At 41.8% G+C, this 236,812-nt stretch overlaps 2 protein-coding genes across 2 annotated transcripts; one reads left to right on the forward strand and one right to left on the reverse strand.

The window, feature by feature from the left end:
• Nucleotides 1-1,109: 1,109 nt before the first annotated feature.
• Nucleotides 1,110-24,951, reverse strand: TMX4 (thioredoxin related transmembrane protein 4). Its single transcript, XM_034061253.1, has 8 exons — nt 24,745-24,951; nt 16,193-16,308; nt 11,035-11,080; nt 9,880-10,008; nt 8,857-8,902; nt 6,578-6,679; nt 4,077-4,140; nt 1,110-2,874 (listed from the first exon to the last, which is right to left on the reverse strand). Exons 1-8 carry the CDS (start codon nt 24,945-24,947, stop codon nt 2,591-2,593), a joined length of 990 nt encoding a protein of 329 aa, XP_033917144.1. The 5' UTR covers nt 24,948-24,951; the 3' UTR covers nt 1,110-2,590.
• A 49,345-nt stretch (nt 24,952-74,296) lies between these two features.
• On the forward strand, nt 74,297-234,920 carry LOC117435910 (1-phosphatidylinositol 4,5-bisphosphate phosphodiesterase beta-1-like). The gene is made up of 4 exons (XM_034060374.1): nt 74,297-74,480; nt 84,730-84,807; nt 178,793-178,861; nt 234,801-234,920. The coding sequence occupies exons 1-4, from the start codon at nt 74,382-74,384 to the stop codon at nt 234,918-234,920; spliced, it is 366 nt and encodes a 121-aa protein (XP_033916265.1). The 5' UTR covers nt 74,297-74,381.
• Nucleotides 234,921-236,812: the final 1,892 nt, after the last annotated feature.

A 236,812-nucleotide genomic window follows, 5' to 3' on the forward strand; every position in this document is an offset into this window, starting at 1 on the left:
TGGAAGTATCAATGCAATCATAGCACCTATTTGTCTGAAGTCTTTGTCACAATTTAGTGATCTAATAAGATACTTCAGTATGTCAAATATAGTCAAGCCTGAATTAGCAGCAATACTGCTTACTTCATTAGTTAAAAACCCAGGAGTAATGACATGCATACGATGTTCAAGAATCATAGACTGGTTTGGGTTGGAAAGTATCTTAAGATAATATAGTTCCAACCTCCTGCCATGGGCAGGGTTGCCTCATACTAAACCATAGCTCATTTCCAGACTCATGAGAGATAAACTGGTGTCTCTATTTAATGCCTCAGACAGTGATCTTAGAGTTAGGTCTATTCCATAGAAAATACTGAGTATCTTCATTTTAAACTATCCAATCTTAATAGTGACGTGTTAAGATCAGACCAATGTCTCCATTACCTGTGGTGAATACAGTCCCACATGTTTTTCAATGTCTGGTAGTTTTGGGAAAATATATACTCTTATCTTATGCAAGTTCATGTATCTGAACGTACACATCAACTCCTGCTTCTCTCAGGGAATATGGCTGAAGTTCTGTTTTTCTTTAGGCTTTTAAGAGCTCCTGATGAACAGATAGTGAACAAAGCAAATGCAGAATGGACCCAACCAATCTGTATTCTGAGCTTTTCAGTGCAGTTCTTCCTTCTGCACTACAGCAGCCACAGTCTCCTTCATTTTTGCAAATAAAAGCTTAGTTTGAGTTTAGTGTTGGGGTTTTTTTGGTTTGGTTTTATTTTTACTTTTTAAAGAAAAAAGCTGCTATGTACCTCAACTGCTACCGAGTTCTGCTGTCTGCAAGCTTCTACAATTGCCTAGTTACATGCGACAACACCCAAATACCACCAACTGTCCTCACTATAGTGCAGTGTATACATATATTGTCAACTGTATGTTGTCACACACGTGAAAGTGTATTTACATGTGTCCACTGTATGAAATTCAAGCTCCAGATTGAGAACATTATTTTTGACAACTCACATTCAATATATGCAGTGTAATTTAGTTCTTTGTGCAGACAAATGCAAAGTTTCTACCATGTATTTCCAAGACATATTATGCAACAAAACACAGGAAAAGTTGAGTTTTCTTAGGAAATATGTTCTTTATGGGCACTGAAAAAAGGAACAACAGAACTTTCAACACAAATTGGCCTTATTCATTTCAGTCTCAAAAGAAACCAGCATTTTTGCACTTGCAACTTGCCTCTTTTAATGAGAGGCAATCTCACCTCTGATTACTCTTGCAGAGCAAGATGAAATTCATGCATGTTAGCAAGGTTTACACAATATAGACTATAAAAATTAATTAAGACACATCTTAAGCAGTCACACATCAACAAAACAGAAACGTACAGGATCTCACTGTACGTATTCCTTACAGGAAAACAAAGCCTTATAGATTAATCAAGTCAAAGGAGGGCAATACTGATAGCTTTAATGACCAGTGCCATCTACCTGCAAGCTGGTTTCATTGTAAACAGTGCAACAGACATATATTTATCTTGATATAAGAAGAAAAAGCATCTCCTCACTGCCCACCTGCACCCCTCTCTTTTCCTAATGTGCTGATTCCAGTGGCAAAAAGAATAGCAATAAAGGTTAAAACCTTAACTGCCTCTTCAGTTACTATTACTAAAGCAGTCAGCTTGAGCTCTGCCCAAAGTATTCTGAGTGGGAAATGGCAGAACTACACTGCATATGATAAGCTTGTACTGGCAAGAAATACACAATGCAAAGTGAGTATTTCTTGCTTCAATCTCTTGAAGGGGAAAAGGAAGAAAAAAGTTGTGCTTTGGCAAAAATCCCTCCTGACCAAAATCATTTCCTTGAAGCCTTTTAAAAAGTTCAAATGTGTTTTAAACATTTAGCTGCCATTCTTTCTGAGCCTGAGGTTTTCAATTACTTAAACTCCTTAGGTCAAAAGACTCGGCTGACAAACTCTAGCTGTGCAGCATGCCTCTGAATTACCAACAATTGGAAAACCTGGGGGCACACTGCATGATGAACTTCCAAAACAAACATAAAAATGAAAGAGAAAGGTGCTTCAGTTAAAAGTGATAAAAATAAACCCACTGTACACAACATTTAATAGAAGACTAGTAAGGTGCCTTCTTTCACTACTGTACCACTTATCTAATGCTTCTGTGGCATTTGGAAACAATAAACATTCAGACAGGAAAGTAACAGTCCAACAAGCTACTGTAAAGAGTTAAAAAGTCAAGTCCTGATCTTGCTTAGGTCAATGCTTACAGGAACACAAGCACAGATGACCATTTTACAGCTGGTGAACTGAGACTTACGTCCCTTTTCTCTTAGAAGACTTCAAACAGATATGATACGCTTATTTTGATTGTCATGGTTAAAGTTATACAACACACAGCATCTGTGCTTAAAAAACAAAGTAAGCAAGCATTAGCTTTAAAAAGAAACAAACTCCAAACAATAAAAAGTAACCCACAGAGGTTTTGCGTAAACACAAATGACAAATCAAGTGTAAGCTTCAGCTTCAGACCCAGGGTCTGATATGTCTTTGGTCCAAGTGTACAAAATACACCACCGTAAAAACCCTATAGTCCATTATCAGCCACCTGACTCTTACGCTGTCTTACTGAGCTTTCAGTCTCTGAAGCAGCTAAAGGCTGTTCACTTATGTCTTCAATTTCTTCTCCCGATTCTTTTCCAAGTGCTAAATCCTCCTGTGAGTCATCAGCACTTGAATTTGCTGCATCTTCTTCATCCGAGACATCTTTTACGTCTGCATTCCCTTCTGCATCATCTGCGGAAAGCTCTGCAGCCTCCTCCTGCTCTTCTAACGCAGCATTCTCCACATTATCCTTCGTAATCGCTTCTTCTAAACAAAAGAAGTTTCAAATACTGAAGTTAGACTGAATCTCAGAACAATACCTATTAAAGTTACAGCATCATGTATGTATTATGCATATTCATGAAATTTATTACTGCAAACTTGCACAGGACTGAATTCTCTTTATCTTCCAGTTATTTCAAATAAATCTCCTGTAGTATTTCTCTTCCATTTTCATTTGGTTTTTGTGCATATTGGGCAAGGATAGAGTTCATTTTGTTCCACCAAGTTACAAGCTAAAGACAGCAATTTTACTTGACTCCCCAGAGAGGTACAATTATCAAACAAATCAAACACTTAGGTAAGCCAAGTAGACAGCATACTGCTCCAGTATGCATAGGTGGGCTTTTCTTTTGATAGTGAGGAACATCTAAGATTTTGAAGATGGTGATTTTGCACACTTAAGAATTCCAGATTTGGCTAAAGTCTTATGGTCAAGTGTCACGGATACATCTTCATCTTCACAGCAAATACACACAAACGTACACAACTGCAAAACAGATTTAAGTACCCTGAAGTTTTGACTTAACACAAACATACCAAAACGTGTTCTGGAACTTTACACACATTTGGTGCTGACAAGAGAGTATTTTGTGTGCAAGGTTTTGCCTCTCATGTTAATAGGGAGCAGAATAATATTCCAAAGCCCTCCCACCTAGGATGAGGAAGATGTGAGTGTTGTTCTTCTATTGTAAGGAGATGCAACACCTTCCCCTGTCTCCACACCTGCAGTCTCTGGATTCACTTGATTCCCTCCATCTCCTCCTTTCGCCAACAACAAATACTGAAGACAATTTAACGGGTTCAGAATGCTGTATCTCCTAATACAAAATATTCCCTATACCAGCATGTGGAAGTGTTCTGCCAAGCAAATTCCTTTTGATATTTAAGCAACAGGTCTAGTGAATAGGCACCTCCATAAAATACACAAACCAGTATCTCCCTTCAACACTAGAAGCTAGAGCAAAAGGCTTTTGGGTTTGGGGGTTTCTTTTCTTTCTGCTTTGCTGTCTTCCAGGCGAATGTTTTGATATCAATGTTTTAGAGCCCAACATATTAATCTTTGCCAGTGTGACTAAAATGAATACCACAATTACTGGTTCACACCTAAGTTCTTGACAGTGTATTGCTCTCCCTCCTACAAGTTTACATTTAAACCTACAGTACCTCACCCACTCAGGAGTTCTTACCAGATGTTTCAGTGCTGTATCTTGACTTGGATGGGCAAAGGCAGTCTGAAATCAAAACCAGCATCTGCATAAAGATAAAATAAAGACATTTATTAGCAGATCATCTCAACAGTTCCTGCACTTTGAAGTATTTTCTTACACATCCTTTTAAGATCGATATACAATCAGATTTAGAAAATTATATTCTCTTCCTCAGAGATAAGACCTAACTAAAAACACTGAAAAGAAGTGTTTGCTCAATGTATACCAACCAACATTCTCTGTTTTCTACTACAAAGTTTCTGCCTCCTACTTCCCTAAATTTATTCAGCATTGGAAGTGCTGGCATCTTAAGAAGAGAAACCCAGAACACAGCTGAGTATTTTTATTTATTTCAAATTTAGGAAACAATCTTGATCAGGATTTTATGTATTTCAGGGTGTTATTGCATCCCTACCCCCGCTCTCCAACACAAGATGTGCGCTTCCACCTTTTGTGCCTGTTATTTAAAGCAGAACTTAAATGCACAGAAGATATTTGTCTCACTGTCACCTGCTAAGAATAATGTAAAGAAAGAGAGACAGGGGAGACCATGTTAAAGAAATACATCTGAATCACTGAAAAGCTGTTTAGAAAAAGCTGAGATTAACTTTACATTTTTTCAGCTTTTTCATTTATTTTTTATATTTTTAAGTGAAGGAGGAATAAGGAAAGTTTGTCTTAAATCTTCATTTTCTCCCTGTTACACCACCTTGATTTGCACTCATTTGGTGATGACAGTTTAAAGAAAGAAAAGTGCAGCTGTTTAAATTGTATCATCAAAGAGATTTGCTCATAGAACAATTCTGTACATGTGTATAAAAATGTGTCTAAACACACAAACTGCTTTGAAAATCAAATCCCTGTACTACCAAGAAACACTCTCCTGGTTTTCCTTTCTATCACTAATTTTTGGCCTGAAGAGCAGAGATCCAAGTGCCAGAAATAACTTTTACACCTCCCACATGAATTTAGCAAGTTAAACAAATCAGTTAAACCAGTTATCAGCAAAACTGTTTTAAAACACATCTGCAGTTGCAGAACATGCTCATGTATCAAACAATTACTCTGAAAGAATCATGGAATGGTTTGGGTTGGAAAGGACCTTAAGACCATCCAGTTCCAACTCCCCCCTGCCATAGGCAGGGACACCTCACACTAAACCATGTCACCCAAGGCTCTGTCCAACCTGGCCGTGAACCCTGTCAGGTATGGGGCATTTATCACTTCTTTGGGCAACCTGTTCCAGGGCCTCACCACCCTCACTGTAAAGAACTTCTTCCTTATATCTAACCTGAAAACATCTATTCCCATCTGTATCTCCTTTCCCAGCTCAGTTTCTCATTTAATATTGGTATTTGAGAGGTCACAGAACCACACCATTCAAATATTCTAAGAGGAAGTAATCCCAGCTCCACAGGTAAAGCAGTTTTAGACTGTTTCCACTGAGGAAACAGAGGGCTCAGGATATGGTCCTTAATATTTGCATATATAGATAATCGGTTTGTCTGAAAAACTTTTCCTGATGTATTAGAGATTGCTATATGAATGCACCAGTTCTGGTGCAATAGAGGTCAGATTTTTCAATTAGTAGTAAGAAGTCAAACCAAAAGATTATGGGGAAGCTGTGATGTCAGGTTTCATTAAAACCAAGCTGTAACCACAAACCTATGCCCAGGAATAGAGTAAATCACTTAAACCCCGAATGTTCTTAGCCTTTAAAAATATATTTCCATCCTTTTGATTAGGAGTGCAGCAGCACACTTAAATTGCTAACTCCCATCAACATAATCCCACTCCAGCTAATAAAAATCCATCAAGCCAGTGTTCTTAGAAAGCTGGAAGTCTTCACAGAATTGTGATCATATGCATTCAATCTTTAAGTACAAATTCTTAGATACAAGAGGCTGATATAAAACTCACTTGTTTAGTGGATGGACTAAAGAAATCTAAATTGAAGTAGGGATTGCATAAAGAGGTGAATTTATTTGAGTGAAACAGTCTCAATCTTTACCAGACACATGCTACAGCACTGGAGAATGGATCTGCAGTATTGAATACTAGAGAATTTTACTAGAAGAGACTACACTGTTTCAGTTGGAAGGGACCTGCAATAATCATTTAATCCAACTGCCTGAGCAGGTCAGGGCTGCCCAAGTTAAAGCATGCTATTATGGGTATTGTCCAAATGCCTCTTAAACACTTACAGGCTTAGGGCATTGACTACCTCTCTAGGAAGCCTGGTCCAGTGTTTGACCACCCTCAGTAAAGAAATGCTTCCCAACGTCCAGTCTAAACCTCCCTGGCACAGCTTTGAACCATTCCCATGTGTTGTATCACTGGATACCAGGGAAAAAAGAGAGACACCATTAAAATAAGGTACTTCAGTATATCTTACCAGTTAAGTTTATTCTTTTTTTCCACAACTTAATACAAAGGAAAAGTTCAAGGTAACAGAAAAAGAAGGTAATATGTTTTCTTACCAGACCAAGGAACAGGCCAATCAATAAAGTAACTAAGACGAAGACTGCATATGACATCCAAACATGCATTCCAAGAGTGCCAGTGAAGTAGCTATGAATTTGCTAGAAATGAGAAAAAGATACTTAAGAACTTCAGACCTAAAACTACCTGTGATTTACACTGCTGTCACCATTACATGAATTGATTTCTAAGACCTTTCATTTAATAGTATTTACACTCAAGTCTTCTCTTTCAAGCCCTGGTCACCCTGGAATGTCATGCTATAAATCTTTTGATACCATTAAAGCTTGTTTTTCTTTATGGAGCTGTTCACATTAAGGGGCTTTTTAAGCAAAAGATGAACAATTCTTTCTTCCTACGATACTCTGCATTCAAGATGCCATATGTCATATTACTGTGGATAAATGTATGAGGAAGCCTCACAGCACACAGGAAAGTATCACAACATTCTTTATCCTTATATTCCATAAGAAAGTGCCAGCTGTCAAAGGCAGAATGTCTGATGATGAACCCACAGCATGAACCTATGCATTTGTTCTTATGGCCTCTGTTGTAGGAATGAGACCACACAGTAAGCACCCATGATAACTACAGTCACAGCATTATAGAAGTCTATGAAGCTGATTATTTAAGAAAGGTAACCTATGACTTAAACGTTTCAAACCCAAAAAAGCAACCAAATCAGGTTTAAATCAAGTGTCCTTGCATATTCACTACACAAACACACCACCAAGTGAAAAAAACTAATCTCATCCCCAAAATTACATCTGGGAAGCAGAGTGGTAGACACTTAAAAGTTGCACAAGATCAAAATACATCCTTAAATTTGGGAATTCATTCAGTAACTAAAATTAAGCCATTTAGTTCTTACATAATCTCTTTAGTTCTTGAAAGGAGCCACTCTAAGCAGATACTGAGTGATTTCTCTTATAAGTTTAAAAGAGGATAACCTGAATACAATATTAACATTACTTTTAAGTCTGTTATTCAAACCTACAAATCCAACTGACTGAACATCACATTGAGTCAGACAGTCTGGTAGGAAGTGAACAATGACATCAGACCTCTTCCAAGAGCATATCCATTAGAAAACAAACCACTATCAGCATTTTCTGAAGGTTAAAAAAAAAAGACCCTGGAATTTCAGTATTTATATATCAGAACAGCTTCCAACATTTATTAAAGCATATACAGGAATGGCACAGCATAGAGTGAGGAAATGTATAGCTGTAATATTCACCAAAGTGGAAAGCAAATTAGAGAGGGTTTCTTCCCAGAGCATTTAACCTTTCAGGAAGGAAACCAGACAGAGACAACATCATTAAACAGCAACCATGGCAGAGGAATAACAGAAGGCCATGAAAAGTTAATATTATCCAGTGAAAGAAAGAATCAAAGACAGCTTGCACAGGAAACCTAACAACTCAAAGTTTTGTTTGACTCTGGTTAAAATACTCCCTGGAAGCAATACAAACTGTTCAAACTCTACTATATTAATTTCTTGTAGCATGTTACAATACTAAGACATTTTACTACAGTCAAATAGAGTCTTTCAATCTTGGCTAGACTTGATGATTTTGAGGAAGAACAATACCAAAACTGGAAAGGTCTGAGAATTCTCAGTAGTTGCATGCTACAGGAAAACCTTTAATAGCTCCCAAATTAAAAGTATCTTGAAACATGTTTAAGTTCCAAGCATACTTCAGTGTATGTTAAGAATTTCACCTTTACTGCTGATAATTACTGTCCAAATTTGTGGTGTTCCTATGCAAATGGCATGGGATTTGAAATCCAGATGCAGAAATTCTTGCTAAAATAATAAAACCATTACCCTCTCTTCCCCTGTACAACACACTAGATGGAAGCAAACTGCAGAAGAGCAGAAAATTAACCTGGATATAGTCTTTAGGAAGAGTATTAAGTGAAAGAACCTGGTAGATACTAAATACATTCCTGTAGTTTACAGCCATTTTTGCAGCAGCTCCCAAAAAACTACTTTATCCTGTTAGCACATTTTGATAGGACATTTTAACTATACCAAGACAAGAGCAGTAAGTATTTTCAGTATTATTAACTTTTATAATCAAACTGCTATTTTTGGCTTAGACTATTAGTACTGCAGAATTCCAGAGCAAAGATATGATGCAGTCAATGTACAGTCCACGTAAGGAACATTTAAGTCTCATAAAAGGATACTAAAAATATTCAGTTAGGCTTTGACTTCTAAACAGATTATTATTTTAAGGAGGATGGAAAACACTACCACATAGTTACTTACCCTGATATATTCGGAGAGGTGAAATAGCCCTGCCATGCCATGCATCCTAGAAAACAAAGAAACAGAAGGAACAGGTTCTAAGAGACACAGGAATTGAGATATACAACAAAACACAGGGACCAGAAAAAGATTCTATAGACTTTCAATGCCATTCAGGCCCCAGTAATTGTCAGATGAAGGCTACTGCAGACACATTTTCTCTGCATTATGTTCATTTAAGCCAGCTCACTGCAAAACACTGCAGCAAGGACTTGAAAAATAACATTTGAACATAATGAAGAAATAGCATTTCCAAAGCTTAATCCTGTGCAGTCATAACTGCCTCTTCCCCATCTCACAGCAGCACGTAGCCCTGTAGCTCCTCTCCCCATTACTAAATATCCTGAAGCTCTTCTTCATTCTCAGATGAAAAATAAGGGCATTCACTGGATCTTCGACAGGGGTTTGCACATAATAGCTTTAACCGGAATGAAATTCAGGCCACTCACATCTTTGGTTCACCCTTTATCTCATGCAGGCATTCTACGCTATTTCAAAGCAAATCCAATGCTCTGAAAACAAATTCTGATATACTGTGTAAGCACTGTACTGTTTCTTATTTTAAAGGAGGACACAGGACTTCCTTGTACACATATAAACAAAACATCCTTCAAGCTAAAGGCTGCCTGCCCCGAGTAGCCACAAGTCCTGAAGTAATAACCTACATAAACATGCATTTAATTCCAGTACTCAGCAGATAACAAACTCACACTTACATAATGCTCAGTGGCTGAACTTTTTTCTTATATGGATTTCCAAAGATGATATAAATAAGCCTTAGCAGGCATGAACAAAAGCAAATGCAGAAAATAAACTGCTTTTAAAAGGTAGGAAACTGAAAAGGAGGCTGTCAGTACAGATTGCTTCTGCAAAGCCTACATGTCCAGGGAATAAAGGCCTTTTGTCTATAAGCTGTCAACATAGCATCCTGAATGAATAATGAGCTATAAAACATGTTCCTTGTTAATAAAAACAAAGTGTTACATTATAGAAGACGGAGACTTCCATCCTGCCACAGGCTCCACAGCTTCCCATTTTCTCTCTAAAACATAACTTTGAAGATCTTCCAATGTCCGTGAGCCTCGGTATCTGCGAAATACTCCATCATTGGCACTGAAGAACCAGAAACAGGCATTAACAGAGATATCCCTTAAACTGTATCCACAGTAAAAAAGAAAACAAACCCAAAACCAAACAACCCCAAAATCCCCATATACATTATCTATAGATTCGACTTACTCAAAGTTGAACACCTAAGCATTTTCAGTATGCTTTGAAAACAAAATCCATGCTGGAAAGTCTCAGTTTCTAAGCAGCATGAGCCTTTTGTCATTTATTAAAATTGCTCTTTTTCTTAAATATTCACTCACGCTACAGCAAATACAAAGCATGAGGTTGACAACCAAACCATTTCTAGACACAATTTAGAATATCATGATTTAATTAATAGTTCAATGTTTAAAGGATGACATCTTCTTATTGAAGAAGAGATACAGCAAACATCTTTTTTTATCTGTTTTTAACAGTATTGATAACAGAGAACATAATAAAGTCACTTAAACTAAAGTCTCAGATGAGGACTTCAGCATACAATCAAAACTCTTGCAGTAACCTGAACTGAAATAAAAAGTCAGTATTCCTTCATTTTCACTTCAAGTGACAAGGAGGAGGCAATATCTACATACTGATACTGAGTCAACAGATGAAGGATTCTAAGCAGTAACAGAAGCAGCGCAACAGTGGAAAATTTCTGTACTGTTTTCCATGCAATCTATGTAGTCACTCATTCAAATGAGATATTTTAGTAACACTTCAATAAGGTCAAGTATGTCTGCTCACACATTGTCAGGTTTCTAGAAGGCAAGGCTGCAAACCTGCACAAGCTTTTACAACTGATACTAAGTACTGTTTCCAGACTGAAAAAGCATCACTTCAGGTACAAAACTGTAGGAGAACCTTCCATCTTAAGTTAAAAATACAACCTTTCTGTTCATTAAGTGCACTGGGCTCCTGAGAATGTTTTAGAGATTAACAAAAGTGAAATAAGCCAGTTGTTCATCTTCCATGCCACTGTTCAAACAGGACAGGAATATATATATATACTGAAATAGGCAAATGTTTGTAGTATGACACACTTACTGATAAATTGTAGGAAGTGTTGTGATAAAGAAACGACCACTCAAGCCTAGAAAGAGAACAAAAAAACACATCAAATGGTTAGATAAATCTGAAATTTCTCAGCATTCTGACTTATCTATAAATACCTACAAATCTGTATTTGTAGATTAGAAAGCAGCAGACTGCATACACTCTTTTGTAAGTACGGCTAACAGTTTGTCTTCAAAAATGCTACAAACTTTAACAGACACCAAATACTGCCAACAAATTAAGGTAAAATGCTGATCTTGAAGAATGTTTACTGCAAGGTAATTTTTCTTCACTGATTTCTTAAATTGCTATCTGCACACAGCTGAAGTTGCTGACCAGACCAGCAGTGTGCCCCTCCAACCGAGAGAAAGAAGAGCCATACTAACACACCCATAATTCCAGGGTGCTGTGTGCTAGTATCTGTGCATAGCCTCATCCATATGACCTTTGCTTCATCTAGAAAGTGGGGCCACAATAGAAGACAGCATTGACAACAATGACTTACAATTCACCCTCTAGCTGACTAGAAGTTATTCCTCCCAAATGATCCATACATACTGTATAACCAGTCATACCCTGTAGGAAGGCTCAATCTCTTTCATAAACATGACTGTAGCAAGATGACATTCTGGATGTCTCTAGGTTGTTATCTTTCCTTTGTATACATCATTCCTCTCTAGGTAAATACAAATCGTATGTGAACAGATCAACAATAAAGCTTCAGATGTCTTAGTATTCTGTAAAATACTGCTAACTTAAGACATAAGAGTCATTTTTGCACCATCCACAAGGGTGTGTCACAGAATCATAGAATGGTATGGGTTGGAAAGGACCTTAAGCTCATCTAGTTCCAACCTGCCTGCCATGGGCAGGGATGCCTCACAATAGGACCATGTTGTCAAAGGCTCTGTCCAACCCGGCCTTGAACACTGCCAGGGATGGAGCATTTCCACTTCTCCAGGCAACCTGTGCCAGTGCCTCACCACCTTCACAGTAAAGAATTTCTTCATTATATCTAACCTGAACATCCCCTGTTTAAGGTTGCACCCATTACCCCTTACCCTATCACTACAGTCCCTGATGAAGAGCCCCTCTCCAGCATCCTTGTAGGCCCTGTTCAGACATCGGGTCATGCCAGCATTTTGAGCATCAGACATAAGACAGCAGGAAGAGTAAAGGAAAGTTGAAGCAGGGCTTCAAGAGGTTAACTGGAATTAATCCCCACAATGAAAGGGGCTGTTTCACTGACTGGCAAATACATAGTAACCTTTTTACAAGCATCACTAGCAAATGACAACATAACTCATAGGACAGAGAAAAAAAACAAACCAAATTATCTAAAAGCAGCTTGAGGGACAGAAGGTGTTTGAAGTTCTCCAGCTTTGCACTCAGTATTGCTACAGAGGAACAGGCGCAACCACTTCCAGCTTCACTACTGCATTAAGTACACTAGTGAAGATCTCCCAGTACATGGCTCAGCTGTAAAGCAAAAAGCTCCCTAACATCTCACAAGTAGGCTGGCTGTACGACTCCACTAGCTAAGCTGTCAGCTGAAGATATTCTCTCCACTCTGCTTCCAGATCTGAAGAAAGTCAGGGCTACTTGACACTACTACCTCCTACCAATTAGAAAACATGCAAGTGAGAAGAAGAACACATCTAAGTGCTTTGCAATACAATTTATTTATTATTCAACACATCCAAATTAGAGACTGCAGGAATGGAAAACATGCTACTAATGGAGTTTGGGGGGGGGGGGGGGGGGGTGTAAGCGGTAAGTACTTCAGAGATTATAACCCCTAGATACAGAGTCTAAATTCCTTTAGCCAGCAAATGCCATTCATATAAATTATCAAAGTAAAGAGTACAAATCAGTTATTTAACTTTTCTTTTTATAAAGTTCTGTGAAAGTCTTTTGGGAAATTAAGTCCTAATTTGGCTTTCAATAAAGCAAACATCCTTTGGCACAAGGAATAAGCTGTGGAAAAAGGATTGTAGCAAGAGAGTTTCTGTCTTTAGAGACAAACATGAGCCAGACTGAACTAAGCCAAGGATTTTCAGAAGTTTCAGTAGTAATGCTATTCCTAGTGTGAAATCCCTCATGGAACAGGCCAAAAATGGTTATGGGCTGTGATTTTTGTTGTTGCTGTTGTTTGGGTTGGTCAATGGGATTTTAAGATGTTTAAATCAAACAAAGCACAAGCACGTTTAAGGTTCCAAAAAGGAAGCCATCTTCATTTCAACTTTTCAGCTGTCTGCCTTTATTGCTATGACAGACAGGGTGGTGGAAAACTATAAAGCAGCTAAAAGCTGTGCCAGCACAGGGAGGTATAAAGTAAACAAGAACACAAGTGTACCTCAGAATTAATCAAACAGACAGCACAGCTGCACAAGAGAAACCTAGGTGGGGAGCCATAAAGAACATAATGAGCTTAAGAACAGAGAAAGTCATGGGAACACGGAAAAGAGTCTCTGAAATCCTTACGAATGCTAGTCAGGCAAATAGAAAACTAGCTCTCTTACCAGTAACCTAACCTAAAGCTACTATCAACAGTCTCAGCATAAATAATGACATCTACAAAATAGAAAAATCTTTTTGCCAAAAATGCATCTAACCACCCCCCAGATTTTAGTTGGAGGTTTGTTGCTTATCTAAGGTACCTCCTTAGATCAGTAAAACCACTTGTGAGCAGCCAGCTATAAAAGGCTTAGAACAGACAGGTCTTGTGTGTGCTTAATACAAACTTGAACTGGGTAGTTAACGTGAATTACAATTAAGCATCTGTCTTTGCTTGCAAATCAAACACCGACACGCACCCACTATGAAGTCAACAGCTACTCAAGAATAGGAGAAAACCTTCAGTATTTGCACACTCACACCCTAAAATACACAGAGAACATGGATTTCATCTAAAAATACAGCTGCTTTCATCCAGTAACTACTCAAAGAAGATTACAGAAGATGCAAGAAGTCTTGTTTTAACAGCTAAATGTTGGGATTTGTAGCTTAAAGAAGACTCCACAAATATACGCAACTTTGAGATCAAGATGCACCTCTGTTACTTGATCTTGAAATACTGAGTGTTTCAATATAAAAAAAAGGAAATACTAAGCACTACAACATCAAGCAACTGAAATATGCTGTGAATCCATTAAAGCTCTGGTGGACTTAGAATTTGGGCATCTGCTGTAATTAAGCACTATGAACGGCTACTTTCTCCTGCAGGTTTTGGAAGTGAAATTTTATGCACCTCTGCATAAAAAAATAGTGGTGTTCCTCTCATTTAATGCATTTCTTACTACTTTCAATTTGATGAAGGAGTTATATAACTAAAGCTAATTAAGGTACCATTGTGCAAGCAAGAACACGAGATAAAGCCCTTAAGCACACCAACCAAAAGGCTGAAGCATAAGCCTATTGTAAAAATACCTCAATAACTTTGGAAAGCTTCCAAAGGAGCTCATACATCTTCAAAATTACATCAGCACCAAAGGTTAAATACTTAATAAATCTCTGTTTTCTGCTTTGAGTATTCGTTAGTTTTAGAAGAGGCTGCAGTTTTAATGCTTTGTGCTGACCTGGATATTTCAGGCATATTGCACATGCTTTGATACAAACTCATCAGTTTGGGTCAATCCTTTGACTTGCAGAAGTCAAACATTCTCAGAGGTCAAGACTCTCAGCAATTAGAAATGCAAATATTTAAAGAACTTCTGGTTTAAAGTCACATTTAAAGTCTTAAGAACCTGGCATCACTCAGCAGTCAGAAAAATCCAGGCCAAAAGAAAGCATCAAGTATGTGAGCCCTTAGATCCCAACACGACCAAATTTTTCTACCAGGAAGAAAAATTTGAGACCTTAAGTATTTTATTTTTAGAGCCTTAATTCTCAAAGTGCATTTTTAAGTCAGTTATATCCAAATCCACAATCAAGATAGAAATCCTTTTATTTGAATACTGTATAAGCAAAAGAATCCCTGTCTAATTGGGAGAAAACAGGATAGGATTATAATGAAACACAATCTGCAGCCTTAACTCTGGAGTAATTATTAGCTTGTTAATGTGAAGGAGTTGGCTTTAAATTTACATCTATGAAAAAAGTAATATTTAAATTCCTCTATTTAATATACAGTTAAAAATTAATATACACACTAAAGGAGAGCGCCACATCAGCAGCTTTTTGGCATAAGGCTTTATATACTTCTAAATTTTTAAGAAAACAGTAACCTATCCAAGGTCTAGAGCAGCTGTCATTTTCTTGTGAAATGACATTGCTGTATCTGAGACGAGAGTTTAAGTAATTTTCCTGCTGTTTATCTGACAAAGCTCACTTGTTCAGTGTGTTTTCAACTAATAAAATGGACATGTTTTCCACACACTTTTAATGGTTGAAAGTAAAAAATCAGTAAAGCTTAGCCTTTTAATTCTAGTAATATCTCTGCCTAACTCCATCAGTCTTTTGATACTGCTGATAAAATCTTTTATCCCCTCAAAGCTAAAACAAGCATGAAGCACTCCCAAGCAATGCAGAGATTTAAACAATACTGGTACTGCTTACACAAACGTGTTCAGAACTTTGGAGGGCGTCACTAAGGGAATAAGTAAGATTATATTCATGTTTAAGTGGACATTTAGGAAACCCTTTTTAGAAACACATTTGCAGATAGGCATCACCAACAGAAAACAGTGACGTCTACTTTAAAGCACTACTAAAATTAAACGAGACTATCATCCAGCACCATCATGGAAACAGTTAAGAACTTATTAAAGCAGGCTCACCCTGTGGTAATGTTACCACACCCTGAAACTCTCTGTAACTGGAAGCTACAGAACTAGGTTCTTGTGCGGACAGTTTGGAGAGAGGAAGGAGACAGGCAACAGCTTTCAGTGAAGTAGATTAAAATAGACAATAAGCCCCTTTTAATACAGTATTAAGCCAGATAACTCCCCTAGTTCATTCATCCTTCGAGTTTATAAACTTAGGCTCACAGGTATGAACTCTATAGAGAAACAAAATGTAGATAACATTATTTTCTCTTTTCTGACTTGGCTGGTATCCCAGGTATTCCAGTAAAAGAAAGCACACCCCAAGATACTAAGTGGTATTTATAGTAAATAATCCCTTTCATTAAAAGTGTTTCATACGCTACCTGGCTCTTGAGTGACATCCACCTTTCCAACAGTGATATCTAGATGTTCGCTTTCCCTTGCAAAATTCTCCCATGTCAGTTCAATCTGCCGACAAGCTGAACACCAAGGAGCATAGCTGGAGAGGGAAGACAGATTAAATATGTATCAATCACAAAAAAAAGGCATTTTTTTTTCAAGTCTACAAAGACAATCAAGTAGGTTTTGGATCAATCTCTATGTTCCTCCTCATGTTATTAAAACAAAACCAGATCTCCACAGACTTGAGAAATTCACATCCAAGGCTCATACCAGTTGTGATATATTCTATTTGCATATGAAATAAATTCATTTCCATGGCAGCTCTCTGAATTATTGAAGCCAGGCTGTCCTCTGAAGCAGTATCCTTCACTGTAACACTTTGCATTGACTTCCTGCTTCTCAGAACTTCTAGAAATTACATCTGCCTTAGCCCACTACTCAGTATATCCAAACATTCCCTTTCTGACAGCATGTTTTAATATTTAAAATGAGTGCATATCAAATTCCTACTGCTCAGACCAAATGTTGTTCTCAAGTCTTGTTTTCCCCCAGGATTAATTTCAGCAAAATAAAAAAGCATTTTTCAAGAGCTGAGTTTTCTATACTACTGATTGGAATAACCAAACTAAGTTGGCAGTTGTTACTGATAGTAACAACACAGAGATAGAACAGCTAATGTGAAAGGATAGTATCAGATAATGCTTAAATGCTGATAACCCCCTATTTGCCATCTACATGTATTTTAACACAACTTTGTTGACAAACTCCGTGTCAAACTTGTGCAGCTGGCAATGGTCTAGCATATATGCAATTAAGGTAACATAGAACAGCTAGGTATAGCATGTAACTGAGCCATGGCAACTGACCATACACAGACTCAGTCTTTTACAAATAAAAAGATACCTTCACATGATTTAAGCTAATATACGGGGGGGGGGTAGAGGTGGAAATGTATATATGCAGATTTCTGGTAGCAAAAGTTGTAGGTCTAGAGACACGCTACTTCTCACAGTAATACACAGATGCTACCACACTCCTCATCCATTTATAAATTTAGGCTCACAGGTATGAACTCTATGGAGAAACCAATTTCTTTATGGGCAGAGTCCAATATCCTTGTCAGCCACATAACTACTACAGTCTAACCAGGACATCTAGAAAGAGCTCCCTTACTACTTCAGTTTCTCTGCCACTACTACTATCTGACCTAAAGAATGGCACTTCCTATTTTCTGGCTCTTTTCTGATCAGGAATGATTACTTTGGTAGTGGCTGTGGACAGAGATCTCCCCAGCCACCTGCAGATGTTTCATGTAACTAAGACTGAACCTAAACCAAGCAATTCCAAACAGAAGAGATAGAATCAAACTTATTATCCCATGGCAGTTTTGAAACTTCAGTATTTAAAAAAAGGAAATAGTGACACTTGGAAGTTAAAAGGATACAACTTAAAAATACATGTTGTATTTGACTGTAGTAAAAATTTATGACTCTTAAGTATGAAAGCAAATACCTTGGTTCTTTGAATCAACATCATTCTGTGCAAGAACATCCCAAAAAAGTACATAAATCTTTTCCTGCCAAGAAACAGACCTTTGGCATCTTTTAAAAAGATGCTGGAAATAAGTTTCACGTGCAATGCTATTTGCCATTGTGCTGCTGGCCAATAGAGGGCTTTTAATTAATAGTTTGACAGACACTGTAGTTTAAAAACAGTATTATTTCATGACAGCAGCTTGACTGATAAGTAAGAAACTCCATACATCCATCAGATAATGCTACTGATGTCGCTCTAAAATTAAACAATGAAGTTGGAATAGTTTCTAAATGCAGCTTCTCTAAATGCATCAAACTCACAACATGAGATTTTCATGATTAATACACTTGTTGGTCTATTTAAGGCACTATCGGATGCTGAAATAGAAATTTGGGCCCTATTAACATTTACATTTGACATTCATGAGCATTTCTCCTAACTGAAATCAAGTGGAATATTCATTATACATGGCTGATATTAATGTAATTATAAATATTTTCTTTAGCTCAAAGCAGCATTAAAATCCAGCTATTTCAGTTTGGTTGTCACTGAACATAACAGCAAGCTTCACAAGCAGCCTCAGTCATTGGCTTCCTAGTTTTTATTACCAGCACTGGATATGGGATGGCAACGGTCACATCTGATGTGACAAGATCCATCCACTTATGCTGAACACTGGCATAGAAAATCAGGATTAAAATATTTACTTTACATTCCTCAAATTACATGTCCAATTTTGCCAGCCAGTAAACAACCTGTCCCTACACATATACAAGAGAGAACTGACAATGGAGATCAGATTTCTCAAGAGTTATCACTATTTACTTTAATATCCTCACTTTTCTGGGGCTTTAACATCTTACATTTGTTATGCAGCATTTGAAGCACAACGGAATCCAGGACTGCCTTGCTGCTTCTCCCAGTCTTTAAACCTTACTTTCAGTAAGTTACAGAAGAGTAAAACACTTAGGTCACCTTTATCCAAAGTTTCCAAAAGCTTTCTGCACCCTGAAGAACTGAAGCTTAAGTAGGTACTTTATTTCAGTGTAGGCTTGTAATGAATCTTTTAGAACTGTGGCTGATTTGTATTCCTCCAGGAGTCATTGTATAACTATTATTCTTATACTCCCAGATAAAAATCTTTAGGAGTAAAAAAGCAGAGCCATGTGCATGCTGTGAAGCCAGTCTGCATTATTTTTCATCAAGTCAGAAGACACAAGACCAGGTCACTTACAAAAGCAGATGTAACCAAATTTCTCAGGCCATACTCCACAGACACACAAAGACGTAATTAGCACCTTGCCAACACCACCAAATTTGGGGGCTGTTGCTTGACCTTCTCCCTTTGTACAAGGGGGTACCTTTAGCCATTAACTTGTTTTCACTGTGCCCTACAAATGTGCCAAATAAACATCACTCAAGTCTTTCCAATTTAAAATCAAAGTCCTTTGGAATTTAAAGCAAGACCTGGGCACCTGGTTAAGGAATTTTTTGTAGCCTGTTGCACATTAAAAAGCAATTTACTGAACTCCACATTTAAAAATCAGATTGAAAACACCACATAGCTGTAAATTACACATAGCCAAGTTATTCACTGCAGGCTGGTAAGGGACATTTTTCAACACACATTTTGTTTGTGGTATTACCAGATCTCTTACATAGCACGGTTTTACAATTGAAAGATCTTTACTGTCTACTCTCCACAAATAAAGCAACTACCACCTATCTTCTGGTCAGGTGCATTGCAAGAACAATTGACCAAAGTGGATTATTATCACTATTTCAAAGTAGCTGGGTGTTTCCAAGTTCCTACTCCAATCCACTACAATACCTGAAGCTTTTTCAGACAGCATACAGAAAGCAATCCAAAAGCAAAATTTCAAACTCTTAAAGACAAAGTCAAAGTCTGTGTCTATCTTTGACCTAAAGCATAAAAGATGAAAATCTGGTTTACAAATACCAGCAACTTCACTGACAGCTGCAATAAAAAACATACTTCAGTTAAAACTAGGTGGAGCAAATGTGCCATTCGCTAGAGTTGATCAGTAAACTCAGACTGACTTCACAAAGATTAACTCATTTTCCCACTCCAAGTCACCAATCTCTTTTCTTGTAACTGCCTGGGTAGTGAATTCACCAATCCTCTCATGTTCAAATGAATTTAACTGTCTCTTTTTATCTGCTTTCTTGCTACCACTATCAGCAGCAATCAGACATAACCTAAAATACCATTCTACACTTGGATGGCAATTCCACAAAGTTGCAAGAAACCAGGAATAAAGGAAAAAGCAGCTTGTGCATACAAGCAGGAGAGGAGCTGCTAAAGAGAAAACTGCAAATTAGGCAAAAGGAAAATTTCCCCATTTAGTCTAGCTTTTCTTGAGTCAAGACACATAACTTATTGGAAACAAAGCTATTTGCTGGATTTCAGATTCTGAGTACTATTAAAATTCAAGGTCCAAATGTTGAGACAGTACCTAATAAACTGCTAAAAGAAGTACCAGCATGAAATAATTACTACTTTTAGTCTTTTAAGTAGCTTTGCCTTATTGCTACACATTTCATAAGCATACAAAGAAAAAAAGATAGTGCCTGTTGTCTTTGGGTGTTACCTTAAGCCTATCATTTGATCCCTCCTTGTTCCTAAATACAGATAGGTCTTAAGGGAGGATAGGCAGCTTTGTAATTTCAACAAACAATAAGCTTCAGAAGGTCAACTGTATGGTTTTAGTCTAGTTTTTGAGTGAGCAGGTAGTACCAAAGATATAAAAGTCAGCCCCTGTAATCTACCAAGACCTGCACCACAATAATACATGCTCTGGAAGCTGACAAGAAGCTTTCTCCAGTGTGCCAAAACCCCTCCAAAACAGCCAGGCAAAATCTCACAATGCAAAACCAGCTGCTCCACAGAAGTCAACCAAGTTTCTTTACAAGCTGCCAAATGCCCAGCTACCTCAAACAGCACATAAAGGAGGTTTCTTCCCTGGATTCTCCAGCCAAGCTTTACTCACATGCCTTAAATCATGGTTGAGCCCGCTGAACTGACAACACACCAAGGCATCACTCTGGAGAAGCTGTTTCAGGATGCATGCTCAACATCATGAATAGTGCTGTGATGAACTACAAGCCAAAGCATATTCTGCAAGTTAATATTTCAACTGCTATTTCCATTTGTTCAACAGCTCAGTAATGAAATGCATTTGAAACTTCCAAGAACAGGAAGAGAAGCAAAGCAGGGTATATCATAATTATTCAGCTCTCTAGTTTCAAAACCAAGAAAAAGACATGAATACCATCTGCAATTAAAAAAAAAGACCCTAACAACTTTCCATTCACAAGCTTTTTGGTTTTTTTTAAAGATGGAAAAATTATTTTTAAATCAGAAAGCAAATCAATCACTGAAAAATTATGTGGAATCTTCTAGAACTTCAGCAGATTAAGTTCCATCATTCTACATAGTTTTGTCCCCTTCTATAATAGTAGGGCATCTGCTGCCAGGATATTTCAGTTTCACATTGCATCAGCTGCTGCTCAGGCAATGCACAGCACAGTAATGAGCCACATGTTCAGTTATTAAATAAGAGTCCATATTTAATTTGGTCACTTCCTCAGAGCCCAGTAAAGAGGGCTGCAGGAGCTTCAGAACCAGAGCTTTGGTAACTTCATTTTTCATTCGGCTACTTTTTAGTTGTGTAGCGGTGGTTTTGTTTTGGGTTATTTTAGGAATAAGACAAAGAGAAGCCTGGATACTAACAAACTGAGAATGAGTAAGAGACTATACAGGTGACAGAAAATTCCCAATCTTACTGAACTCTCAAGCTAAGCTACAGTGATTGTTAAATAATTTTTAGTATTATTCAAGAGTTTGTTTACATAAAGTAGTTTCATGTTTTTAAACAAATGGTTTGGAACACCTAAATACCAAAACATATAGCTAGATTTGCAGCACACTCCCTTAAAACTACAGACAAAAGTGCTAATGGGAGGACTGAACCCATGATAATCTGGCTTACTAGATAGAGACACAATGTTTAACCATAAATGACAATGAGAAAATAAACTATAGGCCTATAAATTAGGTATGATAAACTAGCCTTGAAAACATTACTATTACTTACACTATTGTCCCAATTTTCACCTGGCTAGAATTAAAATAGAAGATTAAAACATTATTTTTTAGATACACACAGCCCTAAGTTTGTACTGAAACAAGCAGGAACCAAAGCATTTAACACCCTGTGTGGGAACTCAGCTAGTTTTCCCTGATGGGCAAACACCTGAAGTACTGCAGGTGCAACAGAAGCACATTAGATAGTTTCCCTTGTAACTAGAGGCACAAAGCCTACAAGTCTATTGTTGAGGGGATTGTCTGTTTGTCTGAATCTACTGTTAAATTAAGACAAATCAAGCTTGAAGCAAGCTATGTGTCCAAATGCAAAATGCACATTTAAATAAACAGATCGGAAATTACTATATTCCGGACAGGTACAATATTAGGGACAAAAGACAAACTCCTCACACTAACAAATCATTATCTTGCAGCTACAGACTTGAAACAAGTGAATAAGGAAACCTTTGAAAATGGTTCGTTCCAGCATCACACTCACAGCACTTAGTAAGGATCTGTGTGCTGCGATAGTAACAGTAAGCAAAAAGCGTTGCAGTATCTTTCAGGAGCACAAAGTGATCCAGATGTTTTTATCAATGAAACACAGCAGTGCTTCCAGTGCCTGCAGTTTTGTCAGCTATGAATAACCAAATACTTTCAGCCAAGTCAACTAGGAGGGATAAAGGAAGAAGAGTCCTATTTACACTACAGATGCCACACACAAGTAATTTCAGACTTAGGTTTCTCTCTTTGTGCACCTGAGAACAACAAAGCGGTGGCATACTTTAATGTACGTACACTACTTTCACAAATCCAAAGCATGACACCAAAGAGAAGTAGCAGCACCCATTCTTACTAGGGCAGAAGATTTCAAGCCTTTTTAGACACAATTAAATATCTCAAACTCTCACTAACAGAACAGTAGCATTAGTTTATCATCCACAATAAAACCAACAGTTCTTTCTCATTTGGAAGAAAAGCAGAAACCGCTAGAACTATACCACAGAAAGCAGCATGGAGAACCAAGGATCTTTCACACATCAAGCACTGCACATACAAATAAGCCTATTTCAAGCAATGCAGCAACATGTACTATATTCTGCTAGCACTAAAGCTAACTTTGCCTCTGTTGCTATTGTCAGCTACCTGTCACTCCAAACCATGGCACAATCTTTCAAGTGAAGTAAGGACTCACAGGATTTCAACTTTCACTATCCCAATGATGCTGATTTCAGTCAGTTCCTCTCCTCTTTCTTCCTCAGAGGCATGCACCACTAATTATTTAAGTATTTTCTCTTAGAAAGAAGAGCTCTGAATCACCATAAGGAACCTTACTCCTCCTTAAGATTCACCAACACGTGTATGAATCAGTAACTTTCAAACCATAGCTTGCACACAGGACTAGGATGTCAGAAGTGGAAAAAGTTGAATTTACAAAAAAAACTTATATTCTTCCACTCCAAGATCATCCCTTCTCCCACTTTTTAGAACACAATAAGTTAAAAGGGGAAAAAGGTACTCAAAATCAAATCCAAATCCTTAGCCACAACAGTGAGGATCCCTGTGTGCCCCAGTCAACTATTTCAGGATTATTCACTGATTAATACCAGGTGTCCAGTAGGATTCTGAGCAGCAAAGCTCTAGGGGAAGTGACAGTCCCTCCCCCAAATAAGAGGCTGGATAACTCAAATCCAATACTAAAAGAAAACCTAAAGCAGCTGGATAAGTATTTATAAGGGAACACAAGCTCATAGGTTGATGGGCAACTCAATTTCAAACTCAAGCACTTCCACAAACAGCAGCACACACGCCCCAATAAAATACTATTTCATAACTGCACAGCACACAGATATCATGTGAGCATACAGCCTACTTAAACTACTTTTTTAACTGCTATCTTTAAACAACACCCAAGTTCTTTTCCCCCATTCTGAACATAAGCAGGTGAGCTAGCCTCCAAGAAAACTACATGCAGTTCAAGAACAGTATCATGTTACAAGTGAAGCCCTAACACCACTATAGTTAGTCAGAAGGACTTAAACATGTAGATGAGGCCCTCAGTGACATGGTTTAGTGGTAAACTTAGCAATCCTGGGGTGATGGTTGGACCTGATGGTCTTAAAGATCTTTTCCAACCTAGCTGATTTACGATTCTATGAAATCCCCAGCCAGCAATAGGCAACCCTTTCTATCTGTCACCAGAATAAAGCAACATCAGCACTGAGAAGTTAATGAAATGTGATGCATCTCTCTTGAAGAGACAGCTCTCTTCCAGACCAAGGCAGCCAGCAGTGAGGATACCAGCGTGTTGTGTAACACACTCAATTCAGAAACCTGCTCCTACTAAACATTACCTACCAAATTCAGCCTTCCTCTCTTGCACAGAACCCAGCAAAAGTCCCAAACAGGTAAGCAGTGCAAGGTGTAGAGCCCGACACTATTCCTTAGCAGCCAGTTGTCCTGAACACCGCCGATAAGCTCATTGAAACGTGCCCGGTTTAACCTTGGGGCGCATTGCGCCCGCTCAGGACGAAAACCTGAGGGAAAGCTCTTTTAACTCGATCACCTCATGTAAGGTGAACGTGTGCCTGTAGCCCAGGGCCCGCAACGCTTGGTGGAAGCAAGGACCACAGCCATTAGGAATCCCTGTGTGTGTCCCTCAACACCCTTCCTGGGCCTGCCACCGCATGGGGCGGGTAAGGTGCGCGGCCGCTCCCGCACCACCCTCAGCGGGACAGGAAAGCCAGCACCGCCCGGCCCCTCTCCGCCCGTACCGATGCAACCCGGGACGGGCTTCAAACCGACCACCCCATATAGGGATTTCCTCCCACTTTCTCCCCTCCCGGCCCGTTGCCTGTGAGGGTGGGGGGGAAAGCGGCCGTTACTCACAACTCCAACATCCACTGGCCCTGCAACACCAGGCTCCAGTTGGAGCCGCCCAGCACTTGCACGCGGCTCCGCGGCTCGCCGGGGCTGCCCGCCCAGGGCAAGGACGAGATAGCGGCGGCCGGACCCAGCAGCACTGCGAGGACGAGGGGTAACAACACGGCACCAACAACAAACCTCGGCCGGCCCCGGCCGCCCGCCGCCATGTTCCGTCCGCCCTCAGGAAGTGAGAGCGGCAGCGGAGGCGGGGCCCGCGCGGCGCGGCCGTTGGGCGCGGGCCGCCCCCTGAGGTGATCTGAGGTACGGGACGAGGCGGCGGCACAACCGGATAGAGATCGGTGGTACCGGCACGGAGGGAGGCTGCAGGCACAGCCCCTGCTCCAAGCAGGAGCGCACTCAGCAGGTTTATGAGTGTTTCTTCTGTTTGGGAGCCCATAACGGGATGTTCAAGGTTCTCAGCGAGTTCCGAGTGATAAAAACTGGTAAACACTTGGCTACGATGCTCTTAGGTACCAGCCCTGTTAGGCTGCAATGCAGGATCGTGTTTAAGTGTCCTGGCAGCCCGAGATCTTCCCTGTGAGGGTGCTGAGGCACTGGCACAGGGTGCCCAGAGAAGCTGTGGCTGCCCCATCCCTGGCAGTGTTCAAGGCCAGGTTGGACACAGGGCAACCTGCTCCAGTGGAAGGTGTCCTGCCCATGGCAGGGGGTTGGAGCTGGATGAGCTTAAGGTCTTTTCCAACCCTAACTATTTTATCATTCTATGATTCAATTCTCAATGGTAACTGGGACAGTCAACTTCCTTAGCCCAGAAAACTGGCCAGAAAAAAAAATAAGGTATCACAGTACAGGTCTGAGTTGCTGTCCTCCCTGAAACAAATATCAGCTCTTTTTTGGCTGAAGGCTGTCTTGTCTTGCAATTTGTGGTGAATTTTCTAACAGCTACTCCAAAACTTGGTAAGCTCTGTTGTTAAAACATTTACACTCAATTTGTCTCCAGCAGAGGAAACAGTAAGGCTTACCACATCTGGGTTTTTATTTTATCACTTTGCCAGTTTGGTTTATGAGGAACTTTTACATTACTCCCATATTTCTTCACAGGAATCTGGGCTTTGCTCTAGTTGTTCCTTAAAACCCAAATATTGATGCGGCCTTTATTTATTGACACTGAAGTGGACTCAGCATTAGCTTCTAGGGACAGAAGTACAAGATTGTTCCTAGCCAGGAGGACGTTAGCAGGAGCTGTAAGCTTCTACTCCTTCTCCAACAGGCCTACCTGTTGCACCACTCACACTATGCAGAAATGAAACAGTGACAGCAGTTTTCCTCATTTGCTACTTCTCAAGAGTAGGTCACCTCACCCAATGACTCTTTCCTTGCTAGGCATTCAAATAGTACCTGTTGTTACCAAAGATTTTTGTTGACCACTTCCCATCCCTGCCTTTCTGAGCTGTGAGCTTTTTGCCCCTGCAGTAAATACCAGCTGAGGAGCCAGCGCCACACAGAACACATCTAAAGTTTCCCGTGTGATATACATAGATGGAACTCAAAGTGTCTGTATTAGAGTTTTTCTAACCCTTTATCTATTCTCATGGTTTGTAAAACATATATTTTCTCTAATTTACCATTGCCTTCCTGAATGGATAGTTTGAAAATTGGACATGGTATTTTAGCAAGGTTGAGACCTGAAATATGTAGTGAAGGAAAAGAAATACAACAGCAGACACACACTTGGCTGAAGTGCCTTTGTGCAGAGATAGTACAGAAAGGACTTTTTTCTGCTGCTCAGTAAGAACTGGGGAATCCTGAGGGAAACATGTTAGTTTTTCCACACTCTTTAAGGGGAATGGTGTTGGGAGGGTACATTCAAACCAGAGAGGTTTGAGATGTGATGGTGGAGCCAAATTAGAAGAATTTATGTGACAAACAGCTGATGTGCAAAGGGGAAGGCTGAGGCATATCTTATTGTTGGTACAAGGTGCTGTATATATTTGTGTCTTAAAAGAACATGCAAATGAAGGGGGTGGCAGATCTCCATCAAGTGGCTGAGGAACACATGAAATGATGGCTCCAAATATATGGGAGTGTTTCTGTGAATTGAAAAAACCAGGAAAGACAGATTTAATGATGAAAAGAGCAAAAGAATTACTTTGTAAGTAATTCATAAGTAATTACCATACGGATGAATAAGCCATATTCAACACAGAGGATGTTTGCAGTTCAGGCAAAGTCTGCTCAGGAAAAAGGCAGAGTGACTTTCATTCCTAAAACAGGGGAGACATGTCATGGTGCTGCTAATCCCTCTGAAGTAGATCAGGCTTGCAAAGATGGAGAGGATACACCTCATATGAACCTGAATTAAGAGCATGAAACAGGAAATGGATAAAAAGAGAAAACAGGAGGGTAGTTACAGAAAATAGCTGTGTGGGTCAGACCATTTATTTTGTGATTACCTCAATTACTCCATCCGTTATAAAACTTATTCTTCTTTAGCTTCACTGGGCTTCTGTGAGATCTGTATGTCTTCAACTCTTACCCTATATGGGTGTGTGTTACCCTGCTGCCTTTGCATAGATCTTGACAGTTATAGTTTTCCAGCTTCCCTACTCCCACTGCTGTTACAGGAAAGGTTTAGGAATCAAGTTGTCAGTTTAGGTTTCAACAGCTGTTGATGAAAGTGTATCCATGAATCACAGTTAAGTTTTGGGCAGAGTTGGGAGAAAAAGAAATAATTATGAATTCAATTCTGTAACTGTTTTAATACTGATTATAAAATGGGATGTTCAGCTATAGCATGGAAAGAACAAGTGGGGTAGACCTGAATGGAGAGACATCAACAATGTATCTGATCTGGTACTGCAGGCACTCCTGTCACAAGTATTTCTATACTCAAAAGATACTTTAGGTTGATGACCACTCCCTGCTGTGTACAGAGCACCCCACCAAAATACATTGTTTCTTAGATTTCCTTAGCAGTATTTTCAGTGTTTCTCTTGAAGGAAGACTGTGCTTTGTGCTCTGGATCACATCTTTGTTCTGAACTAAAATTTAGCCTCTTGTGGTAGTGTGGCTTTTTCTGGGGGGAGGGGGGAAGAAAAGTCATTATTAACTCACTGATTTTGGTTTTATGGTGTAGAGGGTCAAGTTAAAAAACTTTTTCTGTAAGTTTGTTTCCATTAGGTTTATTTTCTGCTTTATTGAATGTTGCCCTTTTGTTAGTTTATGTGGGTATCTCAAGGTCAAGAAAGGTATTCGGCACTCTTCATGTGTATTCTTTCACTATGTTGTGATGGATCCATGACACTACCTAGAGCAGACTTACTATAAAATAGGCCTAATATTACCATATTTGTAATTTTTTCCAGTTCTGTACTGGATTTCCAGAATTACCCTCCTAAACTTCTGGAATTTGTTTGTAAAACTAGAAAATAAGAGGTGGTTATCACACAGACAACAGCAGTTTCATTATTTCCAATTTTAGCTTAATCTGTACATGCACCTAATGAAATAATAGTTGCAATATTTTTTTCTCTATGTGAATTAAGAGTTTGAAACTTGGTTTATAAAGTAAGTCAAATAATAGAGTAGAGAATAAACATATATGGCCAGAAATAGGTATTCCATGCCATAGTGTTCCTGTTCTAACATGAATTCATTAACCTCAAAGCTTGTTGTATTTAAGGAGAATGGGTTAGTTGCAAATAGGTAAGTCAGTAAATACAAACACAATAACTAACTGGTGGAAATTCACCAGGGCTCTGCCTTTGACATCTGTTTAAGAAGAACAAAAAACTCTATACAGGAGTTTGACTTTTTACCAGGGCTTTTCATGTCTGTTCTTCATAAATAGAACTGCAAAATTAATTGGAATATTAAAAGTATATAGAAAGCTTTCTTTTTGATAGAAATCAAGTTTACATGAATCTAATGATTGCTTACCAAACGGTAGGTATATAACAGAAATAAATCATATTTTGCACCTTCATAATGAACAACAGTGAAGTTACTATACCCATAATACTTCTAGTTAAATGTAGTTTTCAAGAACATCTGAGCTTTGTTTCCTGTGTAAACATGAACTAGAGTTGTTCTGTTAAGAACTCCAAAGTGAAGATAAATTATCAAAAGCATTCAGCATTGAAAAATACATCTTATCATCAAAGCAACACTCACTGCTCATTTGTTGTTTATGCTTCTTATTCAGGGAAGTTAATGCGCATCACTACAGACTCACTAGTGGACACACATTCTGCCCTACCTTCCTCAATGGCTGTTCTTGATCTTCTAGTAAATAATACATAAAATGTGCTTTTCCATCTTGCCTGCATGGCCAACTATTGAAGACACTTGGTTAAAGCTTGTCATACACCAGGATACAACAGTGCTCAATGTACTTCCTGCCCCCAGAAGCATCCACAACCTCCGGGGAGCAGAGACTCAAGAGAGAACCTGGTTCAGGAAGCATACCATGCCTACGTGGGAACTAGAGGAACAGTTTGCTTGCTGGCTTTGAAAAGATGACTGCTCAGCAGGGGAGCTGGGACACAAACAATGAGACTTTGAACCTGCAGGCAGCCTGCTTCTGGTGAAATATCTCTGTACTGATATCTTCCTGTAACAAGAAGATGGAAGTACAAAATGGAGGGAAAGGAAGTCATTTGCAGGCATTATGTAATATGCATCTCTGTGAAGAGGTGCATGCTGGAGGATTCCTCTACCCACACAGCTCTCCACCATGCAGGCATTCCTCTGCAGCCTTATCTTTGCATAACTCAAGCATAGACCTCCTACAGGATCATCTCCCACCTCTAATGTGCATCTGTTAGTTCTCTGCTGTCAAGACTCTTCAGAATTTAAAAGACATTGCAAGAGATAGAAGAACAAGCTTTCAAGTGTGAGTGCACTAGATCAGGAGAGATCCAATAAGAAATGTGAATTTATATTGCCTTACTTATTCCTCTTTTTTATTTTTCTAAAGTGGAAAAGAGAAAGGAGAACTGCTGTCTAAGGAACTGTTGCTTGCAATATATTTCTCCATGGCAATAAAAATACCTGCAAGGCAGAGGTACAATTCTCTTTTTAGATCTGACACCTCCAAAGCCTGATATATGTGGCTGAGTTAGATGAGAAGGTATTAGGTTTTTTATTAGATTATGATGAAAGCTCCAGCTGGCTAGGCTCATCAGACAATAAATCTAGTGCAAGTATGTGTGGCCAAATTCTACTCTCATAATTGTTGCTACTGTGATACTGGCTCCCTTCTGCTAGTTGTGAGAAGGGCATAGATTATTTACCATATAAACAGTCACTGACATAGAATAATTCTGATTGTGCTTCCACACTAAACCAGAAATAATGCTATTAAAGGCAAAGCAGTTGTTCTTCCTTACAGAACACGAGTCCAAATTTAGGCCTTTATCACAAGGCTAAGGTTTGTTAGGATTAGCATGGATATTTATGCATGGCTTTTTACCATCGATGACTTCTTATTTCAGAAATAACCCTTTTTTTTGATCCTTTCTGACAGCTGCATGTTGCGTTAAAGTAAATCAAACTGTTATGGAGATCTTCTATTGACATTAGCAGGGACTGCACAAGAATTGGGTAGCTGAGAACTGCATTTTTTTGTGCTTTTTCCATTCCAGACAGTGACATTCTCATGAACAGTAGGCAGCTCTCTTCACAGTAGGTCATCCTCATTCTAAACCTGCTCCAAATGCAGCAGCAACTCAGCAGTGAAGCAGGCTGCCCAAAGGGACAGATGTAAACCCAGGCTAAGCTCACAGATGTTCTATGGCAGGGTATCTGCTGTGCATTATAACACACGAAATATATTGCTGTAATTTTTTTAAAGGTCACAATAACTCAAGACTTCCCACAAAAAGAATAAAAGCTCACCTGAAATGATGGCATGTTTGAGAAAATGAAAACTGTCATGTCATAAACTAAGTTCTTGCTTGTAGTCAATTTTTGGATAAGCATCTCAAAAGATATTGCAGCAGAGTCATAAATCCAGATGCCAGTTCTCAAGCCAAGCTTTCAAAAATTCCTGTCTTTGTGAATATATTAATCTGAATTCAGTGCTGAGATAAGCAACTCTTGGTGAAAGCAGCAGGATATACATGAGACAATAAGGAAATATTTTCCAATATATCGCTGTGTCTGCACTACCTTTTCAGAGCTTGTAGTCATTCTCTCACACTAGAAAAATGCATCTTCATCTCAGTGCAGTGAAGAAGAGTATTTCTGGCCCCCATCTGAACAATTAATAGTTATGCCAATATCTCTGAGGCTCCTAGGCCATTAGTCTTCCCTAATAATTTTCAGGTTTCTTCCAGTATTCCAAAACAGGCCTAAAATCCTTATCTGGACCTCCTGTTTAACCAGTGATTACTTGCAACTCTGGGCATGTTTCTCCTATTCCTTTCCCACTGGCCTGTGCATTCACCTCTACAAACTTACTGAAATGCACGATGAATGTAAGAACTGTAATTATGTGACTATATTCTGCCATAGCTTCACCACTGCAATTCTCCTTGTTCTCCCTTTCCCAGGGACAGTTAAAATAAGTTACTTTAAAGAAGGATTACATGCAATGCACCTGAGTTTATTTCATCACTTATCTGGAATCACCAATGTCTTAACAGACATTTCAGGCAATTTATTCTTTGGACAATGACCTCAAATTTTTCCTGGAATATTAGGAATATCATCACTTTCAGTTGTAGTCCTAAGATTACCCCACTGATTTTAGAGTTCAGTTACTTGAATGAAAGTTGGATTTGAACCAAAATGTTTTCTGTATTGAAATGCAAAGCAGGCCAAGGTCAAACTTCTTGGTCCTGACATCATCTTTTTCATAACCAAAAATCCAGATAAATGAAGGGCCAAACAAAGGTGATTTTATTATGATCAACAGTCTGTATTATCTCTTCAGTATTGCTACAAAACAGAATAAGAAGACCGCTTACATTTCATAACTTCTGTGGCCCCAGAAATACTTCTTTCTGCTCCAAAAAGGGGTGTGGTATAAATTAATAAGCCCCTACAAGGATGTTTTTATGAATGGACCTCTGCTTTTGGTGACTGAATACTCTTGCAGGTGCCAAAGAAAAGAGGCCACCTAGATAACTCTGCTTCCAGCCTGATCTCCATCTGGTACAGAACATCCCCATAGCTCACTGTGCAGCTGCTTGCCTGTGACAGTTGCCAGAAGCACTTGCACTGCTGCTCTCAAAAGACACTTCCAGGCAGTTTGTCATCTGCGGGTTGCAATTGCCTTTCAGATAGTGGGATACTGATCATGGGTTTGCTGTGGTAGTCCCTGTTCAGGCAGAACTATTAGATGTGGCAGGAGTTTTTCTTGGAGAGTTACTGCTGCATGGGGCTACAGATTATTAGATTGAAAAGCTGTATCTTGTTGCTGGGACATGTGAAAGCAAGTCTTTTTAAATGCAAATTGTCTGAGAAAAAGACTATACAAGCTTCCAGAAAGCTCAAATTTCAGTCTTTTGCTAATGCCACATAAACCTTCAGGTATACAGTCAGCAACAAGTTATCATCCCATCATCAAATGCAACTTCCAAAGTGTCCATAAATATTTAAGCCTATTGCAACATTCAGACATGTGGGTTGATAATTAAGGTGATCAGTGTAATGCAAATGACTGATTTTTCTCTGGGAGGTTCCTGTGCAGAGCAATTGTGTGATGCAGCCCTAGAATACGAGGGCACCAAGCACAAAGTCAAGATAATATTTGTCTTTTGAAAGAAAGAAGAAAAACTGTAGGGGGTGCACATTTATCTGAAGTGTGGGCTGATGACAGGGCTTATTTAAAAGTTTATTTCAGAGTTACTTTGCCAGAGAAAGCATTAGCAGGTATCTAGAAATAACACATTTAGCAGGGAATATGAATGTTGAAGTTGGTAAGTGCTCAGAGCCTTCTTTGCCAGCCTTTCCCTGTTAAGTGCTGTTCAGCTCCACAAGTGGACAGCATAAAACAGATATAATCAATAAGTGGATTATGTATGGTAACAATTTAAAGGGTGCTTTAAGGATATAAATATGTAGTCTTAAACATAAGAATCTTGTACTGAAAGTTCATTTTTATTCCTGAAATATTCCTAGCTATAATGCAGCTTTCCATTTCATGGAAAGTATTCCTGTTCTTTCAGCTTCATCCGTAGCCTCTAAAGCCTGACTTTCCTCCTTGGGGGAAACATGAAATGTATTGTGCACTTTTAAAGGTTTTTATAACCTCAAACATCTTTTCCCCATCTCTATCAGCTGATTGAGTAAGAAAGAAGTTCTCATGCTTTGCAAATGGCCTTTAGGTTGTTTGATCAAAGTTTATGAGGAATCATTTTCAGAAACCCAGACATGACCCTGTAATAAGCTGCTGTTGCCATACACTTAAGCACAGAGAAAGAGGCAGTTTGCAAAGTAGAAATCTGCTACGCAACAACTGCCAAAGCAACAGCACTTTGGCTTTAGACCCTCCTGTCTCTGGCAAGTCGACTATAGATCCAAGTCTTACATTCTAGTCCTGTGAGTCTCCGGTCACTCCCATGGAGTGCTGTCCCTTAGGCAAGTGTATACCATTTGGTACACTTGACCCTAATTATAGCTCATGTTGCAACTCTTAGCCAGTGGGAATGTTACTATTCTGCTGCTCAAAATGCTGGGAAAGGGTGGAATTCTTATTTCTGTGCCTCGCCCAGAACAGCTTTATGAGCCAAGTGCTCCTGTAGCACAAGTGATGGATATTCTTTAAGCTGATATTTTACATTTTTCCTCCCATTTCTGTGATGTTTTCCATGATAAATCAATAGGTAAAAATGGGAAAGCATAAGACAATGATGACCTTCTAAGAGGACTTCTGTTTTTATATCTAAAACCCCAGAGGCAGACATTGTGCTTCTGTCTCAGAGGTGCATTAATGTAAGAAAACTGTAAACCTGAAGGTTTACCAAGACTGTAAACCTGAAGGCAGCTGCAGTCAAAGGTATCTTGAAATAGCCACATTAGGTGGCTGCGAAGACATTTATACTTGTAACACTGGCTGAGCCCTGGCCATAATAATAAGATTACTTTCTGATTTGGCTTCATAGAGAATGATACTTTTGGTGAACTGTTAGAATATAGCTATAAATTGCCTGTTCAATTTGATCCAAACAGATCCATATGCATAGAATATGTCCTGCTAAATCACAGCTTCAAGCACAACAGCACTCTTGTTCCTTCTTTCACACATTTGGGTGAAGAAGCTGAATTATATGCCTCATTGAGGTAGAAGAACAAATACTTTTACTGCAGAGTAGAAAATAGTGAAAATTAATTTAAATGCTTGAACCCTCCAAGCAATTTCTTAAATGCAACCATATGATTTCTGTTACAGAAAGCACAAAAAAGAATGAGCAGGGAGTCACTCAAATCCCACCACACCCTAAGAAATGAGCTCTGCTGTCATTCTCTCAAACCCAGGAGCGCCATTTGGAAATGTAAGAGACATTTTTTGAGTCCTCTTAACTATCTGCCTACCGTTTGCTGCTACTTGTGGTTCAATGATTTCCCAGTAAAATCTGTTTTGTGAAGAAAAGGCCAGAACAACTAAAACAACCTTCTGGTTGGTAACAGGTGCTGGTTGCTTCCTCTGGCCTGAAAGGATTACATATTTTACGCCCAGAATTTCTTTTGGGATTCAGTACTATCCTTTCCCATAAATATCAAACAAAACAGAAAATCTCAGCAATGCCTGAGAACTGCAGAAAGAGTGCAGCCCCTCCCTTGAGGTGACTACAGCACCAACCTTCTGCTGGTTTCACATTCTGTTCTTATTTTCTAAGGGTCCCTGGTAGAAGCACAGATGGCTTTTAAAGGGATGGTCCTCATGTCCTATCTAGAGTCTGTTTATTGGCAAAATAACCACTGGAACCTTCTATAGGTAGAAAAAAAGCTGGTACAGAAGGAGCTTAAGAATAAACAAATCCCACTACTACTTTCATCTTTCTGAAGTCTGACTAGATAGAGAATCTTATAATTAAAGGCTCTAAATGTGTGAAGTGTTATCTGCTAATTTGGCCTCTGTTGAAAGACAAAGACTACTTTAGTTAGACAAGCTAAAAACTCTCTTAATGTTAAAAGCCATTACAAGAGATAAAGAACCATGGCAGTTAGAAAATTACCTTCTCCCACTCAGAGCTATACACCCAATTACACATTTATACAATTAACAGAAAGACCTAAGATTGCTGGTAAGAGTTCATAGCTACTGATGTAGATAAAAGCTTGCTGGACACAGTAGTGAATGCAGCTATGAAAAAAGCAAGCCTTGATTATTGAGAGCCTGCTACAAGCCACTATGTGCTACATTATGCTACTCCTTATGTACCTAAAGTCTTCTCAGACAATAAGAGCTTTTCAGGTCTATGTACTTACAAACTTACATGGTGGGTGGCTACTTCTTAGTCCTTCTCTTCCAAAAAGAAAACATGACTGTCCTGAGGGCACTAATAAGCTCTGCTGGCCCACACCAGCCTCACCTGGGACCCCTGCCCACACCCCTTCCCATAGGCCCTTGGGACCCATTTAAGCTCAAGTTTGGGTGTGATATTGTGATTTTGGTTGTGTTTTGTGGCCTTCCTGAAGGTTTTGTGGCTGCCTGAAGTGCAGCTTTGTCTACTGCTACCATTGTCTGTATGGGTTTCATTCTATTGCTTTATCTGTGGGTGCCGCTGTATTGTATACTCAGATCCTGCAGAATGATGTACTGGTTAGGTCTGTGTTAGGGCCATACTCAACTTCTGACTTACTTTGTTTTGTGGGGTTATGCTAAGTTTTTTTGATGCTATAGGATATGTTAAGTAGAAAAATAAATAGACTAGGGTTGGGATGAAGCTTCAGGGAATAAAAATTAGTATATTTTTTAAAAGTTAAAGTTTTCTGGGAGGTTAATAACAGTGAGAAGTACTTTATCTTGCTGTGGAAATCTCTAGAAATAAGCAGTCTATTGTTTCCTGTATCAGATTTTTCTAGAACTTAGTTGCCTGGAGAAAAATCCTTAAATGCCAAATGCTGCATTGTATTTTGTTGCAATAGGATGTATGCCTGTCACTGATTCCTGTCAGTGAAACCAACAGGATTACAGAGAGTGGGATTTGCTTCTGTAGTTCAAAATAGGCTGTTCAGTGAAACAGATTATAGCATGCTGAACTCCTTTTCTTAAGGAGCCTGCTTAATTTTAGGCTGGAGAAGAATAGAAGTTATTCTCAGCTCCTCAAAAGAGAGCTGAGAAGTGAGGTGTTTAATGCTGTCCATAGCCAGAGCGCATTATATATTTTGTATGCTTGACCAGAAACTATAAATGCAAGTATCATATTTAGTTCAAACACCCATTTCTAGAGTATCTAGTTTACATGAATAGCCAGCAGCATTTTCTTGGAGAAATTGTGTAAAGGATGTGTGCAAACTGCTTCACCTAGGCCAGATGCAGTTAACAGTTGCAGTTTTGGTACTCCTTGAATTAGTTTCACCTAGCTACTTACAGTTGGATTCTAATTAGAGTCACTCTATTTTTCTGTGGAGTAGCATAGCAAACTTGTCATATTTGTTAAGATTGCTATGCTGCTTTCACAGCTTCAACTGTCAGTCTACTTTTGTTCTGAAGAGATAGAAAGACTGCTTGTTAAAATAAAAGCTGGAAAGAGGAAAAAAGTTGGAAGAGATGTTTAGACTTCTGAGCTTTCCAGAGGCATGAGAAATTGATGGGAGTCTCCTCTAATTTAAAGAAGATTGGCCAGTAAAGTTGTCTTTTCAGATCAAAATTTCTTCCTTCTCTGACTTGGAAGGAATATTTTCCTCTCTGCTAGCATATTTAACAGTACAGCTTTTGTAGCAGTCTTGCTGTCTTTGAGCTGCCCTGCTGCCTCTGTTTCTCAAGGTGTTCAGGTGAGAGTAACATTATGAGAGGTTTAATGTTAGTGAAGTTAAAAGGGCCAATCAAACAGTCCTCTTTGTAGCTTCTGGTTTTAAGATGCCTGGAAAGAACTGTGTCAGGTTTTTTGCATATAGTACTGTGTGTATACCTAAATATATTTTTATCTTGAATATATCAATAATGTTAGTGAAGATGTAGGTAAAGAATGACTGATGTAGCCCAAGGTAGCCAAGCTCATCTGAGTAGATCAGAGTGAAATTTTCTTCCTTGGTTGTATTTTTTTAATAACTTGGTTGTGTTTCTTTGTGACTTCTTAATACTTTATTTATTTGGACAAAACAAATAACTACTCCTTTTCAATTTCTCAGTAGCCATTCTTCATGTAAGGTCAAATGGTGTATTGTTGAGTTTGTTGACAGATCTTACAGCCTATGTTCTTATCTCATCCCCAGGAAACCTTTCTTGACTGATGTAGGTGTTTGATTTAAAACACATTGTGGGGGGTGTTCTACCTCTGTGTTCAGATGTACTTGACAAACAGATATTAAAAGTAGCTAAAGGTTTTCATCTGATACTCTTCCTTCATTCTTTCTGATTACTAATTCTTTCCACATCATTAACACTTTGTACAGGTGCATGTCTTTAAAATATTTGTATATTGGAATCTCCTCGTGAGGGATGGCAATATTATTGCAGTTCTTCCTTACAAATTGGAAATTATAGCAAATACCTTGTGACAACTCAGCCTGAATCTGTGGAGCTGAAAGAAGAAGTTGTGAAGGTTATGTGAATTTGTGGAATTTTCCTTTGTTACCTCTTTATGGACTCTGAATCTGGGCTCCTTTTTCTTAACTGATTAAACCTAAAAATCAGAATTACAAGGCTGGATCGGATAAAATTCTGTCAAACCAAACAGCGTGTATCAAGACTGGGTAACAACAGATTCTTAGGGAAAAAGAACAAGTTCAGGCTCTGGATACTGTATTTTCTCTCCTGGAAACACCTTGTGCCAATAAGGGTTTCTGGAACATTTAGTTTCTCTTTGTTAGCAGTGGACTTCTGTGAATTTGTTTATCCCCTCTTTGAACTCATTCATAGTTCTTGCATACTTTATCAATAGGTTCCACAACTTAATTATGGTTCATATAGCAAAAGTAGTTCCTGTATTTGGTTAAGGTCTGTGGCCTCATAATCAGTGTTTTGCTTCTTAGATCTGGTATTGTAAGAAATAACAAATTTTTCCTTTCCCTCCTTTTTAGCAAATATGTAGACCAAGTGCTGCTCCACTCACTGTGGTGGAATCTGGGCTGCTGAGTTTTGAAGTGCAAGTAAATGGTTGATCTAGGTGCAAATGCAACTTGCATTTTTCTACCTCTCTCCCAGTTACTTGGCATTGCAGTATGGTAATGACAGCTTGGAGCAGGTGTGATTTCCATTTTTGTGTGCTGAACCAGTTGTGTGCTTCTCCTTTGAAAATGTGATAACAGATTGGGAATGCAGCCACTTGGACAACCCATGTTCTCCTCAACACTCACTTGTGTTGGTGGATGCTATACTCAGTCAATTGACTGTTTGTCAACAGCTGATTACAGGATAGCAAAATTAGGAAGGCACCTCCTGCTAAGTAGATTTGGCTTATTTTAGGCTATGGGCACCTTGGTAACTGTTTTTAGGCTGAGCTTGGTTTTCTTGCTGGTACTGCTAGCCTCCCTTGCTGTGCAGAGCCTCAGATGAACAGCAGCTTTCTTGCAGTTCCTGACTGAAGGTTTGCTCAATTTTATTTTACTGATGACAAGCAATTAACAGTGGTCCTGAGATGTCTTGATGACAAAACAATCCTTAAGTTAGTGTAAGACTATGGAAAGTTACTCTGCTTCACATAAGGTGAAGGGGATATTTTAATCATGGAATTGTAGAATGGTGCAGTTTGGAAATGACCTCAAAAGATCATTTGGTCCAGCCTTTTGTGGAGTAGGGAGCCCAGATGAGATTATCCAGTGATAGAGACTCTACTTATCTATGGGAGGGAATAGTCTTGACATGAGCCACCTTATGTGCTATAGCTTATACATGAATGGTATATGTGCTTTCTCTTTACCAGAACTGTAGGGTTTTGAGTGCTTTCACTTGTCCTTGACTTCCAAGTATTCAGCTATCTTTGAAATGCACCCAAGGCATGTCTGTAGCAGTGAATAGAATGACTGCCTCTTTCTCCCTTCGCTGTGAATGCTGCCATCCAAATCTGTTAGGAAATAGCAATATTCCTAGTGACCCTTTACATTTCCCTTTAGCTATTTTCTGATAATATTTTTTTCCATTTTTTCTCCAATGTGGCCAAACTAAGCTCTAGTATTTTCTATTATTGTAGTTTTTTGGTGTGTATACTTAGAGCCAGCTCTTTGCAAAGTAAAGGTACCAGGCAATTGATTATGCATTTCCTTAGCTTATAATGAGAAACAAACAGAAGCATAAAGGTCTTGAAAGGGTAAATATTAGTAAATTCTTGAAATTTCTGTTTCTGCAGTTAAGGCAATGGGAGCTGTATGGGCTAATGTGATGGCCATTAGGGGGGTGGGACACAGGCAAGTCAGAAAGGTAGCATTTAATGCTACCTTTTTCCAGGTGTGTTTAAGTGCCCAGGCCTCCTGGGAAGGTAATCAGTACCTGAGGAAATATCTTTCTCTGATTGTGTGTGCAAAGTCAAGATGGCTTTCTCAGCTTCCTCTGTCTAGAAATTGTAGGTCACTATCATAAGTTGAATGCATGGGCTCAAGATGAGATCTCTGCCTTTCTGCACTGTCTCTTCCATGTTGTCAGAGCAGGGCTGGGAGGGGGAAAAACTCAAGCCTGCAATGGGGATGGCAGCTGAAAGTCTGTCTGTGAAGATTCCCCTCATATGCTGCACTGTAAAAAGAAGCATTATGGGATGGAGGAAGAATACTGAGCTTTAAGCATTACTGCAACCCATATTCTAGTTTGGAGGTGCTGCTAGAGTTCAGGCAGGCTCTCAAGACCAAGCTGCTTAGAGAGGCTTTTCACATCATCTTTCCATATCTGCATGGCTAAGGGCAGAAGCATGAGTTACCATCTGTGATTCCTCTTTTTCACTACTCATGCTGCTTATCTTCTTTACTTGGCTTGCTATGTACAATCTGAATTTTGCTTTTCATAGTGAATAGTATGGGAAGAGAGTCTGAAAGGAATGTTGAAGGAAATATATGCTCAGAGTTAATTTATAATAATTTGTATAATCTGACCCTAAATATTTTAAGTCATTCAGAAAGTTTAGCATGAAGCAATTAAAAGTGTAAAATCAGTATGTCCACATGAAAGCATGTTGAACAGATGACAGTGTACTCTTCTTCAGGGATAAAATAAGCCTCACATCTCTTGCAAGACATTTGTCAAACCCAGAAAATATATCATATCATTCTAAGCACTTAGAGATATGACTTGAGCTTTTTAATGTTTTGAAATTTTCGGTCTTGACTTTGCTTTTGTAAGAGAAATGTGGTGTTTCAAGTCACCTCAGAAATATGCAGCACAATGATGTCTTCTCCCCTCCTCTCCCTCTTTTCCTCAGTTATGTGTGCAGAAATCACTTCTGCAGTTTATTTTCATGGGATGTTTCCAGTCCAGGGAGAATTGCTGTAGGACAGGTATAAATTTGAATGATCTTTGTGTCATGCGAAGACCCTGAAGAATTCCACATTCAGAGGGACTTCACCTTGGTAGGGCATCACTGATTGCAGTGGACTGGTTTCTAGCGTTCCCATTCTTAATGGCATCAAAGCTATGGGGTCAGTATCATTATATTATATTAGACCTGAATTTTCATACAGACTAGAAATCTTTTCTTGCCTTTTTTTCCAGTTGTGTACTCCCTTGTGTGTTGTGGAGAGTAGAAGCTGTAAGGGACAGTACCATTTAGGTCTTGCATTGCAATTAAACTGCATTTACTTCAATTGTAAAAACATGTAAAAAGTACTAAAACTATTGTGTTAATAACCTGTTATTTTCTTGGGATGTGAGCTCAGAACTGGGCTCTTGATGGCTGTATCTTTGGTGCATACTTAGAAAATTCTTTTGCTGCCTCTGCAAAAGTAATGAACTTGTTCCACCTTGTGCCCTTGTACACATTATAAATGACAATTTCATACAAAAATAGAACTAATAAAACAACACAAACTACATTATCTTCTTGCACCTTTAGCAACATTTTTTCTTGTTTTAGAAACCAGGGGAATAAATTGAATATAGCAAAATGTGCTGTGTCTGGATTTCACAGCTCCAAGCTTTTGACAGTCCATCTACATTCCCTGCTCTGGGGAAAATTCAGCTGCACATAAAGATAGTAAATAAAATTACTTCTTGGAGACCTTGGTGTTAAACAGGCTGCATTGCCTGAAACCTGGCAGAATGCTCAGAAGGCTTCTCAACCTTTAATGGAAAACAAGGTTTGTCATTCTACTGTGTGAAAAATGAGTCTTCTTGCTGGAAACATCCCCATTAATTACCAGGTTAGAGCTCAGGATTCCTTGCTAAAATGAATTTGGACTTTGATAATTACTTTAAAAGGAACAGTTCCATAATCTTGTCTTGATTTTCTTGTCAAAACATTGCTGCTTGATGCATTACTTCTATTACAGTGAATTGAAGGGAAAGGGGAAAAAAAAAGATGCTAAAAAAGCAGCATTAAAACTGCAACACATGGTGACAGATTGAGACTTGAATTATTGTATGCTCTTACAAGGAGGGAAAATGTCCTCTTCACTTTCTGCCACCAGCTTCCTACCATGCTTCCAAGCATACTGGTCTCTTTTGTTTCCTTTCAGGTGATCAGCCAGGAACAGGGAGATAATAGTAACGGCAGACTTTCAAATTCCTATCCCACCCTCTGGCCAGGAGTGGGTGAACAACCAGAGAGCTTTTATGGCTTGAACCTGTGTTTTTAAAAAGCTTTTTGAATTGGAGGATTAGGCTCTTTGCCAAGTTTAAAAAGGTACTCGGGGGAGCATTAGAAATGAAGCATTTTCCTCTGTGTGAATTTGAATTCTTAATTTTTTTAGATCAGACACATTTGACTTTGAAAATGTTACACAAGAACGTAAAGGGTAAGGAGAAGCCAAAAAATATTGTGGACTACAGTAAACTGTGAGCTGAAAAGCTTCTGAGGGCTTCTGTGAGGCATGTTCTAGCTGTAAAATAACTGTTATTAAAATACCTGAAGATCTCTGTATAGTTTAGTTATCTTTGAATGTCAGATCATACAATGGAACACACGTATGTATTTTAAATGAACTGATGAGATTAGCTCACTTCTGCTAAGCTATTACTTTGACAGATGCTTGCTTGGAGGTGGTGTCATCTCAGGTGTATAGTGGCAGGAATCAAGCTACCAGCTGAGTGTGGAGAATAGGTTCTGGTCCCTTCCCTACCACTCTGAGTGGTTCACCTCACCTCCTGAAGCATTTTGTTCCCTGGCTGCAAATGGACTGAGGAGCACAGATCAGAAGCTTTCTGTAAAAGATGCAGAAGAGAGCACTAATACACTCCCAAAGGTTTTTACTGCTGTTAGCATCAGATCTTGTATCTTTCACTTAGGAAAGTGTAGTTAACTACCAATGACACAGTGACTTGGCATTTTGAAGGTAGGTGCAAGCAGTGTGACTGTGGACAGAATCCTAATATAACTCTGTCATTGTTCTTGGCATACCTTATGGATAAATTGGTTTTAAAGGCCTCAGTACAGAGTAACTTTATTTAAATGCTAAGAAAACAATGTATTCTTGTTTTGTTTCATTGACATCCAAATGCTCAAAGCATCCTATAGAAATGAAACATTTCTTGAAAACAGCTCTCTCTTAAAATCACAAACAACTTTTGGGATAAATGTGAAAGTGCACTTACTGAATAACAGTGTTCTGGGCTCTTCATCTTCTGAAAACCAGAAACCCTTTGTAAAATATAATGAGTTTCTGCTGCTTTTCTTTTGGAAATGGATGGTGCAATTCATCCCCTATTGCTCCATGCCATCCAGTTTTCATTGTTATTAAATAAAGACAAATAGTCACTTGTTCCCTAAGTACTATGTTCTCATGCAAGCAATCTGGGGCTGATAGTCATGTCAAAATGCTGAGTTCATGGTAGAAGAAAGAGAAATATACACCCTAGTAAAATCCTGTATGCAGATGTTGCAATGAAAGGAGTACTGGAAGATGCTAATCTTTTCCTTTTAGTTTCCTTTTTGCATATTCACAACTATCAGTTCTGCTTGATTTGCTGATGTACACAAGTTCTTGCCTTACGAACTGTTGAGAGGTACTTCAGAATGAATGACTAAGAAGTGGAAAGAAGAGGGGTGTGCCTTAGAACATCCAGAGAGAAATGAAAGCCATCAATGAAAACATGTCCTGTTAGAGGCCTTCCTGTAGAAGCAACAGTTCTTTTTAATAGACCATATTATCTTTGGAGAAGGGCAGTGGAGCATAGAAGACTGTTGTAACTTTGAATATATAAATTTATGTGCATAAAGCAATTATTTAAAGGGGAATATAAAAGTATTATTCTTGCCAAACTTAAGAAATGCTTGGGTTTAATTAAAGGCTTTGAGCTCAACTGCTCTCTGACAAGACTGCCATTTATTTTAGGGAAAGGAGAAATGGACTCAAATTATGTAGGAAAAACTAAAGCTCTGAGCACACACTTAATACTTTAAAAATTAATTCTTTGGATAGTAGATGAAGATTTGTGTGGGAGAAATAAATTTGAGGGGGAGAAATAAAAGAATTAAAGTGTTTTACAAAAATACTCTTGAGAGCTAATGTAGTGCATTGGGCAGGTTGACAACTTGACTTTCCAAGCTTTGCTTCTTAAACTGGGCTTTTTTTGCCTCTTTGCAGCAGATGTCTTCCATTTCTTGTGTATTGGGAATATATTAACAGCATGTAGGTATAAAAAGCATCCTAAGATTTCCAATAGGAAAAAAAGTAGAGGGGTCTAAAAATTATGAATGGCTTATACTTTTGTTAATGGTAAACATTAAACATGTTGTAAGCCTGCCATTCCAGGATAGTGAGGAAGCAGCAAAAAAACAGCTGCTCTGCAGGGAAGGAGGAGTCAGGAACAGAGCATGATGGCAATTCAAGCAGGAGGGAGGACCAGGAGCCATCAGGATCACACAGAGGCAGGTCTGAGGTTAAGGCAAGAAACCTGTGTAGTGGGTGCTGGTCAGGGTCATGGAGAAAGGAGCCTGGGCACAGATGATGTCTCGGATGGAGCAGAGGCAGGGGCCAGCAGTGAAACCTAAGCTGCAATTCAGTTCCCTAGGAAAGGAGGGGCAGGCCCTCATTTCTAGCTTTGTTCCCAACAGTTCTTACCAGCAAATGAATTGACCTTGGACTTGGCCAGCTGAATTGCTCAGTTCCCCAGATTTAAACTCCTAGAAGGGGGATGTGCTTTGGGCTAACAGCTGGGCCTTTAATGTCTAAACTCTGTATGCTAACTGTGAAGCTGTTTCATGTATTTGCCACAAGACACAGGCAATTACAGCAGAATCACATTAACACAGTATTTTGCTTACTACCCTCTCCCATATTTTTGATGGTCTTACCCTCTCCCATATTTTTGATGGTCTTTACTGTTGATGATGTTTGGGATCCAGCTCAGAAACAACTGAAATCAGTGGAATTTCTTTCATGGACTTGGCTTAACATTGGATGAATGTTGCAGGCATGACAATATGCAAAGTTTAGAATAGTATTCTTTTTAGAACTGAAATATATCTTCTGTCTGCTTTTATTTCTGCTTTCTATGTTTGTATATCCACAAATACCAGTTTAAATTCTTAGCTATTGCTACATGAGCATAAGACTATGAAGATTTTGGGTATCACTAGCAGAAACTGCAGGCAACAATTGTAGTACTATTAAATTGGCTATTGCCCTGCCAATGTTTTAGACTGCAGTTCACCTGATTTTTCCCAATCTCTGAAAGTTTTAAAAGGTAACATTTAAGGCTGCTGTGCTTCAAAGCTTTGAACTTCCAACCAATTAGACCTAATAAAAAGATTCTGGCAATTAATATAAAGTTGGGGGGGGGGGGGAGGGGGAGTTGGGGGAGTGAGTTTTATCAGGGTCTTTTTTGATTCACACAGATGATGAGCTTTCAAAGTTTAAAAGTAACTTCATAGAAAAAGTAGAAGCTAAAACTGTAATGATTTAAATGAGTGCTTTGAAGGTCAGTAAATTAGGCCTATCTTCACAAGGGAAGTTGAGATTTGGTAAAAACATTTCATCCCTCAGTGACGTATTTCAGCTATGAATTGTCATCAAAGTGCCTCAAAGTCATTTCTCCCTGGTCTTTTGTATAATTTAAGCTGTGTAGTGGAACTTTCTCTTGTATTTTCATTTTGGGCTAATACCACATTTCAGGCATTTGGTGTTTATTCAGAAACTGGTATTCCTGCCAGAAAGTCTCAATTTCCCTTAGAAGATTTACCTTCTGATAAATTTTCTGCCAGCTCCAGAGTTATAGCAGATCTAGTCCTTCTGAATAGTGAATCTAGTCAATGTTATATGCTTTTATGATACAGTGTGTATTTTCTACTCTCTTAAGCCAATGCAGTTGTAGTTCTGGTTGGAAGACTGTCTTACTTAGGAATAGAAGACATTTGATACCATGTGTAGATTAACAATTAGAAGTTGTTTTTTTCCAGAGCTTCATATGCCTCACTTAAGTTTTCTCCATGTGTATCTGTGAAAAGGCATGCACTATAAAATGGGATCGAAATGCCTGGAATACCTCCAATAGGAGATACTGAGGGCAAGGCAGTTGTGTGTGCATCAAAGGTAGAAGAGGGGCCACTGAAGAATGTCTTTTAATGGAGGATTTCCCAAAAGGAAAACCTGTTGTCTTGGTGTGTATGCAGCAACACCAAAGGACAATGAGTGGTTCGGTCAGGCCAGGAAAAAGACAAAGGGAATTAGAACTGGAAGCAGGCCGGCAGAATGATGAATAACTAGTGGATTAGTCAGTACATGGAAACTTTATTTGGCATTCATGTAGTCTGCAGTCTCAAAGAAGAGCCACACTGTTCCTTTGGGAGATTATTTTAAGATCCCAAAGAATGTATGTGCTGTTCTTTAGTGTCGAGCAATTTCATCACGTGCTCATCCAGCTTGTTTTTTTAATTCAGAAGTAAAAGTGCAGAGTATCCCCTGGATGCATTGTTACTGCTGTTCTACAGGAAAAAAGGAGGGGAAAAGAGTCAAAAATAAGAACAGTATTCTAGTTTCCAGCTCCACAGTAAGTTATTAGTTTCCCCCAGGATCCATTTTGCTGCACTCTACAGGCTTTGATTCTGTCACTTATTTTATAATCATGAGTTCTCTGCCACTAGAAAGGCAATAGAGATCACATTTGGCATAATGCCATTTCTAGGAAATTATTTGAGCTGCTAAATATAAAACTAATTCAAATTAATTGTAAAACTGCTTTCAAGGTTAACTTTCAATCAGAGTTCTCAAGGCTTACTCTTAAAAAGTGCAGATTTTGCTGGTTTTGTTTTCTTAGGATTAAATCATTTGAGTAATTAAACCCAAATGGGTTTAAAGTGCAGGTGTGCATAATGTTGGTATTTGGTTTTGAATATCCAAATAGTTATGATATCTGAAAAGTCACTTTCTTGTGAAACACTTTCAACACCATTACAATTATGCCAACAGTATTAGTTTGCTACTGGAATACCAAAACTACAAGCTATTGTGGAGATGATGCACAAAACTAAAAGGTTCACTAAGGAACATTAAGCCTAAAAAGTCCTGTCTTTCTGTCTCACCAGAGGTTAAAATGAAGCAGTATTTACTACAAAAAGTAATTTAGTTCAAAAAGTTTAAAAGAATAAGGAGCTTTTATTTTTTGAATGCTGGAAAGAGAGAGGGACTTAATGGTAACACATACTGATTTGTATGTCATGTACGTCTGTGTAGGAGCCCAGACCTGAAAGGGAGAGAACTGCTTGGGACCTGGGCTCTGGCCTTCTCTCACACTGATCTGGAAGGATTAAAGCTGTGCTTACAATAGGCCTGAAAAGTAATTGTTATTGCAGTTGGTGGTGTCACATGGGATGTGGGAGTACAGCTGAGAGCAGCTGGATCATAGACTAGAATATCTGTAGTCTGTTGTAAGTAAAAAAGAGGCCCAAGCTACCAGTGATGATATGGTGTGAGGATGTGCAGGCCAGGAAAGGTCAAGGTAAGCCCACAACTTTAATCATACCTGTGGTTGTGCTACTGGTAATGACCAGTGACTATGAGCATTACTGTTTTGGTGGAGTAACTGAACTACTAGGGAATATGTGACAGTAGCTGATAGAGGAGTATAAGCAGAGAAAGTGTAAAAGAAAGTGGTTGGCTGTGTACATAAGGGACAAAACTTGGATTTTTTTGTTTTTACTTGGCTTTCCAACAACAGGACTTCATTGTGTCTGCTGCTTGGCTGTTGTGCAAAGTGTTAGGCTTGAGACGATTATGGTCCCTGGGATGTTGACAGAACCTAGTGTAATAGAGCAGCCAGTGTGACAAACTCAGGGGCAGCAGCCATGAGAGGCCAGTTCTGGAGGTAGCAGGAGTTTCTTAGTCTGCCACAGCTTAAGAAAGGACTTTTTTCTTCATTTCTGTCATTGCAGTAATGGACAAAGCCATCTGAGCTTGCCCTGTGGCAGAAGATGCTGAAGGGGCTCAATATTCCCTTATCTGTCATATCTTTAAATTCACATCTCTAATAGGAATCTGGAAATCAAGGTAGCTGTCAGAAACTGTAAGAGTGTGCAGTGTTTCTCTTGCCTGATGTAAGGGGGGGAATGCTGTAACTGAGTGATCCTGTCACCAGAGAATATGCCAGGGAGAGCATTATAAAAGGAATGTGTGGCTTCTTCCAGAGCCCCTGCAAGACCAGTGGAATTGGTTAAAACTAGAGTAAACAAACCCTACTGGATCCAGGATGCAGCCATGGCTGGTGCTCTTTTTCAAAGCCAGTGCCAGTTTTGGAAGTGAAGCACTTGGCTTGCACAGCAATGCACCTGTACCAAACGATCATGCTGAACCTAAGCTAGTCCTACCCAGAAACAAATCTCATGTCTGCACCAGAACCTATGTGCAATAGGTGGCACTGTTAGTTTATAACTTGGGCAAACCACCCACAGGCAAGTGGGAATTGCTGCTATAAATAAGTATATGTTTGCTGTGCTTAACAGCAAGTGAAAACTGCCATTACAGGTCAGGGGATTGATTGACAAGCATGTTCAGCTGCTTGCAAAAGTCGAATGAGACTTACAGAAGCAAACATCAAGAGATCCTCTGAAACATGGATGTTCTAAACCTGGTTCTACCTTCAGGTACACCTGTGTGATCCCCCCAGAAGGTCAGCAAAACTTTCAATACCTGACAATGCAAAACTTCAGGTTTAGGTTTTTGCTTGTAAGTTCCAATCTAGCAAAGCTTCACACTTTGTTCCCTCTCATTCCTCCACTACTTATTTCTGCAGCTTTAATAACTGCTTATGGCCCCTGTTCTTCTCTTCGGAAAGGGAGGCTTTTGAAGTGTGCTGTGACTCTAAGTGACTGTATTTTAAGTTTTTCACTACTGTGAATGATGTAAATGACTTGAGCAGAGGAATTATGTTGCTGTAGATAGCCAGTACACTCATCAAATGCCATATGTGATTGATACACAGAGATACTATAATTTCAGGACAGCTGTGCTAAGTTCTAGGTGCTGCATAAACTTCACACTCTACATTTCAGTAGGTGAAAGCTCTCTATGCAGGACAGATACCCAGTGGAGACAGACTGTTCTAATTTTTAAAATCATGAAAGGCTTTTGACAATTTCTTTATTAATTTTCCACTAAGGACAGTGAGTCCTTAAAATGACTGTTTAGGTAACCTCTGTATGAACAGGCTCTGCTTGTTACTACTAAAATTGGAAGTACTCATTGTGCTAATGGATTTTGGCTCTTCCTTGCTGCTTCACCTTTATCTTTTAAGCAATAAATGTTGTTGTTTTAACATTGGTTTTCTGAGTAAAAAGATAAAATGTGCATTTTAAATTAATCCTTCTTATCCTCTTTGCTTCCCTCTCCCCTCAGAAGCTCAGAACTGAACAACAGTGCAGTTGCTAATGTGCAGTCTAGTTACCTAAATGAACACCACTGAGACTTTGTCTAGCTTCTCTGGCATACCTGTTCCTAGCTTGGCTTCTGCAAGTCTTCACTCTCAGGATATGACTTTAGTTACCCAGTTGCTAAAGCTAGAGTCCTCTATTGTGAATGACAGAGAGGTATGTTGACTCAGAGCTTTGTGCTGTCAGTGTATTATAAGTTATTTCTAAGTGTTAAGTATTTCATCCTATTTTGATTCTCCATTCCACAAGTTTGAAAGCTCAGCGTGAAGGCTTAAGGCTGTTTTGATGGACGAAGTTAATCACTTCAGTGATTCAATCCCATTGCCTGATACATCAAGCATCAAAGACATATTCACTTGCTACCCTCAAATCCTAAAACCCCAACTGGAGTATTAGCAGCAGGCTTCAAACTCATTTCCTGACTACCTAGAAGGGGACAAAAATCAGTTGCAGCTACATACGAGGGGACTAAGCTGAATTTTGGAGTTATGTCATGCATTTGCATGCAATTAATTTTCATCTGCTTTAAGATCTCAAATTCTTTGACAAGAAAAAAGATTGCTCTTCAGAGACTTTCTGTAAATGGATTATGTTCCATATGTCTTTTAGGGAGGTGGGGAAAGCTGCTTCTAGAACAACTTGAGGTGTGTTCTGTAAAAAACATGTATGTAGCCATCCTAACGTAAGATTATTCATTGGCTACATTCAAGAAAAGCTAGATACAAATCTAGAGTATGACTCTGAATTAATTTAGTAGTATCTGAATTAATGGCTGCCTAAATTTTATTTCCACATCACCCATTTGGTATCAGAAGAATTCCCGAGATGCAGCATGTTTAGCAACTAATAAAAATTCTGCAGTGAAGTTATCCTTACAATTAGTTCCTGGTTCATGCTCTGAGGAAATGTCTCAAATACCTTTAATGATTTTTTACTCAAAGCTATCCAATTTGAAGGTGCCCCCAGAGTACCATTAGTCTGACAAATGTTTTTTCCTCCCTTTTTAAGAAGCCTTTAGTGCAAATGGTGTCTTGAAAAATATTGTTGTCTATGCTTGTGGTGAGGCCCTACTTTTTCATTGCTCTGTTATGTCACTATTGAATTGCTGTGATCTCTTCTACACACAAAGTCAGAAACTTTACAGTACTTGCACAATCAGCCCAAGATTGATGCCTGATGTATTTCAGCATTGTCTTTAATATCCTGGGGTCTGGAGAGGGACTATTCATTAGGGACTGTAGTGATAGGACAAGGGGTAATGGGTTGAAACTTAAACAGCAGAGGTTTAGACTGGATATAAGGAAGAAATTCTTTACTGTGAGGGTGGTGAGGCACTGGAATGGGTTGCCCAGGGAGGTTGTGAATGCTCCATCCCTGGCAGTGTTCAAGGCCAGGTTGGATGAAGCCTTGGGTGATATGGTTTAGTGTGAGGCGTCCCTGCCCATGCAGGGGGGTTGGAACTGGATGATCTTAAGGTCCTTTCCAACCCTAACTATTCTATGATTCTATGTTAGCAGCACTGGTTGCCTTTATGCAGCACTTAGGTGTTGCACCTTGGGTGTCCCCAGTCTTATACAGACCGTATAATGAAGGCATTTGCATTCCTCTTCTGGCATCCATGGTGACTTTCACAGCACAGCTCTCACGCTTGTGTTTGTTCAGCTCTGTCTCTAACATATTGAGTGTGGAGGTGACTAAAGTAGATTTAGTACTTATTGAAACACATGAAGAGCTTCCCATGAGCTTCAGTAGATATTATATTAGAATCAGACTTTATCATCCTTTCACTGAATTGCAGACCTACCTATTCAGGTGCCTGGATATGATTTACCAGTATGTCCTCTGTGACTTAAAGATCAGTGCTACAAAAAAAAGGGCTTGCCAAGCTGAGTGTCACAGGATTGCCACTTGATAAAAGTGTCCAATGCAGCATTCAGCAACTGCTGCAGCAGCTGGCCCTTGTTACCCCTCTAAATGGAGTAGCAAGTCCCTTTAGATAGCATCCATCACCATTCAGACACTGGTGGGTGTTTCATTTTGATGTGTGTGGCTGCCAGTGCTCAGCCCCTGCTGCCAGGTAGGCACTAACCAGAGCCACGGGATGAGTGTCTGTACAAGGCACAGACTCATGAATGACAAGTGCCTGTGTGAGGCACCGAGACTGATTCCAACACTGCCTGCACAGGGGCAACAGCAAACAATTTCAGTATAGCTTGCCTGCTCTCTGTGGTATGAGGTAAATCATTATCAGTTGGGTAAATGTTGTTAGAAAGTAAAGAATTTAAAAAGCAGGTCTCTTTTGAGCAAGCTGCTACACTGACTGTTATAAGGTGACTGTCAAATAGCCCTGCACTGAATGTGAATAGAACAAATGCATGAATGGGAATTTAGCTGGTGTTCTCTGAAGGGCTATGTGAGGATATTGACTATTTTAGATGTGGAATAAGTACTTCAGCTTCCAAAGTGAATGAAAGTGTGTTCCAGCAGTGATAGGCAGTCCCTTAGTCAGACACTATTTACAAAGCCTGCAGCTTCTGTGATACTCTCCACTCTTGACCCTTTCTTTTCATTGTGCTTTCTCAGCTAGTCTGTGATAGAAGGAATCTGATTGTCCACTGTTCTTTCCAGGAGCAGAAATCATTTGGAAAGGCTGCAAGCTAAGTGCCTAAATCTGTGAGCAAGAGAAAAAGTATTATTGCCATGAGGTGAGGAACTGCTTTTTTTTCCCTTGTGCAGAACATACCTTGAGTAACTGTTTTACCATCAGGAAAGAAAACAGAAATGGCCCCATTAATGTCTTATCCATTGTGAAAACTCTTCTGTGATCCTGGTGCACCAGAAAGAGCATGCTATTTTAGAGTGTCTTGGCAATTCATAACTAAAGCTGATATAAAGATTATTTCCTCCAGAACAGAACTGCTTCTATGCTTGCAGTTAGGATGGTTGTTGGAATGGATGTTATGTTTTGACTGCAAATCACAATAGGTTTCAACTGGAAACAATCCCAGCCTACATACTTTTGTTAGTGATAGGAAATAGGTTTGAATTCTTCTGAAGAAAATATTAGATCCCCTAGAGTTGTGATTGGGTTACTAATTTATTCTTGAAGTTTAAAATATGAATTAAAAAAGATACACCTTAGGAAACTATGTCTGTATTGGGTGCTTTTTAGTTTTCTTGATTTCAGCTTATTTTTTGAGAGATGTAAAAAGCTGTATTCCCTAGTACCTGAAAGCTGACATACTCTGCTGCTTACTTGATGCACATTTGCTTCTTGCACATTGTGCAGTTGTCAATCCAGGAGTGTATGCACTAGGTCTGTGGAATTTTGCTTTGCTAGTATTAATGTATACGAATCCTTGGTTTAGTTACAGTAATGAAAACTTAGCAGGGTTGAAGAAAGCATTTGAATTGAGTTTTCTGTCTTACAATACTAAAATCATTTAGTAGAACGCAAAATGTTATGGGAGGAAAGAACTCACACTGTTTCTGTGGTTTGAATAGAAATCTTCTCTTGCTGATTTCTTTCTGTGATTGTTAATACCCCTTTAACACCATGCACATGACTGTTTGAAAAAGACATAGCCTTTAGCTGGCAAATTTTAACTACAGTGTTGTCACTAGAACTGTTTATCACTGCTGGGACCTCTGAGCAGATCCCAGGTAATAGCAGCAGCTCACATGGCCCGGGCAACACATTGGCCTCCAAAGATAACAATCCTATTCCCTTCAGGGAATTGTCATAATTAGGGAAGCTGGAGGGAGCTGAGAATGGCAGTGTCTCATAGCTGATACAAATAGAGATGACCAGATTAAGATGGTTTATGTTGTTGTATTGGAATTAGCATACGTGAAGACTGGCTGGTGGTAGTTCTTGGTTGTGAATTTCAGTGGGACTGTGGTGGAGGAAGGTGCTTGGAGCCACCCAGGGGACTGGAGCTTGCATGCATTTTGGCAATGCTTCCCACCATCTTGAGACTCTTGTGCATTTGTAGACTACTCAATTGTTTGACAAGCATGTTCTCAGGCAGTACAGCTGAAAGTACACTCCTTTATAAATTAATCTGCCATATGGTTTGTCAGGTAGGTCTTTGACGCCTTTCATACTTGCTTATTCAGAAGTGTATTACATACAACCCTCTGCACATGACAGAAGAAGCATCTGTTTTGTGACATGAAGGTATGTGAAAGGCAAGTAAATCACTTATAGTTTGTATTACTGGAATACCCATCAGCCCTGTTTGTGTATTGGAACTGCACTCTGCTAGGCACTGCACAAACAGAACAAAGACAGCCCCAGCTCTAAGAGTTTAAGTGTCTCAACATGCTTGACTTGAAAATGTACTAGTATGAAAGTCTGTATATAAGGAAGAGCCTCTCATGTTATTGCATTGCCATCAGCTCAGAGTGCTATAAACTGTTCTTACCTGCTGCAAACCTGGCTTAACTCAATTGAAATCAAAGTTATCACAGAAAGGTTTATATCACTGGTAGAAATGCTTTATTCTACTGTAGAAGCTCAGTCCAATCTCTTTTGTTGTAGCCAGAGAGTGCAAAATAATCATTTAAGAATCAGCCTTTCCTTATTAAGCCTTAAGATAGCAGCTCAGTTGTTTTAGATGTTATTTATTAAGTAGTTTAATTAAAAACTGCTTTGACTGATTTGGAGCCTGAAACAATTCCCGTTAATGCCTTTGGGAATATTGGATTCAACTTTATTAGCAATTATTTCTAGCCCTTAACCCTTTGGAACCTACCAGCAGATGCATATTCAGGAAAAGCAGCCCAATATTCCTTTGGTCAGCTGTCTGGTGACTGTGAACATTCCAAGGATTAAATAAATACTCTTTTTTTTTGCCCCTGGACAAAGTTGTCTGCTGAGTTCTCCCCAGGTGCCTGTCCATAAAGCTGGGTTTATAAACAGTTGATGCTGGGTTCAGAATAACCCAAATGACTCAGAGCAACCAACAGCAGAGTTCTCCAGTGCCTTCTCTTAGCTCTGCTTTGAATTAAATGCAACCTGTAAGCAAATTAAAGTGTTATCTTATAATCTCTCCTGAAAATAGTGAGAAGTCTGTTCTCCTAGGCAGCAAGTGGCGTATCTCAGAAGAGCTGTGTAGTTGGCATTACCTGACATTTTGGGGAATCTTCAGAGGCTAAGGACCAGAAGGCTAAGGACTGTAGTCATGAAGGACTATGTGCCTTCATGGCAGCTACAATGTCCAGGTCAGGGTGCAGTTTGTTGCCAGAAGGTGGGAAAGGGAGTGTTCCTGTCTGCAAAAGGTGTTCTTGGCAGTTGATGTGACACTGACAGGATGATTGTTCTTTTTTGGGCATAGGAGTCAGGTTGGAGTGACACTTAGGTTGCCAAATGCATTCGATAGCTCAGATAAAGGTTTAAGGGCTTCAGACTGAGGACAGGTTGCAAGCTGCACCGTTCTAGATGTAGTTGAGAAAGGGCCTGGGACAGATATACTGAAATCAATTATTTCTTGCTTTTAAGGTTGAACAGCCTCAATCCAAACATGAGGCAGCTGTTAATTCAAGTAACAAACTCAGAGATGGGTTCTAGTGAGCAGAGAAATGAAGGATACATGGGTTTTTCCAACCCATTTCTGCTAACAGGGCAGCAAGCAGACAAGCAGCCTTTTGTTGTTCTCTTTATGTTTCCAAGCTCAAGTAGTGTGCACAGTGTGGGTATGGGAGTGTAAGGTAAGGCTGGGATGAGTATTCCTGCATCCTGTTCTTCCTTTTCAGGGACTCAAATGACTTGCTCTCTGAAATTCAGGAGATTTGGAGTTGCAATGGCAAAGATGACAAGAGCTGTCTGTCATCTTGTGCTCTTTGTTCCAGCTGTGTGGATGAGAGTCCTAAAGGACTATCAATCAATGAAACAAGCCCAGAGTTGAAGCTGAGTCTGAAAATCTCCCCCAAAATTTACTAGCAGTGCTAGCTGCTCAAGGAGAGAAACTTCAGTTGACTAAAAAGATGTATGTGCTGTGTGGCGCCAGAGCTGTCTAGGGTCTTCTTTTAGAAACAGAGAATTCCTTATTGTCTGCAGTTAAATATGAACTTACTGTGGATGATGGGGGCACCAGATTTTCTTGTGCTGTTATGCAAGTGAAATAAAATCAGGGTTCCTAAGACTACGCTTGCTTTCTTCCAGCATTGATTTTTTCCTTTGGTCTTGACAAACCAGAGAGCTTACTGCTAGGGACTTCTTCCCACAAGCATTTATGTTTCTGCTGCAAATGGTGTTTTGTGTCTTTACCTCTCTTCCACTACATAGTCTGCTTTTTTAAATACAGATAGCTACTTCCCACAGAGTTAAGTATCTCCACGTGACCATTCTGGGGATTTTCATTCTTGACAAATAACAAGATAAAACAATAGCTATATCATAAAGGAAATCCCTTGATAAGAGTGTGACTGCTAACCAACAACTTAGGAGACTGACCAAGTTTTCAAGCTCAGTCTGGCCCTTATTTCCTCTCAAGCAATCCATTTAATTCACTTAATCCTTTTCTTTTGCTCTTTGTGAACATGGGGATGATACCTTCCTATAGGGATGTTGTAATCTTTCATCTCTTATAAGGCTTTTAAGATGCTATGTAGTATCTATATTTCTATATTATACAATCAGAACAGTGTTATTACTCCTTAATACCTGCATTTTGCTATTGTGCCTTAATTCTGCATTTTGTCCAAACTGAATGAATGCTAATTTAGTATTATTGCATGTGAACCTTTCCTAATTCCTACTGCATTAAAGAAACAACTTTTTTTTACCATACGAACTGCAAGATAGGGGAGAATAAAGACACATATTTTACAACCTATTAATTCAGGACCATTTTAGAGAGAGCAAAATGCTTAGTGGATTACTTCGGCTAATAATGCTTTCTCTGAGCTGCTCAAGGTCATCTATAATGGATGATGTACCTTTTTTGTGTACAGATGCATTATGCATGGGGTTTTTGGACGAGTTGTAATCAGGTCTAGGAATTATGCCAATTCATTATTGGAAAAATTTATGGTATTTAGCACTTACGTAGCACTTCACATTTTTGAAGGGGAATTATAGCCAGTTAACCCTTGCACATCCACAGAGCACAATTGTAATCACAGATATGAAATTCAAAGTTAATATCAAAGGCAAAATTAAACCTCAATTTGTTATCTGTCTTGTGATCAGTTTAATAGGCCTTCCTTTATCTCCAATAAAGAGTTGCTAAAACATGGGCTGGGGTAGTAGAATCCAGGAGTGTTCCGCTTATTTGAGGGCTCAGCTTCCTGAGTATTAGATGGGTGACATGGTCTAATGTGAGGTGTCGCTGCCACATGGCAGGGGTTTGGAACTAGATGATCTTAAGGTCCTTTCCAACCCAAACCATTCTATGATTCTATGAGGTTTAACAGAGGTGAGCTAATAAGTATCAGATAGAAGCATCCTGTCATCAGGAGACGACACTGAGAACATCCTGCTGGTGCTTAGCAAGAACCCGCAGCTGCCGGGGGAATGGGGTTTTATTTGTTCTTTATCATTTTACCTCACTCATTTGACTTCTGTACTCCCAAAACACAAGACATGAAATTGCACATGACCAAATGAAAAGTAGAAAGCCACAAGGAATGTAACCGAAAGGAGGGACTGAAGAGGTATAGGAAAAATTTCTTGGCTGTGAAATTGTTGTTGTGAGTCACCATTGCTTGGTCTTGCCAACAGTTTCTGACAGTTTTCTGTTTGCTAATTACCTAGGGCTGTAGGAATGCACCTCTTCTAAAGGCAGTTTGTCTTCTCCTTCTTGGGGAAAAACAGTTATGGTTTTACTGAACAAACTTGTTGCCCTGTGCTACAGAAGTGAGGAAGAACAACTTTAGATGTCTCTGTTTCTTTTGTGCTTGCCACCAGCAGACCTTACTTTTTCAGCAAGTGGGTAATTTTCAACAAGTGGGTAATGTCCTTTTTGAAAAGCCTCTAAAGCTTTTTACTTAAAACCAACTCATTTCTCAAAATTGCCTTGTTGTAGGCTCTAAGCTGACATGGGTATAAAAACCTCTGACATGCTTCCTCTTTCTGTGTCATTCCACTGGCCGACTGCACTTGCAACTGGTATTCTCATTTGCTCTTTCAGTGTTGCAGGGTGTATTTTCAGTGTAGGGCAGAACTGAATCAATGCCATTAGAACTGACGGCACAGATTTGTTTGATCTAACCCATTCTAAATCCCAATGTTTCCCAAGTTCCTGTGAAGTGCTAGAGCCAACCAGTAAGAAACACGAGGCACAATAAGTGGCTTCTAGCTCTTAGTTATATTCTTTGCATTATAAATGCAACCCTAGTTACCTTGTGGCTTCTGTTAATCAATCTGTAACACTGTTTAACACTAAGTTTGCATCCTTCTTAGGAAGGATTTTGATGTGTCAGTCTGTATATGATAGATGAGCACACTGTTGTTTTTCATGGCTTGCAATTCTGCATATTAAAAGGGGCTCCTTCCTGAAAATTCTTAATACAAACCTCCCTAATATTTGTGTATCAGCATGTAGTGGTCCTTTCCATGTTCAAATGAATTAGCTGCTAAATGACAACCTGGTAAGGTCCCACTGCTGTGTACCACAAACTGTTCTGGGTTCCCATCTCAGGGCTTTGAGCAACCAGGTCTAGTGGAAGTGTCTCTGCCCAAGGCAGGGGGTTGGAAATGAAAGATCTTAAGGTCCTTTACAACTCAAACCATTCTGTGATTTGTGCATTTTGGAATGTGCAGATGTGCACCTATCTCTGATCCATCTATTCTTTGCCGTGTTCAAGCCTGCAGGAATAGAGGTAATCACTTGCCTGTTTTTGTGTACTGTTACAGCTGCCTCTCTGGCTGAGCTTGCCATAACTGCCTCATTGGGGTTTCTTCTGCCTTAAGAAAACAGAAAGTTCGTTTTCCTTCAGTGGTTTAGTTTGGTTTGAGTTTTAATTTCAGGAATCTCTGGCTGAGATCTTGGCTTGCATGGATTCTTCTGACATTATTGTAATATTATTATAAGTAGTATAAGCATGGGATGGGATCATAAGAATGAATTCCCTATTTGCTCTACTCAACATTGCTGTGGCTCTTCATATTCACATTAAAGTCCAATTCCTGTTTCCTTACAGTTAGATTTTAGAGTAAGTTGTGTTTGCAGAGTAAACCAAGTCACAATAAAAGCTAAAAGGATCTCAGAATGGCTCAGGATCTGATGTGTATTTGAGGTTACTCTAACCCTAACTACTGTTTTAAAGTTCTAACAATGAGAGAATGACAGTATAATGTTACTGTGAAAGCATAATTCATCCTGATGTCTTTTGGTTCCCAACACTATTAGGGCTTATTAAGAATCTGAAACACTTTGAAGAGGCATTAAAAATTGTTGATGAGAGAAGTTCCCATCAAAGTCCATTAGCATAAATGAGTGGTCACAGTAGCTGGGGCTGACATATTTCATATTCTTTTCATAGAAGAGGAAGTCTGAAGTTCTGAAGAGCTTTCAGGCTCAACCTTATTGAAAGATGATCTCACATGCCACTTAGCATTCCCATCATTTCTCAGGCACTTCTGTGTGAGGAGCAAGTGTTCTGTGTGAGAAGAAGGAGTACGTTCGTTTGAGTAGATAAACTAAAGGTGGGAGAAGGGGAAAGAACTCAAGCGTGGCTTCAAGGGAAGACAGGTTCCTGGATTCTTAGCTTTGTATACCTGTGGTAAGGACTGTGCCACCTCAAAATGGTCCTTAGATATTCTATAGGAAAGAAGAAAATTCCAATTCTGCTCTCAGAAACAGTAATAGATACTTGGATATTGAAACACCATATGGATGCAGGAGGAGTCATAACTTTGTGGCATAATAAACTCGATATTAGGTGTGGTAGTACTTAGCAGCTCCAAACAGGCTGAGGTACAGAGAAAAGTCACTGAAAGAGACCATCTGTAGCTTTGTGTCAAAAATTTAAACTAAGCAATAACAATTTACCCTATTCTTGCCTGTAGTATAAACCACCTCAGCTCATCCAGGCTTGTTTGTAAATGTCTGTATCCACAAGCATTAGAAGAACGCAGTGTGCTGGCTCAGCCTCCCCATGGCAAACCGCCTGGGTAACACCACCTGCCAAGGTAGGAGCAGCAGCCTAAATGGGGTGTGTGGCTGGGCTTCACAAAAAGACTATGAGCACACTTGTCCAAAACCACTCAGATGAAAGTGGAAGACAACCATCAGTCAGAATTACCAAGAGATTTCAGAGCTAAAGAAGGCATCAGATTGAAAAGTAGTATTCAAAAGATCCCAAGAACTTACAACAGTGAGGAAGAGATGTTGAAGCAGAGCCAGCAGCTGCCAGAACTGGGTTTGGCCCTGCCAGAAGTTTTCCTGTAGCACCAAGACCTCCCTGCCTGGGCTTGGCCAAGCATCCTGTGGTGGACACCAGGAGTAGCCTGCATCAAGGTAGGGCACTGTCAGTAAAGAGCGTAGCAAGTAGGGGACTCTCCCGTTGGTGGTGTGTGTGCATGCTGGCATATGTGAGAGTACTACACTGTGGCTTTCTGTTATATTACTAATGAAAACCCAGCCACTGGAATGTGAAAGTCAGGAAAAGTATCCTAGAACCCAGAAAGTTTTAAAGCAAATTTAAGTTGAATTGTAGCTACTTGCTCCCATCCTTGAGGCAGGTAGGATGTTAAATCAGAGATGTTGAATAGTTTATTGAGTTCCATTTTCAAAGAATAGCTCAGCATCCAAAGTAGAGATAAATTTCTTCATGTAGTCTAACTTGTTGAATACCTGGCCATGGCATTGAGTGCCCATGAAGATATGAACCTCCTGGGAACCCTTAACTTGGGTATCAGAGGTCTTGTGAAAGTCTTGATCCAGTTCAAGCACAGAGCATGTGCAGATCTGGTCTAGTGTTTCCCTAACCCCACTTAGCTACACACAAGCAGGTGATTTTTAGCTGCCTTGCAGTAATTACAGCAGGTTTTGTGCTGCTTTAAACACTGCCCTTGAAAAAATGTAAAGGAATATTTTCTGTCTACCTAAATAGCATTGACACGGATTAGACTTATCTATCTAATCTAAAGCAGCAGTAAACATTTTAATTGTGTATTTATACATCTAAACTCAGTACTCTAAGCAAATTTTAAATCTTTATGATTGTACCTTAAAATCCCTTGCTTACAAAGGAGAAAGGTTAAATCACTGGTATATTAGAATGTGTTGTTTATTCATGTCAACATAAATATGGAAAGTAGGGAACAAAATCGGTATCCTTACTAGCTGACAGCAGAACAGGAATACCTGTAATCATGCGTACGTTCCTTTGCCAGTTGGTCATACTGGTTTGATAAATAGCATTAAACAGAAACTGTAATTTATAGGATTAACTACTGTTTTGATGTTCTGTGCAAGTCTGGATCCTTGGGAGGCAGAGCCTGTGTTGTTTCAGTGTTTAATTTCTGACATCTCCACCAGTTACCAAATGTTATTTCAAATCAGATTGTTTATCAATATCAGTATCTGCCTTTCTGAACATATAGAAGTTTAAAGCTTTGGGGTACTGTACAAATCATAAATTATCCCTCAGATAATGATATACCCTTTAGTGTGGGATGGTCTTCCAAATGTAATAAAGGAGTAAAAGATGGGCTAGGACTTGTTATAATGGTGGTGTCATCCTTTTCCTGTCATTGTCCGGTAGCAGATGGTGTTTCTATTGATGATTCGTCTGTTGATCACGATTGCTTAGTCATTTTTCCAAGTTATTGCCATAAATGTTAGGTCTCAGGTTCTGCCTTTTTTATTTGTCATGTTTTGTCTCAGAAGCTGTTTTTGTGTAATCACTATGACTGTGACAGTCTGGCTGTAAGAATATTGGATTTTATTGACTTAAATGAGCTGGATTTTTTTTCTGGATCTCTGAGGGTTATGAATCAGAATCACAGAACCATAGAACTGGTAAGGCTGGAAAAGACCTTGAACGCAATCAAGTCTAACTGTTAACCCAGCACTTCCAGGTCCACCACTAAACATCTCCCCAAGTGCCATGTCTACATGTCTCTTGAATACCTCAAGGTGTGGTGACTCAACCATTTCCCTGGGCAGTGTGTTCCAATGCATGACAACCCTTCTGGTGAAGTAACTTTCTAACATCCAGTGTAAACCTCCCATGGCACAGCTTGAGGCCATTTCTTCTTGTCCTGTCACTTGCTACTTGGAAGAAGGCCGACCATCACCTTATTAGAACCTCCCTTTGGATAGTTGTAGGGAGCAGTTTAAGGTCTCCCCTGAGTCTCCTTTTCTCCAGACTAAACACCCCCAGGTCCCTCAGCCATTCCTCATCAGACTTGTGCTCCAGAGCCTTCCCCAGCTTCCACTTGTAATGGGCTGCCAACTGGATTTAACTCCACTCAGCACCACTCTTCAGGCTCAGCCATCCAGCCAGATTTTTACTCAGCAGATGGTGCACCTGTCCAAGCCATGAGCAGCCAGTTTCTCCAGGAGAATGCTGAGGGAAACAGTGTCAATGAGTTTACTAAAGTCTAGGTAGAAACATCCACAGCTTTTCCCTCATCCACTAAGCAGATCATCTTGTCATAGAAGGAGATCAGGTTGGTCGAGCAGGACCTGACTTTATAAATTGATATTGACTGGGCCTGGTTACCTGATTGTCCTGTACATGCTGCATGACGTCACACAAGATGAGCAGTTCTAGAACCTTCCCTAGCATCAAGGTCAAGCTCACAGGCATGTAGTCCCCTGGATCCTCCTCTTGGCCCTTCTTGTAGATGGGCACCACATTTGCAAACCTTCAGTCAACTGGGACCTCCCTTGTGAACCAGGACTGCTGATACGTGATGGAAAGTGGCTTGGTGAGCATTTCTGCCAACTCCCTCAGTAGCGTTGGGTGGATTTTCTCCAGCCCCATAGGTGTATTTGTGTCTAAGTTTGTGTAGCAGACTGCTGACCAATTCTCCTCGAATTATGGGGGCTTCATTCTTATCCCTGTCTTTCAGCTCAGGGGGCAAAGAAGACATTAAGTACCCCAGCTTTTTCTTCATCTTTTTTCACTGTTTCCCACTGCAGCCTTTATTGGATGGAGATTCTCCTTTATTACTGCTTTGTAGCAGTTCTTATCACTCGAGGACATTGGTTTACTTTTAAGTGGCCAATTATTTTTAATGGAGGAAGATGAAAATATTACTGGGAGAAGACTCGTGGTAAATGCTCATACTCTCACCTTTTGTTTTCCACTCTGAAATTCTGAAGGCTGTATGTGCTTTTTATGTATGTCAGCAGGCTTTTACTATACTTGCTTTTACTGTTCAGTTTTATAGTCAGTTCTTTCAGTATCCCTTTGGGCTTTTGCTCATGCCATCCTCTCATAGTCTTGCAAACTGTAGAAGCTGCTGTTCTGAAGTTGGTACTTTTGAAGTTGCACCAGTTTTGTACTATTTCCCTGCTTTTCAAAAGAATACATTTCTCAGGAGTTTCAGTCATATGAAGCCACAAAACTTGGGATACATCCTGATTAAACAGTTGGAAAACCTGTGCTGTTAATGGAAGCAAGCTCTGACATTCCATCTTTGCTTTCCTGCTTCAGAGTTCTCCTGTGTAAAACTTAACCTACTGTAGGTGCCTGTTGACTTGCAAGTTACCTGCAGCAAATATGTATTAGCTTGTGATTTTAATTGTCATTGAGGAAGCTTTTAGCTGGAATTGATTTGTGAAAAATCATCAAGGCTAAACCTGGACTGAAGCGAACAAAGTGCAACCTAAAAATAATATATACCAAAATCATACTACAAAGACTTTGATAACTTGAGAGTAAGTTTGATGTAAATAAAAGTGTCAGTGCTAGGAGCCTTATTTCTGAAATATGAAAGTAATTATTATTGCTATATTTTAGAAGTATACTGTAATGAGTAGGGATCTTTCTCTTTTAATCTGATATATTGTACTCTACCAATTGTATTTTTAATACAAACCTTCTTGAATATTCGTATGTAACTCTTCCTAAAGTTCCTTTAAAAGTGATACTAAAAAGCTAGAATTATTTGAGATGTGGCAATTACTGACTGCAAGGAAATTGTTCTCCACTGAACACTTACAACAGGCAAATCACTGCCAAATTACTGCTGTTGGAAAGAGTGTTTAATAGTGAGTCTAAATCACAAAGCTATTATGGTGTTTTATATGAAACAGTCCACTAATGGGTCACAGACCACAGCAATTACACTTATAACAAGCAGATTCCTGAATTTAGACAAATACTAGTGTGTTTAATTGCACAAGGATTTGATGATCACTATGTTTTTAGATCACTGGTCTATATATCAGTTTACTAGGAAGCCCAGGGATTGTCTTCATTGGGTGACTACTCCCATGCTTCCAAGCATGTTTGACTCTGTTGCCAAATCAGGCGCATCTTTAAGACCCAGCTCTTCAGGTTTTGATGCAGCAGTGTCAGCTGGATGTATTTGAGGAGTGCTCCAGAGCTGTTTCAGCACACTCAGCCAGGATGGCTTAGAGAGCCTTTGGGGCAAATCAAGCTTAGCTTATTAGAGGGTAAGGGCTTCAAAATGCAACCTCCCCTTAATCTGCAAGTATCTAAACAGTTTCTATGTACTGTGGTGGGTTGCACTGGGTGCTACAGAAGAACATAAAGTTTTCTCTTGCTTACTGATGTGGGGATGGGCAGAAGGAGGTGTAGGGATGCTATGCAATTTCCTTCAAAGGTTCTGGCAGCTCTTTGGCTTGGTAGCCTCTTATTCCATGTGGACTACAGCTGTGCCAGAATGGTTGGCTTTTAAATTACAAATGGAGGGGGAATGTGAATATGTTTTGCAGACACCTCACTAACATTTATCTACTCCCAAAGTTACTTACCTGAAATATGACTCAAATGTGTGATACAGGTTAAGGAAGAAGAGCTAATCAAGAATGAATAGTAATGCCATGGGAAATGATCATGAATGCAGCATAGTAATTTCTTAGTGTATCTCGGGAAACTCATTTGTATGCCATGGCACAGACAAAGCACCCCTGTTTGCCACCGTGTCAAACCTAGTTAGCCCTGGAGAGTCTTCACAGATTAACTAATGCAGTGTAACAAATCCACCAGAGAGCAAAACAGTCCCTTTGCATATAACATGCCCATTTCTGAAAGTGTAGCTTCAGGAAGGCAGAGAAATGGCATGCCAGGGGGTGTTTATTGCAGGCAACTAAACACCCAATATTGGGAAGTTAGAAGGAAAATATCCCCAGAGACACAACTGCAGCAACTCTGTTGCAGTTACACAGTATCTTCAATAGATACAGTTCACTTTGATAATGTCACTGTTTTTCATGCACAGCTGAACTTCAACCATTTAGTATTAAGGGACACATAATATCCCTTTAAATATTTAATAGTATTTTCATATACTGAAATCTGTTGGTGATCTTATATATTATGCATAAAACAACCTTTCTTTTTTCATTTTGTGCCTATAAAGATGCGTTGTACACATTTCCCTCTCTCAAATTTATGAGACCACAGGTTTCTTTCTGAGTAGCTGTAGATACAAAATACCCAGCAGCAAAATGGCTTTTAACTCATTTTTATAGCCCTGTAAGGCAGCATATTCCTAATAGCCTTTTCTCAGGCCATAGAAATGATGCCATTAGAGGTGGGCTGTGGCTGTCTGTGTCTCTTAGAAAGAAGGCTTCCACAGAGGTTAAGACTCTTCATTAGAGTGCACAACTTTATATATTAAAATGAAAATCTAACTTCTATCTGCTTCCTAAGCTTTGAGATTTAAAAGTTATGCAGAAAAGCCTCTTGAAGCTGAACTGTTGGAAGCAGCACAGGCCAAACTGAAATAGTTATTATATGTAGTATGTGCTACCCAAGGATAAAACTTCTCCTTTTGCCAAAATGTCAAGTATCACCAAATACATTCCCTAGTTATCTTAACAGGCACCCTCTTACTCAAACTTTAACTTGATTTCTGAAACAAGAAAACCTTTATTTGGGAATACAGCAAAACAGTTGAAAAGGTAACAGTTGTACATTGGTATGATTAAAACACCACTTCCAGATGATGTCTTCTGTCTCTCAGCTTGAAGTATCAAAAGATGAGGCCAATTCATTTCTCCTGTCACCAAACCTCACTCCTATTTTGGGGCCAAACTCACATTTTGGCAGCAGCATCCAGAATCCTGCAGAAGATGCACCTTCTGTCCCTCACAGATTTGCCATGTGCTTCAGCCATACATGTCTCTGTCAGGCTAATATCTGACATACATTAACAGCTTGCAAAATGCTTATCAGGTAATACCCTTGTCCATATTTTAGATCAGTGATTTGACGTAGGAGGAGGTTTTCACTGATGAAGAGTGATAGAGAAAGGAAGGCGACAGGCAGCTCTGGCTCTGAAATGCTTGCTTCCCTCACTGTAGAGCCTACCTTTGTGCAAATCATAGAACAGTTAGGGTTAGAAGGGACCTTAAAGATCATCTATAGAGCCATATGTTAGCATTTTGCATCTCCTATCAAAAATAAGGCCCATCATTAATTTTCATGTAAAATTCTGGATACTAAATAGATGCAGCCTCCATGCTAAGGGCCTCTTGAGCTCCCATGTCTCATTTCTGTCTGCGAATGTCACCTTTTATGAACTGATCCCAAGAAGAAATCGATACTTATAGCTCAATGGAAATCAATGAAATGCCAAGAAACATCAGTGCTGTGTATGATCAGGCACTTGAATTTGAAGCTCTCTAGAAGCAGGACTGATACTCTGGCTTTGCAGTGAGGAGCTCACATTACTGCAGTTTTGGTGACTTTGAGATGCCAAGCTGAAGTCACATTCCTGTGTTACTCCTCTGCTTTCTTTTATGAACTTTTAGTGAGCCAGTCTGCAAGGCAGCATTAATTCAAATACTTCATCAAGATTCCTATTATGTCAGTTTTGAAATAGTATCAATGGTTAGAATTTTACTGACAAACTTGGTACCAAATAATATCAAATGCTAACCATCAGTTGACATTTATATAAAGTTAAGCAAAAGATCCTTTCCCCCACCCTATACTGCTCTGTTAATTCTTGCTATTGCATCATATCTAAAACATCTGTGGGTTTTTATCAGTGCTGAGGCATGTAGGAGAGCAGAGAAAACAGCATTTGATTAGGCTTCTTGGAAATCTGAACTCAGTTTTCAGCTTGTCTAAGGCTTCTTGTAAGATCCTGGTCTCTTAGGGGAGTGATAATACTCACCCTGAGCACACTTCCTCTTTCCTGCTGACTTAGACAGTAGCAAACAGTCCTTGTCCAAACAGCCAACAATGTGAATGTGCAAAATGAGGCTGTAGTCATGGTTGAATTCTTGGTGTATTACAAGATTTTAAAGAAGTTAACATATCCTTGGCCCTGGAAAAGCAAATAATGTCTGTTGTTCAAAATGAATTGTTCTTGGTTATTCTGTTGAGTAAATAAAACATATAATTTTATACTTTAATTGGCATTTACATTCTGAATAATTTTATAAGCAGTCTGCTTGCAGATAGCTGTGAAATACTGATAACACTGATGGTGGGAATGTTAATCCAAGTCAATGCATGTGCCAGATATTCCCTGTGACTTCTGCAATTCTCACTGCATTCAGAGAAGTCTAGAGGTATTCTTTATTGCAGGCTGTGATGTTCACCTTTAGCTTTGTTTTGATCACAGTTCTGCCTCTGCTACCTGCTCTGAAACATTAGATTTCTTTATAATAATTGCTCTTCCTTATTCAAAATGGTATGTCATGACCTTTTATATATTTACAAGACTACTGGGAGAATGAAGGTTGAATCCTAGATTAATCATCAGCTGGTTCATCAAAACTGTTGCATAATTTCATAGAAAATATAATTGCAAGATAATTTATGTTATTTGCCTTCAAAGGGCCTGTTTGAACTCTAATGAAAGCTGATACAATGATTTCAACCAAGACGTCATCAGACCCTTTCAGTTTGACTTATTAGTTCTCCTTTGTCTCTCTTTTCCTGGAACAAGAGGATTTTTGGTATTCTGGAGCTTAGTGTCTGATACAAAGTGTGAGAAGGAAATGGGAGTAAGGTGGTCAGCACTGTTTGGTGACCTTGTGCTGCTATGGAATAAACAGATATTGGCTGTTTCTTCCTCTCCTACTGCTAGCTACGTTCTGCTCATGAATACTGACTTGTAGCCAGTGGTCTTCTTTAAGAGAGGCATTTTTCCTCCTCCATTTAACCTCCCGCATTTCTCTGACAATGTCTTTATGCTTCCTAACAATGTCTGCTGGTTGGGAGGTTGGTAAATGTTGTTTCTGATTGCTCAGCAGGCATCCTGTTAGAGCAGATTGCCTCCCAGACAGCCAAGTGCTTTACCTGTTAGTGCTTTTTCCTGCCACAGAGTGACAGTACCATCAACCAAACCATTTACTGAACCTTTATTTCCAGCTTCATAATTTTTACCTAAATCCTAGACTACTGCAGCAGTTACTGCGAATTTCTGGTGAATGGTGTTCTATTTTTTCAAGGGAATGTGCTAAATTGAGAAAAATCCTTATTAAAATTAGGAATGGTTAAGCAATGTAAGAGTTTGGATAGACCATAATAGCTTTTAGCTTGAGCTTTATTGTCATGGAGAACATTATTGTCCTTAGGCTGACCTAGGAAGTTGTGCTTAGGATGTTAGTGGATTGTATGAGACTAACTAGTCCTTTTTTCCCTTAGACACCAGAGCATTTTTAGATTAGCAATGTTAAAAACTGTATTAAATGTACCGTGTGCAGTCCTGGTATTCTCAGCACAAGAAGGGCATTGGAGCAAGTCCAGAGGAGGCCACAAGGATGATCAGGGGCTGGTGCACCTCCTGTATGAAGACAGGCTGAGAAAGTTGGGGCTGTTCAGCCTGGAGAAGGGAAGCTGCTTGGAGACCTCATAGCAGCCTTCCAGTGTCTGAAGGGGCCCTACAAGGATGCTGGAGAGGAACTGAACTGTATCGATAGGACAAGGGGTGATGGGTTTAAGCTTAAACAGGGGAAGTTCAGGTCACGTGTAAGGAAGAAGTTCTTTACTGTGAGGGTGGTGAGGCACTGACAGAGGCTGCCCAAGAAAGTGGTAAATGCTCCATCCCTGACAATGTTCAAGGCCAGGCTGGACAGAGCCTTGGGTGATACGGTCTGCTGTGAGGCATCCCTGCTTATGGGAGGGAGTTAGAACTGGACAATCTTAAGGTCCTTTCCAACCCAAACCATTCTGTGATTCTATGAAATGCAACTGGGAGTTGTTTGGTTGGGTTTTTTCCCATCAAGAGTTACAGTTCATACTAAGAGATATTGTGGCTCAAGATTTACGTCACAACACAATTGCTCCAAGTCTTAGAAGTATAGTTTAGAGCAACTGTTTTTAGCTACTTAAATGGTGTTCTGTTGCTTTGTGACTAATGTTTTGTCACTTATGGAATTTTACCCTTTACAATTGCAAGTTCTGTAAAATAGCCAGAATGGGAATGAGAGTCTGTGATGATTCAGGATTGTATATTGTAGGAATACCTCTAAAAATAGAGAAGAATGTTAGTGGATTATAGTCAGACATAAAATTTAAGATAAGCTGCTTTACTTCAAGATAAGATACACCATCAAAGTCGTTTTGGCTTGCTTTGTGAGGATTGTCAAAAGACAAAACAGCACTGGGGAAATCTATAAAAGTAACAGCATAAAACTGAGAATCTGTCAAATTGCCAATGCACCAAACTCAACACAAAATACCTCCTTAAATTTCTTATAATCTGGGAGAATTATAAACACCTTTCTATAAATGTTGAGTGGAAATTAAATATATCTGCTGGTGTAGAGACCCTTCATTTTTCAGCTACTTAAACCAAACCCTTGTCTCTAGAAATTCAGGGCTTCTATGTGCTGAGCTTTAGGAACTAAATGAACAACAGCATCATCTCAAGAGACCTGAAAGATTAAGTGATTTATTTGGGTCTAAGGAAAAAAGATTGCGGCAGATCTGAAAACAGACTCAGAATCTCCTCCTGCCATCCAATCCATCCTGGTTTCAGCTTCAATGTATTCTTTTGTAAAAAAAATGTATTAAACTTACAGCCTAGGCCTAAATTCATTACCTTCCATGGGACACGACTCTACTTTGCTAATAGGAAATACAGCTGAGGGCTGTTTTCCTCTTTCCTAGAAGGAGATACTGCTGTGTCATAGCGATACATGTAACAGCTTTGTGGCAATTATTATGGAAGGGAATCCAGAGAAAGCCTATGCTGTGTCTCATGATTCCAAAAGATACCGTGAAAGGAGGTTGTAGTGAGGTGGGGGTCGGTCTCTTCTCCCAAGTAACAAGTGACAGGAAGAAAAAACCCAGCCTCAAGCTGCGCCACGGGAGGTTTAGACTGGAGATTAGGAACAATTCCTTCCCCAAAGGCACAGATGATCTGGAGGTCCCTTGCAACCCAAACTATTCTATGGTTACGCTGGTATATACAAAGGCACAGCTTTGAAGTCAGTGGACCTTTGGCAGCCTATACCAGCTGTGACTGAACAAACGTGGTAGGCTTTCACAGTTAACTTCAACATTGTTCAATGTGTTGTAAGTTTTATGGACTGATTGTAACAACCTGCAAAAATGTATTATGCCATAAACTGAACAGTGAAGCAAGAGCAGGTTATACTACATGAAAAAGATGAATTAACACTTTCCAGGGAATGCACTTTTTCTCCTATGATTTTAAATGTGCAAGTATTGCACTAATTTAGTTTTCTCTGTTAACAGTTTTATTAACCTAGAGGTTAGTTAAGCAGGAAGTATTGTGCACCACAAGGGCCAGTGGTTATCGAGGAGTCCCATGGAATGGAGAGGCAGCAGGGAAGGACCTTGCCAGCCAGGGCCCATCCCTCCACCCCCAGTAGAAAAGCAAGGCAAGCCTAGTGGGTAGTCCAGCCCAGGGTATCAGGCCACCTCCATGGTGCTGGGACAGGATGTCAGCCTGTGGGCAGAGGTCTGGATCAAGACCAGTGAAGGGAAATAGTGTCAGACACAGCCCCAGGATGGTGAGGCCATGGGAATGGGGACATTATATCATCCTGGCTGAGGCCAGGCTGGGATGTCAGGCCATGAGGTGGGCCTGGGGCAGTGAACACATGGCCAGGCTGGAGACTGGCATCCTGCAGCATCACTGGGGCAGGGACTGATAGCCCCAGGCTGAGATTAAATGGGGTCCTGGGCAATGGGTGAGGGCACTCCCAGAGAAGAACTGATCAGGCACAGCTATGTAGCTTATTAGTGCCCTCAGGCCTGTGTCAGGGTGAGGGGGAGGAAAGTTTCTGAGTAAAAGGTAAGTATTTCTATCCAGATCAGTTTCAGCTTCAGATTCTGCATATGAAATGCACCCGTGGAAAGCACACACACAAAGCTGATGCAACAATAATGAATTAATCGCACTATGACATGAAAAGAGTCATGGTGAAGGTCTCAGGTGCCAGTGGGTGAGGAATTCTGTTTGGCAACATCTTTTGTCCAAGCCATCAGGGGTTCATTCTTCCTCATATAGGGTGCCGTACAGAGAAACATGAACTGTTTCCTGCAGCACAGAGATCATCCATAGGTGCCAGCTGTGTGTCAGGTCAGTCTATCCAGGGTAAAACGTGAGCGTAGCAGTGACTGGGTCATTTAATATACACAAAGACACTACTTGTGCTGTAATTTCAAACATTGTGCATTCATCTTTATTCTCCCAGGATTTTACAAACGTTTATGATGATGATATGAAGGGAAAAGAAATGATTTTGCCAGGAAATGGACTTTTGTACAAGATTCCCCCTCCCCTTCCAATCCTTTCCCGTGCAGCAGCTGCTGTTGCCAGGCTGTCTTTGTTGCTATGGTGGTGTTTTGTGTGCCAGAATTCTATATTCACTCTTGAGGAGTCACCTGATTGAGTGGCTGTGCCACATAAGTTATCAGCCTCGCTCATAAAGGGTATATCTGACTGCTGTTGTTATGTATGTGTGACATCTAGTACATGCATCAAATGAAATATAAACATAACCCAGTGGCCACTGGCTGTGAGTTTATGGAATTATTCGTTTAACAGGTGAGTTAGTAAATGAATGCTTTATAACAAATCATGATCTCTTTTGGGGCTACTGCATTTTGCAGGTTTCATTTCTTAACGGAACAGCCACACAAGGCAGTTCCACTGCACCTTGTGGCAATTGTCTTGTTGGGAAGGTTTGAGTTCTGCTGCTCTCAGAAGGAGCTTTTAGCAGAAAGATAGGGTCATATGTTCTATATTTCTTTTCTGGAGAGTGGTTTCGTAGAGCTTAATGATCCTGTTCCCAATGATAATTAAAGTATAATTTGGCCCAATTTAAAATGCAGTTAGGATGATATGCTTTTGGTGGAGCTGAGTTTATCTTTAATCCCAAATCCTGCAAAGGCTGCCACTTACATTTAACTCTTAGTATGTTGCATTGTTGCACTGAAGCATTTTCAAGACTGAGGCCACTGCTTCTTTTCAAAATGCAGACTTATACCAATAAACTGAGGATAGCAAATTACGGTGAGATATATTTCATACATATTTCTCTGCAATCAGATTTCAAAGAGTACATTTTATTTTAATGCATTTCTCACATCAGCTCATAATACACTTCCAGTATAGCTCTTGCTGTGTCTTCATTTGACCTGACTTTGGTCAACACCATCCCTTATTTAAATCACTTATTGCTCCTTTCTCCTATTTGTCTACATACATTTCCATTTGTGTATATAAACCAGATTGTGTATTCAGCTGATTCCCCCAGGAATGAAATATTGGTACCTAGGCATGTTATGTAAGGAATAATGCTTTACAGGGATATTGCCTTCAAGTAACTTGTATTGTTTACATCTAATGATAAGGTACTTGTATTCCTTCTGGGTGTAGTGATCCTGCTGAGTGCAGCTGGTTCCCATGTCACTGAACTCATGCTATGTGGAAGAGAACACTTGAATTTAGCCATGCACTGAATGTGTTTGCAACATGTACTGTGTACCAAGAAATGTATTCTTAGCTGGAGCAGATGCTAATTAAGCAATAGCAGTAACACATGAGTTAGCTTTCCACAGTGAAACTGAAATTCCCACTAACTTCACTGAGCCCAGGATTTCAGCAAAGGCTGAATCAGAAGCACTTTCCAGAGCTGTTGTTTAAAAGGCACAGTCAAAATACCATTTCCTGTTGTGCTACTCCTTCCTTTTGATGCAAAATCCATTAGAGATCTGCCACAGAAAAGGCATGTTTCTCTGTAGCCAAATACCATCAGATTAAGATACTTAAGTCTGAAAAGCCACAAAATTGCTCCAAACAGTACTTTGTATCTCAAATAACAGAGATCAGTGTCAGAGCCTACACTGATCTATAGGATCACCTCTCCCATGTTCAGACTAACAAATTGCCAGGAGTATATGAGGTATCATCACAAATTGCAATTGATTTCCCTAACCAAGGTTGTAAGGAAGACTTGGCCAGGTGAAAATGTGTTAGAGTCCTGTTGAGAAACGCCACAGAGGTACCATCATCCATGGTCATTTTACATCTTCTGAACAGCTGCTTTCAGTAGCCTGCAGTGAATACATGTGCTTAAGGGACTGAAGACAATTGTAGTGTTAGTGTTCTTTGCTCTTATTTTCTGGGGGATTTTACTATTATTATTAAATTTTTATTCTTTTGAATGCTATATGCTGGGATGCAAAGACAGCTGTGCAAATGATACTGAAAATCTCCCTTACTCCATCATAGAGCAATCCTGTACTTAGGTCAGTGCAGTCAAACCCAGACTTCATTATTGTTTAAGCCATGGAAATAAAAGCACAGCACTGAGAGCGTAGACTTTCCCCTGGCTGATGTGACACCCACGTTTGCATGAAAGGTTGATAAGCATAAAGAATAGATTAAATGGATTAACTGGCCTTGGAAAGTACATGCTGTCTGCATGAACTGTCAGAAAGGAGCACATTCAACCCCCACTAAAGGCAATGAAAAGTTTCTTGCTGAAGGGGAAGATGTTGGAAGTGGCCCAGAGAAGAGCTTTAACAAGTCTGTAACTAACAGTAAGAGCAAACTGGGAGCCCAATATGCCAGTTGTGTAGGTTTTTAATTAAAAAGCCCAAACTTCTCCCCACTCAGTTTGCCTATATTTTGTGAAATACCATTCATCTGAAACAAAACCAATTTCTCTTCAAAGACCTACTTGCTACCGTGTTTGCTTTGCTGATAGTAGAAGTGTGCCCATCTCTCCCTAAATCATAAGGGTCAGTTGGAAACCTCCACAGAGAAATCAGAAATCTCATGTGCAGCATCATCTGATGCTTTATCTCTGCTATGATCGCACAGGGTCTGTAGCAGAGAGGAGATCGTTTGTGGAGCACATGTAACTTTGTTCTTCAAAAACCCTCCTGTAAACCCCTTGGATTTAGGATTTTGCTGGATGAGAGGACATTTTGCCATCTTTATACTTTGGGAATTAAGGTCATGTGTCTTTATTCTGAGGAAGTCTGTCTTATGAGAGCAAAAAGCTTTGGTAAAGCAATTTCTGAGTATTTAAAGTGTGAAGCCTTGACAGGATTTGTATGTGCCACTGTCTTAATATAAAGAGCCTTTCCTCCTTTGGCATCCCATCCATCATTCTGCAGGCTTGGCATTGCCCTTTTGCTCTGCTTTTGCTGTAACTATTCCCTGAAATTGCACTCAGCATCCCATGCACTCACCTCTTCTGAGGCCTGACGCTGGTGAGAAGTACAGGACAAGCCCCATAGACACTCACCGTTGCTCCCTTCTCAGGCATCAACGCAGGTCCACGCGTGACTCTCCCTCGGTGCATTTCCAAGCACATCCTTGTTGTCCTCCTCGCTTCGGGACCACTGAGAGGGCTTGTCGTGACCGTATTCCGAGGCAGACAAACTGCGGGGCTCTGGTGGCCCCGGGGGAACCGAGACCCTTGGGGGGTTCACAGCAGCCCCTCACTGCGAGAGGAGCCCGAGGCCCCGCGGCGAGTGCCTCTCTGTCCGCAGCCGGCAGGTGGCGCTGCAGTGCCGCCGGCGCGGCGCGCTGACCTCGGCGCGGGGGAACCTCGGGGGCCGAGCCTGGCGGGCGGGGAGGAAGGAGGGGCTGGAGCGCAGCGGAGCGGGCAGCGCCGGTCGCTCGGTGCCCGTGCGTGCGTGAGTGTGTGTGAGAGAGAGGGAGCGGGCGTGTGCGTGCGTGGCGAGCCGGCCGTATATAGAGGATGTGCCGCTGCATGGCTCACCCCGGCCGCTGCCGTGCCAGGTCCTTCCGCGGGCGCTACTGAAGCCTCTCACGGGCAGCGCCTCGCTGCCCTATCCAGGCGCGCCGAGAGCGGCTGCCGGCCTCGCTTCCCGGTGCGGTTTCCGGCGCCCCGGCGTCCCTCCTGAGGCGGCCGCCTCCCGTGGCTTCTCCGCTCCGGGGGGGAGAGCGTCAATGCGGTGCAAATGGCCGGGGCACAGCCAGGGGTGCACGCTCTCCAGCTCAAGCCCGTCTGCGTCTCCGACACCCTCAAGAAGGGCATCAAATTCGTCAAGTGGGACGATGTGAGTAGCTCCTCCCGCTTCGCCTCGGAGTGCCCCACACGGGGCAGGGACACAGCGGGGTTATGCAACGCGCACGGCGCATCGATCGGGCAGGAGGGCTCCCGGGGCAGCGGCCAGCCCGGCCGTGCCCGGAGCGCCGGAGTCCAGCCCACGGGGCGGCCGGTGCGGGAGGCAGGTGCGGGTGGAGGGGAGCTGAGCGGCGCCGGAGTTGGCGGCCGGCCGGTCGCGGTCGATGTCCCCTCCCGGGCTGGAGTCTGGGTTGTTGTTAAGCCGCCGGGCGTCCGCAGCGCAAACTTTCTCTGAAGGTTCCCTGGGCTCACTTCGTTTGGCCGGTGCGAGCTGTGTTGAGCTGGCTCCTTTCGCGAGTGTCTTACTCTCCTGCCTCCCTTGTTTTGTTGTGCACGTTGCCATCTCTGTCGTCGTAGCGTAGTTGTTTCAACCTGTTCCCTATCTGTGGTGTTGTATCTCCCGTTTCCTCCTCTCAGCCTCTCTTCTTCCTTCTGGCTCCTGCCCTTCTCACCTTCTCTATCAGTGTGGTGGGGTTGTCAAGCCCTGTATGTATTCGTACAGGGCTTGCTAGTTGGGTACCCTCACTCATTTTCTTTCCTCTGGAGAAGATGTTCTTCTCTCGGCTTGTTAGGTCATGCGACTTGCCTCAAAATCACATCTGCTGTCCTTTTACCACTTGCTGCTTCCCAACCTCTTATGCTTGTATTGCCTCGTATAGGAGAGAAATGTGGTTTTCACTTTACCTTTGGTAGCACAGCTGTTCAGCAGCTGGGATTGGTTTCTTCACTTCCAAGCTCTGTCCGGGACTGTTTCAGAGAAAGGTAGCTTTTCTCTGTGTAGCTTTCCTTTCCTCAGAGCCCACAAGTAAGCCTGCTGTGCTGCTGAGAAGGAAAACAGGATGAGTTCTCTGCTAGCCTTATTCCTATAACACAACATTGGGTGTTTGTTTCTCAGTTGTGCCCCAAAGAGTCTCCCTGCGAACAGTGAGTGGAGACAGAGGGGCACAGAGAGGCTCGAGCAGTGCTAGAGGAGTGCTTGGGAAAGAAGACAGTTTGAATGCCAGGAGAATTGTTGAGGATAACTTGTTTTGAGAGCCTTAACACAGCTCAAGTTTTGCTGCAAATTTGGCTGTGCTAAAGACGTCCCCAGCAGCAACTGGAGGGACCGCAGTGAGAGGGAGAAGGAGCAGTTTATGTGTCTTAACAACTGCTCTTGTCTTGTTACGTATCGCTGCTTTGCCATTGCTTTCAGCCTGTCCAGCAGCCAAATGTATGAGCCTGACCTCTATAAACCTGTGGTAAACACTCTCAAGGAGAGAAAGAACACCAGAAAACCAAACAGCTTATGGTGTGAATTTACAGTTACAGTAATAAGCTAATATAGTTTTAATATGCTCAACACCCTGACCTTGTCAGCAGTAGTAAACATTGGCTTCGTGTTTGGGAGCTAAGCTTCAATGATCTGCCTGGGAAAATGTTTTCCTTCAGTTGCTATTTTCCTTAGTATAGGAAAAGGCAGGATAACATCAGCCTTGGCATTCCACTTATTGTTTGATTTTTGGGAAGTTACCAAGAAATTTCAACAGGTATATGCAGAGGTCAAGTTAACAGTGATTTAAGTCCCCACACTGCAAGTCTAAGCAATAGGCAATGGTTTATGTTAATAGTTTAAGTGCTATTTCTCCGGCAGCATATTGTATACATAGGATTTAAGGGAGGTGTTCTCCATGCACGGTGGATGTTCAGTGCCTAACCTGTCTGCTATAGGCTAATTAGAAAAAAGCTTTTCAGTTATAAACCTGAAGGCTGCAGTAATAAAAGGTGGAACATCTAGTATATACAGAATAAACCTGCCAAAAAAGAGCCTTTCAGGTTGGTGTTACTGGGTGATACATAAATATCACCTGGGATCTGTGACTGAGATGAGGAGAGACCTGTTGTGTTTAGTGAGTGCTTTCAGCAGCGACCTTGTGAAAGCTGGTGTGTGTTTAGTTTAGCCACACTGTGTGATGAAGAATACCAGCATTAACTCACTGTTCACCATGCACTGTGTGTATATGTGTGCGTTTTCCATCCCCGGCCCTATCTTGTCGCTTCTCAGCAGTGGAAGCCCCATGAAGTCATGAAAAACAAATCTCCCTTGGTACTCTGGCTGTAAGGTCTTCAGACAGATTTGTATTTGGTGACTTTGTAAAGTGTTTGCCATTGATAGCCAATAACTGCTTCAGAGTCTTTGTTTTCTATCAAATGAATCTTCTTGAAGGGGTTTTAAAACAATGATGATTATTAATGTGAACCTCTGTGGTCTCTCATGTAAACAGGCATGCACAAACTCTGTAGTGAAACAATAGGCTGTAATGAGTAATAGTAAATTACCAAATGTAACAGTAAAATAGAATTGACCGTAATGAGTACTTTGGTTGTGCTGTGCTAACAGGGCTGTTCAGGAAAGTGAGGCTCATACTGATGTTTGTTACACAACATTTCCTATTTACTGTTTCCAAGTGAGGATGGAGATTCAGTTCTGCATTGCCGCTGCACTAGGGCAGCACTGGTTCCTGTCTGAGGCATACATCGGTACCCTGCCCTGCTGCTTTGTTTTGCTGTTTAAAGATTGCTCCATTGACTTTGCTTTGCATTTCAGAAAGCCAAAGCTTGTTTCTTGTGAAGTCCTATGACTTGTACCAAGCTTCAGCCCAAAGCAAAATTCTTTCAGCTGAGTTATAAACCACTGAAGAGCAGTGTTGGAGGTTTTTTAATGGGAATGCTGGAAGGATTTAAACCAGAGCGTCAGAGGCGTGTAAGGAATTTCATGGTGTATCGAGTAGCAGTTGTTAAAGACTATTTGCCAGCTTCTAGAAGGATGCTGCAGCATGATGTGCAGAACAATCTGACAAAGGCTGTAACTGATACAGGCTTTAAATCCAGTCCACCTGTGGACTTCCCATCATGAGCCTTCTAGTAGCTGTGCCTTGTTAGGAAATGTAAGGCTGCTTTATTAGGTGTGGTACTGATGCTGTTAGATGGACCTTCTCTCTGAGGAGCAGCAGTGAAGTCTGCTACGTGTTACATGTGAACTTCATCCGGTGATGATGAGCCAGTCTGAATGAGAAACACTTTGCCTGAGCTTTGCTAAGAGGAGAGGAAGAGCTTACATCAACCCCTCAGGATCACATAGAGGCAGATGGAAGGCAAGCAGCTCAGAAGGCTTGAGATTTCTTTTCCTCTACAGACCATCTTCCATTCCTAAATTGTAAAAGCATTAGGATTAATTAAAAATATCCAGCTTCTGTGCATGGGGTTGGGCGTAATACCACTTGCACCAGCCAATGCCTACTACAGGCTATTCACGAACTGGGTTTTGGATCAGGTTATAAAGCACCGAATCAAGGAGCTGATTTCTGTCCTGTCACTCTCCTTTTCCTCACACTGGTTTTGGCTTATTCTATAACAGTATTACAGGTCAGAAATAAAATTTTAGAATTAACTCTTGCTCTTGATACATAGATTGGATTCACAAGACACTGACCAAAAATAGCTGATGTTTGTATAGGTGAAAGCTAAAGGTGACTGGTTGCTTAGGTGGGGTTTTTGTATGCATGTGTGTGTCTGGTTAAAGATGCTATTTGGCTGTGCACTTGCTGCTTAAAGTCATATTTCTTCATGCTGTCTTCAGCTGAGCCTTTATAACCACTTCTACCTTACTACTGGGAGGAGATGCTGAGTCTCTTAAGTACTGGTCTGGTCTTTGAACAGATGCACTTATTCCTCGAGAGAAGCTATAGCTGTGAGAGAGAGGGAGGGCTTAAAGAACTGACTTGATCCACTGTGCTGCAGTGAAACCCAGGCTCCAAGAGCTCTTCCTGATGAGAGTTTCAAACCAGTTTAATAAATAAATAAAAAGGATGCTATTAGGTCCACGGGTGAAGCTCTCTTCTAGGGGGCTAAACTTAATGGAGCAGAATGTGTTGCTAGCTGGGAAGGTTAATGAAACCTGAACATAAAGGGTGACTTCTCTGAGGACTGAGCTGATGTCTGAAGGGGCTGCAACCTTCACTGCCTTTTTCCCTTTATTTTTCTCTGGCCTGCAGTGGGAACAAAATAGACATAACTGAGTGAGCAAATAGCTCAACAGCCAGAGCACAGCTGAACTCATGTTTTCTAAGAGCAGCAGTTGGCACACTGCAGCAAGTTAATGTGATGGTGTATATTCAAAAATAGATTTGTTTTCAGTTCTTGCTTAAAGGCTTTCTTATCTTCCCTAGTGATAATGTGTACTTTGCATAAAGAATTTAACTGGTCTCTCTGTGCCTTAAACTGTTTACTTTTTTACTTGCAAGTTAACTATATCAGCAAGGTAATAAAACTCTGCCTAAATTGAGGGACATTATTCCAATTTTATAGCTATATTTCTCTTTCTAAATATTTAGTTAGTGAAACGGCCCTTCTGATAAGCAGCATTATTTAGTGGCTACAGCACCTCACCAGGTACTGCAGAGAGCAGCAAACATGAACCTCCGTCCTTTAAGTTCTATTTTAATGCCTTTCTCTTTGAGCCCTCCTTAGTCCTTATTGCACTCACCAGCTGAGCTTAGCTATGTGAAGTTTTGGGGCTTTATTTGTTTAGGATCTTTTAGAGAAGATTATCAAGAGTATGAACTACATCCCCTTTAACCTTACAAGTAAATATAACATCAGAGCATCATTATTATGGATCAGTTGAGATCAAAGAAAGGAAAAACCTGGAAATCTTCTGAATTGATTTGAAGATGTTGATGCTCAAGTAACATGGGGTTTTTTTCCTGCCTTATTTTGTTTTTAAACCCTGCCCAAGCCTGTCACTGGAGCACATTACTGAGGCCATGACAAATGGAAGCCCATTGTTCTGTATGCATAAAACTAAAACAATAAACTGAAGAGAGTTGATTTTTTTCTGAATGCTTTCAGTCTGGAGGGAAGAAGTTAATCCAAGATTCTGGAGGTTTTGTTGCTTTTTCTTTATTGCTAATCTTTATGTAGTAAACAAATATCAGTATTTTATCTAAGTGGTGGTTTTGGTCTTTCCTAACATAAGAGGGTAATCAGATTGAGTTTTAAATGTCTCAGCAGTTAACATTTAGTGAAGGGGAAAGCCTGAACTTGGTTAACTCCATTGGAAAGCTCTTGCTAACTTTAGCTAGGGGGAAAGAGCTTTGTATCCCCTGCAGAATGGTGAGCTGCCTGCCTCAAGGTCTGCTGAAGACTTCACATGTTGAAGTCACAGATAACATCTGTGTTATTGTAGTCTGAGCCTTTGGAGCACTGCGAGATAGTGGGGAAACTGAAACCAGAAAACAACTCTGTAAGTGAGGAATTCTTTGTAAAAGGGAAGCTAATAACAGCACATTTAACTTGTGCACTGTATGCTTGCTTCACTTTAATATCGGAATGCTCAAGACCTAATAACAAAGGCTGTAGTGAAATGCAGTTAACTAATCATTATGAAGTCTTTTATCTGTTATAAACTAAATGGTTCATAAGCACTTTTAAACTTATTGTCACAAGGACCCATCAGACAGAACGTGTTCCCAGTTGTGCTCTTGTAGGTCCAAAAAAAGAGACCAACGTAAAAAGCTCCTAATTTTTAATCTGTGATTAGATACCTTGGACCTAATTTTCAGGCTGCTTAGCACCATACAGTCAGCTGTTCAGGATGCCTCCCCAGTGGCTTCAGATGAATTTGGGCTCAGCGTCTCTGAAAATGAGAAAATGAAATGTGGAAATACAATTGCAGTATTCCCTCAAAATTAGAATGCAGAATTTATGCCCATGAACAGTCTGGTTCAAATCATTTGCTCAGCATCATGCAAGAATTCTTTGGCAAAACTAAAGTCATCCTGGTTGGCATTTGGCTACTTTTGCTCTAACATTCCCCTTTTATTCCTTCTTTCTTGACAGCGTACTTTGCAACAAATAAGGATTCATGCCGACAAATCAGGTGTTCATGTGATGAGGCTGCAGCTATCCCAAAGATATGGACATCCTGAGAAATGAGACAATGTAGTCTGTTGCTAAGAAGCAAGTCTGCTCAGGGTGGCTCTTTTCAACTTGCGGGAAGTTGGTCTTCAGTTAGAAGAATGATGACTTGTGTCCTGTGGGGCCATCACCAGGGTTTCTCCAGGGTTTAACCACTCTAATAGTGAAGAGTATTTTCATGCATGTTCCTGTTGAACAAGTGATTTTTCATTTTATGTGGTTTGTAAACTCAATTCCAGTTTTGTTGGATTTGTCCTGCTTCCAGCCTCCAGCACTCATTTCACCTTCTCCAACATTTCCCTCTTGCAGTCTCTTCTTTTACATGGCAGATCTGGCTTTCTACCCTTGGTAAAAGGGGACATCTTTATCCTTCTGGCCCATTTCAGGGGTCCATTGCAAACACAGGGCACAGGTACTGTGTCTGTGTTGCCCACAGTTTAGCTGTCAGCCTAAAGAAATTCATAGTGCTAATTGTCTGGCTAATCCTGCTTAGTTCCAGTCTGAGTAAATCCTGTGTATTATGGAATTTAATAGCTGATATATCTGATGATCACATGTAAACTGTAGTTATCCCTTCTGCTTTGCTCCTTCTCCATTCCTCCAAGCTCATCATTCCCCTGGCTTGTGGGGTGGCAAGAAAACTCTTTGCAGGGACTCTCCCCAGCCTTACACCTTTGCTCAACTAGAGTTCAAGCCCTCTTTGGCAGGGTACATATAGGTTTTTATCCCCTCCCACCCCCCTCAGTGAAGGCTTCTGGATGCACAGCCTGGTCATGGAGCTGCTCTGAGGATTAGGAAGCATGAGCAAAGAGTCAGGAAGGAGCTAAGCCAAAGTTTCCACCCTCTTCGCTGTTTGGTTTTGTATGACATTATGTATTGATCAGTAGTATTCAAATGGAGGTGGCCCTTTTTGCTGGCTGATGTTAGATGCAGTCTAGGGGGGACCTGTGCTGAAAACCAGACCTTGAAATGGTTACTCAGCAAGCACTTAAATATGGATTTGTCCTTTGGTCTTCTGAGCCTGGTTGGTAAGGATCCCAAAGTTCCCTGTGGCACTTTGTGGGCATAAGTTTGGAGCTTTTTTGTTTAAGAGTGAAAGTAATGTTGCTAATGCAGGGTCTGAGGTTGCAGAGTCAATTGGGAGGCACCTTAATGGGATAAATATAGAACAACCACATTACTCATTTGAGGCTGTGAAATTGGAGGAAAGTAGAAAATTGGTCCTAAATCAACAAATAAAAAGATGGGGGATTTAAAAGGTGAAATTAAAAGCCCTTTAGAAAGTGATTCACTGATGTACAGACTGGTGTGACATGCAGCAGTCTGGGACTGCCAGGTTAGGGGCAGTCTAAGCCTTTCTGTGCAAGGAGTTTGCAATAGCAATGTGTGGGAAACCAAGCCACTGCTTGGCACAGTGCCTGTTCAAAGCCTGATAACCCACAGTCATTTGCACCATTGACTGTGACACTGCCTTAGATGTTGAAGGCTCTTTCCCATCATCCTCCACTTTTTTGAGGCTGATTATAGTCATCATTTTACAACCCACATCTACAGAAGTATTGCTTTGATAGCTGTATGTCATCAGCACAGGTAAATCCAAACTGCTTTTGGGTTGAAGCAATGGATTTGAAATGATTAACCTACAACATTGATTAATCCTCGACATAATCACTTCATGCCTCTGTTTGCCATCACTTCTCTTTCTTTTCCCCATGAAGTTGTGTATATCTCATCCAAAGGCTGTTGTCTTTTCCTCATTTTACATATTTACACACAGGCTGCATGGCACATGATGATACAAGCTAAAAAAAGGAGAGTTAGATTAGCAGAAACTTTTCTTTCCTCTTTTTGAATGGCAGAGGTGTAAGAAGACTTCTGCAGGAGCTTGTGGATATAGGCAGTCAGTCAACATCTGTACATGGCTTGCCCTACTTTAAAGTTAAATTTGCCTGTTACACTCAAATAGTGCCCAGCTCTCAGGTGTACAAGATGCTAGAAACTATGGGGAAACAGAAGAAAAATAGATGGTACAAATTCTGTATGTGTGCTCTTCTTAGGGGAAGTGCTGCAACACTTTTCTTGTCATGAGGAAAACCAGGGTCAGTGGTACTTTGTGAACGAGTTCCAGCCCCAGCTGGGACATTCCCATTGCATTGCCTGGCATGGGTTCAGCCGTGTTTGTTCCCAGCCTTGGAAAGCTCACGTGGCATCTGTTTAGGTGTTAGTGAACCTGTGGCACAGTTAACCCATAGCCCCAGTCTTCCAGCTATAAAGAGAACTTCTATACTCATTTAAAGGTTCAATCCTGTATTTCTGCTTAGTGTAGAGCTTGCTCTTCTATTTATGTTTCTCTTGTGCTGACATAAAAATATGCTTCATTCTTGACTCCATTTTATTCATCCACTCATTCCCCTGTGGTGGGTGCTGGGCCTGTCACTTGGCTTCTGGACACCTCGGTACTGTGTTCAGCTCTGGGGCCCCCAACACAACAGAGAAGTGGACCTGCTCGAGTGGGTCCAGAGGAGGCCACAAGGATGCTGTGAGGGCTGGAGCAGCTCTGCTCTGGAGCCAGGCTGAGAGAGCTGGGCTGGTTCAGCCTGGAGAAGAAAAGGCTCCTAAAGGGGCTACAAGAAACCTGGAGAGGGGCTTTGGCCAAGGGGCTGTAGGCACAGGACAAGGAGAATGGCTTTAACCTGACAGAGTGGAGATTGAGATGAGTTCTGAGGCAGAAGCTCTTCCCTTTGAGGGTGCTGAGGCACTGGCACAGGGTGCCCAGAGAAGCTGTGGCTGCCCCATCCCTGGAAGTGTTCAAAGCCAAGTTTGATGGGGCTTGGAGCAAGCTGCTCCAGTGGAAGGTGTCCTTGCCTGTGGCAGGGGTTGGAACTGAGTGAGCTTTCAGGTCCCTTCCAACCCAAACTGTTCTAGGATTCTGTGATTCAACTTCCCTGTTTCATGAATGGCTATTAAAATAAAGGACTGTACTGGTGGTATTATATAGACAAGTGTTTCCTTCTTGCCTCAGAAATGGCACTTGCTTAAGCTAGTTTTTATTTATTAATGATAATATCACTTCCATCAACCTTATTTGCACTTTAAAAGCCCCCACACTTAAGTATGTTTGCTTTAGATTTGAACCTGTTGAACTCATTTTTTCCTTGAAGTAGTATAGACTGACCTCACATATTGCTTTCTTGGAAATAGGTGAATGCCAAAGCTCTGAAATACCTCTAACACTTCAACAGGATTATACAATTAGACATCACTTTTGAAGGGGAATTGTGCATTTAGCCTGTGTTCCTGTGGAGATAAGGCTTAGGCAATGTTTCTGCCTCCCTGTCTTCTTTGTGTGCTCCCTCCATAACTTTTAAATTGAGTTTGGCCAACAGGTAGAGCTCTCAAGACAATTGTGTTTTTACAGATGTCATGAAAAATAGTAGAGAGAGGATAAATCCTATTAGGACTGGGCTGCACTGATGTCAGCTACTTTTAGGCACCTGGGGATCCCAAAAGGTGAGACATAAAATTGAACACCCTCTACAGAATAGGCTTTGGGCAGAGTTTGTAACTCCCCAGTCAGGTACCTGCTGTCAGTCAGAAGACATGAATATGTAGGTAACCAGGCTGCCTTACTTACTGTACTTATAAATGAGCCTGGTTTTAAATGACCTGAGCTATAGATGTTACCAGAGTCTACAGGCTTTCAACTGATTTGGAAATGGGATGGCATATATATATACTCCCAGTACTAAAAGACTAAAGTCTTAATGCAGTGGATGCTATTCCAGGTTTTCTAGTAAAATTCAGTCTTTGTAGGTTAAAGTAAAGCTTAGAGGCATTTAGCTCTTCCCTATATGTGAAGGCTAATTTGGATCAAGGTGGGGATCAAATGGACTTCTGATAAGTGTAGCACTTTACTATGTGGGCTGTAGTTTGACCATGTGTTGTGTCTGTTTTATTTCATCTTCTCCCAGCTTTTCTGGAGTAACTCCATTTGTTGACAAGTCTGCAGTTATTTAGTGCTGTCTTCTCAGTAATAGAAATACTTTATGTCAGAAAAATGGAGATTAGGCAGGTGATATTAAATTCTTTTAGTGTCATCTTGCCAGTGATAACTTCAGGGTAATTTCTGGATGTTACAGTTCATTAATATGGGTGGCAAAGCAGCTAATGCATAATTATTTGTTCTCTGTGCTGATATGGATGTTTTGCTTGTCCTTTTCTTCCAGGACTCCACTGTTGTGACTCCAATTATCCTCAGAACAGATCCACAGGGATTTTTCTTTTACTGGACAGATCAAAATAAGGTAAGAGAAAAGCTTTCTGCTCTAAAATGGTTCTTTGTTTTCTGTGTTGTGATGGGCAGGAACCAGGAGGCTTGGCATGCCAGTCCTGACACAGCAGACAAGCATTACATCAGTACACATTCCTCTGCTCTTCTGGTGAGCAACAGCAAATGCAATAGGCCTGTGGCTCATCCCTGACGCATAAAACATGGAGAGATGGATGGAAGACTTGGCATTTTCCAGCCGTGTTAATGATCTGATGGCCAGTGAGTTTATAATTGTCCTAGTTTACAGGCAATGATCCATTTGGGATGCTCTTGTGGTTCATAGTTGGCTTGTGGTTTCTCTGTGTTGCCTTTTGTGTACTGAGGATTTTGGCTGATTTCATGGCAGACCCAGAATTCCAGAGGTCAGAGCTCCCTTTGAATTCCTCTTCCTGAGCTGCTGCATGCTCCCTGGCCATGCCTGGTGGGACATGTCACTGGGTTTTTACTAATCCTTACTGGACACTTACTCCCCTCTAAAAACATTCCAGTATGCTTAGATCAGTGTTATGACTGGGGAGCTGTCAGGAAAGCTCATGGCCTGATTCATTGCTGTGTTACTCCAGTTTCACATCCGTGTCACCCCCTGAAATCAGCACTGTCATGGTCTCCACTCCATGTTGCAACTGTGAAGCTGCACTGGGGTGAAAGAGTATTGGTACCCTGAGCAACTGGGTGCAGTTTGTTGTATAGATCGTATCAGACATGTAATATAAAATAATCTATTTGCAATTGTTAAAGCAAATCACTGTATCAAAAGTAGGAACTGAATGAATTCCTCCTGGTATTTTGCAGATGGATTTTCAAGTATTTCAGAAGCGCGTGTGCCCTGTTGAAAACAGTGTTAGAACTTGGTTGTGCTTGAACTTTGGCCTTGTGATGGAGTATATGCTGAAATGACTGAATAGGTACTTTAAATATGCTGGCTGTGGAAATCTGGTTTATGAGTTGTGTAGCTGTTTTGCAGGAGTTGATTTTATGTCTAGGTATCAGTGCAAAAATGGCTTGAGGAGATAGCAACCCTTAAATGTGCAGGCTGAACAGGCAATATGCTTTTACATTAGCTCCTATTTATTTTCCTATGTTTGCTTTTTCGAGGATATGGAGCACAGTTTTGAGTCAGTGTATCTGGAAATCCTATCATGGAGTTACAGTAATAATCTTGTCTTTGCTTGTGCTTGTGCAAGGCTGTGGTGTGTGACAGTGGGTTCATCCATTGGCAGTCCAGAGCTGTTAAATGGGAAGCTAAGTGAGGAAGTTGGAAGGCTGTAACTGGAATAGCTATGCCAGAACATGGTACAGTCATCCCCTTTGTTCCTTCCCTTCCATAAACTAATTGTATAAGCCGAAAAATACCAGCAAACCTTGTAATAATAAATGGAAACCCACAGTTGATTGGAGAGTTTATTTCACTTTGAATATATTTGGCACTAAGACCTCCTTCAGTTTCCTACTGTTGTCTGTAAAAACAATGTCTTGAAGCAGTTCTGTGAAGGATAGCTATTTATAGAATTGTTCTCATATTCAGGAAAAAAAATGGATTTCTAATGCTCAGAGCATTTTTTAAAAGGTTGGATATTTGTACAAGAGACATAAGTGTCAGTTTGATTTTTCAGCTTGCAAATCAAGCCTCTGGAAAGGGCAACAAAAGGGTTTTTTTTCTGGTTAATAATTCATGACAAGCAGGTGAAGCCTGTTTCTAACCCCCACCGGAGCAGTGTCTATTTAAAGAAAGTAAATAGTTTTCTATTAGGGTGCTGATACCGCAAGGACTGGGAAGAAAATGCCACTTTCTGCTTTCGCAGACAATGGTTGGGTTCATGTTTATTGTGAAACAACAAATAGATTTTAAAAAGGAGGTTACATATGAAATTCTCTTCATTTCCTTCTGTTTGTGTAAAGAGCTGTGATGACAGTGGAACTGCTTGAAGAAGTAATTCAGGATGATACAACCTCTATGTATTCACTTTCTCTTTTATTTTTTTCTCCTAGCTATTTCTTTTAAGCAATTGCTTTTGTCATAACCAGGGCCTGTTATTTTCAGCATCTGGAAAGGCAGAACTTGCTAAGCAAACTGATAAACTAAGAAGCATCCTGGTCAGTCCCGTTTCCTGGGAGCTGACTTGTAGCAGATGTGAGGATGAGGCATCAGTAGCATCTTTCCATCTTTCTAACCATTGGACTGTCCTGTTTGCCAGACACTGTGCAAAGCAGTAAATTACTGCCTGGGTAATGGTATGGCTTTTACATTAGGAATCTAGCTCTGTTGGTTGCTGTTGCTTTAGCAGTGAAGTTATACAAAAATGACATGAATCACTGAGGGGAAAATTACACCCCTCCACCCCCCTACCCCCCCCCCCCCCCCCCCCCCCATTCTATATTTTATTTAGCTTAGGGAACTGGTGGTTGTGGCTCTGCAGCTTTCTCTAACTTGTTGGCTGGTTGAACTGCTTCTTGCAGTGTTCTTTTGTTTTCTTCCTTTTCTGTTTCTTCTCTCTTGCAGAGAAAAGGAAGTAATATATAATGTCTGCTTTCTAGCAGTGTTATCTGGCCAGTTGTTTGGGTTGTTCTTTGTGTAGTCTGAGCTCCAAGTTCCTGGTAATGTTCAGTGCAGCCCTCCATCAGTGTCACTGACCCCATCTTGTAGTTCTCCAGGAACCAGCAATCCTTGCAGGGTTTGCATCCCATTTGGTGTATCTGGATAATGCTGGAGCTGAACAGATCAAATGCTGGAGTTGATGGGTCAAAGAGTCTGCCAATCAAGTTATTTTTACCAAGATGTTATATTTATGTGCCCAGTGTGGGCTCTTGACTTGCTGTCCCCTGTAGCTTTCTGTTAAATAAGTTTGAATGACATTATCAGCAGAGCAAACGGCAGCCTAGGATGAGAATGCACACAGGTTCTTCTGAGCAAGTCTTTCTCTTTGGCTGTGTTCACTTCACAGCCTAGTATGGTCATAGCTGCAGTGAAGGTCTGCTGAGCAAGTTCATTTAAACTCCAATCTTACAATGCAGTAAGAATAAGTGGTATCCCATGTTTCAACGTGCTTACTGTGTGTTTTGCTTATTTGAGTATATTTTACTGTCACCAGTAAAGATAATCCTCCAAAATAAAACACTTTGCTCTTTTCTGGTAACCAAAAGGATATGAAAAACTTGTTTTAAACAGATGGCAGGACAGCATCTGATTTTCATTGTAGTTTTCAGGGTGAAATCCTTTTGTTGCTGAAGGTTCTGGAATATTTGCTTAGTCTGTATGCAGAGTGTGGCTGATTTCATAATATTACTTGAATGATTCTCAATGTGGGTTCTAAAAAGGAAAAATAATTAATGTGACAAGCTGGTGTATGTTACATATCTGACTGTTTCTGTAATGTTTCTCAGCTATAGCAAAACCAGACAATATTCACTGTCACGTTTTTATGACCTGACTACAACAGATCTCAATTGCTTGCTACTGCTTCTTTTCAAATGCAATGTCATTTCTTCCCCTTGTTCTTATTCTGGTCATGAGCATTGGAGAAAGAGAAATCAAAATATGACCAGGTGAAGAGAAAGTCAACTTTAAGAAAAAGAAGAGATAATCAAAAGCATTTCTTGGGAGATGAGAAGAGGCTGGAAGCATTTGGTGTATTTACCCTAGCTAGCAAAGCCAAGCCAGGGACAGACTGTGAGTTCTGCCTATGAATAAATACATCAACGGATGCATAGGCAGAGTAGGAGAGGAAATGTGTATTGTCAGACAGTTTGCACATTATTATTCTTGCATCCTTTAGCTGGAAGTTGTGTTACACAGTGAAATGGATGTTAGAAGACAGCTGTTGACTCAGTGCCATTCTGACATTGATGAAGAGAAGTAAAAGAAGGAAAGCAACTAATTGCTTTGATGGTGCAGCCATTTAGGTTTTTAGAAGTCTGAGGGTGGTACAATATGCTGTCCTTTGCATCTCAGTAGCACCTACTGATACATTCCTCTTTATTTTTAAAGCTTGACATGGCAGCATGCTGAAAACATGGGATGCAGACCCAATCTCACCCCCAACATTATGAAAAGAGATCACCTAACAGTCAGTGTGTTGAAACTAACCATGTGTCCTGTCCTAGGGAGTCAACTGGGATTTCTAATGCCTTGTGCAGAAATGTTGTTGCAAACAGATGATGACCCAAAGGAAGTTTGTGTTGAGAAACTACTGCAAGTGTCGAAGTGGTACTTATTCCATGGGAGGGGGTGTGTGGCTGAAGCTTCCATCCTCTGCCATTTGCAATTAGAGCAGTAGCACAGCCCAAATGAATAGTTCAGCCAGAAGCACTCCCTGCTTCAGAGGCCAGCTTGCACAAGTCATACCTCAAGCTTTTAAGTGTATTTGAGAGAAGGTGCAATGATGAGACCACAGCAGCACTGAAGTACCTATGAACAGCTGTTTCCCCCAGCTCTGGCTTCCTCAGACTGACATGCTGAGGATATCTAAAGGCAGAGAGTCTGGATCTGAAGATCTTTTTGATAGTGGGAGTAGTTTGTCCTCTTATGGGGCTAGGCCTGTTTTTATGTGTGAACATCACTGACAGAACTGGTACAAATATGGTGTAGCTCAGACACAGAACTTGAGCTTGCTACAAGAGCCTGTAGCAGTAATACTGTACCTTGAGCTGGAGCTTTCCTGTTTCAAAAGACTGCATCAAGTAGTTCCTAATGATAACAGAGGAGTGGATTTGTCTGACCTGGAAGGTTCTTTCCCTTCCTGTGTCCTGAGGTGATCATGAGTTTCTTTGGGCCTCAAAACCCAACACAGGCCACAGAGTGACTGCATGAAGTGGAGCCCGAGGGCTGTAGATATTTCTGTAGGATTAGGCTTAGCTTCAGCATGTTTGTAAGTTCTATGGCAACCCCATTGCCCTCATCCAAATAAAAGATGATGTGGCATTTTTCCAGCTGCTGGGGATTTTGGCTGCGTTTTTTCAGAGCATTCTTTTGTGTCTGTTTTGAATCAGGGCTTTAAAAATATTGGGTCAATATTTGTACTGCCCTATGGGTCAAAGATCTTTTCATTACATCTGTATAGGTTTCGCAGTACATTTGACAAGCACGCAGTAAAGGCTGAAGTTAATATATCAGTATTGAAAATACACCTAATCATTTAATGAGGAGAACGGAATGTTTAATAGCACAGAATTTAAGAAGACCTGCTTCAAACCTCATCTATTTGGCTTAATTCATTTAAGAGCAGGGTTACTCAGTGATGTATCTCACTGCTGAAAGCATCCAAGAAATACATCATTAAACATGTATTTACACTTCTTTTTGGCATGTAAAAGGAAAAAAACCCATCCAGGTAAATAACTAAACCCTTTGAAAAACTGAGATCATAAGTATCATTAACTGAATGAGAGAAGATGGTGCCTGTCTCTGCATATAAGAGATTATTTTAACATATGCAATGATGAATCTACTTTTCCTCATTCTCCTAGCATGTCCAGCATTTCAACAATCAGCGTCACTCATAGTTAATTCTATTTGATAGTGAATATTTGATACATGTTCTTCTATCTTATGAGTTTGCCATCCTAACGGCTTTGCCTTTGCTTTAGCTGCAAAGCATGGGAGTCAGAATGACTTGGGTCCATATACCACACTGGCATTCTGCCAGGCACTGCACAAGACTTTTATATTTAGGTCTTCATGTAGTGGGGGGCTCTTTTGTTCATTAGTAGCAAATACTGTTTTAGATGACTTGTGTCCTCAGTGCTCTAGTGCTTGTGGCACTTCTTCAGGGACTTCTGTAAAGTTATGTATACATTACATATGCATATTCTCTAATGTCAAACAGGCATAAACAGAAATAATACTAAAGCTAGGAGATTTTCTTGTCAGAAGGGCCCTTTTGGTATCAGATCATAATCCTTTTCTACTGAAGTGGAAGTTCAGTTCATTCTAAGAATGGCATTGGTCAAGACTTGCTCCTTTAAGTGGCACTATTCCTTTACCCATTTACTGAATGTGTGAACTGTGTGTGAAGCTGTGGGTAATTGCCTCCAATTTTTGAGGGTAGGGGCCCTTGCTGTATTTCATTTGGATATTTATGGGGTGAGGAGTTTCAGGCTCTTGAAAAGGGAGAAGGTCCTGTGGAGGTGATGCATTCATGCTGGAAATTGCATGCCAGTGACTTTCATTGAAAACCAACATTTCTTTGCTGGTTTTTACCATAGAGTTTGCTGTGTTTTGAAGTGAGAAATCAGAATCAGACTGGTTTGGGTTGGAAGGGACCTTAAAGCTCATCCAGTTCCAGCCCCTGCCATGGTCAGAGACACCTTCCACTAGAGCAGCTTGCTCCAAGCCTCTGTGTCCAACCTGGCCTTGAACACTGCCAGGGATGGGGCAGCCACAGCTTCTCTGGGCAACCTGTGCCAGCGCCTCAGCATCCTCACAGGGAAGAGCTTCTGCCTAAGAGCTCAGCTCAATCTCCCCTCTTTGAGCTTAAATTTCTAGCTCAACAGTGTGGTAGGGGAGTCAGCCTGGCAACAGTTAATGGTCACCTGAAAGTTGCATCTCATGTTTTTTCACAAGAATCGGGATGTGAACAGAATACAAGAAGACAGGGAAAGTAGTAGGGGATTGCCAGAGATAGTAAAAATGGGAGGAAATATTTCATGGAGGTCAACTTCCCATCAGACTGCTGATTTAATTTTTAAAAGGAAATCTCTCTGCTTTCAAAACATGGAAATTGTTCAAGGCCCATTAGGGAAGTGGTACTACATCAAACACAGAAGATCTCTAATAAGCATTTCCCACTACTAAATATCTCCCTTATTGTTGTGAGGAAGGCAGGAATAGAAAATGAGGTTTGAGTTCAATCTACAATGCAGGTCCAGTTTCTGCAATGAGGAAGCCAAACAACTTCAAACAGGGAGGATGATTCTGGAGTCAGCCAGATTTAGGCACTGTTAAATTCTCAGGTACTGAGAACAGGCCTAACATAGTTTGTGGTGTGCAGGAATATTATCCTTGCTGTTTGATTGAATGTGGGTTGTGACTTTCCCATAAAGATGAGGTTTTAGGTTGTCTTTTGTTTAGATGGGCTGAGGCTTGGTAAGCTTTGGCTGTAAGTAGCTATTAATGGTATATGTTACCAAAAAACTGAAACTTGATACTTTGTACAAGGGAATTTTATGCTCTGGCTGCTGGAAATTGTTTTGTTGTCACAATTTTCAGCTTAAATGTCTTGGTGAAGAAAACTTGTAGCCAAGTCACCCCTTGGCACTAAAATGACTTCTTTAGTGGGTGTCTGTCAAGCCTTCAAATGCTTCAAATGAATTTTCTTGTAGTTTGCTCATCAGGTCATACTGTCATTTAATGCAGAAGTAGATACTTGGCCTTAACTAACAGCAATGGAAACAGCTGGAGTTGAGAGGCCTGGCTACTTGCCTCTTGGTCATCATTTGCTGTGCCTCAGCAATGGGCTGCTACCTCCCTGTGCCTGTTTCCCCTTCTAGCCTGACTGTCTAATCGAGAAGCCCTCTGTGAGTAGGGCTGCAGCAGGGACAGCCTGATAAACACCCAGTACAGCCTGGTTCCATCCTGCTGCAGCTCCTGTGCTCTGGTGTTGGAGATGTTCATGTCTTCTAGCTGAGAAGGGCTTGTGGTCAGTGGTGCATTACAAGCTTCAGTTTCTTTCATCCTCCTTAATTAAACAAGTCTCTTGTGTTCATGCCTCCAGCTTGTACATAGATCTGGCTGATGATGCAGCATCTGCTTTGCTGACTGACCTATTATTAGCACAGTTCAGAAACTGGCTTCTAGGACATGAGCTTTCCTGATCGTTGGGAGGATAACTGATCTCTTGGTGTGCCTGTCATTGCCTCCTCTGCTGAAGCTCTGCCAGTTCAGATACTTCTATTTAATGCTTCATATCCTGGCTGTTTCTTCTCCCCACTGTGCTTCCAGGTTTGTGTTTTAACCTTTAAGAGATAGTGTACTGAAAATAATGATCTTTAATGCAGTCTCCATGTGATCTTCCTGTGCAAGCACATGCACTGCAGCAGTAATCAGTGTTATGTGATAAATGTGCTTTATAAGTTTTGGTTCCTTTCTTTTTTTTCCCTTCTTACTTAGGAAGCTGGAAGAAAATTCTTCAAATACAACTGTCTGGTAATGAATGTCAGTACTTGCCATACTTGCTTTAAGGCTTTGTACCATTCAAAACATGGACTTGATCCTGCTTCCCTCTCCTTTGCTTTTATGCCTACCCTTGCTATTTTACAGTAGCTCTGCACACTTGCAGCTGGCATCACACAGAGCAGAAATAATAAAGCCTTTGGCCTTTACATACAGTGTTAACAATGTACTCCATTATACAACATGGATCTGGGGCTCATGTATAAGGAGAGATGTTCTGTAGGACCCCTAGAGAATCATCTTTAATGACACCTTTTCTTATATATGCCAGTACTGGGAAGACACAAGCAACCTCACATTACAAATCATGAGATTTAGGTTCACTCTATGTGTCTCTTGCTGTTATTTTTGAGCATTTCTAACTGCACAGATACTGTTTACATCACCAGTCTCCTCCAAATAGTCTGCTGGGTTGGGAGGGTTGTGAAATCCAGAGGCAGCCTCTGCCAGGGGTGTGTATACTCTCTTGTCTGCAGCCTGCCTTTCTATTCTCCTGATGTTTTTGTTGCTGCATCCCCTCCACAGGCAGCAGTTATGGTACTAAGAATCTGTCCTAGCTCTGGAGGATGTCAGACCCCCCAAAAGGGAGGCTGTGTCTGCAGAGGCTCTGCCTTCCACTGCCTGGGCTTCGTGTATGTGTCAATACGCAAAGCTCCTTCTTCACCTTTTCAGAGTTAGGGCTCTTTACCAGGCAGGAAATGAGTATTCATCTTCATTACTTGTTCTAATTAATCTTGCCACGTAGGCACATTTCTCAGTGCACTGTGACTTCTTGACGTCATTGACCAGCCTTCATTTACTAGCAAAAAACAATAATAGGTGTGTTCTCATCTCTGAGACCTACTTATAGCATTGTGCCTCAATGATGTCAAGTTGTACCTCATGCCCTTGTGCTGGGAGGGAAGGAGTAGGAGCTGTGATATAGAGGATTTAGATTTCTGTCTTCATTCGTATCCCAGGAAAGGTAATTTTCAGTATCTGAATTTCTAGCGTGGAGATTGAGCCTGCTTTTTAAGCCTGACTCATGCCTTTATCCAAGATGTGCTCTGCGTTGTGTGAGAGGAACAACATGTCCTATTGTGCAAGAAAACTGTTAGTGAAGAACCAGAATTTAAATCCTGAATCTCCAGGGCACGTTATCATAGAATCACAGAATGGTTTGGGTTGGAAAAAGCCTTAAAATCACCCAGTTCCAGCCCCCTGCCATGGGCAGGGACACCTCACACTAAACCATATCACCCAAGGCTACAATCTTCCACTAGCTCAGGTTGCTCCAACCCCCATCCATCCTGGCCTTTCACACTTTGCTGAGCAGTTAGCTCCATACAATTGTGTCTTTGGAGTATATTTAACATTTCTATTTCAAGGCTGCAGTGAGACATCAAAAGTGAAATTTACCCCTACACCACATCCCAAGGAGCTCTTGTACTGGCTGGGGATTACCTGAACCTATCCCTGATTTCAGGGAGGGTCACAATGTGCCCTTGCAGAGCTTTACTGAGTCTTTTACCTCTGCCATGGCTGTGCAGATCCAATTAGAAGGCTGGTGTGCTGCTGACAGGGCAGTGGTACACCCTGGCTGCTCCAAATGCCAGAGTCTCTAAGAACTGGAGAAGTCCATGGCTTGTTAGATGGTATCACACAGATGTGCTGCCAGCTGTTTTGGGTACTGCTTATTGATAGCTAACTCTAGCTGACCTGGTGGATGCTGCCTTGCATTCTGTTCAACTCCCCTGGGAGCTGATTATCTCTGGTTGATAAACAGCAGTAAGTGCTGTTTAACAGGAGTAATACTAAAGGTATTGATTAGCAGGGTACAGCTCTGGTACCAAGTGCTGCTCAATGAAGCCCATTTTAAACAGGAATGAAATTCTGAAGGAAGCTTTTTGTCTTGTATTCTAGGTGCTCTGGGTTTACTCAGGGCAGCTGGACATAAGGCCTTATTTAATAAAAATGAAAGGGGATACTAATGTCTTAAAATTAGGAATACAGCTAAAAATATGCAGGGAGTGCCAGTAGAGAATTTATCTTAGGCACTTTCAACTCTGAGACTGGTAAAAATAAAGAATACTCTGTATTTAAGTGAACTTTCTTTAAGAACAATACAGTATCTTACAAAAGGAAATTTTATTCTGTATTTTTCCTAAAAATAGAGAAAATTGAAGTGGGTTTTTGCTTTTAATCCTGATTTTTTTTGCTAAATAGTAAAGTAAGCACAGGACTATGTTGTTGGTGAAGAACATCCTTCTAAATGGAGGTCAGACTTAGGACTTCCTGAGCTCTTCTTCCCTTTGCCTGAAGTCCATGTTGTGGTGGCACATCTTCAAGTCATCTATAACAGGTGCTTCTGCCAGCCAGTTCTCCATAACCTGATCTTCACTCCATCACTAGCCCATGCTGTAATTAAAAGTTCCCAAAGGGAAGCTGGCATCATGTGTGTGAGCAGCAGCAGAGCTATCCGAAAGACAGTCTGAGCCTTTTAGTTGTCATCCGCTTCCTAGCAGTCACACAGGACTAGACTGAACCATTTAATATCATATATGCTTCCCCTGCCCAAGGAGAATACCTGTTTGTTATGGTCCTTTGGGGATTTGAAGGGACCTAAAACTTAGCCTTTCAGTCCTGTAGCTCAGGGCTTTTCCTCTGAAGTAAAATTGGCTGTTAGATACAGATCCACAATGGCTTTTTAGTAGTATTGCCTTAAAACCACTATGGTGGGTTACAATAATACAATGGGCCACAATTCAATGAGGTGGCTAACAAGTAACTGGTACTTGACAGCAAAGAAAAATGCTTTGGTTATTTCATTTTAAATGATATGTCTGCCAGTGCCCTGTAAATACTATCTTCAAAGGAACGTGGTAGACAGTGTACCTTCTGTAGGTGCAAAGTCAGTCCTCTGCAGTGTGTGGGTTTGAGCTGGTTGCAGACTATGTGTATGCAGAGCGAGCCGGCTTGTTCACATAGGATGTGATCAGCAAGTGTCATAGTCTAAAATTATCTCAGCCAAATCTCTGGCTTTGCATTGTACCCTCTGCAGGCTCAACAAGAAGACAGAAACCTAGAGACATTTTGGCTGGTGAAAGTTGTTGGGAAGGGCCTGTCAGAGATGCTGCTGTGGTACTCTTTGAGCAAATGATGTCACACATACTCAATGGATGAGGTGAAAAAGCTTCTCTCATTAGATTGGCATACAGTACATTTTAAAATGTGGAAAATCAGTTTGAAAAGTGGCTCTGCTTTGCTGCTGCCAGAAATAGGTTTTCAGTGTACTCACTGCAGATGTGTCTTGTCACTGACAACTCATACCAGTAACTTTTGCCTATGAGTGTGTTGCCTATCCAGATTTAGATGCCCAATCAGTATTCTCACTGAAATTGAGAAGGACATGCAGGATAGGGGTATGGGTAAGTTAAAGCTGAAGGTCAAGTGAGCCGTTCTGACTTTTAGACTGAAGTACTTGTACTCATCTCTACAGCATTCCTACATTTCGCTGATGAAAATCATTCTGTCTTCACAGCCTTTGTGTAAGGGAAGAATTATCTACCCTTTTGTAGTTACAGTGCTGGGGGGAAATAGCTTATCCCCTTCAGATGTCCTGTGGCAAAGCTGATTCTTGAAACAAGATCTCTTAATTCCTTGGATATGCCCTTTCTCTTGGTTGAGAAGCAATATAAGGCATTTTGTAATGGAGAGGGAAGCCTTTTTCTTCCCCTCATTCTCACTCCCCCTGGCATTTCCTTAGCATTTACTGGGACTAAGGCTCAAATTATGTGTCCTTCCTCTCGCTGCTCCTCGTGCCTCAAATTCTGCTTCACAAAGCGATAGGATCTGTGTACAGAGCTCTGTCTTGATTTTTATCTGAGTTTCCTGAGCATGGCCTGTTTTCTCATGCAGAAATTTTGCCTGTGCAGAAGGATGGCTTTTGCCATTTCTTTTCAGTTTCTGGATGGGCTGTACAATGCACACATGCAGCTCTGATACATTCATGCTATGTTAAAACAGCCCTTCACAGATGGCCTTCATAGCAGGTTTAAAATGTAGAAGACTTGCATGTTGGTTGGACTAGTAATTACAAACATAATTGTAGGTGACATGTCATTTGTGCCGCCTTCTTTAGCGTGCTCAAACACATGTGTAATACTGCAGCTAAAAATGTAAGCCTGGAAATAACACTGGAAGGCTCCTACCAGTAGAGAATGCAGGCATTGAGCCATAGCTGTCCAGCCAAATCCTTAGGATTTCTGCTGGTACTTGATCATGGCCACTCAGCAACTTCCCTGTATTTATGCCAGGAAGATGGAACGGTCTTCTTGTGATCTGTTTAGGTAAATGGCTATAATAATGTGGGGTATTAGAGTAACAGATGCTGCTGACCATGCTGCAGTAGATCAAAGTTTGTATATACAGGAACTACCACTTCCTTTCGGAGTCATGAGTAGAATTTGGAGCTTCTCATTTGTTGCTGTGTAACAGCATATATATTATCAGAGCAATGAGAACCAGAAGTGGTAATTTTAATGAATTAAGTCTAAAGCACCAGTCTGCAACAGCCTCCACTCAGAGCTGAAGGAGTAATTCTTTGGTGTCAGTAGTAACACAAAAGGGTGCTCTGTAGATGACTTTCAGACACTGTTGGCATCTGAGGATTTCAAGGACTCGAAATACGAGTCCAGCCTTGCTAAAACAGTCCCGGTGTCATAAGACTTAAGACATATTTGGCTCACATCACCACTGCAATTTCATGTGGCCTCAGTCTGTAGCCTCTGAAGCACAGATGACCAACCCCTGACATTGGCATTTGCTTCCCAGGATTCTCCAGCTTGAGTGTGGCACTTGGCTTAAAGTGGACAGTGCTGAGTGTGGGGGGTGGCTGGTAGGTCACACCTCCTGCTTCCAGAGTGAATCTTGTCTTAGAGAGAGAACAGAATGTTTCAGTTTCCCTGTTGTATAAAATAAGAGAGTGACTGACCACTATGAGATCCCTCAGGGGCTGGAGAGACATATGCCCCATTCTCACTCTGCCTGCTTCAAAAGAGGGATTTGAAGCATTAGGTTTCAACATCTATATCTGAGACTGAGGAAACAGAGCTGTTCTAGCTATGTATTCATTTTGTGCTTTTGAATTTAATCTACATGATGGTGACACCAGAATAATCTCTGAATCATGAAGGCATTACAAGTTGACAGGAAATTCCCCAGAGCCTAGAAAGATGCTAATTATAAGGGTATAACCAAAAGAGGAAGATCTAGGGGAAGTAAAAGCACTATGCATAATCTTAATGGACTGTTGCAGAAATTGTAACTTCTGCTCCATTAGTATAAGATCCTAGCATCATTAGGTATGCTATTTAATTCCTTGGCTTTATGTTTAGAATATGGATTGTTGGGTGGTCTGAATGTTGGTATATTGACATAATTAATTCTGCTGTTAATGATTTACAGAATTAGCCTGAGAACATGGGAGCAAGCGTGTTACAAGCTGTAGAGTCATGTGCCAAACAAAATAGCATTGTTTCAAGTCAAAGACTTGACCTGAAAAGGTTTGTCCCCACTGCAGGTCTAGTAAATATAAGACACAAACTTTGTATTGATTCAAGAAAAGATTTGCCTTGTGGCTTGCTGAATGAAAGCTCCTTTCTCTCACATCTCTGTTATCTGCAAAGATGTGGAGTTTTCCTTTTGCTGGCCAGGTAACTTGCTGTTCACATGTATGGAATTTGATTGAATATTACCAGTAACTTACTTCTACAGAAGAGGGTGTGAATGGGGTGCCTTCCCCTTCTACAGAAGAAGAAGGCACCAGGCTTTGAAGTTCCATAGCACCTGGGAAAGGACAAAACTCAGTTTAACCTCAGTGTTTCAGCAGAATGGAGATTGGACTGAATAGAATTACCTGTGAGCATCAACAGGAATCCACTGAGGGGTCAGGGAGGTTATTACTAGCCAGTTGATACTGTTTACTTCAGCATCTTGTTTTCTTTCTTTCCCCTTCTGCTGGCTTGCAAGAATTGCATCAGCAACAACTTTGTGTGCAAGTGCAGCTCTCATGGGCAGTGACAGATGATGGTTTGTTGTCATCTGTCATGCCCCCTGCCAGCAGATGCACTAGATTGGAAAGAGCTCTTGGAAGGAATATTGCCAGTCAGTTTATGAATGCATCTGCTAACACTGAGAGCTCATTGCTGCTTAAGGATACAACTTGCTGCAGTTGTGGCTTTGGGACTAATATGGAAGGAAAACTGCCTGACCTGTTCCCTCTGGTGGTATTCTAACATCCGGGCTGGGCATGGCTGAGGAACGAACATGGGCTTTTCTGATGAGGACTTGGAGTTACCCTCACAGTTGAGATAGGAAGATTGTAGTTACCTCTCCTTTAATCAGGGAGGCCCTGGGGGTTACTGTAATATGTATCCCAACAAGTTTTGTGGGCACCAGAGGAAGTGGGACCCCTTCTTACAGCTTAGCTTCTACCTGCCCTGTGTGTTAGGAGTGTGGGGGAGCTCTTCCTTCTTTGAGAGTGGGTCTTGTGTCAGGACTATTTGCAAAGCAGATGTACTCCCTCATTTTGATAGTTGTTTTCTCAAGATTATTTTTTCATACTTGATTCTGTAGGTGTATATAAAATCGACTAACTTGCAGAATCAGAAGCCCTGTTTCAGTGTAAGGAACCATCCTCCCACCAAATGGAATGCTGTTGGAAATCTTGAATGTCATGTTTGACTTCGGTTACAATCATGGGAAGTAGGAATAGACATTATTATCTGCTTACTGTCATGTAAGGCAGAATGAACAATTCTGGTTTAAATCCAAACTTGCTTGATTTTCGTTAAAGACAACTATTATGATATTATTTCTACCCACATCTGTACTTCTCACTGAATCTATCAGTTGGGGTGAAGATGCAGTGCTCTAACCTGTGTTTGTGTGAAGACAGAGGCCATATCATCATGTGGATTAATAAAGCTGCATTCTGTTGACTTTGGAGACAAATCATATCTCCTATGTCTGGTTGTACCTGTTTTTCTTCCCAGAGATTGTCTAAAGGATATTCTGAAGTTTTAGATATGCCATAAACACAGACCTTTGTGTGTATGCTTTTCTACCCCTCACCCCCTGAATTATTTGGTATGCTTGCAGAATGTAGAAGAGTCTCTTCATATTACATGACATGTTCTTTTGACCAGTCCTCCTCTTCAATGTCTTCTGCATCCTCTAGTCTTCTTTCTGTCTTACTTACGGAGCAAGTGGCTCAGTAATGGTGTACCAAACATGCTCCAGTATGCAAGAAACATGTTGAAGTTGTGGAGTGACACTGCTGTGGTGTGCAGTGTTAACTGCTGGTCTAAGTCAAAGTGCTGATGTGCAGGGGTGAGAAGGGGGATTGAAGATTGAGAAGTGTACTGGGTGTTACCTGGTGGTCTCAGAACTATAAGCAGACATCTGGTTTGTATCCTCTTCAAAATGTTACACAGATGATAAATGGCTTTTGGAATTGAAACCATAGATTGGGAGGCAAATATCTTACCACATTAAAGTACAAAAAACCCTTCTAAAACCAAATCCACCAAAACTTCCCTTTGCAAACCACAGGGAAATAGCTTAGAGCATTGAATTAGAACTCCAGAATCTTCTTCAAGTAGGCCATTTTCTAAGCAGCTGAGCTAACCAACGTCATTTCTAAACTTCATAGTAAGGTGAAGATGTACGGTTTTACAAGTGCCCAACTGGGCACTGGAAAGATCCTTCACTGAAGCAGAAAAACATGTTTGTTGGGTTTATTTTTTTAAGCAAGAAATATACATTTCTGTGCCTCTGAAAATTCAAGTCATGCAGTGTTTTTAAGTGGGTTCATGCTGTGCATGCTGCCTAGATAGAAAGCAGCTCGGACAGCTTGGTTTTTGAAGCTAAATTGGGTTTACAGAGATGAGCTTTCTTTGTGTTGTCTTACATTTGTGCCCAGAGTTTCTCCTACTTGCAGGGGCCTATCAATAGATAATTTCAGTGATAATTCACAAGTGTCCCCATCACCAGCACACACCAGGATAGAAGTTTGTCACCTCAGGCCTTTGAACATTGTCCAGCCAGCTTAGGCACATTGGGCTTTTACAGTGCTTAATTTGGTGTCCTGGTGTACCAGGAGTGCTCTTGGTTTATGGTGGCTGCTTTTGTAATGTGTACATGAGCTGCCTAACTTCTAAACCCTTTTCAAGTACAAACTACTGTGAGGTATTACTGATGAACTGCAAACCTTTCAGTTGTACTGCATTCCCATGGCCACCGTACTCTCCTGTCTAGCAGGCTTGGCTTGAAGGTACAGGTCATAGAGACCCAAACTACCCCCCACAGGCTCACCTGGGGCATTGGACCTGCCAGGGAGAGAATAACATGATAGGTGATGTTGGCTCCAAAGAAGGTGGCAACTGGGAGCAAGGATGAAATGTGCTGATAGGATCGTTTGTGTTGAAAGATGACAGTGGCAGCACCCTGAATAAATCCCACTTCTCCTGGCATTTTCTCTGCAGCCTGCTTACCCTCTGTGTGAGCAAGAACCCTGTGAGAAGACAGGCTGAGAAAGTTGGGCTGATCACCTTGGAGAAGAGAAGGCTGTGTGGAGACCTCATAGCAGCCTTCTATTATCTGAAGGGGGCCTATAGGGATGCTGGAGAGGGACTCTTCATCAGGGACTGTAGTGGTAGGACAAGGGATAATGGGTTAAAACTTAAACAGGGGAAGTTTAGATTGGATATAAGGAAGAAATTCTTTACTGTTAGGGTGGTGAGGCACTGGAATGGGTTGCCCAGAGAGGTTGTGAATGCTCCATCCCTGGCAGTGTTCAAGGCCAGGTTGGACAGAGCCTTTGGTGACATGGTTTAGTGTGAGGTGTCCCTGTCCATGGCAGGGAGGTTGGGACTGGATGATCTTGTGGTCCTTTCCAACCCTAACTATTCTATGATTCTAAGACTGCTTCTCGTTGACTGATATTGTAGCTGTTGGCTTAACTTCTGCCTCTTCCGGCCAGCTGCCATGAGACAGGTTCTTCTCCAGGATCTCTCCTTCTGGCAGCAGCATTTCATTCCTTGACAGTTTAAAAGTCAATTAAAACAATGCAGATATTGATACAGATTTCACCATCACCTGTAGCTGTTTAATCCTGAGTGACAGATCAAGTGCTGGCCCAAATAATTTGACTCTTCCTTGCAAAACTCTCAAAGCAGTGGATTAAACTTCTTTTCTTCCTTCTAATGCTACAGCAGATATAGGGAAGACAAGATCAAGTGAGGCAATATAGAACATATTAAATATTGGTAGTTTTTTTCAACTCTGAATATGTTTTTGCTAGGCTTTTGTGAGTTTTCTATAGTTAAATGAAACTTGGCTTTGTCTATCATTTATCCTTTAGTAGAAAGGCGAGATCGGCCATCAGCAGCCTTTAGCAGAACCCTGAAATTCTCAGACAGAAGCTGAATGTAGTTGTTTCACAGAATCACAGAATGGTTTTGGTCGGAAAGGACCTTGAGATCATCCAGTTCTAATCCAGTGTCATGGACAGGGACACCTTCCATTAGACAGGTTGTTCCCAGCCCCATCCAACCTGGCCTTGAACACTGCCAGGGATGGGACAATCACAGCTTGTCTGGGCACCCTGTGCCAGTGCCTCAGCACCCTCATGGTGAAGAACTTCTTCCTTATTCCTAACCTAAATCTCCCGTTTCAGTTTGAACCCATCACCCCTTGTTCTATCATTCCAGTCCCTAATGAAGAGTCCCTCTCCAGCATCCCTATAGCCCCCCTTCAGATACTGGAAAGCTGCTCTGAGGTCTCCACGCAGCCTTCTCTTCTCCAGGCTGAACAGCCCCAACTTTCTCAGCCTGTCTTCATATGGGAGATGTGCTCCAGCTCCTGATCATCCTCGTGGCCTCCTCTGGATTTTTCCTGGTGGCATCTTCAGGGATTCAGTGCTTGTTTTCCTACCAAAGCATTTTTGCAGCTTGAAGGCTTTGTCTTACCATCTGCTGACTGTGCAGAGTGCATTACAGACTCCTGAGACAGTGAAATCAGATTTTCCTATCCAGGATCTCTGTGCAAAGTAACTCTTCAGTGTCACCACAGATAGCATTGTATCTGTACCATGGCTGCAGGAGCAGAGCATGTTAGCTAGCCTTGTGTGAGCACAGGTGCAAATAAAGGCACTTTTAGAAAGTAGAAATAAAGCGTGTGCTTGGGCAGCGCTAGTCTGAAACCCTCTGAAACACCAGTACCTTCATAAGGGTGCGTCTTGTTTGGCAGGGTGTGTGTTCTGGCTGCATCACACCTATGTGGATAATCATTAGCTCTGTGTCTGAATCTTCTCCCCAGGGCTTTCAGCTTCCTGTAGCTGCAGGTGAATAGCAATGAGGCATAATTTAGCTGAGGAAAGGCTTTCTGCCAGCTGTGTAGAATCCACACCTGGTACTATGAGTGTAATCATTAACTTGGCCTTTTAAAGGAACTGGAAATCATTATCAGCACAGAGGATATGAGGTGCTAACAGAACTTCTAGGCATGTTGACTCCGTTTAGAGTGGTTTTATGGCTGATTTTGTGTAACCCTTGAGACTCGTTGAAAAGTTTTGCACTTAATGATGCTGAACTTCTCTGGAAGTGTAAAAATGAAACAAGAAAACTGGTAATCCAGAGAATGACTTAATTTGGTGCTTTGTTAATCAGTGCTACTATCACTTCCTCTGCAGTTCAGATCATAGAATCACACAGTGGTTTGGGTTGGAAAGGATCTTAAGATCATCAAGTTCCAAACCCCTGCCATGGGCAGGGACATCTCACGCTAAACCATGTCGCCCAAGGCTCTGTCCAACCTGGACTTGAATGCTGCCAGGTGTGGAGCATTTACCCGTTCTTTTGGCAGCCTGTTCCAGTGCCTCACCGCCCTAACAGTAAAGAACTTCTTCCTTAGATATAACCTGAACTTTCCCTGTTTCAGTTTGAATCCATTTCCCCTTGTCTTGTCACTACAGTCCCCGATGAATAGTCCCTCCCCAGCATCCTTGTAGCCCCCTTCAGATACTGGAAGGCTGCTCTGAGATCTCCACACAGCCTTCTCTTCTCCAGGCTGAACAGCCCCAACTTTCTCAGCCTGTCTTCATACGGGAGGTGCTCCAGCCCCTGATCATCCTCGTGGCCTCCTCTGGACTTGTTCCAACAGTTCCATGTCCTTATGTTGAGGACACCAGAACTGCAACGGGTGATTTCATCATGTAGTGTTTTGCTCTATTGTAAAATGTAGAGTTGGGATAACTGCAAAAGACCCAAACTGCTGTTGCAGAAGTGTTGTTTGCAGCAAAGTTAAAGGGTTACAGAAGTGGCACTGCAGCCACTTCAACATGCACGTGGAGCTTCATTTGACAGTAAATCATGTGCTGAAGTTATGCCCTTTGAATCTTCAAGGTAGCATAGGTACGAATGCTTTGTCCAGTGAAATAATGCTAGAACTTTAAACAAAACCAAGCTGGATCTCAACAGTTTTAAAATCCAAGTAGAGCTGTAGTGGAAAATGCAGTAATTGGAGTTATGCTGGTGTTGTCTTTGGAGACACAGAGAAAGTATTTGAGATGTGAATGAACTTGTGGTCTTTTTGGTTGTGTTGGCACATAGAATTGTTTAAACTTTCTTGAAAATAGGGAGAACACTCTTAGGTTTTAATCTTGGTCATGATTCATCCTGTGTTAGCCTGGAGGGAAAATGACTTCATCGTGTGGTTACAGAAGCAGTCTCGTTTGCTGCGTGAGCTGGTACGACTTCCAGAGCTCAGGATGCAGCCACTGCATCAACTGATGGAAAAGCCTGGAACAACTCAATGAGTGTACTTGCTTAGCTTTAGGATGGATGACCTGGGAGTTAGCATGGGTAGGGAGATTAAAACTGATGAAAGGGAAAGCCATGAATTTAACTGTGGAGGACTGGGAGAGTTGTGTGACTGAGGTACATCTTGCTGCATTGCTACCTTTTCAAATCAGTTTGGAACAGAATCATTCCTATAATCAAATACTGATTCTGTTCCATGTCCTGATGTGTAGGTCATAGATCTCACTTCAAGATCTGTGGTTTGTGTGTGCTTTTGCATCTTTGGAGGCAAGCGTTTCACTTTGAAAGCCCCTCAGCACATACAGGCCATTGCTGCAATCTCTATGTTCAATGAAGAGCAGTGGAAATTTTAGTTAGAAAAGTCGATTTTTCTCCTTTGTGATTGATTGGAGTAATTAATGAAAATCAATTTCTGTCATTAAAGCAGACAGAAATGTCTTGTCAGGTTCATTGGCATTACTTTGCAAGAGGCTGATTGAAAGTTCTGGGAAAGAAACCCTGTATTCATATGAAACCTACAGCATTTGTAATTAACACTCAAAGAATGGTTATCTAAAACGTCTCTACAGGCTTTCTAGTTGCCTTAATATTGTAAGGTCTTTAAATATAAAGGTAAAATATCCATATAAAAGAACTTCTTAACTTGGACAAGTGGAAGTGAGGACATTCATGAGGCTGCAGTTGAATGAACTGAAGTTCTTCAAGGTGTTTACAGAATACAACTATTGTGGCAGATATTACTGTGTCCTTGTAAAACGTTAAGGGTTTTATAGATGTATCTATAAGAGCTAGAGCAAAAAGAATTCAAACCCTTTGCTATTTTGAGTTGAATATTAGTATGATATTACTAGGTGCTTCAATAGGTAGAAAATACTTTGCAGACCTCCCCTTTAAATTCAACATGAGTCAATGGAGATACTCCATTATCTTGTGTTAGCTGCTACCTGCCATTTGGCACGTGCTGAACTGTGCTGTTTGCTTTGTTTGTGGAAATGTGCAATGAAGCAGTGAGAAGTTGTTTTATTGTACAACACTGAAGAGTTTAACATTGATGCTTTAGAGTATTTTTAGTAAAAGTCACAGAGAAATCTAGTTTTATAAGGTCCACTTTGGTAGTTGTGTTTATTCTCAGTGCTAATGCTCTGATGTGGTGTCATGCACTGTAAAATTCCAGGGGTTTTAATGAAGTCATTGGAAATTCATAGCTAACCTTTACACAACAGAAATAAGAGTAAGCCTGTCCCTAACAGAGGTTCTGTCCTTCAGCTGAAATACTAAACCAAGGTCCCCTTTGCTGTGAAGAACTAGTTCCTTCAGAAAGGGCAAGTTATAACCTTGACAGATGGGCCAGGATCCCCCTCTGTCAGCGTGTAATGTTCAAGGCTGCACAACAAATAATATGGTAGTGCTGTTCTGCTCCCTTCCAGTCTCAGCCTTAGACTAATGGTAAGCTTGGGAGACTGAGATCCTGACCTGTGACTGGGCATCCTGTGCCACTGCAAGGCAAATAATCCATTTTTTAGCTGTCTCTAGTGTTTGCTTAATATTTAAAGCCTCAAGCCAAATGTAAAAAGCTCCTTTAATAGCTGCCAGCGAAATGCTTTTGTGTTGGCGATTACACTACTGCTCACTAGACACTTGGAAACCATTGGAAGCTTAGGATGAGATTCCCTTTTTAAATGCCTACCTGCAAGAAATTCAGTAAATAATCAGTTGGAAGGTGTAGTGATGTATGCTGTTGGAGAGAAACCTTGGAACTCACCCAGCATTTCCATATAATCATATATAACCAAACAATATCCTCCCAAGAGCTAAACATTCTCCCAGTTAATGCAGCAGTTTTGCTTTTTCCTCTTTTCATTTATCTCAGCTTTTCCCTTAGTTTCAATATATATTTCTGGTTATAAAGCATACTCTTGCATTTTGCATATAGAACAATAGTAAACAGATTACTATTGCCTTCTGTTATGTATCATCTCTAGCAATCTCAGCCATTTGAGCCCTCAGCTTGTTTTACTGTGTGTATTTGCTTGTATTGAATGTGTTCCAGCTCTTCATTTCCCAGGGCATATAAAATTGGTGAAATTCCATGGGAAAAGATTGTTTTGGGTATGTAAACATACTGTCAAATGGTTTTAGAGCTCAGGAAGAGCAGGCGCTTGGAAGCTGTGGGAGTTGAACACATCCATGTGGCATGTTCACGCACCTTCCTCTTCCTCTGGGCAGTTTATTGTGTTGGGACATCAGAAGAGTCATTTTTTTTTCCCAGAGATTAAGTCTTCCCCAAGAGTTTTATCCATGTGGATGAAGTCAGGAGAAAACAGCTCTGTGTTATTTCCTGGATAATACGTATTTACCTCCTAGAAAAGTTAGGCAATAAACAAAGCAAGACTTGGTCTGGCCAAGGTTGGTGGAAAGTTCCAAAGGAAACGTCTGTGTATGGGTAGTGTTTTTGTTGAAGTTTTTGTTGCACTTGCTAAAAAGAGCAGTAGAATTGTAAACAACTGAGAGAAGCTAAACACAGAGATTTATTTTCCAATTAATCAGATATTTAGTATGAAATGGGCAATTTGCAAGTACTTTTTGCAAGATAAACAAGGGAAACCGGCAAATGTTAAGTGGATTTACTACTGTCCTAAACATTCAGTTCTCCAACTTGTGTGTTGTCCTTAAGCCAGTAAGCAAACCTTAACATGAGATGCTGATTTAAAGAGTATGTTTTGTCTCTTCTCCGAGCAGTTCCTGAGTTTGGCTGAGCCAGCCCAAGTTTTCCTCTGTGTGTTCTGCACGTGGCTGTCCCACCAGCCTCTGTCTCCAGCCAGCCCCTTGAGCCATCAGAGCATGTCCAGTGGTCTACTGGGCATGTTGTGCTGGTAGTATTTGCTGGGGAGGACGGCTCTTATGTCAAGTGGGGTTACCACCCAGTCACCCTTCCAAGCATCCTTGTAGGGAGATCCTCCAGCATGGGTGAATCTCTGTCTCTTCACTGGGATGCCTGTGGCAAGGGGTTGGAACTAGATGACCTTAGGGTCCTTTCCAACCCAAAGCATTCTGTGATTCTGTGTGGTGAAGATGCCCGTGCAAGCAGAGATTCCCACTGAAGTTCTCAGCCCCAACTAGTGTGGGATCAGAGAGGGCAGGATCTGTATGCTCCAAATGGATGTGTGACCAACAGCAGAAAAATGTACCTCATTGGCTCTTTGTGTGTTGTGAGGGCTGCCAAATCCCTGCAAGAACAGAGAAGGTGTTCTTCTAGTTTGTAGGGATCGTGTTTGTGGGTGGTGGTGGGCAGAACGAGTGTTTGCTTGTTTGCTTTTAACAGTGGTGAAAGGGATTTGCAGAAAGGCAGTTTGTCTTGAAAACTGGCTTTTGCTGAGAACCCTGTAAGAAATTACCATAAAAGTCAGTGTGCTGTGGAGTCCTCCTTCTTCCCACCATCCTGCTGCCACTTTCTTATTTATAGAGCCTTTCCCAAGAACCTTCTCGTAGTCCCACCCTTATATGTCTTGTATGTGTAAAAGCACTGGAGGAGCAGTGCACCCCGTCCAAAGCACAGTGCTTGTTGCTTCTTCTAGTTCTGAGTGAGAAAAAGAAGCATCTTTTATGGGGCTTTTGATAAGCTTTGGCAAAGTTTTGTCCTCCCTGACATCCTTTACGTTTTTTCTTCCTCCAAAAGAATAAGCTTGGGGATAATTGGACCTTGAAAATGATTATATTCCTGATAGCAAGTCTGAAATATATGTCTGTGTTCAAAGAGCAACGCCTCAGATACTTAACATTTTAAAATGCCATTGTAGATAAACAGTCCTTGGAAGTGTTTGCTGGAGGTGTCACTGCCAAATGAAGGTGAAAATCATGTAGCAGGCTGGCTGGTTTGAGTAGCAGGGAGAATGAAGAGTTCTGCCTTTCTGGCGTTCTTTTTGGAGACCTGGAAGACTTGTTATCAGTTCTCAGGCAGTAAAAGGATTTGGCTTCATGCACTAAAACACCCGCAAGTAGCAAGCTTGGTGCATGTTGAGATGGGGGAAGGAAAAAAGGATGTGGTCTCTATCTCAGAGATGCTCTTTGCCTTGCGATATATGGGATAACTTGAACAGGATCTCCTGGGTACTAAGAATAGGGAATTCCTTCTGAAATGTTTTCAGAGAGTTCAGTAGGCTGCAGACAGATTTTCTTGGGCAGGGAGAGGAAGGGGAAGAAGGTGTTTTTTTAGCGAGTAGAACAGCATAAATAAAAAGCAATGTAAAGAAAGACAGAATGTACATAAATAGAGAGGAGTGGAGCCTGGGATGAGCTGGAAATGACAACCACTGCTGGTGTAGTTTTCCCAGGCAGTGAGGATGGGAAATGGAGTGACACAGTCCTGGTGTTTGCAAGAACTTCCATGTTTGTGCCCAGCAGAAATTGCTGTGTCTTGAGTAGCTTAGGTGGATTTCAGCTATTTATGATCATTTCAGCAGGTATTTTTCTAACAGCTACAACAACTGATGACACAGGTTTTACTTGGGGATTTCCATGGAAATTGAAAAGTGGAAATGGTAGAAATAATTCTTTGTTTTTAACATAAAATACTCCATTCACAGCCTGGTCAGGAATATTTTCAGTCATTAGATAGTTCCGACGGGAAATACCAGGGCTTGTAAAGCTCTCTTACTTCTTTGAGCAGTCCACACTCTCATTTGTATCTGTATTTGTGTTGTATTTGTATCTGTAATCCTCAACAGTGCCAGAATTAAGTTTGTAATATGCATCCTCAAGTACTTTGAACAGTAGTTGAGTTCTGATTTACCAGAAGATAAGTGCTCCCTGAGTGTCTACAAACTTGGAATGGATGTGGAGTACCAGACTTAATACAGCCTTGTACTGACACTAATAATATTGTTGAAGTACCGGGCATCAGCGTAGCTCAAATGCTTGCTTGCTCCTTTCTGCATGCTCTCCCTACAGTGCTCTAAATGTCAGTAATTATCCCCACATTAGTTTAAATGCCATTGCTAAGGCCAAGTGTTTGAAAATGCCAGTTTTACTTAAAGGTACAGTAGTTACTTCAGGCTAGAAGGAATGTTAGGGAAATAAATGACCTGTGGCTCCATAAAAGCTTAAATAAGCAATTTCTTTTGCCAGCAACTAGAATCTCATTTCTCCTCATGTGTGCTTTCAAAGAAATACTAATTCTTGCAATAAAAGTTTAATACCTTTATGAAGATGCCAATTTTATATAAGAGAAAATAATGATTTTGAATGGTGAAGTCCAATGACAAGGTTTTGTAGAAGATACTTCAAGATTACCATTCTAACCTTTGGTTTTGAGGAATGACCAAGCTAATGGGATATCCTGAGCAGACTCACGTGGGAAGCAAGCCACTGGCTATGCTCAATCATCTGCCTGGCTTCATGTGTTTTATCAGTAGTATTTTGCTCAAATACTTCCAGATTCTGGTAATAACAAGTCTCATTCTTTCCAATGAGGATGGTAAAACACTGGGCCAAGCTGCCCACAGAGGTGGTGGATGCGCTGTCCCTGGGGGCATTCAGGCCCAGGCTGGATGTGGTTCTAAGCAACCTGATCTAGTTGGAGACGTCCTTGCTCATTGCAGGGGAGTTGGACTAAGATGAGGTTTGAAGGTCTCTTCCAACTCAAACTATTCTGTGATCCTATGATTCTGTGAAATATCCTTCCTAATAGTCTGTGCTGATAATCATTCTGTTTGCATCCCTTGGAGAAGTGACAGTCTTCTGAGCCACACTCAGCTCTGTCCTTGAACTAAATATAATGTTACTTCCAGAATGTCTGCAGTTCTCACAAGGTTTGACATCACTGGGAAAAGGAGTTTGCATCCACAGACCATAAAGTTAATATTTGACTTTCACATCACTTACATGACATACGTGATGCGAATGGTTTTATGCACTGAATGTTGTTCACCCTGTTCTGGTCCTTGATGTGACAGCTTAAAAGATCATTTAATGACTTTATCTAAATCATTTATCCCTGTTGTCCATCCACAGCAGATGTGCGTTCTCTTGCTAAAATGCTGCTCATGAAGGTCTTAGGGGGAACTTCTAAAAAGGCTGGAAGAATGATTTATGCTGGCAGTCTGCTCTACAACTGAACTACCTTTCTATCTGTTTCCTGTTGGTTAAATTGACAGGCAGCAGGCAGCCAACTTGGCCAACTACTGAATATGGTACAGTTGACAAAAGCTGAATTGCTTAAAGTTTCAATTTCAAATGTAACATCAGCATAAAATTTGCTGCTGTTGTCTGTAAGGTTGAGTGTGCCATGGATCTCAGAAGGTACTTGCAGTAAGTGATCATCAGAGATGAGTGTCAACACTATTTCTAAAATGTGATTGAATAAGGTACTGCCAAAGGTGTTTCTGTTGGTTTGTGGCACTTCTGATCTCTGCTTAATTAGAAATATTGACCTGTTCTGGTGTATTTACAAACACAAATCTTTTAAACCAATATCCGTGTTCTAGATAGTGCTGTTGAATCTGTAACATATGGAGAATTAGTGTGATAACAAGGTTTCAGAGTCTTTCCACTTTCTGCTGATACATGTTACTCTCTTAGGTACGTAGTAACAGTCACATTTCATCCAGCTCAAGAGCCTAAGTAGTGTATTACCCGTTAATCCAAAATTGTGGTTGAGAGATGTTAATTGCCATCTATGAGGGCAATGTTGGATACCTCTTTTAAGTGCATTAAATACATGTGATAGTGTCCTGATTTGGCAGGAGAACAATTTTTCCTATTTGTTTCTTCTGTCTCACTGTAGCTATGAGGACAGTATCAAAGGCCTTTTTTTTGACCACATTATGTTCTTTAAACTCTGTAGCTTGCACACACGAGGCTTTCTTATATACTCACCATGGAAAGCATCTGTCACACTAATATCAGTTTGCCTGTAACACGATTATTTAGATGTCCTATTTGATTAAAGACATTCTGTTTTCAGGTTAATTTTAGGGGCCTTGTAAGTCTTAGGTACAGAGTTTCTTCAAGAGCAAGAAAAGATAAGACCAGAGTTGGTTGTGAGAAGCTGACCTGAGTAATGGTTTATTTCTGTGAAAACTGCTTTTTATATCCAATAGACACAATTAAAGCTGCATTTATTGGAATGAACAGCCTTGTTGCCATACAGGTAGAAGACAGATTATAAAGATGTATGTGATAGTGTAACGGAGCCCCTGAGAATGATTGGTCTAATCAGGATTAAATCCAATTGTCTGGGTGCTGTAATGAGAAGGACTCAGGTTTGCTTTTATTGCTCCAGCTAGCTGGGAAAACTCTCCACTGCATTTTGCAATGAGAGATCGTGCTATCATTTGGAGATCAGAATAACAGCAACACAGAGAATGTAAGCTATATCTCATTTATTTTGGCTGACTTAGTCCAGCGTTTGAAGTATCTGATACGTTGTTTACACGGTGAAGTTAAATATTTCATCATTTTTAAATGAAAAGGTTTAAATGAAAATAAACAGAACCTGAAATGAGGGAAAAGGCGTGATAAATAAATATTTGGGGGAAAATATTCCTCAGTACTTACAGCACTTTAATAGAGAAGGAAAAATAATGCCTGTAACACATTCTTATGATGTTTCTTTTCTTTTGTGTTAGCTACTTTGAAAAGTGAGTTAACACAGTGCTAATTCTAGAAGCCATGCTGCCTCATGGGGTAACGGAACACAGGACTTTCCATGCTCTCAAATGGGTTTAGCCTATAGCTGTGAATGTCCCGTAGCTCACAGGTAATGCCCTTTAGAAAGGTAACTGCCAGTTGCCCGTAAAGGTTTTGGCTGCTCCATCCCTGGAGATGTTCACTGCTGGGGCTCACTTGCAGGCAAAGATTACTCTGCAAAGCAGGTTGTGAACACTGGCCAGGTGGGGTTACCAAGGATCTTGGGTCTTGTGGCAATGTCTCTCTCCCGAAAGCTGGATCCAAGAGAATTTAAGTTAACAAGTGTAACTTTTGACTCAGTTACAGTGCAGGGCTGGAACAGGTATGAATGCCATAAAAAGTAGGTGGTGTGTGAAGTTATAAGCTTAGGGCCCACTTTGTCCAACCTGCTTATTTTTGTAAGCTAATTCCCTGAAGTTTAAGTTGATTACACTTAAAGCAAGTGGGATCCACCTGCAGTGTATTCCCCATGCAGATAGAGATGACACCTTGATGAGTGTGCTCACAGCTCCAGAAAGAGTGTTTCTGCCCCGTCCAGACCTGTGGCTATTGAGGTTGGTTAAAGCATAGGACAGTTGTCATTCATGTGCTGTAATAGAAATCTAAACTTAACCTGTAGGAAAGAAATATTTTTTCTGATAATATAAACCCCACCTGTGCAGATCTGCTGCTCAAGGCTTTTTTTTGTGCTAGAGGCATCTTCAGCACTTCTGTACAACCAAATTCAGGGCTTTCAATGGGATAGCCAGAAACAGACAAACCCCATTGACAGTATTCCTTTCCCATTGCCAAGATGGTAAAAACTAATTCTGAAACTCAATGGCTTCAGCCATTCAGTTGCCAAATGCAGTTTACACATGGCTCTGGGTATTAGCTTCACTGTGGAGGAGGCTAAAAGGAAAGGTGTGAAGGGATCAAATTCATTTGTAGTTCATTGTCCCCTACTGCCATGGGCAATGTTAAATAGCTCTTAGTCTGTGTCAAAGTGGTGTTTGCTGTGGCATTGGTAACAAAAAAAGGACAGATTTGTTTCTAAAGGAACACTTATAGGGATTTGTATTGAGATCTGTTAAAGGAGCTGTGAAGATGTGGAAGTGAATGGATAATAAATTACAATTATTTGCATAGTTTTCTTTGAAACTCCCAAAAAATTGCTGATTTCCAACAAAAGTAATGGCTTTCTTCACACTCAGAGGAGCTTTACTGTCATGACTTACACTGTGACCAACTGGTTGATGCTTGTTTTCAAAGCTTCTGTGCTTATTTTGCATCTATTCCTATCTTAACTTCAAGCACTTAGACTGAAAAGCAGGTCATAGATACATAGGCTGACCTAGTGATTTTTATGGTGTGGAAGTCTGTCATATACTTGGTGGTCACAGTAACAGTGGCATTACTTATGTAGAGTTCCTGGATTTTTACACATAAAAATGACTCTAGAAATAGGACATTTGTTTCTTCTTGGTAGGATATAGTAAGAGCAATTAATATGTACATATGGTCTGGAAAAGTGAAGCTTCAGGACCACAGATGCGGACCACTTATAGAATCAGAGTAGTTAGGGTTGGAAGAGGCTCTATGATCATCTAGTTTGAACACCCACTTGATGAACTGCTTTTTGCCTGTGCTTATAATATTAATAATAACAAAATTATTCTTTGAGCAACAACAAGTATCTTAACACAAGATCTAGGCAGTTTTCATCCTATGGAGTGATGTATGAGCTGACACTGGTGAGGAGGCACTACTTGAATGCAAGAAATCCAGGGTGAGAAGTGATGTGAAGTGAATGAAAACCAAGTGCCAATACACTTGATGGTGTTTGATGAGGTGCTTAATTTTCCTTCAGTCTCTTTAAGCCTGGAAAGGGGAAGAAAATAAAGACAACATAAGAAATGGGCTGTAGTGACCGAAGGGAAGTGGAGTGAGCGGATGGTGTCTGTGATGCCGACGCACATCTTGAACTTGTTTATTTATAGCTTGCATGTCTGATGTATTTGGCAATAGAGAAGCTATTTGGTCACAGCCCTGCAGTAGCACATGCTTGGTAAGGTGCAATAATTTACAATTTTGATTTATTTTTTTAAGTTTTATTTTAGGCTTTGTGGCTAGTCATAGTTTATAACAGTTTATTATTTGATTTCCTTTAAGGTGAGTGTGTTTCTCTTTAGACTGACAGACACTTACTACTTCTAAATCACATAAAGACAGAGCTCTCAGTTTTCTGGCCTAAACTTGTGATGTGTTTTCATGTTGGCAAAGGGCTAATTTTTGGACTGTGTTCAAGGTCTCGAGATTTTACCATATCTGGATGTCCTGTGCTTGTTCCCCTTTGGCTTTCGCCTTTCGACAGCTTACTGGCAACAACGCTGAAGGAAACAGTCAGTTTTGAGTGACAGACATGGAGTGTTCTCAGCAGGGACTCCCTGAACACAGGAGTACAACTGCTCACATCAGGAGTTCAATTCCCAGAGAATTGTCTTCTTCACTTGGAGAACAAGAGAACACTTTAATGGCTGTGTAGCTGATTAAAACTAAGCGGGGCTACATGAATGCAGAGATGCAGACAGCTATCAGTTGCCAACTGAGCTAAAACAGATTGTTAGCCAGCTCTCTGTTGATTTGATTAATGACCCGAATCAGTTGTTTTTGAGCATATTGCTGCCAAAGTGTGCTTAGGCAATGAAAACAGGAAACTTGTGTGTCTTTGAATCTCTTTGCTACTGTGGTGTCAGCAGACGTAATGAAACGGGGGCTCTACGGAGCGTGGGCTGAACAGCATGGGGAAGAAAAGGATGTTTAAGGACTGATTAAACCTCTGTCCCACCCAGGGCATGGACTGCACTGAGATGTGGGAACTGGCAATGATCTGTGAGGAACCACCTGCTTCCTTGAGATTGCAGGGATATATCTCAGCATTTGCTCTCTGCCACAACATATGTTTCCTGCTCTTAGGTTTGGGACTGTGAAGAGAGCATGGCTGTAGGGAAAGGAGTTTCAGAGTTGCCCTTGGAGCATCTTGGAGTTGCATATGGAACGTGCAGGGCAGCAGGGCTTCCTTCTCCTTCTGTTGTGCCAACAGGGAAGTGGAAGGGGGCTAGGATGCAACAGAGAACATGCTCTTGTTATGGCAGATAATACGATCAAATGGCAAAGAGGAGGAGGAAATTAAGTTTGTTGATCACAAAAACTCCCTGTAATTTTGGTTGTGACTATGTTAGGAAGTTTGTACCAGCTCTAGTGCAGGCAAACCACTCCTGAAGCATCTTGGTCTTCCTATGAAAGGGAGCTAAGGGTGTTTGTCTCTTGGAGTTGCTTTACAACAGAGCATGGTCAGTGTTTGCTAAAATCTTTTACCACTTGTTTGTAAGTGGCTAAGACTGCAGTTGCTGATGTCCATGGCTTTTCACAGATGGCTTTTGCAAGGCTGGTGGGGCAGAAATGAGTAAGTATGAGATGACCCTTCTGATACCTGTGGCTGAGTGTCGTACTAATGACTAGTAATGTTTATTGCCAGTGTAAGTTTAAGGTGCTGTGAATAGAAGGCACATAATATAGTTGGTGTGTGCATGTCCTTCTATCTCCTGCGATATGTGTTTCATTTTCATCTAGGTGTGTTAAATAGCATCACCAGCTTCTATAAAATACTTTTGTATTAAAGCACAGTACTAAATGTAGCAGTGAAGATTAAGTAATCTCTAAGGTTATTAGAAATCTGAGAAAGTTTAACATGCTTTCTATGTTTAATAAACAACCATACTAAATTAGTAAATTATTCTTACTATAAAGATCTGAAGGTGAGATAAATATAAGTGTGCCTGCTCATAAGCCAGGACTAGTTAATTCATGAAAACCCTGGTCAGCCTGTCCATAGAAGTACATTGAGCACTTGCTTTTCTTGGAGGAGCTTTATTGTGAAACAAGTTCCCTAGCAGCATCTGTCTTCACATGTGCAGGGCAGTCACAAGGCAGGTAGTGGAGCTGTTATTCCCAGGCTTAAAAGAGCACCCTGGTGAGAACAATTCCATTTCAGGGCTTTTAAGGAAAAGATTTCTCCATTTTAGGTTTTAATTAAATATTTTCATAGAATCACAGAATGGTTTGGGTTGGAAGGGACCTTCAGATCATCCAGTTCCAGCCCCCCTGCCATGGGCAGGGACACCTCACACTAAACCATATCACCCAAGGCTCTGTCTAGCCTGGATTTGAATGCTGCCAGGGGAGGAGCATTTACCCCTTCTTTTGGCAACCTGTTCCAGTGCCTCATCACCCTCACAAATAAAGAACTTCTTCCTTAGATATAACCTGAACTTCCCCTGTTTCAGTTTGAATCTATTTCCCCTTGTCCTATCACTAGAGTCCCTGATGAAGAGTTGCTCTCCAGCATCCCTGTAGCCCCTTTCAAATACTGGAAGGCTGCTCTGAGGTCTCCCCTCAGCCTTCTATTCTCCAGGCTGAACAGCCCCAACTTTCTCAGCCTGTCTCCATACAGGAGGTGCTCCAGTCCCTGATCATCCTCGTGGCCTCCTCTGGACTTGTTCCAACAGTTCTTATGGTGAGGACACCAGAACCACACACAGTGCTGCCAGTGGGGTCTCACGAGAGCTTTAATAGTCTTATTGGTAGGGTTTTTCTCCTTTGGATAAACTGACAGTTTGTATCATTAGTTCGCTCAAGATGCACGTGGCTTAAATCAATGAACTTTTCCTGGTAGTCTTGTAGGAACCCGGAGCTGCCAGGCAATAAAGCAAATTGTTGTACAGGATCAGGTGGAGAAGATTTCCCCTCCACAGTTCCAAACACATCTACTCACAGTTCTCCTGGTAGATGTTTTACAGCTGTGTAAATACTCAATCATTATGTGCTGCTGCTTATCTGGCTTGTTTGCTTCGTTTCTAATACTGTAATACTGATCTTAATTCTATGTATAATGTTTCTGCTACCAACTCAAACAGCTCTTTCCCTTGAGTTTGTGTTTTTAATTGCGGTTTTATTTAACTCTCTCCTTTTTAATGTAACATTACTTTCCTTTTGATCTTGATACCTACTTCAAACATGTTGTAATAAGCATGTGGCCACCACATTTGAAACATTCAGTCTGAAAAAACTGCTGTAGAGCTGAAATTGTCCCCTGTTCTTAATTCAGTGAGCCTGGAAGCTCTAAAGAAGCTTGCAAACCACAGTTCTTGTTTTTATTGGTATTTTGGGTGTTACACTATTTTTAAGCCCACTAGTTTTAGTTGGCTTGTTGTAAGTGCTACTAACTTCTATCAGGCTCCTGAGGGCAGTTGTAAAAGCACTTAAAATAGCTCACAGATCCATCCCTCTGGTAGCTTAGTTTTGAATGTGGCTGTTACAGAAATGTTTGAAGAAAATGCAGGCTTGTGTGGTGTACCTAATTATGTGCTGTTGTGCCCCATTTCTGTACCTACAGGGCTTATTCCCCACAGCAGTGGTGGGTCTGGTCATGTTCTGCTGAGAGCTGGATGTTCTGGAACAAGCTCTGTCCAGCTTGTTCAAGTGTGCAAGGGCTACCTGAGAGATAGAATCATAGAATAGTTAGGGTTGGAAAAGACCTTAAGATCATCCAGTTCCAACCCCCCTGCCATGAGCAGGGACATCTCACACTAAATCATATCATCCAAGGCTTCATCCAACCTGGCCTTGAACACTGCCAGGGATGGAGCATTCACAACCTCCCTGGGCAACCCATTCCAGTGCCTCACCACCCTCACAGTAAAGAATTTCTTCCTTATATCCAATCTAAACCTTTGCTGTTTAAGTTTCAACCCGTTACTCCTTGTCCCTACAGTCCCTAATGAATAGTCCCTCACCAGCATGTAGGCCCCCTTCAGATACTGGAAGGCTGCTATGAGGTCTTAAAGGCTGCTATGAGGTCTCCAATCTTTATTATGACTAGCTCATCTCCAGTATGAAACCTGAATGTCTCTAAATCACATGACATATTCTGGTGCAATTGGAGACTGACAGATGTGTGCATTGTAATAAGGTACTATAAAAATGCAAATATACACCTTGCATGTTTAAAATGTGTTCTGTGAAGAGACCTTTAGTGTAACAGTGTCTGCAGACTTTCTGTGCGAGCATAGCAGAAGTGAAAGGATCTGACTGAGGTTTTGATTAGAATGCTCTAGGAAAAAAACAAGCGGTGCATTTGGAGTTAGAGATTGCCAATTCCGGATTCATCTTCCTTTGTCCTTCCTCTGTCAACAGGACTTAAAAATACTGTATCACTGAGCCAGACCTCTTGAGACAGTACATGTCAAATCATCCTTTCAGCCTTACTTAACTGCATTGTCTTTTCCTCTGAGCTGTTTGATAATGATTTAACCATTATTAGTTGCCTTCCCTGAGTTAGTCTGCGTGGAAGGCTGTGTAAAATTGCTAGAGGTCTTCTTGTAGCTGGAAATGTGCTTTTTGTTAGACATGGAACATCGTCTCATGAAGTTACTCTGCCTTAAAGCAAAACCCAAAGGTACTTCAAACCTCTCTTCCCATCCCTGGAAATACTGCACTGAATGTCATTCATCAAATCCTAAACTTGGGTGGGTGTTTTTGAAGTCCTTTAATATAACTCACTGAAGTACCACAGCAAAAACACCCTGCTTCCTCTGAAGCTGGGTGACTTTCCCAGGCAGCTCACTTTAATATCTAGTCATTTCTTCACGCTAGCAAGTGGAATTGTGTAATTTGATAAATTGAAATTTCATTTAATCAGATTAATAGTTTTAAAACTATAGCCTTCCTAAAGGGGTTGTGAATGAATGGACACAAGGGAAAACTAATATGACTTTAATTTTTAAAGTAGCTTGTTGCACTGCATCAGAACTCCATGTGGATGCTTTTCTTCACCATTAAGGTGGCCTAATTCAATTTAGTTTACTTCACTTCCAAACTTAAGCAATGAAATCATATTAAAGTCACTTTAATTCTGAAGGAAAGCATCCACATAGAGTTTAACTAATCTTCTTTAGGTCATGTGTTAAACTACTGCTAGTTGACTTCCCTGAGCATCCCTGTGGAGTCATGCTCTGAGAGCTGCAGACCTTGTCTGAGAGCTTCTTTTGACTCCAGTGACAGTTGTATTCCAGATGAAGGTAGCAGTCAGGCCTAACCGTATAATGTCATAGTGTGACTAAAATGCAAATATGTAATTAATTTCTACCCTGTAGATACGCTTGCTATATCCTAATTTGGTTTAATACTGAGTTAATGAAGCTCTAAGGAAATGTTTTTCAAGTAGTATGTCATAATAATTTGTTTCATCATTATGTGTGTTGACTGTTGCAGCCTTTTGAAATAAAAATACACCCAAAGTATTTAAAGTATGCTTTGCATTTGTTACAGGTGAGGCAGAGTACCTGTTGGCGTGTATTCCTGGTTTGAATGTAAGCATTAGAGGTTGGTTGCAGGAAAGGAGCTGTAACTCATTTCTGTAATTGATCTGTAAGTTTTAAAACATAAAAAATCAGGCTTTTTGTAAGGGCTTATTCTTTGTTTGGTTGGCAATAGCTAACAAAGAGAAATGCAGATGTGTGTTTCCAGGGCACTGGAACCACCTTGTTGCTCAAACAGCAGCACCCCAACAGGGGTCAAGTGCGTGTTTTATAGGGAATTGATGACCAGCTTTCAGAGTGGTTTGAATGCTTTGCCAAGCACACAAAAAGTAATAAAGGTATCACAAGATATGAGAGGCTCCAAGAAGGGTCGAGGGAACGGTTGTGTCCATCATGTAAGTCATTTGGTCATGCCTCATCAGCTGTGGAGAGGGTAAACTCTAATCACTGAGGCATCGCTTCAGTTGTATTGCCTGGCCTATAGTGATGCTTTTGAAGTACCTGTGCAACAGCCATGGAGGATGTACAGGAGGGGTCCTTCTATTGCTTGACTGCACAGCATATATATTATATATAATAATATAACCATAAGTAGTTCTGATAAGTTTGTCTATAATAAGCATATTTCTTGATGAGGTGCTGTGGTGAAGCTTATTAAATATAGACTTCATCCCTGTGTGCACAAAACTGAAAGCAGTTGGGCTGTGTCATGGCAAAGCCTTGTCATCATAACAGAGAAAATCCTGAAGCTGATCTTGCCTTAAAAATTGCACAGCCATGCTGAGTGACAAATAATGCGGTACTTCACTCCAGCTGAGGTGCTTACCCAACCATCTTCTCTTCTCCATGAGCAACAACAAGGTAGATGTGCTTTGCAGTCTGTTGCCCGAATCGACACAAGCAGGAGGCATCCTGTGGTGTGAAATGCAGGGTTAGTGGGTTCCCCCCGTGAGCCCCTTGCTGACAGCGCACTTTACCCTCTCTGTCACACTGCAGTGCCACTTGGTGACCTTTGGTTTGGCACAGACAGGAGTTTTATCACAGCTAGGCTGGGCCCAGCTGGTTACAGCTCAAAATAGTTACTTAGTGCTTGGCTGGAAGTAGTTAGGTTTGAAAAGGAAAAGTGTTTTGTCAGTTCAGTAGGACGCTGACTGTGGATACTGCAGATCCCAACCAGATTGTGCATCAGGGGCAGCTGCTGGGAGCTACTGGGAGCAAGGTCAGGCCAGCCTGTGCTGCTTCAGTTTGTTCCCCAGGTAGCATTTCACAGCTGTAGCCCAAAAGTTACTGTGCAGACCTGAAGTGGAGGCTGTTACTATAAACCTTGTTCCTCTGCACGCTGGGGGTGAGTCTGAGACAGCAACCTCTGCAAGTGCCATAGGCTCACAGACTGGTTTGGGTTCAAAGGGACCTTAAAGCTCATCCAGTTCCAACCCCTGCCATGGGCAGGGACACCTTCCACTTGCTCCAAGCTTGCTCCAAGTCCAACCTGGCCTTGAGCACTGCCAGGGATGGGGCAGCCACAGCTTCTCTGGGCACCCTGTGCCAGCACCTCAGCACCCTTACAGGGAAGAGCTTCTTCCTAATGTCTAATCTAAATCTCCCCTCTGTCAGTCAAAAGCCATTCCCCCTTGTCCTGTAACTGCCTGCCCTTGTAAAAAGCCCCTCTTCAGATTTCCTGTAGACCCCTTTAGGCATTGGCAGACAGTATGGAGCATGTAGGCAGCGTGTGTTGTACCGGTAGCAAGTACAAATGCAGCCAGCTGGTCAGTGTAATGTTTCACAGGACTCTAGTCAGAGGCAAACAGTCTCATAGTTCAGTTTAAGCCTTTACATGTCTTATACATTTTATTCATCAATACTTATGTGGGAGGGGAACATGCCATAGTTTGCTCTCCCGTATAGCAGAGTGAAGGTGCTGCAATTCCATGGGCTTCCTCGGAGCTGCTCCTTGTTTGTATGGGTGATGCAGGCAAAAAAAGCTAGTTTTGAGGTATTTTAAATGACTTGATTTTGCTTTTATTCTTTGGGTCAAAGCCAGAGATAGAAGCAGCATTTTTCTTCTGACTTCTTTTAGCACTGGACCCACTTACAGCATTTGAACTCTCCAGTAGAAGTTTGTAAGGGTACACGGAGGTAGGGATGCTGGTATTTTCATTAGATAACATGCTCCTTCCTCAATTTAGAAAAGACTTTGGTTTTAGTTCTGAATTTTCTGCTGTGCTTATCTACCGTATTTAGCTCACCAGAGTGATCCCGTGCTCTGGTTTCTCAAACTGGGCCTCACCGACACGCCTTGGAGTTCCTCTGTGTGCTGTACTGTTCAACAAATAGGCACAGCCATCCTTTCACAGGGAGTATTTTCTGTGCAAGTAAAGACCTGATGAGATCGAACTTTCTTTTTTTTATGCTGTTTATTCATTAAAAATGAGCTGAGGAGATTGAGGCTGAAGCCTTTGCTACGTGACAAAGCATCCCTTAGAATGAAGATAGTGTCTGGAGCACCTGCCAATTGATTGGGAACTGCTGGAGTACAGAATGCCTGGGGCTGTTTGTCAGTCTCCTGAAGCCTCCTGGCTTTCAGAGGGGCTGGGCTAATCCCCTTCCAAGGAATCCAATCCCTGACCTGGTGACTTGAAAGAAATGCCTAGAGCTGCCTCTTGGATATCTAGCCCAAATAATGCATTTTCTCATGCTGCTGAACATCTGTCTGTAGCAATACTGTCTATTTTAACCAGTTTATCTAACTTAAATCAGCACAAACTGCCTTCCTCTTTAAATTTACTTTACAATTTACTTTTAATTTATAGTTTCAAGGGGGTAAATAATTTCCCTGGCTTAGATAAAGGGGTTTTGGTGTGGCAACTACACTGATGGGAAATCCTGACAGCCTGACAATAAGTGTGCTAACTCTGCAGTCACTGTGCAATATAGATGCTGCATTTTTACAGCTGTGGTGTCGACTTCTTGAATGGGAATCCCAAAATGGGGGTTAGAATACTTCACAGTCTTTGAGAAACATGTATTTGGCCTTAAACTTCAAAGTTAAACAGTATCCCTGTGACTGCAATACATTTATACAGTAGTTTTACTTTACTGAGACTTTGATCAATGCTGGAGTTGTAGAAGTAAAAGGATTTTTTCCAGTGACTTCACTGTAATAACTGAGAAGAATAAATGTCCTAATTTAATATTTACGTAGGTGTCCCAGTAATAGTCATCCTACGCCCTAATTATATAAGAAAGAAAAGTGTCGGTGCTGACAAGAGATCATATATACTTGTAGGATAAGAAGCACAGATACATTATCTATCCCTTATTTTACCTCCTTGCAGTAACATGTTATGAAATGAACAAATCCTATTTTTATGATGCACTAAATTACATCTGGTTGATACCAGTACATGGCTTCTTATTTTGTTAAATGTGAGTCTGGTGCCATCGTATGCAGCATTTCTCAGATATCTTACAGATTGCACTGCATTTGTCCCCCCCAAATAAGCCATTACGAGGATGCTAGAGGAAATATTTATTCATAAGGAATTTGTATCTTAACACATCTTAATTTTACAACTCTGAGATAGCTTTGAGATTTTAAATATTTCTTCTAATTTTCTTTATTTTACAATCTGTAGTTCTGATAGCCAAAAAATCCTTCATCCTGTATTTATGGATAAACCAGAAAGTAAAGAGGTGATTTCTGTTTAGTTTTGTATACTAATTTTGAGATATAGCAGGTCTCTCTATTGATGGGAAAACTTGTGAGAGACAGAGAATGTTACCGACTTCAGTGTGTTTAATTCCATTAATCTGGAGGCAGTGCGAGCATCCTTAGTATTAAAGTGTCAGCTGTAACCACCCATGTCGTTCTAAACCAGAAATCTTTCTAACTTCACTCATTGTGGCCATGTCTTTTAGGAAGGAGTTTCTAGAGGCACACATGGTGTTTTCTGGGGAGTGTAGGCTGTTTAAATGTCCTTTTGTGCCTTTGAAACCTCTGCGAAAGTTTTTATGAAGCATAAAACAGAGGGAATGCAATTAATTAGTGCAGCCTCTTATTCTGTAGCAAAGAGGGACTGTGAAATGCTCTTCGAGCACTACGTTATAATAGAAAATTATTGTTGTTCTTTAATACCAAGCTGACAAATCGGGGGAATACAAGGACTAATTATGAAGGATGGAAAACAATCACACTTTACAAAGGCTTTGTTTATGGCACAAGTTTGTCTGTCAAAGCAGATGGGTTAAAGCAACTAAATGGTGTAGAATCTGGTGTACTGCTGAAAGTCACTACTTGTTTTTTGGCTGGGAATTGATGCTGCTTTGTGACTTGGATAAATCCTTTAAATCTCAGGTGCTTTAAAGATAATGGTTTGCCTTTTAAGCAGTGCTTTCTGCTTGGTAAATTGAAGTATAACAAATAGCATAGAGCAGCTAAAGATTTTGCTGCTTTTAATGAAAATAAAAACAAATTTTAATCAGGGCAGGATCTTTGAATAAGGGTTCAGATTTGCTCTGATATGACTCTCATACTGTTTAGTGACTGTGGTGTCCTGATTCAGAAATGCTTTCTGATGTCAGGAAATGTAGCATTAGAATAGAAGTTATCTGTGTGCTTAACCTGTTCCTAGGTAGGAATGGATGCTACTGTGTTCATGTGTTTCCCTGGGTATAGCTGAGAATGAGTGAAAGGTGATTTGATTAACCAGGCCTGGGTAGTAAGATGACTTCATATCATACCTACAAATGCATCTAACCCGTTTTGCTCAAGGCTAAATTACAATTTAGAAAGAACAAGCTAATTTCACACCACATTCTTGAGTGGTAACAGTAACATGACAGTTGCTCTGTAAACCGTTTCAATCTGTCTATATTGAAGGAGCTTTCAGAGAAATGAGATGATGAAGTGTTGCTTTGTAGCTCGAAAGTCTGATGAAGCCTGAGCCCTTGTAAGCGCTGAGAAGTGCCTGAACATGCAATAAATGTGCTGTTCATCTATGAATACTTTTAGCATACCTTCATTGCAAGAATAATGCTTTATGTTGAAGAACCTGAATGATAATTAAAGTTCCCATGTGCTTTGATGGGGTGGGCTTTTTGTTCACAGTATTTTATGTGTACCTTGTTAGAACAAAACTTTGGGCTGGGACCAGAGTGCCTGTATTTGAAATAATTTGTGACCAAATAGAGCTTTCCAGTTTAAAAACCCAGCGGAAATGGCACATACATCCCTGCTCCCTAGCACACAGAGCTCTCTGTGCTGGTTGATGAGATGAAATCAGTGCTGTAGATCAGCTGCAGAATATTGTTGTTTAAGTGTATTTTAGCCATATGCTTTGTCATAGTAATAGACTCTACACAGAGACTACTTTTCTTCTCAGGATCTTCAAATCAACCTTATGCTACACTAATGTGTTATGTTCTACTGGCTCATGCTGACTTTTGTAAGGAAAAGCTCCTGCTATGAAACATCAGTTTGCCATACACTTTGCTTGCACCATATGAATAATCATATAAGTATCACAGACCTGGTTGCTTGTATTGCTGCACTGAGGCCTGGTGGCTCTTACTGACAAATCTGTTGTAATTTCTGCTGGGTCTTTTTAGAAAATGAAATAGTAAGAAATAAGAGAGAAAGTCTGCATCTAGCTTAGCTTAATACAGTCTTGCTAGTCAGTGCAGCTCTACGGAGTCAATGAGGCCGTGGTTCAGATACAGCCCGGCTAAACTCTCTGTCACAGCAGCTGGAAAAGAAATGATGCTTTATATGTTTTGCTCCAGATCATTTGCTTAAGATGATTTTGCTTTTTTAACGAGCTATAATGCCCTGGACATACCATGAAATACAGACATTCATGTATATCTGTGTGTGTGTATATATATATATATATATGTATATATGCATATACGTGTGTATATGTATATATGCTTGTGTATGCAGACACACAAATATACATGTACTCACAGAGTGATGAAGTTAATACTGATTTTTTAGCATATACCATATCTATGGCTTCAGCAATACCTGCCTATATTGGCTGCAATCTCTCCTGACTTAAATTTTTGTGCAATACAGTGTTTCTGAGTGTGATGAGCCTTGAATTTGAAGAGCCTTGCTGTGAGGTTACTCCTCTCTCAAGTACAGCCTCTAGAGCATGTTCTCTCCAAATGTTTGAGATGGTGAATATTTTTAACAGAGATTTCTTAGTTCATCAGCTAGACAGCTTTTATACAACACTTCTGTTTTCATAAGAAATATGTATGGTTACACTGGAAAATATGGAGCTGTTCCTTTTTTGGGCCACCAAAGTGAAAATGTTTCTTTTTACAGCAAGAAAATATTTTTTTATATAAGAAAATCTGACAATGTGTTGTTTTCCATCAGAATTTCTTGTGAGAAGATGTCTCACTTGCTTATCAACTGCTCCCCTCACCCAGGGACAGGGCTCCTTGTGTGGCAGCTCCTCCTGTTCCATGAAGCCCCATCAGATGTGTAAGCACACCGTAGCTGAACAGTTGGTGATGTCCTCCTTTGGCAAACAGCTTTGTGCTTTGGCAAGGTGATAGTTGGACAAGGACAGGTTTCTGGGTGTATGGTCCCTTCCTTGGGTCTGTCCTGTCTGTACCCACTGGCTCGGATAACTTAACTAAAAGCCATATTCTCTCCTGCATCCTTAACTCAGCACTGATGAGTTTACATCATTTTTACTGTACCATAAGTGGGCAGGGGCAGTGCTTTACAAACTGCCTTCAGCTGGCCTTGCCTATTTTAACTTAACGTGTCTTTGCTGTGTTTTTAACAGGTAGTGACTGAATGCTACCTACCTGTGGCATAGAGTTGCCTTCCACAGGAGAGAAGACATTATGTAGGTGTAAAGCTGCCAACACTGCGGGCAGTAAATGACTTGAGATGTAACGTGGTGTTTGCATGGGGTTGTGGAGATACATTGGCAACAACATTTGGCTACATAAGGAAACAGGTGCAATTAAACCCTACAGCAATAGTTGTGTCTCAGTTTAGGATGTGTTCAGGTTGTTGTGGGTTTAAGTTCTTGTTTTAATCTCGTGCACTTTTTGATCTGAAATGTTCTTTTTCCTTTCTCCTCAAAATGAACAAGAGGGGAAGAAAGGAACTCGTCACCAAATAACATTTTTTCATCCAGAAAAATCTGGTTTGTTCTTGCCCTGTTTACTTAAGAAAATAAACAAGGGGAATTATGATGGAAAGTGCAACATGTAGATGATGTTTGTCAGCAGGCTTCTGACAGGTTATTGTTGGGGGGGGTGTTGACTGTGAGTATTTAAAATGTGGAAATAATATATATTTTAAAAATGCATTCAGGTTTTATGCTCTTTTATTTGACATTAAATGGTCTTCTGTAGCAGATGTATTACTCAGGGGGTGCTGGCTCAGGCTGCTGAAAGATGGGCAGAGTTGGGAGGGAAGGGCTGGTGTTGATTTTCCTGAAGGAGTGTGAATTTGTGTTGCTGACAAGATAAGCACCTGCTTTTGGTATGAGAGCTGCATTTCACATTGATGTGTTCTGGGTATGAGAGCTATTAAAAGCACTCAGAGCTCACCATAGTCATTCTTTTATGTGCTGTCTGTAACTCTAGGTATTGACAAAACAGTGGGGTGTCTTTGATGGATGGCATAGGGCAAAGGCTCTTGCTCAGATCCCTTCAAGTCTTTCCTGCTTCCAGGAGGGAGGGAGGAAGTGAGTCTAAGGAATAGGCTCAGGTCTGTGGGGCTGGAGATTGATTTTTCTGCTTTTGTTTGCTAGCAGCAAGAATATTGTCCTCCTTTATTCTACCCAGTGCATTTTACTGTAAACTTTCTTTATCGTGCTGCTCATTTGCCATTGGTTTTAGACTTACAGAATAGTTAGGGTTGGAAGGACCTTAAGATATCCAATTTCAATTCCCCTGCCACAGGCAGGGACACCTCCCACTAGAGCAGCTTGCTCCCAGCCCCATCCAACCTGGCCTTGAACACTGTCAGGGATGGGGCAGCCACAGCTTCTCTGGGCACCCTGTGCCAGGGCCTCAACACCCTTACAGGTGGTTAAATAAACAGCAGTTATGAACTTCCTTTCAACTGGTGCCTATCAGTAAGACTATTTATCAGCTGACTGTTTGCAGACTTTCAGAGATTACAGTTCTTCTGTCTGTTCCCTTTCTTATTTTCCAGCCTACAGCAGAGCCTGTGGGTGTTTACTGGCATCTTACAGGTTTATTTCTTTCCTTTAAATGCGCTTTTTCTTAAAGAAGTGCAAGGAAGTATAAGCAGTGAAACTGCCTCAGTGTTTGGAGCTTTTATTAACATGCTCCATCCCACAGAGGAGAATGTGTCTTGAAGTCCTTGAGGTCAGATTTTGACTGGGCATGAAACCAAGGACTGCAAATTTACCTCCAAATCTTATATCTGATCCTGTGTTAAACACATCCAGATGGTAGGTGATATTCTAATGTTAACAATCTGCTTCCCCTCCCTCTGCTGCGTTTCCCAAAGTTGCTGACAAGTCTTTCTGACAGTCTTTTTAAAGTAAATGAGATCAAGTATATCGAAGGTCTTTTATAGCAACAGCCCTTGAGAAAGATGAGACTTTGCTGTAGCACTGCAGAACGTACAGTTGCTTTTACTCTCTCCCTGAACTGAGCTTGCAGCTTGGGCTGGTCTGTGCCCTGAACTCTTAAGTATCTGGACTGAAGGAGCAGGGATTTACAAGGTCTAGAAACTGCTACATGGTGCAAGCATTTGCTTTTCCCTAGTTGTGATGTGATATGGAAATAGATGCTCATGCACTGTACCTGCTGACTGCACCCACAGCCCCTCTGTAAGTACCAGCTCTCTTGGGTCTTGACCTTGGTGCTGCACACTCAGCAGCACTGTGGGTTGGAGACCATTGTGTAGGTGTTCCAAGGCACTTCTGGCATCTTGGAGTGAGCCCAGCAGCCTGCATGGACGTGGTGGAGCAGGCCAAATGCGATAACATCAAGTTCTTATTTGGCACTATCATCCGTCTGCTTTGCAGAACTCAGATCAGGAGGAACCACTGTGGGTGTCAAGTGGGTTGTGGATGGCACAGTGCAACCCAGAGCTCCTGACCTTAAGGATTGTTTTTGTCCTTCCACTCTATGTATTCCATGCAAATGCATTCCATTCATGTACTTTAGCACTAAGAAGTTTTAAGGCTTTAAACAAACAAATACTTTTTCTGCACAAACCTGTACAGCTTTGAATCCAGTCTGCTGAAGAACACTTTTTTCCTACTTTGATGTGATTTTGGTTCATCCTGAATATGAAGCCTTGCATCTAAATTATGCAGATTAGGTGATTTTATTCTGGCTCATTTGAAGGATGCAGAAATTAAACATTTTTCCTTTATGACCAGAATATAAAAGAGAGAATCTGTCTTTGACAAAGATAATTTTGTTTGTTTTCATGTAATGATTGTCCTGATCTTACTGCATTTCAGCTGTTTAATTCCTTATGTCTCCAAAGTTAATATGGCAGTATGTTAGCTTTTCTACTTACTGTAGTCTTATATTTACATTAGAAGAGCTGCATTTAAATGACTTCATATCACTGATACCTAGCAACTCACAAATAGATGCTGCCCATGGTAACGTGGGTTTCTTTACTTGCCTTACTTTATTCTGCCTCCCATCCCAGTTTTATCCTGCTATACTGTTACAAAGCCTTATCTATCCTGAACCTCATCTAAAGTCTTCCATGTCCAATCTAGGCTTCTTGCCATGCAAGACTTCAGGAATACTTAGCTAAGAGGAAGATAGTGCTCGGGTGGAGGTTAGGCTGGGTGAGCCTCTGCTTGCTCTTTGATGAGCCTGATGCTAAAATCATCAAAGCCTGTTGTGATTCCATGTCAAGTTTATAGCACTGCTGATACCCTCTGCCTTCACTGAAACCACCTGTGGTACTGAACGCTGCATGTTTTATAACTTTCCAGTTTGTAAATGTATATTCCAAGGTTGCATAAAAGCTCTTTGTTATCTCCTACAAACCTACTGCACAGTGATGTGAAAGCGGTCCCTTTCGTAAACTCATCATAGGATCACAGACTGGTTTGAGTTGGAACAGATCTTTAAAGATCAGCCAGTTCCAACTCCCTTCCACAGGCAGGGACACCTTCCACTAGAACAGGTTGCTCTAGCCCTGTCCAACCTGACCTTGAACACTGCCAGGGATGAGCATTTACAACTTCGAGTGTCCGTTATATGCATTCTGCCTTTATTTCTGTTGAAAGAAATATGTGGTAACATTAATCTATAAATGTACTAGTGAACACATTGTGCAAAGGACCATTTAAAGTGTATTTTCTGATGTGTAAAATTTGCTTTGTCATGTAGGAATAGAATTCTAAAGGAGATTTACCAGTTGTTCCATTGAAATATTCAGAAGTGTTTTAAAATTACTCATTTTAACTTGCATACCATAGACTCTGGCTTGAACTTTACAAGTGGTGATGCCTCAAAGTCTGCGAACAATGTTCAGGGTGGTTGGGCTACATCCAGGAATGGTTCTGACTAGGTCTAGGGTTTCCATCTAACCCAAGAAACAAACATTGCTGGTGGGACAGAGCAGAGCTCAGAAGCTCTTTTGGATACACACGGACTTGGCAGGACTCACTGGCCACTTTCAGGTATGCAGCAGATCCGGAGCTGTTGCCCTAAGAGACACATTCCCCACTCAGAGTGTAGAATGTGCTTTTATAATCCAAGTGGAGGTATTTTCACACACACAAACCCTATTTTTAACTTGACAGTGTATTCTGCATATATAAATAAACATCACCCTGTAGGGTAATGTTCTCAATATGTTTACAGGACCCTAAATGCATTGTATCAGCAGTAATTAGAGAAATGCAGCACATGGATTGTAGATCTTAGCATTGCCAGTTGTCACTTGTCACTGAGCACCCTCTATGCCCAGTCTGACTCCTGGGGGGCTTTGAAAGCCTTGCTGCAAACCATGATGCCAGGTCAATAAAGAGTTAAAATCTCTCTATTGTCTGGAAATAGGCTTCATGCTCAAGTCTTTCTGTCAAACTGGAGCTGTAATGCAGTGACACCAGTGAGTCGCTTCTCTGACAGGGGGACTCAAACCAAAGGAATAAGGGTTTATTCATTTCTGTCCCCTCAGGGTGAAACAGTTTCTCCTGTCAAGTAATAGTGACTTCTCAGCTTAGAACTAATTGCTGTTGATTTAATTCCAACCTGGCCTTGCAGCTTCCTTGTGAAGCTCAAACCTGTGATAGAACTCCAGAAGGTCATGCTTTCAGGATGGGGATACAGCCAATGTATAATGCACAATAACTCTTAGAGTCATTAAGGAGAAACTCGCAGCTTCCAGTCTGCAGAGCTCTCTGCTCCTGAGAAGTTGGCTGCACTTTGGCAGCTCCCTGTAAGCTCTTTAAACTAATTCACATTACTGCCATCATCTAATTGTCTTTCCTTTAACTTTAAGCCATTCATTTGGTGGGTTTGCATCACTCCATTTGTCTCCATGAACAAAGATAAAGATAAATTCAGTAGAGTTACAAGGGCGCAGCAAGTGAAACCGGCTCTGTGTGTGTTACGTGGACAGATGATCATTTATTTGCCTGTGTGGTGGCAGGAGAGGGTGGGTTGAAGAAGGGCCAGAAAGAAAACCTTTAAAAAGATCTAAAATAGCATTTTTATCTGCTCTTTTTTTCCTGTGTACATCTGCACTCTGTCTCCTGCTACGAGAGATTTACTGATCTGCCTGTGTGCAGAAGGTGAAGTAGAATTCTTGTAAGCTGTTATTAGTTGGAAGGAAACCTGCTTTGTGACTGAAAGACTGGAGCTGGAAATTAGGAGACTTGGACTTGTTTTCCGTGCCAGAAACAAGACTTTCTGGGTAAACAAGAAAGGTTCACTTAGCCTTGCTTTGCTCTAGGCCTTGATCTTCATTGTAGGGGTTAACACTACTTCCTTTCTCTCTTCCTTAGTGTCTTGTCACTGTTGATCCTGATTTGGGCTAGCACTTAAGTTATGTGACCTGGCTCTGATGGAGACACTGTAGTCATAACTTTTAACAGAAATAAGTTATGTCCAGAAAGCAGAGAAGCTGCTGACTTTCTCGGAGAGCAGATTCTGTTTAAAAAGGTAATACTTATTTGACTGTCAGTAAAAAGACAACTTTTCAGCTTTTCATAGGATGTGGGAGTATCATGTGCCAAACTAAAACTCATCATTGGAATGTGCCAGGAAGTATCTTCCAGGTTGTTTTTACTTTGTGGCTTTTTATTTGTGTTCTCCACTTAATCAGGTGGTGGCCACTTGGCATGAGTGCTGGTTTGGGTTGCTGACACATTCATCCTTGGGTTTGGTTTGTTTACTGAGTGCTTCTTGCACAGTTGAGTGTGTCTGTTAGAAATTGCTGTCGCTGCAATTTAGCAAATGGGGTTTGCTCACAGATTCTTCATTGCTTTGGCTGGTTCTGGTGATGCAGTTGAAAATATGTGGGGGTTTTTTATTATTCCATAGTCATAGGAAATAATTCAGTTGTTGCTGAGAGGTTAAAGCAGCAGCAAAACAATCCACAAACTCTGTGGCTTGTAGGGCCCTGTGACAGGGCTGGCACATCATACATACATACATACAATGGTTCGGGTTGGAAGGGACCTTAAAGCTCATCCAGTTCCAGCCGCCTTCTATGGGCAGGGCCACCTTCCACTAGAGCAGGTTGCTCCAAGCCCCTGTGTCCAACCTGGCCTTGAACACTGCCAGGGATGGGGCAGCCACAGCTTCTCTGGGCACCCTGTGCCAGCGCCTCAGCACCCTCACAGGGATGAACTTCTGCCTAAGAGCTCATCTCTATGTCCACTCTGTCAGTTTAAAGCCATCCCCCTTGTCCTGTCATTACATGCCCTTATCAAAAGCCCCTCTGCAGATTTCTTGTCCTTCATTGATTAAAGTTCATCAAACACTGGTCCTTCCTTAGTTTAATGCAACAGGAACCAGGGACCCATGTGATTGAAACACATTGTGGTTAGTTGTAAAACCTCCAAGTAATATAACCTTAATGCTTCTTTACTGATAAAACACAGAAATTGGTTCTTTAAAATTGGATAAATAAAGACAAGTGAATTTCAGGTGTGAAACCATGACCAGATGAAAAGGGATTTGGAGCAATTGCTTTTGATCTGCAAAATGAAAAAGCCTCCAGCAGGTTTTGAGGATGTAACATGACTAATGCTAGACTGATGTTGGGCTTTAATGGGTTGTTGACAGCTATGACAGGAAAAGCATAAAAGGCTTCAATTGCTGCTGCTGAAAGGTCCTTGGCAAATCCTGGCAGATCAGAAAGCAACACACCTGGGAAGATGCAGAGCAGAGAAATGGTGTGTTTTGGCATCTTGTGTGGAGGGCACCATGGTGCCAAGCCTGCACCCATGGCCTGTGCAGCATGCAGAATACATGTTGATGTTAAACTTGGATATCAACATGAGGCTTTTTGATGCATTTGAGCATGGTTGGAGTCTGTGTGATGATGCAAGTGGCCCAAAGAGCGTTTATTGTGGTAAACTAACTCATTGCTGGTTAATAGTGACCTTCTAGCCTGGCTTTGAGCTGTGATGCTGTGGTTTCAAAGCTTCGTCATGATGGACTTCGGTCCATGTGGAGCTTTCCTGCCTTCAGAGTAAGGTGTGTGGAGTTAATGTTAGACAAGCTCTGCCAGAAACTGCTGTCCCTTTGTCAAGAGTCACAATGTGTAAGTGAGCAGTCCTGCCTGCTTTAAACTAATGCATGGGGAGAGGAAGTGACTTCTTCCTCCATGGTCCTGCCTGCAGCCGTTCCAACAGCAGTGTGGAGGCTCCAGAGGAGGCTGGCGAGTAACCACGTAGTACAAACTACTAGCAGGTAACAGCAGCGTTGGCTGTCAACTACCTAGGCTGGATTAGCAATAACTGCCTGCAAGCAAAAAGCTCAGTGACTCACTGTTCATCTCCTGAGCCTCCTGATACCCTCAGAATGTTCCTTGCAGTTGGGCTTAAATGAAGTGTTCATAATTACCTCAGGATCTTTCCTTCCTCCTGAAGCTTTATCTTAACTCCGCAGACACACCAATAGCCCTGAATTTCTAGAATGTTCTCCAGTTTACTGGAGAGAGAAAAAAAGAGATGAATTCAAAGGTTTTACTTTAAATTCTTTTGTGGATGCTACTCAAAGCATTATTTTTGTCTTTACAGTGTGTGTTTTCTTAAGTCCTTCTGCTGAAACTCAGGAGTCTGCCCAGTGTTTATTTTTCCCTTCCCATTCGGAGTCTGAGGTGAAATAAGATTCATTTAAGCTCAAACCAGTGGTAAGGGTGGCAAAACCCCAAGTATTAACCGGAATGCACCTGTGTTCTTGTCTGTCTGATCTACAAACTAGTCCATCCTGAATTCACCATGATATATTCCTGCTTCCTTTTCATCTGGGATGGCACTTTATGGGTACTGTTACCAGGTGTGTTCAGTAGTGTTGTAAGTGAGCCCACCTCGGGAGGGGTTATGTGTGACTAAGAAACACCACATCTCATCAGGAAGCCAAAGACTGAGGTGGGTGATTGAAGGACAAAGAGCTCCTACGAGAAATACTCGAGTTTCTCACAGTATGCAAACCACCCCAGTTACCCAGGACATCCATCATGCAAGGCAATCCATCTGACCCTGACTCTGCACACTTAGCTCCTTCGTTGGACTCTGTCAAAGTGCTGGCATAATACTTCAGGAATACTTTACACTGTGATCAGCAAGATTGAGAAGAAGCTGTCTGCCCCCAGCATTACTTGTCCTCTTGTGTCCTCTGTAACCTGTCACAAGCAATCAGTGCGCTGCAGTGAGGAAGTCAGGACTGAAGATGCTGAAAGACCTGCTGTACTGATTGTCAAGGAATCGGGACTTGGTAACATGCATCCTCCCAGGTTGCCCTTTCTGTTATGTCCTGGCTGAGCTCAAGTCCTTCTCCAGACCTCTAGCACCATGAGAGAGGTATCTTAGTGGTTTAGGAATGAAAACATAATATCTTTTCCCTCTCACCTTACTTTTTCTTTAAATACCTCAATTTAATTCTGCCTTCATGTGCCACCTGAATTTGTGCCAGAGCATTTCTTACTAATTTTGTAGAGTGTACATAACCTTGAGAGATGATCCTTGATGATGTATTTGCAAAATGAGGCTCTTTTCGTGGCCTAATGGATCTTGTGGTTTGCTTCAGGTTAGGTTTGCTTCAGCCACTGGGTTTGCTGAAAGTTATTTTCCTTCTCTCTTCAGTTTTCCTTGTCAACACAGCTACGTTCCTTCTATTCATAAAAGCAGCTTGTTCTTCAGTTTGCAAAACTTGCATAACGTATGTATTGGTGATTAAACAGGAAATAGCCAGGAGGGAAAGAGGCTTGGAGAAAACTTGTGGTGCCAAATGAGCATTTTATATTTCCAGAGTTTTGCTTTCCAAAATAATCCAGGCTTTGCATCTGTTGAAGTGATGCATCGGGCTGATGGTGTGACTGTGATGAGGAGTTTGCTTGATGTGTAATGGTACTGAGTCAATCCAACAGCTTCTCCATTGCCCAGCAATTTGTGTTTTAGAAATAAATGAGGAGAAAGAGCATGAATCTGTCTCCATGAGTGTCCTCTCATGCTCCAGATTATTTAACTCTCCTAGAGAATGGAGCTATGGATCTACCGTCTTGAAGGATATGCAGCACTCTTTGGGTTGGCAGTTTCTCATTCATCATCATGGGGTTCAACTCACAGCATTGGGGTGCTTGTGACTCCAGCCTTCACAGGTATGCAGCAGGATGCAGACAGTGATGAAAACTGGCTGGTAAAGTTGGTAACTGTCTGACTGCCTTTGGCACTAGTGGCAGAAGCACAGAGTTACAGATTGTTATGAAATAGGCTCAGGCAGCCTGCTCACCTCTAGAAATCGTGGAGGGATGCCAGGATGGAGAGCAGAGAAGGCACCGACAGCCAGCATCTTGTGCTTGGCTCCCTTGTGCAGTCCTCATACTCCTGAAAGTCTGGGAAAAGCAAATGAGGTATTAACACAGGAGCCCCCAGGCTTGCTTTGTTTGCTGCTCATTACACATCACACTTGATGTACTCTGTGGTTTTCCCAGAGAGGAGATTTGTGCTGTTTTTTCTCAGAACTGCTCTTTCCCAGAAGCTGGAGGGAACTCCCCTCTCCTTGGGATCTTTGCTTGCTCCTGCTGCATTTCCCAGCTTGCAGATGCCTGTAGTCCCCTTCTTCTGGACTGAAAAGTGCTACCACAGCTGCTCATCAGTATTTGCTTGTTTTACAGCTACAAGGGACAACACAGAGTAGCATCACAGTTTTCTTGGTCCCCAATGCCCTGTTTTGACTGTGCAGCTTGCAGTTTTCAAAGAGGAGGGTCAGGAAGCTGGAGATCCACTTCTGCTTTCCCAGTCAGTTTTTCACTGTTGTTCTGCCCTGTGGCCCTGCTACAACCTCCTGACAACTTTAAAAATGAGTTAGATAGCACCACAATGTAGTGATTTATGGGTAAAGCCAGGCTATAACAAGAATTGGCTGCCTGTCAGCACAGCCACATCTGGTTTCAGCTCATGTTCTTCTGTCAATAGCCCTAACACAGACAAGTAGCTCCTCCACCAGTTGCACTGGGGTGAGATGAAAGGCTCCAGTCTGGCTGTGGTGTGTGGCGAGACCCCTGTGTTGTTAATGGGAGCTGACAGTCTAACATCCCATTCCATCTGCTCCCAATTTATACCTTGAGATTTATTGTCTCTTGAAAAGATAAAGACCTCAGAAACAGAATTACTGTTTCTGAAAGCTGTAGGGGAAGTGTGGTGCCTTTCCCCTTCTGTACTTTCAAAGCTAGGAGGTGGAAGAAAGTCACTGGTAAAGGGAAGCAACGCTCTTTCCTGAGGCCTGCTAGGGATGGACAGTAACCTGTCCCTCACCCAGGGTTTGTGGTTGTCATTTGGCTTATGCTTGGCCTCAGGAACAGGGGCTTGCAGGTCTCCTGTGTTTCTATAGCCTGAACATGAGACTTACATTCAGTTGCAGCTCTAAGAAGTGCACAAAGAATCGTGGCCAGACCCAGAAGCCCAGATTTTAGCCAAAGCACTTGTTTCTTTAGCATTTCTTTCCCTAGAAAGGCCTGCGTCCAGAGCAACACAACATCATCTTGGTCCTTCATGTCAGTGAGAGCCAGTGCCCGTGTTCAGGGTGGAAGGGAAACCCTTCCAGGGTCTCAGTCAGGAGACAGCAGTGAGCTCCCCTCTGCTTGGGGTTTGGCTCCTTTCACTTGGGAGCAAAGTCCAGCCCAAGCTGGGGCCGTCATGTCAGGACAGTCTATGGGATCTCAGCGACAGGGTTGGTTCTTCAGCAAAGCAGCTGTGGTTGGGAAAGGTGGAAGCAGTAGAGGATGCTTCAGGCTCACACTGGAGCTGTTTGAGGACAATGTCCAGGGGTGGAAGCCAGCCTGAAGGCTGTGTGTGCTCCTGTTTGGTTTGTACAGCTGCAGGTAACCTAATGCTGGCCCAGCTGTGGGCTGGAGTCCCCAGCTTGCAGCCGTGCTGGCATACACGAAGTGGATGAAGCTCTTGTGTGATGGGCTTGGAGCAGCGTTGCTGAGCTGCTCCTTCTGCCCTTCCACTGGTGCAGAGGGAGGGAAAGGCAGCGTTAATCACTGACGACAACAGACATAATAAATGAAGCAGGAGTTGGGGTGTGAAGGGAAAAGGTGACGTGACAAAGGTGATTGCAAGAGTTCTCATGAATATCACCTTCATTTTTCCTCCTTATCTGTCTAGTTGTGCTTGAAGGTTAGATTTGATGTGCCTTTATAACAGAAGAAATAAACTGGAAATAGTAATCTATCAAAGCCAAACAATAGGGGGTGGGGAAGGAAGAAAATGTTGCTGTAACCACTTCTGTGTTCTAAAATCTAGAATAAAAGAGGGCAATCCAAAAGCAGCATCTAGGCATAGATATCTCAAAGGTAACACATATAGTTGTTGCAACCTTGTGGGATAGTTTGTAGACAGAGACATAAGGATATGGGTATGACAAACATCAGCTGTATGGAGCGAAGCTGGGAAATGTGACGTTTATCACCAGTGTACCTAGAAGTTAACACAGTCACACCCATGTGCAACAGCAACCACCAGCTCCCCTCGCTGCAGGACTGAGACGAAAAGAACCTCTGTGAAGTTACTGATGTGGAAATGCTGAATGACCAGGGAGGAAAAGCATGCACCAGGAAGGACCAGTGTTTGTCCAAACCTTTGATGTGTGGCACTGGGGGATTGTTTCAGGAGAACCTGCTGCTCCAACGTGTGTTCAGCTCCACTGAATTGCTTGTATGACATCGGATTTGTTTGTACAACTCAACTGCCCATTATGAAACGACACAATTTCAAGTTTATCTGTTGGGCTGTAGGAAGTGAGCAAAGTTTCTATAAATACAATGGCAGCATTTTTATTGGCAGAACAACTTGAAACTTTTTATCAAGTTGAACTCCAAGTCTTAAATGTGCAGAGCTGTTTTCAAATCCTCAGAACAAAAATGTGTGTTAAAACCAGATAAAAGCTCTTTCATGGTCCTAATCACAACTGGTTGTGACCTGGTCCCATTATTTGTGGCACTCAGAAGAAGGAAGGGTGCATGGGGATCTCATAGAACCTTCAGGTTTCTAAAGGGGGCTACAAGGATGCTGGAGAGAGACTTCATCAGGGACTGTAGTGATAGAACAAGGAGTGATGGGTTGAAACGGGAAGTTCAGGTTAGGTATAAGGAAGAAGTTCTTTACTGTGAGGGTTCTGAGGCACTGGAACAGGCTGCCTAAAGAAGTTGTGAATTCCCCATCCGTGGTGGTGTTAAAGGCCAGGTTTGACAGAGCCTTGGGTGACATGGTTTAGTGTGAGGTGTCCTTGTCTGTGGCTGGGGGTTGGAACTAGATGATCTCAAGGTCCTTTCCAACCCAAACCATTCTGTGATTCTATGATTCCAGGTGTGACTGATGTGTTTCGTATTCATTCTTGTAAAAAAACTAGACTTTGTTTTTGCTTATTTTGCAAGTGGAGATAGAAAACTTAAAGTCATGGAAAGTTTGTAATTCTTAGCCATATAGCTTTATTAGTGGGAAAATACCTTGGTATTTTTCATTAAATTGAATATCTGCTAAAGAACATGTTTTCTTATCATTAAAGAGATTTTAAAGAAATGTTGCTTTCAAGAATGGCAGTAATATATTGCTGATACTTTATATCATTTTCATGTTCTTCTTGAAGATGACCAAGGTCATCCCAGTTAGAACTCATGTTCACCAGTGGAATGGGAAGTAAAGAGCGTGCTGGGCTTCTCATCAGGCAATTAAGCTTATTCCCAAGCCTCTCAGCTGAGCAGCTCATGGGCAAATAAGTGCTGGTTCTGGCTCTCAAATCTGTGAATTAGAGACTATGGGAACCTTGAGCTGATAAATACTGAAATTGCTTTCCGTTGGCTTCAGGGGAGATCTGTATCAGTCCTATGGTGAGAGCAAAACAGGAAATCACTGATTCAAAAAGCCAGATCTGTTGAGTAACTATTGAAATTCTGCCACTGGTCATTTCACTGGAATTCTGTGTAGTGCATAAATAGAAATGGTTAAAAAGGCTTCAAATAAACATGTTATTAGGAGGAGAAAGCACAAGGAATGTAGCTGAAGTGGCAGCATCACATCACCCTTCTGGTTTATATTTTTGGTAAGGGGCTCCCCAGTCCCCCCTCATTGTGTTAGTTGAAGAGTTGTGATTTAAAGAGAAAAGGGGGGTAAACACGCACCTCATTCACAGAAAAGGAGGCTTTCAAATGAACAAATACTTATTTGGGACCAGGTTATCAAAATGCCCAAGTTCTCTGGTTTTAAGTCTTGGGTCGTGAAACTCTCATGTGGTCTTGGAGTTTTTCCTGCCTTCAGCCCTCTCTGTTTTATCATAGAATCAACTAGGTTGGAAAAGACCTCGAACACTTGCTCCAGGTAACCTCTGGACCAGGTACGGTACCTGGAGGGTTTCTAGGTGTTTGCCCACAGAAGAGCATGTCTGGAGTGCTGAAGCAGTGTAGAGCCTGAATGTGGCAGAGAGCTGATGTCTGGTGTCACTGCAGGTTGCACAAGGATTGCATTTGGCTTTGAAAATACAACCTCAGGCAGTTTTCCTTGCTGCTGCTGGGAGCCTGGGTGCTCAGGGTATTCAGTATGAAATGCCCTGGGAAGACTTTGAGGGAAGTTAATTTTGGTTTGCTTTTAAGGGGCTTTCTTTGGCTTTTATTTTGGTAATCCAAAATATTACGAACACCCTTTGGAACTTGAAGACAGTAAATGCCTGCAATGGGATTTCAAATATATATATGTAACATCTAATATAAAGGTAGAGTTCTCAAAACCAGAAAAAAGCTGAGACCTTTAGCAATTCTCATCACCTTGTGATAGCACTGGTAGAATAGTAGTGAAATAGTTGTGAGAGTTGTTGCATGGCTAATTTCTCTGCTATTTTTTGGCAAGTGTGTTCATTAGCAGTTGAACTGATTACAAGATTAGCAAACATCACCCAATAAATAAATAGGATGAGACAAGTTAGATGCAGCTGCTGTCACAGCCCATTGGGTTCGGAGGGAATTTGTAGTGCCTTCTGTAACGCACAGTTGGGCTCTGACAGATGTCCTGCAGTAAACCTTGGTGGTTTAAGACCTCACTGATGGCAGAATAAGCAGAAAGGCTGCTGCAGATAAGCCTATATGGTAGCTAAAGTGTATCTTCATGTCCAGGTTAAGGCCCTGGGCTGTGCCTTGAGTGTGGCATCTCACTCCTTTAGCCAGTGCCCTGTTACCTTCCAACAGGGCAGACATCCGTGGATCAGATCCAGTTAGATCTGATACATTCACAGCACGCTTCACTGGAGGACATCTGGCAGAGCCTTTGCTTCTCCAGTCTGTGTCAGTATGTGTTGTCTCTTTTTCTTCTCACTTTCTCTGTACTACAGGTACCTCTCTCCCATTCTGCGCTCATAGTGTTCAACACTTGCTTTGCAATAACAGAAGTGATGCCAAGCAGTGGAGGAGCAGCTTTCCCTGAAGTGTTTCATTAGTTGTGATGGGGCCTGTGGGAGAGGGACACAGATGTTTACATCTGCATGGAGCCAAAGGGGGAGGCTGTCCCTTCTCACTGCTCAGCTCACTGGGGAGGCAGGGTCGTTTGCAGATTTGCTTCAGAGGATGCTGAGGTTCCTACCAGCTTGTGCTTAGAAACAAGTGGTTTGTTGCTGTTAAGTTGTAAAGTGCAGGAAGACAATACCCAGGGGCTGCTCTGTTTTCTTTCCCTGGGAACCAAAAGGGGAAGAAAACAATATACAAAATACAGGCTGTATTGCATGGATATAGTGTAAACTGACAAGCTGTAAGAAGTACATAAAGAAGCTATTGAAATAAAGAGATAAAGCTCAAGCTGAATCCTTTCTTTCCCCAGATCGCAGGTCATGCCACTGCCCTTTTGTTATCTGGCCAGGCAAGTGATAACATGGTTGCTAATGATGAAGCAACAAATTTGTGTCTGGATTTCTAAATACCACACTGGAGTGTTCCTGTGAGCTGCCCTGTGAAATGCAATCTGTTTAAGTAATGCTGCTGACAGCTGTTTCCCTCAGCCCTTGATTCACTGCTCATCTGGTGGCTGCTGAATGCCCTCGTATCACCACGCTGGCATTTCTCGGTTTCCATGGCACTGCTCTGCATATGGAAGCAGCACTGGAGTGTGTGCCTAGTGTGGTTTTACTCTGTTAGTTGTTCCCATTTAGGAAAGAAGCATCAGATCAAGTGATAAAATGAAGTTTGCCAGAAATGAGGTACATATCACTAACTTCAACTACCTGTGATGGCAGGGACTGGAGACATGGTGCGGGATCACTAAATCATATGAAAGTAGTTTTGTCTTACTACAAGCTCCTGTTTGCTCTTTCCTACAGTTTGGTGATTCAGCTGCAGCTATAGGGAAATATTGTTAAGAATCTTGATTATTTAGAAGATTAAATTCCTTTCTTAAAAGTTATTTTTCCCCCCAGTGATTTAAAGTTTCAATTTCAGCAATCCATTTGGTGGCACAGCACCATGCCATGAGATTCGGTTCTTGTGCTTGGATGAGAAGAGCTGTGGTGGTGGTGGGCACATGCGGCAGACAGAAGGGGATTAGAACTTCCTCAATGGACAGAAGTATTGGCCGGCGATGCTTTGTGTCTTGTAAGAAGGCTGCCCCAAATCTTTCCTATGAAGAAGGATGAATGCTTGCCTAGTTATGAGCATACACAAACTCTCTCATTTACACTCTTCGATTTAAGAAAAAAAACCCAAGCCAGAAAACCCACACATTTGAAGTGATACAAGATTGTTCAGTCAGGAAGTTAAAAGCTTAGCAATGCCAGAAGTTTAAACTTAGTTTAAGTGAGAAGCTACCTGTAGGTTTTTTGTGTGTGTGTATTGTGTTGCTGTATTTAGTTATATGTTTCTGCATTATCTTTTCTATGGGTTCTACCCTGTTTGAAGCAGGAAATAGGTGATATTCATTGAGGGGACAATGAATGCCCAGGCCTCACCACCCGAGCAGGGGAGAACTTCCTAACTTCTCATCTCAGTCTCCTTTCTGTCAGGTTAAAGCCATTCCCCTTGTTCTGCCCCTATGGGCCCTTGTCCCAAGTCCCTCTCCAGGTTTCTTGTAGCCTCTTTAGGCACTGGAGCTGCTCTAAGGTCTCCCCTTAAGGATCCTTCTCCAGGCTGAACCGGCCCAGCTCTCTCAGCCTGGCTCCAGAGCAGAGCTGCTCCAGCCCTTGCAGCATCTTCATGGCCTCCTCTGGACTTGCTCAAGCAGGTCCATGTCACTCTTGCATTTGCTGTACCACTGTCACACAGGAAATGTTTTCACCTCAATTGCATATTAGGAAAGTAGGGCACAGAGTAAGGAGGTAGAATGTGTCCCTGGACTTTGAGGCATGTAGGTGGGATTATTATATGGGCTTTTTGAAATGAGGCAGCATTTTATATGCTCCGGGCACAGCTCCTATTGGTTTTGGTTGGATAATGGCCTTGCAGCACATCAGTCTTACAGGTTCCCACTGTGGATCCTCTCCCTTTTCCCTTAAAAATGCATCATACAGCTTTTAATGCAGGGTTAAAAATATGCCTCACTGCAGAGTTTCTGGGGCATTTGGCACTCAGTGTATGGGGCTCAGATGTGCTGAAAACCCTTGTCTTAATGACTGTGCCCCCCTGAGGTTCTCCATGCTCTGGTAAGCTAAGCTTCATGTGGTTATTTCCCATTAATGATGGGATAAATGTTTGTCTCTCCTAAACACCAGGGAGCCTGGGATAGAATTGGAGATCAGCAGCATTTGGGATGTCTAATGCATGTGTGTGCTATGGGGAGAACTGGGTATGAGCCAAAATAGAAATGGATTCCTGGCATATACCCATTGTGCCACCAAGGTCACACAAGAGTTGTGTGTGTAGACAGAAGGGGCCTGGGATCAACCTCTGTATCCTGGCCTGAAATAGCTTGCTTACACAGGCCTGTCCTGGGAGATTGGCCTGGTATCTCCAAGAACCTCTGGAGAAAAGAGGGCTGCTGACAGCAAAACTGAACTGATTTTGGCCATCAGTCTTTTGCTTATCTTCCTGCATTTCCCAGCCTTGTTTCCCTGTTTCCTTTCAAACGAAGCAGAGATCAGCAGGCTGCAGCCTGTCACTGCATACACTGTTCTCCCTGTTGTTCATCCCCTGGGCAAAGGGGGTTGGTCTTGGGACAGCTCTGGTTGGCACAGCCTCCAGTACAGCCTGTGTCCCTCAGGCCAGGCAAAGCAGAGACACAGAGATGTGATACTATTGGATTTATGGGGACTGGAGAGGAAATCTTTAGCATTGAAATAACAGTTTGCAAAGGAATCATTAGAGAAAACTGTCAGTAGTATTATCTTCTGCAATCAAAAGCACTAAATTTGCATTGAAATACATTAAAAGTAATAATTGAAATGCCTTGTTCTCCTTGTGAGATCACCCTATAGATATAGTCCATTTAATTGCAACGTGCCTAATTGAGACAGCCACTTTTACTGGGACATCTCCCAGGGAACCGCCTTAGCCTAATGATTATCAATGCCAATGGTTGTTGCCTAATCAGGTCAGTGCCATAAATCCCACTTAACAAGAACAAATTCAGTGAGTAACCAGTGATTAAAGGGTGTTTAAGCAGGTGCTAAGTAAGTGTGGGAATGCCATGTTTAAACACAGGGAAAAGGAAAACAAAATGGGAAGCTGTAGATGTGAATCTCAACAGTAGTAAGTGGTATCTTTGTCCTTTCTTTTCATTTACTACAGGACTTCCTCTGGTGAGTATCAGATCTCATTTGGAATCTTTCATCTTTCATCACTGGGTGAATGGTCCTGGATGGATGCTTAGGGAATCCGCACTAGATCCTGACTGCTGTCATTACGTTTGCTGCTCACATAGGACTTCCAAAGATGCTTAAATACTCCAGGAATTTGTATATATGCTGGGATTTATTTTTTTTGGGGGGGGAGTGGGGGTGGGGGGTGCACATGCATGCATTTTTTAGTAATATTTGATACAGCACAGCTGTAAAATAAGAGTGATAGAGATGCTGTTGGGATACCTGAATCCTGCTGCGGTTACTGATTTAAGAATCTTAGGATAATGCAGAAAGCCAATGGTATGTAGTGCTGGTACGGACTGCTGGAATACTTGCTGTCCATACATTCTGCTGCTGCCTCCTTGTCTTGAACACGAATAGCAGTTGTTGTCCACCTTTGTTCCCCTTTACAGTCACAAGCTGACCAGAAGCTCACCTCCTTTTCCCATGGCACAGCTTAGCCCTTAATGGGGAGGTTTATTGCATCAGGATTCTGCTGTGCAAGTTGTGTTCTCCAGTTTTGATGTGCTTGTGTGCCCTTTAATCCCTATAGATTTATAACAAAATACAACTGGGACACACTTTGTGAGTATGTAGTACTAAATTGAATTTGTGAGAGAAGCTTAATCAGCTCTCTCTGTAAAGATTAAGAAGAAGAGGTATTGTATTGTATTGTCTAACACAAAGCTACTGTTCAATATCTGATAGAAATTCTATGGCATCAAACTGAAAGCTTTCCAGTGTGGAGAACTTCGTGGCAGCCTTGAAGCAATGAGTCCATAGATCACATAACATACATACAAGTCTCCACATGCATCTAACGCAGCTACACAGAGCTGCCTTTCTTCTTCTTAGCCTTCTAAGAATAAAACCTGAGTGTTTTCATGACCCTGATTGCTCTAACATTGTGTTTGCAGACTTCTAGCTTTTCACAGTTGTTTTCTTAGTGACCATGTCAGCTTTGAGAGTAGTCTGTTTGCATTCATTCCATGGCAGTATGGGAAGAATCTTTGGAATTATAGGGAGAAATTTCCCCATTGCTTCAGATTGGAAGGTGAATATTTTATTCTCCATTCTCTTTTGACATAAGATTAGATCCTGGTGCTGAAGAACTGCAGTGCAAGGAGGTACCAACTCTACTGTCTTGAGGCAGCTCCTGCTATTTATCAGTTAGGGGCTGTAGCTCTGTGTGGTCCTTTGGTGAAAGTTTATTCTGCCTCAGAGTCTGGTTTTATTTTCTCCTTGGTCTTCAGTGATGTGAGTTTAGAGCAGAGAAAATGTTCATCTTTTACTCCAGAACAGTCTTTATGCATCTAAATTCACCAAAATGTCACTTGGAATTGATGTAAGGTTTGGCAAACCTCTTCTTTTAATCACACTCTTAACTCATATTGATGCTTAAACTCCTCACAAACAATAAGCTGAAACAAACCACCCTTCCCACCCCCTTTCCTCCTCATTCCACACACAAATTTAATGGCTCATTAGGAGTTTTAAATAGAAATAGCTCTGTATTTTGTTACATGGCAAGCATGGTGTCAGAAGGTATTTTGGAACTCACAGGAACCCCGGTTGGCATTATAGCAGCTACTTATTTTTACCGTGCTTCCATAATGTTGCAGTACACAGCCACCAGATACAAAGGGACAGGTTGGGATTAATCTTTAATAAGAGCCTTATTTAATATTGCAGAACTAAAAACTTGCATAGGAATGACTGAGATGTTGCTGGCACCTATTCACAGCATCAAGGTATGTTCCTGAACTGGGTGAATTTCCATATTGGCACAAAAAAGAAGTCTCTGTCATTTAAAATGTTCTTGTGAAGTTCTGCAGCTTTCTCTTGATAGATTTTGAGTATTTCTGAGTAGTTTTACTTGGTTTGTAGATAGAAAGCTCCAAACAAGCTGTCGTGGTTTAACCCCAGCTGGCAACTAGGCAGCACACAGCCGTTCACTCCCCTTCTTTCCCTGCTGGGATGGGGAGGAGAATCAGGAAAGAAGGTAAAACCCCATGGATGTGTTGTCAGCATTATTCCCAGGCTACAGCCAAAACACAGCACCATAACAGCTACTAGGAAGAAAAATAACTCTATCACAGCTCAAACCAGGATGCAAGCATGGAGTTTCACTCTTACTCTGGAAAAACAAACAGGCAGACTCTTAAATGACAAAGCAAAGTCCAGAATGGAAGAAAATCTGTTCATCCTGTGAAAGTGAGTCTGAAACGCAGTACAAATGAGTGGTCCTCCATGCATTCCTGCCATGGGCTTAACAAAGAGAAAATGAATGTTAAGTCCCCTGAATCTTAGTCTAGTGCTGTGAGTACAAACCTGAGATATCAGTGGGAGTTTAGGATGTGAGCGCTCCACAAGACCTCATCTCCTACAAGGCTGGCACTGCAGCCAGGCAGTTACCGTTCAGCAGTCCCAGCTGCAGAAGGAGAGGCCATCAACATTCATCTTTGGGTTCTCCTGTGGGTGTCTCACGCATGAGGATGAGGTCCAGCTCAAGAGCCATACAGCCTCTTTGCTAAGCCTTCCAGTGACACTTCCATCTGCAGCAGTCCCCCTGTGATGGGCAGCACTTGCCTGCCTCTCTTTGGCTGTACCAGAGCCCATCCTGCCTCAGGCTCCCTAGGAGCGTAGGAAAGACACTTGTAAACTTGGCACTATGTACAGGCAGCCCTGTATTTTAATGCTCTCTCATATTTTATTCCCCAGTACAGGAGTTTCTCCATCTCTTCTGCTGTGGTCTAGGTCTCTTCTAGCAGCAAGTCATTCACAGTCTGCTCCAGTGTACTGCACTGATGCAGTCTGATGCATCACATCAGACTACTCTTTTCCCTTTCTTCAGTGTCTGCAAGGAATAGGATGATTACATCCATTGCATTCATTGATTATGAGATGACCACTGAGGGGCCATATTATGGGAGATGTGAGGATGTGGAGGCGACAACACAAATCTCTATGAACTCTGCTGTGTTATTTGCACAAGCCACAGAATAATCTCTTAAAATATGGGGAAAGGTCAGTGAGTTAATGGAAGGATTTCACTACCTGGGCACGAGAGACTGTGTTCTGTTAAAAAGGAAAGAGAGGGAGGTATGTGTGTGCAGCTCGCTTTGGATCGCTTCCAGAGTCAAAACACACATGAATTGGCAAAGGAGGGAGCAATCCTAGTGGTTTGGAGAATAAAGACTGAGGATATGGGACTAGAAACAAAGCAGCCATGAAGGAGCTAGCCGAAGAGTTGCATTTAACCAAGTGGGTGTTGAACATACCTGAAAGTTGAGGTCAAAGCAGCAAACTCAGGAGAGAGGCAGAGTAATGAAACATATTAACACCAGTTTCTTAAAGAGGCGTTAGAGCAGCTTGCTGCCAGATGTTGAGTTCTTTAGCAAATTTGGTGCTTTGTTTTCCCAAAATGAGAACTAACTAAGCCTTCTTTGGAAATCTGAACTCTTTGGAAGTGCTGGCCATGGGTGGGATCAAATGCCTGTGATTTATTCCAAGTCTGAATTCTTTCTGTGGTAGCAACCATCCTTTGGGGCATAGCTGGTTTGATTTATTCCCTCCCATCGTGACGGTACAGCTCCCTTTCTGTTTAGTGGTCATCCTCCTTTGTAACTTCTTTGAAGGCCTTTGTTGGGCTGTTGTTTGGTACCCGTCCTAGAGGAATGATGCTGTTCAGTCAATGTGAAGATCAGAACATATTTTTGCCTGGCTTTTTCCCCATTTGTTTGTGTTTTGGCTTGAGGAATCCAGCAGGAAAAGTACTCTGATAAACAGAGACACCCCCCCCCCCCCCCAGCAACATCGTTTTCCTAGAGCAGGAAGGAGCTGATGGGAGACAAAACCCAAGTAAACCAAAGAAAACAAGGACAAATCTGATCCCCAAACCTTACTGCTTCCCAGAACTGTATGTTTTGGGACTGTGTGGATGAGAGAGAAGGGGCACCTTGTGATTAAAGCATGGAAATTAGCTATTTGAATGACTAAAATAATGGCAAAGAAAGCAGATGAGAAGGTAAAGAGAAGAAAGAAAGAATAGGTGCAATTAACATGAAGAAATAATAAATTGTGGCAGCAGGAGGCTAGAGGTGCTTGCTGGAAGCAATCACAGAATGAGAGGGAAATGGAGGAAAAAGTAACTTCCTTCCTGCTTGATCTACCTTCCAGTCTGTCAAGTGCTTTTCGGGATTTTAGGAAGTTCATCCCTGTGAGGGTGCTGAGGCGCTGGCACAGGGTGCCCAGAGAAGCTGTGGCTGCCCCATCCCTGGCAGTGCTCAAGGCCAGGTTGGACACAGGGGCTTGGAGCAACCTGCTCTAGTGGCAGGTGTACCTGCCCATGCAGGCGCTTGGAACTGAATGAGCTTTAAGGTCCCTTCCAACCCAAACTGGTTGGTGATTCTGTGATTTTGGTTCCCCAAAATAGGGCTTGATTTTCAGTATTGGCGTCCCTTGCATTGCAGCTTCCTTGGCTGGCCCACCAGCAGTGACTGGACATGAAACAACTTCACACCAAGAGATGCCTCCATCTACAGCAGCACCAGGCTCCTGTTGGTGTTAGATAAGGCAAGAGAAGGTGGGATTTACAAGCTGTACCTGTTAGTGGGTCACACCAGCACCAAAATCAACATGTGCAGAAGATCTCAGTCTGCTGGGAGGGACCTTCTGAAATAACCTTGAAATGGGACCTAAAAGCACCTGGTCAGGATCTTGATAAATTTGTGTTCTGGAAGGTTGGTCTGAGCAGACTGTAGGCTCACGGGCATCTTGTCCCAGTGAAGATAGAATGTAATATAAGGTAATGTCTATGGAAACCAGTGTTCTTTATATGCTTGATATTCTGAGCCTTGTGTGTTTATGTACCAGGATTTTGTCTGAAGCTTCTTGGAAATATTTTGACATTCGTTGTTCATATTGTTCTTTCTTTCTTTGACATATTTTGTTCTCGGTTTGGTGCTTCCTGGTCAACAGAAATAAGAAGATGGTTGTGCTGACAGCTAGCAACGTATGCTCAGTATGGTACATGGCCATCAAAGCAGGTTGTTCTTCCCTGAAAGGTGTGTGGATTAAATGCTGGCTTTAGTCTTCTGGATTCAATCCCTTTCTTCTTCTCTTCGGGGGTAGGAAATTGTTGGCTTGCACTTCTGAGTTTAATAGCCTTTGGTGGAGTAGCTGTTGCTCTGTTTGCTTGCCAAGGTATCTTTTTTTGCATATACTTTATAAATCAAAAGTTGAGTAAATCACCTGGTGATGTACTGAATGCCGCAGGAGTATCATCATCACAGGAGGAAAAGCTTATGGCAGAACAGAGCTGAACCCTGCCATCTTGCTGACAAAACCATGTTGGAATGAGAGCTGGAAAGGTGCAGGAGAAAAGGGATGGGGGAAGAAATGAGAAAGCAGTTTTCTGGGTTAGAAGTGAAGGTCGAGAGGAGCAGGAGGGCTCACTGCCAGAGCTGGTGGCCAGAATCCACTTTCCCAAGGTGCGGAATCATCTCCACTTCATTTCAACCCAGAGTAGAGAAGATCTGAACACCTTGTTGGGTGTAACTCCATAAATGCACTGGAAGTAATTCTCTTTAATGGAATAAACTGCAAACAGAAGCTGATCATCTTTTTGGTGGATGCTGAATGTTCTGCCTTCTAGAGAGCCTTTACATACTCTTGATAGAATGTATAAGTTACTCTTAACTGTGGAAACACAGAGTTGGGAGACTAATGTCACCATCTCAGCAGTTCTTTCTGGATTGAGTTTCCTACTTTGTTAGATCTGTTTCCATCCTGTCTCCCTCCAGATGCTCCTTATTAAAATAATTCCTTGTGAAGTGACAGGCACATGAAGACCTGAAAAAGAAAGGAAGCTGAGGGTGATTGAAGGTGCTGATAAAAGGCAATCAGCTGGAGAGAGCAATGCATGAGGCATCAGATGTGATGGGTCTGACATGTGCTTAATTAGCATGTGCCTTCAGGCATATGCAGCAGGGCAGGAGCTGGGGAGCTCACTGAGCAAGTTCACTTGGTTTCTCTGCACTGCTTTTTGCACATTGGAAGAAAAGGTGAAAAAAGTATTCCCTAGGATGAGCAACAGGACCCTGAAAGGTGATGTAGAAAACCAAGAGGCTTGACTGGAGCAGTGAAGCAAATAATAAGGTAATTAGAACTGTGAAAATTTGATAAAGCACTAGAGCAAGATGAATTGCATCCCCAAGTGCTATAGGAAATGGGTAAGGAACTAGAGTAGCCTCCCTGAATGGGCTTCTGAGAGGTAAGCATCTTCTACTGTAAGAGGAGGTGCAGGTATGCCACAGGAAGAGTTTCTGTCCTTTCAAAGTGTAGAGATTCCAAAGGGCGGGCAGGGGATCTAGTGTAATGCATGTGGCTTACAAGGAGAACAAGAAGGATAAAAATATACATACATATATATACTAAAATATATACAACTATTCAGGGGAAGATCAGGTTATATCTAAGGAATAAGTTCTTCCCTGTGAGGGTGGTGAGGCACTGACACAGGGTGCCCAAAGAAGCAGTAAATGCTCCATCCCTGGCAGTGTTCAAGGCCAGGTTGGACAGAGCCTTTCGTGCTGTGGTTTAGTGTGAGGTGTCCCTGCCCATGGCAGGGGGTTGGAATTGGATGATCTTAAGGTCCTTTCCAACTTAAACCATTCATTCTATGATATATAGATGTTGCTAACAGTGAGGAAAACTAGGGAGGGAGGAAGTTACTCAAAGTTGGTGACAAGATTTTTTTGCAGCAGTAGTAGAGCTGCCATTGAAGTAGCTAAAAGTCAACAGCTAAGTAAAAACTATTTTCATTCAAAATCTGTTTCCAATTGGCAGCTATTAAATTAGCATCACTGTAATTTGGGTTCTTGCAGGTAGGGTCTGTCTTGCAACGTGTTTGTGTTGGACCCAGCCAAAGGCAGCACTGAACATGGCATGGGTTTACAGGCACTTGCTGTGGTACAACAATAACAATCCTGTCCATCCCTGCAGCTTTTCCTGACATACTTTTGGTCTGATGCAGCCCTCCCTTCCTGCCCATCACCTTGCTGTTATTTAGTATAAAAACAGAAAAAGCCATAGAAGAAACTTGGAAACATTTATCTATGGAGATGCTGCCGCTTGCTGCCCTTAAACCAGGATAACAAGAGAATACTGGAGCCCTTTGCTGGAGTCTATACTCCAGTTTTGCCTTCCCTGAAGCTAGTTTATGTACTTGTTAAAGTGCATCATTTGTAGGACTTAGGTAGAGGAGGGCATTGCTTTCTTTCTTCTTATAAAGGAGTGCTTGAAGCTAATAAGGTTGTTTCTGTTTGGAGAAAATGAGGGCGTTTCTTTAGCTTTATATATATACATATTTACACTGTATTTTATTTTCTTTACATTCATAATAAGAACACTGCTTTATATAGAAATACAAGACTGTGCTACATATCAGTTCTCTGCTCGTATCCCACATACTTACATGACTTCTGTGTTGGTATCTTCGGCTGTTTCTCAGATCATGTTTAAGACTATGTGATTTATTTAGTTTGAAGATAACCCTGGGAAAAAAAAATGTAGAGCAAGGATAATATGTAGATATTTCCTGCTGACATAAGGCAGTTCCATATGGAAATGCCCCCATGGATGTATACTCTTTCCTCCTGACCTGATTCGACTTCGTTTTGGGGTGGTAAAATTGTCCTTAAGATTCTTCCTAAAATATCAGATACCTTCTGTGAGGCAGAATAAGTGAAGGGTTTTGCATTCTAGTGTTACAAAAGTTGATTGAGCCTCATTAAGATGAATGGAAAGACTCCCATTGATTTCAGTGCAGTTGAATCAAGCTCATATCCTCAATTTAATGAAAAACATTATCTGCATGATTCTCATTAACTCTGTTTGCAAAACAGACAGCAAGATATGACTCCAGATTCCTTCCGAGACATACTATGATGATGATGATGATGATTATCCTGTAGAGCAGGCAAATGTACCTTGTGTTTAGAGGAGGATCATTTGCTGCCTGATTCTTTCCCCCCACCCCCTTACACCTGCATTCTGCTTAGGCTAATTTTAAGCAGTGAAAGCATCTTTGGGGTGGCTGCTCTGGAGCACCCATGTGCAAATGCAGATGGTGAGATGTTAATGCAGCCATTGTTTGGTGGATTGGAGCACCTTCCTGGCAGAGGACTGTGGTGCTGGGGGTTATGGTAAAAGGCACATGAATTACCTGATGAGTTTTATTTCAAACAGTTTCTTTCCAGAAGTGTGACCAATGTGCACTTCTGGGAAAGCTCCTGCAATAGTTCTCTGTGATTTTTCTGGTCAGTGGTAGGAAATCTCATTTCCTTACACTTCTCTTTTAACCTTGAAAACTCATTTACAAACTGTAGCTCGCAACAGGGAGGGCAAGATGCCAAGGCATAATCGACTGACACAAAGGAACTGACATTTGGGCAGGCAATGCCTAGTGCCATAGAAATCAGTGGTGCAATTCCCATTGGTGGCAGAGGTGCTGTTGTTTTTACTTTGGGTTTTACCTGTTCATTCCGTTAGAATCATAGAATAGAATCACAGAATTAACTACACTGGAAAAGAGCTTTAAGCTCATCAAGTTCAACCATTCCCCAGCACTGCCAAGGCCATCACTAATCCATGGTACTGAGGCCTTGTCTGCACTGTGTGTGAACACTTGCAGGGCCGGTGCCTGCAGCCCTGCCCTGGGCAGCCTGTTCCAATGCCTGAGCACCCTCTGGGGCAGGAATTGTTCCTCAGCTCCATCTAAACCTGCCCTGGTGCCATTTCCTCTTGTCCCATCCCTTGTTCCTTGGGAGCAGAGCCCAGCCCCTCCTGGCTCCATCCTCCTGTCAGGCACTTGTAGGAAGCCATCAGGTCCCCCCTGAGCCTTCTCTTCTCCAGACTGAACTCCCCAGGTCCCTCAGCCCTTCCCCATCACACTTGGGCTCCAGGTCCTTTACCAGCTCCATTGCCCTTCCCTGTTCCTGTTTCAGTGCCAGCACCTGCTCCAGCACCCAGAGGGGCCCAGAACCAAACACAGGATTCGATGCTGATAGCGACTATAAAGATATAGTATAGCCTAAGCCTCATCCTATATGGTGTTTTGTTTAAAATCCTAATGTCTTCAGGCCTATAATAATTTTAGAGATTTCTGCTTGTTTTGAGAATTTTCTTGCCTTTGTAGGCAAAAAGAAAGTTTTAAAATAGTTTAAGGAAAAGTCAAGATCAAATCACAGAGAAGCTGAAATGCATCATTTTACAAATCATATAATACACAGGCTTGTGTAAAGATTCTACTGGGTCGCTGTATACATACATAAGATAGAAGGTGGTGTGTACTTGGAGCCCTGCATGTGTACTTTTTGATGGTGATGGTGAATACCCAAATCACTGTTACTTTTCCCAGCTAACTGGAAGTATGTAGCCTTGGGTGATATGGTTTAGTGTGAGGTGTCCCTGCCCATGGCAGGGGGGTTGGAACTGGATGATCTTAACATCCTTTCCAATCCTACCTATTCTATGATTCTATGTTCTAGAAGACTTGTTAACTTTAAATACTGATTAGGATTCAAACAAGAGTAAATGCCTTTGAAGATGGCAGGATCAATTGACCAACAGCACAGATTTGCTGATCTCAGTCTCTGCAAGCACACACATGCAAAAGCCTGCTCAAATAAGCCCTGCTAGGTTTTTCCTGATGGATCTCTTAAGTGTCACAGGATTTCTTGAGTTATTTATGGAAACAGAGGCGATTATGATACGGGTTGCATGTCCCCATTTATTATTTTGAAGTGGCTGCCAAATGTTCCCTTCAAAGGTGCTATATTTTAAGGAATTTCATGCTTGCTTGGCTTTTTTCATGTTGATTTCCTCTGGGGCTTTTGTTTGTTTGGTTTGGGGTCTTCTGGTCTCTGTGTGTGTGTGTAGGAGCGGGTTGGGAGGAATGGAAAGGGACTGTTTATTTTCCTTCTTCACCATGAAAAGGAATGACTTCCTCTTCTCCCTTGTGGCTAAACATCAAGCTATCAAAGGCTGGGAGGAGTTGAAGCCAATGGTCCATGACATGCAGGAGTGGTTCAAACGAACCTTTTCATGCATGTTTTTAAACACATGTTGTGCAGTTGAGAATTAACCCCCAGATTAGTTTGGCTTCTCTGGTCATGGGAGGACAAATGTGGCTTCCTTTTATTCATAATTCAAGTATAACCACACACTGTCATTTGCTGTATGTTACTAAAGACAAGTTGAGATGCTGATAGTAAGAGATTTGTGAGGGATTACATACCAGTTCTGCAACATAGCAACTGGGAGGAAATGAGAAAGGAGGAAACAGGGTTAATTCTTTTCTCATAGAAGACACCCAGTCTGCGTTAAAAATTATGGTCTCCTTAAGATCTCTATTGAAAAATGAAACCTGCTTTTCCTTGCTGGACCTCTTTTCCAAGTGAATGCTGTTAAAGAATGCATTTTCTTGCTGCAGACCTTCCCAATGTATGTAGAAATTGCAGGGGAGGGCAGGTACAGGAGACTGTCTTTCATCAGGCTTGCCTTCCCATCCCTTGCTCACGTGTGCTGGTCAGCCAAAAGCTCGTCTTGCTACATCTTAACATGTGATGAGATGCTAAATAAACCTCAGGCACTTCACTATGGCCAGAGTGAACATCCTGAGCCTGAGCTGACAGTACCTTTGGCTTTGTGGAGGGGGAGAGTTCTCATTTGCCTGAAGGGTCCTTTGTGAAATCCTGCCTTGCTCACATGGATCCAGCATGGGCTCTGTGGAGCCAAAACTGCTGGCAGAGAACATTATTGCAGTGTATTGAGTGACACGAGTGATTGCCAGCAAATCTGTTTGGCTGCTGGAGCTACTTTCAAGTGAAATTGAAGCTTGGAGCATCACCACCTAAATGGAAGCTCTACAGCTGCTTAAGGGTCTCCTTTTGAAAGGCAAACAACCCAACAAAACAAAACCACCCCATCACAACAGTGCTACTGCTGCAAAGCTTCCCAGAGCCAGCAAAGGCAGAGCAGATGTTGAAAGGTCTTTTTACTGAGAATGAGAGAGGTCTCTTGCCCCCATTCAGGGGTTGCTCCTGGAATAGTGACAGTGCTCAAGTAACCCAGTGAGGATGGGGGTGAAGGTGGTCTCCAACTGCTGATGGAATGGAATAGATGTGCTATAGGTCACAGCTCAGCCTTAATGGGGACCTTTTTGCTCCTATGGTATTGGAGTCTTTCTGCCCCTCTGAGCAGAACTGCTGCTAGCCTGACCAATTACATTCCATAGTCCAGAACTGGGAATACTACGAGGGAGAGGAAACCACAGAAAGGAAGGTGCAGATAGATGGAAGCAGGGACTCCAGATTGCAGGCTGTAACGTCTTGCGCTCCCACACGTCCTCAGCATCGCTATTGCGCTCTGCAGAGTGCCAGGCTCTTACGTGCAACAAATGTCTGTTCCTGAAATTCCCATGTAACCTTTGGAGGTGTTTTAGACCTGACCCAAATGTTGGCATAGCATCCAGTGTTAAATTATGGAGATACATGCTTAGTGTTAAGCTCTTGTTTGGTGCTGACTTAGAACATTTCTTGTATTGGGAAGGGAATGGCTCTAAAATTAACACTTATTCTGTTGCTGATTTTGGAACCTATTTTAGCAAACACCTGAAGCAGCAGAACTACAAATCATGTCTTAAAGTTCCCTTCTCTTCTTGCTTACCTCTGTGCACTGAGAGCCCTGTGCTGTGTTAGCAGAGTGCTAAGGGGAAGACATCTGCTAGCTGCAGCAGGTAATAGCTTCTAGCTTGCTGCCTGAGCGTGGGATTGAATGTGTTGGTTGAATAGCTTAGGAAATGCAAACCCAAGGGAGACTACTGGGACTTAGTGCTCTTCCCATTGCTATTCTTCCACACTTAAAAACCTGCTGCTTGGTCACTGCATGTGAGTGATGCTTTTCACTTTGTATCAGTGAGGTTGGCTCCTGAATGATGTCTGTACCTGCACTCAGATGGCTGAGCCTCCAGGCCTCTGGCTTAAGGAAACAATCAGTAAGTTACACACAACCTTCTCTTAACCCTGACAGGCAGCAGCTGGATCCACCAACCAGTGCTGCATGGGGACAGGACACCAATGAGTTCAGGGAAGAACAGGCCCAGCTCCTTCAGCTTCCCACACCAGCAAGTCAGGCTGATGCTGCACACAGCATGCATGGAGGAGAAGTGCATGTTTCTCCTCTGGCTGGCTGCTTGGTGTGTTGTAAAAGTGACTTTTACAAGAGGTCATGCTGTTGCTTTTGTAAACGCAGGAAAAACTTGGAATAGACAAGCAGTGGCTTGGCAGGGTTAGGAAATGGCAAGCCTGAGGAGGGGATGCCAAGAAAGAAGTCTTCTGGAGGGATGAGAGGAGAGGGATGAAGGGGAGTAAATCAAGTAGGAGCTGCAGTGAGAGATGAGCAGTTCCTGCCTGTGGAAATATAGGCAACATCTTAAGTCAGGATTCTGTTGGCCTGGAGGCAGGTCTGACATGGCTTCTGGAGCCGGACAGGGAATTTAGCCTTTTTGACCCTTAACACTTCCTCAGCATTCAGCCTATCTGCAACAAGCTAGGAGCATTTTACCTTTTCCTTCCTTTAAATCAAATTCAGAGGCTTCTTAACTACAGACAGAAACAACTAAAGGTAGGGAAACGATGGGATCTATGAGCTCAGCCTGCCAGCAAGAGCCCGCTGAAAGGCTTTGTCTTTCCAGATTGTGTGAACTTTTATTCCTCCCATTGGAGTGGGGCTGAGATCCTCAGGTTCTGTCTCCTGTGGGAGCAGGGACAAGGGCTGGGGGTGCTGGCAGCCGAGCTTTGGAGCGTAACTGGCAGCCTGTGGGTGTGCGGTGACTTCTTCCCTGCAGAAGCCGTGAGCTGTCCTGCTCGTCTGGCATGTGTCTTGCAGCCTGCGTTAGCAGCAGCATCAACCTGGTTCTGCCATGGCATGAGGAGCTGCTCACACATGAATGAAGCACCAGTGCATTTCCTTCCATCACATGTTTAAGCAGGAGAAGCAGAACTTGCGCAGGGCTTGTTGAAGAAGCCATAGCACAGCATTTGTCCATCCCGATGCTTGCCAAGAGCAACATTTACTTCCAGTTTTGGTTCCTATAATCCCTTCATGTATTCATGTGTATTGAGGTGCTGAACTCTGCTGCCACTCGTGATTGTGTAGTGTCACCCTGCAATGGTTTGCTCAAGGGTTGCAAAAACCGGGCAATAGCTGATCCTTTAGAAGGGATGTGCAAAGAAAAGTGTTAAAGGGTTTAAATCTTATCCTTTCGCTCTTTGTTAGAGGTACATTTCAGAGCAGAAGGCACGCATTTGTGCTATATTTAGCACACAGCAAAATTACATTACTGAAGCTTTTTTTAGCCTGCCATTATTCATTTACGCTAATTTTATTGCTGTGTTGGCTTCGAAAGAGATCTTCAAAGTGCAGCTTTGCCAAGCTCCTCTGTCCTCCAAGAGTCCTAGCAGGATAGGTAATTCATACAAGCTCATGTCTCAGAGGAATTATTCTTGGCTGCCTTCCTCCCATTAGCACTGCTAGTGCTTGTACCATTTATTCCATGGGGAGCTCAGCAACTCCCACACTCAGTGCATTTGCAGATTCCAGCCTGAATCTCCCTCTTATCATGAGCTAGACGATGCTTGCAAAAAGGAGCGTCTCTGAGTGAAAGCAAGAGGATGCATTAAGATGCTGTTACTTACAAGGAGCCCTGAAAGCAAGTACAGATGGAGTGCATTTCATGTCTTGTCTTTGATATGAAAACTACTTTGGCTCTCCCCATCCCTCCTTTTCACCTTCCTATAAGAAAAGTTTTGGCTGTCCCAAGAGCAGGAGAGAGAAGCATGGATATAGCTGGGTAGTAAACTGTTATCTGCTTGATCTGCCCTCAGCTAACCAGAGGGAAGATCAGGACCTGTGGTCATTAGATGGATTTGGTGTATGACAGACTCTGACCAGCTTATTTATGTGCTGAAGTGTCACATCAAACACCTGTCAGCTGCAGCTCTGTAACCTCCTGCTCAGCTGAATTGACTCAAGCTGAGCTGGACTTCTGAACTCTGCCTTTTGGAGGCATCAAGTTCATGCTTACACTGATGGCATCTGCTGCTAGCCCCCAGCCCTGCTGTCCCTGTCACCCAGGAGCATAGCACAGGCTCTTCCTTCTGGGGCTCTTTATTCTAGCACATGCTGAGGTATCTCTGCATTGCCTTGTCATTATTATATTGCTCTTGGGCAGCAGGTCCTAGGCTTCATCTTCTTGGTCTGGAAAGGAACGAGGGGTTTGGCTGTAGGTGTATGTGTAGCTTTAATTTAAAAGGAAAATATTTTTGTAAATAATTTTTTTTTACCTTCATCCAAAACCTTTTTTTTCTTAAGCAAATAATACCATAACATTATTTATGTTATTTAAGGGATTTTTTTTCCCCATTGGTGCTTGTTTTGGATTCCAGACATTCTGGAAATAACAAACTAATGTGTGTTCTGTCAACCACTTCTGCCCCTGTCTCTTCCTTGAGCTCTTTTTGTTTCCTTCTGGTCCACACTTGTTCCCCCATCCAGGATTGTTCCCAGTCTAGCAGTGACTTTGCCTTTGGAGGCAAAGCCATTCCTGCAGTGCTGTGTGGTGTGTGTCACAGCATCATCCTGTCACTAACATGACAGTGAGTTTCTCAGAGAAAATATACCAAGAAGGCAGAGGGAGGTTCCCATGTGCTTCCCCATCCCTGTTTGTGAGGTCTCATGTGCTATTTGCAGCCACTCTGCTTAGTACATGGGCACAGGGGACTCCAATGATGTGGGTTTTTTCCCTAGGCAAGATTTGTGATGTTGGTTCTGTAGATAAGTTACTGTAGATCATAGAATCAACCAGGTTGGAAAAGACCTTTAAGCTCATCAAGTCCCGTCTTTACCCCAGCCCTGCCAAGGCCATCACTGACCCATGGCACTGAGGCCTCATCTCCACACTGTGTGAACACTTGCAGGGCCGGTGCCTGCAGCCCTGCCCTGGGCAGCCTGTTCCAATGCCTGAGCACCCTCTGGGGAAGGAATTGTTCCTAATATCCAATCTAAACCTGCCCTGGTGCAGCTTGAGGCTGTTACCTCTTGTCCTATCCCTTGTTCCCTGGGAGCAGAGCCCAACCCCCTCCTGGCTCCATCCTCCTGTCAGGCAGCTGTAGGGAGAAAACAGAGATAGGAAAATAAAAGGGATGTCGAATTACTGAAGGAAACATGAAAAAAGGCTCTGGAGCCCACACGGAGGGTTTTTATTGCTAGCCTGCCATGTGCTTTCTGCTTAGAGAGATCAGTTGCAGAGTGCTGTTAGGAATGTAATTTTATAATGCTTGGTATTATTTTTCTCCTGTATGTTGCATCTGCATCACTCACTAAATGAACTTTGAATAATTACATTGAGAACTCCTACCTGGAGTTGACAATCAACCAGGGATGCTGCAGCAGAAACATGAGTACGAAAGCGTAATTGTGAAGAATGGATGTTGGCTGGATCTGCCAAAAGTTGCAGTAAAAATCTTGCCTTAGGTCAGTTGTTCCTGGCATATAGATGAAAAAGAGAAATCCAACAGCATACAGGATAACTTGAGCTGCCATACATCAACATTTACCACCCTGGCTTTTGTCCTTTTTTCCCTTCATGGAGCTCATATCTATCCCAGAGGTAGAGACAAGCTTTTGGAAGCATTCGAGCACCGCAGACCACAGCCAGCATTTCTGCATGCCTGGATTTAATTTTGTTAAATTATTGTTATTTAGTAAAGTATTCATTTTTAACAATATAATGTGAGGTAATACAGGTAACCATGCTCACACTTGCTGTTCATGCTTCTGATTATCAGTGCTTTTGTTTTACTGGCTGCTGTTGAACAGGGTTGTGTGTTGCCCAGAAGGCTACATCTGGACAGAGTAAGCAGCTGCAGGAAGGAGTGGACCTCTCCATAGAATCACAGAATGGTTTGGGTTGGAAAGGACCTTAAGATCTTCCAGTTCTAATCCCTTGCCACAGGCAGGGATGCCTTACACTAGACCATGTCTCCATGATGGATCTCTTGAATTCTGGGATAGGGATGCTTTCTTCTTTGCATCCGTTTAACCCAACATGGTCCCATGGCCAGTCCTTTTCCATGATAACTGCAGCCCAAAGACCTGGTTGCTCCCAGCTGCTTGCAGGGGCTGAATTGCAAGATGGAATCCAGAGGTTTTCTAATGAGAAGCTATCCTGTTATTGCTTACATAGGAATCAGCCTTCAGCTCTGCTGAAATTCTTGATGTAGCCAAAAGAGAGCAAACATCAAGGAATCTCCCTGGCTGTGCAGACTGTGCCATGGATTAAAGCTAACATGATCTAGAGCAGGTTTTGCAATTGTTTATGCAGGCCCTCAAAGAGTAAGTGTGAAATGAAGATCATAGTCTGGTTTATATATATCATTTCTGTGATGTACTTCTGTGATGCTGCAGAGCTAATTATAGATAAGTCTGAATATGCTATTGGGGACCTTTTAAACATTTATTTTAGTGCTTTTGAGGAAGCTAACACTGAGTTTAGGAGACTGTGGTGAATTATTGACCTAATGAGTTATAACCGTGGAATACAGTACAGTATTGACATTACAGATTGTACTGTTGTCTTTAGAAGTCATTACAGAATTTAATTTGGGGCATGCTGAACTTTGAGATTTACATTGGGTTGGATATTGACTCCTTAATATAGGAGACATATTAATGTGCATGCACAGTAGACAGTTGTTAAATTGTCTCCCATAAAAGACATAGAAATTACATAATAAATTCAAATCGTGTTTTTTCCCCCATCTCCTTGTGCTCAGGGAGTGTGCAGATGTGTGAGTGCCTATGATGAGTGGTAGTTACCACCATAATTCTTAGAAATAAATCCATTTTCCTGCCAGATATAGGAAATAAGGTTTCTTTATTTTTTCCATTTATATAAACTTTATCATTTTGGAAGCAATCTAATTTGGAGGCTGGAAGAGAAGAGAAACAAGGAGTTGTTCCATATACATATAAAGGGAGAAGTGATGACTATGCAGGCCCATAGGACATACTTTACTACCAAGTACATGGCTGGATCCTGGACCCATAAGCAGAGGAAGGTGCTGGCTGCCATTCTTTTAACAGCCTCCAAGGCTTCCCTAAGGTTTGGGGCTCTGGTGGAAGTCCCAGCAGCGAGGAACTGAGGAGAACAGTCCAAGCTCTCAAGGTGCACTTCATCCATCAGCATCTCATGTACAAGGCACGTGTTGATGTTTAATGTGGGATACACCAGGAGGAATCAGTGCCTCTGGTCCTGAGGTGAAAGCCTGTTTATGGCAGCTGCCAAGTGCAGAAACCTGCTAAGGCAGTCCTGGGGAGGATTCCTGTCTTCCAGGGAAACTCTAGGGGGGTTTGCTTAGCCAAAATAAATGGTAATTCTCTGGATATTGCCAAAGTTTCCCTTCTAAATCCATTTAGGAAGTGAGTGTTTTCCTGTGCCTTCATACTGTCTGGCATTCAGTTTCCCTTGGATTCTGACAGAGCAAGAAAATCCCTTCAGAACCAAAATCGATCCGGCAGTAGTGGATATAGAGAAATATTCTCTACAGTGCTTTTGTGTTTCCTTGGGATTTACTGCTGGGAGAAAAGATGGTGTGAAAAGATTCCTGCCTCTGTATGGCAAGTATAGGAAAAACAAAGGAGTTTCTCCAATGAATGGAGTCAGTATGCTTAGTCTGCAGTTTTATTTAACTCGAAACTCGGAGAAGGGCAGACTATATACCATCAACGGGATAACAATTGCATTACTTAGGCTTTTGCTTGATAATGGCTCATTCGAAATCTTCTGAGAATTAGAGGTGAGCATTGATTTATGAAGTCAGATGTAGATACTATATCTGGGGCAATAAAAATGTGGATTAGTTGATTTATTTGGTGAGAGTTAGATTTGCTGCTCAAATATTGATGGGATCTTTCTGAAGCACAAATTAGTTTGTTAAATTCATAACAAAAATTATATAAAATAATAAAATCAGTAATAAAATACCATTCCTACTGGTGGTAAAACTGCTCTGTGGTTTTAAACACTTGAGCTTTCACAACTCCTGATGATCTGTATTCCTCTTACAGTGAGGGTGGTGAGACTCTGGAACAGGCTACCCAAAGAAGTGATAAATACCCCATTTCTGACAGTGTTCAAGGCCAGGCTGGACAGAGCCTTGGGTGACATGGTCTAGTGTGTGGTATCCCTGCCCATGGCAGGGGGTTGGAACTGGATGATCTTAAGGTCCTTTCCAACCCAAACCATTTTGTGATTCTGCGACTCAATGCTGGTAGGCAGGGATGTGATGGATTGTGTAAAACAAACTGCTGATCATGTTCAATAAATTAATCTCATGTTTAATCTGGTTTAATACTGTATTTGGCTTGCTGCTGCAGTAATTGGCTAAGGTTTATTTATCCATAAGGATAGCTGCAGTTGTAGTTTGAGAGTTGCTTCAAGTGTAACAGAAAATCCCAACTCCTTCATGTTTTGAACTGGCCCCATTTTTCTGCTTATCTTTAGCTAATGTGGTAAATAATCCCTTAGAATGGCTGAGATTTCTGAGAGAGATTAAGAATCTATCAGCCTGAGCAAAACCTTATTGTAAAGAACATACAAACACCATTGAGATTTAAGTCTCCTTTCTGCATTGAAAAAGGTAAATTCTGATCTGGACTGCCACACAAAGCCAGATTTTCAGAGAAAATCAAGCTGTTTATGCAAATTTTAGTGAATGGAAACTGGTATTTGCTTTAGGGAACTGGTGTGCTGTGGCATCTTCATATACCCACAGTCCAGGAGCTGTTGATGTGCAGATTAGTGTTTAAAATTAGGTCTGGAAGATCACAATATGGACTAGAAGGGTTTACAGCATCATGTATCTGCATAGGGGATTTTCTTTCTTGTAAAAGAGGCAAGGTTCCTAACACGAATAAATGGAGATGTGGAAGAAAGAGGGTTACAAGTCCCTGTGGTTTTTATTTGTTTAAGAGAATTGCTGCATTCGTAGCAAAGCTCTTAAAACACTTCTTACATGGAAGCAATATCAAAAGGCAGCAAGAACCGTGTTTATGTTAGGAAGTTTTTTAAGCTGGGGCTTAAGGCCTATCAGCTGGTGCCATCAAAGAGTCACAGCCAAATATCTGATGCAAGTTTGGCTTTGTGCTAGCCAACTGCTCTGCAAAAGCTCTGCAGTGAGATTTAGAGTTGTGCAAACTCCTGTAATATTAGTCCTTGGCTTGAGTCAATGAAAAAGATTACCTAACACTTCATACATAATGGGAAAAACTCCTCTGTGGCAGCATGCACTTGGATCCTCTTAGTTGTATTGACTAATACTTCCAGGTCTGGAGCAGTGAGGCCAAAACCAGGGTTACTGGAAAGCAGCTGTTTCATGTACCCGGTGATTATGCCACAGTTTATGTATGTTCAGTGTTTGCCTGTTATTCAGTCACCCCTGACCCTGCTGAGAGAAGCTTTGTGGATTTGCCACCAGTGGTTTCATTTAAAACACCCTGCAAAAGATAAGGGAATATGGTGAAATGTAGCCTGTACTTACTAAAGCTGGCTCATCAGTACCTGGGAAAGAACATGAGAATCTGAGAGTCTGGTTTAGTTGGATGTTTTTCATTGGATATACATATAGGTCAGGAAATACGTGCGTAAAGTCTTGCATATCCCTCTACACATCACATTCCATGTTTAATCCTGCAATTCTCCTACAGGAGACTTGGTTTTACAGCCAGCAATAATAAAAATTAACAAATAGAACCCTAAATACTACAATTGTCATCATAAGGCTGCACGAGTTGACCACAGAACATACAAATATGACCTTCTAACAAGTTCCTGTTTACTTGCTCTCTCCCCCACTGTGCATCTTTTAACGGGATGAGCTGTCAGACTGCTTCTAATTTTGAGTCTCTTGTGTCATCATTGCACTGTCCTGATTTACAGCTAACGTGTTATGGGAGGCAGCCTTCATAGCAGCCTCACAGCAGCCTCATGGTGTCTGAAGGTGGTCTACAAGGATGCTGGAGAGGGACCGTTTGTCAGGGACTGTAACGAAAGGACAAGGGGTGATGGGTTCAAACTTAGGGGAAGTTCAGGTTAGGTATCAGGAAGAAATTCTTTACTGTGAGGGTGCTGAGGCACTGGAATGGGTTGCCCAGGGAGGTTGTGAATGCTCCATCACTGGCAGTGTTCAAGGCCAGGTAGCATGAAGCCTTGGGTGACATGGTTTAGTGTAAGGTGTCTGTGCCCATGGCAGGGGGTTGGAACTGAATGATCTTAAGGTCCTTTCCAACACAGACTCTGCTGTGATTCTATGTTTGCAGTTCTCCACTATTTTTTTATAATCCTTATGTTCAAATTGAGGATTTCTGATCCTCTCTTTTGTCCAAACTTGGCTGTATTTTCACAGGTCTAGTAGGAAGAGGCAACTTATTAAACTGTTAAAACTCCAGAGGTATTTCTCCAAGCAGGAAAGCATTAGATCTTCCCACATATAAGAAGTGGGAAGTTGGTATTTTAGAGCATGAATAAAACATATTTTCCAAGCCATTTTGGTTCCCATTCATCTCCTTTGGAGAGATGTGCCTTCTTCAGATATTGCAGCTACATTTAGAGGAAATGGGTAAAAACACCCTGGCTGCTACTTTAAGACTAAAATCAACCAACCCAGCCCAGCCCAGGCAGTCGTTGAGCAGGATAATTTCATGATGAATGGTTAAAGTTTGGCAAAGGAAGTGTGAAGCTGACATCGAGGTCATATAAGGGAGAATGCACGCAGTGATATAGGTTTTCTGGTAATACGAAAACCAGATGGATTCAAACTGGTGTGCCTGGGTGAGCCCAGTTCAGGGTTGCAGGTTGGTTGTGCCTGTGGAAACTGCATGAAGTGACGGGACAAGGGGGAATGGCTTCAAACCAACAGAGGGGAGATTTAGGTTGGATATAAGGAAGTTCTTCCCTGTGAGGGTGCTGAGGTGCTGGCACAGGGTGCCCAGAGAAGCTGTGGCTGCCCCATCCCTGGCAGTGTTCAAGGCCAGGTTGGACACAGGGGCTTGGAGCAGCTGCTCCAGTGGAAGGTGTCCCTGCCTGTGGCAGGGGGTTGGAACTGCGTGAGCTTTAAGGTCCCTTCAAACCCAAACCAATCTATTATTCCATGAAAAAATGCAGAGATTGTGGTTATAGTAAATCTTAGAGGCTTGGTTCCTTTGATACTTTCTTCAAGATGTGTTTCTGTCACCTTCAAGAAGGACCTTCTTTTGAAAAGCCAACAAGTATTTGCATGCTGCTGCTGTGGGAAAGGTACTTAGAGTAATTATGCTCCAGAGAACAGAGCTGAGAACATCTGTGGGGGAGAGACCAGAAGATTGCAGTAAAACTAACTGCTAAATAAGGAAACGTCACTCGGCAGCAGGGCTAACCTTGGGTTTGCTGCTTTGTGCTTAACTCCACATCCTGGACAAAATATAAACAGGAAAGAGCAAAGAGTACCCTGATAGAGAAGAATGTCTTTTTGTGTGTCTGTGCTGTCAACAAGTAGACACAAGACACAGATAACAAAAACCCCACCTTATAACAGCACTCAAACTGTTAGATTGAGGTTATGAAACGAATTTATGATTATGAAGCAAGATTACAAGTGTGTTACAGGGACTGTAGTGACAGGACACGGGGTAACAGGTTCAAACTGAAGCAGGGGAAGTTTAGATTGAATATATGGAAGAAGTTTGTTACTGTAAGGGTGGTGAGGCACTGGAATGGGTTGCCCAGGGAAGCTGTGAATGCTCTATCCCCTGTGATGTTCAAGGCCTGGTTGGATGAAACTTTCGGTGATATGGTTTAGTGTGAGGTGTCCCTGGCCATAGCAGGGGGATTGGAACTGGATGATTTTAAGGTTCTTTCCAACCCTAACTATTCTACGGGTGTATGATTCTATGACTGGGTGTAATACTGAACACAACCAACTGCTGGCACTTGAGGTATAGGCTGAAGTGAGGCTCTATTAAGAAAAGTGCATTCTTCACTTTGATTGAAGACCTAATAATACATCTTTCTAAGTGTCAGCAAGGTTTTTGCTGAATGAGGCCTTGCTTACGTTCTGTGTGTGTGCCTTTCCTGCTAGGAGCAGCTGGCTCTTGCAGGGAAGAGCAGTTGATAATTGAGGCTTGAGTGTAGCATAGGGCAAAATATTTTGGGAAGCGTGGCTTGGCAGGAATTCAGGGTCTTCCAACAAGTTGCCGTTGCCTTCATCTCTGTTGTGTTTGCAGAATGACCCATATTTCCTCAGTCAGCGTAAATGCCAATTTAAGTAGAGCTGCCAAGACCAGGAGAATTCAAGGCATGTGCATGCAAAATACCTAATAAAAATGATTTCCTGGTTCTATCGAAGTATTTATAAAGTCATAATGAAGGCTATTATGCATTCAGAGTAATAGGAGGTGAATGTAAATTAAACCTTCAGAGATTCACCCACTGGTTCAGATCAGGGGAGTCTCATATATTTTTGCTGTGAGTTTTAAAACACATTTATCCCTAAAGCCTGGGAGCATACAAAATAATAATGATTCCAGCTTGTACAAAATAAATTAGCCCAAAATTCTTCCTCCCCTCTAATTCCCTGATAAATACTGAACAAATAGCTATGTCCTAAACTCACTTATATTTACAGGGTAAGCTGCAATTGGAGATACTGAGGGGAATTAAAATATGGCAATAGCAGGTGAAGGGAAATGGGCTGCGGGAGGAGGGAGCGAGCGTTCTCCAACAAGGAGAATTGTGGACATCTTCAGTTAATACTGGTTGTGTGCTTCATTCTCCTGGAAAGGAGCAAACTGTCGAGGATCTAGAGAACTTCCTTACTATGAGGGTAGTGAGGCACTGGCATGGGTTGCCCAGAGAAGTGGTAAATGTTCCATCCCTGGCAGTGTTCAAGGCCAGGTTGGACAGAGCCTTGGGTAATATGGTCCTAAGTGTGAGATGTCTCTGCCTGTGGCAGGGGGATTGGAACTGGATGATGTTAAGGTCCTTTCCAACCCAAACCATTCTCTGATTCTATGACCTGGCTAGGAAAACCTTTTCTTTCTGTGTGTGCAACCTCTGCTGCTTTTTTCTTACGTTCCCATGAAGAGCCTGGAAGTAAAAATCTTATCTGGGATAAACCTACACTGGAATTGTTGGAGTATCAAGACCAATGAATTTGGTGACTTGGGAATTAATGTTCAGTGAATTAGTGTCTTACCTGTCCCATGGTAACTTCATAGACAAAGTGGTTGGAATGGTGAGAAGTCAAGGATTTAGCCATAAATAAATACAATTCCTTTAGGACTATACTATCATAAAGATTTTCTGTGTTAGTTCTATGTCTTTGGATATTTTTTAGTGCATGTATTATTTTATATTCAGAAACATGTCAAATTCCAGTTTAAAAATGATTTTTGCTTTCAGGATCTAAAGAAAACCAGTCCTAATTTTTGCCTGTACTTATTAGAATCTATATAGCTCAGTTCTTGTTTCTTTTTAGACTGAATAGCTCCTCTTCCTCTCAGCTGATTGTACAAAGCATATATTTATACACAATAATCATAGCCTTCTTACCCTTCCTTTTGGTGTTCTATGGAAGCCAAGCTGTTTTAGTCTTCTCTAATAAGAGCATACTCCCAGTTCTGCGATTGCTTTTGAAACCCTGCCTGTATCTCCTTCAGTTTAAATTCACCTCTGAGTACTGGTGACCAGAGTTTTGGATGATGTGGTGTCAGTTCTGGCTCATGTAATTAGTCAGAATTCAGGCAGAGAAGATCTTCAAAGCTTCCTGTGCCAAGAAGATTTAGCAGTTCAGATAGGATCTGGCTGGCAAGCTCGTCCTTGCCTGTTCTTTTGTTGTTACCTTCGTATTATTATAGTTCTTTGATCATCTGATCTAAAGCTTTTCCTATCGGACTAATGGGCCTGTAGCTGCTGGGGTCATTTCCCTTCCTTTCCATTTATGAAAACATAGATGTTTTAGGTTTCTTCAGCCTCCAGAGCTGGTGAGGATTAGATGTAGAGGCCAGGAGGATTATTTAGCAGAATAACTGATCCCAAAGGATTTTCTTTGTCTTGGAAAGAAATCTTGACACCATGCCTTTTAGAGCAGTTTGAGCTCTAAATACATCCCAGAAACCAGACCTTGGACCCCAAAGGCTCAAGTGTCTTTATTTACAAAGTCCAACTTGTGAGTTTTCAACTATTGTTGTTAGTGTTTAAGATCATGTTATAGCTGGAGTGTCCGGTTGGAAGTGTGCCTGGACTGTGGATTTTCCAGTTAAGTAACACTTGCCAGGGCCTTAGCTTGAGAAATTGGCAGGAATATACATTCTGCTTCTGTACAGTTTTCAGCTGATGATACTTATTTATCCACGGAGGTCAAAGGTGTGTAAGTAGAACATGTATTGCTTGTGTTACGTGGGGAGCAGCTCCAAGATCCTAATCTCTCAGTTTTGTTAAATTTAGATAGATAAAAAGCATTTATTGTTTTAATTTAAAGAAGCCAAAAGCTCTGGGTGGCTGACATGAATTAAATGTGCTGTCTGCACACCCCTCTCCAAAAAACAACTAGTCAGAAAGAGAACCCATTCTGGAACAGAACTGCCAAAACCACCCTTACCTGCTGAAGTCTTTTCTAAACCCATATATTCAAAGCCATAAACCATAGAATCATAGAATAGTTTGGGTTGGAAAGGACCTTAAGATCATCCAGTTCCAACCCCCCTGCCATGGGCAGGGACACCTCACACTAAACCATATCACCCAAGGCTTCATCCAACCTGGCCTTGAGCATTGCCAGGGATGGAACATTCACAACTTCACTGGGCAATCCATTCCAGTACCTCACCACCCTAACAGTAAAGAATTTCTTCCTTATATCCAATCTAAACCTCTGCTGTTTAAGTTTTAACTCATTACCCCTTGTCCTATCACTACAGGGTGAACTAATGAAGTGTCCCTCCCCAGCATCCCTATAGGCCCCCCTATAAGTGGATATTCTTTCAGATGCATCAGGCTTAAGTTGCAGGAATACAAAAGGACTTCTACTAAAGTTTAAAAGACTTGATCTTGTTCAATCCTAGAAAAATCTGGTCAGGGACAGGTTTGCCCAAGGAGAAGCTGCAGCATCAGGTGTAGTAGCAGAGTGATGTGGGCAGTAGGCAGGAGGTGTACAGTGGCTCTTCCACCTGACATGAAAGTCTGTGCTTCAGCAGTTCATGATTTGGAGCACTCTGCGGAAAATAATACACTTGCTTCAAAAGAAAACCTGTAATAATGATCCATGTAGTCCGTGATTTCTTGTCAGCATCAAATAATCGCACAGGAACATCAGCCCCAAAATACGATGTGGCCCTTTCTGCGAAGGCATTTAATTGTCATAATCACACATAATTATGACTTTTGATTTGAAAGGAGAAGCTTCTTAATAGAAATATTGCCTTCTTTTTAATCTGCTGCTTCAAACTTGAATTCACTGTACTTTTCCTTGCGACTCTAAAGCTAAAAATTGCCAGGTTATTATCAGGCATGTGAATAAAAATCGTTCAAGTTGCCATTGTGAAGGCTGCCTACAATATGCTTTGTATTTCCATTTGAAGCAGGTCCTCCCCCACCTCTTTTCTTTTTTAATATGGCCCCACCTCATCAGTTTCCCTTTTCCTCCTGTTGTTACCCAGTTGTGTGAGGAGGACAAGCTTTTAACAGAACCAAACCAATTCCAAGTGGTGCATTCGAGCTGCTTGTGTCTGTACAATTCCCACTGCTAGCTGCAAGAAAATGAAGTTGTTTGGATGAGAAACTTCTGGTTTTGAGCTGTAGTGTGCTTGTGTTGCTCTGAACTTGAGAGACAAGGTCCCACTGGTGCAGGAGATCCCATTGCATCGCAGTGTAGCGCAGCGGGATGCAGCGTCTGAATGAGTCTTGGGTGAGCTCCTTGAAATGCTTAAAACAAGAAAGGAGCCCTACAGCTCATCCACAGCTGACTGACCACAGTCAGCATGCCCTAATAGGAACTAAATGACCAAGGACCTGTTTCTAGCTTTGTCAGGGATTTCTCACTTGGTTTCTGGCACATCACTTACAACTAGACTTATCTGTGCACAGATTTCTCTAAAGAACATGAGATTCCTATTGCTGTGAAGCTCCTGACTCTTGTGTAACAAGCTTATATCCAACACCATCGCTCTTGGGCACGCTGCCTTTCCTGGAAAGGCAGGTAGGTAGAGTAGTCCTGAGTAGGCAGAGCCTGATGCAAAGGCAGGAGCGTGGGAAGGAGACTGCACACTGATGGGTGTGGGGCTAAGGCATAGAAATACTCCTCTGTCCTGCTAGGTGTTTAATTCACATACCCATTTCTTATTTCATCCACTGCTTGTCTTGTGTATTTGGGTGGTCAGATTAGGATTGTTGTTTGGTTTTGTGGTGTATGTACTGATACACTAGTAGGGGAAGTAGTGATTTTTATATAGCAGTCTGAGCTTATACCTGATCAAGCACTGGTGACTTTGGACTACAAGTGTTGCTTCAGATGTGACAGTAGAGAGAGCAGACTAAAGTCTTACCTGTTGTTATGGAAATTTTCTCTTTTCCAGTGCATTACTTTTACAATCTGAGGTATCTGCTGACTGTAACACACTGATGACTCCGTGGTGTGTCCTTCATGTGTTTGCTGTGGTGAAGGCAGGTAGCCCATCTTTACTTCTGTGTGTTCTTCTGCTTCCAAACTATTTCTTTGCACTATGACTTGTGCTGCAAAATCTCTACACCAGTTTCTTGACTGCTTAACCACAGCATCTCTAAATCCAAGTAAATGAGGTTTTCCTTAATAAGGCAGTGAAGGACTGTATGCATAGATATAGAAGAATTGTTTCACTTTCATTATTAAAAGGGTACTTAGCATGAAAATTCCTTCTCATTTTTTTTCCTAATAGCCTCGTGCTTCATATAAACCACAGACAGTTTTCCCTGTAATAGAAAATGTAGCTGTTCTTATGTCTCCAGGGATTCATTGAGAGACTGAGTGTTACTAAGATAACAAAAACTTTTCAGTTTGTAGCTTACTCTTCTATAGAAGTGCTTGTTCTAAGGGCCTTTCAAGTAAGGATGTCATATAATTTGGCACTTCAAGGAGAACCTGCAAGCAAAGAAACCTTGCAAGGTATTTGGAGCTCATTTCCAGAGCATTTCAGTCAAATCATAAATGCTAGTTCTTGCCTTGCAGGTGCTGAGGTCCTTTTTGAGTTTGAGTTGATGATCACCATATAAAGCTCAGCTCAAGCTCAAACTTGCAGGTAATTCATGTTGGGTTAAGGTCAGCTGTGCCTCTCACCCATTTGTTTTCATCTTGGTGGACAGGGTGATGGGGTTTTTGAGGCCTTTTGGGTTTTGTAGTAGATGTTTAGAAGGCAGAGAATTCAGGAGCTACTTTAACCAAGTTTAAACACACACACAAATTCAATAACCCATTGGGAAGCTAATAACTGATGGAGAAATATGCAGTGTAACCTAAGGCAGGTTGAATGGGACCTTGAGCAACTTGGTCTAGTGGAAGGTGTCCTCATGGCAGAGGGGGTGGAGCTGTATGATCTTAAAGTCCTTTTGAACCCAAACCATTCTATGATTTGTTCTGTTATTTTAATGCCTTACAATGCTTCTTCATACATAAGTGAAGAGAGCATCACCTGCAAGAAGCTAGAAGAGCTCTGGTAGCTTCAGGCAGGTTGTTGAGTTTAACATTAATGTAATAATTTTCTAAGCCTTGTTGTGTTCAGTGGTAAGGTATTAAAACATTTTGAATTATAAAGGATAACTCTATGCAGGGAATAGACTTTGCTTTTGTCAGGAAGAAGTTTTACTGTTGACTTCAGGGTGTACGTGCTGCACTGCTGCTCGCTTATTGACACAGCCCATGATTTTGATGCCTGATAATTGAATTGTGCGCTGCCAGGAGGAAGCATGGAGACAGTTTCTTCAGGCACTGGCTTGCTACCTGGGATGCAGCTTATGAGTTGGATAATGGGACTTTCAGGGAAATGCAGCACTACCTTAGCTCAGCTCCAATTACTGTCATCAACTGCCTTGCTACTCCTTCTTGTAGCGGTTGAAGCAGGTTTCTTTTTAAGTCAACCTCACCAGCCTGCCACGATTTTCCTTTGGGATAAAGAGACAAATCACTGTGGTTTATTCGATTTATTCATAATGTTAAGGTGGAAAAATAGATGCATTTTTAACAGGGGATTATATGTGACATCCCCTAGCTCTGAAAACACCCTTCCTAAATTAGCATTAAATGTTCACTCTCACGGTGGACATTCTCAGTCCTGGAGTTAATCTGAGCGAGGCTGATGCATCAGTTCACTGCCAAAATCTCTGAAACCAGAATGAGATGTATTCTGCAACTGGCTGGAGATTGCTGACTTTGAATACATATTTACTCAGAATCTGTAGGGCCTGACACTCCTTTAGCATATTCTGTAATTGCTCCTGATCAGATTAAAATGTTAATTAGAGAATCCTAGAATGGTTCGGGTTGGAAGGGACCTTAAAACTCGTCCAATTCCATCCCCCTGCCACGGGCAGGGACACTTCCCACTAGAGCAGCTTGCTCCAAGCCCCATCCAGCCTGGCCTTGAACGCTGCTAGGGATAGAGTATCTTAATACCAACCTTAATGTTTTCTTTCTAGTGTGTTGTAAGGAAATTAGTTACTCATGGGTTTGTTTTAAATATTATTTGGTTTTTTTTAAAATGCAGAATGAAAATAAGAGTAACCCAGAATTACATGTATTTCTTGCTTCAAGAAAGTCAATGCTTCTGGGTTCAGAAGATAATAAAATAGCATCTATGTTAAAAAAACATTTCCTTATGATTAACTATTCCCAGTAGATGTTGCTTCAGTCTCTGTTTGAAGTTTGTTTCAGTAAAATGGCCTTTTCCCTTGGAAAACTTTCTCCAGATGTTGCCTTCCAGTAGCTCTAAATGGTGCTTGTTTACAAAACTGGCTTTGTTTGTCCAAGTTTATTTTGCTGGCACTATTTCAGACCTTGAAGGCAGAGTGGCCTGACTTCTATAAGATCAACTGGTCATACTTAGATAAGCTTTCAGGCACTCAGTTTCTTTCTTCAGCTTCGAAACTAGAAGCAACACATTTCAAAGCTAAATGGAAAAAGAGTTTTCAGGGTTTAATTAGTTGTGCATCAGTTCAACCATATCCCTAAAGGGCAGTGGCTACAGCAGCATGACCATGAGAACTGTGCTCCACATGCAGCATGCAGCAACACTTCATAGAATGGGGATGAAAAACATCTGATCAGAAGGGACATGGAAATGGAGGTTGAACAAATGTAGGTCAGAGCAGTACCCAACGACTCGGCCACGGTGAGTAGTAGAGGAGAGTGGAATTAGTTTTGTTAGGGGTGTAAGTAAAGTAATTGCATCTCTGGACCGACTAGCTGGTGCACGTGTTGTAATGCTGTTTGCTGTCTATGTCTCCTTGACATAGTTTCTGTGAAGTTCTGTAGGACACTTGGGCCTGCTTTCAGCCCTTTGGGTAGCCCATGGCTATTTGGCATCAGCTCTCCAGTGGGATCGATAAGGAAACTGCTTTATAGCTGGGGTTATGTCACGAGTGAGTTCCCAAGATACTGTGATTCACTTGGCATCATTTTGGGCAGTTTAGAATAGGAGCAAGGCAGATCCTCAGCTGGTATAAATTGCTGTTACTATGTTAAATTCAGAGGGGCCTAATTGTAAGTGCTCAAGCAGACACCAAGGGTTGTGCAATCTATTGCTTTTATGGGTGTGTGCTCACCCATAAAAGTGAGATTGCACAACCCATCTCTCTATGAATGCATCTCTCAGCTGCTAACTGAAAACAAATGTGGTAGGATTAATAGTTCCTCTCCAGTTTTTTGGTGTTATAAATTACTGTAAGCATCTACCACTGGTATTAAGAGATGATACTCTATTGCAAGATCTGTAAGTCCCAACAGCAATGACTGGGGGGTCTTCAAACAGAGAAAACTTAGACTTGCAGAAGGTTGATGATGATGATGATTATTTCTTTTTCCAGTTGCTATGGCTTTGGTGCCTTGTGCATCACAGAGTGCAACTTTCAAGCCTGCATGGAGGAAGTTACCATCAAAACTCCAGACTTAAGCAGAGGAGTGCTTGGGCTGTTTTGCTGCACAGGAGATGGGTCATTTTTCTGTCCAGTACTTAAGCGTACTTTTCCTTCCCAAAAGTCTGCCCACATTTGGCAATAGGGCAATAGGAAATTGTCTTTTCCCCCATTTGGGAGGAAGCTGCTCTCTGTCCTCTTAATTAGTTGTTTGAAAGATGAAAGGAAGTGCCCAGGGGTCTGGGAATTCCAGGAGGTTTGGTATGTCTGAGCCAAAGAACTTCTAAGAAATGGCACATTATGAATTCTAATTTATCGGGGCCCCACTGAATCCTGCCTGCAGAGGCACTTACATGGATCCATATCCTGTGCTTAATGTAGAGCATAGGCTACAGCAGCTATCAGGCTATTGCTCCTGCAGACCTGGATGCACATATCAGATGTACTTACGGAAGCTGGACGGTTCCTTTCTGATGCCTGATGGTGGATGAGACTTTGGGCTTTATTTTCCTGTGGCTTCCGTAATTACCGCCTAAGGGAGAGTCCCAGCAAGTTAAATGGTCTTGTCAAACAGAGATATAAAGGATTATAGGATTAGGACTATAAAGCCTGCTTTCTGCATAAGAGACATACCTGCAGCAAGGCTGTAAGATGAGTGTTCAGAGGGTCAGCCTTTCCTATGGTTGTACCAGCTGGTTTTGTTAAAGTAGCCCCACAAAGCTCTACTCTTCCCCTGCTCTCCTGAGACTGTCCTTGCTAGGTCTCCGGTCCTTAGGCTATCACATTTTCTGCAAGTGGCTTGGTGGCATGCATGTGGCTTGAAAACAATAGTCATAACAACAAAACAGCCCTATACCTCCTCATCTTCCTGCATCCACGAGGATGCAGACCTAAGCAGCATTGTTCAGGTTCCTTCTAGTGCCCTTGGGGGTGCTGGTCATTGCCTTTTCCTTCTCTGTGTCTCTATTTAATGTGTGTTAATCCATTTAAAAGAGCCTTTTAATGTGTGTTAAGGGAAGTCTAGTTGCACTTCTGTAAGTGAATAAATGATTAATTCTGTTTGTTCTTTGTTTTTGAAAGCTAAAATGCCAGACCAGTCTAATAAAAAACCTTCTGAAATCCCCTCCGTGTGTGGCTCAGCATCTTCAAGACCCATTTTTCTTGAGCATTTTTGATTTCTCTCATGTGTTTGCTGTTAAAGCCTTTATTTTTAGTGCTTGTCAGCCCTTTCAGTCAGCAGAATCTTATTTTTACAACATGCTCTGCATGTGCCTGTAGCTCCTGTAGAGTGTTTCACAGGGGGCCAGAGACTGCTTCAGGGTGAGAGCATTATTTGTTGAGGTAAATCTGACCCCTGGCCTCTCACCTCAAAGGCCACGTTCTTGTCTGTTAACAGCAAACCTGGGCACATGCTGAGTGCTCCTTTCACTCTGTTTATATATATATATATATATATTTTTTTTCCCTGTGATGAGCAGCAAGATTTCCTTCCACTGCTGGTATATCCCAGGTGGTTACATGATGTGATTGGCATTGTCATGTTTCACAGGAACAACTTGAGAGTAATAGAGACCTTCCCTTCTCCACCATTTCTTTAATAGAAAAGGGAAGGGAAACAAATTCTGGTTTAATGGACAAATAATTTGTAGCAGCTGCACAAGGAGTAGGAGTATCATGCTGCAGTTTGAGATGCAAATGTGGCATGGACTAGATTTCAGAAGTAAAATGCATAGAGATGTGTTTTCAATACTCCCAACATTACTGGGACTCAAGAGAGAGGAATCATGAATGTGGGAATGTTATCATAAAACCCAGGGGCAGATGTGTGCTGGTAAAAGTCAGCATTGCCTTTTCATCACTGCAGTCATTACTGTGTGCAGTTCTGGTGTCCTCAACATAAAAAGGACATGGAACTGTTAGAACAAGTCCAGAGGAGGCCACGAGGATGATCAGGGGCTGGAGCATCTCCCATATGAAGACAGGCTGAGAAAGTTGGGGCTGTTCAGCCCGGAGAAGAGAAGGCTGCATGGAGACCTCAGAGCAGCCTTCCAGTATCTGAAGGGGGCCTATAGGGATGCTAGGGATGGACTCTTCATTAGGGACTGCAGTGACAGGACAAGGGGTAACGGGTTAAAACTTAAACAGCAGAGATTTAGACTGGATATAAGGAAGAAATTCTTTACTGCTAGGGTGGTGAGGCACTGGAATGGGTTGCCCAGGGAGGTTGTGAATGCTCCATCCCTGGCAGTGTTCAAGGCCAGGTAGCATGAAGCCTTGGGTGTCATGGTTTAGTGTGAAGTGTCCCTGCCCATGGCAGGGGGGTTGGAACTGGATGATCTTAAGGTCCTTTCCAACCCTAACTATTCTATGATTCTATGATCTTAAAATCAACTGTCCATGTGAGGGTCTGCAGCGTTGTTGGAAAGGTCCTTTTGCCCATCCTGTGTTGGTGTAGGTTGGGTTATTTCATGGGGAGGTTTACAAAATACCATGTTTTATGACCCTGTCTATACTTTTTATTCCTGCAAGTTTTGATACCGTTGTCCTCTTTTAGACAGTATGGACAAAAAATAACAGTCTCAAAAGGACAGGTTTCCCCTGTTTAGATTAGATGAAGAGGGGAAAAATGCTCATGCAAGTTCAGCAGGCACTAAAGCAGGATAGAATTGGAATTGGTAATGTGATGAATGTATAGTAATGTGATGAATGTATGGTGATGTGAAAATCTGGTGGTAGAGCTTATGTCTTAGTAGACAGCAAATGTCTATGAGAGCTGTGCAGGAGTGGGTTGATTAAAATGGAAATGAAATAAGGATGCAATGGCAAAATAATGTCCATGAGAAAAAAGAACCCTTTTCTCCTTTGAATTAGCATCTTTGTCCAGCACAGATTTCAGATTCTCTGCACATCATTTGCAATTACTACTGGAAAGCTGAAATGCACTCAACTGGTGTAGCTATAATTGCAGCATGGTCCCACTCCTGCTGAGTACTTCTAGACTATATTTAGTATGTAATTGAGTCGTGCTCACATGGGCTATTAGTCCAAATGCTGGTGTAAATGAAGCGGACAGTATTGAGATGTGCTTTAAGATTGTCAAGCAATGCTAAATCAGATCAGATGTTCTCACCGTGTCTCGCAGTTCAGTTCGTGTTGCTCCTGGCAAAGCACTCATAATGCTGTGTGGGTCCTTGCAGGGGATCCAGCAGCTGGGAATATCATGGCTCAGGTCTTCAGCATCCTTCCTCCTTCCAAATGCTCCCTGCCCATAAATGTTAAGGAATTCAAGTAAGACCCAACATGGCAACATCCAAAAATGCCATTTTTGGTGCAGGATGAGATTGGGGGAAATTATGTTAGCTGAAGGCTGTGCTGTGTGTTTGGAGAGGTAAATGCTCCGTGCTGATTCCAGAAGGGTGGATGCACCCCTTGGGCTGACACTGGCTCATGCATCCCGAGCACTGTGAGCTCAGCTCAGCCCCTGTCCTGCCAGATACCAGCAGGGAGGGTAAAGACCCAAGAGGTTGTCAGGGGAAGGAGATCAGTTGTGTTACACGTGTGGAGGCGAGGACAGGAATTGGCATAACAGAAGCTGCCATCATGTGCCAATTCTGTTACAAGTATGGAACAACTGAAGTAGCACATGGACTAGGAAATGCTTGTCAAAAGGACATGGTTCTCACTGAGGTAGTCACTAAAACTGTAGGAACCTGTTGTGATTGTAGATACAACACTTCTTGGCTTTTCTGTGCACTTTTCAAAATGCTCTAGTGATGCTAAGATAGCTTTCCTAATGCAGAGGCAGGGTTTTCTGTTGGTAACATTGCCTTTTTCACACTGTGATTAGCATCAAAATGCTAAAGTTGTATCACAAAGGAAAAGAACCCAACAACACTAGTATTTAGTGGTCCAGTGAATAAGCATGGCTTCTATATATTCTATATATCATAACATACCTGCGCATTTTTAAAGAAACCAATTTGTCTATGTCTTAGTATTGCTATTGAAATAGCTGAAGTGCTGTAGAGCACTCCTCGAAACTGTTCTTAGTTTGGACAGGCATCACAACAAACAGGCAAAGCCCTGGCAGATGGGGCACTGTTAGCACAATGAGGCTTTCTGACTAGTGTAATCCTTATCTGTGTTGCAATTTTTCCTTCTAGGAGACCGAGCTGCTCGACATCAGCCTTGTCAAAGATGCCAGATGTGGAAAACACGCCAGAGCTCCCAAGGTAGGAATTCTTGCTGTGTGCTTATGTGTCATATTGATGACCTAGATAAAATAGAATGGGAATTCTATGCAAGAAGTTCCCTTAGCTAAGAAGTGTCTTCTTTTATCCATTTAATAATGGTTTCTGATGAGAAGTGTTGTGATTGTTGTGCTGTTGTCATTTGATTCTGTGTGTAAAATGCTGCTGGTGATGAGGGAGCAAAACTCCTGGTTTGTCAAGGTAAACTTAACACAAGTTGTTGGTTCCCCTGATGGCAAGGAGCTGTCAGTTGAGGGCCATGTTGTGTTTTGGGCTGCTGATTTCCCTCTTTCAGTGCCTCTTGAGGCCACAAAGAGGTTTCTTTGGTTTGTTTTCTTTTAAACTGTCTATCAGAGAGGTCAGGATACAGCTCCCTTTGGTCTGCTCTGATGTAATGCATGCTCTAAAGACAGTGGCTTGTAGATACATGTTCTCTGGTGGTTTTGTTTGGACACGCTACATATCAGAGAAGATACCAAAGCACTCAGCTCTGGAAGCGAGATAGTGTCTCGGGAATCACAGGAATGACAGGAAATTGGAAATCTCCTTATTGGTCTGAAATGCTTAGCTGCAATTGACCTGGTGGCGTCAAAACCCAAAGCAATGCTTCTGCCCTCATCCTGTGGGAGGAAAATGCTGGGTCTTAATGGCCATGGTTTCCCCCTGGGATCCCTCTTACCTACACCCAGCCCTGTGTCGGAGCATGACTCCATGGGCTCCTCATCCCTTCAGGCACAGGCATCGGGAATGGAAAAGGCTGTTTCTCTGTGCCAGAATGTGATTGTAGCTATCTCTGAACGGACTATTCACATTCAGTTTTCAAAGCTTTCCATGTAGTGCTGGCAGCATTTTAAAGGCTGAATTATAATTGAAATGCAACAGAAGTACTTCATGACATCCACGTTAATACCAAATGAGTTCACCATGATTAATGGTTCAGCGATGAATAGCAATAAAGTATTAACAATGTGTAGAACATTACTTTAAAATGCTACCCGCTTTACAGAGGACATTCATGTTCTTCGAACAAAACGTTTTTAGCTAAAATTTATGCATAGGTATTGCCTTAGTGACTTTTATTTATTAGGTTACATAAAGGCTGTTTTTGTTACAACATGTTACGAATTTGACAGCAGTGGCATTAAATGAAGGGTATGAGAAAATCCTGTCTTTTAGGGTGGTGAAATATACCACCTGTGTGAATGAGTTGCTTTTTGTCATCGATCTGTGTGTGGGCAGAATGAAAACAACACCTGAGTTGGCTGCTGATGGGATCTTGCAAACAGTGTGAAACAAAACGCTCCTTTCTGGGCCAGTCCTGTTGGCTTTGCTTTGATCTGCGTTGTGGGGCTGAGCGGAGCAGTGTTGACTGCAGGTGAACAAGCCTCACAGCAGCCCTGGTTGTGTCACAGCCACAGAAGATCTAAGGCTCATACAGCAGCAGGAAAGCTTGGCTCTAAATCAAGCAATAGCAGCTTGTGATTGCATGTAAAAACCCTGGTACGTTGGCTTAAGAGAGCAGCACCATGCATACATGGTACTTGCCAAAGTTCCCAGCCTTTCAGAGGCTCTTTTGCACAGTTCTTTGAGATGGGAGCAACCTTTGCTCTCAGGTGAGGATAAATAATGCACAGTGGTTAGGGGAAAGCAAGCTTCCCTTATGTAGGTTCAGAGATGGCTCGTTACATGGTAAAAGCATGATGCACATGGTGACCATGTTGTGCTGATGAGCAGAATGGATCTGGTGTGGTTTACTGGTCCCTGCAGAGCTTCTTACCCCCTATGTAATACAGCCTACAGTATAAGCTGCAGACATGGAATGGAGTTCAGCTGCCTCAGCAATAAATGCATCTTGCTGCCATGGTACCACTTAGCACAGGTTTATCAGCCATTCCAGAAGTTAAACTCTCATAACCTGGTGGCATCAGCATTGACTTGGGAACCTGCTTCCTGTAGTAGCCTTGCCAGACAGAAAGAACAAAAAGCTGTTGTGCATTGATGCATCTTTGAGTGTAAAACAAGAGATTGAAGTGATTTTCTATCCATTTCCCTGTTAGCCCTTCCTAAGCCCATAGTCTTGGCCAATTTTTATACTGTATTAAGGGACTTCTGCCAGTTTCTGCACATTTTACAATCTATTTTCAGAATCCTAAGAGTGGGTTGTCATTAAAAACTTCAGAAGTTAATGGGAATCTTTAAATTTGAAGTCTACTGCTGCCTTTGGATAGAAAGAAGTGTCGCTTAAATCAGTCCTGAATTTTCTATTCAATAAAAGAAATGTGATTTTTATTTTTATAGCAAACTCAATTTCAGTGTCATTAGCACCACTCACAGTAAGGCACCAGAACCTGTTCGGTGTGCTGCTACAGAAGACCATCAGCAGGTAGTGATTTTAGAGGCCAGTAAGCAATCAGTTCCCAAACCCCTCTTCCTTCCCCATCACCATCTGGAACACACACTTCTTCCCCATATGCTGCCATATCCACCAGCAGGGACATTTCTTTGGGAGCATAATTAATCTGCCAAGCTCTTGGTCTTTTTGATGGCTAGAAACAGAGCCTGTTCTTGTGCTGCATTCAGTGTACCTTCTGCACAGCCATCAGTAGTCTCAATTCCTGAAACAGAGAAACACAAAGGGATTTTGATTAATTTCTCTTTTCAGCATTATGGGTTGACATTCAATTTTCACAAGATTATTCCATAAATCCGGACATACATCTTTTGTGATTGTTCTTGCGTGTTTGATGCATCTTTTTTAGGGAAAAATAAAGCTTTTTAATGCTGGAGAAGTTGTTATCGGTAAACAGCCAAATGCTCTGGTTTTATTCAGAAGGCATCGTACCCTTTTTGTGTTATCCCATTTCACATTGTCCATAAATTTGTTGAGAATATGTAAACATTTTGCTCCAGTAATTAAGTCCAAGCTATTGATTGTTTTCCGTAATGCTTTTGCTAAGTGGACATAGTCTGTCCTCAGGAGAAAGGTAGTATTAGGCATGCTCATGTAAAAGGGGATACCTAAATGCACTTACACTGCTGTACACTGCTCAATAAGCTCAGAGCTTTTTCTTTCGGGGTTTCTCATCCAGGAGGTCTGTTCCTTTCTCCAGTTTTTGTTATATTTAGCCCTGAAAGTTCCCTTGAAGGCACAAAAGTGCAGCTCTCATCTTCCAGTCATCACTTTAAGGCAGCAAAAGGAATGAGCTGAGATCTCCTCAAAGTTAGTATTCAGCACTAGGTTGAAACTGTGCAGGTGGTCAGCTCCGCTTGCCGCTTGCAAAACCACTTCTTCAGCTTCTGGTTTGAGATGATTGTTGAGAGCCTCTTGAAACCTCTTTCCTGTTCTTCCCATTCCCTGCAGACTGAAGAGCAGAGCACCAGCACTATTCCTGGCCACAACAGCAGTGCATGGGGATAGCTCAGAAAGGTGTCTGCAAAGAAACACTTTCCTGAGCAGCTACTCAGTAGACCTGGCTGCAACTGCATAGAGTAGCCCAGCACTAGAGTCCCATCCTAAAGCCAAGGTCATAGTCTAATCATCTCATGGTGATTATTATCTGTGTTCTCACACTTCAGGCCACTGGAATGAGCCGATGGCTGCCCCTGAGAAGTGTGGTTACCATGTGAGTGGTGGGGAGCTTAAAGCCTTACCTCAGCTCCCCTGCATGTTTATCTGTGTTTATCCTTCTAGGAAACTCAAAACTTGCTTTCATCCATGGGAATGGCCACCAATTATTCCAAATGGTTCTTAAGGCTGGGAAGAAGGGACAAATTCAGGAGGTGCGTGCAAGTCTCTCTCCTACTTTAGGCACCCAAAAGGGGTTTTATAGATTCAGGGGGTTAGGGAGACTCTGAGTCTTGGGCAGAGGGTCAGAATGGCTTTAAAGCAAAGCAAGTAGGGCACAAAGATTAAAGGTTAAATCAGTCAGGGTGTTTATGCATCTGAAAATAAGCCTGTATGCCTGTATGCCTTTCACAGATCTTAGGTTTCTAGTGAGGTAGAAGGGAGATCTTTATTGGGTACTAAAACACTTGATGCTTGGGGGATGACAAGACCATCTTCCAACCCCAAATCAGTAAGCAGTATACACAGAAATCCCCTGCGTTACAGAGAAGCTTCAGCATCACCTTCTTTTTCCACATTGTCAGGAATGAATCCTTAGGTCTTCAGGTGCTATTCCCAGAAATAAGAGAATTTTCCATCTCAATGCAATATACATGCAAAGGCTTATTCTTTGGAATAAGGGCAAATCTCAGGCAGCACAGAGCAATGCAGCAGCTCTCTAAATGAGAAGAAAAATGAAAGTAGTGTTCTGAAGAGAATAAGAAAAGACTTATTAATTGTGTATGTTAGGAAAAAGTGCCTGAATTCAAAACACAATGAAATTCATACAGAAGTGAGGGAATTATATGATGATTATCAGCATTTTGCCTTTTTAGTAAGCATTAGAATCATTTAGGAAGGGAGCAAGAGAAATTTTGGGAACAGGAGATTAATATGCAGTTCATTTTCCTTCCTTCAGCAGAGGTGACTGCCCATGAATTCAGTGCAGCCCATTCAAAGCGTGCTGTGCCTTTCCTTGCAGCATACAGGGACTCGGAGCTGCTGCCGGTGTCAGCATGGGTGCAGCCTTGGAAGCTCAGAGCTCGTGTTGTATTTTGGGATGCTGAAGGGATGTGGAAATCATTTGTTGTGATGGAGCAATTATTCATTTCCTTTTACTCACCTGGTAGCACTCTCACAAGCTTCGTTTTATGGGTAGACTAAGGAAGAGGCATCTTTTCCCTTGTAAAGTGTAGCGAAGAAGTCTGCAGAATAGAATAACACGATGAACAGTGAAGAGGAACACACAATTACGTACACTGAGACATAGAAATAGCTCTGAATGTTCACCCACCTTCTGTGAAGCGTGGAAGTGCCACTCAAGAGTGTGTTCTTCAAAGGGAATGTCACACAGCAGTAAACACTAGTGAAAGGTTTGGTGGTGCAAATTGGGCAGCTTCACAGGACGAGGGAAGTCACACTTCTTACCAGCTTGTATTTACTTTAGCCAATAACAGTTTCTATGGAAACTCAAATCTTAATGCAACTGTAGAAGTGTTTTTAGCAGCAAGAAGAAATATCAGGATGAGTTGGCAGGGATACGGAAATAACCCCGCGGCAAATGTTGGCGAATGTTCATATTGAAAACTCTTGATGCGTTTGATCAGTCTGTTTTCCCTCAAAGATACCATACAGCATGCAGCAGGAAATGAATTTCTTTCAATGACATATGCTATGGAACCTGTAGGAGATGAAATTATGAATGATGGAATCACTCGAATGCCAAAATGTTTATAGAGCATCGTCCCCAATCTTAAAAACAGTTGCAGCTCCCCTGCCCCAAATTTTCTCACTGTAACGAGGAAGCTCTACAGAGAAAATAATGTAGAAATCTGCCAAGACCTCAACTACTATTAGTATCATCACCAGCCTCTCTGCATTCAGTGGGTTTTCTTGAAACGCTCGAGTGAGATGATTTGAGGAATATCTCAGCTGTCATGTAAAAACTGCACACTTCTCCCTCACCACAAAGGGTTCTAACACATCTGTAGAGAAAAAACATTTCATACACCCAAAACCAAAATGGAAAATTATTAAGGAAAGTCTAAATTATTATTTAACGGAAACTCTGGGGATTTCAGGAATATCATAGAATAGTTTGGGTTGGAAAGTACCTTAAGATCATCCAGTTCCAACCCCCCTCCCATGGGCAGGGACACCTCACACTAGACCATGTCACCCAAGGCTTCATCCAGCCTCGCCTTGAACACCACCAGGGATGGATCATTCACAACCTCCCTGGGCAACCCATTCCAGTGCCTCAGCACCCTAACAGTAAAGAATTTCTTCCTTATATCCAATCTAAACTTCCCCTGTTTAAGTTTTAAGCCGTTACCCCTTGTCCTATCACTACAGTCCCTAATGAACAGTCCATCCCCAGCATCCTATAGTCCCCCTTCAGATACTGGAAGGCTGCTACGAGGTCTCCACACAGCCTTCTCCAGGCTGAACCTTGAGGATGTGCAAGTCTGTTTGGATTGTCAGAGCTATCGAGGCTGCTCTCTCCTGTCTCCTTGTGACTTACAGTCAGGAGGGGTTTACTGCCATTTGGTAAATCATGCAAAGAGGCAGAAAGGGTGTTAAATTGTTTATCATTCCCTTCTTCTTTCTTCATTTGTTGCCTGACTTCACGAATGCAGTTGAAGGAGTTTTTGTGAACCTGCTCCCACGTACACTAATAAATAAATCGAAGGTAACACTTGGTTAAATTTGCCTCCGAATAAGGCTCTTACCTTCTAATGTATGAGTCCAATGACAGGAGCCTGTAAATGATAAACCTAATTCAATCACTTGATTTCCTTATGGTGTCTGAACTTAGATTTTTCCTGGCAGCCTGTGGTTTTTATGGTCAGATAGTTTGTTTTTCTTTATCAGGAGAACAAAAGAGGCCTCTGTCACTTCTGAAGTATCTGAAAGACAAGCGGTTAATTCATTTCTTTATGATAATGTCTGTGCTGGGACAATGATACTGTGTTTAATAACCACCCTCATCAGACAGCACATGGGAAACGGCAAAGAGACTTCTATTTCTTTTTCCTCTTTGGTCCACTCAGTGAATTCCCTGGGAAAGGCAGCTGCCTACATGGATCACACAGGAGAGCAACAAGCCTGCCCTTTGCAGCACCGACTCCTGTCGCTCTGCCTGTCTCAAATGCTGCTATTGCTGTTATTTTTATCTGCTGATAAATGCATGTTGCTTTCCCTTCAGCAACCTTGATGCTAAATTAGTAACTCTAATGTAAATTATGCCTGAGCAATGTTCTATTTCTGCCAAAAAGGAATAAAAATGGAATATGCGTGCAGCTCACCTGCTTCCCACTCACCTTAGGGATAACAGTGACATTCCCAAACTTCCCCCTCGATTTGTTTGTTCTTCTATTTGATGATTAAATTACATGAAAGTTTCTAGGTTTTTTTTTGTATTAAGGAAGGTTCAGATTAATTTCTTCAGATAATATTTGGATGCTCTAGAATGGGGTTGTTCAGCCTGGAGAAGGCTTCAGGGAGACCATAGGGCAGCTTCCAGTGCCTGAAGAATGGGAAGCTGGAGATGGGCTATTTATAGGAGCATGTAGTGACAGGACAAGGGGGAATGGCTTTAATCTGCTACAGATTAGATATTAGTAAGAAGTTCTTCCCTGTGAGGGTGCTGAGGCGCTGGCACAGGGTGCCCAGAGAAGCTGTGGCTGCCCCATCCCTGGCAGTGTTCAAGGCCAGGTTGGACACAGGGGCTTGGATCAAGCTGCTCTAGTGGAAAGTGTCCCTGCCCATGGCAGAGGGTTGGAACTGGATGAGCTTTAAGGTCCCTTCCAACCTAAACTGTTCTGTGATATCTGACCAGTATTCATGTGGTCGCAGTTGTAAAGACAGGAAAAGCAAGTACTTAAAATGTCAGGAGGAGTGTGGAGCTGTGGTCACCATGAGAGAGAGGGAATTTTGCCTTGGGCCTTCCTTTGAGGGGGGATGAGCCTTGCTCTGCCCTTCTCTGTCCAATTCCCTGCAGCTTGCCATTGCCTCTCTGCAGTGAGCTGAGCAGGCTCCTCATGGCAACCAACATCTTTCACACTTCCAGATTTTCCCCACCAGAAAAGGTCTCCCCGCTGCCCAGTCAAGCCCTCTGCTTATTGAGGAATCAGGGCAAGTTTTGGTATGGCTGGGATGGTTTTGGTTTTGTTTGGTTTAGAGCTGTTGAAAGTTAACTTCTTTGGGGAAGAGTCTCATCTCCAAAGATAAAGCTGTCAGTGCTGCTATCCAGGGAGCACAGAGAACAGATCTTCAGTTCTCCATCACCTGGAGACGTGTCTCTGCTAGAAACATTATTCATGCCATTCTGGAAGCAAAGCAAAACAAAACTTGCTGGAAGTGTGAACAAAGCCCGGGGCATTCAGCAACAGCACAGTAGCCATTTTTGTTCTGCTTCATCTGGTTCCAAGTCACATCTCAGTCACAGTGGCTTGCTTAGTGGAGCAGATGCGCACCAGCGTTCCACACCTGCACTCTGAAGCCTGCAGAGATCCTCGCCTGCCATGGGGTGCAGTTCACTTGGCTGCTCATGCCAGAGGCTGATGCTGCCTCTGAGATGATCGGCATCCATGTGTACCACCAGAATGGCCCAAACTGGTGAAGATGATTGTATTTACAGCCCTCTAATCCTTTGGGAGCTGGAACCTTTTCAGAAGCTTGTCATACACTGCATTACTTACCTCCGCCTAGGAAGCTCATTGGATTCCCTACTTACAAACATTCAGGATACGGAAGAAAGCACAGGGTTTCATCCAAGGCTTTCACTAGGAATCATTGCCAGAAAGATTTAATTCTTTTTCTTGCTCTTGGTTTTTCTGGTTTTCTTTGTTACAGTTCTAAAACAAACATCATCTTTCTGTTTGCAGACTTGCATGCCAGAATGCACAGTGCGAAATATGTAAGAAGAAATTCTGTATTTAAGAAGCAGAAAGGCATTTTCTAAATGTGATTTTAAAGCTTGACATTTAAATTTGAAAAGGTAGACACTGCTCAATTAATTATGTGGTATTTCAGTTGCTGAGAACACCAGAGAGTATCAGTAAAGCTGTGCTTTAAATGCTGCTGCTGAAGATGGTTTTGGATAAACCTGCATAATCTTGGGTTTTGTTTTTCCTTTTTTTCTCCTTTAGTATGACTTTTGGTGTCATTTTGAAGAGAGATTGACAGAGACAGCTTTGTGTGCTCTCAGCCTCACACAATACTCCTAGACTGTTTTAAATCCATACATAAGCCACTCCTGTGAGCTTTCAGACTGCAATGGTGGGGAGTTTATGTAGCGCATCGGAGGGTATGGACTTACCACTTAACAGGGCATGTTCTTCATGCAGATGTGAAGTTCAGTGCCGTGGTGATATTTCCTATGTTAGCTTAATTGGTTGTCATACCTCTGTGGCTGTGGAGGGTTTAAATTCCTCTTGCTTTTCGCTGCCATTGGATTGGGCTTGCAGGAGGAGAGGTGGGTTGCAAAGTGGCATCTCTCCGCTGGTAGGTACCACTTCTGGTGAGCCTTGTGGTGCGATGGTGATGTGCTCTCACCCACTTGGCTCTGTGACAAAGCTGTATCCAGTGTCACCAGCTATGTGACAACATTTGTGTTGCTGATCAGTAATACAGGACATGGATATTTTATTCCTGCCTTCACAACTCCTAACACTGATGAGATGGGAATGCCGCTGGGGCAGCATGTCCAGCTGCTGTTGTCACAACCCCACACCCGCTGTCAGTCGTGATAAAGCTCACTTCAATCTGACAAATGGCACTTTTACAGTGGCTGGCATAACATATAATAATTTTTGGGACAATGTAAGCTTATTTTGGAGGCAGTTTTAGCAATGCTAAGATGTTAATACTGGCTTTCAATGTCCAGTATTACCTGTTTGTTACTTCACACCCCCTGTGCACTCATATCCACCCATTACCTTTTGACTTGCCCTAAGATCCTAGAGACTTGGGAAAGTGAAGCCCTTTTTTCTGGTGTTGGTTCAGTACCTAGCTGAGCAAAGTCCTCATTCATGAGTAGGGCTCCTAAGTGCAATACTAATACAAAACCTAACATAAATAATATATTGCTTTCCATAAAGATAAGGAATGCTGCATTCAGCCTCTGTGATGAGCAGTCAGTCTAGAATGACTTTCATAGTTTCTCATTGGAAAATGTAAACGTACCTAATAACTGAGTCACACGAGGCTTTCCTTCTGAGCAGTAATCTCCATCTAGACATATTTCATAAATATTAAAAGTATATATTTCAGCAGTAGTGTGGAGCTGAGCTCTCCTGGTAGTGCAGTACCCTCAAGCTTCAAATGCTCAAGTGAAAATGCCAAAGAAGAAACATTATTCTGCAGTTGTTTAGAACAAATGATTTAAATCTCACCCCTTTTATTGGTGTCCAGCTTGGTGATTTTCCACAGCATCCCTTACCCTGTAACTAACTGGTTGGAGAAAACTGCTGGGTTTGAATTAATTGCAAAGGTTTGATATATTTATTATCATCTGCATAGAAACAGCTCATTCAATATCTCACCATGCACTTGAGCAAAGCCATTTAGGCTTGGAAAAGACCACTGTGAAGCAAAAGGATTAGGTGTAGATCCCAAGTAATCGTGTCTGATCTTCAGGGAAAGAGTTTTCCCAGCAACAGGATGACAGGGTGCTGAACAGCCAAGGAGGAACAGAGGGTGGTCCATGTTGAGAATTCATTGTCCATGTTGGATGTGGCTGCCAGTGTGCTGCGGTGAATGTCAAACCCTGCCTGGAAACCCTCAGGCAAATTAGCAGGGAATGAGCAATCTGTGACTGAGTTTCAGTGTAAACTGTCTTTGGTCAGAGCTTGTAACTCAAGAGGTTTGGTTTTGAGATTTAGATGACTCACAAAGAAAGTTTTCTTTAAAACTGAAGTCATTTAAGCTTGCTTAAACTCCATTAGAACAGCTTCCAGTGTCAGAGTTCTTCATCTTCCGTACTGCATTGGCGCTTTCCCTGCCTCACAACTAAGCACTTTTGCCTGTACACCTGTACATTTGCCTAACGTTTGTTAGTCCTTCTGTGTCTGCTATAGAGATTTCCAAGAAAAAACAACAGCAAGAAACTTGGCTTTTCGAGCTAAAACTTTGGTTGGAAAATAATGACAGTCCCTGCCATAAATAACCTTTGTTTCATCTCTCTGGCTTTTCAGTCTGTTGTTTGTGTCCCAAGGCATGTCTGTGCCAGTTGGACACATCAGTGATACGATCCCTGCTGCTTGTGGTGACACAGGTGACCTGCAGAGACCTCTGTCAGTATGGCAGGGAAATATCTTATTAGGAACGGGAAAGTGGGGCTCAGAAGAGTCAGCTACAGATAAGGCAGTGAATGGGAATAGACAAAGGTCTGTGTGAACTATAAAGCAGCAGGAAACTTCAGCTATTTCCAGTGTTCGTATATTCATGTTGAATTCATGTTACCAAAGTAGATCCAAGATTCTTCTCTTTTGCTGTAGTCTGCTGTGGATATACGAAAGGTAGAGGCAAGTGCATCCAAATAGCTGGTAGTTGTTTTACTTAATACAGTAGGATATTTCTGAAACCAACCCACCCCCCTTCCTATTGACTTATAAATAGGATTCTGCTACTGAGTAAGGCATATGAACACTTTTAAATATATCCTGGGTAGTATTTGTGTGGTAATGACAGAAACCTTACAGTGGTATTGAGGATGAGTTGCCTGTCTCTGGTTTGCTCAGCTCCATCCCCTCCCAGCCTACTCTTAAGTTTAATAAACAAAGTGATCAGTAGTTGCCACTGGGGAGTTCAGACTCTCTATTCCACCCCTGGGCTGTTAGTGAGCCATCCGCAGAGGGGTTCCTGCAGAATGAATGGCAACATTCACTGCTACACAAGCACATGCACATGGGAGCGAAGTGCTTATCTATCTGTCAGTGTGAGAAGAACGTTTTCTGAGGGCCAAAACTTATTTTCCAGCTCTTGGTGATTCACTGGAATAAGTGTATTCCTGATGACACTGCTGGGTGTTTAGGTTGATACACAGCCATACCTGATTTAGCAAGGTTTTCCTGGCTGTCGAGTGCATCGTGGATGCATCCTTTCCAAGGAGAAGCATTTCTAGAACTATGGAGCTGAATGAGCAGAAATGCAGTAGCCGCTCCTCGGTGTGGCTGATCTGACATATAGACAGAATTAGGGGTTGTTTTCTGCATATAGCTCTTCTTTTATATGGTTATTAGCCCTGTAAGTGTCCAATATTCTTCATATTTTGTCTTAGGATGACAAAAATCAGGTCCTCGTTCCTCTCTGATGAGAAATCCCATGCAGGGACCTGTGTGTCATTCCTGTTGAACAGAAATCATTTTAAGGGGATGTGGAACAAAGTAGGTGAGCTACACGTTTCTGGCACTTACCCACTTTGAGCCTGAACTTGAGTTCATACCCATGAATTATTCACCAGGCTCAGATTTCAAGGGTCTTGCTGGAATATCGACACTGTACCAGTGTGCTGGGATTGTGGCATGTCCTAGACTGTGCAGAAAGGGCAGATTCAACACTCATCCTACACTACGGTTCGGTGTAGCTCCATTTTTAGTTAGTAGAACAAGCCTGATTGAGGTGCCAGACAATGCAGGACAAACCTGAATGTTTAACTGTCAATTACAGCAATCTGTTAAAATACAGGTTTGCTCTTTTATAGACAGATTCCATGTGCTTTGGGTTTGTGAGCTTCGGAGTTACGTTGTTTAATTTGGGGAATTTGGATAAAAACCCAGCTACCTTACCTTGAAGAAATACCTTTGGCTGGGAATTCTTAAGGAGTTCCAGGCTGTGCTATTTTGCAGTATCCAGTTTCTGTGTTGGTTTTTGGAATTAGAATGAACTCACAAACATGTGAAACATATAATATGTGAAACAAACATATAAGGAAGAAATTCTTTACTGTGAGGGTGGTGAGGTACTGGAATGGGTTGCCCAGGGAGGTTGTGAATGCTCCATCCGTGGCAGTGTTCAAGACCAGGCTGGATGAAGCCTTGGGTGCCATGGTTTAGTGTGAGGTGTCCCTGCTCATGGCAGGGGGGTTGGAACTGGATGATCTTAAGGTCCTTTCCAACCCTAACTATTCTATGATTCTATGTAATTTAGAAACAGACCTAGATGGCAGCTGATAGTTTTCCACCTGTTGTGTTCTGCCTCTGTGTTCATTCCCATCCAAGCAGACTGGTTTCCAGAGACTAAACTGCCAGTGGTGGTTAATCACCATAACACCCATTAAAAGAACATGTCTTTTCCTTATTCTTTCCAGAAGGAATCCTAAAACAAGTGTGAGTATAACTTGCAAATACTGACATCCTAATTGGGGTGGTTTGAATCCTGCTGTATCTGCAGTGGCTGGTGTGTGCGCTGAAGAGCAGATGTGATGCGTGGACAGGAAGGGGAGCCTCTGGGGTCCGTCCTCTCCAGCAAGCTGAGAGTCTGGCAAGAGTGGGCCACATCTAGGGGCTTGGATTCTCAATTCTGTTCTTTTCTTACAAGAAAGATACCCAGGCCTGCTCCCAGTGCAGCATTGAGCATTAAAGTTTATCACAAGTGATAAATAGTTGGATACATTTTAAGAACAGGTCAGAGGAAATGTGGCCTTTCTGATGTGTCCAAACACAGAGGAAAAGCATTACCAGCTCAGTGATTTTTAGCATCAGTTTTGTGATGGAAGGTTCTAGTAGTTCAGGAGAGCTGCACTGACTGTGGGTTTGATTTGCAATGAATCTCATGCATGTTTTTACTGTTCTGAAACACGTCCAATATTGATAATGCCATAACTGAAATGACACAAATATCCTTTTTGTTGCTGTTGCCACTCTGAGTTAACCTCCTTCCTCCAAGTTTAATGAAATACAGTTAACAAAATCTATAAGAGAAACTGTGCACTGCATTGATGAGTGTTTAGTGTAAATGGCTTCAAAATGATGGTTGCTAATGAAGTGGCAGAAGCAGAACCATCGTGCCAGGTTGTCCCCACAACATAAAGGGAAGATGTGATCGCATTCATCCTGGAAATAATGGTACCAATCTGCATGTTGTTGAAAGAAAACCATAAAACTGAATTAAAGCAAAGCAGACTCCTTGAATGGTTACCTGCGTGTTGAGACAAATAGGAGAAACTCTTATGTGTTGGGATAGCTGATAGAGCCGTGGCAACAAATCCCAGCCCTCCCAGGGTAGTGGGAGTTGTGCTTTGGCTTTTGCCAAGAGCCAGGCTCCCTTCATCATGGGGAAGAACAAACCCAACACAGACTTGTTTTCTGCAGTGTATCTTTGGTAAAATCCAAATAAAAAATGGTTATTTGGCAGCTGGAGGAGGAAAGGTAACCTGGTTAGTCCAGTTCTGCTGTGTTTTGCCTTGATAAGGACAAAGATCCCTTTCTGCCTTTCCTCCTAAAACTGGCTCTGTGGTGTGGCTCTGTGGGACATACCCAGGAGTATGTCCCGAGCTGCAGCCTTGGCAGTCTTGTCCCTTCCTGTGTGTTACATGTGCCTCAGACAACTCTGGTTTTTCAAGAGAGAGTGTCACCTTTTTCTCCAGAAATATTTATCATAGAATCACGTGATGGTTTGTGTTGGAAGGGACCTTAAAGCTCACCCATTTCCAACCCCTGCCACAGGCAGGGACCCCTTCCACTGGAGCAGCTGCTCCAAGCCCCTGTGTCCAACCTGGCCTTGAACACTGCCAGGGATGGGGCAGCCACAGCTTCTCTGGGCACCCTGTGCCAGCGCCTCAGCACCCTCACATGGGAGAGCTTCTGCCTAAGAGCTCATCTCAGTCTCCCCTCTGTCAGGTTAAAGCCATTCCCCTTGTCCTGTTCCTTCAGGCCCTTGTCAAAAACTCTTCTCCAGGTTTCCTGTCAGCCCCTTTAGGCACTGGGAGCTGCTCTAAAGTCTTCCTGGAGCCTTCTCTTCTCCAGGCTGCCCCAGCCCAGCTCTCTCAGCCTGGCTCCATAGGAGAGAGTTGGGCTTGTCTCTTTATTTTAACAGTGGTAAAAGCTTTGTTCACAGCCGTGGACTGTTGCCACCAGGATAAATGTGCAAGTTGTCAGTGGATGAGTGGCAGGATGAAAGGTAGGAAGGAGGTCGGTTTATGTCTTGGGGTGAGTGTTTTATAAGTCAATGCATGAACAACATCTTCAGAAGTGCTGCAAAGGTTGGGTTTTAGCTGAAAGAAGAGAATTTATTTTGGAGTTGCTTCAGAGGGGTCTACTGGGGTGCTGGTGGGCACTGCTTTGGGAGTGGAGGCTGGTCATGGTGTAGAAATTCTCTCCTGCTTTGATCAGTGCTACAGGTCAGCTTTTCTCATGGTCTAGGCACAGATCCTGCTTTTCAGCAGGAAGAACCAAACACTTTTGCTGTAGAAATGGCCATGTGAGAGTTATGCTGGTCTGCACCAGAGTAATTTAACTTAAAGTAACGTTTTCACTCCTCCTGGGTCCTATGGGAACATCAAGCCCTTGCAGATGGCGACCCTTCATTTTGTTAAGGGGGTGCGATTTGTCCTTGGTTGAAAGTCATCATAACAGACACATTATTTGTTGTATTGTTTCCCACTGTAGTCAAAGTGATTCTTCTGCATGTTTCAAAGGAACTATTACTGCTGCTAACTGTTGTAAGCAATGCTGAATATGATCTAGCTTTTTTAAGACACTGATACCTTTGTGGCAGCATTTCAATTGGGGAAACTAGTTTTTTACACCCTTCTAGAGTCAGGAGAGTTGCAAATGGTGGGAGGAGAAGTGGGATTATTTAACTGCTACTTACATAAGAAGTAAAGAGACTTTGAAAGCTGTCCTTAGGTCTGCTCATATTTTGATGATGCTTGGCTTTTCCTTCTGGTTTATATTTAAAATGATTTGTTCTCTGGAATCACTTGTTATTGTTAATTTTTTGCTTGACACTTGCAAATCCTGTAATTAAAAGAAACCCTGTACTATTTTTAGGTATCAGATACTGGCTTGGTTGAGAGCATTTAAATGCCCATGTATTTGCAAGGGAGGTACTGTGTTTTGTACTTTAATTGAAAACTTCTTTGGGCAAATTACAAATGCCAAGGTAAAACTTATCAGGCTGTAAACAAATGTTATACACTGTCTATTAGCTCCCTGCCATCTGGCACAACCCAATTACTCTCCAACAGTTTTATGCTCTTTACAACGATGCTATTCTTGGCAATATGGAGAATAGCCGTTTATAAGAAGCCTCCCACAGCTGGCAGTGGTGCCAGAGAAGAGGAGGTGCAGTGGAGGTGGTGGACCTCACATCGTGGGCTCTGCTGCTCTCATGGAGGAACCAGGATGTTGTTCTCCAGAGGCCTCTGTCTCTCTGCATGGACCAAAAAGGGATGCTGTGCTTGTAGGTGGTGGGGTTGTGAGCATCCCACTTCTGTCCCTTGACCAGGCTCCTGCTGCTGGCCCTGGGAATGCTTCAGCATTGGCTTTAGTGAGCACTTCCAGCACTCCTATATCCATTTTACCCTTATTTAAGATTCCTCTTACAAACAGTATCCACTATGAACTCACTTTGTGATGAGCGCCGACAAGCCCAGATATAGAGTTGTCTGAGCTGGCTTTACCTGGCTAAGCCATGCACATCCCATTTAAAGGAATGTATTGCCATCCTATCTGCTTACGCAGCCTGATTCAGCCGAGCACATAGCATATGCTTCAGAAGTCTTGTTGGAAGAAAACCTGTAATGCTCAAGTCTTTGTTTTACACATCCAGGAAAGGTGAGATCCCAGGGCTGGAGAACTGGGAGACACAGCGCCGTTTAAAGAGGCTTCTATATTAAGTAGCACAGAATTAGGATGAGTGATGAGAATGTCATAAGCTTTCCCCTGAGCAGTACCTGCGCCTGTTAGTCATGCAGTTTATCCTGATGATAAATGCAAAACTATTTGCAGGATTATTTAGAGTATAAGGGAAAAAATAGCATTTTCCTTCATTCTCAGAGATAATGTCAAACACGATATAAAACTGTTTGATATAAAGTTATTCCAATTGCAGTTAAATACGAGAGACTTAGAATTCCAACCTGCTTTAAAACCAGGGGAAAAGATAAGGAGAAAACCCTTTGATTTGTATAAACCAGTTGACCCTGCTCTAGATGCAGATGGGTATTTTTCTTTCTTTCCTTGGGTGCATGTTGCTTGTTGCTCCTGGGAGGACTGAATTTTATTGCATGAATACATAGTCCAGTCTGGCCAGATGAGTGTTTTATCTGCTGAAAATAAGAGGGCTGGAAATAGGAAAGCTAAGAAATCCGTGTTTTTGTCTTCCTTTCTGTATGGGATCATGCTTGAGTATAGCAACACAGCGGGTGAAGGACCACTTTATGCATGCTCATATAGGTTCTGTGGTTTCAGCAGCAGCAAAGGGCACAGGGCCAAAGACCTCATTGACATCCATGTGCCAGCCATTGGACTGAGGGAGGAGAGGAGCAGATTTCATTCTCACTTGCGCCACAGAGACAGTTGTTTATACAGCCAAGTAGGTTTAGAGTATTGTTTGTCTGAGGCTTTCAGGCTGGAGCTTATTTATGTCAATTGCTGCAAATCAGAGTTCTTGAGTAAAGCCAAAATCTATTTATAGGCTGCTTATCAGTATGTCACGTGTTTTCCAGTTTCCTTGATGGCAGAATGCGACCACCCCAAATGAAATAAAGAAAGAAAGGCTTTTCTTGCCAGGACTGTGAGCTGCCTTCAGTTCTTTGCTCTCACATCAGTGTATGATTGCAGTTTGGAGGGGGGGAATTGATTTTGTTTGGGTTTAGGAAGTAAAGGGCTTAGAAATGTCGCCAGGAAATGAACAGGCAATCAACAGGCAATTCACCAAAGGGAAGAATGGAGGGGGGGGGAGAAGCAGGGTTTCAGTGTTATTTATTCTTGCGATGCGAGGCAGGGTTCTTTAAGATTCCCATCACCCAGAGGGAGCTGATTGGCTTCCTTTTAATTTTGCTTCAGATAATAAATCCTTAGCTCGAGAGGCTGACTGCAGTGGGCTCTGCATGTCCAGGGCTGCTCTTTCCCAAGTTGCTTCTGCACTGATGAGCAGATAAAACATAAAGAAACATCACATTGCACAAAAATGGGCTGATTTATCACATTGGAGGTGGCTAAGAGAAAATACTGCTCAAACTAAGAACAAAAGCGATAATATTTGAAACTGGGGCTCGGAAAGGAGTATGATGGGTTATTATTGTGCTTGAAAAGCTTGCTTGTAATGCAGAGATGAGTGATGTGGGTAGCAGCTGAGGGTTTAAGCTCTCTTTCAGACCCTGGGCTGGGAGGGCAGAGCTTTGCCTGGGCTCTGTGTGCTCAGCCTGTCTTGTTCATTCAACTGGGTTTATTTGGTTCTCAGCGTAATTCAGTGGGTCTGTTTGGATTTCTTTGCATATATACATCAGGAGCTTAATTAAGAGTTGCATTTTAACAAATATGAGTTTTATTTCTTAAGCATGAGACTGGAGTGAATGAAGTGAAGGAAAAAAACCTGATGAGTTTTTTTAGCAAACAGCATCACAGGGGAGTCTTGGAGGAAGAAATCTGCATTTTAGAAGCAGTAGCTATTTAAACTCATTGATTTAAATCTGTTGCAAATATTCCTCTTTATTTTCTCCTTTGAAGTAGTTGATATCGGTGGAAATCATTGCTTTTTGCTAGACTAGAGATAGTTTTACATTAAAAGAAAATGGAATTTTTAAGTTCAAAAATTCTGCTCCTATTCTTTGATTTTATATATACTATGGGTAGGAATGCTGTTACAAAGCATGAGCTGTGCTGTCTAAAAGATACTCATTTAAAAACATGGGAAATGTGCTTTTATTTTACTCTTTTAATGTGCCTTATCTTCTGTTACAAGTGACTGTTCCTCCTGAACAGGAGATGGGTGGCAATCACATGCCTTGTCTGGTGGAATGAAGCGTCAGCATCTGACTGCAATTACTGTGCAGAGGCAGCCAAAGATCAATGAGAGGACATTACATTTTAATGACTAGAGGCAGGGGAGGTGGAACATGTGCAGACAGCGGTAGCAGGGCCTGACACAGAGCACTGTGTGTCAAGGAGCCCCAGGAGTGAGCTACAAATGCTGGGGAAGGTGGAGCCAACTATTCCTTTAAAATAGAAAGACACGTTGTACTGTTGGGATGAACCTTTAAGTAAATACTGCTTTTTCTCTCTTGAAATGCTCTGGTGAGACCCCACTCGGGTACTGCATCCAGCTCTGGAGTCCTCAGTACAGGAAAGACATGGACTTGTTGGTGAGGGTCCAGAGGAGGGATCATAAATGATCATAAGGATGGAGCATCTCTTCTGTGAGGAAAGGCTGAGAGAGCTGGGGTTGTTTAGACTGGAGAGGAGGAGACTCCAGGGAGCTTGATGGTTTTAAACTAAAAGAGAGGAGATTCAGGCTGGATGTGAGGAAGAGATTCGTTACAATGCAGGTAGTTGCCCAGAAAGGTTGTGGATGCAGCATCCCTGGAGACATTCAAGGCTAGGCTGGATGTGGTTCTGGGCAACCTGATCTAGTTGAAGATGTCCCTGCTGGTTGGAGGAGGGTTGGACCACATGAGCTTTGAAGGTCCCTTCTAACCCAAACTATTCTATGATTCTACAGTCTCTGCAAGCACCAGGTAGCCATGGAGACCCCAAGAAGATGGGCAGAGATCTAAACTCACTTTCCAGACACTGTAAGTTGGCACCAGCCCCCCAGCACTGAAAGAAGCATCTCAGCCCACTTGTTCTGGCCGCATACTCTCAGCCCCATGCAGGACTCAATTGCAGCATCAAAAGCATTTCTACACCAAAGGATACCCTGCACTAGGGACCTCACAGGGCTAAAAATCTGACCTACTTTCCCCCCTTAGGGTCACTGCAAATGGGTCAGTGCCATGTGAGTGTGTGTGTTGGCATGGAACACTGCGAAGCCCATAGGGAGCAGGGCTTGGGAAGTGGCTTCTCCAAATAGCATCTCTCAAAGCCTGAGGAAGATGCGGAGGCAAAGCACACCTAGTGCAGTCTTAGCAGTTACTCAGTTTTTACTGGGAAACAGCTAAACCAGGAAAAAGTCCACTAAGGAGCAATTAATAATGAGGGTACAAATTTATTGTGTCAGTGTTTGTTTCTTTTTCTACAACTGTACTTGCTTACTTCTAGCTAGAATCAAAGCAGTTACTACTTTGAAGTGGTTTGAAATGCTGCGTGAAGCATCTTTGATTATGTATTTCTGTCAATGTCGATTTATTTCCCTACACCAAACCCATCAATGTATTTCTGCTTAGTGTATTTGTACTTCTAGTGCATTTCTCTCTTTCTTCTAGAAAGTTTCTTTATAGTTAGCATTGCCTCTTGAAATTCACGTATGAAATCACTCTGAAACAGGAGCTCAGTTGAAAGAGCACCACTACATGTCTTTGGTTAGGCTCATGCATCAACCTACAGTCAGTTTAAGTGCAGTTTATAATCTATTTACAGTTCCTTTCTTTTATCTATGACATGTTTCTTGAAAGGAGAAATCATGTTTGGCAGTGCACTTCATGTTTGAGAGCTAAAACCCACTTTGTCTAATCCTAGAAACCTGGTCCCCTTGTTTCTATTAATGAAAAACCTTGTGTCATCCTGATGTCCAGTTTTCACAGCAGGAATGACCACTCATAAGCCATTAAACTCCTTCAGCACATCTTACCCAAGTAAAAGCCTCAACTACACTGGAAGATGGTTATAAATAAATCACACAACCTCCCGCTAGTCACATTTTTCCCTACAAAGTATTACAATCTAATTTGAAATATTTCCATGTTTTTCTTGGTATTTCTTGATATATTTAAAGGCTGAATTGTCTTCTGTAGCTGTGTGACTATTGAGTTTATTTCAGGAATGAAAGAGGTAACATATCTTGATCTTTCACTTTGTCATCTGCAGTACTATCAATGTAGTCTTTTTGCTGTGCTTCGTCCCAAACTGCAGGCTAGCAGGCACGGCATAGAGAGTGTTTGCAAATGTATATGTTTTGCTTAAAAGCCAAGGATCAGAATAGTTATTATTTTGGGATCTGTGCCTAATGCAATTTTCCAGTAGTAACTAAACTGGACAGTGCGATCCGTATTTGTTTGCTTTCTTGCAGTGAAGTAGGGATAGTGTGGCTGTTGTAAAATGAGAGTGAAGCATCAAGAGGTAGGAGCAGCATTTACAGCAGCATACGTGTTTGTTTTACTGGAGTATTTCTTCTTCATTACACTTCATTGATGACCTTTCAAGTCCTTTTCGCATTTACAGTTCTTCAGTTTTACGACTCTTAGTTTAGCAAATAAGCTTTAATTTATTCTTTTCTCCAGCAGCCTTAAATTGTAGACAAAAGTACTTGTAGCTATGAGTAAGTCTTTTAGGTTAGACTAGTAAAATGTTCTAAATTGATGACCCACAGTAATGCTTAACCTCAATTACCAGTGAGGAATTTATGTAACGTCTCGTGTTTCCATAAATCTGGGAGGAAAATCCTGACGATCTCATCACATCTGATGCTCATGCTGTTTTGTTTTAATTCCCTAACCTGGCATATTTCAACCTAATCGTGCATCTCTGAATCATCAGATATTTTTTGTTGAAGAAAGGGAGATTGTTGTTAGCTGTCAAAGCCCAGGAGATACAAACCAGGAAGCTGATGGTTTCTAAAGCTATGCAGAGGGTGTAGCTGCAACTCTGAATAATCTTCCTTGCTATGTGCATGCCTGGTAATTGAAGATAGAGTCCTACCTGGTGCCACTGAATTACTGCTGTTTGCATGATTCCTTGGCTTTCTGTTCCTAAATGTTTAACATTAAATAAAGATGCCTTGGAAGGAACACCTGCAGAAAGGCAGCTTCTGAAGACAACGCTTGGCACAGGGACACTGGAGTTAACACTGTTCTAGTTCCATCCTCTGGCTCTGAGGGTTTGCAGCAGCTGAAGATCAGTAAATGATGCTGTGGTTCACATTACAGCACTGACGAAGAGAACTTTGTGCAAAGTTTATATGTCACTTAATCAAGAACTTAAAATATCCTGATAGCTTGTTTTTCTTAATCGTGCTGTGTCTGTTACTTACTCCTTGGGAAATGGTATGGACAGTGGGATGCCGGGTTTTCTGCTTGAAAAAAAGAAGGATAAAAAGAAGCAGAGCTCACAGGTATGTTTTAGAAAGGCAGCTCAGTGAGAGACACAGACTAGAGATCAGTTATCAACAGAACAAAAACCTCTTGACATCCTCACCCTGTAAAGGTGCTGCATGTGGCACTGCTGTATTCATTTTCCTCTCCACCTTCAGCTTATTTGATCCTCTGTCTCAAACCTCTTTTCATTTGCGAAGGTCTTTGCAAAGACCTCTGTGCAGTTATAGAGCAAGTTGCTTCTTGAGCAGCTCGACTCAAGTGTTTGTCCCCTCCCTTGTCTGTCAAGACTGTTCCTTTTTTACATAAGATCATAATGTCTTTTTTAATAAGCTATATGAGTAGAGCTGTGATATCTAAAACAAGACGATGAGGCTGTACCTCAATGTAAATGGGAAAGAGATGTTTTAAAAACTCTTGAGTGAAACAGTGGCTAAATATACCCTGCCCTGGCTATAAAGATACAGGCATGGTTTTAAACAGAGAGAGATTGCTCTGCAAGTGCTTCTTTCTCTTCAAATGTCCATGGAGGCATTTCCCTTTTGTAAGACTGGGTAATCTCTGACTGAGGATGCTGTTGATTAAACAGGGGCTCTCTACTCATCAAAGGATGCGCAACCAAATGCTAATCGGGCAGGAAATAACGGCAGTGGAGCAGGCTGTGTAGAGGGCATGTCATAAGGTTGTATTCCCTGGCAAGAATAGAAACTGCCTGGTACTCTCATCTGAAAACCTGATTATGTTGTGAGAAATGGGAGGGGTCTGAAGGACTCCACGTGAAGATTTGATTTACAGAGAGAGAGGATGAAACAGTGGTTTCTTCTGGAGACTACACCAGCTCTCTGCTTTTGATTAGCCATTATAGAATACGGAAGATGCAGCTGCTTGAGTCCCCTCTCTCATACAGGCTGTTGAATCACAAGCAGCTCCATTTCTTGCAGTTACCGTTTATCTGTTCTAAAAGCAAAAGGCATGTAAAACATCGGCTCTGATTTCATCTCTGCATTTGCTTACGGCATAGTCTGTTGGCATTGGAGTGCAGGTCTGGAGCCTTGGAGTTTAATTGCCTTTAACTGTATCTAGAAATCTAGTTCTTAAAGTACTTGTAAGTTTAATAAGAACTTATTTTTCTCTAAACGTATTTTCAAAACACTGTTGTTTCCTTACTGAGTTTTCATTTTAATGGTGGGTTAGGGAAAAGATCTTCCCTAAGATGTACAAGCAAGCCAAAGTTTATAATGGGAGTCTAGATAAGCAGCTGAGCTACAGACTTCAGATAACATGAATACTTGCAAATCAGCTTCATTTTGGTTCTCAGCTCCTATGCCAGCTATGAACATTATGCTCTGCAGAAATATTTAACAGAAATCAGCGGATGACTAATACTTGGTGGGAAAGATCTGTGCAAACAAAAATGGCCAGAGGAATTCAGATCTGCAGTGAAAATATTTAAAAGAATAAAATCCTAAGCTGTTCAGACATCAAATACCTTTTCCCCTATGGAATAGTGTTAGGGCTTCAGTGTAGAGAGAAGCAGTCGTTTTGGAGACCATCAGTGGCCAAAATGTTCTACATATTGGAGACATCTACAGGGAAAGTATTCTTTCTGAATTGAATTATCTTACTCCTGCAAGCTGCTTTCTTCCAGATAAACAAAACCAGGCAGGCTTTAAGCTGATTATTAACATATTGTACAATTAAATCAAGCTCCTGGAAATACAAACAATTATTTGGATTTTATAAGTTCTTCGTTTAAGCTAAAGACTGCTAGCATAAATATATATGAACCAGATCTTGTAAAACCATCTGAGTTACATGGGATTTAGTACCTTGCAGTGATTTATTCAGGATTTAACCTAACATTAGAAGACAGATTCCACCCAAACTAAATTCAGAATTGGGAGTTGAAGTCATTCTGCATCCAAACTAAATCCAGAAGTGGGAGTTGAAGTCATCCTGCACCTAGACACAAGCACTCAGCATCATGCAAAATCAGCCCCTTAGTAGTCACAAGCAGCAGGGACTCTGCAGGTAAATTCCTTTTATCACAGAGATGTCAGCTGTATTTCATGCATTACAAGGAAGCCAGTTGCAAGGAGAGAAGTAATGGTTCTGAAAGTTACCCAGTGTCAGACTTTGTATCTAGCATTGTGATTTCTTTTGAAGCAGAGATAACAGATAATAACATAGAAATAGACAGCCACTACCGCACGAGAATAATTACTGAACAATCCTGACAACAGAAGTTAAATAGAAGATGCTGTAAGCGGTGTCCGCAGTGAAGAACCGTCATTAAACTATAAGAAGCTTTTTCACTTTGAGGTTGGAGAATTTTCCACTGGAAAATTGTACTGCCTTAATTTGCTATCAGGGATGGCAAGTCACATGGAGCTGAGTCCTTACAGGCTAATCGCATTAGGCAGAATCAGAATTCATTAAGAAACCAAGGAAAAGCCTAGTTTTCAAGAAGGAGCTTTATAATAAAATACCATAGGTACTCTATAGGCACAACCAGAGAAATAATTGGTTTAAACATACCAAGACAGAACATTATAAATCAGACAGAGCTGCCAGTTATATGAAAGTAGTTTTGGTTGGTTGTTTTTTTAGTGCCTTATGCAAAGAAACAAACATGAACACTTGAAGTTTTCCAGTAAGTGCCTTGTACACAACAGTCACCAATGGTTTTTATTGGGTTCCATATTGGAGTAGAGGACTGAGGGTTTGAAGTTTGTCCTATAGGAGCTGCTGCTAAATCAGCACATAGGTAAATTGGGAAACTGCACTTCAGTGTTGAAGCTAGGGGTTATTGTACCGTACAAGCAGGAGAGGCATCACCAATGTTTGTAGGTAAAGAACCAAACGTGGCTTTTGGTAGGGACATTTGATAGAGGGAGCTCCAGTTATGACCTCCACTCCAGAGGTTGTTCGAAGTGGCTTTAGTGAAACGTGATGAGTTTATATACTTGCCTTCAGGAGGTAAAAGGTGGACATTTATGCCAGCAAGGTAATTGTGTACTGGCAGCATACACCACCAGCTGCTGTGAACAGCCACAATGCTCTTAACTTTGAAGGGTTCCTGTTGAAACGAAGGCTTGGTCTATTGGAGCTGCTTGTCTGAAGAAGACAATACGCTTCAGCCTAATGCAGTTCTCTGCGTGTAACCCATAACAGGATTAACTGTGGCTGGATTTTGTCATTATAACACTGGAACAGGCTGCCCAGAGAAGCTGTGGCTGCCCCATCCCTGGCAAGGTCCAAGTCCAGGTTGGATGGGGCTTGGAGCAATCTGCTGTAGTGGAAGGTGTCCCTGCCAATGGCAGGGGGGTTGGAACTGAATGAGTTTTAAGGTCCCTTCCAACCCCAACCATTCTGATTCTTTTAACCAAATTCATCCAGTGGAAATGGTTCAACCCAAAGCATCTCTGATTCTTAGCTCCTTTATAGCCTTGTATGTATGAACTCATGGAAGGAGAAAAGCTGTTACATGAATGTACATTATATACAGGTCTGTCCACAACTCTGTGGAAATTGTCCAGTTGAATTTCAGAACTATTCTCAGCTCTGTGTAGTGAGCCCATTTCAAGGGCTTTATCAGGGTCTGTTTGAAGCGTAGGATTGCGTTATAAAACAGAGCCAGTGCTGTTGGTTTTGTTCCTTGATTTTGGTTTCAATAGAAACAGAAACTTTAGCCTTTGCTTTTGCTGCTGTTTTGGCTGAATGTGTGTATGTGCTTGTCCTGTCATTTCCTGCAAAAGAATTGGTTTAATCAGCGTTTGCCACGTTTTTAGGGCTTCGTTTTAACTGTAATATTGCTTCTTGCCATACTGTTATTCCCACCTGCTGGGAATTGCAAGATGTATGACTCTGCAGTGAGTCTCCACAAGCAGCTGCACTTCATATAAGCGAGGAGGTGTATGTGCTCATGCCTTCGTATAACACTTCTCCAAAAAGGAGTTAATACGTCCCTGTGGGCACAGTAAAAGAGCTGTGGAGTTATGTTTGCTGGGAGCTCTGGGCTTGTAAATTTCCCCCTCGGGCCTCTATTGCTGTCGGGCCAGTAACTCACCTGAAAGCATGGCTTGTCAGAAACTCTATGGGAGGCTCAGCTACTTTAGGCCTGATGCACTTGCAGAGGTTTTGCTAGAGAAGCTTTGGTAGGGAAAGCCCTACTGCAAACGCAGCCATAGAAGCAAAGCAGTTCTTTTACTGACAGAAGTTTATTTACTTCAGTGAAATGGTTTTATTGGCATTATTACTATGTCCTCACCCAGATATCTGTTACCTACCACTGAGGCCCAAAGATAGGCTGAGATTTGAGTCTTGTGTAAGGAAGAACCACCTGCACCTACTGAGTGACAGGAATTGATAATTAGGGTCTCCAATACACAAAATCAGAGCTTGTGATTTATTGTTGCTGTCAGTTAAATGAGGAGAAAGACTCTGCAATTCACACTAATGGAGTTGAGATACTGAGATTCAATTTAGGAGTGAAAAATAACCTGGCCTTAGTTAAATTTAGTAGCTCATCCACTCAGTGGTAATTGTACACTTGCAATTCCTTCATCTGGACTGGACTTAAAATATGTACTTTAGTGATCAGATTAAATGAAATTTTAACAATCAACTGGGGTTAGACAAAATACTAATTAAACCCAGGGAAGTCTATTAATATAATTAGCCTCAGGGCAAGACAATTCAAGAACTGGAAACAAAGTATTTGTAGCATCCTGTCATTTCCTAAGTAATGTGTTAGAGTCTGGAGAGAAGAGACAAAAAGTGGAAATCTTGGTTTAGTAATGAGAAGGGCTGTGTGTATTTTATGTATTTTATATGTTTTATGCCTCCTGGGTCATGTTTGGTTTGCTCCTGACTTCTGGCACCAACAAAGGGTGATGCTGTAAGTTGTAAACTGCACAAGAAGCAACCCGCGTGGCTTGGTTTGAAGAAGTGCCCTCTTCACCAGCCTCATTAACCAGCAAAGGAGTCTGGAAGTTGGATGTGCTTTGGAAAACATAAAAAGTCCTTGAAAACCAGTTTGGTTTATGTTTAACTCTTCTCCTTTGAGTTTGCATGCTCAAAAGTGAGCTCTGTGGAGCACAGGAAGAACTGTTCGTGCTGTTTCTGGGCCTTTGTTCTTAATGGTGGTTGGATGTTCTTTCCTTGTAGGACTCTTCAAAATCACCTTTTTAGACAGGGCTTTTACCTTTCGCAGTTGTGCACATTTGAGATGTCAGAATGTGAAAAGTGGGAGTAACTCAGTTCGTTTCTAACGGTTTTGGCCGAGGTCCATAAGTTGTCAGCAAGTGCTCAGTTTATTCAGTACCATGGAGCAGGAAATCTTATTACAGTACTGTGGTCTCTTCAGAGTGCCTATTGAAATGTCCTTTAACTTTGAATTTAAGGAATAGAAAGTACTATTTTGCAATGAATGGGTTTCACTGCATAGAGCATCATGGCGCTGACAAAGCAGACATGTACTTCCTCTTCCTTTGCTGATTGAGCAGTTTTGTGCCAGAAATCCCACTGAGATGGTTCCACCAAACACAAAGAAGCCAAATGCAGTTGTTTGATCTTCATCTGGCCTAACATTTAAATGCAACTACATAAGCTTCCTGCAAATATGGAGACATTTGCAGCAGCACAAGTCATTAGTAATAATAAGCTTTTACTTGCTTTAGATTGCCGTGATCTATATAATTTCAGTTACATCAGCTTCTGATCAGGTTGAGGCAAAACATGGCCACTTGAGATTTACATTGTCCCCTCTTTTATTCTGTGTTTTCTATGTTGCTATTCTATGGTTTAGAAAATGTTTAACTTTCAGCTTTCTGATGAAATGAAAAGAAGAATACATTGGATTATTTGTTTACTATTACTTTGAAGGCACAGTGGGGGATGAATCATTTCTCTTTTTGGTTTCCAGTAATCTAATACAGGCTCTTTGGCATTAAAATCATCCAAAAATCATTAAAAGCATGGTAGGACCTATTAGTCTTCAGATGTCCCAGCCAGCACTAATGGCAACACTGGTATACATGTTAAGAAGTTGACATTTAAACACGTAAATAATTAGTTTTCCTCCCATAGTTGAAAGGTTTCAGGTCATTCATTTTGTGAGTGGGGAGGCATGTTTTCTGTAGGCTCACTATGACAGTGTTTATGTACCGTCTTTAAACCTCTTTGAAGTCTTTTTCTGGCTCTTTGGTGCAAAGGGCAAATGTGTGGGGCATCTGGTCTACAGCAGATAATCATAAACTGTTTTCTTTTAGCGCAATGAAATGTTGTGTCCTTAAATATATGTGTGAATTATGCAGTTATGGTCTCAGTTTTTAAATTTAGATGCTTCAAATTAGAGGATGCCATTTCAGGAACTTAAGATAGAGGTTAGAAAGCATCAGAATTACTTGTCTGGAATTCACATTTTTGGAACGGAGCAGGATGTAACGATTATGGGCATTTTAAATCTCAGCTTTATCATTCTAGGATTAATGTTTTGAGTTCGGAACAAGATATCAGTGAGAACTACTGTTTCTCCAGCATTCTGCATATTTAGCCATTTAGCTACAGATCTCTATTTGGCCTCACGAAGTTAATTTAAGAATCCCATCTTTGTGTAACAGCTCGAAATGTGACTTTCTTAATAAGGGAAAACGTTGACAGCTATGCAAGTTCCGCATAAAAATTAATACAAGCAGCTTTGCTTTGACATACAAGTTTACATTCTGCACTCTGGTGCTAATGGAAGAGTGAGAAAGAGTATTTTGGTTACAATTATGGACTAACTTCAAACCCTCTGATCTCTGTAAGCCTCTTTTTTGTCATTAGCCGATGGAGGATTAAGCCTCAGCAGAAGAGCTGTTCCGTTGTCCTCTGGGGAATAACACTGGATGGGCCACACCGAGATCTTTACTTCATTGGGCTTTGTAAACAAGGTTGGGACTTTAATAAAGATGCTTGATGTGTGGCTAGCTGGGGATTAATTATTTAAATGGGATTAAAGTTGAAGCTTAAAGGTAAGCAGCCAGTTCAGAAAGAGGGTTCAAGCAGCCACGGAATCAGAAAGCCACCGATTTTCACAGCAGGGGAGGAAAATGTGCAAAACCAGGCTCCTGTGAAAGATTTTAGTGCTCCTTATTGCTCAGCCTCACCAGGAAATACTTAATATTTCTTAACCGTTATTAATGAAGTGCATGAAGAAATGGAAGAAAGCTTAAAACCAAGCAGAAAAGTAATAAAACAGGATGTCCTGAAATGCGTTTATACACATTGCAATTGCTTGGTGAAGCAATCACTGTCATGAAATGACTAAAGCATTTGTTCTGCAGCAGGGACTGTGCTGTGTATTGTGATGCTTGGGGTTTATTTTATTAAGCATGAAGTTTGGGAAGGCTGTGTTATCATTCTGCTGATGTCCCGAAGGTTTGAAGCTGCTGCAGTCATCAAGCTGAGAATAATGGTACAAGACGGATGAAGTTGGGTACCAAACGGAAGATTTTTCATGCTTGATCTTCAAAGCAAGGATTGACATTTGCAAATAGCTACACAAATCTTTCATTGTTTGTCCTGCAGCAGCTAAACACAGAACAAGATACTTCAAACTGGAGAAAACCCACCAATTTCTCATGCAGGTATAAATTTAGGTACTGGTCAGTGTAAGAAATTAGCGGTACCAGGATGAGTTTAAGTATCTCTCTGCAATTACAACTTAAATATTTTCTCTGTGCTAGTAATAATGATTTACTGTTAAAATGTATTGTTTAAAAAGGATGTCTGAGAGCAGCAGTTCTGAGAAAAATCTAGAGGCTACACTATTGCAAATTATATGTATATGGCATATATAATGTACAAATACATATATTGTGTGTATGCACACACACACACACACTACATACTGCAAATTAAAGCCAATTTCGTGAAGAAAATACAAATTATTACATTGCAATCACTGGCTTATACAGAAAGCAGGAAATACTTGTTTTTCACTTAGCTGAATAATAGCCAAGAGATGTAAGGAGCTGGAGTTTATAAACCAGGCAGAAGAGAAACAATATCCTCTCCAGCAAAAAGAACCCAAACACACCTTAGCTTCCCCTCCTGTTTGTTGGGGGAGAAGAAGTAGCAGCAGCCACAGTCATCAAAGTAGGCAGCACTTGCTGTGGACAGGATATGGTTGACGACGCGATAATTAAATCCCTTTCTCTGGCTGCTTTCAACTCCATAACACAAATGAAAAACGTCTTTCCTTTGCAGGAGCTCTCAGTCTCTGCTGCATAAACCCAGAACTCTGTGAGGGCAAAAGCTCTTCTTGAAAGCATTAAAGAAGTCCCCCAAGTCATTCTGGCTCCCTTGGCTCCACATTCAGGATGCAGCCTCACTGGTGGTTTTTACAGAGCTGTTTCTCATTAGCACATGGAGACTTCAAGGGACTTGACAGGAGCCACTTTTTTTTTGGTGCAGGCAAGTGCCCAATGACCTGAAAGTCCTTTTCACAGATTAGCCTCTTGACTTGAGATGCCCCAGACATCTTCGTGTGCTGCTCATCCGAGTTCTTCTCCAAGCAGTGAGGCTGTGCTAGAAAGACACAAGTTACTTTGGGAATTAGAGTTATCCTTGTGTTTCCCTGGACTAGAAAACATGATAAAGTAACATTTGGTTATGCAGACATGCAATAAAGAACACAGTTTTTGTATCTGTCATGGTTTTATTTAATTAACTGGCACTAATCTAATCATCAATTAATTGCCTGAATTTTGGATGGTGCTTCATTGACTCAGGCCAACATGACACTGTTTTTTAGCTTGCAGATATATTTCAAGTTTGTCATCTGTCTTATTATGCAGGACTTCTTATGTCAGTCTGCGAGCTAAGCTTTCTTCGGACATCTGTCCCGAGAGACTTCCCCTGGACTGTCTGTCCTGCCCCTGCAATGTGCTGTGAATTCTCTTAGGCCCTGATGCAGGGAAGTGCTCACAGGGTGCCCAGAGAAGCCGTGGCTGCCCCATCCCTGGCAGTGTTCAAGGCCAGGGCTTGGAGCAAGCTGCTCTAGTGGAAAGTGTCCCTGCCCATGGCAGCGGATTGAACTGGATGAGCTTTAAGGTCCCTTCCAGCCCAAACCACTCCATGATTCTGTGTATGTGATGATCCTAGCTTCAGTTGTTCATTGACATCAGTGGGAATACTGGCATAACAAAAATTATGCCCGTGATTAAGCGCTTGGCTGCGCAATGACCTGAGCTAATTCTCTTTGTAAGCAGATTTGTTCATAAATTGACACTACATTTCTGTTTTCTTTTATTTATTATAAGATTTTAGGGTGAGTGTAATTTAATCTCCCATCAAAGACTTGAGCAAACACAAGCATTAGAACAAAACATTTAAATTTAATTATAATAGCGCTTGTCAAAAACGTTTAGCATCATGTAGTTAAGATGTTACTGGGCCTGAACTCTGTTAGCTTGAGACACTTGAGAACTTCAAGGAATGCTTGGAAATAGATGATTAAATGCAAAATAGCAGCAGAAGAAAATGTTTTCTTCCCTGTGTTTAATAAACCTAGGGAATAATGTATCTGCGCAAAGAAGCAGGCAGAAAACTCCAGGTATATAGAGCACAGAGAGCAACTCATTAGCTGGTGCTGGGTTTCGTTTTGATTATTGTTCCTTTTGTTATTTTGGTGTAGAAGATTATTTTTAGCATTGCATAAAATGTGCTGTACCAAAGCTCCTGAGAAGGGAAAGTTAATAAGAAGTAAAGCATGCCTGGTAATGGCTGCATAACTGAGAGGTGCCGTCAGTGCTCTGCACTGATTTTTATCGGCCTCTCAGAGCAAGAAGTATTTGCTTGTACTTCGATAATGATCTCCAAATATTAATAACTGAACTCGGTCACAGTCCCATCTCTGTGTTCTCTTTGTGCACCAGCCAAAACTTTATCTCCATATGAACAAAAAAGAACACGCAAATACATGTGTGTGTTTAAATGTATCATCACATGCCTAATATGAGTGGCTGTATTCAAGTCATCATCCATGTACATCACAACAAGTGTCTTTATACCTTTGTGCACAAATAATCTTTCCTGTTTCAAGATCAGATATCAAGCTACTCTGCAGCTTTGGAGGCCCCCCATGGCTCTAAGCTGGCTGAGGGTGTGCTGTGTATGTCCTTTACCTCTACTCTGAATGAAATTGTGCTGTATGAAATTGTTGGTGTCTGAGTGAAATGTTGATCCCCATATTTGAGCTGATTGCATTTTGCTCCGTGTGTGTTTCAGCCATGTCAAGGGTGCTGCTGGTCGAAGGAAGGAGGGGAGGAAGCTGGATGTGTGCACATTCGATTCAGTGCTTTGTAAAATGACCACGTTCCTGTGTCTGATTGCTCCATGCAAGGTTATGATTGTCTCTGAGATGCTCACATTTATTAAATGGGCATGGACTTTTGTTTGAAAGAAAATATCTGTATGACAGGCTCAATTTTCAAGACGTACAGGCAATAATTCTGTACTAAACAAATGGCTGGCATAGCTGATGTGGGTAAATGCCTATTAGTAGAAAATACTGAGTGAACTGGTTGGCTTTCTTTCAAAACTTAAAAGCAGAAATGCTTTCTGGTGGAGCTGAACACTTGCTAAATGATTCCCCCCCCCCCCAGCCATCTTTTCTCTGTTTCGCTGATGGCATGTGAAAGAGCTGTTTACCTTCACATCATTTTTGTGAAGCTGATGGTACTATTTCAATAAGATGTTTTCTGAAAACACAACAATTGAGGCTTTCTTTTCCCTTTAGAATAAATGTGTATTTTAATTGTCTTTGTTCATGGTGTCAGTTTTTAGTTGTCATACTTCCAAGCAGTAAGTTGTCTGTGCAATCTGATGGGATCCTGGAATGGTTTGGGTTGGAAGGGACCTTAGAGCTCATCCAGCTCCAACCCCTGCCATGGACAGGGACACCTTCCACTGGAGCAGCTGCTCCAAGCCCCTGTGTCCAACCTGGCCTTGAACACTGCCAGGGATGGGGCAGCCACAGCTTCTCTGGGCACCCTGTGCCAGTGCCTCAGCACCTTCACAGGGAAGAATTATACAGCACAAAGTCATCTAGCTGCATGAAGTGGTTGGAGCTGAGAATGTTACTGTCACAAGCACTAAGCATGTGCTTCATTTAGCTGTTCGCTCCTTTTCTCCTCTCGTCTCTCTGCCTTTTCTGATAGCTGCCTCCAATCTAATAGGAGCAACACTGAATTTAATACACTTAATTCAGGCTGGTGGCTGCTATCATTAGTGTTGAAATTAATGATTTATTTTTGTTTTTAATTTTTATGATTCATGTTGCTGGGAAGGGATATTTGACAAATCCTAGTGCTCTGTGACTCACTGCTGTTCATGATTATGTGTTACTTCATGGTTCTTCTAATGGTTTAGTAGTATCACTTCGTCATACACCATAGGTTTAGTGAGAAGAGGACATAAAAATGCATTAATTGTTTCCCAATAGTTTTGTAAACAGAAGCATAGAGGGAAGAGAAAAGCTATTGGCAATTTCTGCCCTCTACTGAGCTTTATAACCCCAGAGGTCTGTACCATTCAGTCCTAATGTCTGCTTTACTGCCCCAGGAGAGCTCTGTATCTGCAGAGTGCTATTGAACACATGGGTTCTGGTTCACCACGTCAGCCCTGATTTTGTGGCATGATGAGGTGCTCAGCTCTTGTGAGCACCTTGGCCATGTGTACATGCGGGTGAGGAACCTGATCAGTGCTGTCCTGCCCAGGAGGAGTGGTGGAAGTTCACTCTGTGATTCCTGAGCCAAATCCACAGCTGAGCTGGGTAAGTGTTTGAAAATTAGTTTTAAGCTGCATTAACTCAATGGCAAAATTACCTATCAATATTCAACTGAGAAAGTTATTTGGTCATTCTACTTGAGGAATGAATGGATCGAATCCCTGAGTAAGTCACTCTGATGGTTAATTGCCTGCAGAAATAAAGAGATGTGACCTTTTCCAGTTCTCAGTCTAGCTTTGCTTTTCAAGCAGTAGCTCTTTTGTCAGGCTCCTGTTTGGACAGCTCTTGCGTTTTCTCCCAGTGAATTCCCATCTGGATTTCTGGAAGTAATAAATCACGAGTTTGGAAGCCCAAACACTATTAGTCTTTTGGGGGAGGAATGGATAAAGTGAGGTGGTTATTGATGGTGCAATCCACTTTGCTGTCTATCTCCTGCTCTCTGGCAGATGGAAAAATGAACAGAGAAAACCACATTTTCATTGTGGCCTTGTGAGAGCCATTTAACCTGAATATATGAACTTGGTGGTCCCAATAGTTTTGGGAAGGGAAAGCTGTCAGCTCTCCTTTAGCAGTACCTATTAGTTGAAATATAACCAGGTCCAGACCTCGGGTCAGCGCAACTGGTTTTCATTTCATGCAGCAAAAGCAATGTGCCTGTTCCCTTGAGGTTTTGATTCTCTGGAACATGCTCTGTGCACAGTTCTGTGCAGCCACTGTTGCTTTTTCCATGTGTTATGGAAAATTGCAAATAGCCACATTCAATCTGTGAAATCTTGCTGTTCCTTTCTGCTCCTTCAACAGCTTCAGCGTTCTGTCATCTCCTAAAGATTTAGTTGCTATTGACAGTCAGCAGGACACAGCTTTGGTGTTAACTTGGGTGATTTTGAAAACCAAATTCATGTTTTTAAGAAGCAAAATGCTTTTCTCACTGAAGTCAGCACCAGATACAGCTTTTACTTGCGACTTCAATACAGAAACAGTTGCTGTGTTTGCCAGAGGATGAGATACATCTCAGAGATGACACTTGCTGATTGTCAGTGAGAAAGACATCATTTTAAACTGAGGAACGGTTGGTTTTGCTGATGGAAATATTATGCACTGCTGTCAGTGGGAGGGTTTGTATGAGAGAAGGAATATCCAGTAACAGCTTGAATCCTCTGGGGGTCAGCTGGAATATTTTAAAGTAAAGAAGTGCTGACCCTATCATGAAAGCCGCAGGTTATACTGACTTTTGCTCTTACTGCTCAGCAGAAGTGCACAGAGATCAAAATAGCAGGCTCTGACCTAAGTTGTGAAGAACAATATTGATTTTTCCATGAGGTACCTCAAGGCCAGCTCTGTAGCTTTTAATGGGCAAAAATTCGGAAAGAAATGTAAAGAGATGGTAAGTGATAAGCTTATTAACATAAAAATGAAAAGGTTTTCACACTGTGCATGAGTTGGAGGCTTCCACATCCCTGAAGTTGCTATTTAATTGGTGTTCCAGCAGAAGCCTGTGCAGAGGAATCACAGAGTCACACACTGGTTTGGGTTGGAAGGGACCTTAGAGCTCATCCAGCTCCAACCCGTGCCACAGGCAGGGACCCCTTCCACTGGAGCACATTGCTTCAAGCCCCTGTGTCCAACCTGGCCTTGAACACTGCCAGGGATGGGGCAGCCACAGCTTCTCTGGGCACCCTGTGCCAGCACCTCAGCACCCTCATAGTGAATGTGTCATTGGAGTCTGTGACTGCAGGTAAAGTTCACACCAGCCTTGAGCTTCCTTCCTTGTGTCATGGCCTTGCCATGGTTATGTGTAACCACCGCTTTGCCTATCCACAAGCATGGTTGGGGTGTATGTATTGACAACTTTAGAACTACCTACTGTGTTGTCCTGGATCTGACTTAAATAATTGATATTGTGCTGTTCCTATGGCTATAGGAATAGCTCTTGGGAGTGAAAAGCTCCAATAATTTGTAAAGAGAATTCCAGAAAAAAAATGGAATATGGTTTTTGACACATGCATACCCGTTTAATGTGGCAACACAATTTGTGTATCTCCCTAGTCCTGCAAAACAGAGCATCCTCATAATTCATAAATGAACCCACAAGCAAATAAAAAAGCCCCACCACCCTTTTTTTAGCTATGGCTCTAATTCTGTGTCAGGCTATGAAAGGTTTCCCTGTGGTACCTGAGAAAGGCAGTGATGTCTCTTTACTAGCCCTCCATGTGCTCCTGATTGTGTGGTGGAGGCGGAGGTGTCAGCTTGCACACTTAGCTCATCATTGTCATTAGTCCCTCCAGCCTTGCTGCAAACATGGACACAGAGTCCTTTCTGGATGGAGTACAACATTGTCAAATTCTGTACAAACAGCCTTAATGAATGTGAGTCACTTGATTCTTGGAATTCATTTCTGCACTGCAAATGGACATAATTGTGTGGCCAAACTGAAAGGAGCCATAAACAAAACAGAGCTGTCAACCAAGTCCTGCAGGAAGCAATGACTTTAGAGCATCACCATTGCTGGCTTGAGGGAAAAGCAAGTGCCATCAGGAGAGTCATGGCAAAGAAAAGAAGGATGGTGAAATACCAGTTTGGGCTTTGCATGCAAGGACAGCAAGTAGGAGTTGGGGGAAGAGCAACTTTGATACTTGTGGGGCTGGAGCCCACGTGGGAGCATGGTGGGCTACCTCCAAGCATGTTTTCTCTTGCCTTCAACCAACAAGTTATGCTGTGAGACCCCTTGTGATGGGATTCTGCATTCCACATCATGGTGGCTTGCTGGGTGTGTTGTCCTAGGGGGAAGCCTTGGAAGTGGCTGAGGAATGTAGAAGTACAAATGCTATTTGTTGGTTCATTTGCTTTACCTGAGCACAGAGGTTGCATCCTGTGTGGTAGGATGTGTTATTCCTGGAACAGAGGGATTGGGTGCATGTATCTTGCTTTGGGTTGCTGTGTCCCTTCATTCCTGTGCTGTGTGCTTTGGTTTCACAAGGTGGCATCACTGTGGATTGTGGGGGACTCTTACACCCATCCACCTACTCATCTGATAAATGCAGGAGGGCAGAGGACATGAAGGTATGATAGAAGGCAGAAAAAGCAGGGAGAGCTGAAGTAAAGGTTAAAAATCATGAGCTTTTCTGTGTGTGCAAAGTAAGATTCTGTTTTAGACTCCAGACTCATAAGGAGATTTGTTGTTCTCTAAAGCAGCCAAGCCCTGGTGTGCCTCTAAACACAGGCAGTGCTGCTGAAAGGGACTGTCCTGCCCAGTGTGTGCCTGTGGTTCATCTCCATCAGAAGAGACTTCCTCTCCCAAGTAGCTAACAGGAGCGAGGTTGGAGCTTGGCATTCATCCATGCATCTCTCTTAGTGTGGCCTCTTCCTTCATTCCCCCAGATGAACATATTGGCAGCGGCTGTGAGTCATGTTACCCTGCGCTGGCACTGGCAGCAGGAGAAGGGCAAAAGGGCCATTGTGCTCCCTCCTTCGCACCAGTTCCTCTGCCAGTTCGGCATTCAGAGCTCCACAATGGGATATTGTGCCGCCGGGATTGCGTGCTACTGTTTGGATGGGGTGGGGAAAGGGTCATTATTTTTGTACAGTGAGAGCTAGCAATCTGGAACAAACTGCTTTCGAAAGTGCCCAACTTTCCTTTCATTATTACCAAAATAAGAAACGTATTATGCAGCAAAAGGACTTCACGCTGCTTATGTTTTGAAGGCTTTTTTTTCCCCCCAACCTTGTCAGATATTTTTACCAAGCAAAAAAAAAGCTTAGGAAACCCATTTAGAAACGTTAATGTTCAACCTTTTGTGAGGGGAGGACGTGCTAGTAATGGTCGGTAATTATACCTCTTTTTTTTTATTTCCAAGGAAAATCGCAAATCCGACTTCTTTTGCTTTGGGGAGGAAGCAATCCCATTGTGTGTGGTTAAATGCCTCAGAGCAAGCCTGCAGATGCATTGTTTGGAACCAGGAGTGCAAGGTGGCAGCCTCATTGCTGGGCTGAAATGCCTCTAGAGACAAGTAGGGTGCCCATGTCCATGTAAGGCTTTCTCAGGCAATCAGCCAGTTCAGCTTCAGGAACTCTTAGGAACCCTCAATAAAACCAGATAGACAAGAGTAAGAAGTTCGAGCAAACAGAAGGGGAAAATCAATATTGTGTGTTAAGGACAGGATCATTATTAGCAGCCAATAGACATGCCAGAGCCTGGCTGGGATGACCGAATTGTCCATGTTGGGGTTTCCAGCTCCCAGACTTATGTTTCACTTAGGAAGATGATTAGTTGACGGTGTTATTGACCCCATCCTCCCCTTCTGCACCCTCACTATCCCCACTTGCAGTTGCCTCAGATAAGTTCCTGGGTTTTAAAGGTTTTAAATCACTCAAAAATAATGTGACCTGCATGAGCTGCCAGATTATGGGTTGTGTTTGCTGTTTTCTCTCTATTCGGCTCTTTTTGTGGAGTGCAACTAAAATGTAGCTGAATGCATAGCTATCACTGTCACTTGTTCAGGGGGGGTCTTCTACTCTTCCTGCACATTCATGCATTTGTTTGTGTATGTAAACCAATGTGTCTATGCCTGTATGCTCACATCAGTTCCTGCTACCACATCACCCTTAAACATGAGCACTTGCAGGATGCCCTTAGTGTTCTAGCTGACACACATTTCTTTCATGTCTGGGTAAGGGAACTTGTTATAACTCCAGGTGTGAGGTGTTGCCGATTCGTGGCTAAGGCACCTTCTCAGTGTTGAATGCTGCTCATCTCTTTAACAGCACTGTGGTTCACTGCTCACTCCCTTGTTCTCCAGAGTGCTCCCATTGTGTGTCCACCTGCATTGTTTCTGCAGCTGGCAGCCTTTGCAGCACAGGTATGCTTCACTAGCTCCTTTCATATCAACAGGTTTGTGCACACTGGTGCTTTAGGAGTGTGCTTTGAAGCGAAGCTCACCTGTTTCATGCTGTAAAGCAGGCTTGGCATACACAAATGGGATGAAAATAAATCCTATGTCCTCCAGGTGCATACCGAATGTGGTCCCACCATTAGTGGGTGCTCATCTCCTCCTCACCTGTGAGGTAGAGAAGAATCACACACCAGGTTTTCAGCACCACTGGGATCTCTGTGCAACAGATCTGCCCCTGGAACACTCACTGCTTCTAAATGTACGGGTAGCCAGGAATATCTTAAGCTTTTTTCCTCCTGCTTTAAGTTAAGACATTCTGTGCTGGGCTTCTGTAATAAATGATTCACAGCTACAGGTTGGGCAGAGGTCATTCTTACTTCTAAATTTCTTTTCTGTTCCAGATTGAGGGAGTGCCACATCTGTTATTGCATGTTTGATAGATGCCCTCTCTCCTGTGGCACTCTTAAATAACACAAGCATCAAACCTCAGTTTGGAGAGATCTAGTGCTGCAAAACACATGGCTGATAGTCCTCATAAAAGCACAAAAAATTCCCAACATTTGGCAAAGGATGTACAAAACCTCATTGGATTTTCTGTAAGAAGAGAATATTGAGCACTAACTCGGGTTCCTCCTTGCTTCAGTGCCTGATGCTGTTTCAGGCTTTCTCATCTAAACATTGATACCCATCTAACCTTACACTGGCTAGACTGGGAATAGAGGGAAAATACTTTCTTTTGCACTGTCATGAGTGAGACTCTCTGGGATAATCCTGAGGTCTTTTCTCTGTCAAACACCCCTTGCCTTTAGAAGATCTTCCTGTCTTCACCCCAAGTAGTTCTATGAGCTCACCAGCCATTCATGCCTCCCTGTAGATTTGCTGTTTTCCTATGGGATTAAAACCACTTTTCTCCCCTCTGTTTGACAGTATGAAAGAGTAGGATTGTTCCATTGAGAAAGGAAATGTGTTTTGACACCGTTGTGTCAGAATGCCACTTCAAAGGTGATTCCTTTAACTTGTGCTAAGTTCCTGTTGGCATCTCTTTAGGGTTGTTATCAATTTGCAAACATTACAGAGTAGGCTGCAGAGTGCCAACTGCTCTGTTTTCTGTTAAATAAAACATACAGCACAGCCCGTGCACAGGAACTGATCTCCAGCACACACATTTGTTTTGCATCTTTGGGACCAGCATCTCCAAAAAGACCGAAATTGGATTAAAGAGCCGTGAAGCTGTGGTCACCCAATGGAATGACAGGTCCTGACGCCTGGAGTGACTCAGATTGGCAGAGGAATGATTCATTCTCTTTCCATGCACATCTGGAGCTCTGAGTTGTAAAACAAATGTAAAAAGAGGAGTCATAGAATCCTTGGTTTTGCCTTATCCTACCCACTACAGTCTGCTAACTTCAGGTGGTGGTTGAGAGTAAGAAAATCCCTATTTTTCCCATCTTTATAAATACTGCCCATACTTACAGAATTATGAAATGATTTGGGTTGGAAGCAACCTTAAAGCTCATCCAGTTCCAACCCCCTGCCATGGGCAGGGACACCTTCCACTAGAGCAGGTTGCTCCAAGCTTTGTCCAACCTGGCCTTAAACACTGGGATGGGCCAGCCACGACTTCTCTGGGCACCCTGTGCCAGTGCCTCAGCACCCTCACAGGGAAGAATTTTCTCCTATCTATTCTGTATCTAAACTAAATCTTCCCTCTGTCAGCTTAAAGCCATGCCCCCTTGTCTTTTTTTTTCTCCCAGTAAACACATCCAGTTTACATGCATGTCTGTAGATAAGGATCCCATAGGGTTCTTTTTCATGCCCTGAGATACAATGGCAGTGACACAGCAGCTGCCCCAGCTTTGCAGGAGCTCCACAAGCACTGGGCCAGTTACTGGGTGGATTTGCTGTCCCCAGGCTGCATGGGCATACCCACAACACCCATAGCAGGCAGTGCTGCACAGCACATTGCTCACTCCTGGGGAGTCAGGGCTCCCAGGCGAGACACATGGGAAGGTCAGTGCATGTCCCTTCATTGGTGCTACGCAAAGATCATGTGCTGCTGCAATTATGATCCTGTCTAATACCTGTCAAGAGGGCAGGACCGGTAAATGAGCCGTACGTAAGTTACTGGACACCAAAGGATTTATGATTTGCCACATTTTCCATTTGAAAGCTAACGTATTGTAAGGAATGACGACAGGCAGGAGAAGGTTATTGTAATTCTGGGGTTTTAACAGCTGTCTCTATCTGTCCTCTTGTGATGGTCAACCTTGCCAACCAGATGGACCACACGGCCCCTTCCAGAAGCAGGGACATGTGATGCTCTCTCTTGTCCCCTGTAATGAGTCACATGAGGCTGATGGCTTTGTACTTGCACACTGAATCTAGTGCTTCTGGGAAGCTATGGACTGAGATATATTACAAGCTGGATAAATGCATTCTGCATCCCCCTTGCTTTATGTCATAGAATGGTGACAGAAAAAATGGCAGTAGGAAAAGGCTGCTATTGTTAAAATAATTAATCTGGCTGATAGCCTCTTCCTAAAGGGCCCTTGGGATAGAGGACTGCCAAAAGTAGGCTGCAGGCTGGGTGAATTTGCATAGTGTGAAAGGTGGGACATAGAATAATAAATCTGTATTTGTTATCTTGGCCTTTTACAATGAGATAGAAGTACCGCCAGTGCTTTGACGTCCAGAGTAAATACCCTTCAGTATTTACTAGAGTAGGCTAAAATGGGCTTTCAGGTTAAAATAGAAATGAAAATAAAGAAGATATGAAGGGAGGGTATTGCAGGGTAAGTATTGAAATGCTGAAGATCCTGAGTTTCTCTGGGTTTGGTTTCTGGAAGTCTTCAAGAGATTAGCATAAATTTGGTTACATGAAGGATAAAGCCTATTGTTAAGAGAGGTGGCAGTGATTCCAGCACAGGATAAACTTAATAATCTCTTTCTGCTAGTTTCCATCACTTTCATAATGTTCCCTCTGCAGAATTTAAGTCCAAATCACCTCTCTCCACAGCTTTTTGTCTGTCCCTGCTTTTTGAGTGACCATTTAGAAAGGTGTACCCATACATAATGTGAAGTCATTTAGTGGTGGCACATCCTTTGCGTCTCCGGGATGTGAGTAACTGCTCCTGTACACTCAGTCTCATGTCATTATCACCTGTGAATCATGGCTTTCTCTCTGGATAAATGCTAATTACTGATTGTGTCATGTCCAGAAGTTATTCTTTACCAGTAGCTGGGGTACTCATTTTAATGCCTTTTGTATCTAACAAGAGGCATATCCCAAGCAATGAAAGTTTGTAGTTTTAAAAGGCAGTGTTGCAGAGCTAGCTTGGTGTGGTTTGTGTCTGTAAATAGTGTGCCACAGCTCCAGTCTCTTGTTTTCCTGTCAATGAAGCAAGCAGGAGGGTTTATGGCAGCAGCATATCTTTTGACAATGCTGGAAAAGGTAAGCTTTCAGGATGCAAAAAGACATTTCTTATGTGGGTGATATTAGGAAACATGTTTTTTGTCCCTCTTCATGTTCTGAATTTACGGAAACACTACACGTGATACTGGGGAAAGTATTTGTTTAAAACTGGAGGTGGTTGATCTTTCAAATACCCTTTCCTGCGTGTGTGATGACTTTGAAGCTGCTCTGTTACAGTTGATTAACACCATATCAAATGTGGGCTTCGTGGCTTGTCGAGCTCACGGCTGTATTGGGTTACACCAACAAAGGTTATGGGAAAAACAAGCAGAAACCAAACAATAGCTCAGGATAGCCAGCCCAGATCTACAGGAGAGTGCCCTGTTATTAAGAGGGATGGGCTGATTCCCAGCCCTTATCCAGATTGCACAATGCCCAGTGCCAGGCAGGCAGCAGCCAGTCAAGCAGAGCGTATGGAGCAGGGAGATGTGCTCTGCAGACGTCAAGGAGGCGGTTTCAGAGAGGCTGGCTAGACGTGTGCAGCCAAGATGCAATGAAAATTGCTATCTTAAAACCTGTGCCTGTAAATGTTTTATCCCATTGTTGAGAATAACCATTGTTTTGATTTCAGCAGTGCATTCACCAGCTGTCACTGACTGCTATAGGGAGGAACCAGTGGTGCTGACTCAGCCCAGATGCTGAAGCACAGTTAACACGGGGGATCTGCAGCATGGGGTTTGGGAGGGAGGGTTGTAACACAGAGCTCAGTGCTGTATCGCTGTACCTAGAGAGTTCTCATTATTGCTGTTCTGCTTTCCTGCTGTTGTTCAGCTTGGAGAAGAGAAGTCTCCGGGGAGACCTTATTGCAGCCTTTCAGTACTTAAAAGGGGCCTATAAGAAAGATGGGGGAAGGCTTTTTAGCTGGCCCTGTTGCTATAGGACGAGGGGTGATGGTTTTAAACTGAAGGAGGGGAGATTCAGGCTGGATGTGAGGAAGAAATTCTTTGCAATGAGGGTGGTAAAACACTGGCACAGGTTGCCCAGAGAGGTGGTGGATGCCCCATCCCTGGAGACATTCAAGGACAGGCTGGATGTGGTTTTGGGCAACCTGATCTAGTTGGAGATATCCCTGCTCATTGCAGGGGGATTGGACTGGATGAGCTTTGAAGGTCCCTTCCAACCCCAACTATTCTGTAGTTCTTTACTTACTGTCACTTTCCTCATCTGTTGCATATCCCCCTGTCCCTGTAATTGTCAAAAGTCTCTTGTCATTTTTTAGGATGAATGCCTTTCCATGTACATGTCTATGGTTCCTTGGCTCGCTTCACTGACAGATGCTTAGGGGCAAATCTTCAGCTGGTAAAAATAGAGCTCCCTGCAACAGTGCTAATTTACACCAGCTGAGGATTGGCCACTTCTGCTCTATCTTAAAATACACATCCCTGAGAAGCAATTTGTTACTTAATGAAGAAAAAGCTCTTGGGCATCTATTTGTCATTTCAAAACACCAGGAACGTGGTTGGGTGTGGGGGGTTTTTTGAGACTAAGCTTTGTTTTTAATAGAAGCAGTGTTGTGTAACCTGAACTGGAACACATGGTCTTAAAAATGGCTTTGAAACATGCATTATCTTTCTTAAAATATTTTAGGGAATCATTCTGCATTTTGCTATGAGATATGTAAATGCTTCATACTGCCAAATCTTTCTGGTTGGGAAGCATCCCTTCCATGTTTTGGCAGGATAAGTGTAGTTTTCACCAGCCTTTTTCCGAGATCCATCCTGGAACCAGCTTACTTAGCTGACTTCAAACATGTTCTCCATTTCAAAATGTTGTTAGGTTGGATAATTTTGTAGTATGCCCCTAATCTTTCATCATTTTGCCATAGAAATTAATGGATAAAAATGCAACTTGCATCCCTGTCTTTAGAAACCTGTAGTGTGAGAAGGGCAAGTCACTGCTGGGTTTGATGTAAGGAGGTTGTGTGGATTAAAAGAGCCAAACAGGTCTGTCTTATCCAGGATTTTAAGTCTTCGATGAATCTCAGGTTGGTCATACAAATTGGAAGCTGTTGGCCACTGGATTTTGTCCAGTAATCTTTGATTTTCTTGGCATTTTAAGTCCTTAATACCTACAGGATTGCTCCCCTGTCATGCTAACACTCATATATATGTGCTGTGGCTCCTTCTTGTCCCTAAACCAGCAGAACTTCATGTGTTCAAATCTACTCCATACCAACTACACCAAACGGTAATGCTTATTTTTGTACAGGGAAAAAGAAGACCTATTTTCAGGCTTTAAAGGATGAAACATTTGTTTAGTGCTGCTGCTTTCCTATCTTAAACTTTGTTCAAGGAAGCTTTAAGGAGTGGGAGCAGTTCAGTTTTAATGTTCAAAGTAATACAGACTCCTGAGAGTGACTTTTATTTAGCTTTTTAGATCTGAAAATGCTTAAAGTTTTATACTCCACAGACAATACAGTGGGGTTCCCAGAAATGCCCTAACTCTGCATTAATTTGTAAATCCATAGAAATATGAAACAATCGTATGTTTCTTTAATACCTGCTTTGCATGGTTGTATCAAACACAGAGGCCTATTTTAAGTAGGAAAGCTGAAGAGTGAGATAGGAGGGAGATGGAGACAGAGAGATTTGGGACCATGCAGGATGCTGTTATTGCATTAGGTGAAGTCTGGCTTCTTGCATAAGGCATTAGAGCTGACAGGCTCACTGTTTCTTTGTGAGGCATCTAAATTGTATTTCAATTGCCCCATGAAGATGGAGGAATTTCTACACGTGGGCAAAGATGTGTTGGTTTCATTACAGTGGAATTTTGGGGTTGTCTGGCTTGGTGAGGTTCTTGTTTAGTTGAGGGGTTCTTTCCATCACAACAGTGAATTCCATCTCTCCATCAAAAGAATAAAAAGCAAGAGCAAATGGAAGCATCTCGTTGCTGCACTTCCCATATGGATGATATATAGAAGCTGATGTTTCCTCTTCATACTAGGAATCATGCTGCTGAGATAAGAGAGGAAGTTATTGTTGCTTCTGAGGATGATCAGTGACAGCTGAGCGTTGCATTACTTTCTGTTACTGTTTGTTCCAACTCATTCAGACATACTTAATAACTGTATTTCATCCTAACAGATAACCACCTGGGCTGTCACAACATGCAGTAGCTGGTGAACTGTGCAAACCTTATCTCAGAGGCCTCTTGTATTATTTTAGTTCATCTTCAGGTTTAGGATGCAGGTGGGAATATGTTTCTTTGTTTTAAAAGCTCCTGGGGTTGATTTCTTCACTTTATACATGTTTCAAAGTGTCATTCATACAAATCATTCATGCAATGAATCACAGAACCATGGCTTACTAGAAACTATGAGAAATTTGAAACAGAAGAAATGTGGCATAAGCAACCTTCCTTTCTGGCTCTGACATGTGCCCATCAGGCGTAAACCGTAGCAGGTAAGTAGCCCAAAGGACTGCATGAGCTCCAGACTAATTACAGAGATAAAGGAAAAGGTGAAGTTACCATAAGAGAATGACTCTAAATGTTCACACTTTTGTACAAACAAGAGCAAGGTATAAGCAGTTGTACAAACACTGTACAGCTCTCTCTCCACTCTGAGGTGAGAAGAGAACCTGTAGGAAAGACTGTGTGGTTGTCCTCTCTTTTTCCTTCCTTTCTTACCTTGGCCAGGATTTGTGTCTGACTGGGTTTTCTGCAAGAGGTTATTTAATTGATTTCCAGTGTTCAGCAATTTTCTTTGCTGGTGGAAAAAGGCTACTTAAAGGCTTTGCTGCTTTGAAGTCTTCTGGACTGATGATCTGACTGTGGTTGGACTGCAAAGGAAATGGAGAGAATAGTCCATAAAGTCTGGATCCTGTCCTCAAATGCAATGCTAGCTTACATCAACAGCCTGAATATTAGCTTTGTGGTCAGGCAAGTGGGTTAGAACTCAGGTTATTATGGAATCACTGCAAGTCTAAGTTGTAGCTGTTAATCCCATTTTGGTATTATTTTGATAGGCACCATTAAGATGCAAGCTGAGAACTTCAAGGCAGATGGAGAGCATTAATGGGTAGCACGCAGTCATTCAGCAAAGTAGCAGCAGCTTCTGAGTGGCAAATGACAACATACAATCCATTTTGTCTGAGTTGTCCAGCATTTGGGAATGTCTGACAGAGCAGTCAAGACATGATGTCATATTCCCTGGAGAAGACGTTTGCAAAGTGCACTGCATCTCTCGCATCCAGTATCTCTTCTGCTCCTCTGCTAAGTGTTTGTGTTACAGCATCCTGTTAAAGTCAGTTCTTTGGCAACATAGTTCTGAGAACAGGGTAAATTCCAAGTACTGGAACAAAAATGGAGCCTTTTTTTGTCTTCCAGAGAATACTTATGGTTTTCTCCAATCAGTGCTGAACAAATAAACCTTTAAGCATTCGTATACCCATAAATCTACTAGCATGTCTCTTCTTTCCTTTCAGGTATATGCATTCAGAAATCAGCTAGGCAGGCTTATTAATTCATGGATTCAGTATGTACAAAAGAGAAATGTGTAGTTTTGCAGTATGTGTATACTGTGTATGTGTATACAGGCCAGTTGCCCAATACATGTGACCCAGACAATTTTCCTCCGTGGTTTTTTATCTAATGAACAGTATAAATGATCATATTCTTAGCTTAAAAGCTGCCCAGGAAAGTTGGTGGCACGTGACTGAAAATGGATTCTCTAAACATTAGCAGTCATTGAAATACAAGTATAAATAATGCAGTTAATGCCATTCTTCTCATCCATTGGTTGGTATCTACATATCTGAACCCTTTGCTTCTTGCATTAATACTTGTCCCCAGGTCAGCACCAATTGCAAACAGTAGTAAATAACTACCTCACAGTTTCCACAGTGTGTGGAACCCAAGAAATCTAAATCAAATTCAGATGGGAACATCCAGTATCGTTACTATGCTTGCTCTTAGGTCTCTAGTGCCAAGTCAGTTTAAAGCTGTGTTACCTAATGCAGAACTGAGAGTCTCTACAGCATCTAAAATGACATTTTTGCATCTTGTGAAAGGTTGCATAGACAGAACTAGCTGCAGGTGAGATTGTATAACCAGGCATCTGTGCCTTGTCTTGGTGTTGTGTCTAAATATGCCTGTATGGAGAGAACATGCCATTTAAACACTGTCTATATGTCTATGTCTTGTCTGCTGCAATGTGGAAATGCTCTCAAAATGTAGCTCTGCTGCTGTGATTTAAGGACTCAGCCTACAATTTCCCACTGATGGCCCATCTCCCATCACAGTGACGAGGAGTCAGGCAAGGATCTAGAAGAAGGAATTTGCATGCACCACAGTCGGTAGTCAGGTTCATGCAGAATGCAGTTGCAGACCTCAGCTTGCTAAATTGATCCAGCCCAGCTCACTGCAACAGCATGACTTGAAAAGTATGTGCTGCACTATATAGGATTGTTTGAGTTGTTTTCTCTCTATCTTTTGTTGCGGGAATAACTATCAGCTACTTGTCTTCTCTGTGCTGTTGGGTGATTTTATGATGAAGCCTTGGGTGATATGGTTTAGTGTGAGGTGTCCCTGCCCATGGCAGGGGGTTGGAACTGGATGATCTTAAGGTCCTTTCCAACCCAAACTATTCTATGATTCTATGATTCTATTGGCCACTAACAGCCATTTCACTTCTGATGTGGCGATTCTCAGCCTGTGACCACCTCACTAGTCAGAAAAGCTTATTTTTCACCATCGTCCCTGCTCCCCTTCTTTTTAGCTTTCCTTGTCACACCTTTACAAAATGGCTGGAAGTTCAGCAGTACCCAGGCATGGCTGCTCCATGGACTGCTTCCATAACATAGGGAATTTTTTATTGCATAGATACTGTTAGTTGGTTTCTTGTATTCTTTGGCATATGATAAAGCATATACATGTTTTCACATCTTTACTTACCTGCTATTTCTTCCATACATCCTATCTCAGACTTTTCCTTCTCATTGTACTGGGGAGTCTCTAAAGGTTTAATCTCTTAGTAGGCATCATCTTTGCTTCTAAACCTTTCCGCTGGCAGTGTTTTGAGTTCCCCCTTTCCTCTCATTTGCCTTTGAATATGAAAAATATGACCTATGGATAACACAAAAGGGGAACTTATTGGAAGAAACATGGCAACTTTCTCTTAAAACGCCTCCATTTGTGGTTTAGTATTGATATTAAATGGTATCATAAATTGTTTCTTTTCTTGCCCACACAGAGTCTTTAATAAAAGAAAATGTCACTGAATCTGTACATATTTGTCACAGAAATACCATGGAGTGGCATTATGTTCAGGACCCAGTCAGAGGGGTGATTATTCTTTCAGCAGTTTAAGCCTGTACCTGTTCCCTGCATTTTAAGTGGCTGCTGGAGAACAAGGCACCACAAATTGATTACATATTAATTGTGACATAGAGAATTTCTGTCTTATATTGTTTAGCTGCAGTGATCCATAACGTGCATTTAAGCAGTGTGATGCAACTGCTTCACTGTGATGAAGGTATACAAGGCAGCATTCCAGGTGAAGTTCATCTACAGCTGCACGGAAGAGTATAATTCTGCCTTTAAGTGCACCTTGGGAAATTGTTCTGTGTTAGTTCTGCACACAAAAGAGAATTTCCATAGGGAAGGATCCATCTTAGTGGACTTCTTGTGGGCAAAGCTCTGATTGCCTTAGCAGAAGGGTATTATTTTGGTAAAGCGTGTGGGTCACTGCAAGGCTCATGCAATACGCAATATGTAGACCACCTTAGCAGATGTCCTGTGCACCTTAAGATGCCTGCTTTAAGCCATTTCTCTCCTTAGCTAGTTTAATGAGTAAGGACTATTAACCAGGTTTGCACTGTATTTATAAATCTTCAGGGTTCTCTTTGATGCTGAACATGCCACAGGGGGAGTCATGTACTAAAGGAGACACCCACTGTTAGGTCAGTTTAGGATGATGATAAAACCCTAGGAAGCGATAAAAATGCAGTATTACAATGGTATCATTTATATCCACATGTAACAAGTGACAGGACAAGAGGAAGCAGCCTCCAGCTGTGCCAGGGAAGGTTTAGACTGGATGATAGGAAAATATCTTCCCCAAAGGGTGGATTGGAACAGGCTGCCCAGGAATGCCCAGTCCAGACTCTACTGTCCCTGGAGGTGTTCAAAATCCATATGGATGAGGCCCTTAGTGACATGGTTTAGTAATAGCCTCAAGTAGGTTGGATTTGATGATCGTGAAGGTCTTTCCCAACCTGGCTGATTCTGTGATTCTATGATTCTATGTCTTTGCTACCTCAGTAATGTGATGGGATTAGGTTGCAGTGCTCTCAGGTTGAGTGAAGCTGGGCTGCCTTGGTATATTGTGCCTCATTGTGCTGATGGGCTGACCCAAAGCTCTGCCACAATCTCCCTCGTCTTCTGTAGCCAAAAATGCTGCAGCCTGCAAGGGCCTTGTGCCAGACACACATTTTTCCTTTATTTAAGGAATTCTGCAAGAGCTCAGTTATTGCAGTGAAAGAGCATGACACAGATACATGGATTTCCTCTGTACTGCATCACAGCCAGGTCATGTTAAGCAGTCTGGATCCATATGGATGAGTGACTTACTCCTCCACCATGGCCTCTGTGCAGCAGCAACCATGCCAGCGGGCTGCAGGTGTGAAACTCTCTATCCACCCATTGCTGAGGCATCATGCCCAGGCTCTGTGAGGGTGTTTTGGATTAATTTTTAACATGTACTTTTCAGAAGTCATCAAAGTGCATATTTAAACTACAGCAATCGTTGCTAATCAGGTTACTATAGATTTTAATGGATGTTAATACAGTTTTCCCTGTAAGTGCAATAAAAATTACACCTAATTTGATTTTACCATCAAAAAAAAGCTTTCCTATGCTTTGGTTTTATTCTGCATGTTTTTAATCACTTCCTATTTCAAAGTGCATAATTTTGTGTTAATATACTACTGGGGAACTCTTTTTGTCCTAAAAACATTGTCCTATGTCCTGATTAACATATTGGTTGTGTTAATACAGCAAGTGAATCACTTTGATATTTCCACCAGTGGAGATTAAGACATTTCCCCAGTTTTAGCACGCTTCATGCTTTGAAAATGTTAACCTCAAGCTGTTTTCCCCATGTTATTTTCTGCCCTGAGGCATTTCATGTGAGGAAGGGAGTCTGCAGTGTGTGAATTTTAAAATGCTTTCTGAAGATTTGGATTTGAATTTCCAAGATGTTTTCTAACAAGAAATCTGGAGAAGGTCCTTTTACAAGGGCAGTAGTGACAGGACAAGGGGTGATGGCTTTAAACTGATAGAGGGGAGATTTAGATTAGACATTAGGAAGTTCTTTACTGCGAGGGTGCTGAGGTGCTGGCACAGGGTGCCCAGAGAAGCTGTGGCTGCCCCATCCCTGGCAGTGTTCAAGGCCAGGTTGGACACAGGGGCTTGGAGCAACCTGCCCTAGTGGAAGGTGTTGGAGCAGTGGGATTGGAGCTGGATGAGCTTTGGGGTCCCTTCCAACACAAACCAGTCTGGGATTCTAAGGCAAATAACAGTGTATGTGTGTGTGTAAATGTTTCATACATGTCAATCTTTCTGATTTCACAGTTTTAGTTTTCTGATTTCACATTAGTGATGACACAGGCAAAGGGCACAATATAGCTATAAGATGTGCAGAAAGTCAGTGCTTACTTGAGAGTATCAGCTTTGGATGTGAAGTTCTGACCCTTCAGGCATACAAAACCTAGCTCCCTCATTGACCAAGGTACCACCCATTCTGCAGCCATAGCTCCCTTACCCTGATGATCTCACCAAGCCTCCTGTTCCCACTATTCCACTGCTTTACTTCCATCCTTTTTCACATGGTTAAGCTACTCTCTTCAATTTCATAGTTGAAGTCTTAAAAGCCTGCCCTGTTACCTTGTTTGTCATTTGCATTGCTGGAGCCTCACATTTATCCTCCCACTTTCTCCCCAGCAATTGTTTTGTTCTGAGTTAATGCCTTTATAACCAGCTCACTCTCCTAGAACTGCCAACAAAATCCTTAGGTACTTTTCTCCCACAGGCTACTTGTTTATTTGAAGTCACTTTGCAATTGTCAGCATCTGAAGCCAAAAACCTAGGTCTTTAGGGGGGTAATGCCCTCAGTTTCCTAGGGCATAGCACTCCCATTTGATGGTACCGCTATGATGGTTGTTGGCACGCTGGAAGATCATCAGGCACCTTGGACAGGCTATCTGAAGGTGATGAGGGAAGCTGGGTTCTTAGCTATGTGGAGATTATGTTAGCAGGCTTACGTTCAGGTTTACAGCAGCTGAACCTGGCAGGAGGAACACCAAAAAAGCTGTTGTTGATGTTGTGGTGGTTCTGTTCTATTCGCTCCACTTGGGCACAGTGCAGAGGAGAGCACAAGTGAGCTGTTGCAGGTTAAGAGAGGAACAGAGAAGTCTCCAAGGTGACAGAAGAAAATTGCTGTTCTTCCTTCCTGCATAGGCAGAGTGTGGTTTAAACAGGGGCTGACCTTGTGAGCTGTTCACAGTGGCTGTATAAGCAGGGGATACAGCAGTCAGGACTGCGTATCTCTCTGGGACTAGAGCCCAATTATCGTGTATATGTGTAATATTTAGCCAAAGTATCCTATATTTCTCACAACATCATATTTTCCATTGGAAAGGGAACTGTTGTTCATGAGCAGTTTTATCCTTCTTTGTACTTATTAACCTTTTCCCTCTATTAATCTACTGTTCATCACTGCAACATTCTTGCAGTCATCAGTAATCATCAGTTCATGGCTCCTCACTCTAGTGGTCATTATTTTTTAATGGTATTAATATAAAGTTAATGTTTTATTGATTCATCAGCAGCTGGTTAAAAGTGATTCACTTCCACTATTTAAACAGCATTTCCCAAACTTGCTGTGTTTGAATACAGTGTTGAATAGCTGCAAGCAAATTCTTTGCATGTATTTCTCTGTGTTTAAAAACTGCTCAGTCACAGCAGCCTGCTTCTCGAAACGACCTATTTCATTTCCAATGCCTAATTACAAAGAGCTGTAAATAGTCAAAGTGCTCCACGGACATATATGAGGATTGGACTGTGAGCCAAGGCAAGGATGCTCCAAATTAGACATGGCCCAGCAAGAAATGGCTACAAATAGACTGGGTTCTTCTCTATGTGTGTATTATATAGCACTCACTGCAAAGGTGTACAAGCATCTCATATACCTTTGGTTTGGTCTTTAGAAGCAGATTTCATCAGAGGCCCTGGCAGGAGGTGATGAGATCTAGGGGGAGCAGGAGAACATGTCCCTTCACACCTCCTGTACTGTGTCTTTCTCTTTCATAAGGAACTTGTTCTCCACTGTGTCCCCTCTGCCCCATTGTCACCTTAAGCATTGTTGGGCTCTCTGAGGAGTGAAGGTGTGAACAATGTGGTGCCAGCTGAGCTCCGGAGACAAGGGGTAGGTATTTATACAGAGGGTTATTGCAGATTCAGTAGTCAGGGCATGCAGGACTTGCCTTTTTAATAGCTTGATTTTGTATTTCATGTAAATAAAGCTCTGTCCAGCTGGTCAGTCAGCTTCACTCAATTCTTGTTGATGGCCTCCAGTTCTCAACTCTCTTGGCTGATCTTGGCACATGGAGCTGATGGTTATTTTCTCATCATATAGGGCCAATATTTTTCTGTTGACCATTAAGAAGCCCTCAGGGTTTCTTAAAATCATAGAATCTGGTTAGGGTTGGAAAGGACCTGAAGGTCATCTAATTCCAGCTCCCCTGCCATGGGCAGGGACACCTCACACTAAACCATGTCACCTAAGGCTCTGTCCAACCTGGCCTTGAACACTGCCAGGGATGGAGCATTCACAGCCTCCCTGGGCAACCCATTCCAGTGCCTCACCACCCTCACAGTAAAGAATTTCTTCCTTATATCCAATGTAAACTTCCCCTGTTTCAGTTTCAACCCATTACCCCTTGTTCTATCACTACAGTCCCTGATGAAGAGTCCCTCCCCAGGATTCTTCTAAATGGCTCTTTCAAATGGCTTGTTGGCTGCCTAGTTATGATCTGTGACAGTTAATACTCCATTTAATAACTAAAATCCCACTTTCTGGGTTATGATCCTCACAGGTCAGTGATGATACTGAAGGCATTACTAAAGCTTCGCTGTAATCTCAGCTGGTACAGATGAAACACAGCTTCTGATTTAAAATAAATAAACAGGCATCTTGTTCTCCCCTTTTCTTATCACCTCTCTTTTGTTTAAATTAAACTGGTTGTTGTCATCCCACGTTTTCACCTATGGGAGTAAATGGTTTGTAGTGTGTCAGATAAAGACACAAGCTTTTTGTGACCCACCTATTGTTTTAGTTTTAATTCCTATCTGCTATTCTCTCTGTTCTCTTTGAAACAAAACAAGAAAAGAAAAGAAGAAAACCTAGCAAGGAGCAAAAGTTGACAGGAAAATCCTTGTCTGGCTCCTGTCTTCCCTGCAGTGGGGATCTCTTTCCATATCTCTTCCATACAAGCAAATCTTTAATTCAGATGAACTGAACAGCTTTGGGGTACAAAAATGAATTAGGCTCTATGCTTTTTGGTGTTTTCCAAAGTACTTTATATTTCTTTACCTGTCACTGTTTTTCCATAAATCTGGGGTTACTTTCCATGTTTTCTCTTTTTTTGTAGTAGTGAAATAGTGAAATTTGTGTTTTGAATGTGATATGGAGAGGAACCCAGATGGGTTTGGCTGTGATCTTCCTAGCTCTGCATGCTTCAGAAATTACAATCCTCAGGATGAGGGTGCAGTGAGGGATGGGGAGAAGCTGGGACCCTGGGGGCACTGGGTACCTTCATGGGGCTTGATCAGGGTCAGGCTGGGTTGTGAGCTCCTGACTGGGCTGGAGACTGGCATCCACAGCATCACTGGGGCAGGGATCGATGTCCCCAGGCTGGGCACAAATGGGGCTGTGATCCATAGGGAAAGAATACTGAGGTATTCAGTTAAATACCCTGCTTCACTTCAGCTCTACCAAAAAGCTCATCAAATAAATGAAATAAAAAGTCTTGGCAGAACAGGATAGACATTTTATTGAATATGGGCCTGAGAGATTAATTCAGTGTTCCCGGGAGCAAAGAGCATGAGAATATCAGCAAATAAAACTGTGGTTTGGGATCCAAATTGGATAATGAAGTTGCTCCCATATTGGCTTGTCTTAATTGAACCAAATGGTTCACCTAGTTTGCTTCCCATAGTACAGAATATGTAATCTGCTTTCCATTCTGTTCTATTGTTCGAGCCTCTTCATTGTCATTTGTTCTTGAGGTGGTTATAGGAGAAAAGGCCCTCATCAACTGCAAGCTTAACAATGGTTTTATTCCAGATGCCGAGTTACTGGTCAGAAGTCTTTGCAGTCAGTGGGAGGTCCAGCTTTCAGTACTGTAACCTCAGCCTAATCAGGGAGAGAGCCCATTAACATGCAGTCGCTGTTTTTCAGTGCAGGGTAATGAGCATATCTTTGTCACTGGCTATTTGGTCTGAAATGACAAGTATTGCACAGAAACATCTATGCTAAACTAATGCTTCCTTCAGCTGGTTTTCATCTGTTTTCTTTCCAACAATTTTTTCCCCCACCCTCCTGAGGAAAATATATTGAGAAGTAGATTAACACTTTTCCCCCTCCCACAGTGCCCACTTCTGCTGTAGCACTTTGAAAAGAAGTAATTCCTGGAGGTCTTTTTTGGACTGCAAAGCAAAAAGGAATATCTGCCTGCTTTAAAATACATACAACGCTTCTGCTGTACCATCCATAGGCTAGGCTAATGGCAAGCAAGAAATGGAACCTGTTCAGCCCAGCTTGCTCATCTACAGGATCATCCCTTCTCACTGTTCTCTGGAGAAGATTCATGTATAGATCTGCCCCTTACATACTACCTGGCTAAAGGCAGGAAGATGACTATGAGGAGACTATGAGTTACGAGCAGCATTGTCTTTGTGTGCAGCTTAGAAGGACACTGGTAAACAAGAAGTGCTTCAAACAAATTTCCCGACATTTCTGTTGGCACATATGGAATAGCTTAGAAATAGCAGCATAAGCTGCAAATTAAAGACATTTAAAAGGATGCTGGCTTAGAAATGGTAGTGCATACTATGTGTAAGACTGAATTAGCCTTACTTTCTAGACTGGTATTTGTGGATTATGCTTTAATGGCTCAATCCTACAAGCTACTGAGCAAATCTGATTTTATCCACTTATGGGCTCCAGAAGAATAGGGCTGTTTGCACACCCCCATATAAGCTTCTATGGAGGTGGGTTTTTGAGCTACTTATGGTGTGAACATTGAGCTGTGGAGCTGAAATGATTTAGTTATTTACCTCTTGCACTGCTCCCTTTCTCCTGCCCAAAGGGAAAATGAGCCTCCTCACCAGATGTTGGGATATCTAATGTGATGTTGTTAAGCAGTGAGGCTTAATCAGCCTTTTTTCCTAGTACTTCCTAAAATATTTCTATCAGTTATGTGCACAGCAGTCCCAGGATCAAGTGGGTAAGAGCTGGAGCTCTCACAACTGCCTTTATGTGCATGTATTTTACAGGGCCTGCTTTATTTTCTTGGGATGTCTTATGGTTCTGGAGGCATCACTTAAAGTTTCTCTGCTGCTTGGAGCTTAGTGGGTGTGGATAGGTACTGTCCTTGCCTGGACACTGAGGTCTGTAGTGCTCGCAGTCTAGTATGTCCCTCCCATTGCATTGGGCTCACAGGCAGTCAGTCATTTCACACCTACATGGGATACCACATTGAGACAAGACTCAGGGCCTGTTTTCTGTGGGGTCTTAATGTCTGTGTCCTTAAAGCCTCATGTAACACTGCAGTACTTGCCATTTTGTAATGTTTGAGCTTATAGTATCAACTGAATGATTTGATTCATTTACTTGACACTCAAGAAAGGTCAGTAGTTAGCCCCTCTTTTCTGGAGGCTGTGGTCCTGCGTACATGTTCAGGTACGTTTTCTGCCATCTTTGCAGGTTCATGACACATTTATGAACAATAAAATACTGAGCCCCCACCATGATGAGGTTTCTGGAGAAGGAAAAGTGCAGGAGCAAGACTGCAAGACGCAGGAGGAAGCCAAGTGTGGGCAGTGAATCTGTTTCAGGTGCTAATCCTTGAGCTCTTGTACCTCTGGAGTTGTTGAATACCTTTACTTTGGCAGAAGGCTCATTAGAAGCAATTATTGGAGAATAAAATATCATCAGTTCAAGAGAGGGTGGGCTGGTTGGGCTCAATGCCCCCATTTGTAGCTGGCAATTGGTAAACACATCATGTTACAGAAATAAATAGAAAAAAGAGTTAAATCTGAAACGAAACTCTGCTGTTTTCCTTGCACCAAGCCCCTCCTGAAGGTCCCTATGGTACTCCCCATCCTGCCAGGGTGGCATTCAGCACTACTCCCCTCCAGGCAAGCCCCGGGCCAGCACAGCCTCCCCCAGCAAGCGTGATACCCTGGGGCTACACGATACATTCCTCCCTTGCAAAACCTGGGGCTCTATTTTGACACAGGAATCTGAAAGTGGCAACCCAGGGGGAAGAAGAATTCAAATTCAAACTTCCCACACAGCAATACAGAGACTTACCACTGAGTCACCAAAGCTGCTTAACATCATTATAATAATTGCAGAAAACAACATTCTTACCTGGTAAAAGCTGAAAATTGCTCAGGTCAGATAAAATTCAGGTCCTTGTTTAAAGTGTCCATTTTCAGTCTTCTTTTTTTTTCTCACTGAATTTAGGAGACATCTTGTGTCACCTGTAAAAGGGTTTTCAGATAGAAGATAGAACTCAGAAGGAAGTTCATTTTTTGGGTCAGGTTATATTCTAGCTTCAGATGCTTGTGCAGAACGGGAGCAAAAGGCTCTGTTTAACCAGAGAGCGCTTAGTGCACATGGTCTTTTGAGGAGAAAATATACTAGAGACAGTGTTTTACTTGCCTCTAAGATAGAGAAGTGGCAGCGTATATTCTACCTCATCCTAGTATCGCTGAATGAACTTCAGATGAATCCAAAGGAAACATCCAAATGCTTCATTCATTGTCTCGCAAGCTCTTACTCAGGGTTTGATTTATTTAATACAGTGGGTTTGTGTTTTGCTATAAAAGACAAAAGACAGAAATTGAGCATCATGAAGCAATCAGTGTTTTTCAGTAGTTTTATTGTGCTATAAAATCTGGGGTGGTGATGATTGATAACAGTAGATCTGTACTTACAAATATTCTGTGGGTGTTTTGGGAACGAACCAGTAGACCAGCTCACTCTGTGCCATCTAGCAGGGGACATTCAGGAGGTAAAAAAACAAGACGATTCAGTTTCATTCATACATTCAATGTGTACATGGCTAAGGGTCATTAGATGCAGATATCATAGAATCACAGAATGATTTGGGTTGGAAAGGACCCAAAAAAGCTCATCTAGTTTCATTCCCCTGCCCAGGGCAGGGGCACCTTCCACTGGACCAGGTTGCTCCAAGCCCCATCATTATCTGATCTGAACTGGGGACATTCCCTCATTAGTGCTTGAGGCCTGACTGTTGATTAACTGCTAATGACTGAGGCTCTACAAAGTGTTGAGCAGCACACGTGGACCTCCTGATGCAACCAGAACTGTTGAACTTGAGGGTGAAACATGGCTCAACATGGGTACCACTTCTGATATATGTGGTGTGTGTGGCATTTGGTGCTGCTGCTATGCATTAGGACTGTGTATAAAGAAAATGGTTAAATATGTTGCTGAAATACAATCAAAATTAGGATAATAAGTACTTCTGCAGTAATTAAAGGCTATACTTAAGTGTTCATAGGACTGATACTTTATCTTTTTGCTAATTCATTAATATGCCTATTTATTTTTCAGGCATGTATCTCTGAGTGTTACAATACATAACACAGGAATTCAGGATTAGTCTTAAGCCCTGATGCAGACAATTCTGATGCAGCTTTATATCTTTGCATTGTCGGCATAAATCTGGGTCACCATGCAAAGAA

This window comes from Melopsittacus undulatus, chromosome 3, assembly GCF_012275295.1.
Source record: "Melopsittacus undulatus isolate bMelUnd1 chromosome 3, bMelUnd1.mat.Z, whole genome shotgun sequence".
In the NCBI taxonomy this organism is placed as follows: Eukaryota; Metazoa; Chordata; class Aves; order Psittaciformes; family Psittaculidae; genus Melopsittacus; species Melopsittacus undulatus.

What these genes read in the sequence shown, in the direction of transcription:
- TMX4 (XM_034061253.1), bottom strand. Translation starts at nt 24,947, where the DNA reads ATGGCGGCGGGCGGCCGGGGCCGGCCGAGGTTTGTTGTTGGTGCCGTG. An exon ending in ACACTTCCTACAATTTATCA is followed by an intron (nt 10,009 to 11,034) that starts GTAAGTGTGTCA and finishes CTGGTTCTTCAG; the next exon opens with TGCCAATGATGGAGTATTTC. An exon ending in TTGGCCTGTTCCTTGGTCTG is followed by an intron (nt 4,141 to 6,577) that starts GTAAGAAAACAT and finishes ATCTTTATGCAG; the next exon opens with ATGCTGGTTTTGATTTCAGA.
- LOC117435910 (XM_034060374.1), top strand. Translation starts at nt 74,382, where the DNA reads ATGGCCGGGGCACAGCCAGGGGTGCACGCTCTCCAGCTCAAGCCCGTC. An exon ending in AATTCGTCAAGTGGGACGAT is followed by an intron (nt 74,481 to 84,729) that starts GTGAGTAGCTCC and finishes CTTTTCTTCCAG; the next exon opens with GACTCCACTGTTGTGACTCC. An exon ending in AACACGCCAGAGCTCCCAAG is followed by an intron (nt 178,862 to 234,800) that starts GTAGGAATTCTT and finishes CCATCTTTGCAG; the next exon opens with GTTCATGACACATTTATGAA.